The following is a 281,996-nucleotide window of genomic DNA, read 5'->3' on the forward strand; positions in this document are numbered from 1 at the left end:
AAACAAATTTTCTAGTATGTGTTTTTAGATAAAAATTAATAAACATTTTCAATTAAGTGATAGGTTTTTAAATAACTAAATCTTATTAATAATATAGTTATATCGGTCTTTCTAATGTGTGCCCAAAGGCACACAATAAGCACCAATTTTTTATGAAAATGGCTTGTTTTGATTGGTGGAATTGATGTGAATGCAGGGGGACCATTTACATTTATTATCCATCCACAAATCAAAAACTAAGTATTCTCATAGATGTTAGTGACTATTGTGTGCCCTTGGGCACACCATAGAAAATTCGTAGTTATCTATACAATACTATAATAAGCCAACATGGGTATAATTTGTAGTCCTAAATTTTGTTCATATTTTTTGGTTTGGTCATGTTTTTTTAGTCATTCTTATATTAACAAAAAGAATCACACTAGAAATCTATCTCTTAATAGGTACAAGTCTTAAACAATTACAAGACTAAAAATCTATATCTTATAATTACAAGTTTTAAATAAACTACAACACTAAAAATCTATCTCATAAGAGGCATATAACTTTCGAGCCTTCGGCTTGCTTTATAATTTTATTAAAAAAATTATAATGACGATAAAATAAAATTGTAAATATATAATTTTGAATATTTTTTTCAATACAAACACGAATAATTACATAATTTAATATTTTTTTCAATACAAACACGAATAATTACATAATTTTTTCTAACTCTAATGTGTTACACGACAAATATCTTTTTTTAATACATTTGAAGATATACGAAATATGAAAAATATGATTTAAAATTAATTGAATAATAAATTATCCCATATTAATAACAAAAAAATATTTTTAAATAGATAATAAATTATAAAAACTAAATTTTCATGAGAAAATATAATCCGTTTGTTGATATAATTTAATTTATTGATATTAAAATACTAATAAAATGATGTTACAATTTAAATTATAAAAAATAAACTATGACTTATATAACCGCCCGTGCTTCGCACGGGTTAAAAGCTAGTATATATATAGTCAAGTTCTATGGAGTACAAAAAATATTGGAGTATTGGAGTACAAGATTCATACAATATAATCTAGTCATCCAAAATCTTCATTTTTTGAGTTCTACAATATTTGTAAACATCCGACAACCTGCAGATTATGTTCTACAACATAAACATTGTAATCAAAAGATAGAACAATTACTTTTATAAATCGTAGGACATTATGTTCTGCAATATAACTTATAAGAACAACAATCTTAATGCTAGTTAAAGTTGAAAGCTATTAATGATTAATTGATAATTATGTTTAATACTACTTATAAATGATAAATTATATATAAATTTGGATAATCAGAGATATTATTTATGATTAAACTAAAAAAATTATAATTTGTACTCCAATACTCCAATGTTTATATGTACTCCATAGAACTTAACTCATATACTCTCTCTATATATAAATTTCTGTAGATCAAAATCTTCTACTAAATAAATATAACAGATACTGTATATTTATAAACACAAAAAATAATTTTACAAATATCTCACGTATAATTGTTCTTATATCTGCTCCGGAATAATCCTTCACCTTTCGGTCCATGGACTATTTTTGTCCCCTCGCATCAAATCATGAGGACTTGAGACTGATGGTCATTCACGTGACTTCTGGCCCAAAAAGGCTGTAGCTCATCATAATCACAGCTCACATGGGCCTAGAGAACAACAAACATTACTTTCATGGGGTCCAGCAACCAAAGTCAGAAGACTCAGAACCAGCCTCCGAGGACAAGGAAATTTTTTAGTCTTTCAGTAGTTCGGGAGTTTGATAGATGACTGAATTTCTAAAACTTGGTTTTGTACTTTTTATACAAACAAAGACCGTTTTAGTTTTGTCAAAAAAAAAGAAAAAGAAAAAAAAGAAGACCGTTTAAGTGGCTTTGATTAAGGGTATTTACCGAAGAATGCACTTTTTAATATTTATTTATAAAACCTTGTCATTCTCTTTCACTGGTTTTAGTTTTAAATTTACTCTATTTCTAATAACTCGTTTCTCATTCACATAAGATATACTCCCTCTATTTTTTTATATGACGCTTTGACTTTTGGCGCACACTTTTAAGTGATTTGACCGGATAGTTAAAAATATTATTTTTTGAATTTTTTTTTTTGAATAAAAATTTTGATTATATATTATCCTTCAAATTATTTTTTTCGTTTGCTGCTATTGTGTATGCACGGTGTCAGTTTTAGTTTTTCATGCATCGTTTGTTCTGGAAATTAAAAGAGAGCTCTGAATATAGCATTTCCCTAAATAAATAAAACTATCATGTCAATTATAATCTCACAGTCCCGCAACTTTTCTTCTTTGCCTTTATCATGTTTGCATACACGCATTTTTCATCGTTAATATCTTTCATTATGTTCTACAGAAAACATCAAACAAGTAAAGATATTCAATGATCCGTATCATTCATTTCTTCAATTTTTTTATTTCATTACGTTTTTCATATGAAACCTGTAACCAAGAAGATACAAGCCATCTATGTTAACTAGTTGAACCAACCCTTTCGAGCATAATGATGTTATCTAATTATAACTAATTTGATTTTAGAACAAAAATAACTAATCACATTATAGTAGTTTATTGTAAAATCTCATGATATATTATAATATTTGAGAACAAAATAAAACAAATTTAACATCAAACAACAAAAATATGTGATGATATTTTCTAGTATAAAATATCCAAGTCGAGATATGAGACGAGACTTTTTGGTGTGGGATAGTAGTAACAAGTGACAAGCTCATCTTGTGTCTCGCAAAAATTGTTAATTTTTGGAGGTGGTCAAGCCCGCTTTTATTGTTTGGTTGGGTCAGGTCAGGTGAGTCAGCGCGGGTTCAGCTTTTTTCGACGCTTCCACCAGTTTATCTAAACAGACTAAACCCTCCCCACTGCCCCTATTGACCCCCCTATAAAAAAAACTCAGAGAGAGAGAGAGCGAGAGAGAGACAGCCAGAGAGAGAGAGATCCGCTATCTTCACTCACCCTTCTCTGTAATCATGAGTCTCTTCGGACTTGGAAGGTACGCTACTTAATTTGTAACGCCCATAGACGCATCTCCTCTAATTAACTTAATAGCTCTTCTTGATCACTGCTGTTGAGTGCTCTGTATCAGATCTGTGTGTATACGTATTCAATTCAGTTCTGATTGTTGTTTTTATGTGTAATCTGTTCTTTGATTAAAAATGATCTCGACTAGTTTTGTTTGTTATGCTTCTGCAACTAGTGATTTCATGCTTCGAGTTCGTAATTGAAGTTTGTTTGTCGTTTCATGGTTTTGATTTGATGTGGAGGGTCTCGAGTTGTGATGATATCGGAAACATTGAATTAAGATTAGTGAATTGGATACAAGACTAGTAGATGACTTGGATGGATAGAGGATCAGAGGCTTGGTAGGGAATAATGATGTGAAAGTACACCTTAAGTGAATTGTTAAAATTCCGGGAATGGATATGACTTTAATAAGATTTAAATATGGGTTGATTCTATATATAAGTTTTTTTAGCAGTTGAGCTAGGATATTATAAATGAATATATTTAATTTTAATTGTTAGTACTAAACTTTGATACTCAAATGGGGGCAATAGTCGTCCTCTGTCTTTACTTTTTAATGAGTTCAACTTTTTATCCAGTAACTTGGTTAGATAATGTGAACTGCTAATTCCCTTTGAATTATGTGTTTAGCTTATGAATGACTATTAAAATAATGTACTAGTGATGAAGTTGCTTATGCCTGTTGACATATAAAAGAATGATGTCTATTGAAGTAGTATTTAGCATCTAGCAACTTCTTTTTTCCTGCTGGCTTGGTGGGGGAGGTTCAGTATGTTTTAAACAGTTTCTCAGAAATGTGGTTTTTGTTTTACTTGTTTATTTTGTCCAGTGTATATATGGTACCTTACGTACTCACAATGTTAATTAGGTAATTAATCACTAGGAATATGTTTTGATGATTTAGTGGTTCTAAATGGCGAAAGAGAGTGAATCTAAACTGCGTTGTGATTCTTGTGAACCAGTAATTAGAAACAAAATCAAGTACTTTTGCGCACTATATCGTTTGATGTTTTTGTGTGTGTGCGTGTGTGTATCTAGTTTCTTTGACTGCTTTCTTTCCAATTAATTTGTCCAGTCAACTGTTATATTAATTCCCTGCATCATTGTTTTGTAAGATCGATATTTGATTTTTGAAATTTAAAGTAGATATGGAATTGGTTAATTAAAACACAAATGAACGAATAGTATACATACATGATAGTGGAATGGAGTAGTTTGTTTTTATGCATTCCTTATTTTTAAATGCACGTTTTTTTTTGTCCTTGAAATGTTAATACTACTGTCTACAATAATTTTAAGACTGTTTTTCTGTCACTTGTCTTATAATTTGTCCAAACTTTATCTTCTCAAGTAGGAACCAACGAACATTTCGTCCCAAGAAAAGCGCGCCTTCTGGAAGTAAGGTAGCTTTCCTTACAGTACTAGAAGATTATGTTGTGCTTTCATCACTTGTTCCATTGTTCTTTGTGTTAGTTGATTATTCACTCTCTAATTAATATGCTGTTTTATTGAAGTTTTTGATAGCTGATATATTATGCTCCTCATTGCATGTAGTGTAAAATCTATTGGAGTGTTAAACTTGTTTTTATGTTTTCATCGGCCGTCAAATTATAGATTGTTTTCACTCTATAGGTTTTGTTCATTAGCGCAGCCCCCTAGGCCCAAAACTTAAATATCAATTATATAGTGGTTGCTTGTGTATATAACATGATATATGTGTTATGACTCTTTCTATAGACTATAATTAATTTATTATTTAGATAACACTGCCAATATGTGCTCTGCTTAGTAAATTATAACCAGAATGAACACTTCTATGATTTCTTATCGTAAGCTTAAACTAAAGACCGCAAAGGCATCTCTTTAACATTTGTGGTATGTATATATATCTTACTCGATACACATTCTTTCAGATCTATGTGGCCATCTTTTTAGAAAGTTGTGTACGAGGGTGATAAGTAAAATTCTGTTTTCCACAATCATCACAGAAATTTCATCAATAAGTAAATTGTGCTTCAGCATCATTGCGTTTGCTGCTGCTTCCCTTTTCTCACCGCATTGAGTTGGTACTGTTTTTTAATAATATTATCATATTTTTGAAGAATAAATAATTCTCATAAGTTGCTCAAATATAAAAATCAATTAAGGGCCCATTTTATAACTTTGCCCCTGTACCTCTATTTGGACAAGACTGGCCCAGGATATACTCTGGCCCGCTTACATATTTCATAATCTCAGTTATCTAGGTTTTTACGTGTGGTTACCTAGGCGTGTTTCTTGGGGGGAAAGTGATGGGTTTTATCGATATGCAGGGAGCACAACTGAGGAAGCACATTGACGCTACTTTAGGTAGCGGGAACTTGAGAGAAGCGGTAAGGCTTCCTCCAGGAGAGGATATGAATGAATGGCTGGCTGTAAATAGTAAGTCTCTCTCCCTTTATTCTGAACTCGGGTTTTGATAGTCTTAATTGTTAAGATGCCTCAATTTATATGTACATTTATTAAATTTTATAACGAGCATGTTGTTGCCTGTTTTTCTCAGTTATCGCTTGTATGTTTTGTGCCTATGGAATACTAAATGAAAATACCATTTTCATTGAGTTATTGTGTAATAGTTCAGTAAAGTTTGTTAGCTATCTTCATACTTACAAGTGAGTTGAATTCCCAGAAAGCCTGTGACACATCTGAAATGCTGCCTTTGTTTTTTCAAGATATGATTATTTATGAGTCTGAGATAAAAAATGCTCTTTACTTGTAGATTATAAATGTCCGTCCTGCAGCTTCTTGGTCAGTTCTGAGGTTGAGAATGTTTTTTGTCAGATTATTATATAATACCACTGATAGTTCTCATTTGGGTAAAAATTTTAGTTAATTAGTGGGTAGTCACATATTTGTATACAGTGGCTTTTTAGTTTTTGCATAAGCTGGAATTTTAGATTTCACACGACTCAGCTGTGTGTATTAATAATGTTATTGGCTCCAGTACGACTTTCAAGTCACTATATAAAATGTCTGTCTTTAATTTTTTCTGAGTTTTCTTAAGGAGCATCTTTCCTCCAGGCAGTGTCATTCATTACGTTTAATCAATATATATTCATGTGTTGTCATTGTTTACAGAGTCTATACTTAAGTCCAGATAACATATATGTATCATTTTTTATATTTCCTTTTTTAGTTGTATTATCTACCATAATTTTTTCATAAATAACTATTGCTGAATAGATTCCTACAATTTTGCCAGCTGTGGACTTTTTCAACCAGGTGAATCTTCTTTTTGGCACCCTCACTGAGTTTTGTACAGCGGAAAACTGCCCTACAATGACTGCAGGTCCAAAGTATGTTTCATGAACCAATTATATATGCTATGACTTATGTTAACTTTGATGTTTTGTTCTCGAAAATATTTCTGCCACTTTGGTTTTAACATTAAATATGTTCTTCAACTACTTTACATAGCACTACCTCTTAATAAGTTGAAATGGCTAATATTTGTCATCATATTTTTATGAAAAAAATTAGGTACGAGTATAGATGGGCAGATGGTGTACAAATCAAGAAACCTATCGAAGTTTCAGCCCCAAAATATGTGGAATATTTGATGGATTGGATCGAATCTCAGCTAGACGATGAGTCCTTGTTCCCTCAGAGGCTGGGTAATAGCTGACGTTATATCTTGGAATTTCCTTCTACTATTTTATTTCTTAAAAAAATGAAAAAAGCCTCCTGGAAAGTCCAGATTACCTTCAGCTTATAACGTGTTCTTTTTTATTTGTAGGTGCACCCTTTCCTCCCAACTTCAGGGATGTCGTGAAAACAATATTTAAACGCCTGTTCCGTGTATATGCTCATATATATCACTCTCACTTTCAGAAGATTGTGAGTCTTAAGGAGGAGGCCCATTTGAATACTTGTTTCAAGCATTTCATATTATTTACATGTGTAAGTGTCATCGAAACCACACTTTTTTTATTATCAGTTAAAAGTTGCTAATTTTTATCAATTTTTACACCAAAATTGTGTAATATATAGTGTAATTGGCTTGGAGTTGTTTCTGAAAAAAGGGTAACTTCTACAACAAAACTTACACTATCTTGGTGTAATGCATTCAAAATGATCTTGGGAAATGAATTGCTGTATCTTATAAACTTGTCAATTTGGAAGGTATGCTTGCTAACTTTTGATATGTTGGTTGCATGTTATTTCAGGAATTTGCTCTGATTGACAAGAGGGAGCTAGCTCCGCTTCAGGAGCTTATCGATTCCATTGTTGTTCCTTATTGAATGGGCTGAATGTTTTCCTATATAAACTTAATTTACAAATTTTATAGACGCAATAAGGTTCATGATAAGAGTGTATACATGTGCCATCGATAGTTTGCATTGCAACTATGTGTTTGATGTTCTTGTACAATATGATACACGGATGTTCCGTTTCAAGTTCACACTGCCTACCAGCTTAGGATAAAGTATATGAAACTAAGCCATCCCTGAGTATTTCTCTTAACATTTCAGTCCTGAGCAATTGGTTTTCTTATCACAAGGCTCAAGTTAAAGAGGGATAGCCTACTTTGTACTGTACTGTTTTGCTTTCTGATCATAAGGCTCAAGTTAAAGAGGGATAGCCTACTTTGTACTGTACTGTTTTGCGGGGTTGAAGATAATAGAAAACTCCTTTTCTGATATAGTTTTTCAACATTTTTTTAAAGTCCAAAAAGTAGGTGTGATCCCTGCTTTTAATACAACGTTGGTGTTTAAATAATGTTATATCTATGAAATAGCATCTATTAAAAATTGTCCTTCAATGAGATGCTAAACTTGGCTTTAAAATAGCCAAATGCTATATTTGTGTTAAATATAAATATAAAATCAAGTATATATTATAATTGACAAATGGGCATGTTAGGGGGAAATTGAGTGAAATAGTAACTTTTTTTATTTTTTGTTTCATTTCATTTACAGGGTGGCTGATAGATTATTTAGCGCTATTTTCTATATTGTGAGTAGAAGTTTTACTTTTAACATCAATTTTTTTTTTTTTTTGATGTTAAAATATAATACTATACGCATTTTATCAACCATTGACCATGCTCTAAATTTTACACTCTGAGAAAATAGGGGTCTTGTTGATTTCGTTTGTCAGATGCTTACTCTGTTATTATTGTTGTAAAAGCTGGGTCAGATCAAAGAGCACACTAAAGGCAGTACCAATAGCGGAACCAGGAAACCATTGCAGTGGTGACAGTCAGACCACCAAGATGCTGGTTTTTGGTTCTGCAGTTGCCGTGTTATGCCTAGCTAACAAAAGGTTAACACTGTAAAAAAAGACTAACTTGTTTGCTCCTGCAATCATTTGATAGCTGTTGTAAATCTTCATCAAATAAATCAACACAATTTCTTGTCCTAGATGCTTACATGAACCATGGCAAAGGTATTAAATTTGATAAGTGTGGATAGGTGAGCAATAAGTTACATAGTACTAATAAAATATCTTTTGGCATTTTCAAAGAAACAAGTATGTCTCTTTAACTCCGGCAAAGATGTTTGTTTTCTTATGTTACATATAGTAAATTGAGGTGGTCCATAAACCGTAGACGATACAGTCAAATTAACATAACTATATCTGCAAAGTCTCTGAATTTCTGATCACCTATTATAACAAGGTAATGGCCCAGGTCTGGCCTTGGGACAGGACTCAAGATATTTTCCGTGCCTATAATTTGGGGCCTAAGATATAATTAAGTCAATTGATTTCATTTTAAGTATTGCATAATTATGATATTTTATTTATAGACGGGAAATACAAAAAATGTGTCTGATTATGAATACTGAATAGTTTAAGATGTGTCCTGATAATTGTTTCACGTTTGGACTTAAAATACGCTAGCTGGACTTAAAATACACTAGCATGACATATTTCTCGTGTTCGATCTAGAATTTGAAATCAAATTTCACAAGGATAGATGAGGATAGGGGTGTAATTCGGGCCGAGCGAGCCGAGTTTCGAGCCGGGCGTAATTCGAGCCGAAGTTAATCAAGCCGAGCCGAGCCGACTCATTTAACTAATCGAGCCTAAATCCCTACCCGGACTTGACTTGTTTAATTTCACAAGTCGAGTCGAGCCGGCTCGTTTAGCTAAACGAGCCGGTTTTAGGGAGTCGGGCGAGCGACTCGTTTAATTTCACACTTAATCGAGCCTAAACTTCTACGTGAACTCGGCTCGTTTAATTTCACGAGTCGAGTCGAGCCGGTTCGTTTAATTAAACGAGCGGAAACCTTTGCCCGAGATCGGCTCATTTAACTAAACAAGCCGAGTTGAACCTATTTAAACGAGTTCGAGCCGGGCGAGCTCGCGAGCCGCCCGACACGAATTACAGCTCCTAGATGAGGACGTTTTATTTTAATCTATATATATCTTTTGATCTATGACTATGAGAGGAATGGTGATCAAGACCTAATGTAGATATAAAATTTGCACTCATAGTAGCTCTTTTCTAATATAGGGAAAATGAAAGAACGTCCTTGTCTAACAACTTAAAAGAGAAAAACGAGTAATGGACGGGTGGGGCGCATCGCAGGCAGGCGTATTTGTCATTATCTTTAACTGATGTATTTCAAATCTCAATGCAGGCCTTTTGTTACTTTGGCCCACCCTCCTCCTGCCCCTCCACCCTCACCCTATAGGGTCCATTCTCTACTCTTAGTTTTAATTTCCATTTTTAACATAGAATGTAAGTACAATGTTCTCAAAATATGTTTAATTTCTACGTTGGATTACAGATGCATTATAATAAATAATAATACCCGCTTTCATTTTACTGCATTAGAAGGTCTTTTCGAAAATCATAAAAAGGGCTGTTAATTATCTATGTATGTAATTTAAATTAATTTAATTTAACATTTATGTCATAAGATTAAATGTCACACAATTAAAGTTGCAGGGTCAAGTCATGAAGATGATATTACTTTCATGATGTTTTTGTCAAATTTCTTTTACATAAATTTTTATCGACAACCCTTTTTCAGTTAGATAACATATTTTTTTTTAACTCTATTTCATTAATAATGATGATTTTATACACAAAATTTTCACCAATTTCTTCTTTCATCTAAATAAACAATAGTTACCGGATGACACACCAGAAAAATCCAAAAAATTGTTCCAGATTAGTTGAACATTCATGATATTGTCTAAAGTCAATACAATATATATTTAACTAGCTTTACGCTCAGTTTCCATGTGTAATTTAATTATTTCAACATTACTAATTAAAAGTGAATGCAAAATTTAAAATAATAACCTACACCCATATATAATAATAAAATATATCGAAGTCAAACATATAATTTTGTTAGATTAATATAATCTATTATATTGACATTAAAAAATTTGAATTTTAACGGGTCGATAATTTATCTTTATAACAATATAAAATCGCATTTAAAAACAAAATAGCTGAGACAACGTTTTCTGCATCGCCTACCACTACCACCCCTTAAAATAAAAATAATAATTTCTTTTGATGATCCCACTGTCATTAATACCCTGTATCTATAATCTCTACATGTATCAACACACAACACGCGCATACAATACACACATGTAAATACAGTAAATAGTTACATACATACATATATATACATACACCACGTCGATGCGGAGCTTACTCGCCTTGCCGGCCGAATCGCAACAGTAAATTTTGCGCTGTAGATCGTGTGAGAATCTCTCTTGATGTTTATTAATAGTTATTCTCTGATTAATGTTTTTTAAATTTATCAATTCGAATATTATTTGTTAATGTGTTGTCATGTATAATGAGGACGATTCGATTTGGAAGCAGACACGAGAACATGTGATATGTCGCTTTTTAGTCTCTCTCTGTTGATATATTCATTGTTTTCTGTGGACTTTTGTGTCTCTGAGTCTCTCTCTACGCTGTTTGTTGTTGCAGGTTCTGGCGTGAGGAATCGGTGCGATTGTAGTGGAATTTAGTTGAATTTTGTGTTTTCTGTTTCGGTTTTTTCGGAAAAATATTCTTTGAGTTTTAGTAGGTGAATTGTGATGATTTTTGTGGGAATGTGGTTGTTATGAGTATTGATTAAGTATTGTGAAAATTGTGGTGTTAGATTTGAATTTGTGAGGTTTGTTAGGTTTTGCGATCGTTTAAGTGCGTTTTTGAATTGGATTCGGATTGTTGAACTGTGAGAGTTTTTGTGGAAGGTGTTGGTATTGAGGACTGATCAAGTTTGATTTGAAGATAGTGCTACTGTATTTTGAATTTCGGGATATGATAGTGTGTGTAGGTGGTGGAAATTGAGAATTGAAATCGTTGCAGCATGTCTAAAGTGGTATATGAAGGTTGGATGGTTCGGTATGGACGGAGGAAGATCGGACGATCCTACATTCATATGCGGTATTTTGTTCTTGAGTCTCAGTTGCTTGCTTATTATAAGCGGAAGCCTCAGGATAATGTGGTAATTCTCTATTTTAAATGATAGAAGTTTTCATTATTCAGCGAATTGTTGTTTTAAACGAGTTAGTGATTGCTTAGTCTCTATAAGTGACTGTAAGGTTTGTGTTGCAAATGCTTTATATGTTTTATTTGGAAGTAGGATTATGTTGTAGCAGTGTATTTTGCTACATTGATAATGTGGCTTGAAAAAGTGGAGTTGAATGCTTGTGTCACATTTCCCTGTAATTTTTTATGTGTTTCAAGCTCTGCACTCTATATTAATGCCTAATTATGTAATGTAGGTTCCGATCAAGACACTTCTCATTGATGGCAATTGCAGGGTGGAGGACCGTGGACTGAAAACTCATAATGGACATGTGAGTTTGCATCTTTTATCGTTGAATGCATTTCCCATCATACAGGATTTTAGTAATTGTTCATGTCATTCTATCAACAATTTAGTTGATTGAGTATCAAACATCAAGTATCAAAAAAATATAAACATGACAGCTCAACAGTAATCTGGATATGGCTATAGAAGATTGTGTGTATAAAAATTGAAGTCACTGAAGAATTTCCAGATCTGTAAACCTGATTATTAAGGAGTTTTGACTGATGTTTTTGATTTATCTTAGTATCAAAGATGTTAGTGAGGTACCACATGATAGGGAAATCACTGGAGGACATACCCAAAACAACAGACAATGACTTAAATGGATTAATTCTTTACATAGAGACTTGGTCTTGGATGAGGTTTATGGGATTATAACATTTTAAGAACTGGTGGAAGAGATCTGTTTTGCAAGACTGTTGAATTACTGGACAACAGAGAAATCACATAGTAAACACGAGAATATTTTGAAGACATGTAATACTCCACTGGATTGTGACTATAATTAGCTTAACTTTTGGTCAGTGTGTGGCTTAGTTTACCTGAATAATGGTATTTCTTATTAATGCAAATATGCTAGTATATAAATTCCATCTTCCTGAAGAATGCTGCTTTAGTGTTGTCATTTGTCAATCATCTGGTCTTATGTATTAAAACACACACATCTCCCCATCCCTCTGCTCCTTGTCTCCGATTTTCTTAGGTGCGTACATCATATATACACATGCAGACATTTACTGATAGTCTCTGCATGTTGTTTGATTTTCCATGCTAGATAATATTTTGATCCTGTTGCATTGGGGAAATTACCTTTTTAATTTTCAAGCATCTGCAACTTCATCTTTATTTGTCTTTGATCATGCTATTCTGTTCGGCAGATGATTTATGTATTATCAATTTACAACACGCACGAGAAATACCATCGAATTACGGTACGTGAATTTTTTTTTACATCCTCGCATCTTTAAAATTTGAGAAAGTTATGTATACTGGCAAGTCTGATGAGAATCTTGAAATGACAAGAAGATGCTGTTGAGTTACATAATTTGTAATACTAAACCTATAAGCTTCTTGTTGGTGGTGTGCAATATGGTCGTTGTTTTCATTTGTCAGAATATCATATAATAAATAACGTATAGGATTACTCATCCATGTTGGTTGTTTCTGTTTAAGATGGCAGCATTTAACATCCAAGAGGCACTAATCTGGAAAGAAAAAATTGAACTTGTTATCGATCAGGTCTGTAATTCTACACTTTTGACACCCACCTCTCCTTAATATTTGGGAAAAAGAACTCCCTCGTTTTATGTTTTTTGTATTTCATCAGCACTTGTCCTTCATTTTGTGAAAGGATGCATTTGGTGTCACTGACAATGTCAATTATATGCAGCATCAAGAATCATTGGCTGCCAATGGTAAAAAATACCAGTCCTTTGGTTATAAATCTGGGAGAGATAATGGAAGGAATGGTTCGTCCTCTGATCAGGAAAGTCAGTAAGTATCTAACTGTATGTTGTCCACTTCAAGAATTGCTATGGTAATTTTCTAGATTATCAGCTTTAACTTTGCTTATTTAAGATTTGGCATATATTGTAGGTTTAGTGCTGCCGAAGACGAAGAAGATTCTCAACCAGATTTACCACGGAGAACAACAATTGGAAATGGTATTATATCCTCTTTTCATTTTTGGGTTTCTAATAATTTGTTTTGATTGCGTTTAGCTGAATATTCTCATTAATGACATTTGGCAGGTCCTCCAGATTCAATATTCGACTGGACACAGGAAATTTCAGACTTATCTAAGCATAATACTAATAGTCAGGCTTTATCGACAAAACATTGGCGTCTTCTTCAGTGCCAGAATGGTTAGTTGTCAATCATGGTATTCATTGCAAGAAGTCCTGTCATCTTCAGTATTTAAGGAACATAACGCAACAAACTTGCACTAATTGTTTTTCAGAGTCTACGAGCTTTACTAATATTTTCCTATGCATAATTTCAGGACTACGCATATTTGAAGAGCTGATTGAAGTTGATCTACTTGTATGAAACTATTTGTTTTTCTTTATTCTGTATTCTGGTTTAATTTTAAACACACATTTTTATCCTTATTGCAGCCAAAAAGCTGTAGTAGAGCAATGAAAGCTGTTGGAGTCGTGGAGGCTACCTGTGAAGAAGTTTTTGAGTTGGTTATGAACATGGATACAACACGCTTTGAGTAAGTAATGCTAGTTATGATGCTTCCGGAATAACTTAATAAGTATACGATATTGCCCCTAACCCAAGAACTACAGAGAGAGATGTGAAGCTTGATGAGAAGAAAAATAATAAAATCTTTGTTGTTTGATTATTTGTGTAGGTGGGACTGTAGTTTTCAGTATGGCAGCCTGGTTGAAGAGGTTGATGGACATACATCAATCGTTTATCACAGACTTCTATTGGACTGGTTTCCCACGTAATATATTCTCAATCTAAAGACCTCTTGTGCTCAAGTATTCTATAAGTACATGTTTACCTAGTGATCCAGTTCAACTAGGTCCTCTATGAATTTGGTTATTTATGTGTTTAACCATAGCTTACTGCAAACAGCTTTCACTTCTTTCTTCCTTCCAACACTATAATATTTGAAAAAAGGTAATTAGGTGTAGTGACCTGAAAATTTAGCAAGGGGTTACTTTAGTCCGTGATGCAATGTTCTATTCTCAACATATAGCAAGTAATCCTTTTTCTTCTCCACAGTTGAAATTAGTATCTGTTACGTGTTTCTCTGTTGCAATGCATGCTCATTGATAATTATTATTTTGTATGTTAATAAAATCTCTAATAGAGATTTATGTGGAAGTTCTTGGACTTTGGAAGCAAATGCCATTGTTTTTGTGGCTTCCGCAATCTGTTGAGTGTATGTTGCTCTCCTACTCGTTCTCTGCTTTAATCTATTTTATCAGAAGATATGAATATCTGCAAAGGATTAGAAAATATCTTTTATATTTAAGAAGGTACCTGCTATCTCCATCTGCCCATGACTTTACTTTACCAGGCTTTAAAGAAGGCACTAATGTACCCTAGATTGCTTGTTGACTTATTGGTGATTCTTGCTTCTGTCTGAAGAGCCTGAGAACAAGTAAACAAGACTAAGGGCCTGTTTGGGTGAACTTTAAATATTGACTAAGGCCTAAAGTGACTTGATACGGCTGAAAGTGAAAATTTTTAAGTTACTATCGGTTTGAGTAATTTTATATTATAAATAACTTATATTCTATTAAAAATGTAAGAACGATGTTATTAATTTTTATCATTCAAAATCATAAGAATAAAATAAGTTGTTCAAAAAGGTATCTCTTACCATTCCGACGTATTATACAAACACATATTTTTTCAATTTAAAGTCGAAAATCACTTTGCGCCCTTGGCTTTAAGTTTAGCCAAACAGGCTCTAAGAGTAGATTGAGAATTTAGGCAAAGAAAAAAGGAATAAGAAAAATGAGAAGTGGTTGAGAAAAAAGAAAGATCAAATAAGTTAGTAGTTTCTAGTTACTTGTTGTGGTAATAAATTGCAAGAATATAATGACTGGAAATAAGAGCACATATGTTAAAGATAAAGTCTATTGGAAGTGTCTCCTCTTATGTGACTATATGATACAAATTGTCTGCCTATACTTGCCTATTGCATTCAGATAAATACCATTCTTAAATCTGTTGTCTATCTTCTGGTAATGATTCCCAACTCCCAAGTGCAACTGACCTGAAGATTTTATTCTGCACAAAACCTTATTACATAATAGGATATACAAACTCTTAGTTAATTATTGAATGAGCAGTATTATATTAAATCTTGTAGAAGTAGATAAAATGCCCTTTGTTATCACTCTTTTTAGCTGAATGCTGGTAACTGCAGGTTTGTGTGGCCTCGTGACCTTTGTTATGTGCGTTATTGGCGTCGTAATGATGATGGAAGTTATGGTAAGTGTCATTAGTTATGTTTTCTTAAACGTTCATATATGTCAATCTGTTCATTAGTGCATGTCCAACCTAACACCAAAACACTATAATCTGTAAGTTTTACACGACTATAGTGTAAAACCAACTCCATTACAACACTATGATAGTGTAAAATTTACACCAAATTTGGAATCAAATATTCATTTGGTGTAATTTGTACTCCAACATAGATGGTTTTCTTATAGAAAAGCTTCATTGTTAATCTATTGTGTTAGGGGTTGGTGATGATCCTAAGAGTAAGGATTCCTTTTTATTGACGAGGAATATATTAAGATTTAAATGCCACTGTCACAAAATCTAGTTTTGGAGCTGATTCAACTTTTTCACCTTGTAGTTGTGTTATTCTGTTCAAGGGAGCATGAGAAATGCGGTCGACAACCAGGATTTGTGCGTGCACATATTGAGAGTAATGTTTCTTGTGTTTATCAGTGATCCAAAATTAAATTATATGAAGGTGATTGGTTTTCTAGTCATACAACATAAGCTATTTTGGTCATCCTCTTTATGTGTTTGCAGGTGGAGGTTTCAACATTTCGCCAATGAAACCTTGGAATGGCAGGCCGAGAACACAAGTGCAGCATCTTATGCAAATTGATCTAAAAGGCTGGGGAGTAGGTTACGCATCTTCATTTCAGCAACATTGTCTGTTTCAGATGTTGAATAGCGTTGCTGGTGAGTCTTGCCTAACTCTATTGTCAAGACCTGGGGAGTAAACCATAATACCTTCAAGCTTAAAAATTGGAACAAACTTGCCCGCAAAAACCATCCTACCTTATTTTTTTATTATGTGATGTTATCTAAACTTTGGTACTGAGTGGTTAGAAATTTTAGTCCGATTTTCTTGTGTTCTTTCCCAGAGTTTTTCTAATATTCTTTAACTTAAGCTACAACTGTAACAGTCTTTTGCCAAACTTTAGCATACCAGCAGAATATCACAGGAACCTGCCAATCCTTTCGATTTTCATTATTATCAAAGCCCAAATGTTTCATAATATTTGTATCAGAACTTGATATTTTGACCTGTAAACAATCTAGGGTAATAAACAGTAAGCACCAAAGCAGTAATATTTACCTTAACCTTTCCGGTTGTCGGAATCTTTATACTCCACTGCTTTTTTCACTCTATTCTGCCATTTTTCCATATATCATTAGTCATTACGTACATCTATGAAAAACTTGCACAGGCTATCTATTAAGTATAGTTCTTTTGTCTTCTCTTGTCATTGCTATCCCAGATCCCTTCCTTCAGTAAGTTAAGTTGAAAGGGAATGGTTGGTTACATATCCAGAGAGTTTGGGAATATATTTGGTGAGTTGAAAGGGAAAATCACCCTATATAGATTTTAGTTATTTGGTGATTAAAAGGGATAGCAGATGTTCAACAAATTATTTTGCGTTATGTCATACATTTATAATGATGAACTTGCAAGGGAATTACAAAGTTCTGTGATGATCTGGATAAAGGGCTCATCTATATTGTTATTTCACCGTCTGTTCTCTACTACACTGCAATATGTCATGTTTTATTTTGTATTTTGATCAGGTCTGCGAGAATACTTTTCTCAAATGGATAAGATTAATGCCCCACCAAGAATACCTGTCATGGTTAATTTGGCATCTGCTTCTGTTCCTGCGAGGAAGGGTCTGAAGCTGCAGAAGTCAGGCAATCATTATCGTAGTCAGTCTCTTGATCAAATTAGCGCTTATAATAAAAAATCGTTACTGGATGACTCTGATGATGATGAAGAGTATCAACTGGCTAATGGCGAGGTTTGCATTAGTTACTTTTTACGTGCTTTGTCTGAAAGTCCTTTTTAAATGCGTTGCTTCAATTGTATATTGATCCTCTTTCAGGCATCCACAACAATCCTTGAGAATGATGTTAGGAGAATAGGTATAAAATGAGATTATGTTATATTAAGACAATTTACCTTTTTCCTTATATGGTGAATCGAGTGATAAATTAACTACTAATCTTGTTTGTCAAATGAAGCTATCGAGGAGGAACCTAAGGACGAGCTTGATCTATCCTGTTTCTCAGGAAACCTCCGTCAGGATGACAGCGAAAATGGTCGTGATTGTTGGAGGATTGCTGATGGGAACAATTTTCGTGTTCGTAGCAAGCGTTTCTGTTATGATAAATCAAAGGTTTTGGCACTTCACTTGTCTGCTTGTTATGCTTGCTTCAATAATTTTTAGGCTTCCTCTAATATCATTGTTGTTATATTATTAAAGATTTCTGCAGGTAAACATCTTATGGATCTAGTTGCTGTTGATTGGCTCAAAGACACAAAACGAATGGACCATGTTGCTAGACGCCATAATTGTGCAGCTCAGGCAAGTGTTTTTTTTTCCTTTAAAAGCCCCTTATATACCTTTTGACTTGTTATAGACACACTGATTGCCTGTGACTTTTTTATCGATAAATATATAAGATTATTACAAGCATGCTACTTCTTGAATATGTTATTCTCCTCGTGAGACAGTCCATTTTTTGGGTTTCACAAGAGGAATTGATAGCAGGTCAAATCAACATTAGAGTCCAGATTAAACATCGGGGTTTCTGAGGTCGACACCTACTTTTTGTTTTTAGGGTCTGTTTGACAACTTATTCTATGTACGTCACTCCAATATTTATATAATATAGGGTAGTTTTTGCGGTGAATTCAAATTGAGTCAACGGATTAAATTTTGGGATATGTTTTTTTACAGTGTCTTGGTATTTTTATTTGGTATCTTAATTTAATTAGAACACTATTTGTATAACTTTATAAAATGAATTGAGCTCTCGTTAGATTGTTTGAAAATAAGTCAAGATTTTTAAGTAATGGATAATTCAATGTAGTGAAATCGGATTAATCACGTTAAAAAAAAAAATCTATGTACCTGGCTTACCTGTCTCACATTTGACTGACCAAGAGACCGAGAAAGAAGATATTTAGTTTTATAATGCAGTGAAAGTCCTTGGAATGAGAATGAGAAGGGGAGGTAAACATTTTGATCCAGTCTTGATATTGAACAAAGACGGACTTAAACATAAAAAATATGAAACTATATAGAGAAAATCGTACAAAAGAGATGGGAATGAAGTTGACGCTCAGAATTGAAATCACCTTTTAAGTGAAACATTACATTATGAAATTTGAGAAATTGTTTGTATTAGGAGTAATTATTTCACGCTTTCATGATATACTATTTAAAAGCAACTCTTTTAAAAGTTCATTCCCAACTCTCTATGTGCATACATATATGTGTTATGCTTTTCTTTATACATTTTTAAATATTTTTTTTGTTTAAGTCTGTCTTTGTTTTATATCAAGACCGGATCAAATTGTTTACCAAAATAATATTTTAATTAATTATATTATACATGGCTAGGAACTAGAAAATCTAACAATGGGCTGGCAATACATATTAATATTTTTTAATTTTGCAAAAAACTTTTAATAATTGACCCGCATTATATTTTTGTATCAATGAAGTTAAAGGTTTTATTTTATAATTAACACATACTAATGCTTTTTGGTATCGTCTATTTAACTTAGCTATTCAACACATTCTAGTACTTCTCTAATAAGTAATAATGAATAAGGAATTACTGTAATTAGTTATACACTAAATTGAATACCATGTTCATTATCATAGACAATGCTAAATTGTGGTCATTTAATTACAACATGCTTAAACCCAGTGTCAATACAAATCATATCTTAACATCATCTTTAAACCAAAAGATATTAACAGAGAACAACATCAGAGGGATGGTGTTCTCTGCTGTTCTGTGCATGCCAGATTAGAGGGAGGATGTTCTCTGCTGGTACCTTTTGTTTTAGGGAATCTGATCCATTCATGCTTCAGAGTTTTAATAATTCTATAATAATATCAGTGGTACCTGGGAAGATAATCTAATAATGATCTTTACATTCTTATGAATTCTTTGTAGGTTGCCTCTGACAAGGGATACTTTTCCTTGGTGGTCAATCTTCAAGTAAGTTGTTGACATAGTTAATGTAATAAGACATGCATCAGAAAGCTAGAAAGGAAATAACAGTGTATTTACTCAAGGTACCTGGCACGACAAATTACAGCATGGTTTTCTATTTTGTAACGAGGGAATTGGTGCCTGGGTCCCTCTTGCAGCGGTTTGTTGACGGAGATGATGAGTTTCGTAATAGTAGACTAAAACTCATCCCATCAGTTCCAAAGGTAGATGCTTAAAATTCAGTGGTTTGACTCTACATACTTTTTAAATCTATATAATTATGATCTGAATGAATTCACCTTTTCCTCGTTATGTAATTTTTTACCTTGTAATATCTCTAAAGTAACAGGCAAAAGAGTTGATATGCTTGTATCACTGCCTTATGGTCATATTTTTTTTCTTTTTTTCTTTTTTATCACACAGGGCTCTTGGATTGTCCGTCAGAGTGTAGGAAGTACCCCTTGTCTGTTGGGAAAGGCGGTTGATTGCAACTATATACGAGGTCCCAAGTACTTAGAAGTAAAACTCCAATTGTTTTTTATCTCTATACAAATCCTTGGATACTTGCATGTCTGTGCAGACGTTAATATAATTTTCCGCATAGACCAACTCAAACCTGTCCTATTCTTGTAGATTGATGTTGATATTGGTTCTTCCACTGTAGCTAATGGAGTTTTGGGACTTGTAATTGGGGTAATGACAAGTCTTGTTGTAGAAATGGCTTTCCTTGTACAGGTATGTTTGTTCAACTTGTGATGATTTTATGTTACCAGATTATTTTTTATAGTTTTCTAGTCAGAGAAAAGAAACAGAATATAGAGAGGTGTCTACTTTGGTGATTGATGTAGTTAACTCTACCTTAGTTGAAAGTATGACTAGACTATGCGCCTTTTTAAGGGACATTTATGGGGTTAAAATTCTCAAAGTTGATAAATTAGAATATTTCTTCTTTGTTAATGACATATTACTTCAATTTTATTTTGTAATTTCCCCAGATGGGACTCTATGTCCTCTATCTAAGTATCAATAATATCCTTATTAGCAAAAAGAATGAAAGAGAATATCCCTCGCAGTTCAGTTTAAAGAAAAGTTGATATATTTATTTTTCACAGGCAACCACTACAGATGAACTACCAGAGCGATTAATAAGCGCTGTCCGTGTTTCTCATATTGAGTTGTCATCTGCTATAGTTCCAAAGCTGGAACTAGACCCACCAGAATGAATTCAAGCTGGTTCACCTCTCCCAAGCATACACGGTTCTCTCAAATGTGTGTATTCCTTGTCCTCGGGTTTCAGTAATTACCCCCTCTTTCATGCTGAAATAAATTTATCGTGATCCTCAATGTGCGTGTGTGTGTGTGTGTTTAGGGTTGCAAAACACCTTAAAAAAAGAACAACACAAACACTATCATAATACTTCATTTTTCATAAAAAAATGATTTGTTAGGATTATAATTACACAGTTAAACACCGATTAAACTTAATATATGAAATCTAATATCCAAGCTCATCCAAATTATTAATATGAAATATTATAGAATACCGAATGGAATCCAAAATAGAATTATATATGCATTTTTTGCATGATTAATTTTACATAAAATCATGTTGTTTTTAATCCATATATATTTTTAAACATGTTAGGTACTATTATTATTCATAATAAAAGTTGATTAGATTAAAATTAGAATTTAAATCAAGTGTTAGATGAAATTCTTATTCAATTTTAAAGTGTTCTTCTTTTAAGGGTGTTCTTTTTTGAGCAATAACCTTATATTATGTGTGTGTGTGTGTGTACTTGCATTAAGGTTATTTAGCTAATTATTTATGATGATTTTTCATTATCGATGATGCACAAATTACAAATACCAGTGCTCGTTATGAATTAATTATGTAAATGCCAGATCCCTACTTTTAAAGCTTGCTACCATTACTTTAAGATGACATCTGATTTCCCTACATTTGTAGTTTGGAGGATTCTAAAGTTGCAGACCAAACGGATGCCATAATTTCTTAATTATTTCTGCCAGGGTAACACAAAATTTGATAGAAAGTGTTCAAGTTACCATCCTCAACATAAACCAAGGTGCGCATGTATGGGTTCTCAAGTGTCAATGAGATGATTCACGAGCTGATAAAAAAACCAATGAAAAGAAACTGAGCTCAAGAAAGTGCCTGTAAACTAGAGGGGTGGGACTCGGGCTGTTTCACAATCAATTCCTCTTCATAATGAAAATGCGAGAGGATTTTTTCTTCCTTTTTGTAAATCTGCTGTATTTAGTAGACTAGATTAGAAAAGTACAGTTATATGTTCATATGACTAGAGTACTCTTTACATATTATTGACCGAGTTAATTCTTTTGTTCAATTTATAGACATAAGATATACCCTGCAGCTTGTTCGTTGGTACATTTTTCGATTGATTATTTATTCATATCATTATTAATTATTAATACTATTAAACCTGTTCGAAACACGGCGTCCATATTATTCAAAATTCGAAAGCCTTTTATGTATAAATAGTTTCGTTATGTTTGTTCCTTTCGTATTCATGTATTTTATTCACAAAATTGGTACAAAATTCGTACAAAATTCAGTATGTACAAATATTTTCGTTATGTGTATTCCTTTCATATCAATGCATTTCATCATGTCATTTTGGATTTCAGTCCTTTAAAATATAATTTCATAATTTATATTTAAAATTTTATTTTTCTGAATTTGAAATTTTATTAAAAAAATAAAAAATAAGTTATAGAATTATATTTTATCGAAGCATTAAAGTGACACTGCGTGTCGAGTATTTGAAAAAAAGCATAGAAATAAATGTGATGGAGTGAATAGATGATAAATAAAGTTTTTTATATTTGTCGAGTATTTGAAAAAAGGTATAGAAATAAATGTGATGGAGTGAATAGATAATAAATAAAATTTTTTTATATTTTTTAAATTTTGACACATATTAAAGCATTGAAACTGCATAGATCATATCGGATACCAAAACATTGTAGAGTTAAGAATTGAGACCATCAGTACATTCCTCAAACATAGAGGGTTAAGAGGAGATTAAGCCCTAACGTTAACATATTTATATTTTATCATAAATTAATAATTTGAATTGACAAAACCTAAAGTAAAAGTGATAATAATTTTTTTAGACACCTAGAAACATGTGAAGGAACCACTCGATTAATTATGGACCAACTTTTTCAACTCACCAAGCCCATTACGCAATTTTTTATATACACCACCAAACTCTGTTGTGTTGTGTAGCTTGCACAGCATGCATATTAGATATCTCAATCGCTGTCTTGATAATTCTATAATAAACTTATCTACGATGGCTTCTTGAAATTTCTATATAACCTCAGCTGCTTTTATGCTTGCCATCCACAACTCAGAAAAAAACAGCCAAAAGACCACAACACAATGGAGAAAAGCAAAGTTCTCGTAGTAGGTGGTACTGGCTACATTGGCAAGAGAATTGTGCAGGCTAGCTTAGCTCAAGGTCATATCACTTATGTTCTCCAGCGCCATGAGATTGGCTTGGACATCGATAAGTTGCAGCTTTTGTTGGCGTTCAAGAAGCAAGGGGCTCGACTCGTTGAAGCCTCGTTTTCTGATCACCAGAGCCTGGTGAACGCGGTTAAGCAGGTTGATGTTGTCATCTGCACCATGTCTGGAGTGCATTTCAGGAGTCACAACATAACCATGCAGCTCAAGCTTGTTGATGCCATCAAAGAAGCCGGCAACATCAAGGTGTGTACAATATTAGTTTTAAGTATTGAGGTCAGAACTCGTAAAAACGTGTTAAAAAGTCAATCGACCTATAAAATGGACTATCATAATATTTCCTAGTAATTTGATCTTTTTAAAAGCTGAAAGAATATTCTAGATGTTTGAGATTGCGGTAAAAAATTTGACGAGAACAAATAAAAATGCAGCGGTTCTTGCCGTCTGAGTTCGGGATGGACCCTGCACGAATGGCGAACGCTCTTGAACCAGGAAGGGTAACATTTGATGAGAAGATGGTGGTGAGGAAAGCAATAGAAGACGCCAACATTCCGTTCACTTACGTCTCGGCCAATTGCTTTGCCGGGTACTTTGTTCCTAATCTCTCCCAGCTTGGCACCCTCCTTCCCCCGAAAAACAAAGTGTGTTTATATGGTGATGGCAGTGCTAAAGGTATTTACGTGATCACGTTCTATGGAGAACACGTTTTATCTATGCACACCTCGTATATAAGTTGAGCTCTAGTAGGTACAAATCTTCATTTACATATGAAATCTGAGCCATTTATCATTATTTATACAGTGGTTTACATGGATGAAGATGATATTGCAACTTATACGATCAAGAGCATTGACGATCCCCGGACGTTGAACAAAACATTGTACATTAGGCCGAAGGAAAATATCCTTACTCAGATGCAGCTGATCGAAAAGTGGGAAAGACTCTCTGGAAAAAAGCTAGAGAAACTCAACATCTCTGCCGAGGATTTCTTGGCTTCCATGGAAGGTGAGAATCAAAAGGCTATCACAGTTATTCATTTTATACGACGCGTATGAATTTTTAGTAAAATGACATAGAAATATGCAGGAATGGACTATGCTTCGAAAGTTGGAGTAGGACACTTCTATCACATATTTTATGAAGGTTGCTTAACAAATTTCGAGATTCGGGAAGATGGATCAGTCGAAGCTTCTCAGCTTTACCCAGAAGTTGATTACACTCGCATGGATTCCTATTTAAATCAATTTCTTTGAGCTGTAATTCCCTGTTTCCGGCCAATGCACTAGATGCAATTATATATTTTAGTTTAATAATGAATAATAATATCCCCATCTTGTTCTTGAACCAGACTTGAACAAGGGGCAGTTTTCAGATGCAAGTGTAGATATGATTATAGTTGGTTAACCAACTTTGAAAAGAAACTAAGCTCACATTTCAAACAAAGAGACAATAGTTGGTTAACCAACTTTGAAAAAGGGGGTCGAAGAAGGAATCTATATGGCTATTAATTATTGAACTTTTTTCTACCTTGAATTGAAGGTCTGCTTTTGAAAATTGTTACCAAGTCTATTGTTCATGTGTCCATTTATGCAAGATTTTCTATCTTGAATTGAAGGTGTCTACTTTTGAAAATTGCTATGAAGTCTGTTGTTCATCTGTCCATTCACATTTTACACTCTAAGACCCAACTTGCTGATAGATAACAAGTGTCAAAGCTATCTTCTGTTGTCTTGGGTCCTGATTCGACTCTCGCCCACCCCGAAATTTTATATTTTTTTGCTACTTGATGTCGAACCCCTATCTCTCGCAAGGGGATCAAGAGCTCAACCACTGCACCAACCTTTGTTGGCAGCCGCCCACCCGAATATTATTATTACAACTGATACTAATTATATAGCTAGTAGAAGTTCAGAGCAGAGATGTAAACATAATGATTCAAAAACTCATGATATTACTCGTACAATTAGTTGGTACCATGTATTATACACTGTAAATGTATCGATTATAAACACTTTAATTGTATCCCAAAACTAATTTATTTATACCAAAAATATTGTCGAAACAACAGGACCTAAAACAAGCAACCAAATGCAATGCGATTAGAGCTTATGACATTGGCATTTAGGTAAATGACACTATATGAAGGACTATGTATGTGTTTTGATTTCTACCTCCTATATGCAGATGGCTTAGGTTCTGTCGCTGTTTCATTCGTGCCAAGAAAATCATAGCTACCTCTCATATTCAGATCAAAGTTTATAGAACCATCTTCAATCTTGAACTTGATTTCTTTCTTTTCTGCTACTTCTGCGGTGCAATGAGATGTACTAGCGTTCCGGCTACTGCCATGAAAATCCATTTCTGAACTGTTCTGTTTCCTTTCTTCGTCATCCAGGTTTTCCATGAAATTGGACAGAGCCAAATTGAAGCTGGTTAGTTGGACCCTTGTTGCCTCTAGGTTTCCAGAATTATTCATATCGAGTGAAAGGTTTGTTTGAGCTTTCTCTAGTATTGCCTGCAAGTACTTTCCTTGGGCTTCAATTCTCATTTGTAGTTTCTTCTGTACCTGTTGTGCCATTATTTTCGTCAAAATATGAAAAAATTGATGTGAACTCAAAAGGAATGAGCTAGCAGAAAAATCTACAATATACGTACATCAAGCTGCTCTATTGATCTTTTCTGCACATCAATCTCAGACATTAATGTGTCCCCAAGAGAGTATTCGCTGTTTGGTATTAGCAGAGATCCGTCAGTAACAATCAAGTCTGACTAGCAAATTGCATAGACTGAAGTTTTTTTTTTAATCATTGATATTATCATTAAGCCATCACGTTATTAAGCCCTCGTTCTTTGGATGATTAAGGATCTTCGGTTCTCCTATAGTGTGGTAAAGTAACCAAGCAACTTAAAAAACATGAGTTCTAGAAGCACATACCCTCGTTCACCATTCAGTTTTGATGAGTTCTCAGTCGTGCACATAGAATGTATATTGTAGCGTCCATAGGAATCCCCTAGAAAATAAAACAGTCACAAATTAAACTGAGTCCAGCTCCAGAAAAGAGATTGTCTTCACGATACTAAAATAAATGATGATACAGAGGTAATGTGACAGGAACTTCTAGCCGACTGAACACAATAGGTAATTCAAACCAAAATTATCAGCGACCTATTGCAAGTTTTCTTATTTTACTTCTGAAATATCTGAATTGCATTTCATAATCATCAAACGGAGGTGTTTGATAATTCATTCATGTTTTTCCACTATGGTACTGTTATGCACCAGGATGAGCCCAGTAAGCTAATAGCGTTCAGCAGAAGAAAGCCCAAGAACAAAAGGGACGGCCCAACAGTTGGAACAGTAAATGCCAAGCAGTAAACAGTAAAAAGTGGAAGGAAAGGGGGTTAAAAGGGGGAAGCGAAGGAGGGTAGATCTATCTGATTATTCTAGACGCTTATTTCTTGTGGAGAGACGGAACCTCTCGAAAGTTCCGAGTGATCTGTCTTTGTAATTGTTGATTTCAGTAATATTATCGTGAGCTTTTGCTTTGGATCGTTTGAGTTGTGTGTTGATAAGTAGCTTAAGCATTACAAGTGGTATCAGAGCATCTACGATCCATGGGACCTCCAACTGTCACGCAACGTTTGGAACAATTGGAGGAAAAGGCGAATGAGGTTGAGACCACAATGGCGGAGATGGCTGCGACGGTTGTCGACCGCGCAATTGAGGCGATGCGCCTCTCTCTTACGGAGTTGATTCGGGAACACCAAACCCTAGCCGCCACTAAGTTGGGCGCGGATTTTGAAACCCTGGCGAGTCGGTTGGAGGGCCGCCTAAATCGAAGCCGTGAGCATCAGGAAACCCTAATCAACACCATCCGCACCGACCAATTGAAATTTCAGGACGAAGTGAAGTCCACCCTTGCGGGTCTGGTAGCTAGCTCCGGGTCGGGTCATGGGCGGGTTGAAGGGAGTGGGACGGCAGGAGGACCAGTGTTGGGTTCTGGGGTTGGCCATGCCCAGGGTTCCGTGGTAACAACTGGGCGTCTTGGAGGTGGGTATTCTGGTGGATTTCAGGGTGGTGGTTTGGGTGGAGGCCAAACTAACTGGCGTTACCGTAAGCTTGACATGCCCATTTTTGATGGGGAAGACCCTGATGGCTGGATCTTACGGGTTGAGCGCTATTTTGCGTTTTACAAGCTCACAGAGGATGAGATGCTTGAAGCGGTAGCAGTAGCAATGGATGGTGATGCTCTGCGCTGGTATCAATGGGAGAACAAGCGCCGACCGATTCGGCGGTGGGAGGACTTGAAAACATTCATACTTCGCCAGTTCAGATCGGTCAGTGGGGGCTCGTTGTACGAGCAGTGGCTGTCAACCACGCAGTCGACCACTGTGAAGGAATATAGGAGGGCTTTCATCGAGACTGCCGCACCTCTGGATAGAATTTCTGAGGACATTCTTATGGGGCACTTTGTTAATGGTCTCAAGGAGGACATCAAAGCTGAGGTACGAGTCTTAAACCCCCTTAATTTAGAGCAAGCTATGGAACTCGCTGTCCGTATTGAGGAGAAACAGAGGGTTACTAATTCTCGTAAGCCAAATCTGAGTTTCATTAAGACAAGTGCGGCTGTGTCTAGTGCTAAAGGGCTGTCAGGAGTAGGTTCGTATGTTGCTCCTTTGGCCAGCACTCCTGGCACCATTCGTAGCTGGGGTCCGGCTTCGCCCGAGTCTCAAGGGTCTGTCCAGTCTCCTCAAAGTGTGGTGAGCAGTAAACGTAGTGGGGAGGTGAAGAGGTTAACGGAGAAGGAGCTGCAAGAAAAAAGGGCTAAGGGGTTATGCTATAGGTGTGACGATAAATGGGTAATGGGTCATAGGTGCAAACGGAGGGAATTGAGTGTGCTGTTAATAGATGATGAAGAGGAGGATTTGACGAGCGAAGATAGTGAAATTGTACCTTCTCCTCCTACCGAGCCGGTGCCAGAAGTGTCACTCAATTCAGTGGTGGGTCTCTCAAATCCGAAGACGATGAAGTTGCGAGGTATAATTGGGGCTAATCAGGTAGTCGTGCTTATTGATCCGGGGGCGACCCATAACTTTTTGTCTCTCAAAGTAGTGGAAGCGGGGGGAATTGTGGTTACTCCATCCGGTAATTTTGGGGTTTCTCTCGGAAATGGTGAAGCGGTGCGAGGGACGGGACTTTGTAAAGAGGTTTGTGTGCAGTTGGATGGGGGATTAGAAGTGGTAGAGGATTTTTTGCCATTGGAATTGGGGAGCACAGATGTGATATTAGGCGTGCAGTGGCTCGAGAAGCTGGGGGAAGTGATGACTAACTGGAAAACGCAGGTGATGCGCTTCGAAAAAGGAGGTGAGTTGGTGACGTTAGTGGGGGATCCCTCTTTGGTGCGAACTAAGATATCCCTGAAAGCCATGTACAAGACACTAAAGAAGTCTGGTGGCGGGTATTTGATTGAATGCCAGGCAGTTGAGAAGGGGAGTTTGCAGGGGAACAAGCACCAGATGGCATCCCATATTCCTGAGTTTCTACGGCCACTGATTACTCAGTACCAGAAGGTCTTTGACAGTCCCAAAGGCCTCCCTCCGAGCCGTGGCCATGAACACTCGATTGTGTTAAAAGCTGGTAGTGACCCAGTGGGCGTTCGTCCGTATAGATACCCGCAGAATCAAAAGGATGAGATCGAGAGGCTAATCACAGAAATGTTGGCAGCCGGCATAATTAGACCCTCTACCAGTCCTTTTTCAAGCCCAGTCTTGTTGGTAAAAAAGAAAGACGGGTCATGGCGTTTCTGTGTTGATTATCGGGCCTTGAACCGTGAAACCGTGCCGGATAAATACCCAATCCCGGTTATCGATGAGCTGTTGGATGAGCTACACGGAGCAAAGATTTTTACTAAGTTGGATTTAAAATCGGGTTATCACCAGATCCTAGTAAAGGCGGAGGACACACATAAAACGGCATTCCGGACACATGATGGGCATTACGAATTTCTCGTAATGCCTTTTGGATTAATGAATGCGCCAGCAACGTTTCAAGCACTGATGAATGATTTGTTTCGACCCCTTCTGCGTAAGACAGTGTTGGTTTTTTTCGACGATATATTAGTGTATAGCAGGAACCCAGAGGAGCATTACAGTCATGTGGCCACAGTTTTGGAGATCTTGCGTACTAGCTCTCTGTACGCTAACTTGGGCAAGTGTGAGTTCGGACAGACTACTCTGGGTTATTTAGGACATGTCATTTCGGATGCTGGGGTGGAGATGGATTTGGACAAGGTAAGAGCCATGACAGATTGGCCAAGGCCACGAAACTTAAAGGAGTTAAGGGGTTTTCTCGGGTTAACCGGGTATTACAGAAAATTCATTGCAGCATATGCAGAAATAGCACGGCCATTGACCGAACAGTTGAGAAAAGACAATTTTGGATGGTCTTCTGAGGCTACAGCTGCGTTTGAAGCACTCAAGGCGGCCATGACTCAAGCCCCTGTACTGGCTATGCCGAATTTTGAAGAGCTGTTTGTGATTGAAACTGATGCCTCAGGCTACGGTCTTGGGGCGGTGTTGATGCAAAAGAACAGGCCGTTAGCATTCTACAGTAAGCTGTTGGGGGTGAAGGCACAGCAGAAGTCCATCTACGAAAAGGAATAATTAATTGCTATTTGTATGGCAGTACAGCGTTGGAAGCATTATCTAGTTGGGCGTCACTTTGTGGTTCGAACGGATCAGCAAGCACTGAAATATGTGCTGCAACAAAGGGAGATAAATGGTGAGTATCAGAAGTGGATAATCAAGCTTCTGGGATTTGACTTTGATATTCAGTTTAAAACTGGGGCATCTAATCGAGTAGCAGATGCGCTATCTCGTAAGACTAATGGAGAAGTTATTCTGGGGTCGATGGCATCGTTCCACAATATAGATTGGGGGGTTATTGCAACGGAGGTGGAGGCGGATCGTGTTCTTCAGCAAATTGTTACTGACATTAAGACAGGAGGCATGCATTCTGGGGGGTTTTCCATGGTGGACGACAAGCTGTTGTTTAAAGGAAGGGTGGTGATTCCTCGTACCTCAACATATGTTCCTGTACTGCTCCGCGAGTACCATGATTCGACTATTGGTGGGCATGCTGGGGAGGTAAAAACCTACCTACGATTGGCCAAGGATTGGTTTTGGGTTGGGATGAAGCGTGATGTTGTTGAGTATGTACACAGGTGCTCTGTTTGTCAAGCACAGAAAGTTTCACAGCAGCACCCAACTGGTTTGCTACAACCGTTGCCACTCCCGTCTATGGTCTGGGAAGATATCACAATGGACTTTGTGGAGGGTTTGCCGGTATCGAGGGGGTACAATACGATTTTGGTGGTGGTGGATCGACTGTCAAAATACGCCCATTTCATAGGCTTGAAACACCCATTCGATGCTTCGACTGTGGCTGCAAGTTTTATTCAAGAGGTTGTCCGACTTCATGGCTTCCCGGCTTCTATCATTTCGGACAGGGATCGAATATTCATGAGCTTGTTCTGGAAAGAGCTCTTTAAATTGCAAGGGACCCAGTTGAAGCGAAGTACCTCTTATCACCCTCAAACCGACGGGCAGTCTGAGATTGTAAACAAGGGCTTAGAGACTTATTTAAGGTGTTTTGTGGGGGGGCAGCCGAAGTCTTGGGCAAAATGGCTCGCCTGGGCAGAATTCTCGTACAACACATCACCCCACTGCTCTTCCAAGTTTAGTCCATTTCAGATCCTCTATGGGAGGGAACCTCCACACATAGTGCGGGTAAACAGAGGCCAAACAGCAGTACATAGTCTAGAGGAATATCTGCAGGACCGGGATGCAATCTTAGACGATCTTCATTTTAATTTGATTAAGGCACAGCAGGTGATGAAGTTGGCTGCGGATAAACACAGGAGAGATGATTCTTTTGCTGTCAATGAGTTGGTATATTTGAAGCTTCAACCATATCGTCAGAAATCTCTAGCTAGAAGGCCGTTTGAAAAGCTCGCTCCACGCTTCTATGGGCCTTTCAAAGTTCTGCAGCGCATTGGCCAAGTAGCTTATAAGCTCGATCTTCCTGAGGGGTGTAGAATTCACCCAGTATTTCACATTTCTCAGCTTAAGCGTGCAATTGGAGGGGCACCCGTGGCTCCGATTATACCTCCCCAGTTGACTGAAGAACTAGAAATGGTTGTAGAACCTGAGATGCTTTTGGATGTTCGACAACACCAGGCTGATGTTGAAGTGTTGGTAAAGTGGAAGGGTCTTCCAAACAGCGAAGCAACCTGGGAAAATGCTGAGATCTTAACTCACTTATTTCCTGCCTTCCACCTTGAGGACAAGGTGAGTCTTTGGCGCCGGGGTAATGTTATGCACCAGGATGAGCCCAGTAAGCTAATAGCGTTCAGCAGAAGAAAGCCCAAGAACAAAAGGGACGGCCCAACAGTTGGAACAGTAAATGCCAAGCAGTAAACAGTAAAAAGTGGAAGGAAAGGGGGTTAAAAGGGGGAAGCGAAGGAGGGTAGATCTATCTGATTATTCTAGACGCTTATTTCTTGTGGAGAGACGGAACCTCTCGAAAGTTCCGAGTGATCTGTCTTTGTAATTGTTGATTTCAGTAATATTATCGTGAGCTTTTGCTTTGGATCGTTTGAGTTGTGTGTTGATAAGTAGCTTAAGCATTACAGGTACAGACTTACCACTGTTCTCAATGTTTTGCTCTACCGTGTCTTGTTTCCTGGCAGCCTGCTGCCCAAGTCTGTATTTCTGCACACGGAAGGAATGAAGAACTTTCTCACATCAAATTATTAATAAAAGAAACAGGATTATAGTCTACAACATATGAAGATGTATACCTGCAAATGGCTCTTTAAATGGTACAATGTCAATCCCTTTAAGCCCATGAGTCTCAGCACTGACTTGGGAGTTGCTTCTGCATTACGGAGAAACAATCTCAGAAGTGAATTACGTTGCATCAATCTTGTTAATTGATCCACAAAAGTTTCATGGCAACACTGCCAGTTGCTTCGGATGAATCACAAATCAATGAAATTTTTTGTTCATTCTTAAAAATTAGCAGAGTTCTTCGCATAAAACCCAGCCGATTTCAAATAATCAGTAAAAAAAAATATTATTTTAGATTTCAGTACGTGTCATTTCAATTTCAGCTTTCGTATCGATAAACTTACAAAAAATAATATATAAATGAATGAAACAGAGGAAGAGACTCACTATCAGGGCCACCGAGCTTAGTGACAGCATGAACAAACCGATCATGAAGATCACTAGTCCACCTCAGCCTTGGCTTTGGATCTCTTGTCATCACAACTCCACTTTCATATTCATACAAACCTCCTTCACCACCACCACCTACGCCATACATTCTCTCCATCACCACCACCTTTCCACACACTAAAATCTCAAACTCTCCCACTAACTATGTGCTTCTTTAACCAATGATCTTCACAGTTTTCATAATAAACAAATGGAGAACTAATTCCACACACACAAAGCAAAAAAGTAGAGTATAGCTTCTACAAAACGAGTGTCTGTGAAACAATCATTCGAACACAAATTTATGGAAAGTTTTTTAGATTCTTGAGTAGAAATGAGGCCAAGAATAGAATAAATAAGTACCCTTTTTCCTTTTTTTCTTTCTTTTTTTCCTTCCCTAGCTACACTAAGAAGAAAAATAGAAGGAATAAAAAGTAAATACTAGTGGTTTAGAGATGAACAAAAAAGAACAAGTTGAGAGTTGTTATGATTGCAAAATTTCTTCCAACACCGTTTATTTTTTCCTACATGTAGTTGTAATGCATGATAGAGAATATATGTGTTTATAGTATTTATATATGAGTGTGTGGGAGTATGTAACATAGGGAGGAAAGACCGGCGACGAATCTGAAGAAACATGATCTAGCCGAATATTGATTTTTTATTCTTTGTCGAATTGACACTAATATACTTTGGCGGATTAAAGAATTCAAAAATATTATTCGGGGTCAGTCCAAAACATGAAATTGTTTGCGTTTTATTTTCTGTAAATAGATATTCAATCATTTTATATAATAAGGTACGCTATGTCAACTATATAATTGCTGGATATAATTAATAAACTGAGTCAACTGTGTAATCAAATTGTTAGGATTTTAAACGACTTGCATCAAATTGAAGTCAATTTAATTTTTAAACAACTTAAAAAGTTTAATAAATTAAATAAGTAACATTTCATAGCTCTATCAAATAAGTTTATTTTATCTAAATTGGAGTTCAGCAATATCTGAATAGTGCACGGATTTATTAAACAAAAAATTATTAACTCATAATCATTATATGTTTTCAGATAATATTTAATCTAGTTTTAACTTGATTAATTTAAAAATGTGCCCAGGTATTTTTATCCATATAATATATGTTTTATATATTTTTATTATTGTAAAACATCGAGGATCATTGATATTATGAATTAAATATAAATTTGATGTGATGATTATATTTGTTTTTTCAAACTAATGTGGCTTGTTGAGGGTCCGGCTCGACTTATTAAGATTTATTATGAAAAAATATATTATCCAAACTCAATTTGAATAACAAGTCAAATCAAAATTATTGAGTAAGCAAACCAATAATTCAGTTATTTTACAGATTTATAAATAGTCATCAACAAGTTTAGATAATTAACGAAATTATATTGTTAAGACATGAATCAGCATTTCTAAGGCTATTTACTGAATATATTTTTTATATTTTTCGGACAGGACTTTCTAATGAACTTCGGCAGTTTTTAACTGAAGGGGGGTAGAGATCACATGCGGTAAGGTGCAGGGTGGGTTTGATATTGGGACATGGATTGGACGAGGATGGAGTTATGAAGGGACACCTGGAATATTCGGCGGCAATTAAGGAAACAGAATATTCGGTGAGTCACGTGCCACGTCCGCTGGAAGCTGTGAAGTCACGTAGAGCTGAATTATGAGATGTACCGAATGTCTTAGAAAATAGAATACGACCAAAACATGAATTATAGTATAGGCAGACACGTTTCGATGTGCGACGGGAAGGTGACTTGAGAATATTCGTCTACTCCAACTATGTTTATGTTGCAGAGTTGTGTAGTAACATTACAAACATGTAATGTTATATTCAATACTAGGTTATCACGTCCTTTGCAAATTGGAGATGATCCTAGATTAATTGTAATTTATCGATTTTCTTAATATGTCAGGATATTAATCATAATTTGTCTTCAGTTGATATATTTTTAAACATTAATCTAAATAAAAATATCAAAAAAATAAATTACAAGTTAATATGTGATGAGTTGTAAATCCTAAACTCATTTACCAACTTGTTTTGATTATTAAAATTTGAGAAAAAATTATATATGACCTTCTTAAAAATAAATTATTATTATATTATTAATTTATATATTTATGAAATTATAAATTATCAGTAAATCTATTCAAATTGATAAATTAAAATTTTAACTTACAAATAAGTCACAGTTAATAAGCCGCCATTCTCTTAAGTTAAAGCCGAACATATCATAATTTTACTTGCCAAATATAGCCTACAGGCAGCAGTATAAAGAAAGAAAGAGAGAGTGCAAAGCCCAAAGGTAGTGTGTGAACACAAGTAGAACTATAGAAGTGGTAATTGTGTTCAACTCGAAAGTTGAAGTAAGTTGGTATCATTTGATGTTTTGGTTTTGGACAACACAAGTTTGTCCAGATTAGGAATAACGTGGATTAGGTTGATATTGGTGTTTTCTGCTAATAATGTTCTCCTATGCTAGGCTTGGATCTCAGATTAAAGGGGCCTGTTAATTTCCATTTTCCACTAAATCACACCTCTTCAATCAAGATGTATATTGGTGGGTGATGCTTTCTTTATGCATCGCTTCCTCGTCATTTCCCTTTCTTTTGCAGACAGATAAATTCCACATCACCTCTCAATTCTTTAAAATGTTAAAATTCTAAGTATACAGATATCAGAATAATAATCCGAAACCAATGCCTTTTACAGGAAAAAAAAAAGAAAAGAAGAAAAGTCTTGTCATTTCTGGTAAGCAGTGTTGTAAAAAAGCGGGAATCGGACTTAATCGGTGAAGTCACGGAACAAGGATTAATTAGGGATTCATTGAATTGATCGGAGATTAATCGGTGATTAATCGGAAATTTAATCAGTTCGGCGAGATACGGAACAGGAATTAATCGATGATTAATCGTGATTAATCAGCGACTTTTAGAACAGAGCCGGACAGCCGGTAAGTCATATCATACAAGATTATTTACTCGGTAGTGAGGTCGAGGGTTCAAATCAGTTCACGAGATACTCGCCCAAATAAGGAGCTGTAACAAATTCTAAAAAGGTTTAAACATTAGTATGATACTCCCTCTGTCCCACCCATTTCTTATCGAATGGGTTGGGCACGGAGATTAAGAAATATGTATAAAGTACTCCCTCTGTTTTGATTTATTGGACGTTTAAGGATGTTGCACGGGTATTAAGAAAATTTATTGGAATAGTTAAACTATCATTAAGAAGGCACTATTTTACATTGATGCCCTTTCATTTTACACACCAGTTGTAACATCTGATTATAAATATAAGCAATAAATAAGGGCAACTAAGTAATGAGATAGTTGACATCGCATTGGACACTGAGAACGACTGATAATTACAAACAAGTGCATTTTTCTAAAACGTCTAATAAACACAAACAGAGGGAGTAGTAGAAAAGAGGAAGAAAAGTGGGTAAAGTGGTGGGACCCGTTGATTTTTAATGTATAAAAAGAAGATAGTGGAGTAAAAGTAGTGTGAAAAGGAAAGAAAAGTGCAAAAGTGGTGGGACCCATTGACTATTTTTGGTAAGTTTTGAAATGTAAAAAATTGGATGGGACAAATAAAAAGAAAAGTGTAAAGAAATGGATGGGACGAAGGGAGTATATCTCTGCCCACTACGAATGCAGAATCATCAATTATGCCCACCAGTATTCCATCATTTGATTTGAAAAGGTTACACTAGACTTGACGTAAACTTTTTTATTGATATTTTGCGAGGGTCATGTTCCACGCAGAACTATTAATCATAGAACCTTTAGAATCAATAGTTTATTTCTAGTATTATATTTTGAAATTACTAATTATTTTTGAACACACATAAAAATGCAAAAAAAAAAACAAACATATATTCAGATTTAAATCTTAAAAATCTATATAAAGTTTTATAGCAAAACTGGTTCTATGATTTTATTTTAAACATTAATTCTCTTTTGAGCGCGACCCTATTTTGCAAATCCTTCTCAACTTCGAGTCGTTTTTACTATTTAAAAGCAAGACAATCCTTTTAATTTCTAGTTCATATGTCTTGCATAAGCAAGGGACTTAGCTACAATACACTCCCTCAAGTACAACATATGTACCAACAAAATAAAAAGACAATGAAAAGCAAGAATATATGAGAAAGGTCATAGATTTGAATAAGGAAAAAGCTTTCACGAGCAGAACACCTTCATTATTAGTATGTGTTCACTCGACTTGAGCATGGAAAATTGTAACAGGTTTAAAGTTATGCACGTTAGATTAGTATATGTACTTGCTCTTTAGCTTCTGAAGCTAAAAAGGTGAATGAAACATTCAAACATGAATTGCATAATATTCGAAACATTAAAACCGATATCAAACTAAGTTTAATGTACACCTTCAAAATTTTTACTATCAAGAAAAAATCAAATGGTTTGAACAAGGGTATTTAGATATAATATATACCAACAGGCTAAAGTAAACAAGTGAAGCCCAAAGCATAAGAATTGGCAATAGGTTTTACAGTTTCACCTAGATGGGGTTTCGGATGGCTGACTGTTCAAGGCAGAGTTTGAGGGTATGGAAGGGAGGGATCCGTTTTCTTGGGGGGCTGGTCCACCCCACTTGGGCTCTCCATCTGATGGCTCGATCACATGAACTGAACCATCAGTCATTCCAAGGGCAAACTGGTTACAATCAGTTGGATGTGCCGCAATCACCACTGGAAACACATTGCTGTTGCTGCTGCAGTATTATGAGTCCTTATCAAAATGTTAAACCACTAACTGCTAATATTATATAAATGCATATAATAGACATTTGTGCATAAATGTGAAAGAATCAACTCATAAATGTAAAAGTATCCACTCAAAGTACATAAATGCCCGCACACACAGAAAGAATACTAAATTTATGTTTGTTTGCAGCATTACATCTCTCAATAATTTTTATTAAATACAGATCGGAAATACAAAGGTGGATCAATAGATAGCATTAGCATTATTACAATGCCAATTGACACTTTAAGATAACCAGTCTATACCAATGTCTAAAGAACTACCAAGAAATATTACTAATATTCTATGAACTATAAACGAAAACAGAGGGAGGAAACAAATAAAGTTTCATTGTTTAAAGTATTACATCTGTTACATTTTTTAACTAAATACAGATCAGAAGTACAAAGGTAGATCAATAGATTGAATTAGCATTACTAATATTCTATGAACTTTAACCTAATTACCATTGTGGCTAAGCGTAAACTGGCTGTTTCAAAGAAATGAAAGAATGGCTGGATATTTTGCATAAACTTTAAAGAATAACAATCTCATACTTCCATACAATTTCCCCGAACTAAATTGAATTGATTTGTCTGAGTATCATATTATTAAGCTCAAATTTACAGGCAGAATAGGGAGTTGAGAAAAAGTATAAACACTCTCCTAAGTGCAAGTAAAAACACCGTCTCAGCCTAGGATTAAATTATAGAAACCATGCAGAAAATGTGTGCATGTGCGCGCACACGCACACACTGCTGTTTAACACAGTAGAGAATGCGGAAATTGATATATTCTAATTTCTAAAATCTGATAGGCAACAAATGTGCAGATTGTAGCAGCACTGCAGCAGTAAAGAACTCTAGATGATGAGCTAGATACAGGAGCCTGGACATATTCATAGTACTTACATTAAATAAGTATACATGAACTTTCTAATGCATGAACCTACGTTACCTACCAATACATGCCTTCTCAACAATTATAGAAACTTCAGGAAGTTTGCACAATATTTTAACATGATACATGCCTTCTCAACAATTATAGAAACTTCAGGAAGTTTGCACAATATTTTAACATGAGAATGACAGGGAAACATTCTGGCGAAAGACAAACTGTCCGAAATAATTAACACCAGCAAATAACAATATTTTTAATTAAAATACTTCTACAGCTTAAAAGAGAAGTTTCCGGAACTAAAGTTTTATCATAATATTAGATGTAAGATTCGACATAGGAAAAAAATCAAATTTACAAGTAATTATACATCATATTCCAGTAGCATACCTGGACAGAGATGGAGCAATATAAGCAGCTGATGCTATACGACATCGAAGCCTCAAACCATCGACATCAAAAATACCAATAGCTCCGTCACAAAATCCAACAAAAATCAGCAGCCCGTCACATGAGTATATCGCGCTTGATATGGCAGCAGAAAGGGAGTCTCTGGGAGACCACTGTAATATTTTACGGGTTAAAAGCATTAAAAACACTGTTTGAATTGAAAATAATTATATATGTCAAAAAGACAATGACCACCCTCTATCCTTGCCTTATGATAATTATAAGGCAATCCTAATAGATGCATGATGCTGTTACTTGTTAATAAATGCCCAGCCTCAGAGCATAATAAATATGTTGGTTATGTAATTGAACCTCGATATAAGGGAATTAGAGCATCAAGAAACAGCCTTTAGGGGTGCGAATTGCCAGATCCTTGCACAATATTTTTTTTTCTATTTTCTTCATCATCCATGTCATATTTAGAAACTTCTTGTAGTGCTCCAATAATTGGCACCCTTAAGAGGTGCCTACATTGTGGTCCCCCCGTATGAAACAAACAAATAAAAGAAAACAAAATAGATTTAAAGAATAGGCGTGTGTGATATTTGCTTCTATTGTAATTTATCTATTTTATGGGCCCAAAGGTTGGTAACTTATACTGTCACTCTTTGGGCACCCTAATGACTCCAATAAAAAGGCACCTAAGTGAGCAGTGCCGTATAGATGTTGGCACTTTTATTGGCACCCTTATTATAGATGCTCCTTGAAAGTTGAAACTGGTCATATGAGCATAGTGATGAAAGACAAAAGCATGTCCACAAAAGTTAGAAAATCCGAAGAGTTATATTTGTGTTACTGATAACAGAATTCTCGATACTACGAACAGAAAATTCACTTACCAATCGCAAGCATTCGAGTTGGCTATCATAGATACCAATTTGGCTTTCATGAACAACAAGTAGATGAGTTTGATCGTTATGGAACTGAACTTGTGTTTCGCCAACCAGGGGAGCTGAGTGATTAGGCGGTGTTTGTATGGGCCTAGCCATTCTCTTTTCCCAACCCTCAATGTTCCACACACATAGCTGTGATACGGACAAAGAAACATGCTGTCAGTTATGCATATCACCTGAGAACAAAAACAGGTACTTTTATCTGTTCTTTAGCACTTGCCTGTGCATCAGCTCCAGATGACACCAGTACATTTAAGGTCTTTGAAAAAGCAAGCCCTGTGATTGGTTTCTGGTGACCCTTCAATTTGGTTTTGACCTGTAAAATAATATAAGTATATACAATCAACATTTCTAAGAACTAAACACATAATAGTTTAAGAGTTTTGAAGACAGAGACAAGGATTGACTTCTTTTTTTTTTTTTGTAAAATAAGCACAAGCACAATGATATTGAGGAACCTTATTTCTAACAAAGCTTTGCCATATTCTCTTTGATGTCTAATAATGCAGAGGAAAGATTAATTCTCACAATTTAAACTAGTTTTTATGCTTGAAGATTTTAAGATTGTTAACTGTTATCTAACAAGTACTTCTCATAGTTGATTATTTTTCAGCCTACTATGTTTCCTTCCGCATTCAGAAATTCAAAATGTCGCCTAAAAAGTAGATTTGACACCCTGAAACAAACTATGATTCTGCAACTGTCTGGAAGACGGAATTGTGACCATAATATAATGACTGATAGCAATTAACATAAGCAGCAACTCTTACAATTTTCCAAACAAAAACAGCAACCTCTTGACATGAAAGTATAGGCTAATTACCTCGTCAACCCTGACATTGTATATTTGAATTGTTGAATCCTCCATTCCAATGGCAATAATATTATTATCTTGGGGATGGAATGCCAGATAGGTGGCTGCGGGAGGAGGGGGCATAAATGTTGTCATGACCTGGAGAATTGAGTTTATATTAAATAATTAAAACATATATTATGCAGCCATTGTTTAAGAGTACTAAATAAGAAACATATACTGAGAGAGAAAACAGAAAAGATTACAACAGACCTTGAAGGTCATCATGTTAAACAAGGACACTTTTCCACCTGAAGCAGACATGACATAAGAATCATTTTTTGATAAAGCAATGCATGCAGCTGAGTCTTCAGCTGCTTTAGCATCATTCAAGTCATTAGACATAGGAGCTCCACTTGGCGGCTGCCACAACTGTGGCATAATAGATGCTGTAGACTGACCAAGTACAGAGGAAAAGCAATTCAACATCAGAAAAATAAAACTTGATTGTAACTAAGTTGTTTTAATATTACAATACTAACTTTCCCTGATGGATTACGCTCACTACGCTGCCATTTCCAGAGTTTATGAGCAGCATTAGAAGCAAGTGCCAGCAAAGCTAACCCTGAATTTGTGAAGATTAACCGCATAACCTGTAGTTTGTGTATTGGCAGTTAGGATTTGGCAATATAAACATCAAATACATAAAGAGAACTCCATATTAAAAATAAAGCAAGAATGACATAAAAATTTGACATTATTTGAATATTGACAGTGTGGCTTCTTTTTGAATCATCAGAAGACACGATAAGAAGATAAAGGTGACTGGCATCTTGACTAATTATAAGAATTTTGTTTCTGTATCTACAAATATAGAACATACCTTACTAGCTGTAAATGAATCAGGTAACTTTATAGCCCTAAGTTGAGTTGACTCTTTTATATCAGGAAACTTCCAGGCTATTATTTTGTCAGTGTTGTCTAAAATCCTTGGCTTAATATCAGCCATCTTGCTACTCTCAGCAGTAGCCTGTAAAAATTTAGATTAAAAGAAGATGTATAAACTCCACAAGCTACCTAAATAAAGAGGATTAGAATAAGACAATTTGACAAGAAATACTTACATGATTGCCAATGGATAATGGAGTCTGCATTCTTTCAGCACGCTCTAGAACTGGTTGTATAGGGCTAGAAACATTATGGCCCAGGGAACCAGCAAATGGAGGCTGTGAAATATATAATAAGAATCTCAAATCTAAGGTCATGAATAACAGGGAAAAAAATATATAAGAAAAAACAAAAGTGTACTTTAACATTGGCTGCTTCTGAGAAACCACGAGACCCATCGAATGTCCTACCCTCCAGCATCCTTAACATGCGCTGCCCATCATGATTTGCAACAACTTTGATCGCATTTTCATTGGCTGTGACAGCCAGTAATGAGCCTTCCTTGTTAAATCTCAATTTAGGACTTGCCTGCATATAAAAAACGTAATTCAAATTCTGAAAAGAACAACTCAGAGATGCATACAGAGTCAAAATTTTATGTACTAACAGGCAATCCACCATCAGCATCGATAGTTGTCAGAATGTTGTTGTTATCCATATCCCAGAACTTAATCTGAAATTCATCACCAGCAGCTAGGAAACGGTTCCTAGTTGTGTCAAACTGAACAACACCTAACGAACGCTTCCGAAAACCAGAGTACGTCCTCTTGATAGCTCCTTCACTTTCATTCCACTCAACAAGGTGTGATTCACCTTCTTTGCTTGTCCCACAAGAAAAAAGTCTAGAAAATAAGGGAGATTAGGAACATAAGAATCACTAATAAAGACACTACATGTCATATTGATAACACTATACCATATACATAAACTTGGGAGTAGGTACAAACCTGGTTCTATCAGCACTATAAGCCATTGTGGTGCACCAGCGTCCAGGGGCATCATAGTCCACTCTTGAACCCAAACAATCATATAGCCATGCTTTGATTTTTCCATCAATTGCAGTGGAGAAGATAAACTGCAAGCAAAACATGGTAAAGGGACGCAGGTTTTACTTGAGCTCATTCTTGATTTATATGTGTAAGCAGAGAAAAGGCAAGATAAAAAAAAAAAAAAAATTCAACAAAAAACCTGTATATTCTCTTTGGAGTGAGGGCAAACAGAATAAACAGGAGCTTCATGACCCTCGAATATATGTTGTCTTCGTCCAGAAACAGCATCCCATACCTATAACATGGACAAGCATGTTGTAAAATCATTTAGCATGCTCAAGTATATTATATCTTATGCCCAACTAATTGATACCTTAATCGTCTTGTCATCACCACATGTCACGATGCAAAGTTGCTTGTTGGGATGTGCAAAGGCTATATCATTTACACCACCAATGTGAGCATCAATCTACAACATACAAAGAGTCTCATGAACTTGGAATGTCATATACACATGTAGCTTTTGGTTTAAGAATAAAGAGGAAAGCATGTTCATGCAGATTCAGGGCTTACCTCTAAATGCTGTCTCAATTCTCCTGCTGGATTGTATGTGTATATCTGAACTATATGTTTTGAAAAAGCAACACCTAAAGATGAGAAAATAAGTTAGCTGAACATATATATGCAAGACATTCCACAAAATAAAAGATCTATAACAATAATATAAATAAATATTCATACTAACTAACAGATTTAGTTTACCAAGTATAGTTCCATCTGGACCCCATATGCACCGATTGACAGATATTGTTGCATCTTTTACCAAATTTGTCTGGAATATTTTATTTAAGATTGTTAGAGTACTTAAAGTAAAAAAAGAGGCGATAGCTCAATTATAAAAGGAGAAGTGCTGAGGACAAAATATTTCTCACCTGCAACGGCATTGAACAGGCTGACAAATCCCACACCTTGAATGTTTTATGCACTAACCTTTCACGAGATCCGACTTCCCAGATGCTAATATCACCAACATTAGTTCCAACTACAGAAAAGGATGCTATATAAGTCATCAAGTACTGAGAACAATTGTACATATTGTTATTTTTACAATTTGTTTACGCATCAGAGATCAATTTCAAACCAACCTAAAAGAACAGTTTGCTGCTGTGGATGAAAATCCATGCTCATGACATTGGAACCTTGATTAAGGATCCGCACAACTGTTTTTGGAAGATCATCTGGTGAGTACATATTTAGAGGATGTGCTGAGCTAGAGAAGGCTACCTGTACAACATGATTGAGCACGTCAAACTAAAGGTCAGAAATTAAGGTCAAGATAAGGAATCGAACATTTCCATGGAATTTAATTCAGTATAGAATCTCAAGGCCGATTCAGTTTATACATACCTCATCGGACTGACCAGTGCGCAGACGCTTCATCAAGTGTTCTGAATCACCCATCTGATACTCCAATCCAGGAACACCAGGGGGCATCCTAGGATGCTTCAGAAAAGCAGCTGCTGATACTAATAATGATTATTGTGATTGACAAACGACATGTACAAATAGCTTGAAAAGAATCTACCTGGCACTAAAAAAGAGGATGACTAACCTGCACCAGGAGATTGGACAAGACCAGGAGGACCAGATGGAACAGCAGCATGCGGCATGGAAGGATTGGGACTTGACATCCAACCTGCTATGGCACTCGGAGAAGGAGAAACAACTGGCTGGAATGGCTGTCCACGAGAAAGTATTTCCTAAAAAATTGTTGAACAAGTATACCAAAACAACTGCAAACAATTCCATCTTACTTACATTATGACCTCCAAGCGGAGGGAAAACCCCAGCTTTTGGAACAGGTCCAGCGAGTAGATTATTAGTAGGCGGGGGGGCACGAGCTCCGTTGCTAGAAGCACAAGTATGATCAATAAATAGTGTCTTAATATCAGGATTTGGGCGTGGATTCTTGCAAAGCTGATGCTGCCAATTTAGACTGAAAATCACAAATTAATACAATTAGCCAGAAATTTTAGAGAAACACAAGGCCTACTAACCCAAAGCAAATATAAGGCGAACAATAATGTAGCTAAGTAGAAACCTTTGATTAATCAATGTCCGCAAACGCGAAGCTTTAAATGTTGGGAAGGCAAGTTTGTCACGAAACAAAGGATTGGCCTCAATAAGCTTTTTCAGTTCAACCAGCATAATGCTGCGAGCTGACTTTGTGTCCCCATACTTGGATAGCTGCTCGTTTTGCCTATTTATCCAGCAAGCATAAAAAAATGGAGTTGAGAGAAGGATCAGGTTCGCTTATAAATTTATTGTCCAGGTGAATGGACCATAAGGTGAAAAAGGGCTTTCTCATAAACAGACTACTAATAAGCGATACTTGATACCTGAAATTTTCGAGAGTAAGCAGCTGGGTGATTTCCTTGAAAAGTTCTTCATTGAAAGAGGAGAACACCTTTAGATCTTTCACAAGAATATCAGCCGCTTTAGGACGGTCATTTCTGAGAATAAAAACATTATATAAGATTCAAATGAACTTGGCCTCTGTCGAGTGTCAACAAATTGATGGAAGAATCAGTAATAAGATTTTACTTATCAAGAGCTTCCAAATATTTCTGTTTCCTGAGTTCGAAAAATATCTTCATTGAGTAGCGGTTATCCTCAACTTTTGTGAAACCACATAAATAGCGTTCAACTTCGTCCCACTCGCCTGCCTGAACTTGATCCTCGAAGTATTTCATATTGAAATAGAATCCAGACTCATGTTCCAGCCTGATCAAAATAACATGCAAGAATTTATCCAATATAAGAAACAGATTCTTTAAACAACATTATATTCTCAAATACAACTTAGGTTGGAAACAAGTCCTGGTTTACAGACAACGGACGAGTTCTCATTACTCAAGTGACAAGAATTAAGAAGCAACTCAAAAAATCTATTCTGGACCTATTTATAAAAGATCCTGTATTTGCATAATCTAGAAATTAAAAGCAGATAGACCAACTTAAATAACATGCTAAATGACTTACTTATGGACGGTATCCTTGAATTTCTCCTCGTCCAAGAACTGCAGTATCAGGAAAACTAGTTCCCGACTCAAAGACGACATAGTACCTGCTCCCGGGATCCCGAAATACTCCAGCGCAGAAGTCCGTTATTAACCGACAAACAAGATGTGTAGAAAGGGAACAGGCGGATACGCAAACGAACTATAATTATAGCAACTTGGCCAGAATATGCCTCTTAAATTTAAATTCTGCAAGATTCAAGCATGCTCCTTATAAATCATTCAACACAAGAACACTTCTACCAGCAGTGTACTAATCACCCCAGGAAAAGGAAGTTGATCCCACTTCCTAAACAAATATTATTAAGCACCAATATCCAAAATAAACCAGAACTGCTTATACTATAAGTGCCAAATATAATGCTACAACAATTAAGACCTAAAATTCGAAAATCCCATCTCCATCTATTTTAATTGAACAACTCCAAAGCATCATTATAACAAACAATTAACCTCATTACAAGCAAACAAACTACTTAAATAAACCCCAATCAAAACCTACCTAACCGAGAGGGAAAATACAAATTTCCTACAAAATGAGCCTTCAATCAGCCCAAGATTTATCTTCACAAAAGTAAAACAACAAACAAACAAAACCCATCAACACAAACCCAAATGGGTCATCAAGAATACCATCTTTATCTCATTTCCACATACCAACATAAAAATAAAAATCAAAGGGCTGCTCTAAATTACCGAGAAATCAAGAAACCAAGAAAAACCCACATCAGATCCACACCCAAGAATTGAAATTGCATGTAAACGAAGATAAGGGTCTGAAAAAGAAGCTTACCTAGGAGCATCAAAAGTAACAAAGCTAGGGTTTTTACTTTGTAAAGGCTCCTCTTTTAATTTTCTCTGGTAAGAAGACTGGGAACAAAACACAAAAACCTCTTTGTACTTTCTCTTTATGTCTCTATATATATGCGTACAAATGGGTGTGTATTGTATAGATGGGATTGTACACGTTATTTTCTTTACTTTCTCTCTCTAAAATATCCTTTTATACTACTTGGCTGTGTCCTGGGGTTTCTCACTCCTCTCACTCTCTGAGTCGCATCACTGTTGCTGTCTTTTTTGCCTTGGGCTTTTTTATTACCACCGGCCTGTTTCCCAACAACAAATGACAAAATTCAACAAATTACGACACTATTATATCTCATTTGACTTTTGTAAAATTTATTTAAATTTTTATTACAAAAAAGAATTTAAAATTAATTTTAACAATGCAACTTCACCGGATATCAAAAGCGAAGATATGTTTAAGTTGGGAGAAATGAAAAATTATATTGGGCAAATTAATCTTAAAAAATTATGTGGTTGAGAAGATAGAAGTTGTGAAATAATAATTAATTCATCTGTTTGGATATGTTCATGTAAATTTTCTTCACATATTTTCAAAAAATTTGACCACATATATCAATTTTTTATATTGTTTTATAAATAAAAAATGATATGGATATTTTTATCATAAAAATAATTTTAAAATTTGTAATTAAAATTATTATGTATATGTGAAAAAATCAAAAAACCTAACAAAAAAGAAAAAATATAGAAAAAATAAAATTTAAATTTTAGAAGATGATTCCCTTGAATTTTACAGTAAAATCCATTTAGATTTCATTCTTAGCAAAGTAGGAAGGCATGTGTATTTACTAGTTAATGCTTTGATAAGCCTTTGACAAAATTTCGGCATTGTCTATGAGAAGCCAGCTACAGTGTAGCTGTTTATTTTCGTATAATGTCTCCGATCAGTAATAAACCCATCAGGAGATGGTTTTATGGGTTAGTTTGCTGTCAAATTTCAGATTTTCATATCGCTTGTAAAATCGAAGAAAACTTATCCCCTGATACGTTTGTATGTTTTTATTTTTTTTTATTTTGTTGACGAACCTTTTTCTTGTATACGAGTCCGTATATATCCATTTCAAAACGTTCCTTTTTTTTTTTCTCGGATCTTATACTTACGTTCTATTTATTTGTATGAGATATATTGAATTTAATATTTTGGTTGGTTGTTGAGTATTTCCGATGATTTATATTTTATGGATCACGATTAAAAAGAGAACCAATGCATAGGATCATAAAAATCAGTAAGGTTCTGCTGGAACCCTATTATTTACATAGATTTTCGAGATCCAAATCGAAATACATATTTTGCCGTTGTATATGTTCAAAAATAATTTCGAATTATAATATATAAATAATGTATTTTTTTATGTGCGGTTTTGCTACAGAACCCTGATGATTACAACACCCACAGACCATGATTGAATTTCTTGACAAAATTTAAAATGAATCAAACAATTATTTTATAGTGTTTCGAATCTCACTTGAAATCTCAAACCAGCCCGATGATAAGTTGAATTAAATTGAAATTAAAAGCTCTAATCCAAAATTTTCAAATTACATTTCACATGAGATTATTATTGAAATAATTATTTTATGTGATAAAAAATATAACACAAATTTGTATAAAATTAATATTCTGAAATATTTGACATTCTTCATATCAACTACACAAGTATTTATTTATTAAATATATATATATATATATATATATATATATATATATGTATGTATGTATGTATTTATATATTTTGATGAAAAATTGTTTTACTAAAAATGTTTAAAAATTTAAATTCTAATTCAATAAAACCAAATCCGCATAATTGCATAATTTGATCCCATTCGTCTCTATCCGCTTGTCACATCACAATGTGACAAAAAAGTGATAGCACCCCGCCAGACGCTGACATGACACATGTACCTAACTCCATAACACTTAAATTAGAAATAAAAATAACCAAATTCGCTATTTTCTTTAAAAAATGTGATTACATTTTTTTACTATAAATATACCTTTATCCCTCTTTCACACACCACTCATTATTATTTGCAGTGTATACACTGTATTAGATCTGCAAATAAAATTTCTAAAATATAAATATCTAAAAATTTTAGAAAAGGAGAAAAATATATTTCCCAAAATAAAATTACAAATATGTGCCATCAAGATTTGGGCAAAAACAAGAAGCCGTCAGGATGCACAGCTGGTGCCCCAAACTCCGATCAATCTCCGCCGCCAGCCGCCCAACAACCACCGTCAATCCTCTAACAGATTCACATCGCCACCTCCATTATTCGGCTACTCATGTTCTTCAAAAGCCCATCACTTATTTTCCTACTTACAAGCCCATTCTCACTTACCCTCCAACAACTTACCTCTCACTCTACAACCATGCTTTTCCACTCAATATATCTGTAAGTACATCTTTTCCTCACAACCCCTTTTCATATCTTGCCTTGTTTTTTGAAATTTCTTGAGAAATTGATTAGTATAATGTTTGGTGTAGAAGACAAATTGAAATAATAAGCGATGCCAGGAAAAGTAGACACATGACTGTTGCGCCAAACACAGCTTTTCTGGGGAATAAATTTGTATTGCTTGTCGATGCGAATTTTTATCTAATGTAGTATTGTGTTTGTTGTTGTGAGTATTTGTTTGTGGAACAAATATTAATGCAAGTGCGACATTGGACTTTGATACAAAGAAAAAGAGCTTTGAAGCTCAGGAGGGCCGCTACGCCTATGTGGCTATTATGTCTCCAAGGTCAAGAAAATAAAAATGAAATCTTATTGTATGTCCTCCTCCTCCTATTATTTTATTGTTTGTAATTATTCATACAGGGATGAAACATTTATATGTAATAAATTGTATGCATCAGGTCATATAAGGGAGGTTTAGGGTTATAAACGACGGGCTGATTAAGTGTTGGAAGGAGGATAAAAGGCACAATGCACATTTAAAAGGTATACTCATTGTACTGATTCATTTTTTCTGCAGATTTTAAAAGTCGAGTTCCTCAGTTCTTATTAATAGCGTATTAACTTTTCTATTGAATTTGTCGGTGTGGACGAGTGTATGCTCTGTTGTTTTCAAATGGGGGCTTAATAAAAATTTACACTCTTTCTACTCATGATAGCAAAGCTGGATCAGTACGCCTATAATTTGTAATTGCATTGTAATTTTGAAAATTCAAAAAGCTTCGGTCGACCATTGTTTGGCTTTCATGTTTTTCCAAGTTTTAATGTAATGATGGTAAACAGTATGTTTAAGCGAGAACCTAAGCAGTATATGTTGCTTACTGCAGTTTAAGAAATCAAAACGTAGACTCAAACAACCAGGTATTGTCCCAGCAGCCTATGCAAAAGTGATGAAGAAGCTTGATTTTTGCTAAAACAAATCGAGTAGTCTGTAACTGTGAGTACTCCCAGTTATGGATCAGAAAGAAGTATTTTAGGTGGCTCTACTTGCTGTAGCTGTAGATGACAGAACTGGCGGAACACCAGAGAATGTATTATTTTTTTTGGGTTGTTGCAGGATAATTTTCCCTTCATTCGATCTCTTGAGATATGGTCCTATGGAATACATGCTCTGTTAGTTTCAAAAATAAAACATGCTCAACATGTATAAAAGTGATGGCGTATGATAGTAATTCTATACATATATCGTAAGGTTCGATCTACATCTGTCTTTTTTCACAGTTTAATAATATATGCAATTGCAGCATTTGTGAATCTCACAAATTTAGATTTTTACTCTGATGTCTACGTATTGGCATTAAATGTAAGATCAGTAGAACGATTGAAGTTTGGACTTTGTCATTTGCACATTGTTTACACACACGGTCATAATCTTATCTGCAATCTGCAGGGTAATCAATGACACAATCAATTCACTGTGTGTGAGTATAATCGAGTTCATAAGCAGACAATTATCATTGTCTTCACGTCGTAGAAGAATTAGGTTGGTTCTCAGGAACGCTGTTACAACATGGCTGATTCTTTGAACTGGCCGGGTATCCCAGTTAAAAGACAATTAGGGAGAGACAAACTATCTACCTGATACAAGACCACTTCATTTAATCATCTTTCTTGTTCTTTTCGGCTAAAACTAATTAAAACTTATATATTTCCTGTCATTTTCTACTGCCAAATCCAGCGACGACCTGACGCTGTAAAAATGTTGAATCCACACGGTTGAAAGGGAAGTGGTAACTTCAATTCATTGAAACGGACGTAACTTTTTAATGAACGAAATAGCTTCACTCTCGTGAAGCCAGTCGCGTAATTTTTGCATCCGAATTGCAAATAATCCCAATAAGAAAATCTCTACTGTGCTAAAAAATAAATTATATGAATCCTACATGCTACCGACATTGCCAGAGTAGATTCGGCAATGAATAAATAGATTAATATGTAGTAGAGTCGAGTGTTGAGTCGAAGTCATATGTGTTCAAATTTTGAACTTTCTGGCATCGATCATTTCTAGAGTCCTGGGAAGCAATTGCGATGTTATGCTCCACACTATAATATTCAACAAAGATTACTAGCGATGATGATGTCTTAACAATACTAGCTGATTCACTGTCATCCTGATTTTATGTTCGATTCTCGCTCACTCCCGAGATTTATGTTCGATTCTCGTTCACTCCCGAGATTTATTAGAACACATGTCAGCATGATTGTTCGAAAAACAATACTGTACTATTTATTCCGAGCCAAGTGATGATTGAAAGTAGACACATCAAGTTAGGAATATGCCTCTTTTTTCTTAGTCATAAGTTGTGGGACTTTACAATGTTTTTTCATAGTAAAGTTCATCTTTTTTTGGCAAACAAGGCTAGTTATATTATAATCTAGATTCATTTTCTATCATTTTGATTTCTTGTGCATGACTGTCATTTGCAGTATAAACTCCAAGTAATCACAGACATATTAATCGATGCCTCGGCTTTAACAACCAGCTGTGCATTGTTCATATATATCCACCATTTCTGCACCTTCATATTGATCTGAAATTTGCTATAGCCACCAAGATTTCTCTCTAGATGGAAGAAACAAGTGATGTTGAAGGCGGAGAACAAGCGCGACATTCTAAAGTGATGGAAGAGGAGGTGAAAGACGCGGACACACCAGATATGCAGAGTGTGAGTATGAAACTAGAGAGAGTTAAGGAGGTTTATGCAGAGTATGAAGGACATCAAGAGAGGCCTAGCAAGGGTGAAGTTATGCTTTGGTGTTTATATGGACTGTGTTCGTATTTTATTCACACGGTTATTATTCCTATCTTGTTTCCGCTTATCATAAGCCAGATTTTTACGGCACCAGAGCCTTCACAGGGGTGGGAGAAGAGCTTTAAGGGATTGAGTTGTACTAAAAAGGAAATGCAAGTGTAAGTATATCATGTTACACTGATTCTTGATGGGAATCAAATGTGGTTTCGGTGAAATATAAAACTGCACTGACAAGTTAAAACTCTACTTCCTTGTTTTATTATCTGCAGGTACCAAGGTCTAACATCAAAGTTAATAATTATTAGCAACTCGAAATTCTCAGCATTGGAGTGGACATCAATTTCTTGGTTTGTAGGGATAATCCTATCAGCACCAGTTCTTGGCTTCATCTCAATTAACCTTGACTATGGCATGCACCCTCAACTCCTAGCAGGAGCGGTCACAGCACTTGGAGCTATCTTCTGCCTCCCTGCTGGATTTTTCAGAACATTTTGGATCTTCCCACCATATATTGCTGCCATTGTAGTAGCTGCTACTGTTGGAACTGCCTCCCACGCACGTTCCCTTGGTCTCATGGTTCGGGGATTTGTTGGCCTCACCATTCCTAAAAGCCAATTCGCATCAAGGGTAGGGATTACTAGTTGGCTGTCGCTTTATGCCACTGCTGCTGGTTCTCTGGGGGCTGCCATTTTCTCTACCTTAACATACCACATGCTCCGCGGTCCAGACAAATTTACAAGCTTATGGGTTGTTGCCATTTTTAGCGGTTTAAAGTGGCTTGCAGGAACATTACATATCTTCACTGCAAATAGGCCTAGTGGGAATTCAACAACTTCTCCTAGCTCTGTCGACAAAACACATGTTGTTTCCATTTTCAGCTATCCTCATGCAGCAGGCAGTCTTGCTAGTGTTTTTCTTTCTTCCATGGCTGCAATGTCCATATTCACGGGAGGGGTACTATTTCTAGTAGGGCAAATTTGCTTGGAGCCAAAGACCATTTTGTTTATATGGTTAACATACTATGCCTTTCCCTTATTGTCTCTCCCACTACTACATCCATTCCAGCAACTTATTAGGGCAGATGCAGTCAAAATGCAGTTGCTGGGGTATCTTTTTACAATAATGACCACCGGGTTTGGGCTATACTATCGCCACAAGAACTGGCAGAATAATCACGTGTTGGTCTTCACCGCAGTTCAGGGCACTGCCACAGGTGTCTTACATGCTTTTGGCAGAAACTTATTGTTGGATTGTTCTCCACCTGGAAAAGAAGGTGCATTTTCCGTCTGGTTTTCATGGGTGAGAGCTCTGGGAACATGTGTAGGCTTCACGCTAGCAACAGCAGGTGTTGGATCAATTGGAAGGTCATTTGGGGTTGCATTTTGTGCTTCCATATTTGGATTCCTTGTGTTGGTATTTTCAAATATAAGCAACTTTGAAGGAGCTGTTGCTGCTGGGAATGTGAGTGAGCACAACGAACATGCTGAAAGGGATTATGAAAATCCTGACGAAACAGCCTCAGCATAAGCCCCAAATCATACTTTGTATCCAAATATAAACAACAATTATGTAAACCTCAATACAATATAGACAGTAACCTTGGTTGTATTGATCTGTACTGTATTCTTTTTGTAATAAACAGACTAATTCCTGTGTCTTGTAACATTTATAAATTACCTAAATTGATCCGTCTATAGGATTGCCCTTCCTCGTGTAAAATTCAGTATTATAGATACTGAACTGATGATATATGCTTCCGCGACACATCGTTCCTGATAGATACACTGAAACAATTCTCTTCTCTTCAATCTTTTCATGCAATGAACTCAGTAGTACTTCAGTTGATTGCAGATAGCTAGTAGTTATTTTAAGTATTATAATGATACTTCGTTTGAGTATTATAAAACACAGAAAAATGTACAGCATATGTTTATTAATTTTAATACACAAAAAATTCATTATTCTTTTGACAGAAATACCTGTAATCCCAGTGATCACCATGATCTAATAACAAAAAGAATACTAAATGAAGCAATATTTCAGGAATTTCTATGAATAGAACTACAGAACTACCGAGCTTCCATTACTGTAATGGACATATCATTTACTGAGATATCTTTTGATCTGCTTTCTGATGAAGTCAAGTCTAAAGCATTTCTTCCAGTGAAAAATGCAGGTTGTTTTGGGATAGGTAGAGGTATATTTTCATTGCCAAGCATCGAGACAACAGACGACATGTCTGGTCTGTCCTCTGCACTTTCTTGTACACATAATAGTCCAATATGAATCGTCCTCGACAATTGTTTTTCAACATCTACACCCTTGGCTTTCAGAGTTGGATCTTTTAAGTCCGAAACATGTCCTCCTTTCCAGAGCTCCCATGCCTGAGGGGACACAAATATCAGTTTAACTCAATGCTCTACCTTTGATGTATATTGACACAGTTCAGCAAGGGCAACAATTTAATTTATTTTTTTTTGGTGATAATAACTTACATAGCCTATGAGATTCAGAGGACGGTCAATGTTATAGAAGCTATTATTTCTCCGTCCACTAACAATTTCCAGGACCAATACCCCGAAACTGAATACATCAGACTTGACTGAGAATGTTCCTTCCATGGCATACTCGGGAGACATGTAACCACTGCATGAATTGAATGACAAACTTATTGTATGAAGGAATAAAAATTCAGTGATGTGGTTGAGAGATAGTGTGACTTACTATGTTCCAACAACTCTTATAGTATTTGCTTGGGTTTCATCTTGTTTGAAAATTCTCGCCATACCAAAATCAGCTATCTTGGGATTCATATTCTCGTTCAATAACACATTACTAGCCTTTAAATCTCTGTGTATCACACGCATTCTTGAGTATTTATGAAGGTAAAGCAATCCTTGACCAACTCCTTCGATGATGTTCAGTCGTTTTTGCCAGTCTAGTACATCCCTTTTAATTTCATCTGTGCCATGGAAAGAACGATTTAAGCTAGCTTTAAGTATTAAAGATTAAGAATTAATTTAAGCTAGTTCTTTAATTAAGACAAGCATGAGATATGTTGCATACCAAAAAGGAAGTAGTCCAAACTCTTGTTGGGCATGTATTCATAAATTAACATCTTCTCATCTCCATAAATGCAGCACCCCAGGACGCGAACAAGATTCGTGTGTTGGAGCTTGGCTATGAGAACAAGTTCGTTCTTGAACTCGACAAGCCCTTGCCCTGATGTTTTTGCCAGCCTTTTGATTGCAATTTCTTTACCATCAAGTAGTTTGCCCTATATGTTGATAACGCGTCATTGCTCCATATCAAAGATGCAAGATGATCCAAGAAAACTAAATGGAAGTTAAAGCTTAATTAGTTACCTTGTAAACAGGTCCAAAACCACCCTGTCCAAGTTTATTATCATCTGAGAAGTCATTTGTGGATGCTGCAATTGACCCAAAGCTGTAAAAATTCAGATCATGGCCTTCCCTCCTCTCACCTCCGGTCTCATCTGGATTGTTGAAGCTGTCAGAAGCTATTAACTCCTGTAAATACTTTTCGCGCTTTCTCTCCTCCTCTTCTACAGCAGCATATACAATTGATACTTTAAGCATATTTAACGTATACAAAATTTTACAGAAAAAACATGAAATATAAGGGATTTACCTTTTAGTCTTGTCTTTCTCATCCGGAAAACACAGAAAGAGGCCAATATTAGCAAAACCAAAGATACAACAACAGCAATGACTATCCATACCCACTTGCTTCCTGCAAAAATATCCAATAAACTTTGGAAATTGACCTAAAAATCAGTATGAGATTAGAAAGTATACAAGTTAAGATTGCAGACCTTTGGCTTTTTTGTCTGTTTTACTTGAAACCAGAACATATTTTGAAACCGAATTAGGTTGATCAGTAATTGTATAACTGGTTCCAAAATACATTGTACATCCCGTGCCATTGCTGGAATTGACAAAGCCAAGACAATTGCAATCGTCCCAGCACCTTCGCATGCAATCACTGAGACTTATGGTTGTATTGTCATCAAAAGTACTGTCACCGTTGATAAATTCTGCATTTTTTTCCTCAAACCTCAAGTCTTGGCTCCGGCATACAGGCAAACCAGAACTGGCGACACAGCCATTACCATTGTCGTACCCCAGACAGAAGGCAGTAGTAGCCAAGTTAAAACTATCATCTTGACGAATATTTCCTTGGAAATCCAAGATCCACATAGGAAATCTTCCATCACGAGGAAAAATATAGGTGAAGTATCTTGCTTCAGCGTCGTCTCTGGTGCTGAGGTTGTACTTATAGGCGTCAAAAGGAGAATTCAGCGTCATAAATTCAAATGTTTGCAAGGCCGGATCATCCTGACTCTGCATCAATCGCCCACTAGTCCAGTAAACCTCTCCTCGACGCCTAATAACTAGTTGATTCGACTCGTTAAAAGGCTCCCAGCTCAAGGAGAAAGCCCCTGAGGCCGGGACTTGGGCACTAAACCCCGAGTTTAAGGTCCAATTTTTCCCAGCTGTCAGATTCGAACCCAATTTCATCCCTGGTAACAGCGTGTCTGTAGGATCATCAAAGCTTTGCCACAAAACCCGACGATCAGATTCATCAGCCAACACGAAGTTGCCATCATCTTGTAGCGTTGCAGAAATGTTGCCTCCATAACCTTGATCAGACACGTTTACAACAATTCTCCCAGCACTAGTGATTACCAATTGACCTGTTTTATCTATTGCTAGAGCAGCAGAAGTCGTGTTGAGAATAGGTTGGTTCCGATTGGCTAACCATACTTTCCTGGCCTGATCGTCATTCGTGTACCAAATACCAAAGTAACTAAAATTAGTCTCCGCGGTGAAGAACCCTAGAGTAAATTTACCCTCCTCTGAAACAAGCTGACTGGTGGAATTGAGTTGTTCACCAGCTCTGATCGTCGCTGCTGCTTCTGCAAGATAATGTGTGTTAAATCCATAGCTAAACAAGAATACGAAGATAATGCAAAAAATCTTATGCCTGGTCATAAATAAAATTTGTGGAACGTTTAAGTGATTATTATGATATAATTATAGATGATGGGGCATGAAACACAAGCTGAATAGCTGATCAAAGCACATAATGGACTTTTTATTGTCTAATGAAAAATCATATGCATGTGAGCCGGCTATCTTGAATAGTCTTTGTGGACTTAGAATAAAGATCTTGTAGAAGGCAAAGTCAAATTACCTTATCATAACCAATAACCATACGCCAGGAAAACATTTTGCTCAAGTTACTTATTGGAACAAATCTTTTGCAGGTTGACTATGTTGTTAGGCACAAATATATGTTGACCCAAGGTACTTTTCAACAAGACATTCCTGACAAGAATCGGTCAGAAGAATCGTAAAAGGGTTCAATGGTCTAGGCCCATAACAGGCCTCGCAAGGCAGTGGTTTTTAAATTATTACTTTTTTTTAATAATTTTGAAATTCTGATGCATCAGTTTATATTTTAAAGTATTATTAAAATTTGATAGATATTTAATAATAAATTTGAAAGGTCTTAAATGTTTTTGTAAAAAATCTGGTTACTTTAGGAAAATCTTAGAGGTTGCGATTAATTTTTTAAAATATCATAAAGTGATGAATTTTAGCTATATTTATTAATATTAATATTATTAAAATCTGGTTAAAATTTATAAATTTCGTAATCGACATTGTCTCAATCCACTCAAAATTGAAATCAATTGTATAGTTTAAAACGAGGGAAATGCATTTAAAATTAGGTAACTAAAATATATGTTGAGAAAATATGATTTGAATAATATATATTTCATTTTTTGACACTTACTTAAAATATTAATTATACATATATTAAAATTAATTAAAATTGACTTATAATATATTAGATAACATAAATAATATAAATAAATAAAATAATGAAGTTCTATAAAATTGATATGTGTATATTGAATTTATGTTTTCAATATTTATTTTAAAACTTTTTCAATTTTTTCAGATTTTAAATATTTAGGATATTTGAAATATACCCGACAAATCATGTTTAGTTAAGCGTGATCAGCTTCTGAGTTCTGATGCAGTGTGTTTGCAAAACCTGAAAAAATATCACGCAGCCTAGCAACCCTCAGGTTTGGTTTTACATCCACATTACGTGGGACTTGGGTTGAACCCATACAACACATATGGTGAGTCAGTCTACGGAAGTAAATTCACCAGAATTAACATTCATACCCGCAATCATAACATTCACATTCGTTAAACATTAGATCTAAATCTGTCTCAAGCTCTGCCTGTGAGTTCTGAATTGAATGACCTCGTCAGTAAAAATAATGGAAGGTTGTACAGGAAATAGTCAGAATAACGAACACTAAAAAATACAGAACGGTTCATACAAATCAGAACCACACGAGGCAGCTTATTATCTGTCCAGAACAACTTCTGCAGAATTTAATAGAAACAGTGCTTCCTATCTGGCTTCCATTGTAGTAATTGATAAACCATTTGCCGAAAGATTTTGTGACGAGTTGTTCTGCTTTGCTTCATGACTAGATGACATGCTTCCATAATAATTTGCTGGTCTCTTAGGCAAAGGTAGATCTGCGGAGATATCATTAGCTAACATAGAAATAACATCATCCATTGTAGGCCGATCAAGAGGACAATTCTCAACGCATAATAGGCCAACTTGAACACACCTCAGAAATTGGTGTTGGATACATGAATCAGTTAATGAAGGATCAATAAGCTCAAGAGCAGCATTCCTGTTCCATAACTCCCACACCTACGCAATATTATGATTTAAACATAATGTTTACCAACACAACAAGAATTTATTTTTTTTGATGAGTTTAATATTACTTACTAATGCCACTAGGTTGTATGGTACTTCAACATTATAACAGCTTTTATTCTTTCGACCACTCAGGATTTCAAGAATCAGAACTCCAAAACTGTACACGTCTGATTTGACAGAGAATATTCCCTCCATTGCATACTCAGGGGCCATGTAACCACTGTGCAGTAAATTCTAATGAGAAATTTGCCAATTTTATAAATTTGTAATAAATACAGTAGTAACTTAGATCTCTACTTACTGCGTGCCAACAACTCTGCTTGTATTTTCTTCTGATAAATTATGCATGAAAATTTTAGCCAAGCCGAAATCAGAAATCTTGGGATTCATGTTCTGATCGAGCAAAATGTTAGCAGCTTTCAGGTCCCTGTGAATTATTCTCACTCTTGAGTATTTGTGAAGGTACAGAAGTCCTTGAGCAATTCCCTGTATGATGCTCAAACGTCTCTCCCATGTTAACTCAGCCCTCTTGCTTTCATCTGCATCGAGTAAATGAAAAAATATATTTAAATTTTTTTGAAATGTTCCCAATATTACAAGCGAAAGGGTTCCTTACCAAATAAAAAAAGATCCAAACTTTTGTTAGGCATGTAATCATAAATTAACATCTTCTCTTCTCTATGGATGCAACAGCCAAGAATTCTGACTAAATTCGTGTGTTGGAGCTTGGCCACAAGGATGAGCTCATTTTTCAACTCACTGATTCCTTGTTTAGACTTTCTTGAAAGTTTCTTTACTGCTATTTCCTTCCCTTGAAATTTTCCCTGTGATTTTCTTAGAAGTATGTTATTCATGGCTGGCTTCTAACATATATTGCTTATTGGTCTAGAAAAGCATGCATATTACATTTTAGAATGTTATTTAACAAATTGAATGTACCTTATAAACAGGTCCAAATCCGCCTTCTCCTAGCTTATTGTCTGAAGAAAAATTTCTTGTAGCAGCGGCAATGCTTATGAAGCTAAAGAATTTGATATCATTAATGCCGTGTCTTTCAAGTTCAATATTTGCAACTGAGTATCCATCCAGTTCCAAGAGTTCTTGAATTTGATCATCATCCTTGTCTATTCACATATAAAACATGAAGAAAAAACAAAATTCTTTACCAAATTATATAGTAACAGCAAACTATATCAAATCCAGTGGTTGATGTACCTTCGTTTATATTTTTCCCTTGGTCACCATGTAAAATTCCCAAAAGCACTAAAACGACGTAGAATGCCAATATAAAGACGACTATCAGTATATCTCTTCTCCGTTCTGCATTGAAGTTTACATGCCAGAGTTATTAGTATTAGCAGTAAAGTTCAGATATGTAATCCTAGTATCCAAGTATACCAAATTTCATTTCACAAATGTTAATATAACCATCTAAAGAACGAAAAGGTGTAGTTTTGAACTTACTGTTGTGAGAAGGGTTGGCAGAGTCGGTTGTGAGAATGTATATTCTGTTAGAATTGTCTTCGTTGTGGAACTTTGTATTAGTAGTTCCTCTATAGAATATGCATTCAGTTTCCTCATTAGTCATAAAGCCGATACAATCACAATCTTCCCAACACTTTGATTTGCAATCACTGTAACCAGTTATATGATCATCAGTAGAATATTTGATGTCAGTACTATTACTAAAAAACCCTGTTTGGGCTTCAAACTTCAGCATGACATTTCTGCACTTAGGCTGCTCGAACAATTCACATCCAGCAGTATTATTGACAGGACTACTTTTTGATCCTTTTCTGTAGTATCCATAGCAATCATCAACTGCTGCAATCACTCTTTCTACATTACCATGCTCATATATATTTCCATCATGTGTCAATTTCCATCCCGGTGAATCAGGCATAGATAAATGTGCATCTTCATGGACGACTGTATAAGAAAAGTAGTCCTCAGTTTCAGCATCTGAATGATTCATGTACTTGTAGTTGACATCATGTACAATGTTTTCAAAGGCATTGTTCCTCAACTTTCCACTAGTCCAGTGAACTTCTCCTCTAAATCTGACAACCAAGCCGCTTCCCTTGGGATCCCAATCAAGAGTAAAAGCTCCAACTGACGGATCATTCTCATTCAACCAAGATGTCATCGACCAGACGCTGCCAGTCTTATGATTAACTCCAAGTTTCATTCCTGGTAAAAGTGTATCACTCGGATAATCAAAACTCTGCCATAATGTCACACCCCCTTCTATTAGTACAAGATTCCCCGTATCCAACAGCGTCACGGTTCTATTAAAACCCGTTGAACTGTTATATAAAACCACATTGACAGAAGAGTCAGTGCTGAGCATAAGATAGCCTGATCCTGATTCTACCGAGAGCACTGAGGTTAAATTTACTGGTGCGTTTCTATTACCAACCCATAGTGGCTTCGGATCGAACTGAATGTCGTTGTAAAAGATACCTAAGTAACGTCCCCAGTGACCATCAAAGAATCCCATGGAGAACTTTTTCTGAGATGACATGAGAGAGTTGGTTGCATTCATCAACTCACCTTGTTGCAGAGTGTCTCCAAGAACTTGTGCATTTACTACTTTTGCATGAAACACTGTTGTTAAACACAAGAAGAGAAGTATCACCATTGTTGAATCATATGCCTAGCTAGCTACACCTTCACTGATTGTGGATGTATTAATGACAGATTTATGATTACTATAAACATTTGTCTTTTTAATATAACAGAGTTTTAGTAATTTTAGTTAATTAGCATACTTTACAAATGACTGCAGTAATAGATAAGACCGACAGCCCCTGTGCCAATTTTGTCTAATACTTCCCTAATTAAATCAGATAAACATATATATAATTGAGGATCAAATCGGATATCCAAATTTTTTTGCAGGTTAATGAAGTGGGATGTTTTGGGTGAGATTGTGAATATATAGTTCTTTTAAATATTGTGAGATTATTTGTAAATGAGAAATTTGAGAGAGAAGATATACTTTTATAAAATATATTCCTAAAAATGTTGTTTTGAAGAAAAAACGTTGAGCAAAATATCAAATCAAGATTTTAATTTTATATTCAAATCAAATTATAAGATTTGATGACAAGGAATCACATCTTTTGTCAAATTTCAAAACTTATCCCCTGGAAGGCTGGATCCAAGTCAGATATCCTATATCATCGGTACCATCAACTTAATTCCTTCGAACACTAACAGTATTTCTGTCGTTGGCAAAAAGAAAACTATGAACACATGGTTAATGAATTTATTTAATTAAAATATTAATTTATTATTATATGGAATATGAATATAAATAAATATTCAGAATAACACAATTTTCACTTCATTGTGAAAAGGGGCGGAAGAAACAGAAGCAATGATTCAAATTTTAAGCGGTAGTTGCCTTGTTGATACACGGTGAAAACTTTTCGTCCAACTAAAGATGAAATATATGACTGATGAAATATTTGCATAAACTTTCATCTGAATGGCGTATGTGGTTACATCATTGATGAAATATTTGCATAAACTTTCATTCGCACGTGTGTGGTGGTTACATGTGTCCAGAGTTTATGGGTGGAAGGAGAAATAATAGTTTCTATCATATTGACTCGCGACTCAATCTTATCGGGTAATATTTCACCTACAATTACAATGATTTTCTCTTTTGATTTACTTTTTAAGAACTTTCGAGTATGTGTCCATGCTAACAACCATTTTTTAGTGACTCATATCCATTAACAATGATGACCATGAAAATCTCTCATCTAATGAATTGAAGTTAACCGATCTATCACTAGAAAATCATGAACGGCATGTCGCTGAATGCTGATCAATTGTTAAGAACGATTCATATCAGACTTTTTTGCAATATAGGTCGCTTGACTTTTTTGCACGTATTTTTAAGTCATTTCACCGCATGCTTAAAATCATTATTTTTGAAATTTTCTTTTTCTGAATAATAATATCAATCATATATTTTTATTCAAAAAAAGTAGTCCCTGACAACTTTTGACAGAGAGGCTTTATCTATCACACAGTTCCATTACCATCAGATCTGTATTTCAAGAGTCTGGATTGAAACTTGTTTTTTTTAAGTATCCGCTATAATTTTCCGCGGATAGGAATTTTTCATATCCGCGGAAAATTATAGTGGATACTTAAAAAACGAAATTTTGATCTGGACCCTTGAAATAGAGATCCGACACTCCTGAAAATGTGTGTTAAATAACCTGTCCCTGACAACCAGTTGTCAGTCTAGTTGTCAAGGATCATGATCCATTATACAATAGATGAGGGTGGTTCTGCTGAATTGAAATATACGTTGGTCTTTTAAAATTCAACTGTGGGTACACATACATCTCCCAAAGCTAATGGTTTGTTGTAATTCACATAACTCTTTGTAGTCCTTGAATTGGTTTTAAAACCTACCCAGTTTCTGTTTTCAACAGGAAAGAAGTGGTTCCTAATTTTCTATTTTAAAGAAAACAATATAATTTGCTCAAGAAAAAAAGAGAAGACAATATAATTATCACATATTATATAGTTCCACATACGGCAAAACAGCCAATAACTTGAGTTTGAAATTGTCTGAAATCATGCATGACCCTCAAAATACACATATAACAAACAAACAAACAAATTTTAAGAAATGGTTTAAAAATTATAAGAAAAATATTAGGGTTTGAAAAATTACCACCAGTACCGTCGAAGAGAGCTCAGAAGCTTTTATTTTCATCAGCATCAGCTTCAGCTTCGAGACGCGCTATCTGCTACATCAATTTCTTGTTTTCTTCGCGAATAGGAGCAAGCGACTCGGTGTGTTTCTTGTCGAACCTCAAAACGTACCACACGATTGTTCCGCATGTAGCGTAGAGGAGCAGCGTATCCATCACGGGTCAAAATAATTTATTCTTGCGTATCCATCACGGGTCAAAATAATTTATTCTTGCGTATCCATCACGGGTCAAAATAATTTATTCTTGCGTATCCATCACGGGTCAAAATAATTTATTCTTGTAATAATTTTCTGAGTAAAGTGGAATAATAGATCTGAGGGAAAACATAACACTATTAGTATTTTAGATAATGTTATGCAACGGTAAAAAAATGTTGTAAACAGAAGAAAGGCCTTCGCTTGGAAACTATTTAGTTATTAAGGGATTTGAGATTGGAAGTTATTATAATTCAGAGAATTATCTAACTGTCATTGAAGAACCATGGATATCATCTAGTGACAAAGAAGATATCGATACTTGTGAAAAAGAGAGCGTCGAGGAAGCGATAAAAATCCAAATTTGAGACAGATTATCCCAAATTCTCCTCTAACAGTGATCCAAAAAGTGATTCAAATTTGGATCAGTGAATAGTATTGATCCAAAACTGTATCCAAATTTGGATCACCTACTTTATTATAAAATAATGATTTTGTTGTTTATATATCTTTCGTTTTTCGGACTTAAAATTAATTTGCAATTATTAATATTTTATTAATAATAGTTTATAATTAATAATTAATAAAATTAACGTTTTAGTAAAAACTTAGATAATAGGAAAGCAAATTTTATTGAAATTAAAAAAGAGTACGTTACTATGTCAAAAAAAAAAGAGTACGTTACATGCATAAAATAAAAAGTATATAAAATGCAATAAAATAAAATTACAATACCAATTGAAGAACGATACAAACTGCCGGATTCATAAGTTGAGACGATTCTAATCGATGAAAGTGTTCAATTTCAGGAATTTCTAATCTGACATAGAAAATAAAAAATAAAAAGGCTCATATTGCATAAAAAATAAAAAGGCTCATATTGCACTTAAAGATGCACTAATCGAGCATTTGTGAGAAGAATATACTAATTCAGAAAATTAATATGCATTAATGTATTTTGTTTATTATTTCGAAATATTAGTTGATTCTCTTTTTTATGAAATCAAAAATTACATTATTTTGTTTAATAATATTAACAATAAATATATAATTTAAATACTTTGATCGATGTTAAAAAATATTTAAGTTAAATAATTAATTATAATATAAGTGGTTAATAATGATTAAACATTAAATTTATGATTATATAAATATAATTTAATATAAAATATATGTAATATAATATACAAAAAGTAATTTGGATCATAATTTGGATTACGCTACTGGAGTTGGTTAGAAATCTGAATCAGAATTTGGATCAGTTGGTGATCTAAATTTGGATTTTGGATCACAACTGCTGGAGATGGCCTTAGAGATCATCCTTTGCATGATTTTATGGGTTAAGGAAAATTTTTGTTACCTAATATTTAATGATGTAAAAATGTAATAATTCATCTAGTGATGTAAAAATATAATAATTCATCTAGTAAAGAAGTGTAGATATAACACATGACACACTCTCACACTTTCAATCTATCCTATCAATAGCCGACGACCACATAGGTAAATAAGTGCATAGATACACAACTCACTCTGTTTCACTGTTAGGCTTTATAGCATGAAAATGTAAAATGAGAGGGAAAAAAAATCAATATATACGATATAACGTAATTCTCTCACACTCATTTTTCTTCATTACTATTTTTTGTGTTATTTATTTTTCATATTCTTATTTAGAATTAAAATTTGGGAATTTACCAAATATACTAACTTTTGGCTATTTATTTGCAAATATACTATATAACATCTCAAGCCCACGACTAGTTGCATACCGGACCCAACAACCCACCACAGGTCGGCCCAAAAGTGCTAGCAAATTGGTATACATTAGTTATTTGCTTGTGCTTATAAAGGCCCAAATACTCTCTTATCAAACCGATGTGGGATGTTACATACTACCTTCTCTAAAATCTTGCAAATATATTATCTTTTATAACATATAATCAATTAAATTGCAAAAATACTACTTTAACCACCCACCCCCATTTAGCCACTTTATTAACCCCAGCAGCGGGCGCGTGCAAACCCATCATCACACACCACTGCTTTCCTTCAGCCACACACCACTTCATCTCAAAAGTATGACATTTTTTGCAATTGACGATCAATCAACTTTCTTCGATTCACATTCGTACATCAGTAGCATCAGGTTTCGTATAGTTCCGAATCGATTGCTTCTTATTCTCGATCTCGAAAAGATTCCGGTTGGGACTGAGTTACCAACACTCGAGCAATGAAAGATTGTTGTTCACAGTACATATCGTTTTCGCATCTTCACAACACTATGGCATTCATCATCATCTTCATTGATCCATCTTCTTCATCGTAATGGTTTATTTAAGTTGATTTAATGGCCGCTTTTAGTTGATTTTATGGTTGCTTCGTGATATTAGTACTGGCCCCGCAGGGGTACTCATTTTCCTGCATTTGCAACTAGATGCAACTTATTATGCAACTTAATATAATTTTAACAATTTTTTTTCAAAAGTTACATGTGTAGTTGCAAATATGGTTGCTCGTAGTTGCAGATTTGGTTGCATATGCAAAATCGTATTTTTGCAAGAAAAAAATTGAATGATAGTATTTTTGCAATTTGTTTTACAAAATGATAGTATTTTTGCAAAAAATCTTTTTGACTTGAGTATTTATGAAAAAAGCCCTTAAAATTTCTCCCTGCCTAATTTCAGGAAGAGAGGGATTGGAATTGTGATTTCCAAGAAGGCTCACAAGGGCTATGATAGGAGAGAGGGGGAGGTGGAATGGAAAGGTCATTTATTTACTAACATACAGCTAACTTGTATTGATAAATAATTTTAGTTCAGAATTTTTTTAATTGAGTTTTAAATAATAATAATATAGATATAAAAACTTTAGACTTTATAATCAATAATTTTTTAAATAATTACTAGATAGTATTATGTTAAATTTCTAATACTATATATATAGAAACTTTAAATATTAAATATATTTTTTCTTAAATTATTTAATATATATAATAAACGGGGTGAAGGAAGTATAATACTCGATAAAGCGGTGATATGAGCAAAATAATTATTCGTGATAAATGAGACGTGGACGAGACAATTAAAATATACTCTCAGTGTCCCACTGCTTTTGTCTTGTTTGATTTTTTTTGGTCAAAATGATCAAATTTTGATTGATAATGAGTAATTATTCTCACATGATCTCTAAAAATAAAAAAAAATACATCTTAAATTAGAATAATTGTATATTTTATATAATTTTTTTCAGTTATTTAATATATGTAAACGTTTAGTCAATTTGATCACAAAAAGTCAAATAAGACAAAAGAATTGGGACGAAGGGAGTACGTAGTAATGTACTCGTAATTCCCGCCTCAAATCGAGATAAGTGAAAGGCCTGCATATTTATGTGTTGTTTTAAATAAATATTTTTGAATGATAAAAAAATAAAATATTTATTTTAAAATTTTAAAATAAACTGGTCATTGGTAAGTGTAGTTTTGATGACATTTCAAGCATAAATTGTCTTTTTTTATTGTATTCAAAACTGCCGTACAATTGCAGTTGTATACGCTTTACATGGGCGGATCTACAGCTGGACTAGGGTGGGCCGTGGGCTATAGCCCAGATAAGAATTTCGAAACAAACTTTTTTACTGTTGATACTGTTCAGCAGGTAAAGCTCAGCCTAGTCCATTATTTGTAAAAGGCTTATATCGTTCGAGTTTTTTTGGATGGCCTGCCGTGAGTCCATTTTGATGTTTTAATTGTTAAAATAGATAACTTTTTTGTTAGAAAAAACGAGCGTATGTATTGTGGAATCACACTTTAGTCCTTTGCGTCTTTTTTTTTAAACACCTCCTTTCGATTTGTGGAATCCCACAAATCTTTTTCCAAAATTCCACTCATCGTCTCTCTCCGTATCCAAACAACAGAAACGCTGTCTATCTATTTATACAGTAATCGCATTAAAGTTATCAAGTTATACTCCGGGATCCAACATACGGGCCCAAATTAACATTTTCTTATTCCAGGCTCAGTGTTAATTCTTTCAATCTCACTGCGAGGATTTTTTTTCCCGGATAGCCTTGGATAATATTTGTAAATGAATTATACATAATCGATTATGGATGACAATGAAATCTGTATAAGCGGCGGATATCGGAGCTAACTGCAATTTTATTTGTCGAATCTGATTTTTAAATTCGAATTTGGATGTACTTTTCAATTTTGATATTTGAATATTTTTGGGTTTTAATTTAATAAAAACAATCTCAAAATCAAAATCAAAATTTATCCCTAAAATTTTTACGACATAAATATGTATATGTGTGTCTGTGTATCTATTAAATATAAAATCTTATGTACAATAGGATTTCTGATCTATAGATTATAATATGTATTGTTTCAGACAAAAACAAATGATACTTTTAAGCATGTATTTATTATGAGGTAGGATAACATTCCATGAAAAGAATATTTAATTTAGAAATCTAATGATAAAGTCCAATGCAACTAAGAGCACCTTAAAATGGTGATTAACGACTTAACAAATTTTCCTTCAAAAAAAAAAAACGACTTAACAAATTGGGATATTAAAATATCTGTTTAGATATAAAAAATGACTTATGTGTAATTTATAATCTATTGATATCTTTATTATAAAAATATTTTTAAAAAAACAAATCATCAAGAAAATTACCTCAGGCTAATTTTTGATTTTAAACTTGTTTTTCAAATTTTTTAATTTCGAACCAAACTTCAACTTATCAAACTAAAAGTCTGTTTTTCAATTTAAGATTGAAAATAAGTTAGAGCTTTAAAACCCAAACATATAAATGACAAGTTCTAATTAGTAATACCAAACCGGACTCAGGAGTAGTCAATTGAGATTTTAGTTGATTATTTGTTTATATCTAAATTTTAATGGATTTCATGTGATACTGATTTGTGCGGATTCTTGAAAGAATGTTGCAGAGTTGATATATATTTGTAAGATTTAAATATAAATGTTTCATAATCTCATGAATTTTGATGAGATTTTTAAAAATAAAAAAATACACCGAACAATTTCACAAAATTCATCATATTACGAAATAAAAAATTCCATCAGTATTTAAATATCATTAGATTTTAATGAATTTTAAACAATCACAATCGGATACCATTGAATTTTAGTATAATTTAAAATCTCGATACCATCAGATTTTATAACATTATTTAAAATTCTAATCAAATATCTAAACTTTAATAGATTTTGACAATCCCAATTAGATAACTTCATATTTTATAAATGGGGAAAAAAACCCTTAAATCCAACACAATACAAACCTAATAACAGTAAACGGGCTACCGTCAAACTCCGTTTAGCATCGAACGCCGTTAACAGCAGATTTGGCGGTAAAATAAACACTCATACGCTAGATGGCACTCCTTTATTGGCTGGCCCATATACGTTAATGTATCAGATACGCATTGCTGTTGTTTATTTCCCGCGCAATCAGACGGCGAGAACCCTAGAGAGAGAGAGAAAAGCCCACAGCAGTCTCGAGATTATATGTGTAGAGCGAGGAAAAGAGAGGGGGCATATACAAGATAAGGCGTATTTAGAAGAGGTCTTGGCGTCAATTTGTGAATTAGTTATAAAATCGAAGCTTTATTCGTCAGATCTGTGAGTTCTTGATTGCTGTAAGTTGGGTTTTTTTGTGTTCTTTTTGTTGATTTGGTGATTTTGTGTTGTGATTAGGTGAAATCTTGGAGTTTGGGGATCTGGGGTTTTGTGTTTTTTTAATATATGCATGTATGCGTGTTTTGTTTGTTGATGAATTCTTGGTTAATGGAAGTTGGGTACTTTTTCAGTTTTTTTGTTGGTATGGAGATATTGTGATTATAATTTGTTGAATTCTTGAAGTTTGGGGATCTGGGTTTTGTGAATTTGTTTGTTAATTATGTGCGCGCGCACAGTGTGTGTGTGTGTGTGAGAGAGAGAGAGAGAGGGTCTTGGTTGTTGAAAGTTTGAATTTTTATTTTCAATTGAATAATTTGAGATTATAACTGGTTAATTTGTAGAAGTTTAAGATCTGGGATTATGATTATAAGCGTGTCTCCTTTGTGCATATGGATTTTGGCTTTGTTTAATTTGGGGTTTATGATTGTGTACTTTTCTTTTTCTTTTTTTGTTTCAGATTTAGGTATTCAGGGTTTGATAATTATGGACAAGTTGAAGACTGTGGCTTTGGGGAGTAATTCACAGTCCGATATTGAAGCTCGATTTACTGAATTTTGCAAGGTTTCTTGATTGAAAAACAAGTATAAAGATTTTTTATGTTTTGTTATTTGGTATGTGTAATTTGATAGAATTTTGTGTCATGTATGTTTGCAGAAGGGATTATCGATGGACGAGAGTACTCTGACGGAAGCTACGAAGCTGTTTGATGGAAGTAAACACCTTCTGCAGACTAATACATATGCAACTGTTGGAATTGGAACGGTAAAACTGCTTTTGCTCGTTTAGATTAATAATACCTTATTGTTTGTATGTTAATCAATTTGGTATTGTGCAATTTGGGATTAAGTTGTATTGAATATTTGAATGTAGTATGTCGGTTTCTGATATGTATTTATGGTTCAGCCAGAAGAAGCAGAACGTTATTGGTTTGCTTTTGTTCTGTACTCAGTGAAAAGACTGAGTGAGAGTACTTCAGATAGCTCAAACTCGGAGGCGGATGACAAAGGGATTACCTTATGCCAGATATTGAGAGTGGCGAAGCTAAAGTAAAGTTTTTGTGTCAAATGTGTTAGGCTACTTTATCTATAATATTGTCATTTTCATTGTGAACATTTTGCTGGCTTTGCAGTCTTGTGGATTTTTTCAAAGAAATTCCTCAGTTTACTGTTAAGGTGGGCCCAATTTTAAGCAATCTATACGGCCCAGATTGGGAGAAGAGACTTGAGGTAAGTACATCTTGTATTAATTTCATTGTACGGATTTGTGCCATTGTAATGTCTTAAAATGGTCATTTACATTTTTTTGTAGTTTACCTAGTTTTTTTTCTTTTCATCATTTCAATCAGGCAAAGGAGCTGCAAGTCAATTTTGTGCATATGAGCCTTCTAATCAGGTCGGTACCATTGTGTTGTTATCATTACATTTTTATTATTTAGTTTTGGATGCACTAGTTTAGGGTAGTAATTTATCATATTTAGTGGCTAATTTGAGTATTATCTTTGTTTTCGTAATTAGTCCATCAAAACTTCCAGAGAAATTGATTAAATAATATTTGAATTCTATTTGAGGTGTGTGAACTACTTCACATATATTTTAAATATTTGTTCAAGGTCTTATATTCTTAGGGTAAAAATCATCATTGTAAACAAAGTAGGAATTTCATTGTTTAGTACAATGGGTGTTAGTGAGAGTTATTTCTGTAAAATTGATTTTTCTTGCTCACACTAATATGTAGAAAATACCAATCAACACTATGTCAGTGCACACTGTTGTTTAATATATTGAAGGGATCAAGCACTGAAGGTAGCAAGTAGCACGTATTGCATAGATCCTCCAAAGATCTCAAATGATCCCAATAATGAACTGAATAACTTGTATATCTGTTTTGGGCTCTTAAAATAGCAAAGGGAGATATGCACTCATGTGTATCTAAGATCATAAATAAGGAGAATCACATGTGATTAGTTGGCTATAAAACTCAATAAATGTCATGCCAGTTATTGACACTGCTTATCATATTACAGTATAAACAATAAAGTTCAAAAATATTTTGGAACTTGCACTCTTTTTTGCTGCTCATATAATCTTATTAGGTATATGATTCTTCATGATTTTTCCAAAACTAAACTATATCTTTATCAATTTTCTTTACCAGGCACTACAAACGTGCTTTCCATGAACTCTTTTTGGTGAAGGATTCAGATTATTTTCGTTTTGGATGGTTGCTATTTCTAGCTCTCCGTGTTCATGCATTTAGCCGGTTCAAGGATTTGGTGACTTGCTCAAATGGTCTAGTTTCCATACTGGTTAGTTACGTTTTTTTTTTTGATGTGGACTACAGTGAGTTGTTTCTGTTCATTCTTAGTTCATTTTATTCACTGACGTTCGGGGAAGGACATGTCACCCTTCAGTGACAAAACCGACCTTGTCCCACCTCTCTCATTAAGCGGCATAGTAAAGACACGAGAATTCATTTGTTGTTGCATCACTTTTACTTTATAAGATTATGTAACTTGTGTCGAATTATGATTGAAATCTTGTACAGGCCATTTTGATTATACATGTCCCTATTCGCTACAGAAAGTTCACCATCGATGACTCTTCACGCTTCAGTAAGTATCTTCACAAAATTTATTCTATAATATCCATAGCTCCTGTCTTCTTTGTGATTTGTAGATTGTTTTTAATAATTTCGACTGCCTAGCAGTAAACAAAGGCAATAAAGGCGTGGATCTGATTGCTTCACTTTGCAAGATGTTTGAGACTTCGGAAGAAGAGTTGAGAAAAACAAATGATAAAACCAATGAAGTAATAGAAAGCATTTTAAAGCACAAACCTTGTTTGGCCTCAGAATGTGAACATGAAAATCTATGCAACATGTGCACAGGTATCACTGTTTAAAAATTAAAATTTGTTATTATTACTAGCATTAGTATTTTTTAGTATATTTGATATAATTAATTGCTGGTTTAACCAGTGTGCTGTTTTAGTATATCAACTACGCTGACATAACTGTCATATGAAATGCAGATGGCATGATTTACTATGATGGTTTATTGGAGGAAAAGGCTTTATCTACTAATTTAAGCATTCTAGAAAAGGACTATGAAGATGCAATCCTTAATAAGGTTGAATTAGATGAAAGAGTGTTCTTGGATGAAGATGATAGTTTGCTTGGGTCAAGCAGCTTATCAGGAGGTGCCATAAGTATAAGTGGGACAAAGGTATATATTTTCTATACAAGGTGGCCATTTGATAACTTTAATTGTTTAATTTTGTATTATTCTTTTTCTTAGAGAAAATTCGACTCAATAGCATCCCCAACAAAGACAATCACTAGTCCACTTTCTCCCTATCGTTCTCCTGCAAAATCTCTTATGATTGGAAACCTTGGTACTGGAAATTCAAGGATTGCCGCTACCCCTGTGAGCACAGCAATGACAACAGCGAAGTGGCTGCGAGACGTCATTTGTCCACTTCCATCAAAGCCTTCACCCGATTTAGAATCATTCTTGTCAAAATGTGATAGGAATGTTAGTCATGATGTTGTGCGCAGAGCAAGTGTAATACTGGAAGCTATATTTCCAAGTAGCAGTCAAGGTGATCGTAGTGTTACTGGAAGCTTGCAGAGTACAAATCTTATGGATAACATATGGGCAGAGCAACGTAGATTGGAAGCAGTTAAGCTTTATTATAGGGTATTGCAAGCCATGTGTACAGCAGAAGCCCAAATTTTAAATGCAAACAATTTGACCTCTTTGCTTACTAATGAGAGGTTTCATAGGTGTATGCTAGCCTGTTCTGCGGAACTAGTTCTTGCCACTCATAAGACAGTGACCATGTTGTTTCCAGTAGTGTTAGAAAGGACTGGCGTTACAGCTTTTGATCTTAGTAAGGTGATAGAGAGTTTCATTAGACACGAGGAATCACTTCCAAGAGAACTAAAAAGGCATCTGAATTCACTGGAAGAGCGACTTCTGGAGGGCATGGTATGGGAAAAGGGTTCCTCACTGTACAATTCTCTGACAGTAGCACGGCCAGCCCTTTCCGCAGAAATTAACCGTATGGGGTTGTTGGCAGAGCCAATGCCATCTTTAGATGCGATCGCCATTCATGTCAATATGTCCACTGGAGTTTTGCCTCCAGTGACACCTTTGCAGAAGCAGGAATCGTCCCCAGGTATTAATGGCTAACGAACTTCAGTTAACAAGTTAACCAGATGTGTACTATCAGATAAAATCAGAATACTAATAAAAACTTTATATTATAATGATGTAATAATATATATTAACAGGTGAAGAGCCTAGTGCTGTTTCTATACTGACCAAAATATGTTGGTTTTAGGTCTGATAGGAGATATTCGGTCTCCAAAGAGAGTTTGCACTGAAAACCGAAGTGTATTAGTAGAGCGGAATTCTTTCACATCACCAGTGAAAGATCGCCTTTTAGCCACCAACCTCAAGTCAAGATTACTGCCTCCAGCTCTGCAGTCAGCATTTTCAAGGTTGGTCTGATAATTTTAAGGTGCTATAAATTAGCATAGCTCTTGCCTGCAGTATGTTCTGGTGGTAGTCCTGATTCTCTCCATTATTATTATTATTTACTTAAATGATCTGATAAGAATAATTGCAATCCACTAAACATGTGCAGTCCAACTAGGCCAAATCCAGGGGGTGGAGGGGAAACATGCGCTGAAACTACTATCAATGTATTCTTTGGCAAGGTAAAATTAATCTGTGTACACCTAGAATAGCTCTGATGGATCACTTACTATTTGCATTAATCAGTACTGTGAAGGCTTTATTCTTTTCAAAGTTGCAGCATGAATGGATGTTGCTGCTTATTCTCCTTATAGGGAGGAATTTTAATACTTTAGTAATTCGGGATAAAATTATTATTTTCAGATTACACGAATCGTACTTGTTACCACTGTAATGTAGGACTAATACTGTTTAATAATATTCTAAATTAATATACAACCATACCTTAATGTGCGGCATAAAGTGTCCATGAGAAGCTTCCAATTTAAAAAAGACAGTGGTACAATGCAAACAACTATAGTTTTCAGTATATTCATTTTTTTTACTGGTTATAATGCACTGGTAGGGTTAAGTTCATAATGAACGTAGTATTTGTGTTTCTTAATGCTAAAATTTGGATATTATGTATTTCTTTGAGTTTCCAGATTGTAAAGCTAGCAGCTGTTCGAATCAATGGTATGACTGAAAGGCTACAGTTGTCACAACATATAAAAGAGAACGTGTACTGTCTCTTTCAGAAGATTCTTTTGCAGCAAAGTGCTCTGTTTTTTAGCCGCCATATAGATCAGATCATCCTAAGTTGTCTGTATGGAGTTGCGAAGGTATGCCATTAAGATAATTGTGACTGACAACTTGAGTTACTCTTTTACCATTCTTCAAATGCTGTTGTTTGGAACTGCAGATTTCCCAACTGAGTTTAACTTTCAAAGAAATCATTTGCAACTATAGAAAGCAGCCACAATGTAAACCTCAGGTTTTCCGAAGCGTTTTTGTCGATTGGTCAGCAGCTCGCCGGAATGGGGTATTTCTCAGGTCACTGATTCTCATTTCTCTTCAATATTTTGAGTAAACACTAACACTTCTAATGATATTTGAAACAGAAAACAGGGAAAGATCATGTTGATATAATAACATTTTACAATGAAATATTTGTCCCAACCGTTAAGCCTCTACTTATGGAACTTGCGCCTGCTGGAATTGTTAAAAAGAACAACCATACATCAGAAGCTAGCAATAACAGCGACAAAGGTACAATTGCCTCTACTCCATAGTGTTTCTCAGAAATATAACCGGACATCGTTGTATCTTTGCTATATCCTAACTCTTGTTTATTCTAATATCCTGATTTACCATATAGTTGTCTTTCCTATCATTCATTTTTATAGTTTTAAAGATGTATTTCTAGGCCATTGCCCTGGATCCCCCAAAGTATCTACATTTCCCAGTCTCCCCGATATGTCTCCCAAGAAAGTTTCTGCAGCACACAATGTATATGTCTCTCCTCTGCGATCATCCAAGGTAATGCTTCTAATGGTCCACCTGGTGCTACGATTTATTTGATTGTTTCTTTTACTTCTAATCATTAATTCATAGAGTTGGATAACTATTTTTTGAAATTTAGCACTTGTCTGTTTATGATGATTGACGTGACATTTGTACATTCGAAATGTTATCTGTTCAATTATTTTGAAATATCTCCGAGCACAAGTAAATAGTGGCTTCCTCTGCATAGATAAGCTTTTATGGGTCTGAATGGCCCAAGTACACCATATGAAACTACCACTTTCCAACTGTAAACGCCTTCAAATCAGTCTGTTCTTTGTATACATGAATTTAACCACTCATCGATCCTGATCACTTCCTTTGACTGCGGAGATCGGTGATTATGGATTAATAAAGTATCCATATTGTTACAAATGCTTAACGAGGGATATTTACTATGTAAAGTAGGTGTATATCCCAAATTTATGTTTCTAGATAACAATATACGATTTGCATGTCTATACAGATGGATGCTCTAAATTCCCAAAGGTCTAAAAGTTACTATGCTTGTGTTGGAGAGAGCACCCGTGCTTACCAAAGTCCTTCCAAAGATCTTACGGCCATTAATAACCATCTGAACAGGTATGATTTTTCTTTCAATTCTTTTGTTCAAGGTCAATCAGAAAAATTTAATAGAGATAATCGGGCCTCCAATTGGTCTCGAATACTAGGGACAGTTAAAAGAAAAGACATAATGTATAAAATATTTATACTACTAAACAGTCGCATTTGCTTGGATTTCAGCCCCAAGAAGTTGAGAGGTATGCTCAAGTTTGATGACGTTGGAATTGTTAGCGACTCTCTGGTTTCCAAAAGCTTTCACCTTCAAAACAGTAGTAGTGTGTCCTCATCTGGAACAATGGTGAAAACAGAACAACCTGATGTGTAATCTTAGCTTCCTTAGCAGCAAGGGAAATCACAGGTTCTCTCCCTGATGTTTTTGTTAACTTGCAAAACAGAATGTGTGTTAGGTTTGTGTCGGGGGGTTTGTGGAAGCGGTGTCTTACTGTAAATTATTACCTCATCCGCCACCAGCTCCAGGTGATATTCAAGAAATGATATTTAGATGTCCGTTTCCCTCGGATTCACAAATGCAGTAATGCTCTTTTTTTTCCTTGCTGGTTTTAGGCTTTATTTATAGAATCAAATTAAATGTTTTGTTATTTCATATACAAGTCAGTTTTCTACTGTCGTCATTGTTATCTTTAATAAGTTTTTAAATGTGTATTGTATCAGCTGGTAAAAAAATCTGCGTTATCTTATAAATTACAGTTATCAAAAAAAGGTCACGAGAAAACAAAGAAAAACAAAGAAGACAAAGTCACTTATCCACAAAAGATTTGTCCATGTGTTTTGAGTTTTTTAGCTATGTATGTTATAGTGTGTTAGTCGCATTGATTGGTTTTTTAATTATAGAAAAGTAAGTTACGAAACCAGTTGCTTTATATCTGATTTGATATTTGGGATGTATTTGAATGATTAATTAATTAATGAAAAGTAAATCAGGAAAGTGGAAACTAGATCTTGCTTTATGTGTGCGCTGATGTTAGGCCGTTTCCGACAGTGTAGCCAGTTTTTGCCTGGATTTTGATATAAATTTAGATCAAATCATCTTTTCATTATAAAAATTTGGTCTAAATTTTGGTCCAAATTCATTTATCAATATTTTATTCTTTTAACTATCTTTATATTATTATTTTATTCTTTTAACAATAATATAAAATTTCATATTAATAGTAAACTTAATAAATTCATTAAATTAGAAAAAAAGTACATTTAAACAAAGAAAATAAAAAAAACCTAACATTTTATTTAATAAACTAAAATAAAAATTACAAAGATTCAATACTACTTCGAATTAATATATTATTCCCACAAATGCTCAATGGATGTATTTCGGTGTGCAGAGAGCTTCTTCATTTTTTATTTTTCGATGTCGAAAAAATTGTTGAAATCGAGTATTTTCATCGTTATCGAATGTAATCTTTATCTTATGTTTAATGTATTGTTAAATTCAATTATTTTAATATTGTTTAATTTTATTATATTTCATAATTAATGTATATATATATAATTATTTAAGTAAAATATATTAAATATAATTTATAACTATTTAATAATTATATTAACATACAATCATTTAATTAACTAAATATACAAAAGATAAAAAATTATTATTATATTACTAAAAGATTTAGGCCGGTGAATAGTGTCAAAGATTTAGACCCAAATTTTGATCTTTAGATCACTGTTGGATTTTTCCTCGGAAGTGTATGTCAAACAGTCAAAGTGTGGTAGTCAATTAAAGAAAAATTAGTTTGGAAATTATACAATAAATAGATAGGCCTTGCTTGCCAATGGTGTCTTTTTATTTAGAATAATAATATAATTTTTTTTGAAAATAAAACAGGATTAAAAAAAACAAAACACTTTCAACTAATTTTTACCAATTCTTTAACCTTTTTACGAACTCATTCATTTCATGTTCTAATAGCTTTGACTTGGTCTTCTTTTCCGGCGGATTGCGGCGGTGTCTATGATACTCGTAGTATACTCTATTAGACTTTTTTTAGTGGACCGGAACCGGATGATATTTGTGATAATACTTTCTTGTAAGTTGTAACTTGTAAGTTTGAATAACTACTATATTTGACTTGTAAATTTAAGAATCGCAACGGATTGAATTATATGACATTTTTGTGACGTCTACCTTTAGATATGAAAACGTTTATCAAATTCAAGTCTTATTGATTAATAAAGATACACCTTAACAATTTAATAAAATAATAATCTTTGACTAACTTCAGGCCACCGGTTTTGATTCATTGTTTTCACACGGTCGCATTTCAGTACAGTTTTAGATGGTGTATTTATCTTTTATAGCGGATTATGGATGAAATATAGGTGATAGTTTATAAGTTACTTATGCATTAGAAGAATTATGTTGTGTTTGGTTGGGGAGAATGGAATGGAATGGAATGAAATGAGTAAAAATGCTTGAAACTAATAGACATAGGAAGAAAATTTTGAAATTTTTTTGAAGAAGTGCAAAATTGTTATGATGAGATTTGAGAAGAAATTGAGGATGAGAGAGAATGGAGCATTTCATCTCAAATTGAAGGTCTGATAGGTAGCATATGATGTAAGGAATGGAATGGAGGAAGGAATGAAATTTCTTAAAAATTATACATAAGATAGTTCATTTTTCATTCCATTCCTCCCGGAGTCATTCACCCCAACCAAACACAACATTAATATTTTGGTTTATTAATTTTAAGGGTGAAAGTATTAAATTGGGTCGAGTCTTTGTAATATTTAAATTTGTCCATTCAAATTTTATATTAGTTTCGCAATTGAAAATATAAATATTTTATTCAAATTTAAAAATTAGTTTTGATTTATAATATCAATTTTGATTTATAGGTGAGGTTAGGCCGGACTTAAAAACTCTGCTATATTGAAAATACTGTTTCATAACTTCTGGTTTTTGCTTCTTTATAAATCTTAATCCATTTTTATCTTTTATTTCACTTTAACTTCTATTTTACGTGAAACATTTATTTTAAACTCCATAATAACATTTTTAAAAGTTTTAGAAAAGTTGGTGAACAGATTTGTGCATGTTGAAACATGATCTTACTGTAGATGCACATATCTCTTCGGGTCTTAGGATGACATGGATGCCCGATCTTGTTGCACATTGAAACTTGAGGAATCATGACCCCGGTCTAAATTAAATTTTCTACATTCCTGCTCCTCTCCTTCCTGAACATGAGGCCTTATGTTTGTTTAAAATGAAAAGAATTTAGGGGAATTATCTTGTATACTGTTTTTTCAATCTTATTTTCAAAAATACTACCTTCTCCAATCTTATTTTCAAATCTCTAAAATATTTTCAAAAATTCTACTTTTTTGAAAATATTTTCCAAAAATACGGTGGTTGCATATGCAATCATATATGCAACTACAAATCCTGATTTCAAGTTTCAGTTTTCAAATGTCATTTTCCACCTTATTTTTGGAGTCGATATATATATATATATATATATTTATATGGATTCCAAATATGAGGTCGAAAATGACATTTGAAAACTGGAACTCGAAATCAACAATTCAGTTGCATATATAGTTGCATATGGTTGTATTCATTTGTATATGGTTGCATTCAGTTGATTCTATTGCAATCTAATGGCCCCGCCAGGGGCACACCATGCATCCGTTGCAACTTACAATTTTCAGTTGCATTTAGTTGCATATGAGGTTGCAGTTGATTCTATTGCAATCTAATGCCCCGCCAGGGGCACCCATACTTCAGTTGGAACTTACAGTTTTCAGTTGCATTTAGTTGCATATGAGGTTGCATTCAGTTGATTCTATTGCAATCTAATGGCCCCGCTAGGGGCACCCATACTTCAGTTGGAACTTACAGTTTTCAGTTGCATATGGGGTTGCATGCAACCTCATATGCAACGGAAAACTGTAAGTTGCAACTGATGTATGGGTGCCCCTGGCGGGACCATTAGATTACAATAGAACAACTGAATACAACCTCATATGCAACCATATATGCAACTGAATTCCCGATTTCAAATTCCAGTTTTCAAATGTCATTTTCGACCTCATATATATATATATATATATATATATATATATATATATATGGTTGCATATACAACCACAGTATTTTTGAAAATATTTTAGAGAATGTAGTATTTTTGAAAATAAGATTGGATAAGGTAGTATTTTTGGAAATAAGATTGAAAACGTGGTTATGAATAAAAAAAGCCCAAGAATTTAAAGTGATGTTAATTTAAGTTTAACATATTTATTTATATAATAAATTTAAAACAATATTAACATCTAAGATTTTAAATTCAATTGATAGAGATGTCTTTTAGATAAATTCATTTAATTTTATTTGTCAAAATAAAAGTTATACCAGCATAAAAACATATCACTAATTGATATATCTTTCTTAATATATTTTTAATAATTAATTAATTATCATCTAATATTTTAAAACATATACTAATAACTTAAAATTTTGATTCTAACCCACTATCATGTTAAATTATTTTATATTATGCATCATTATTTTTGGCAATCGAGTTTTAAATCTATTTAAAATATCCCCTATAGAATTCTTTTGTTCTTCATTAGTTATATATTTTTATTTACTTTTATCAATAATATTTTTTTCATAAATCTTTTTTAATATTTAACTTCTTTCATATATTCGATAGCATACAATAATTATGAATAAAATGAAAAGATAAATTTAATATCTAAAATTTTTCCGTAAAATTTAAAAATAATTACTGCAAATATAAAGAGTGAAAAAATGTCATGAATTGTGGATTTTCAAAACGTTTCCCTATATTCATTTATGTGTATGGTCCACATATTGTTAACATTAATATGATGAGTCTAGATCTTCTGTTTCTTCTAGATGTCTCTTTATATATCTTTTCTTTTTATTGATCAGTTTTGTATATCCCTTCTTTTTATTGGTCAGTTTTTTATCTTGCGCACGTGATCTATAGTTTCTCTTTATTTTTTTTCGGATAATTTTTCACGGTTAAACTTTTTCAAATCTATATAAAGTTCTTAGAATTATTAAAATATTTTTTATATAGTACATAATCAACCAAATTCTTTTATATGACATAAATATAATATTAGAAAGTAATTTATACTATTATATTTTCTATATTAAATAATTAATTAAATTTTCGAAAACATATTTTTAATATGATTAAATTAGAAAGCAAAAATATACTTTATTTATGACTAAAATTATATCAAAATATTGAAATGTTTTCTTATATAATATTTAATCTACTAAAACTAAATTCTATATAATGAATTTTTTTGTAAAGCAAATTTATTGGTATAGAAAGAAATTCACCCATATATTTTTTAGAGAAGCAATTAATACAAATTTTTTTGATAAAACATAAACTGTACATCATAGAGCTAATATTTTATGCAACAAAACAACATGACTGAGAATATAAAAATTGATATATAAAAAGTAAAATAAAAAAGAGATAGAAGATCACGTGAGATGTAAATAAACTGACCAATATAAAAGAAGGAACATAGAAAGAGACATAATAAGGAAACCGAAGATCCAGACTCAATTAATATGACATGACCATACCCTTTATTTATATTCTCAACAACCTCCTCTCATTGCTTTTATTTGAAGCATTCATGATATTCCTACTTGGTATGCCATTGTGGATGGTTTATGCACCGGATTTTTTTTATGTTTATATGTATATTGTTAAATATAATATTTTTATTATTTTATTATAATTATATTTTGAAATTAATTGTATTATAAAAACTATAGTATCAAATATGACCTTCGTCCATATTTATTATTTTGCTTAAATAATTAAATAATTAATTTGAATATAATATTTGACTAATAAACAATTAATATGTGGAGAAAAAGTGTAAAATATTCTTAAAAATAAGTAAATAAAGTTCATAATAAAATTGAAGTAAGCGCAACATTTTTTTTCAAAAATAACCTATATTTTGGATCAAGAAAATATTTTAAATATTAATTGATGTTTTCTGCTATTTATTGTATGAGTAATATTTCAATACTTTAAGGAAGCTCCTTGTGATAAAAGCTTAATGATTTCATGCTTGTAGTATACAGTTATTTAACACTATTTAAGGAGATAATTTTTTTAAATAGTAGGTGATGTTTTTCAACCTGATAGTATATTAGCAAGATTACGACTTTAAGCAAACTACTACGAATAAAAACTTAAATAATCTCCTACTTGTGATTTTAGATTCTTCATTCATGAACATGAACAAGAAATTACGTAGTCAAATTAGTCTGTCTCCTCTCTTCATCTCCTCACTAATGTGCCGTCTCCCTCTATTGTGTTACTTTAGTCCCAACAATTTTTACCTACCAAGTTTTATGTTATACGTATTTGAGTATTTTAGTATTTGCAAATTGCAACTACCATGCCATTTTTTTTATTAGTCTACTTGTACTTATTTTACTAGCAATTCTAAGAACAATTCTCAGCAATTTATTAGCCGGCTGAAAGTTTGACTGTTGCCTGGTGGCAAGAAACCCTCCTACTACCCACACCAACCCCCGTTCAACAACTTTCTAATATTTTATATGTCACTAAATTTTGTGACTAAGTAAACTATTGGAAGTCAAATTTATTAAATAATTTGATTCACATTGTATATACAAGAATCCCTTGATGCGGGTCTTCTTTGGCAATTTTTACTGAAGTTTTGGTGCAGAAGAACATATTCTCTTAAATTTATGCTCGGGGCATTTATAAGGTCAATAGTTATAGTTATGTGTAATTATGTAGATATTAATATTTTTTGGATTTTTGTATTCAATTAATGCAGAATCTAGCGGATATTAGATAATTTTTGGAGGAATTTGAGTAAAAATTGTGACATTGTGTTTAGCAAGATAAAATAAAATTGTGATTTATACCTACCCACTTCTATTGCACTAATTGCAAGCGGACATAAGGTGCTGTAATTTTTGTTGGATATTACCTAAAGTTCTAATTTCATGTCAATCAAAAAGCTGTGGTGTAAAAAGAAAAAAAAAGTTGCGGTGCATGATTGAAAATTTTGCTCTTGAAATACATGTATCAAACAAAAAAAATATTTTCTAAAGTATTGTGCACACATTTTTGTTTAATAAAAATAAAGTTACATAGTCAAGACCGTGTGAAAACAATCAAATGACTTGCGTGTTTGTTAGCATTAGATGATTTCAGTTAAATATGGCTAGGTTACTTTATGTAAAAAAAAATGGCATTTAGAGTGTATTTTTTTTATCTCTGATTTTGATTTTATACAGATTCCAGATAAAATCTTATAAAATTGATATAGAGTATTTGAGATTAAACACAATACTTAAAAATCTCATAGATATTAGTAGGATTTCGAATTTCTTAAAATATACAGAATAATTTCACAAAATCAACCATTTTATGAAGTTCGATAAAGTTATTAGCATTTGAATACTATCAGATTTTAATGAATTTCAAATAATACCAATTGAATACCATCAGATTTTCAAGCATAAATTAAAATCCTGATTGAATATCACCATATTCCGTAGTATAATTTAAATTCTTAATTGAATATCCCAAAATTCTGATTCATTTTTTAAAATCCGAATTGAATACCATCGGATTTCATAAAATGAAAAAAGAATCTTTAAAATCCCAATTGAATACACCCTAATTCATCTATTTGTATAAATTTATTAACATTAGAACTTGACAAGTAATTCGTAGTACAAGAGCAAAATTATAATTTCAAATAATAATATACATTTTAATAATATCAAATCTCAGAAAGAAAAATTGTACCTGAAATTATTCCCAATTTACATTATTCGATTAATTCTTCTCAAATTAGAAATCCCTACAATATTCACTCAATTAAAACTAAACATTTATATGTTTCTGAAAATCTAAGATTCGGGGCAGTACAAGCGTCAACTCCACATATTTTAGTTTATACGAGCAACCAAACAAGCAGAATCTGATAAGTCAGTTTCATCAACAACCGCGGGAAAAACACACATGGTCACAATTCACAAAGTCTTTGTAGTTGTACACGGTTCTCCGTCTCAAAATACGTGTTCTTGTCAAATTCATTAAAATTGATTATAATTTATATATATTATATAATTGAAAAAAATTATATTATTAGAAAATACACCTAGTTTATTTTAAGATGCCTTTTTATTTTTTAAATGATAAATAAATATCTTTTTATCAAAAAAATGGATCAATTTGACTTGGAGAAAATCAAAACGGACATGTAACTTAAAATTGGGGTTAATTATCAAGTTGGTCACTGAAGTGGGCTTAATGTATCAAGTTGGTCACTGAACTCAAAACGGTATCAAGATGGTCACTGAAGTGGTCATAAATATCAAACAAGTACCTTGAAATATGAATTCAAGTAGTAAAAATATTATTTATAAAGTTTTACACATTATTTTTGAATGTTACCAAAACCAAGTAAAAAGTTATGGTTTCTAATATTTACGATAATATAATTAAATTTTATCAAGTTTATTTATTATTTATTTTTAATTAAAACAAAGAAAATAACTATATAATAAAATATAAATAATAAATAAACTTGAAAAAATATAAATATATTATTTTAAATACTAGAAGTTATAACCTTATAGTTGGTTGTGGTAACATTTAAAAATAATGTGTAAAACTTTATAACTAATATTTTTATTGCTTGAACTCATATTTCAAGGTACTTGTTTGATATTTATGGTGACTTTAGTGACCATCTTGATACCGTTTTGAGTTCAGTGATAAACTTGATACATTAAACCCAGTTAAGTGACCAACTTGATAATTAACCTCTTAAAATTGAGGGAATATCCATTATCGCGTAACCAAAGGAAAAACTGTTAAAAGGGCTACACTTGTATCAACGGGTTCACCTAATTCACTCACACGTCCCTATATATAGATATGCATTTTATTTGTATGCTTCAACCGAACAGGCTTTAACTTAGTTCCTTCTCTCTTTTGTTTGACTTTGTCTGTATCGTAATATCGAGTCCATGGCAACTGACGCGCGTTCCCAAGAAACCAAAACCACCGAAACCTTTTCAAATATTCGAAACCCAAATGCCCACCCTTCTTGGTATTCTCCACAAACAGGGGTTTACAAGTCTGTTTACAAGCCTGTAAGCCTCCCAAACGAGCCTGTTCTTGATGTTGTATCGTTCATTTTTTCGAAAAAACATAATGGGGTTTCAGCTCTGGTTGATTCCTCATCTGGGTTGTCGATATCTTATCGAGAGCTTTTGCCTTTGGTGAAATCTGTGGCTTGTGGGTTGCAAAAAATGGGTGTTAAGCAAGGCGATGTTGTGATGATTCTGTTACCGAATTCTATTTATTTTCCGGTGATTCTGTTGGGTGTTATGTGTATGGGTGCAGTTGTGAGTACTATGAATCCTCTGTCTAGTTTCAGTGAGTTGAAAAGACAAACAGCTGCGTGTCATGCAAAGGTTGTGTTTAGTTTGGTGGATAATGTTGAGAATTTGAGTGCACTGGGAGTTTCTGCAGTGGCTGTGCCGGAGAGATTTGATTATGAGTCTGTCCCGAGGGAGTTTTCGAGGTTTTATGAACTTATAAGTAGTGATGCTAGTTTGTTTTCGAGGCCGGTGATTCGACAGGAGGACACGGCTGCTGTGATGCATTCGTCAGGGACTACTGGGACTTCCAAAGGAGTGGTGCTGACACATAAGAATTTTATTGCTATGGTTGAGTTGTTTGTTCGATTTGAGGCATCACAGTATGATTTGGTGAGCTGGGAGATGGTTTATTTGGCTGTTTTGCCTATGTTTCATATTTATGGACTTTCTCTTTTTGTCATGGGATTGTTGTCGTTGGGATCAAAGATTGTTGTGATGAGGAAATATAACGCGGATGAGATGCCAAACGTTATACAGAAATATGGAGTTACTCACTTTCCGGTGGTGCCACCACTATTGGCTGCACTGACAAGAGCAGCACATACTGATGAGAGAGTTAAATTGAAGGGTTTGAAGCAGGTTTCATGTGGTGCTGCTTCTTTAAGTGCAAAAAATATTGAGGATTTTGCTAATGCTCTCCCTCATGTCGACTTCATTCAGGTATTATAGCCTTTTCATTGACCTTAGGATTCTACTGCTGTACTGCTTTCTATAATATAACTGTGGTTATTGATCTAACGTGCCAATTTTGGGAATAATTGTTTCTGATGCTCCTATTATTAGCTTCCTAAACTTGAAATATTGTGAATATCAAGGTGTATATCTGGATTAGATATCTGATCATTAGATCTTTGAGAAATAGATTATGTCTACGACAAAATTCCACGTTTGCATCTTTTTGTAGTACATGCACAAATGCCAAAATGAAAATATATATCCTAGCTGGGAACCAACTGAGAAACTAAGATGCAACAGACTGGTTCAATATTATGTTCTGTATTGTTTTTCCTTATATATTATATAAAAATCATCTGTTTTGTGATCATGTTGGTTATGTTCATTCTCAGGGTTATGGCATGACTGAGTCAACTGCTGTAGCAACTAGAGGCTTCAATACTGATAGCCGTAAAAATTATTATTCAGTAGGACTTCTATCTCCAAACATGGAAGCTAAAATTGTGGATTCTTTAGCTGGTGTCTTCAAGGGCCCTGGCAGTATGGGTGAGCTGTGGTTACGCGGACCTTCTATCATGAAAGGTAATTCACTTGTTTAATCTGATACTTCTACTGCAAAGTTAAAATTAATGTTTATTTCATATCTATGATGCAAAGTTTATCTTTTGTGTAAAATTTGTTCTGTGAATATTCTGCACCTGTTCTGTCACACAAACAGGCGTGTCACAAGTGTTTCTTTCTTCACTTGCCTCATATTGGGTTTGATAAAAGGATCAGATTCATTTGTCTGTCCATCAATTATTAATCTAATTTAGTATATGCATCATATAAATAAGTTGCAGTGTTTTTGCTAGGAAAATTCAGAAATTACTTCTTTTTTTGAAGGAGTTACATTTTTACTCGTCCAACAAATAAATAGAAGAAAACTGTTACACTTTACCTGAGATTTATTTGCTTTATATATATTATCATATAAGCTTTCTTTAAACTTGGCAGGATACTTGAACAATTTGGAGGAAACTATGTCGACTATGGATGAAGAAGGATGGTTACATACCGGAGACATTTGCTATTTTGATAAAAATGGGTACTTATATTTGATCGACCGATTGAAAGAGATAATCAAGTACAATGGTTTTCAGGTATACTAAAATGTGTCAGATCAATATTGTTCACCCTTAAGTTTAGGTCAAAGTTGTTCTTTCCTTTTTATGGTAAGTTGCAGGTTCCATGCCTGACAAGAAAAATAAAAAATAACTTGCAGGTTCCATTTACTTGAAATTTGTATAGCAGTGATAGTGTCGGTTCTTTGTTGTATAGTATTCTCTAATAAACATGTGTAAAATGATCACATAATATCTTGCTTGACATGTACCTTACCATTGTAGATTGCTCCTGCTGAATTAGAGGCCATATTAATCACTCACCCAGAAGTAGCTGATGTTGCAGTGACAGCGTAAGTGGAACCACTTCTTTTGCTAATATAATTCTTTTTGATGAAATGTAGTTGGATTCTTACTGATGACACCTGTATTGAAAAACAACACAACATTTCGTACTAACATTAATGAAAGAACTTCACCGAGGCAAAATTGTGTTAAATTATAGAGTGGTCCACACCTGTATTGGAAAACAACATATTTGAATGTGTGAATAATTCAAGATAAATGCCATACAATTATGCAGAGCCAAAGATGAAGTTACTGGAGAAATACCTGTAGCATTTGTTGTGAAAAGGCATGGATCTGGAAGCAGGATTTCTGAAGCAGAGTTAATAGATTACACTGCCAAGCAGGTTCGGATAAGTTTCAGTTCTTATATATCCTGTTAACTTGAATACATCAGTTGTGCATGTTTTAACTTTATTTGTTTCAGGTTGCCCCTTACAAGAAAGTGCGAAAAGTCGTGTTTACAAACTCCATACCACGGTCTGCAGCTGGAAAGATTCTCCGTAGGGAACTAAGGAACTTCTTACCTTCCAAAATTTAATACCGTGGATTACTCCTAGTAGCAGCTGTAAAGAAAGTCTTTGCTAAGAAAAAATATAGCATATTTGCTGTACAACATAGACTGCATCCATTCCAGTTCTTGCAAGGCTCGTAAACATCATTACATATTTAGTTATCAATTATGGTACTTGCAGTGTTTATAGTAACCATTTATTCATGATTGTAATATCTGTTTTGATCGAGACAATAAAATTTGCAAAGCAAGCGTAGTATGTCTATTTGCTACGCGTATTCTTACCTTCACATCAGAATGCCTGCTTGAAGTACTTGATTCAGAACAAGTTTAATCCCCATACTAGTACTGAATTCTTCATTATACGTTGGAATTGTCTAAGAATTGTTAGTGCAAGTAGTTGCAGTAGTCAAGAAAATATCATGAAATGCAATAATCAACACTATTTGACAATGACAGCATAAGTAAAATGCTGCTTCTGGTAACTGCCTGTCAATCTGTTGCAGACTTGTGGTACTCGTTATTTTCTTAGTATATATTACTGAATGAACACCTGCTGAGGTCTGAGGGTGTGGCAAATTAAGATGATAACTTTAGAATTAACTATAGCAAGACTTGAGCTCTATTTAACAATGACATCTCAAGTAGGTAACAGGCTTTTGACTTTGAGAAATGTATGTCAATTTGTTGGACATTCAGACATTTGGGTGCTAGACTTTTAGACCATCTCAAAGATCAACTCCAATCTGGCTCTATAATTTAAAGCCACTCTGCAGAAGTTTATCTCTTGCCACATTTAGGTGCTTGATAGCAACACTAATGTCAACGCGTTCTCTTGGCATTTCAAGTGAACACAAAATCCCAACTTCAAATATTGAAGCCAAGCATAATTCTATCCTAACTGCTTCATCCTTCGGAGAGCCACGATCCTCTGGCTGTAGAACAATGCGGGGATCAGCAATCTCCATCACATTGTGGGGAAGCGCATGCTTCACATAATCATGAAGATTAATAGCATGGTCCATTGCTAAGCTGCTTCCTGTAGGCCTGTGCCCCGAGAACATTTCTAATAAAAGAATTCCGTAGCTATACACATCTCCCTCTGCAGATACGTTCCCACCCATTCCATACTCTGCATAACAAAAGGGGGTTGGCAGAAATTTAGGATCTGTACTTAGATATTATCTTAGCTGGAAACACCCATAACTGGTTCGTAATTTTATACTTCTACACATAAGCAATACAAAAAAAATAAATGAAAATCAGCACTACTAGTAGTTACCTGGGGGAACATATCCAATAGTTCCTCGAACACCTGTTGAACTCGTTCGTGCTTGTTTTGTTTTACCTGTATTAGTTAAGAAAAATCTGGCCAAACCAAAATCACCAATACGAGCAACAAATTCCTCGTCAAGAAGAATATTACTTGGCTTTATGTCACAGTGAATAATTTTGGTGTGAGACTGGTTATGTAGGTAATCCACTGCAACTGCAACATCAATGGCTATATTTAGCCTCTGGAATAGAGTCAGATTCCTCGCATTCCCTTGATCAGATTGACTCGGATGTAACCAGCTGTCTAGACTCCCGTTTGTCATGAACTCAAAAACCAAAGCCTTAAATTTGTTGCCCTTTGAATCAATGCTGGAGCAAGTTGTGATGATCTTGGTGAGATTACGATGGCGAATATTCCTCAAAGTTTCACATTCTGCCACGAAATTCTTGTCAGCTCCATGTACCTCAGCCTTTAGTACTTTCACAGCAACAAGTTGTTGCAAGGACTCGAGAATTCCTTTGTACACTGAACCATATCTTCCCTCACCCAACAAATTATTTGGGGAAAAATTGTCCGTGGCACGTAGAAGATCATGATATGTAAGCCTAAGGTACTGGCTGTCCTGCAAAACTAAGCCTGGGACATTATTCTGCTTGGACTTTTTGATTCGAAAATGAACAAAAGTAAAAAATACTAAAAAAGTAGCAAGAGGTAGAAGAATTATGAGGGCTATGATTCGCAATGGAGATTTCTTTTTCTTAGATGTTGAGATATTTGCTGGACAAGCAGGCAGCTGTAAGTGCCGAATACCTCCACAAAGCTGAGAATTTCCAACGACTGAAAAAGAACTAGCATTTGAGAACAACCCTTTTTGAGTCACTTCACCTTCGAGTCTATTGTGCGACAAATTGAGGAATTGAATCAGACGCAACTCTCCAAGAAAATGTGGAATATTCCCTGACAGATTGTTATTTGAAAGATCTAGAAAAATAAGATTTTTTAAACCTTTGAAAGATGACGGAATTTTACTTGCAAACATGTTTCCATTCATGTCTAGTTCCTCCAGCATTACACAATCTCCTAGACTGGTTGGTATTTCTCCCGTCAGTCTGTTGTCCGAAACACGTAGATCAACAAGATGTATGAAGCTTCCAATGTTGGATGGCAGTAGTCCTGTCAATATATTTTCATCCAAGTAAAGAAAAATACATTGTGAAGAAAGTCCAAGAATGTGCTCAGGTATCACGCCGCTGAGGCGATTGTTGGAGAGGTACAGCTCTTGTAAAGATGACATATTAAACAATGTAACAGGTATGTTTCCTTGGAGCATGTTATCAGTCGAACTGAGGAAAAGTAAGCCAGTAATGTTGCTTATGCAAGCTGGGATGACTCCTGAAATGTTGTTGTAACTTAGAAACAATCTTCCTAGCTTGGATAACTTGCATATTGATTCAGGGAGATTTCCTGTAAACATGTTTTCATCTAATGAAAGTGCTGTCAGGTTGGAGAGTTTCCCAATCTCTTTAGGTATGCTTCCATAGATGTAATTTCTAGAGAAACCCAAATAGTACAACATTGTTGAGAGATTACCAATGGAATTTGGGAGCTCCCCACTTAAACCGTTCTCAAATAGCTCCAAATATTCTAGACGTGTGTTGTTTACCATAGAACCGAGAAAGCTCAAGCTGCTTCCAGGTGGCTGGTTATGTCCAAGTTGATTACTTCCCAAGTTTAGCCTTTGAAGACTCAAGAGGCTTCCAAAATTCATTGGCAGAGGACCACTGATACTGTTACCCGGAATGCTGAAACTAAGAAGCTTGGAAGCATTAGTTATGGATAACGGAAAAGGCCCTGAAAGTTTGTTGCCTCCAGCAAGAAAAACCTGCAAGTTAGGAAGGGTGAAGCCCAGATCTTCTGGAATCCTTCCTTCCAACTCATTTTGAGTTAGGCTAACAAAAGAAAGAGACGAGACGTTGTAAAGTGGCGGGGGAACTCTGCCTCTAAAATTGTTAATTGACAATTGAAGGTGCTCTAATTTCATTAGGTAAGCAACTTCCAAAGGTATGCTCCCAGTTAGATTGTTTCTGGCTATATCAAGGAGACGAAGAGAAGACAGATTCCCAATTGAAGTTGGGATTGATCCAGTGAACTGATTTGTCCTTGCACCAAACACAGTAAGTTTGGACCAAGAAGTGAAATCAGTTGGTAGTTTTCCTTGAAGATTGTTCTCTTCCAACTTGATCTCTCTGATATCTGAACAGTGACTTAAATTCATTGGAAATTCACCTTTAAAGAAATTGCTTCCCAGGTGAAGATATTGTAGGCGAAAGAGTCGGCCTATTTCTCCTGGAATTGAGCCACCAAAGTTGTTTTTATCAAGGTAAATTGCCCTGAGAAAGGAGAGGTTCCCGATATAAGGAGACAAAGTACCATCCAGTTGCTGGGATGAGAGGTCTAGTGCGGTTACTCTCTGATGTCTCCAGCTGCATGTAACGCCATGCCACTGGCAGAAGGGGACAGAATGGTTCCACGAGCTCAGAAAACCCAGCGGATCTCCAGTAATGGAAGTCTTGAAAGAAAGCAAAGCTTGTTGGTCAGTGACATTGCTTAAGAATGTTGCTGCAGCACTGTTTCTGCAATATAAAGAGGCTGCTATTGTAGAAATAAAGAGAATGACAAATTGGAAATTCATTCTGGTGTGCTTCTCAGAATGACTAAAATGTACAACTTATAGAAGTCGGTAATGCAAGTTGTTTAAACGAATATGCTAGTGTCAACATAAGTCACTACAGTGGGCTCGTATTACAAACTGAGAATGACTCTTCTGACTCTGAGGCTCATCTTCTGACTTGGATTGGCATAATTCTGTAGTCCCTCCGGCACTGAGGCTCATCTTCTGACTTGCATTAGCATACTCCCTCACTCGCATTTTCCCAATTGAGCATAGTGCCACTACGCGATACCGACAATTATCATCCTACATCAGGTTCCCTGTTCAGTGCCTGAAAGACCAGGAATATAGCCGTTTCATCCAGGCCTGTCATCTCATGCCAACTTTTTACTTAAGTTCATTTTTTGTGGGGAAGCAATTATTTGGATAGTGGAATTATGTTATTCATATGTGAATAATTTTGAATTTAGTTAATGAAATTGCTGGTGGACAATGTAGCTTGATTTTCCAGTCTCCAGAAAAAACTTGCAGTGTCAATGTGTGACAAAAAAGAAGAAGATAGGAAATAGGAATGGTCTGACATTGCTGAGGTGCCACTGCCACTTATATTTTATCTGTAAGAGGCAACAAGCTGTTTAATACGAATATTTTTTATATGTTCATATTTAAATTTATTTGAAAAATTCTAAATTTAAAGAGTGGAGCTGTGGAGGTTTGGAGCTTTCAGAAAGTGACTTCTAGTTGACTTTGTAACCAATTTTATTTTATTTATTATTTTTTGGGATGTAGGAGCAAATTTCACAGTTTTGATCCATATTTTCTTTTACAGATATCTTATCATTCTTTGTATGTATATATATCTTCATTTAACTTGAAATTAGTTTACAATTTAATTAATCGCACTTTGAATAGATAAACTATAGAAAATCTAATTATAAATGAAATTTTAATTTGAAAATTTACCCATTAAAAATTCTATGTTTTCACTCTTACATCCATTAATCACATTATCTTTCTACATACATTTATAAGCCTCTTTTCTTTTAATATATATATTAACAAAATTTAATCACTTTGCTGCGTGAATTAATCAGTAATTTAATAAAATAGAACTTGTATAGACACCAAATTCTATGATCTGAACAGTTCTCGACTTCTCGTCCAGAAGTTACCAGCTGACAACTCTATTTCTTATAACCTTATAATTGATCGTCCAACAATAGAGGCTCAAAATGATCTTAAAACAATAGAGGATAAACTCTTAACTGCTCGAATCATCTGAGCACAATCGTTGTTTAAATGTTTTAATTACAAATGATATCATGAACACTATGGTTCAGTAACTTCAATCCTTCTCAGATTCATTTTATTCCATACATCATATATAGCCCAAACCATTTTTTTATGACCAAAAGCTATTTAATCATCTTTCCTTCAACATCATATAACTTGATTAAGCACATCCATTTGGTCCGAACCCTAATCTCCCTCCCGCAACATCGTAAACAACTTGCATTGTCTTCTGCTGAACATTCCCATAAATCGTGAGATTAGTGACACCAGTATTCGTCGAAAACGCCAGACACACCTGCGACAAACTCACCACGTACAATATTCCTGTAATGCCGAGATCAATTATCTTGTTCCCGCCAAACTCAATACTAATCTTCGGAACTGTCACTCCCGTGTAGCTACTAAAGTCGTAACAAGTGTCCAATACCTTCGTTGGATTCGCCACTGGATACGCGGACATTTGTTTTCTGAAAGCGTCTCGCAATGTTGTGTATGCTTCCGAGGGAAAGCGTGTGATGACAGTGCCCGAATCGATGATAGAACCGTAGGTGGAGAATACAGTTGGATTTATTGCGAGTTTTTGACCGCGAACATAGATGCCGATAATATTAATGGAATAAAAGCCCTTCAAATTAGCAAGCGGGATATACTGAGTGCTGTTTGAAACGACAGACTTACCGAAAGTTAGGTAACCAGATCCGCTGGACCTAGAAGGTAGACAATACGAGAACACTTTCCCGTATTTCTTTGATGCTTGTGAAAAGACCGAAAATTTGTTCCTATCGAGTCCGATTATTCCAGCGACTTGGCCGAACAGGCCTTGATTATTTTGCCCACATCCGAAGTAGAAATCGTTGATGATCTCGGTTGGTGATAGCGTTAATTTATCTTTTGCTAAGTAACCGACTGTGAAAGAGTTGTCGCCATACTGTACACCGTAAATACAGTTAGCCCCCCTGCAGGCGGAGGGTTTGAGTTGTTTGCATTTCACTGCTTTGCAGGAGATGTTTGTGTAGCTAGTGGAATCTGAAGGATCGAAGATCGGATCGTGTTGATTGTAGCAGTATCCACCGCAAGGCTCGCATTGTGTCCATGTTAGACTGCTCCCCGTGTCAAAAACTAATGACAGGTCTTTTTTTGGTGATCCGAGCCCGACAGTGACAATGTAATTGCCGGTGCCTAATGATAAGCCGGACTTTGCTGGAAGTGTGACTGATCTGGTGGATGTTAATGTGTTTTCAACTGACTTGGCAGAGATTCGGGAGTTGATCGAGTCAACTCGGGAGTTGTCACGAGTTAGGATTTGGGACGGTGATTGTGGAGACTCTGTTTTGTGTCGATTGTGACACGGTCCATGTCTGTGCACAACTTTCAGCGATGACGATGTTGGTAATTTCCGACCTTTGAAACCATGAATTTATTAGTATAACTATTGCGAAGAAAAAAGCCCCTGAAGTTTAACTCAGGGAACTAAATGCGCACTTGTAATTGTACATTAGCACTATCATGGTTTCTGAATCTTAAATTTTCATAAAATGTAAAAATCTTCCCATGAAATCTAAAGTGTAAAATATTCATCAAATATATCTTTGAACCCCTGGCAATAATATTCTAGATCAGCCCCTCTGCAACCTTTAGCTGCTATGAAATTTATAAGAGTACATAGTAGCTGAAGGTTAACAAAATCAGACCTGTGTGCAGAAATAATAAGTTTCTAGAGCACATGCATAAAGTAGAATCCAAAGAGTTTTACTGGGGGAACTATGATGAGTTCAACTGTCGAATGATTCAAGCTTTGTGATTGAAATTATTGTTTTTTTAGAGAAGAAGAGAAGCTTGATTTCTGAAATAACAGTATTTCTTTAGATGGTGAAAACAGAGGCGTGTCCTTGTCATATATAGCAGGACGACACATTAGTTAGTCTAAGGTCACTGTTCTTATCTTAAAAAAACTTCGGCCAAGTAAATATAACCAACATGATTTGAAATACAAGGTCTTCTTTAACAGCCATTTTACTCCTTAATAAACTTGGAAATGAAGGACATATCACATATACAAAGAGTTTGAGAGGAGTTTGGGAAGGAACCTTGTGAGGAGGAGTCGCAAACTGAGTCCGGTAACAAAGAATTAACTTTGATGATGTGAAAATCATGAGTTTGTGCAGCAACGAGGTTTCTGTCAACAGCCGCATCTCCATTATTGAATGAAGAAAACAGAACTAATAGAGAAAATATGTTGAGAGATACGAAGAAAAATGCAGTGGAATTCCCCATTGATGTGAGGAACACTTCTTATGTTGGCTTCTTCCTGCATTCCAACTTTCCTCCTAAATGGCCACCTTTTATAGAGAGATACACAGCTCCGTTGGCTAAGATTTAAAATTATGAAGTGATTTAATGCGATACGTTGAATTTTAGAATGTCTGGTGGGATTATTTTAACATTTTAATTATTTATGAGTTATTAAAAATATAATAAAAATAAAAATAATTTATAAATAATTTTTATCAAAAAAATTCCAAAAAAAAAAGTGTCGAGAAAAATATCTCAAACTAACTTTCGACTTTAAATCAATTTCTAGTTTCTTTGTATTTTAAATCGGTTTGTTACATAAACACAAATAAATTAATACTGACTTGACATCAGACAAACAGACTCATATGTCGTTTTGATTAATTTCTCGAATTAAAGTTGAATTTCCACTTTGCTAATTATTTCAAGTAACATTCGACGAAAATGCGGACAAGTGTTAGTGCACGTACTGTATAAGTTGTGTTATTCTACCAAAAAGAATGATGAATTGCACTGATCGATCAACATTATCAGTTGACGACTTGAGGTCAATTTTACAATTTAAAAATTTTCAGTGCTGTGCTATAATTTCTGCGGTCTCTAGACTTGTGAGAATTGCTTTTCAATTTGTTGGACTCCTTTTTTTTTTCCCCCCCATAATGTTGGACTCCTTTTAGGTCCGTTTAAATTTAAAATTTTATTTCATATGGAAGAAACTTTAATATAGCAAACAAATTCCCCCATATCCAAACTGAAATAGAAGTCGAGAAAATTTACCTAGCAGGCATATACCACTTTATAATTGAGGGTCTGCTTGTGAGTTTTGGTTAAAAGTGCTGTATTGTTAAAAAAAAAATATAGTTACAAAATCAAGTAATTGTTTGATGATTTCTTTTATATTTATATATTTTGATTTATAATATTATAAAAATAAATTTTTTTGATGAAATTTAATTTTCTCTTCTTCCAAATTCATTTATCAAGAATTTAATCATGGGATTCAAAAAGTTAAAGATTCGTTATGCACATAGTAATATCTATCGCAGAGGGTTTATCGTGGGTAGCTGATGAACCTATGGTATAGGGTTAATCGTGAGTACTTGATGAATGGCAAAACTGCAAATTAACTGTACTAGAATTTTTATATAAAATATATTAATCACTTGATCAAACTGAATACACAAATACGTATTTTATTCCGAAGCTCTGTAATCATCTTTCGACTTTCCTTAAACAGCGTATACATATTTTATATACATATTTTATTTTTTGTAAGAAAACAGCGTATACATATTACTCCCTCTGTTTTTTTTTATATGACGCTTTGACTTTTGGCACACACTTCCAAGTGCTTTGACCGGGTAGTTAAAAATATTATTTTTTAAATTTTCTTTTTCTGAATAATAATATATAATCAAAATTTTTATTCAAAAAAAGAAAATTCAAAAAATAATATTTTTAACTACCCGGTCAAAGCACTTAAAAGTATGTGCCAAAAGTCAAAGCCTCATATATAAAAAAAAACAGAGGGAGTAACTTAACTAAGCACATCCATTAGGTCCGAACCCTAATTTTCCTCCCGCCAAGTCGTAAACAACTTGCATTGTCTTCTGCTGAACATTCCCCAGAATTGTAGGAAAACTGGTATCACTATTCGCAGCAAAAGCCAAACACATCTGCGACGAACTGACTGCATACAAAACTCCTGTCATGGCCAGCTCAATTTTTTGATTTCCGCCGAATTCGATACTGATCTTCGGAGTATTCACTTCTGTGTATTTACTCAAGTCATAACATGTGTCGAATAAGCTCTCCGGTCTTCCCATCGGATACATGGACATTTGCTGTCGGAAAGCGTCTCGTAATGTAGTGTACGCTTCCGACGGCAAGCGTGTGATGACGGTGCCGGAATCGATGATTGATATTTTGGTAGAGAACACGGTTGGACTTATGGCAAGTTTTTGATCATTGAGGTAGATCCCGGTAATATCAATCACGTAAAATTTATTTGAATTACCGAGCGGAATATACTGTACGGAATTTGAAATTCCTGAATTCCCGAATGTTAGGTAACCAGATCCGCTTGAGCTAGAAGGCAGACAATACGAGAAAATTTTCCCGTATTTCGTTGAAGTTTGTGAAATAATTGAAGATTCCTCTCTGCCGAGTCCGAGTAATCCAGCAACCTGGTCGGAACCAAGTAAATGATTATTTTGGCCGCATCCGAAGTAGAAATCGGTGATGGTTTCTGCGGAAGATAGCGTTAATGTATCTTTAGCCAAGTAACCGATTGTGTACGAATTATCTCCGTATCCGACTTGATAGAGGCAGGTAGTCCCGTTGCAGCCACGGATTTGGAGTTGATTACACTCTGGAGTATTGCACGAGACATTTGTGTAACCGGAGGATTCTGAAGGATCGAAGATCGGATCACGCTGTTTGTAGCATGATTCGACGCAGGGCTGGCATTGTGTCCATGTTAGACTACTGCCGGTGTCAAAAGCAAGGGAGAGGTCTTTCTTTGGTGATCCGAGACCTACAGTGACGACGTAATTGAGAGTGTCTAATGATAAGCCGGACTTGGCAGGAAGTGTGACTGATTCAGAGGTTGTGAATGTGTTTCCAACCGAGTTCAAGGCGATGATCCTTGCCTTGATTGATTGAACTCGGGCCTCGTCATGAGCCAGGATTTGAGATGGTGATGGTGGAGAATTTGTTCTGTGTTGTTTGTTGCATGGTCCGTGTTTGTGCACAACTTTCAGGGATGATGAGGATGGCAGCTTGTAACCTGTTAAATTAACAATTTTTTCTAAAAAAACGAAAAACTGACAAGTAAAAAATATATATCAAAAAGAATCCTAAGTTTGATGTTAGTTAGAAAAAGGAACCTTGTGAAGAGGAGTCGCAGACAGAGTCCGGTAACAAAGAACTAACTTTGATGGTGTGAAAATTATGTGTTCGTGGCGCCATGAGGTTGCGATTAACAGCTGCATTTCCATCAATGAAGGAAGAGAAGAGAACTAAACCTGTTATTACCAAAGAAAATGAGTAAAGAGATATGGATGGGGAAGCAGTGTGATTCGCCATTGAGCAAAGCATGTCTAAGTTCTGCACAAACTTTCCTTAAAGGCTCACTCTTTATATACACAGTTACACACCCTTTAAGAGCTGACTGAGAGATAAAAAAGTTATTACTAAAAAATATTCAACAAGTTTGTAAAAAGCATATAATGTTTAATTACTTGTGTTTCCGTCTGCTGAGTCCTGAGTCAAGATTTAGTCGTTTTTCTTGTTATATTAGTAGAAGAGGGTTGCTCTCTGTTTTTTAGTTACTGCAAAGATCTTGAATGTTTCTTGCCATGGCAAAAACTGGCTACGTACATAGATTTACAGACAAGGTGTAGACAAATTTAACCCAAGTGATTTAAGTTCAAAGGCGTAATTATGAGTAATATTTTAGCAAAGAAATGGTATACCCTATAGTTACATCAGTAGAGTTACACAGGTAACAATGGAAGCTAAAAACAACATATATAACATATATAGTTTTAATTTATTAGGATTTCATCGATTACCCATCCTGAAATTACCCGCTAAGAGCTCTTTTTCTACTCTTGTTTTTTTTTTTGTCAAAAGAACTCTCTTCTGCTTGAACTCACTTTATTTGAATGTTTTAATTGCAACTGATTTCATGTGCGAAACCGTTGTACCAAACGTAAACCCAGACACGGCATCTTGAGTCAAGCTTTAAGTCGCGGCTGATAGTCAAGCATGTCCCCAAACACCGATTTAACTCCCCATCATCAATTTAATACCTGCTTTTAAGACGAATACTATTGGAAAGTGGGTTAGGAAGGTGGCTTGGTTTGTTTTGATGATTTTATTATTATTACTATTATTATTAATTTATGAGTTATTACAATTATAATAATAAATATTTTTAATAAATTATTTATTTGAGTGATTAAATTTAACTTTACTATAAGACTAAGAAAAATATAATGAGTTCATCATGAAAGTACTACCTCCGTTTCAATTTACATGTCCACTTTCAAGATTTTTTTTTTTTTTTTCAAATTACTTGTCCACTTCAGTCTTCCACTTTCAATGCAAAATCATATTTCCAAAGTCAATTCTACTCCACATATCTCTTATTTATATTTTCTAGATCAATCTCACACCACATATTATGCTCATTTAATACAATTAAATTGTGAACAACCACTTTTATTAAACTGTGTAATTTTTTGAGAGTGGACATCTAATTTGAAACGGAGGGAGTACTACTTATTAATTTCCTATTTATATTTTCTGATTAAAAGTCCAAAATATCTTTAAATCCTGGATTTAAAACAGCTGTAATCCTAGACCATGACACAAAGCCACAGCCACACGCAGATTCCTAAAGAATAGTCAAAGTCACACATGGTTCCGAACTTAAGACCATTTCAGATTATTTTTCTGGAGTTACTTTATCTTTATTTTTTCATTTTTCATTTTATAATTTTGTTTCTGTCCCAGTAATTATTCTAAACTAGATTTGCATTATCTCCGAAGAACTGAGTATGGTTTTGTCTTTCGTAAAATGAAAACGAGACTACACATCTGTACTATATATATTCTTGAGGTTATATACTTTTTACATATATACTCTAAAGCTCATTCTTAATAAATTGATAACTAATTAGTGATATCAAAATTATACACATATATGAATTTAGCTCTCACAACCTTATCTTTAATATATAGTTAAAATTAAAATTAAAATTTCGGTCGATCACACGATTTTTGAGATTATGAACTTCCCTAATGTATAACATATTTGATGATTTATTTATGACAATTAAAATAAATTTAGATATTTTGATTGAAACATATCTCCTCGAACTATTTTCCGGTTCAAATGCGAGGTACCTGTCATAATAATAATAACCCGGCTTCACAATTTCATACGCGACATAAATATAAAATAAAAATAAAAAATTTTATTTCATAATAAAAGTTAATTTGATTTTTTACACATAAAAAAAGACATATTTTTATATATTATTTTTAAAATTATTTAAATAAATATATAGATATAAAATTTTTATTTAAGTTTTTTAGAAAAATAATACGTAAAAACATGCTTTTTACATCTCAAATTAAATGTAAAAATCAAAACGACTCTTATTATTATGAGACATGTAATATTTATATTTTAACTTTTAGCACACAAACACGGTGTTAGACGATGAATCTAATATCGTATATGAGTTTTCATTTTATATAAACAAAAATATATTATATAAATATATTTTTAAATAAATAAATAAATTTTCATATAAGATAATATATATTTACATATATATAATATATGCACATATATAAATTTATACACAATTATACGTAAATATAAAGATTCAATATATATATCATAAATTACATATGAAATTCACTTTAAAATTTATTTAAATCAAATCTATTATTATATTCATATTAAATATATAAAAAATTACTCCGACACTTTAAAAAACGAATATGAATTTCATGATTAGGCACACAAATATTAAACATATTATATAGTTTCATATATATTAAACATAAAAATACACTCTGCCAAATTACACAACATGACCCAATTCATAGAGGTCTAAAATACTCCCTCCGTCCTTTTTTATCTGTCCATTTTGGAGAAAAAAAAACACATACAAAAGAATAATTGATTGTATAAACTTTTTCATTAAATACCTCTAATTAATATCTTGAAAATGGTCTTGAAAACATGAATTGGAGATATATTTGAAAAACTATCATTAAATTAGTTTTGAAAGTATAAATGCACAAATAAATCGGGACAAATTTTTACTTTCAAAGTGGACAGATAAATATGGACGGAGGGAGTAAGAGAGGGCAAGAGAGAAAAAGCTCAAAAAGTAATTTGGCTTTAAGCAGCCAGTCAAGAATTGAGAAGATAAAGATATATGCTGATCTTCTCATTCTTTGTTCATCATCTTCAAAGTTGGAACAATTAAGAGATGGCAGAGGCTGTGGTCTCTTTAGCCGTAACAAGGCTAGGAGATTTGTTGATATCTCAGGTGCAGTTTTCATATCAAGTAAGAACCCAAGTGGAGGAAATCCAAACTGAGCTCACAAGAATGCAATGTTTTTTAGCAGATGCAGATAAACGACAACATGCAGACAGCAGAGTTCGCAACTGGGTAGCTGAGATCAGAGAGCTTGCTCATCGAACAGAAGATGTTATCGAAATTTACGCGCTCCGAGTTGAAAAAAATGGAAGGCTTTTTCGAGAAATTTCGAGAAGATTTGCTTGCATTTTGTGTCAATGTGTAAGCCTATATAAAGTTGGTAAGGAAATTGAAATTATAAAATGTAAGCTTAGAAGTGTTACTGCAAGTTTACAGACATATGGTGTGAGGGCTTTAGAGGGGGGAGATGCCTCGAATTCGGTTAAATTTGAAGTGCCATTGTTGCCGAGGATTAGTTATTCTCATTTGATCGAGAAAGATTTTGTTGGTATGGAGGAGGAAATGGACACATTGGTGTCCAATTTGAAGAACAAGACTGATGTGTTTGAGGTTATTTCGATATGGGGTATGGGTGGTCAGGGAAAGACTACCCTTGCTAAAAAGATATATAATCATGTCGATATTCGAGGTCATTTCAAGGCATTTGCTTGGATTTGTATCACTCAACAATTTGATAGAGAGAAAGTTCTTAAGAGCATTTTTAAACAACTTGTTCCGGGGAGAAGGGAAGAGATTTCGGACATGGAAGATAGTGAACTTGTCCGAGAACTCTACAATGTACAAAAAGATACAATGTGTTTGGTAGTTGTGGATGACATCTGGATGCTTGCCGCTTGGGAATGCCTAAGGCCTGCGTTTCCTGTTGGCGAGGAGACAGTTGGTAGCAAAATTCTACTAACTACGCGTAATATTGGAAGTGTTGCTGGTTTGGGTTCTACGTATAAGCTCAGGTCTTTAACCGAGGAGGAGGGCTTGCTGCTGCTTTCTAGAAAAGCATTTCCTCAAGGGGTTGATGCTAAAGGTGCGTTGCTCCATAACTCTCTTTCAGCTAATTATTTTATCTTACTGACAAATTGATGCATATTAGAATTTAATCCGCATTTAGAATCTAGTACAAACCTCAAAATTGGACATAGGGGTTCCAAGAAATTATCAGAAGTGTAAGAAATTGTGATTCTAACTGTATTGAGATAATTATGCAGAAATGAGGCCTGTCCTGGAGATAGAAGATGTAGGGAGGAAAATAGTTCAAACATGCCAAGGTTTACCACTAGCAATTTCTACAATAGGAGGGATTTTAAAAGGCAAAGGTTTAAGAGACTGGGAATTGATAAACAAAGATATTTCTCTGTACCTGAGTAGGGGAGGAGGGCTAAAAGAGGATGAATACTATACTGTAAGACAAGTTTTAGCTTTAAGCTATGACAATTTACCCCAATGTATGAGGCACTGCTTTCTTTATCTGGGAAATTTTAAAGAGGATGAGAAAATATATGTGGAGGAACTGTATCAACTGTGGTTAGCTGAAGGTCTGGTAAAATCTGATGATCAAGAAACAGGCGAGATGATGTTGGACAAAGCAGAACGTTACATGGTTGAAATGGCGCAGAGAAGCCTTATTGAAGTTGAACAAAGAGATGTTGGAGAGTCATGGTCAACTTTTCGAACTTGTCGTGTTCATGATCTTATCCGGGACATGTGCCTGTTTAAAGGAAAGGAGGAAAAGTTTCTCAACCTGATTGATTTTCAGCACACAAATGATATGTTGCTAAGTTCAGAATCTAAATCATCTAGAGACGTTGCCCGCATTCTCAGTCTCTATTCATACGATGATAGTCATAGATCAAGTTTTAAAGTCTTTGACGAAAATGTTATTAGACAACTTCGATCTCTTCTGTTCTTCCGGAACTACAAGAGTTCACTCAGAGAGTGGCCTGGGAAAATCCTTTGTATCAAGAAGTTTAAGCTGCTACGTGTTTTGATGCTCACTGATTTTGATTTCAGCAAAAGAAAATGCTCACCTCTTAGACGAATAGGCGAGCTAGTCTACTTAACGTATTTGAGTTTTTTGAATAGTTCACTGGAAGATCTGCCATCATCAATAGGTGATTTGAAGAACTTGCAAACACTTGATCTAAGAGTAAGGGGTGATATTAATATTCCAAATGTTTTCTGGAAGCTAAAGCAGCTTAAGCACTTGTACCTTCCTCTTCATAAAATTCGTAAACTAGATGCAGTCAAAAAATTAAGAATGGATGGCTTAAATGAGTTAGAACTGATGAGATATTTTGACACAACATACTGTGAAACAAATGATCTCATGAAACTAAGGAAGCTTCGAGTCCTTCATGTAAGAGTAATTGTCAAGGACCTTGAAGAAGTTATGAGCTTCATCAGTTCAAACTCATTGCGCCACTCTATCCTCGAAGTGAAAGATTCCAACTTATGTTCAGAAGATGGGAGTTCTTGTCTGGTACAATTGCTGGAGTGTCCCTTTATCAACAGCTTGTGGATTGATGCACATGTAGGCATACTACCTAAGAACTATGACCACAGTCATTTCTCGCGGTTACTCACTCGAATCGTCATGGTTAACTGTGAGTTTGAGGAAGACCCTATGATATTACTGGAGAAGCTTCCCAACCTACAAACTCTGCAAATGGGAAACAACTCGTATCTGGGAAGGGAGTTAGTCTGTTCTGCTCAGGGTTTTCCTCAGCTCAAAAGGCTATGGCTTCATAGGTTGCCTCACTTGACTATGTGGAGGGTGAATAAAGGTGCCATGCCTAATCTTTCTTCCTTACAGATTAACAACTGTCCTAATATGGTGATGCTTCCTCATGGGTTGATATTTCTTTCACTTCTCAAAGAGCTTATGATCGTGAATATGCCTGAGACGTTCAAAGACAGGGTTCGAGTTATTGGTCGTGTAGAAGGACAGGATTTTTACAAAATTCGTCACATCCCTTATATAAGCATTTAAGGGTGAAAGTAGATCATCTGTCGAAGTTTATGCTTAGCTTGTAATTTAGGTGTATGATTTCTATCGTGCAAGGTCACATTTTCCAACTCCTGGAAACAGCTTCTTGATACACCAAGATCCTTATATTTGAATCAGATTAGTCATTCTGCTTCTCTCTTGGGAAACCTATTCCTTTAAAAAGTAAATCATCCTTCCACACCCTGAATTGCCCTATCCCATACCTCCCATTCCCCTATCCCATACCTCCCATTCCCGTATCTCTCATCCCCATTCCCAATTTCCATTCCACCAACCATCCAACACCTTTGTTTTTATCTGTTATGTTCAACAATACAATCTCGAACAGAAGTGGTTAAATTCGGAATACTCACTCGACTTGCTGTGAAATCTCTATTACAGCGTTGGATTTGATTTCGATTTGGTTGCTAATCGTTGAAATATGACATAAGATCCATATTTTAATGAAACAATGATATGTTACAAGAACTTATATGATGCATCTGCATTTTCTATCCTGTCTATGATTTAGATCCACATGAACATGCAGTGCCTATCATTATTTATCCTTAGTTGTAGACAAGCGGATATATTCTTCTTTCATATCTGAATTTCCTTCTCTCTATTACAAGCAGGCACAGAGTATCTGGAACTAAATACATATGGATAGTATCTCATCCTTATAAGGAATATTAGACTTAAAATGAAAATTGTAGGTGTGTGAATATTAAATCTACAATCACGAAGAACAAATAAAGATTAGGTGACTGCACGGCATTTCTGAGTGCATTTTGTTTTAGGCTTTTGTAGCTTGCAGAGGAGCTCCAGCCTTAGTGGCAGTAAGTTGCTCGTAAAGGTCTCGAATTTTTAATCCAACAATGGTCTGGAAAAGACCTGTTCCATTGTTACTACCAGGGAAATCAGAATGCTTTAGCATTTGCTGTGTCACCTCACCATAGAATTTGGTTGAAATGTTACTCAAATGGCTCTCGACGTAGATGAGCTCATCCAATCTGTCGAATTGTCCATCCATCTCCAACACAGAAACCTGAGGTCAACGTGTCAGAGCAAAGCGATTGTTAATATCAAATATACTCTTGTTCTAAGAAAAACTATTGGTTAAGGGGCAAGAATGTACCTCATTGCCAAAGTAGGAGTCAGGACCATAGGCAAACTTGATGCCAGGGTACGAGCAAGTGAGTTTTCTGCCACAAGGTATCCAAGAAATTGTGGAGCCTTCATCAAACAGGTAAACTGGACTGAAAAACTCTACTCCCTCTTTCATTATCAGCTTCACTCTGAGAACCTTCCCCTCATTGTCATCGGGAATGAGCTGCGTTGGCAACACTTCTATAACTGCATCTGCATATTGTTTTTGTGGGTCTGCAAAACAAAGAGCCATTAGCTAGGAAGATCGAAGAACTATGTATCAATATTCAATATCACAAGCTGAATCAACCCTACAGTAACGTATTTGGGAAAACTGTTATTACCAATGTAAGCATCGAAATCAGGCTTTCTGGCTTCAATACTGGCTTTGATACTCTCGAGGCTGTGTCCTCTTTCTGCCATGTCCCTCTGCAGTAGGAAAAAAATAAGTCTGTTAAGATTCCAAGAACCAGGTAAATTGTAACAAAGAAGGCAGGAACTAGTGGGAAACCGGAGTAGTTTACCTGAATTTTCCATGCAAACTTAACCTCATTGCTGATATCTAAGTAGATACTGAAGTCCAAGAGATCCCTCACCCTTTCATCATACCTACATAATTTTGCAACAAGATTTAGGATACTAATACGAAGCTCTCACCTGGTTCATCCCTTTGCACGTTATAACATTAGTACCTCCGCCACATGAAAATATTAAATTTCTTTAGCTTGCTTTAACTCAGTATCAAGTTTAACGTGACTGATCCGATGTTCATGTCTGTGTGCAATATGCCCATATGTTTAGTACCTAGGAAGATACTGATGGAATCTAGATGACAACTGTGTTCAGACTTCCTCGTACAGAACTAGAAAGCAGAAGCATAGAGGATGTGGATTTCGAAATTTAATTTAATTTTGATGATTTTATAAAACTAGAATTAAGCATCCCACCAAATAATTTCTTTAATTTACTAACATTTTTCCCATGGCAGAATCATAAACACTAAAATACTGGAGTACATGCTAAAAACATCAGTAGATACTATAAAAAAAAAATGCTTTTAACTTTGTCACCTCCAGTTTTACTCAAGTTACATCTAAACGGAAATGTTAGAGGTACCCAAATATTTATTATATGGCATATTGATTGATGATATTAATTGTATTATGTTGAATTGATTTTCCTGGATTGCTCACAACATCATTCGGTGGCACTATTTGGTAAATCTTTGTAGTGATCATATATCAATGTATCAAGTTGTCTTTGACCTTTATCAGAACATTAAAGTTCTTTGCTATCATATATAATCTACAGTGACTAAATTTACAATGAATATTGATAATGAATAATAATGGTACGAAAACTAGAAGATATTGCACTTACATTGGGTGTAGTCCTTCGATGACAAGGATCTTTGGTGGCTTGATGAGCTCTGGAGGGTCCAAAAGGCCAGAAACATGGTTGTAGATAGGCTTCTGAACAGCAATGCCTTCTTTAATAGCCTTAACTTGTTCATACATAAGATCAAAGTCATTGGCTTTGGGGTCAAGTGCTGTGACTCCCTTCTCTTTTCTTCCAGTTCTGTCAAGTGAATGATAATCATCCAGACATATGACAGTTGTAGTGTCACTGATCAAGGTGTTTGAATCAGGGTTCCCTCCTCTTGGTGGTTCTGCAGCACCTCCGAAAACACTTGTCAGTCTCCTCATAAAAGTACTCTTTCCGCAACCTGAATCAGCTGCTAAACCAATCACAATTGTTCCAGAGTCTGCGCATGTTATTACTGAGCTGCCTGATCTCCTGTAGTTTGTTTTCTTGGAGCCACTGCTGTAGAAAAAGACTTGATTTTGGTGAAATCCTAGGTGGGATTTTGCTGGTGTTGAGACTGAGTAGCTTGAGTTCAAAGACTTGACATTGTAAGCTGTGCAAACAGCCATCTTTTCTGGCTTAGTAGTTTGACAGTTAACTCTTTCTCTTCAAGAGGATTCCCAAGTCGGAATTTCTCAGTATATTATGTGATGGTTTTTGTGAGCATTATCAAATGGGGTTATGATTCTTGTGTGTATTTTAAGTGGAAGAGTTGAGTTTGAAAGATATGATAAAAGAATAAGAGGTTATGGTTCAACAAAAAACATGAGGCCATTTTGGTTGGATAGAAAAGTTCTTGAAATGGTGAGGGGGATGCTGATGTGTCACTGTTTGAAGATTCCTCTTTCTACCCTTTGCTTTGGACAAGTTTGCAGGTAATATACTCATATCAAGGTGAAATGAGAGAGGGGCATGGTTGTACTTCACCATTTTGCATCGGGGTAATCTTGTCATTTAGTGTTATTTTCTGTTTTGATTTATAGTTACTATATTTTGCTTGTATGTGAGGAAAAGGAAAGATGAAATTGTTGATGAGGTGAGGCATATATGTGATAAATATAGGCATGGGAGAAGCTTGGTGGTCATTGGTTTGCAGTTTGGATATCTAGCTTGCTAGGTGGCGTCAAGCTAGTGGCCACTTGAAGATGAGGAGATTATGGTGTGGAGTGGAAATGTAGAATGAAATGGAGCATAGGAAGAAGTTGTTAGGAGATATGGAGGCTGTATGTCTACTCTGTGCCATCCAATGTAAATTTTGGACAAATCAAGTTGACAAGTATGCATGTATTTGGAATTAAAAGTAAGGAGTTATTCAGATATTTTAATTGTACTTATGATGGAGTAAAGGGTTTCTGTCATTAGCTTTGGTTGTGCAAAAAAAAAAAAAAAACTCTCAACTTTAATTTCAGATATTTGAGCTGTATCTTTTCACACTTAATAACCCAGAAAATAAAAAATGAACCGCACATATGCAGTGTAAACTGTGAAGGGAAAAACACATATTCATAACCTAAGAGATTAATAAAGTTAACTTCAACATTTTGCATCCTGAAGTGCTTTTTCTATTTTAATCAAAACTAACAATCTCTTTAGAGAAAATATGAACAAAGCACTGGAAAAGTAGGCACTGAAGCACTCATGAAGCTGCAACACCAAAAATATCCAACTGCAATCCTAATTGGTGATCATGCATCACTTGTGCCCTCGAAAATATAGGTACACTTTCTGCAGAGACAAATTAAGAGAAAACAATAAGTAACCACATCATTTGGGCACCAAATTACATGGGTTCTGCCATACCCCTTTTTTCTTGATGAACTCCATGACAACAAACACAAAAAGAAGGAATTTGATTAGAATTTCCCCGTTCACTTGTTAATTGTTTGTTTGTTGGCTCTACTTTGCTAAACTTATTGAATAACATTCCATGTTAATTTCAGCAACTCAAGATTCAATACACAGTAATTCAACATTTTAATTGGAATATCATGTTGTATCACCCTCTTAAAAGAACACAAAATTGTCAGGAAATCAAGAGGATGACTGCAATTTTTCTCTGCTAATTGAGTGGCCATCAAAATTGAAACTTGGAGAAATTATGGCATGCATCAATGAGAAGAACAAAGTACTGGCAAAGTCTACTGACTAAAAATAGAATGTAAGTTTCTTGCTCACCTGAAGTACCCACAAGCTCAAAAGTGATTCGAGACAAAAGAAAGCAAAGCCAATTAGATAGAAGACCTGCCAAAACAGAAATATAGTATATACAGAATAAGACATGGAAACATATAATTCAAGGCCTCCGTATGGTTAAATTATAGTATCAAATTTTGGAAACCCAAGTCACTGTTAAAACTAAAAAGATCAATTTCTAGCTAGGATGTTGCAAATGTGCTACATTGTCATGCATAATGGTCAGAACTTCATCAATAATACTATCCTCTTACTGACCTATTTCCTTATTACCGTTAAAGTGTAGAAATGAATGAATAACGGAGATACTTCGAATTTTATCATGTCAAAATTTGAAACATCTCTAGGTCAAGTGCATTAGAGAGTTGTGCTTGAGCACATTGAGCTTCATCTCCAATTTTTATTACAATATATATGGAACTTACCCCCACCAAAACATGGTCAGAGAAGACATCAACAGCTGCAAGAATGCCCCTGAAAAATTTGCAAAAGAGAAAACCATTAATTCAAGATTCAAAGTATGATGTAACGATCATCAATGAGCAAGGAAAAAAATCTCCAGAAAAAGAACTCACGTCAATGACTTCCCATGGAAGACAATGGGAGGAGCTATGGCAGCAAATATGCAAAAGGCAATATGGAGCTGCAACAACAAAGAAAGACTTGTAATAAACAAAATGTAGCTGTTCCAAAGGATGATTTGGTAACTGAACTCACCATGTAAAACAGAAAAAACCAACTGAACTTCAAAGCACTGTCTGTCCTGCAAACCCAAAACAAAAAAAACATTGCATTCAAAAAGTCATTCATGCAACATAACACAATAACCAAAGCAGTAATAATGTCAATGATACTTATGCAAAAAAAAGAAAAGAATAATGTATGTGTTAAGCCACCAAAAAGTAGTGAAAAGAAGAACTAGTCATGTGGTGATAACCTCTATAATGCATATTATTTGATAAACCAATGTCACCAAGATGAAATTATGATAATAATATAAATATTGAAAAACTACAAGCAGCTATTCTAGTATACTGTGCTAAGATTTAGGTGCAACAAAGAATAGGATTGATATCGGAAGAGATAGAAACAACCTCTAAAATATTGACATGAGGAAGACAAAAGGTTGAATTTTAAACAATACATAATGACGTTAAAGACTGACATTTCATGAATCTACTGAAAAACGCCATCAAGTAAGATAAGCCAGCATATTAGATTGACCTTTAGTTATGTTCAAGTCACTGGCTGCCGTTCATAAATCAGTTCAGCATATTTTAGAGGGTCTTTGTAGATAAAGAATTACACCCGATATTGCTAAGACGCTTCTTACATCATGTGGTCATGGCAATGCTTTGACCAATAGTTTGACTTAGAGGGTGTTGAAGAGACTATACACATTTTAAATTTTAAAGTCGTCATGGTTTGCAGAACGATATAGTTAGCAGGTGATATTAGGTAGTTAAACTTTGGTGTCATCACTGACAATCCTGTGGATTAAACAGACAGCGTTCAAATTAAACATTTTACAGTTATGCCCATTTAAAAATAATTCTAAGAATTGGACAAAGATGGTGTGATTCTCCCTGTCTCAATTAAATGTACTTACTCTAATCTTTTTAAACACACGAAAGAACCAAGAGAAGGAATGTTGATACCTCATTGCACGATATAGTGGTCTGTACCACAAAACATATGAAAGTGGGCATCCAAGTAGCATGTAGATAGTGGCAAGGAAGAAAATCTTAACACCTACAGATACTCAAACATGTTAAATTCTCCGAAGCTTTCTAACCACATACTGATTTTGCCTAATTAGAAAGGGAAAAAAAAAAGTAAAATATAATTTTCATAATATAAAACTTACCGCCATGCTTAATCCAACAAACAGTCACAGCAATGAGGTTAAATACAAGACAAATGTTAATACCTGCATGGACATAACAAAATAATCATCAAAAAAATAAATACAGCAAATGAAACTCTCTAAAGATTATCACTTTAAAAACAAAAAATAAATAAATCCCAGCGGTCATATTACAAACCATTGAAGAATATTTTTGACCAATCTCCAGTTTGGTTCATAAGCTTAACAACATTGCACGAATTGACAAAAAAATTAACTTGATTATCATGTCTAAGCACATATACCGGAATATAACACAGTTTCGTGTATTGTTTTATGTATTTAAAGAAACTGATTCTAACAATCCAACAGCCTGGCATGCATAGTAGACCTTAGATGTCCTCTTAGAACTGGAATTTTCTAAAAGGGAATGAATTAACAATTCTAGAAACAGGCTAGCCAGATACTTAGACTATAGACAGCAACTTCCATTTTTCTTCAGAGGCGGCAACTTCCATATCTTTACAGACAGCAACTTAGCATGTCACATGCATACTTAAAAAATCATACACTATAGCTGAGTAACAGCACCAGCTCAAAGAACTGTAAGCATCCAGAAAAAGATAACTAAATCATCAACACACACTCACACACCAACAACTTAAAAATTATACCTAACCAGCTGGCAAAAGCCAAATACTGCAACCTCTGAGCATTTACTGGTATCTCATTAGCAATATCATGGTGTATAATTGGAAAAAATGGAGGCCAGTTTTTATCATCTGCTGGGACATTGGCTGAGTGGAGCATAGAAGAAGGCAAATCAAAAGAAGAATTTAAAACGTTCCACGGTCCCATTAACAGAATTATGGTCAAATCATAGCTTACCACCGGCAACAGCATCTTCTCTGCGTTTGAGGTCCTGTTAAAAGTACAAAGCAATATATACTGTCGATCATATGATATCAAAAGAAAGCAAAGAAACACAGATGGATCATTAGCATGATACATCAAGAAATAAGTACTTAATAGGAAACTTTAGAACTAACCCTTTCCCTCTTCTTTAGTTCTGCATCCCAAGCTGCTAGCTCTTTCTCCTTTTTCTTAGGATCCTACAGAACAATATACCAAAATAAACAAGGATGTCGGACAAAATTTAAGAAAGTTACATCACAAGGGACAGTTAGTTCCTTACTTTCATTGAATCTAATGGTATATCCACATTTGCATCATTTTTTTGGCCAAAACCCAGGGTATTGGCAACCATTTTTGGGATACGCGACTTCGATCCAGGATCAGCATTGCCATTCTGCAACAAACACAGCAAAATGTTATTTAAAACACATACCACTAACATAATATTAGTACATAACCCAACTCATAACAAAACCATCTCTAGTTATTATACCAAAGAAAGTCACCTTAAGACCAAAACAATTGTAGTATTTCTCTACAGTAGTCCATATCATAATCTACTACGAATTAAACATTATGTGCAAAGCAGGAATGAATGAACATTAGTAGGTAAAAAGAGCAAAGATCAAATTGGCTGGAAAGCAAGGAAGACGTTAGATGAGCAGCTCAGACTTGACAATGAAACTTAAAAGCTCTTTAACAATATGGACTTTAATAGGAGTTGATATCAGAGTAGTTGACTATTTTCCTAGAATTGAGAGATTATGCAATTGCAAATTTGGGGTCTAGTAAAGGGGTAAATGTTGTTAGTTGCTACTTACTTTAGTTTATCAGTTAGTTGCTACTTACTTCAGTTTGTTTTGGTGTATCATCCCTTGTGTCGTTATCCTTTATTCCTTTGCATTAGTGCTAATTTTACTGGTCGATAAAAACTATCACTCAGTGTTGTTTCTTTGTTTCCCATCTCTGTACAATTGCTGGTATTGTGTTAAAACAAGGGCTTCACAAAAATGATATCCCTCCCTCCCTCTCTACCTATCTATCTATCCCTCTCTCTCCCAGCCTCTCTCTCTCTCCCCCCCCCCCCCCCCCTCTCCACCTTCCCTCCTTGTAGGATCAGGCTGTACTTTAAATATATATTATACGAAGAAATATAGTTCAAATTAGTTTTGATTATCAGTCATCACCCATATATAATTGCATTCAACCAACCAAATCATCACAATTAGGTAAATTGCTAGTAACTAGAAAATGATTCGAAACATACAAAACCGCATCATGTCGCGAAACCCCAGATCTCAATCACTATAATATAATAATCCAGCAGAAAATTAATATTAACATCATAGCAGCAACTGAAGCATGCATGATGCACTAAAATAATCAAAAAATTCCCACATATTAATTCAGTCCTCAATTACTCACATTGTAAACACCCCCAACAAATAATAAACAAAAGAAAAATCAGACCATACTAAAAATAGATAGATCTATAAATAAAATAAGATAATAAAAGAAACAAGAAAACACACAGTACTACTGAATTTCATAAAAGTGAAGAAGTGAGTAATACCGAGAATGGATTGACGGCTTCCTCATCAAACGGGTTTTGATCGTCCCTGCGATTCATTCTCTCTCCCGTACTAATTACGCAAAATCTCTCTCCCGTTCTCTCTCTTTCTCTCTGGGCTGAGAGAGATGTATGGTATGGTGGTGTGTATTAATGTGAGTCGTGACAAGTGAGTAGATAGTCACTATGTAAGTTGTTAACTTTAATGTAGCGTAATATGCTGATTTCGGTTTTCATTATTTGCAAACTCGTCCCCCATTTTTTTTTTAAAGGTAAAAACCGCGTAAAATTACATTTCCGTTATGGTTTTTACGCGTTTACTAGTTTTTTTATATAATAATGAAATAGATTCAATTTTAAAATTATAATATTATTTTTTAATAATTCAGGATATTAACACATTTATAATATTTTTGACAATATTTAACTATTTGATATTCAATAAAATATCGTGCATGAAACAGTTGTTATACATATAAAAATTGTACCGTTGTCAAGTTTGACAAAACTATTACTTTTGCCAAGAAATTAAAGAATATAAGAATAATTCAAATTCATATTATTCCTCGAAATAAATTAACTTAGACTCAACTAAAAAACGGGGAACAAAATTTTCTTTTTCAATTAACGTTAACTTCTGTACTAATTCATAACCGACAGATACCCCCAGCGTAAAGCAGTAGCTGCAGTACTATCACATTAATAATCCTAGGGGTATAATAGTAAATACACATGCATAGTTACACACGCGATATTTTCTCCCATATTCATAAACCCTAAATAAGACCCAGCCTCCCTCTTTCACTTGCAGAGGGCTTTTGTGGTTTTTGCTTCTGGGGTCTTTGCTTTGTGTAACCTATACATACACACCCATTAAGCTGATTCTCCAAGCAAATCCACAAGAATCCCTCAAAATGGCGTTTGACAGTGAGAAAAAATCCAAGAAAAAGGACAGAAGTGAGCAGAAAAGAAAGCTTGATGACACTGAAGAGGTCCAAGATGTTGTGGAAACTAAAAAAGACAAGAAAAAGAAGAAAAAGGAGGCAGCTCTGGTTGATGGGTCAGTGGTTAATGGGTCAGATGGGAAGAGTAGTGCCAAGAAAATCAAGAAGGTGAAGAAAAATCAAGAAGAGGAGGGAAAGATTGATGGGTCGGGTCAAAATGGGTCAGATGAGAAGAGTGGCAAGAAAATCAAGAAGGTGAAGAAAAATCAAGAAGAGGGGGGAGAGATTGATGGGTCGGGTCAAGATTCTGGTGGGGAGGTTAGGGAGAGTAGTGAAGGTGTTGTGGTGTCTGGGAAAGGTATTGATGATTCAAAGTTTAGACCTCTGAGGTCTTTTGAGGAAGCTGGGCTTCCTGATGAGGTAATGGAGTGTTGCAAGACTTTCGACAAGCCTTCGCCTATTCAGGCGAATTCGTGGAGGTTTTTGTTGGAAGGGAGGGATTTTATTGGGATTGCGAAGACTGGATCAGGTTGATAGTTTTGTGGTGTTTTGGTGGTTTGGATTTTGTTTCTGGCTGCTATTTGTGTTTGTGAAACATGTCAATTTTGTGCTGTTGTATTATTGTATATGACTATATCAGTTATTCATGTATGTGTAATTGTTGGGTATTGTTCTTGTATGTGCTTATGTATGATTTTGTGATTACAGGTAAAACATTGGCATTTGGGGTTCCAGCTATTGTCCACGTGCTCAACAAGAAGAAAAACAAAACATGTAAACGGGTGAATCCGCAATGTCTTGTTCTTTCGCCGACTAGGGAGCTAGCTCAGCAAGTGAGTATCCTTATACTAGAGTATTTTAAGGCTTGCACTGTTTGTTATTCCAATTTAAACAAGGTTCAGTTTGACCGGGGATGCTAACTCTTTGGATACGTCAAACTCTGACTGTATAGTGTAACGTGCATCTTAAAGTGAAAATATTATCTGTGCGAAAGGAATTGGATATTTCCTACGTTGGTGTAAGGATTTAACATGCTTTTGAAGAAGTTACGTGTTTAGAATTATGATCCTTGAATGTTAATAGTACTTGTAAAATTTACTCTAGTAGTGCCCAAATTTTCCTCTTCTATGAAGAATCCCTAGAATCTATACAGTTTTTGCTGTTAACTAAGGCCATAAAAACTTTTCAGGAACTTATTGTCTGGACTGCGGATATGTAGGCTACAGTTGGTGACACACACTATGCCTTCATAAATAGGGGCAGTATTTTTAGGCTTTTAAGGAATCCCCTATCTTTCTTATGGTGTGAATTTAGGTCTCATACCAGGATCTACCCAACTTCTCTCCAAGATTTTCTGATATATATATATATATATGTGTATATTGATCTTTTTCTCGTCATGTATGATTATTTGTGGATGATACTCTTTTTTATGAACAATTATGTTATAGTCGAAATTGTATATGTAAAATTTGAGGAAGATGTTATATAATATAAATTGAGGGTGAAGTTATATATTGAAGCTTATTAGGGGAGGTATAAGCCATAAAGGATGTGTGTGAGCCATATTAAGGTTTTAGCCTTTTGTCATAAACAGGCAAGGGTTTAGGTTCAATCAGGGTGGAGATTCAATTTGTTTTAGGGAAAGAAGTTATTTTACTTTACTAAGTGCCTTCTCGGGCTTTTAGTAATTTCATTTATTTGAATATTAGGATTGCTGGTCTCATGTGAATCTAAATTTCAAAGATTTGTAATTGAAATTAATAGTAAATTGCTAATTTTGGAAATTTGTATGACTAATTTTTTTTTAAAACTTGCTTGTTAACAGATTTCAGATGTCTTATGTGATGCTGGTAAACCCAGCGGGGTAAAATCAGTTTGTATTTATGGTGGAACCTCAAAAGGACCGCAGATTTCAGCTCTCAAATCTGGAGTGGTAATATCTTTATTTCTTTTACTCTTATGTCGATTGACTTGATTTTATAGCTTCCTCCAGTTAGGTACCTTAATAGTGTATACCCTTTACTGAAAGCATCATTTTTATATTAATTTCACCTGGTTCTGACGAAGTTATATGAATAAATAACTGACCATATCATTTCTGCTGGAAAGAACTAGTCTGCAATTTAGAATGTGATGCATGTTACGGAGCTGCTCTTTACTGTTTATGGAAGGAGAAAGGGTTTTTTCAACAAATTAACTGTTAAGCTCAAATAATGATTTAATTAAGAAATCAGATGTAATGGAGCAGCAGTGTTCCACTTATTTTGAAAATAAATGAAGCTTCTTGTTATGTTTGTGATATGTAAGTGATTTTTTGGTTCATGGACATGCCTAATGTATTATCTACTAATCAATTTAATTCACTTCTGTTATAATCTTGCCTCTGCAGGACATTGTAATTGGAACTCCTGGTCGTTTAAGGGACTTGATTGAGATGGGTGTATGCTACCTGAAGGATGTATCTTACGTGGTAAGAATATCTGCTACCTTCTCTATCTTGACATTATCAAGGGTAGTGATAGCCATTTTGTCTGGTTCTTTTCTGTTACAGTGCTGATCTAGAATTTTGTGATTTATTAATCTTTTCCACAATTAAATATTTTCCTGATGACTGAGAAATTTCAATTTGTGAAGGCAATGGAACAGAAAGCTTTTCAATTCTGAAGATCTTAGTTTGAGATTTCTCTATATTTCTTTTATATATTTTGTTAGATTCTCGACAATTTGAAAGTCCTCAATATGCTCAAAGCAAGAAAAAGGCGCTGCATTAAAACCAGTAGATTACTTTGAGGCGGACAAGTTAACATATATGGAATCCTTTTCATGTCTACTCCCTCCGTCCCATATTAATCGTCTCGTTTGGCTTTTTCACAAATATCAAGAAATTTTTTTTTGCAGCTTTTGGACTGACTTACCCTGTTCATAAACTTACAAGTTACAAGTAATTACATCATATGTGAGCCAAATAAGAAAGAGAAAAAGAGTGGAATAATAATTCATTTATTATCTTTTAGCTTTTAGAAAATGTAAATCAAGTATCGAAATTCTCATTTTATATATTTTAAGGGCGGGCATATAAGCTATATAAAATAGGTACAGGAATGAAGACATAATTATAGGACAAACTAATGGGAAAATGTTGGACATAGGTAGTAAGATATTAGGAACTGTGTTTTGCATTGATGGGTCCAACATCTGTTCAGTTGCTTGTTTTCTTGGATTAATAATTTAGTTCTTAGCTATTTATATCTGTGCTTTCTAATTCTGGATTAATTTATTTGTGATCATTATTATCATCTTTCTTTATAGTCGTTCAGTTGTTGATTTTATTTTGAAATGGTTGCCCGTGTGTGGTATTGTTGCTTCTATATGTTGACCTGGGTTGATGACCCCTGGTAGGTATTAGATGAAGCTGATAGAATGCTTGACATGGGATTTGAACCTGAAGTGCGCGCCATACTGAACCAGACAAACTCTGGTAGGACATGCACTATATTTTGGTTGATCACCTGATCAGCAAATTTCTTATTCTAATTTGCATCTTGCTTATATTTTAATTTGTAGCTTGCCTAGAAAAGCCTTCTAATTACTAGTTTTGTGATATAAGTGAAGTTTTGTTGGAGGTATCTATATAGAAAGTATTGTGATCTGAAAAGTATATAATTACTGTTTTTTTTTCCCAAGTTATAATCACTGTTTTCCCCACCCCCCTTATATTCCTCTATCCCGGGTGATTGGAATTTTATCTTTTAACACCACTTTTACACGTCTTACAATTGTCAGATTTATATTTTGCATGTGGCTAATACTTTAAGCTTTCCAGTACGTCAGATGATTATGTTCAGTGCAACGTGGCCTGTATCTGTCCATCAATTAGCTCAAGAGTTCATGGATCCTAACCCAGTCAAGGTGCATTGAAGTGCTGAATACTTTATTAATACCTTTTTGATTTGCCATATATTAAAACAAATATTCCCACCGTCCTCTGGATTGTTAACATTTTTGAGAGCGGGTTCGGCACGATTTGTAAGGCTCATGTATAGTATAGTTTCATTATTTATTTTAACTTTTTTTTATTGTGAATAAAAATTTAAAGGTCAAACTTTTATTCAGAATAAGAAAATTTCAAAAATAAGTTATGGAACTAAGTATATTTTATGTACGTCTTAAAATGTGTGTCAAGCAATGTGAAAAAAAGTGTTAACAATCCAAAGGGACGGAGGGAGTAACAAACAAGACTTTCTATTGTTGTTGTATTTGGATTACCACTAAACAAATCTTTGTTTCAGGTGGTTGTAGGATCTGAGGATTTGGCTGCCAACCATGATGTCATGCAGATTGTGGAGGTACATCAGTAACCACAACTATATATATTTGTATGAATGTATAGTCATTCTTATTGCTTATGTTATCTTTTGATTACTATTCTCTTGTTAAAATGTAGGTCTTGGAAGATCGTGCACGAGATGAGCGTTTGGTCACTTTGCTAGATAAATACCACAAGTCTCGGAGGTGCTTAATAAATTTATTTTGATGTTCCAGTAATTTGCCTTATTCGACAAAGTCCATTTTTCTCACGGTGTTACATTTTTAAGTTTGTATTGTGTCATCACAGAACTGCTTGTAAGTTTTTCTAGTGTTAATTTACTTTTTTGCTGCCATATTACCTTTTTATGTGCAATAGTTCACAACTCACAAGTTCAAATGCTTTAAAGTTGGAGTATTGGCTTGTGTACTGTGATTCAACCCCTAGTCTAAGCTAATGCAGGGACTTTTATGTTTGTGCAGTAATAGAGTCTTGGTTTTTGTGCTGTACAAAAAGGAAGCATCCCGAGTTGAAACTATGCTGCAGAGAAGGTATTTTCTATTATAACTTCATGTTGTTACTGGATGTGTTTGTAATTAAATATTTCGAGTTGAGTAAATATAAACTCTTATGCAGACCGAAAATTATTCACTATGCAAGTATATTGATTTTGACAAACATATATGTATTCATTGACATTGATCTATCTGATATCCAGGGGTTGGAAAGTAGTTTCTATTAGTGGGGATAAAGCACAACATGCACGTACAAATGCACTGTCATTATTCAAGGATGGAAGCTGTCCTCTCCTGGTATGTCAGTTGCAGAAAAGTACTAAATATTATGAATTTGGTAGATATTTATATTTTTTTGTTTATGTTCTACTCCCTCCGTTTTGAAATATAGGTCGCTTGACTTTTTGGCACACACTTCTAAGTCCTTTGACCGCATAGTCAAAATTATTATTTTTAAAATTATCTTTCTTTGAATTATAATATTAATCATATATTTTTATTCAAAAAAAAGAAAATTCCAAAAATAATGATTTTTACTATGCGGTCAAACGACTTAGAAGTGTGTGTCAAAAAGTCAAACGACTTATATTTCAAAACAGAGGGAGTAGTATCTTTTTGTACCATCAAGTTACAAGTTATGAATATACTTTTAACTTCCACTGGAAAAATCTTTGGCATGGTAAGCAAGATCACGAACCAAAAAGAAAATATCAGACAATTTTCAATGATGTCCTGATGATGCTATATTTCACAGATAGCAACTGATGTGGCTGCTCGAGGATTGGATATTCCAGATGTCGAAGTAGTTATAAATTATAGTTTTCCACTAACAACAGAGGATTATGTCCACCGAATTGGAAGGACCGGACGAGCTGGTAAAAAGGGTGTAGCACACACATTCTTCACAAAGGAAAACAAGGTAACTGTCCAATAACTTATCACTGGCTTTACATTAAATTTGAGTGAACTGTTGATGTTATTGTTGGGCTGTTTTTTATGCAAACTCATTCATTTTAGGGACTATCCGGTGAGCTGATAAATGTTTTGAGAGAAGCTGGACAGGTTGTACCAGCAGCACTTATGAATTTTGGTACACATGTTAAGAAAAAGGTATATTTCTTTTTCTCCATATTTATTTGAGCTTTCTCATGGTATTTCACTCTTATAACCAGGTAAAAGCAGTTGTTATATTCAGAAAAGCTAGTAAAAATCACTGTAATATTAAAACAAGCACGCACTATTGGTTTGAGGTTTAATCATGTTAGCATCTGTAAAGTTCATAAATAGTATGCTGTACATTTGTGCTGGTAAAAAAAAATTATTCTGCAAGACTTGAGGGGTACTCATATTCTTCCTTGTCCAGCTACGCTATTTTTTTATGTAACAAGTTGAGTTTTCATTTGTCTCTTGTTTTTGTCGATTTAGGAATCCAAGCTATATGGAGCACATTTTAAGGAAATTGATGCAAATGCTCCCAAAGCAACAAAAATAAAATTTGATTCTGATGATGAAGATTGATTCTAGAATTATGCAAGCGGAATCGGGAAATTGAGTTCTAGGATCTTCCAAGTTCTAATATCCAGTTTATTGTTGGGTAGTAGGCAATTTTGACATGGGTAGTAAGAGAATATTTTTTTATTGAGCAACAGACTTGATATATTTATAGAGTACATTACAGTGCACTAGTCGGAACTCGGATGTTGCATGCCCGAGCATTTTAACAATACCATAATAGCAGGTTGTATGCTTTTCATTGTATAGACCCTTTTTTTCTCTTATATGCCTCGGATGTTATTGTTGGCATTTTGGATTATAATTTTCTAAAAATTAGTGAGCAATAATCACTATAGAGTCTCTTTATGATTTGACTCCAACACTCTTCCTCAAAATACATCTCTATCTATTTTATGTTCTTATAAGCTTCACGTATTTCACAGCTAAGCTATATATGTCTCACTACATATTAATTGTGGGTGCATGTTAGAGGCAAAATAAAATCAATATATATATTAGTATAAATGTATAATATTATATGAGGAAGAGAGTTTTAGAGCTCTTAAATTCACAAGCAATATATAGGAGATTCTTAGAACTTTCGGGACCAAACTCTTTAAAATTTAACTTGATGATGAACGGAGCATCCTGGTAGTTGCTGTGAGACGTTCATTTAAATTTAATGTTGCTAATTTAAAGTGAATTTGGACTTTATTTTTGTAATTAGTAGAATAGTAATTTTCAAAAAAGTTATTGTGCTAACTTGCTAAGCTGGAAAATATGAATTAATTTATCACGGTCCAAAAGTTTGGGTATTTTGAAAAAAATATTCAAAACACGGATATTTTTACAAATTTCCCTTAAATATAAACTTTTATTTGACAGAATATTTAGTTTTTATTATATATGTGTATAATTACCTGAATTTAAATTAAAGAAAATATGCTTTATCGCTTGCGTTTTCTCAAATTAAAAAACTTAAACCAGTCACCTTAAAAAAAAACAGGCTACACGAGTGCAATATATGTATCAGGGTAAAGCAAAATTCCCTAAACAGCACGATCACACGTTATCTCCTGTACAAATGACTAAATGAGTGAAATTTACACACTTCAGGTAGTTGACAAAAGGTCATCTAAAGAATCAAGATTCTCTGTTCCTGTGAAAGGAACAAGTCTCGTGTAAGTAAGAACTGATCTATTTGCTAGTCGCTATACACGATGTTAGCTATTTCCAAAATTGGTCACATTTGTCAGAAAAGGTATATTGGGTATGTGCTCACCAGCTTCCCTGTACCACATCATTATGGGTTTGGGGGAGAGGAGGAAGAGCGGGGGAGCAAAGTCAAGGCCACCTCTGGCCATAGTGTAGTCCGCCCCAGGAGTAAAGCTAATGCTAATGCATTACTAGACTTTCACACTGCCATTTTGTTTTGATGCATTGCTATATCCTAGAAACTTGAAGACCTTTCTTTTAAAAATTTGAGCTAAGCTCGCAACCTCTGATTCCCTCATATTCCTAATCACTGTATCCGACTGCCATAACCACTTGCCTTTCCGCGACAACCTATTGGCAATATCGATAGTCAAGAAGGCCATGTCTCTGCTGTTGGTCAAGACTCGCAAAACTGGAGCAGAGTATTGAGCATTAGACACCAATCTATTCAAAAAAATCAGTGCTTCCCGAATCAGCAAGGTTCTGAAAGCACAGAGAAAGAAGAGATTGTCAGAAATAATGAGGTGTGCAGAAATAATACTGGAAAGTTCTGGCCAAAATCTTTACAACAAAAATATTACATTAGATGTTTGTAAATCACTTGGAAAACTTGGCAAGTTGCTCTATAAACCAAATTGGTTTTTGTCACTTGAAAAAGAAGACTCTATAATGGTTATATTCATAATGACATTTGTTAGGTATATTCATGGTGACATTTGTTTATACCATACCCCAATCAAACAATTGATAGCCCCAAAACAAAGAAGCAGATTAAGGTAATAGCGCCATCAAGAAAAGCTGATATAAAGCAAAGCAACTAAAAAATATACATGTTAACTGCCATAAGCACCATACTAATGGACAGAACATCTGCAGCAGAGGGGGAAGTATACAATAATGACTTACCGCTCTCTGAAGATTTCAGATGAATGATTAGACTCTGAGGCCTCCACATCCATCTCCACTACCAACATCTTCAGTATTAGTGCAAGGAAATTGGTCCTCTTTGAAAACTCATGACTTAATAGAATTTCAAGGCCAGATTTTCCTGAAGACACTAGAAAAGCCAGCAAAATAATAGCATTCCTTCGAAGTTGCAAGACCTGATATGCAATAAAAAGTTATTGAAAATTAATGCTATATGAAATCATTCTCAAATTCATTGTTTATCTAATACCCAAACATTTAATGAGTTCAAGGAAATCTATCAATGGTGCAAACCTGAAAACCACAAGTCTCGGTATAAAGCTTACCAGTGTACCATCTCCATGGCAAGGTAGACAATCTGCCACGCCCTCCAGAATTTCACAGAATTGTTGAGTAGTTGAAGCCTTTCTTCCGTCAGCGATGGCAGCTCCAGCATTCTCCATCTCGTCTTTACAGCCAGAACAGAACATTGACATTATTGGCGGACCTTCATTCAGCAAGAGAGCATAAGATATTTGGAATAGCCCTACTTAAAAAGTTGACCAATACAAGCTCTACAAAGGATACTGTGTCAATATGCTGAAAAGCAACATCAAATTGCCACATAATGACATAAATAATGCTGCAACATTATTTAAGAAAGAGGTTGATGACTCCATCACTGTTCTGTACTTCTATTCATGATCTATCCGAAATATTTGTAAAGTTTAATCAGCAAAAAGGAGCATTTTAAACATAAATACAGAAAGCACAATGATAAGAGATGTAAGGCAAATACAAAGACATTTGGAATGTGTTCCTATTATCTAGTAAATAACATATTTAAAAAATTCATAATAGTTAAGTTGCAAGGAAGGTAAAGACTAAAGAAAGTAAATACTAGAATTATAATAATTATGATACTTTTATGAGCCCAAGTATATGGAACATCAACTCCACATCGATGGTAACTACTAACTAATACATAGAAAAAGATTAATAAGAAAGCTCAGGAAGGGTCCAAGACTGTTGAGCTGCACAAATCAAATGCAAACTTACAATTTAGTAGCAGATACACTAGATGCACAGCCTGCTTTTGCACACGCAGGCCAGAATCCTTTCTCAAAAGTTGTGAAACATTATGAAAATCCACCACTTCTACATATCTAAAACAAGCAAATTTATTCAAAATCATTAAACAAAACAATGTACATCTAATACTAGCACTTGTTTAAAATTTACAGAATATGCTCTTACCTCTCCCTTTCCAAATAAGCATTAGACATCATCAGAATGATATTCATAACAGTAATTGCTTCAAGCCTTACAGGTTCTTCATGGCGTCGAATAGTAATCTGTTGCATAAATTTAAATAGAGAAACCAAGTCTATCTCAGTACTTGACAATGTAGAGTAGCATTCATGTGCTTCTTGCTTGAATACATTTTCAGGGTTAATGGGTCTAAACATTGCATCTGCAGTCCCAGTGGCATTCCAGTAAAACAGCTTATTGTTGTTTGAAATATTAGACCCGTACGTTTCACAGCTTTTGCTTACAGATACAGGCCCCTCGACCATCACATTGTCCCTGAGTAGAATATAAAGGAATATATTAAATCAAAGCTTAAGCAGATATCAAATGGCCTGAGAAAGTGAGTCTAAGTTTTGACCATAATTTGTTTTAAGCTATCAATTAACATTATTATCAGACATAAGCAGAACATCTACCTGGAAGTATATAATTGAGAAAAAGTGCGGTCAATCGTGATAAAGCATAATGAATAAGGGCTTAATATTTACCAGTCAGATGGTTGACAGCAGCAGTCTAAACAGATTTATAAGTTAAGAAAAGCATAACAGACTTGTCTAAAGATCATTCAACATAACCTAACCATGCATCAAAAAGTTATATTTTAAATATTAATTTCAACATATTAAAAAAGTGGTGACAGAAGCATATGGTGTGATGTACTTAATATTTAGTCAATTACATTATATGTGTGTGTGTGTGTGTGTGTGTGTGTGTAAGGGATGGGGGAGAGAGAGAGAGAGAGAGAGAGAGAGAGAGAGAGAGAGGGTGGGAGCGGGGGGAGAGAGGCACTTTAGTGTTTCTTCCATGTGTGTTTTTGTTAAATGCATATGAAATGACAATTCCTACAGGAGGGCGGCAGTCAATTGGCAAGTTCACATGCCTGCTAAACCTATGTAATCTCGAAATTTAAGATGTTTGAGGGTAGGAGAGTAGAACAGATAAGTATTGGACATAGCCCAGTGACATGAATCAACAACAAGGTCTTAGATCTTAAAATGAATTGGGTAGCTATGCATTAACCATATTTATATTCATGATAACCAAAACTGAGAGCAAGAAATGTTGTATAGAGACTCACAATATATGTTGAGAAACAAACAAAATGGAGGAAATACCTTTTCTCGGATCTTTTCTTCACACTTGACAGGTGATTCAAAACTACATGTAGAATATGAAGAGATCTATAAAGAATAACAGCCTGTTCAAGATAGTTCACCAAATGACATAAGCAATTGTTAAATAAAATTGAAGTGAACCAATCACATTAGATAGAACATTATGAAATGAATCTTCACACTAGTGCATTACACCATAATTTAGTTTTTTGTATGATTATGTGACTTATGTATGAGAAGCTCAGTTTCCGTTCACTTACCTAGAATTAAGATATAGATCTCTAAACAGGAGAAGGAAATTTGACTCAGGATGGACATTACTTCAGCATGTCGGAAATTCAAAGAAGCTTTAAAAATACGAGTAATTAATATTATAAAAAAAATGAATATATGCGAACCCATAATCCTGTAACGTGTGCTTGCATATGTGGCTGAGGATGCATGTGAGGTACAAAGCATTCTTTACAAAGCTGAGTGCAGGACTATTTATGACTAATTGATCACCAAAATTGATTTAGCCTAAGCTGAAAAGACTTGATAGCCTATTCAGAATAAACAAAAATAATTGCATATTTCTTCTCTTTCTTCCCCATCACAAACCACAACTTTTCTGCCCACTGCACTGTCATTAACCAGTTTTGACTTGTGTTGGTACATTAATTATCTTTTGTTGAATTAAGAAAAGAAAAAACAAGCAAATGCAGTGATTCAATCAAACTAAACAAAAAAGAAAGTTAAGTTCTAGAACTCACATTATCAAGGCAGCATAGATCAGTTAAAACTTCCAACATCGCCTTCAACTCTACTAAACCATTAGTAATCTGCAATGTTGGTAAGGATCAATCATCAATCATTCATAAGCAGCCAGACAAAACTATAAAAACATATGTAACAAGAAGCATGAACTTTCAAAAATCCAGAATACAGTTAAGGGATAAGCATTAACACCCAAAAAAGATTACTTGATAAAGTACCATATATAATTATCAAATTTACAACCCCTTTTCCGTAAATACCTTTGTCAGCACAGAGTATAGACTAGATATTTTTGCTGCTTCAGCTGAGAGGGAAGATTGTGTGGCCTGTGGCATAGGAACATCAGAATAGTTCCCGAGAAAGTTCACTGTTGTTTTGGAAGGATTAAAGCTCAAGAATCCAAAAAGGACATGAAAATCTGTTTCACAAGCCACAAACAGCTTCGATACCAAATTTCTTCCTGTGAACTCGTCAGAAGTTGAGTTCCAGATACATCGCAACTTTCTTGTAAGTTGACATTTGGTAGATAGATTATTTTCATAGATCAAATCAACAAAGTCAACAGCTTCCTCTGTCTGAACTCCTACAGCTTTACAAGCTGGTAAACCTAACTTTCATCAGAATCAGAAAAGAGAAAAGAGATAAGTAAAAATATTTTATAGAAAATTATTTTAAGATGATGACCATAAAAAAATCTTACTCTTCAGTGTGTCTTGAACTGGATTGGTGCCTACATCAATCCGACATCTTACTGAGTGATCTGAAAAGTTATTACTCTTACATCCTAAAAGAGCTGCAGGATACTCCCGATTATTAGCTCCAAATGTCCCACCAGCATGGATAGCATCATGCACCACACTGTAAAAGATTATGGCATTCAGATACTTCTGATGTGTGTATTTATAAAACGTGATCTTCTCACTGGAAAGATAAAAATATCACATATAAAATCTTTTTCAGCAAATTGCTGTGATGTCTAAGGTTTCAAACCTGGTCTCCTTCTATGAATAGAATACCGCCATTTAATATTATGAATCATGCATCCTAAACTGCATTCAACTATAGAGAGTGCACTATACTTGACATTTTTTGAAATGTCGATTTGTCAAACTCCTGCTTACTGAATATTTACTCCCATTAACTAAAACTCTTCAAAGCATAAAAGTTGCTATGTGAGCCCAGTGTAGATGGCGTAATTTGTTAGCCCAATACAAAGTTTTTAATCAAATACTTAATATTGCTCTTTTAGGTCCATATTGAACTGATCGTTTTATAGAAAGTTAACAATTGTAAGTCGATCTACATAAGCAACAAGGTAGAATGGGAGTCCAACTACCTAGGAAAACAAACAAACACTACAGTACATTGACCACAAGGACCTGTATCTGCAATATATTGGCACCTTTCAGCATTTACATTGTAGACTCTCCTATCCCTTTAGCATGCGCTTCATAGAAGGCATATGCTTTATATATATAATTCTCAATATAATTCCATATTCTTATCCCTTTTTGGAGCACTAAAGTGTCTGTTGAATGCTTAAGGAGTGAAGGGCTGTGGACAACCTAACTTTTGTTGAACCAGCTAACGGGGGAACAACTTGACTAGGCATGACCTTATCCAATTACTAATTTATGGCACGCCAGTTGTTTGATGTAAATGAAATGAGGTAGATAGTTGCTTAATTTAGGCAGTACTATATAAACTCTTCAAATCATGCCAGTGTGGCTTAGGTATCGGTAATAAAAGTATAACTCCCTGAATCTCACCAAGGTGTTCTGTGTTTATATGAGAGGAATGGATTTAAAATTCAAGAATGCAATTATTTTTTAAAGTATTAACTACAGTGTAATGATCAGATGAAGTGAACTTACAGGTTCGTACTATCTCTGCATTGAACCTTAGCATCTTTAGCCTCAAGCCGTGAAAGGACAGATGTAAGCTGTTCCTCTTTCTTGTCTCTTTCCTTTTTAAGATCTAAGCACTCTTTCTCCTGGAGTTGCAAAACAATTCTTTATGGTGCACAGCAAGAGCAATACTGGAATGTAAAAAGTAAAAACAAATAATAATGACCTTCGCCATGCTACATTATGTGTATTGACCATTAACTCATTGATTCTTGCTACTCACAAAATGAGACCCCACACTTAAAAATATACGAAAATAACTTGACAAATCCACCGCCGGGACTTTGAACTTGAATAACAGCTTTGGACAGCAAGTTACATTAAAGCTAAGAAATTTAGAAGTGAACCTCATCTTAATATGTAAAGTGCCTAAACACTTGATACTCTCTACAAACCACAGAAATATCCTTAAAATATAAATTATTTCACTTATATTAAACACACATGTTTGTGAAAAAACATCAAATGTATTTTACAAGCACACATTACTAGAATAAAACAAATTACACCAGAGACAAAATAGATAACTGACTTACCAGATGAGTTAGTTGTTTTGAGACTCGCCCAAGCTCTCTCTGCAAGTAAAAGGCCAATCAAACACTTTATAATAGAGGTGTATGACAAACAGATGTTCATGTCATATGTACAAGTAGATTTAAAGTTTTAATATCACACGAGCATTCCATATTCCTTATATAAGCCTACGAAATTCACTTAACATACAATAGCCTTCATCATCGAATCCCGAACCCAGGACAGAATTCTCACACATACATACACTGACACACAATTCATAAAAAAAATAACAAACAAGATTCAACAACACAAATTCACCTAGTTTGTAGTCTAAATTCTTTTTAATAAATCACACCTCCGTACACGGAAATAAGATTCACAAAATATTAAAATAGCAATTAATCAAGTTCGTAGAATAACAAATCATATATATCAATTGTAATTGGAACCTTTAAGCAATCGATTTCTTGATCTTTAGCAGTAACAGCAACAATAGCATTGTTATTGTTATTAAAATTTGGAGATGAGACAGTGACGTCACTGCGGCTAATTGACGGCGCGTTAGAAAAATGATCGTATTGTTTGATCGGCTTGTCGTTGAATTTCTGAGATAAGAGACGAGGCGGCGAGTAGCTGGTGGAGGCGACGACGGAGTGTTGCGGCGGTGGCGGAAGAGTACGGCTGCGGTTTTGAGTGGCGGCAGTGAATTCTTCTTCCACTTGAATGAGTAGGTCCGTTATGTCGGATGGCCATTCTTCTTCTAAATCCACCTCCCCTTCGCCGCCGTTCATTACTCGGAAACGGAGCGTGTGCGACTGTGTGTGACCGAGAGTTGTGCGCCCGATTGATTTGGGCTTTTTGAATAATGTTTCAGAAATACCAAATTACCTTCTTAATATAAAAAAGAAAATTATAAATAGTGATTATCCAAATTTTGAAATTATTTGAATAAAATAATTTAATAATACCATTTCATTATTCATTTAAAATATTGTATTTTAATAAAATATGATAGCTCATATTTTTTATAAATTCTTCTTTATTCATAATGTTTTTTATAATTTTATATTATATTCTCTACTCATTCGATTATATGAAAGTAACATAAATTGTAGTGTTTATTCCAAAAAAAAACATAAATTGTAGTGTCGCATCCATCAAAATGTTGGAACTAAAATTTAATTCTATGAAAAATGTTCATTACATTTTTTTACGAGTTCTTTTGAATCCTCACCCTCATTACAAAAAATTTACTCGCTTCTAAGTGGATATCTCATTTTTTTATTCATAAAATTTATATATAATATTTCATACAAGATACGACTATATTAATTAGTCTACTTTATTAATGATATCATCTGCGTGCTTAAATTATATTTTATCTAAAATCAAAGTTATAGTAATAATTACATATTTATAAATAAATAAAATATCTGATCGTTGTATTGTCTTATAATTCATGTACTTCCTATGTCCCTCTCATTTTTATCATTTTTTTACGGTTATTATTTTGGGATGTCCCACCACTTTACTCATTTTTCATCTAACTTTACTCATTTTTTATACATTGTCTTGGTCTCCGTATCCTCCTCCGATGTATACAATTGAGCGGCGGAGGGAGTAACTTTTTTCATAGATAACCTTTTGACTTTTTTCAAAATTGAATTGAAGGGACGACCGCGAGGGAGTAAAATACCACCAACACACAAAAAAAACATAAAAAATGAAAGCAACATTTAACATTTAAAATATGTGTCCGACCATAAACACGAACACCTCACACGCACTGGCGTTTCAACTTCCAACATTCCCTGTCCAAAGTCTCTCAATTTCGCCTTTTTTAGATAGTTTAAAATATAATTACTTGATTTTTTTGTTAAATAGAAGTTTAATGTTTAAATTTTTATTTAAAAAAACAAAATTTTAAAAAAATATAATAAAATTATATTACTTCATACCAGAACCTACTGCTGTATTCAATTTCATCTCCGCACCTTGCTTTCGCTGAAATCCTTTTGTATTCCACCTCTTTTTAATTTTATGCACTGTTCACAAACTCCTTTCAATTTTGTAATTAAAAAAAGACGAATCTAATTAATTTTTACTACATTTCGATGATTCGATCATGTGTATATATAATAATGGAGACAAGAATCAAAACCAAACCTATTTATCACGCCAACTCCATCGCCACCCTCTCATCTTCCCATCCCTCTCTTTCTCTCTCCCTCTCTCCCTCCCTCTCAATTGGTTTTCAGTGTGTAGAGACTAAGGAGTAGTGTACTAAAGTGTAAACTCAAATAATCAAACTATGGTGGGTATTTTTTCAAGATTCTCTTCCAGCAGGAATGGCCACCGGAGGACTCAAAGCTCACTTGTAAGCAGCCCTTTCTTGTTATATGCTTTTTGTGTATTGCTACTTGCCTGCATGTGATCCAGGTGTTTAGGAATTAATTTTTAATTTTGTTAATGTTGTTGATAATCAGTTATCACCCTTTTGCCCCTTTTGCTCCTTGGATTTGTTTGATCACTGATTTTATGATAGAATAAGTCATTAAATTTGGAAATCAAGATTATAATGATATTCACTTGTCAGTTTTATTCGACTGTGTTATTCTTTTTGATAATCATTCTTTTTGATAATTAAACACACTCATCGGTCCTGTTTTCGAAGAGGTTTGAACCTTTGACATTCCTTAATCCTAAAGGATAGAGATGATACTATTGGATCAAGAGTCCATTGTATTACCCCCTCTGTCCCGTAATAAGAGTCGTACTTTTTTCACATAATTTGAGGTGTAAACAAAACATATCTATACATATTATTTTTCAAATTTTCTTTTTCTAGAATAAAAGTTTGACATCTGTATTTTTATTCAGAAAAAGAAAATTTGAAAAATAATATGTACAAACATGTTTTTTTTATACCTCAAATTACGTGTAAAAAGTCAGAGCGACTCTTATAATGGGACAGAGGGAGTATTTTGGTTATAAAATATTCAGATTTTAATCAGTTGTTGAGGAAATTTGAATCAATAACTGCTCTTATGGATTTGGATCATGCACATATTGATTTATTTGGTTATCTGTGAGCTTTATGATCGGCTGATCCTTAAAACTTGTATTTGACTATTTGTACAATTAAACTACCGCCAATTATATGCTAATTTTGCGTATGTAGTTTGCTTGGTACATAATTGATTTTTTTCTGTTGTTGTAGGATCAGAGAAGTGATTTTCCTCCCAGTGCAGAAGGGGGAGATGCCTCTGCTGTGACCGGAGCTGCTTTTGCTGTAGGTCATGGTATTGAAGTCGCGGTTGAGTTTAAACCAGTTGAACACCCTGCAGAGCCTCTTACCAGTGATCAACCAATTCAATGTCCATTGCCCGAGCCCTCGATACTCAATGTAAGCTTGTAACCATGTAGGACATATGGAATTTATGTTTTGTTAGTGTTAGTGGATGTTTCTTACTTTTTTTTAAATATCTAGAAAAGGACGTCAAACATAAACTATAATAATTTAGAGTTTTCATGCTGATGTTAGAAGGAACTGAAGAGGAAAGAGATTTCTTATTTCATTTCGCTCAATATATTCATATAGCCATCACTTGAAAGAAGCAAAAATTGGGGTATTTCGACGCTGACACAAAGCAGAATTACTGCTTTCAATTGTGCGTCTGTTTGTATAGTACTTAACAGGAGTCAAATAGACATCTCTCTTCTCTGTTATTATGATTAACTCATGAAAAGTTTCGATCACCTTTACTTGACATTATCATAAATAGCATGCCCTAGATTCAAATCAATTTATAAAGAGATTAGTGAAATTAACACTTGGAGATGAAGTGCATTAATGAGAGAGATTATCATCATTCTATGCTAGAAAAAGTTATATTCTTTTGGTCAGAAGAAAGAAAGAAATTATAAAGCATTTGTCTATGATTAGTGTATTCGTGATTTAGTGATGTTTGCAGTGTCTGTAAAACAAGGAAATACCCAGAAGGTTTACATACCTAAAGAGAAAGGTTTAATTTCAGTAAAATTTTAACTCTGAAAGTCGTTTGTATGGTCATGGTGGCTTAAGTTATAAAAGAAATACGCTTGTGTTTGTCAAAATAAATTATTTGACAATATATTCTGTGACGACAAATACGATAGTAACAATACACAACTGTTCTGTTGAATAAAGCTCGGAAAATCATAGAGGTCACTTTTTTGTCAGTTGACATAGTTCATAAACTATCTTTTGTGGGAGCAGGTGATTGATGAGATTGTAACATGTTTTATCTTTCTTTTTTTCTTATTGACGCCCTGTTTATGCTAGAGTTCAATGCATCTGCATTATTATTACTTGTAATTTCTGTTTGTTTGTCTAAGTATCTGAAACGTAAAGTGGCTGTATCAATCACTGAATATTTTCAAGTACAAAATGTACCCATGTGTATTTTCACGCTATTGATGGCATGTCCTTTAATACTTCTCCCTCACATTATAACGAGTCTTGTGTTGTATAAAAACACTGATACACTCTGCTTTCTACATTTTTCAGGATGGACGAATATGGAAGGAGCGAGTATGTGCAGGAGAAAGAAGGGCTGATTTGTCAGTCCTGCAGGAAGACGCCCAAAAAAAACCCAATTCAGCTGAAACCAAACAAACATCCCCTCGAACTCCTAGATCACGGTCTGACCGCCTGATACTTCCATCAGCCAGTGCCCCTGAACACAATATCATAAAACTGCTTGAAGAATGTAACTCATCTACTAGTATTTAAGCTTACACAGTTACGCCTCCTGATTGTAATTCGATGTTATGATGCATGTATAGAGTCAAAATGAGCTCATAGTTTTTTCACCCTCAATAACATGTTATATTATTTGTGCTTAAGTGAGTTCTACATAGTTGAATTTGTATCTGCAAATATCTCATTCTGTAATAAAAGTGAAAGGTCATGTTCTACGATATTTGCCTTGGGAATTCATGATTAAATTGAGTGTTTGGAATGACACGATGACTAACTGATTTGGTATTTGCTTTAAAAAAAAAAAAAACTGATTTGGTATTTATTTGTTGAGATCTTTTTGAAAATTAAGAATTTATGACCTTCAGCATTTATTTTTTGAGATCTTTTTAGATAAATAAAAAAATTTTATAAATAGAAGTGTCATCGATAAGTCGGTAAAATATTTTTTTAAAATAATTGGAGATCTCTAGAACAGAATTTCTGATAATTAGACAAACGTCGAAAACGAGTTCCAACTGCCTAAAAACTAATGCTAGATCTGGTCCAACAATAAAAATAAAAATAAAAGTAAAATGTAAAGTTGAAATAATTTTTTTTTTGATGGAATACAATAAATTTATCTTAAAAATAACTGTAGGTAAAATGGAATCAGATACTGATTATAATTTGATTTTAAAAACAAAAGTCTATAAAATGGAATCGGATACTAAATTACTAAAACAATTTGATGGATTGACCCGGCCCAATAACATGTCACCGTTACAAACCCATTAATCCAAAAAGCACCTGTAATTATACTGTATTTACACCATAATCCCTTAACTTTTATTTTTCCAACACTATGATCCTTTCTTCACCAAAAAGAAACCGGATATTCATACATAATTGTATCAATTTTTAAACACTCTATTTGCACAATTAGCAGTGTAATTAGCCATGGCAGCGCTGCAATACCTAGATTCTTTAAGCAATTCACACCCGGAGCTTTCTGATTGGTCCAACACGCTAGCAGATCTGTATCAACGCAAGCTATGGCACCAGCTCACTCTCAAGCTTGATCAATTTGTAGCCCTGGCTGTTTTTCAGGTTTATTTTTACCATTTCTTGAATTTTTTGTATTAAAGTTTATCTTTATGTTTAGTTTATTTATTTGATTGTAAACCTTTTATCTTTCCTGCAATTAGGGCTTTTGGATTCTTAGACTTTGATTATTTAGGTGGGTAATACGGAGTTAATGATTAAAGAGAAACAAATTTTGGACCTCAAATGGGTTTTTTTTTTTGTCCTAGAAGATCATTTTGAATTCAGGTGTGATTTGGGATTTCGAAACTAACACTTGGTTAAGAATTAGTAAAGCTATAGATAAATGGCAAGTAGCATTGTTCGGTTGGTATTAGACAGAAGATTAGCATACTGAGGTGCATCAATATGGTGTTAGGCATGAATGCATTTCATATATGGTCAATTCAATGACCGTGGTCATATACTGGGTGTTTGGCTCTTGATGTGGTTGTTGCTCATATTATATATTCCATAAATTACATAGTGATCCAGTCACAATATTCACGACCTCCATAGGTGCATTGAAGCTTGGTATAAATTGTTAAATGTATTTGCAAACTCTTATAGTGTCAACATGTGAAGAAATCTGATTGTATTCCCTAGTTGACTAGCACTGCTAGTCACATTTTTTTGAAGCCTTTATGTATTAACATGAGCTGTTTTTTGTTACTCCATACAATCTTATTGTCATGCCCTGCAGTGGTGTGAAAGGAAGTATTCATATTAAACTCTTAATTCAAATTGGTGAGTTAATATGGATTTAGTGATTGTAATCACGTATGTTGAGTTTAATTTGTTGTCAACAAGCACTGCTATATTATGAAGCCTTATTGTATTATTAACATAACTAGTAGTAGTATTTTGTCATTCTGTACAAATTCATTGCCTTGTCCTGCAGTCGTGTGGAAGGAATTGTTGTGTTTTATTAGGCAATGCCACTGTGGGAACCTTTTACTCACTGCATTGCTGTCCGCACACACCTAATACTTGCATTTATTTGTTCATATTTCAGGCTGGTGATACTCTAATACAGCTATACCATAATTTCATCACAGACTTTGAGACTAAAATTAACCTTCTCAAGCTTGCACACTTTGCGGTCATTGTCTCTAGGCAATATTCTGAGAAAGAGGCTGCCATTAGTTACCTTGATGGGATTATTGAGAAGCTTCGAGCTACTAGAGAAATGCGCATTGAGGAGCCTGTTCTTTATATCAAAATGCAAATTGCATTGTTCAATCTTGAGAAAGGAGATCAGAAGGAATGCAAAAAGCTACTAGAAGATGGAAAAAGTACACTTGACAGCATGACTGACATTGATCCATCTGTGTATGCCAGCTACTATTGGATTTCGTCTCAATACCACAAATCTCGTCAAGAATTTGCGGAGTTCTACAGAAGTTCTCTCTTATATTTGGCATACACTACAGTAGATACTTTATCGGAAGCGTTCAAGCTGGTATACTGGATTTAATGTTTACGCCTTAATACACAAGGAAAACTTTGGTTAACAAAAAAATACCGTACATAATGCACAAGAATTGGCATATAGAGAATTTCCCACTGGACAGCCTTACCCTTATTTTCACATAAAAGCTGTTTTCAGAAAGTTCATATCTGTGACCTTGTGCATGGCAATTAAGATTACCTGCCAAGTGCCAACCAATATAGAGCTTGAAATCATATCATTGAGAAGCACATTTCTCTATTTACTTTTGGCTCAACATCTTTATACTACAGACACTGTGTTGTTTGATTCTATATTTAATAAATTTAATCATATAATTGAACTTAGACCTGTACTATATATCTACAAGACTAATCTGGCTCCATGTTTTTTGTTTCTATGTTAAAGTAATTAATTGTTGTCTGGTATTTATCTGACATGTTTAGTAAAAGAAATTATGCTCTATAAATTTTGTGGTAAAATTAGGCAACATAGTGATAATAGCAGTAATTGGTTGCTAATAAATATTTCAAATCTATTGAAAGCATTTAGATGAAATAATCAGTTTTTCATTGACTCCACTTGTGATTTCTAGGATTTGGCTTTTGATCTGTCCTTATCTGCATTGCTGGGGGAAAATATTTACAACTTTGGTGAACTGCTTGCGCACCCAATTGTAAGTATTTGTTTAGCTATAATATTTGAATGTTCTAGAAGTTATAATGCAAAAATTTACATGGACAATTTCCTCTGACATCTCACATTACGGATCATGATACAACAGTATTACTTAAAGATGTAATGTATGGGTTTTAAAGCTATTACAAAATGGTGATATTATTGTCACTCTTATCTGTTAGTTAGAGTGAGATTAAAAGCATAGCATCCTGCATACCCCAAGGCTTTGTTCCAAATGTTATCATGCAATCTGTCTTCACGCAGTTGTTTGAAAATAAAATGTGTACTCTTTTGAATATTGAATGTACATGTTTGTGTAAAAGCTAGTACTTTGTTAGCACTGCAAAAGCAACAGGAATAGGAACCAAGATAAAGCAAGGCCCTCCCCACCTTAAATTGCCCTCATATTCTAAAGTGATTAAGTTACTTTAAAACTCTGCTGAAATTCGTGTTGATGTAGGATCTTGGACCATGGTTGTCTGCTGCGCAGTTTGTGAGTATTATCTCATGACATGCTTGTAGAGGACCTTAAAAGAATGTGAAAAATAATAATGGTATATGCTTTATCAAGGTTCAGTTGTTCTTTTACAGTACGCAAGTAAATTGAAGTACATATATAATATCTATATGTTTTTCTTATTTGTAGCTGTTTATCCATGTATTTTTGTTTATCTGAATGATATTATATGCTGTATTTGGAAATTGTCAAATTGATGTATACTACTTGAACAGATAAAGAGTCTTCTGGGAACCAAGGTGGAATGGCTCTACTATATCCTTGAATCTTTTAACTCTGGTGATTTAGTTCGCTATCAAGAATTATGCCGTGTCCACAATGCCTCTTTGAGTGCACAACCAGCATTAGTGGAGAATGAGAAAAAGCTTTTAGAGAAGATAAACATTCTGTGCTTAATGGAAATTATCTTTAGGTATTTCAGCAGATACTGCACATGATTATGATATATTACTAATTAAAATTGCCCAAGTCATCTTATAATATTAACTAAATTGTTCTCTTCTCCAGTCGACCATCAGAAGAGAGAACTATTCCGTTGAGCATCATTGCAGACCGCACAAAACTTACTGTAGAGGATGTGGAATACCTTCTAATGAAGAGCCTATCGGTAAGTATCTGATCTAATTTATGAACTAAGTGAGTCATATTTGGGTACCATTTTCCACCTGTTTATATCGTGTCTTTTGGTAAAAGACTGTATGCTGTACTATTTTGACAAACTGTTGCTGTTTTTTGTTGATAGGATACTGTGTCTATTTTCTCTTAAAGTTCTTCTATCTGATGTGATTCAGTTCTTGATAATAACATAAGAGAAAGGACACTGGTTACTATGTTGTAAATGAATACATTTGGTAGTGTGAAATCTGCAGGCAAAATTCAAAGATTCTTGACATGTTTTAATAATGTGGTTTTTACTGATTTCAATTATATATTGTTATAATCAAATCCCTTGCAACTGTTGTGTCTGCTATAGAGATTAATTCTGTCAACTTGTCATTTTTAATCTGGTGTTCTACCAGGATACGACTACATTGCATCTAAAATTTCAGCTTGTATATCAAAATGTAATTTATATATATATATATATATATATATATATATATATATATATATTTTTTTTTTTTTTGTCATTTCATTTTACGAATCCTGTTCTAATTCATCAATTCTGATGTTTATTTGACTAGATTCTGAATAATATTAAATTGGGGGTGTCTTGCCAGAAATTGAATATATGTAATCCTGCAGGTTCATCTAATTGAGGGGATAATTGATCAAGTTGAAGGGACTGTTCATGTCTCATGGGTGCAGCCAAGAATTTTGGGCATTCCTCAGATAAAATCTTTACGTGATCGGCTGGACAGCTGGATGGGAAAAGTAAACACTGCTTTGTTATCAGTGGAGGCTGAAACACCTGATTTAGTTGCCCCATAATCTGTTCCAGGCTTTCTTTTCTGTTCTTTTGTGACAAGCTCTCAGGTAAACCCCAAAAGAGCTACAAAGGAGAGTTAGCAGCTGATTGTTTTGGGCTACCACTGTAAGCATGCTCTTGTACTGTATAGCGCTGTGAGCTTGCTCTTGTACTGCATTTTCTAGAAGGCTGCACGTCTTCCTGCTGCTTTTATGTTGATGTAAATAATGTAGTGAATTCTTTTTATGCATTACAAATCCATTTTAGCGGATATAGTGCTCGCCTATTCTTATATGTTCAACTACAAAATTTTTAATCTCAGCTGTAACGTTACACTTGGTATTGCAATCTTAATGTTATCAAGAACAACATTTATTAAGTTAAAATGGTAAAGGTTCTTCTAAATTTTAGGATAAAAATTATTTGTGAACATGCATTTACATTATATGCCTCAGCTTATATTCCTGCCCATTTTCTTAACAAATCTACTGCATGAACCATGAAGTACATTCACAATGAATCACTCTTGCCTTGTGAATGACAATGAACTCATATCTGTTTTACTGTAAAGAGAATCCTCAACGTCATCAAAGTAGTTGTCTTCCTTCTTATCATCCCACTTAACGACATGCACTATGAACTTGAATGCTTTGTCTATTGTAACCCGGTCCCTTGCACTGGCTTGGCAAACAAAAAGCTTCCGAGAAGTCAGAGAAAAGTAGAGGTCTTTGAACTTCATTGCAACATAGTGATAAGCCTGCTGAGCTAGAGTCTGGTTGCTGGGCTCAGGTTGCACTGGGCTGAAGTCTGAGAACCATTCACAAGTACTTAGTGGAACCCGATTGACAGTCTCCTCGAAAAGATCATACTGGTTTAAAATCAAAACAAAAGGAGTATCTTCAAAACAATTTTGCCTGGTCATCTTTTCGAATAGCTCTTTGCTTTCTAACATTTTGTTTCGAAGAAGCACCCTGGTTCCACTTTTCTTGGGGAAATAGTCAGTCAGAGCAACACAGAAGACAACTACACGAACATCTTCAAACATTTCCACCCACTTGCAATCATCGATCACACCCTTGGCATTTACTCTAATCAGTTGGTACCTACAAAACATGATTTTGTAAGAAACTAACTAAACAGTAAACTGTAAACCCTATAATATAATTACATTAACCTATTCAAATTACTAAAAGGCTGGTCTTCCACAAAACAATTCTCTGCATATACTGCAGAAAAAACTTACCCTGTGGATTTGGAGCTGGTCCATAGGATCTAATAAATGAAGATCTAATTTGATGGTAGATTTGCACCGAACATGTGAATTTGGCAAACTACTGATTGTGGTTCTCTCACCAACACCACTTGCACAGTGAAATGTTATGTTTTAATCGGAAAAAATCAGCAGGACTAACAAATATCATCTACTTTGCTTTAATTTATAGACATTTCCACAACTGTACAATAATAACCTAGTCGAAGGTGGGAGTTTAGCTTCCGTGAACTTTGTGCAGGGTTTAGACATTGGGGTACCAAAATCCAGTGAAAAGTCTACGAAAGCCAGAGTATTCAGCGGTGGGACTCCTTCTGAATATAGGAGGTCTCTCTCTGAAGGCTCGTATTCGTCACTGAATACTTCGACAGCCTGAAACGACATGAAAAAATGAGTGTCTTTCTAACATTATTTCAACATACTTCATATTTCAACTTACTACAAAATTAAAACAAATGTTATTATTTTTAAGAATTGAAACATCTTGATGCAACCTGGCAAGTTCTAGATGACTGCGGAAACAGATACAGTCCTTCTACTTCAAGGAACTTATTCATCCAGAATAGTAATAATGTATATTAAAAAAACATCAGATCAAGAGCCCAACTGCTCTCTGTCATCTGAGTAATGGGGAAAAAACACACTGGAAAGGTAATTAGATACCCGGCTTAAGAAGTATTCTGCCGCATCAGGAAGGAAGTGAATCTCATCTTTCCTCTTATATGTTTCCTGTATGGCAGGGTCTTTCCACACTTCGTCAACTAGTGAAGCATACTCATGAGTTGCTGCAGGGAAAAATGCATCAAAATCACCTGTGGCTATAATGTCTAAGAGCCAATCAGAGAAATGCTTTAACCTCGGACTAATTGAATAGATACATCGAGCGCTCTCATCAGAATCAACCCCTCCACCTGAAAATAAATTAAAGCTAGTAATATGGAACACAACCATGTTCGGTGCACTTGTCAATAATAATCTGCCAAAAAAGTTTAATTAATGATTATGTAATGCAACTGCATCAAGAGAATCTAAAGATTTTTTCTTACACATGGTCTCCTCAAAACGCTCCCTTCCATCAAGTAAAATGCTGATATACTTGTACATGTTGCTCTGGATCATAAACTTAATGTCTTGTAATTCCTCAAACGTGAATTTGCTCCCATACAAAATTTTTGCCTGTTCCACCAAGACAATTTACTAAAATGAACTTTCACTTGAATAACAATCATGGCCAAGTTGTCTAGTTTATATAGCATATAAATAGACAGAGCTTCTAGGCTTGGGCTATACAGAGAACTCATTTTGCAAATCTACATTTCTCTATACAGAGAAGTTTGTGCCACAAGGTTTTTTCTATAACAACAATTTCTTTTATGTCCTAGAAAGTTGTATCCAAAGCCACAAAATGTCCTTGAGAGATATTTTATTCGTAATTGAAGCCTATATCTAGTATAAACATTTCAAGAAATTTACGACATATCTTCTAAATCCTGAGGTCTAAAGTTTTCTATGCAAAAAGAGAATACCTGCTTGAAGATGGTGCTAGTTCCAGAACCTTGAAGTCCTATCAGAAAAAGCTTTTGAACTTTTATCTGCTCTGAGAGGTTTGGTAAAATAGCATGATTGCTAGACACATATCTTTGTCCGCGAGGCGGACCACGGGGCACATGCAAAGAGAACAATGTGAAGACAAAACGAGATATTGCCTATATGACAAGAAGACAATCCTCACCATTATTTCATGATTTAGATTTTACTAACAAATTCCATTTCCATTTAGTTGCGGACTTGTGGTTACACAACATACCTTTTCCCAAATATATTTTCTCCTGCCATGAGCCTCCTCCTCATAACGACCATCATCATAAAGCCAGAAATGTGTAGAGCGAGGACATTCAATTTTGGCCATCTAAAACACAAGAAGCAAAGTTACAGTTCTTAAAGATAAATTGCACTTTAATAATTAAGTGTATTTCCAATAATACATCTCAGACCTCTAGGATTCCAATAGGAAAAAAAAGAATCTATCATATTTCACGTTGAGATGGGTGACATAATCAATACATTGTAAGTCAAAGATTAAGAGAAAAATATATTTGTGGTGGTTTGACCACTTTGTTAAGACCAGTGATAAGACCAGTCAGAAGAGTGGAGACTGTTTTAGTCTAGGTTATAAGGAGGAGAAGACCACATGGGATGTGGGATGAGTAGGTGATGCTCGGCATGTAGTCCTTTAAGCTCTTAAAGGATATGACCTCTAATTGTAGTCCTCGAAAAGATGGCCATATATCTAAAATAGAGGTTCTGTGTGAAGTTTATTAGTTATCACTGTTGGAACTGCCACCTTCTATATGCAAAATTGTAAGATTAAGGACAGTCCAGAAAACATAGTGTCGAAGCATCTATGGAATAATAAACTGTGTAACCTAAACATATCTAAATGTTCATGATTTATACTCCAGTGGGATCAAAATGACATAATAAGAACTCATAATGCCATGATCTGAGACATTGCAGTTATAGCTTAAAGTACCACTATTTCTTTTACAGAAGTTAAAGGAATGACTTGGGAAAAAAATGAAGTTAAAGGAATGATAAAAGACAAACCTTTAGCACTCTCAATTCAAATTTTGTAATCTCTCGACCATTTATGTGAACGTCAGTATTACCATCACTAGCATTTTGGTTGAGTCTTCCATAAAAACTTAAATGTGAACTTATAATACTGTTTGGTCTTTTACTTTCCTGCCAAATGAAACCAGTATAAATATCATCAGTGCTTCTCTTCCAGTGAATAAATAATGTAATGCATGTAGCTAGAGAAGTATAAAGAGAGTAAAGTTACCTTCCCCCACATGCCAGAATCCATGTCATACCAATATCTACCAGGATTCAATTTTCGAGGTGGTAAAGGACACCTAAGGAGCTCAGCCATCTCTTCTGGCTTCAGCGTATATCCGTTCACAGTCAGCTGCTCTGGTTTACAATGATTAGCTAAACATTCTTTCTCTGCTTTCATTATCTGCTTGACTTCTAAATGACCGAGTAATCTGGACAGTAATCGTCTGTGCCTACCCAATAATACCCTATTTGATTCAGTGACCGGCTTTCCAATGCAAGTAACACATTTCCGACCCTCTGGCATTGAACCCATAGACCTAAGCACACAACTGCTGCAATACTTTGCATCACAAACCAAGCACAACTCCTTTGTTTTCCACTTCCCTTTTCCACACATATAACACACTCTCCTATTGCCTTTCTTTCTATTTTCATTTTTCTCCGTTGTGATCCCAACATATTCCGGATAAAACTTGTGCTCCTTATCGACCTCTTGACTTTCCAATCTATCAACTGCAGAGGTTCTACCAAGCGACTGTTGACGAGCATTATTAGAAGAGTCTTGTACAGAACCCAGTGAGGCAGAAACGGAACTCAGACAATCCAATCCAGAATTTCCTGATACTCTAGGACTACAATTGGGCCGACTAGTGCCACTGCTTGCAACATTGGACACAGGAAAATAAATTGGTTCTGCAACTGGAGGAAAATCTCCGTGGATCGATCTTCTAGAATTTGGCAATAAATTGTCTACCGTGGCAATTAAACTCGACTTCACATCAGCTGGTTCTACCCTGGGGAGCTCATAAGACACCCGAGGACCACTATACTCTAATGCTCTCGAGCAATCAGGGAAAGAATCACATTGAGGAATTGAAGCCCCAAGAGGAAGCATCTTTCTCACGATGTCCTCCCAATCTTCTCTTGCATTTCTCTCCATCTTTAACACAACATCAAGAAGTACAGATTCTTTAACTCTTAATTCTCAACAATATATCTCAATATTTACCCCTATTGAAAACCCCAGTTCAAGAAAACAACTTAGAAATAAAAGGCAATCTTGTCTTGCATTTCTCTCCATCTTTATCACAAAATCAAGAAGTACAGATTCTTTAACTCTTAATTCTCAACACAAAATCTCAATATTTACCCCTATTGAAAACCCCAGCTCAAGAAAACGACTTAGAAATAAAAGGCTAACGTTGAATCTTTGACAACAATTTCAAAGGTCCAGAAAACAAACACACAAAATATATGAAGTTGAATCTCACAATTGAAGATGTCTTGAAACTGAAATTACTACTAGTCAACAAGACATCAAATGGTTGCGCAAATTCTCACCAGTCTTTATATTAAAGCAGAACATATACACAAAGTCTAAAGAGATAAGGTGCTGTTTTGAAGCTGAATTTGCCAATTCTTGAAGCTTGCCCCTAGCACGTTGCTGGGGACGTTTAGTTGCGAGATCTTGACCCCAAGTCCCCAACGGTTAAAATTGTAATAATTTTTTGATCGATGAGTTCATAATTTTTCTTTTATAATTATTGAACGTCTCATAATTAACAATCATCAATCATCAATATACTTATATAAAGGAGAAGCGAGGGGCGTGTAGGTGGCGCCTCTCACATCGCTCCGTTTTATTTTTCTAATTTACTGGAATTTTTGGATGAAAAATATCAAAAATTAGAACTACCTTTTTTAGTTTCGGGTATATTAGAAGCAAGTTTCAGAATCTGATATTATTTCAAATTATTTATGGAATATAGTAGCTTGAAAGTTTTAATCTGATTTTGTTTCAGTACCTTTTTTAGTTTCGAGCATATTAGAAACAAGTTTCAGAATCTGATTTTGTTTCAGATTATTTATGGAATATAGTAGCTTGAAAGTTTTAATCTGATTTTGTTTCAGATTATTCAATTATGGAAAAGACAGATTATATATGGAATATAATAGCTTGAAAATTTTAATCTGATTTTGTTCATATTATTTAATTATGGGAAAGAGTAGCAAACAAGTCTCTCTCCACCTATAAATACCCGTATAGATCGTAGGATTTTGGATCATCTAAACACAACCTCCTCTCTCAATACCACAAACCTACCTGATAGTTCTCTTACTCGATTTTTAAAAGAGAAGCGAGGGGCGTGTAGGTGGCGCCTCTTACATCGCTCCGTTCTATTTTTTAATTTTCTGAAATTTTTGGATGAAAATTATCAAAAATTAGAAATACCTTTCTCTTGCTCGATTTCTAACTCGGAGGCGTCGTTCTTCAGCAACGATAAGTGAAGGCTGTTAGCCTGTTACAGTAAAGGTTGTTGCAAGCAAATGTAGTTATAGACCGTTATATTGGAGTCAATAAATCCAAACATAGGAAAAGAATATAGTCTTGACATGATATTCATGGTTGATGTCAATAAATTAACTATTAATGATGTATGTTTGTTGGTTATTCTTTTATAATATTTGTTTTGTTCATCGGACATGTTTGTTGTTGTTATTTTTATATTATTTACTTTGTATACATGAAAAAATTATTCATGCATTATCTGTTTGCTCCATTCAAGCAACTTTTAAGAGGGTAGTTATATTTAAGTTAAATGTTTTTGTGCACAATCAATCTAAAAAAATTGGAGGAAGGTGACAATGTAAGAACATGATTACTTTTCCAAAAAAAAAACAAATAAAATTAAGATTCGTCATGCTTTAAATTGATAATTACGTATATAAATTTATTTTCATTTTTTCACCATAAATTATAGTCCAATTTTACAATTTTATAAATTAGTATTTGTATCACATTAAGATTTTTATAATATAAATTTATTTTATCCTACAAATATTAACTTGAAACATTAATATATATATTTTATAGACAGTCACAAAATTATTTTATTCTACAAATATTAATATTGGATCATTAATATAATTTTTATAGGCCGCCGCAACGCGCGGATTCTCAACTAGTTTTTTCTGTGAATGAAACTTTTAACATTTTCAGCGTTTAAAACCCGTAGAAAATACAAAACCCAACTTTCAATCACAAATAAGAATTCCAAGAGAGGTGTATTTGATTAGGATTTTAAAGTATTTTTTTCATTCATGAAATCCGAAAATATTCGATTGAGATTGTTAGAAATCTATTAAAATTTTGATGTATTCAATTGGGATTTGAAATTATGCTATAAAATCTGGTAGTATTCAATTGAGATTTTAAATTATACTTTAAAATCTGATGTTATTCAATTGGGATTGTTTAAAATCCATTAAAATCTGATGGTATTCAAATGCTGATGGATTTTTTTGGATTTCGTAAAATAATGTATTTTATGGCATTCTTTAGTGTATTTTAAGTTTTTCGAAATCCCATCAAAATCAATAGGATTTTGAAGCATTCCGCTTAAATCCCATCAACTCTCTACATTTTATCAAGAATCCGCACAAAATCAAAATCACATACAATCTATTAAAATCTCAATGCATTAAAATCCCAATCGAATACACCCAAAAAAATATTATTATGTTCGTTTCATTTTCAATAAATAATATAAAATAAAAAACTTGGGACTTTGGGTCAATAATATAAAATAAAGAACTTGGGACTTTGGGTCAACGACTTCAATTATAAAATAAGTCAAGAAAATATGCCGTGTCTAACCTAATAAGCACACTTAATCAAAAATATTAATTTTTATAGGTTTTTTATTATAATTTTATTTTTTGTGAAAATATTTATCAAAATGTTTTTTCAACTAATACTTCTTTTAATTTATTTTTAGTTAATTTTCTAGTTGTTTTATTGTTACTGCTCCGTAGGACCACTCATCTTTGCTTTTACAACTGGTTGCAACTTATTATGTAATCAAAAATAATTTCAATAATTTTTTTTAAAATTGGATGTGTGATATACTTATTTTATGTTTACCAAACTTTGCCACCAGTTTTTGTAAAAATGTTTAAGAAAATGATAGCTTGGTAAATTTTATTTGAAAATTATATTTTCACAAAATTTTTAAACAATTATATTATGTTTAAAAAAAATAATTCGGAACTTGAATATCTGTAAAAGAAACCACAAGCAAAAGATAAGAATACTATTTTAATCTAAAATTTCAACTCGCGGGCTTGTAGAAATGTAAGAGTGAGGTCTTACATTTTTCTTTATCATTTTTTATATACTCTCCGAAACAAAATCAAATAACTTTTGTCAGCTATATATTTGCATTTTTGCACAAAACACATTTGAAAAAAGAATAGATATGAGATTTGTAAAAGAATGCGTGAACAAAAATTGGTGGACGGCAGGCAAATTTTGCAGTCAAAATTCAGTGAATATTATATTTCTTATCCGTCAGTTTTTCCAAGAGGCTGCGCCAAAGATTATATTTTAGATTATCATAGCGACTTTATCGGTGATTACCATTTACTTATGTAGTAAACAATTTGTACACAACTCTTTCAAAAACACACACTGACACACTGAACTTGGATCTTGAAAAAGAATCACAAAGATGGCGAGCTCTAAATCTGTGAACAAGAGTGTTCTTCTGCTATGCGGCGATTTCATGGAAGACTGGGAAGTACGTAATCATCTACATGCATATATATATATATATATTATTCATCGTGTCTCTCTTACTTCTTTACCTTTTTTTGCTTGCTTGTGAGACGTGTATTAAACTTTTATTCAAACACAAAAATTTAAAACAATTTATAAAATTAAATTTTTATACCTTCAAAAAAAAAATTAAATTTTTATAAAAATCTTGAAATGCGCGTGTGAAGTTCTCCGAGATAAACAAGCAAGAGGACAACCGGTATATAGTAGAATTAGTAGTTTTAGTTTACATTTTAATTATGGATTGGATGCTACTATACAGGCTATGGTTCCGTTTCAAGCATTACAGGTAGGGGTGGCAATCGTTTCGTTTCGTATACTTTCGTTTCGTGTATTTTCGTGTTTCGTGTACTCGAAGGTGAAACCCGTATCCGCCCGTTATTAATTTCGTGTACCTAATTTGAAACCCGTATCCGAAATGAAACGTTTCGTGTATATTTCGTGTACTTTTCGTGTATATTATATATAAATATATTAATATATTTTTTAATAAAAAATAGATTTAATATATATTTTTCTTTATAATTTTATTAAATGTGAATGATATATTTATACTTGTATACAATTCTCTATAAATTTGTTAATGTCTCTGTAATATGTACCCACACATACATATAAATATATACTTTCTACACAATTATATATTTAATATATCATAATATATATATAATAAATATTATCTACCAATATTTCGTGTACTTTCGTGTATTTCGTGTACCCCAAATGAATACCCACATCCGACACGAAATCTTTCGTGTAATTTCGTGTTCGTGTACTTTCGTGTTTCGTGTATCGAAAATCAAAACCCATATCCATTTTTTTCGTGTCGTTTCGTTTCGTGTTAGCGTGTCACGTGTCAAATTGCCAGGTCTAATTACAGGCATATGGAGTATCCGTTGATGCTGTTTGTCCCGGAAAGAAAACTGGTGATATTTGTCCCACTGTTGTTCAGCAGGGTTCTGTTTATCAGGTCTCTCTGTCTCTTCTATTAAGTCCTTTACAATAGTCCTATTTTTTTAACTGTTGATCTTTGGAAAAGTCTAAGTAGTTTGATGCATTGGCGGAACTGAGATTTTTAATGTTCCGGAGCTGAAATATTTAATAATGAACATGTAATTGAGCGGATATTATATCCCTCATTTGTAATTTGGCGGATATCCCTCGTTTGTTGTTTGCATCAGTGGAGTATTTAAATGTAATCATAAGAATAAAGACCCCAAATTACTGCTTGACTCAAACAAAGAACAAAGATGGGTTTTTTTTCTGTTTTAAGACTTTTGTTAAATTTGCACTCAGAACTAAAAGAAGAGTGAATTTTTAAGCAGATGATATAAAGAAGTAGAAAGTAAGCAAAGGCGAGGAGCTTGATTAGTAACATTTTATATATGAGTTTTTAACAACAAACTCAAAGCATTTGATTTATTAAGTTAAGAAAAGGCTTCCTGAAGCTCTATCATTTCTCCTGATATTGGCAGACCTACTCTGAGTCTAGAGGTCACAATTTTGTCTTAAATGCAACTTTCGATGATATTGAAGCCGACAAATACGATGGGCTACTGATACCAGGAGGACGTGCAGCAGAATATCAGGCGATGGATAAATCTGTGCAGGAGTTGGTGAATTCATTTTCTAAATCTGGAAAGCCAATTGCTGCTATTTGCCACGGGCAGCTGATTTTAGCAGCTGCAGATATACTTAGAGGCCGGAAATGCACTGCATACCCCACTTTAAAACCAGTACTCATTTCTGCAGGTGCTCATTGGATTGAAGCAGATACCTTGGCTAAATGCACTGCAGATGGCAATCTTATCACGGGAGCTACGTATAATGCCCATCCAGAGTACATCCGTCATTTCATCAAGGCACTAGGTGGCACTATAACCGGCTCAAATAAAAAGATTCTGTTCCTCTGTGGGGTTAGTTGAATACCGACTTTTTTCCCTGCTCAAGTTAGGACACGATAACTTTCAAAATTGTGCTTGCAAACATATGTTCGTTTTATGCAGTTGGTAAGGTTGAGGCTTCATAGATTTGACGAGTTGTTATAGGTCATAGTCAATTCGTCTGCAGTACAAACTATTAGCCTTGCAGTGTTAATAGTATGAGTTTAGCTTAAGGTACTAATGGTTATGAATACAGGCATGCTTAGTATACTGTTCCAACTTCCAATCACCAACTATGTAATCCAAAAAAAGAGAGAGTCATTTACATAATTTCAGTATGATTATTTTGATCACTTTTGCATTGTAATTTGATTGTTCAAACAAGTATTTAATGCTGCCACCTATAAGCAAAAGAATAGATGAGATCATATTTTCTACTTATAATCCCATAGCCGTTTCGCATTCTGATGTTGGTCTTTACAGTTCAATTTTTTATCTAGTTGACTTGTTGTCCAGAGTTCTTCACATTGATAAGCTAAAGAAGTTTATATTGTTTTCTACAGGATTACATGGAAGACTATGAAGTGGTAGTTCCTTTTCAGGCCCTTCAAGCTATTGACTGTAATGTCGATGCTGTCTGTCCCAAGAAGGGGGCGGGTGATATATGCGCAACAGCTGTCCATGATTTTGAGGGTGACCAAACTTACAGTGAGAAACCAGGTCATCTTTTTAAGCTAACAGCCACTTATGAAGGTCTAGATGCTTCAAGCTATGATGCTCTTGTTATTCCTGGAGGCAGAGCACCAGAATACTTGGCTCTAGACGAGACTGTCCTCAAACTGGTGAAGGAGTTTATGGAAGCCCGAAAGCCAGTAGCATCCATCTGCCACGGGCAACAAATTTTGTCAGCTGCTGGTGTCCTCAAGGTACTCTATTCACCTCATTGCTGTTATAATGTACATACTGCACATTTTTCCCTAAATGCAAGTCAATATGTGTAAATCATACACATTTCTTAGTACTTGTAGGCTGTAGCTATTACCAGTTATGTCCTGGTCTAGTACATGTATAATTCTAGCAGGGAAAAAGATTTCGGGTGAAAATTATTTTTTGAGCCTAATGTATCCCGAATCCCGAAAAGAAGCTCATTACTGAATACTGCACACCAAAGAAAGAGTTCATCTCTACTTCTTTTCCAATAACAAATCATCATAATTTTTTCATCTTCATTGATTTGTTAAATGTAAAATATTTCTATCCTTGGAAATGTGTGCTGCTATATATTAGTCCTAATATGACATTCTCGTGGTGATTAAAGGTCACAGACTTTGACTTCTACTTGATTCTTGATAGATATGATTGTGCTTTCGATAGAACTAAACTGTATAGTTTCTCTAAACTTGTTATTTGCATTGCATACAGGGGAAGAAATGCACTGCATACCCTGCAGTGAAACTGAATGTGGTCTTGGCTGGTGCAACATGGTTAGAACCTGATCCAATAAGTCGCTGCTACACTGATGAGAATTTGGTGACCGGAGCAGCCTGGCCAGCTCACCCTGACTTCATTTCTCAGCTTATGTCACTTCTCAATATCCATGTATCTTTCTAAGTCGTGTACCATGTCAAGTGTCTGTAACTTGTGGCTCGTATCTGAAAAATAATCAAAAAGTCAGACAACTTCTTGTATCTGAATCATCATATATACTATAATTCAGTGAATTGTCTTTTTGACCTCCATCTTAAACTAACTAGTTCAGCCAAGTTACTTATTTAACCAATTTGATTCTTGTAAAGGTAAGACAAACATGTGTTAAGAATTGAAGCTGGTTTAACCAATTGGAAGGGGTCGCTTATGTACTGCGCAAAAGAAGTTGAGAATACTGCTAGTTTTTGTTTCATGATTTCTATTTCTTTCCGAAATATTTTAATCACTTATAAATCTTAACTTGCTTTTAACTTTTACTTATTTTAACCTCATCCAAACGGCCCCTTGGTTAGGTACTATTCAAACTATTCAGGAATATGGGATGTGTTGAATTTGGTTCAGGTCGAATTAATGGCTGATCTCATGCACGTGACATGCATACTGATCGATCGGGTACTTCTCGTATTACTCATGCATGTGTACATCCGAGATGCAAGGAGTTTGTAAAAAATACAGTAACATTTATTTAGTAGCCACGTTTTAGTTAAATATCAGCATGCATGTATATTATATTATTATGTAATGCACATCTATGCAGCGTAGAGGTGGCCATTCGGGCGGTTTGGCTCGGCACGAACCGGACCGAACCGCCATTTAGCCCGTATTATAACATGCCGGGTTCGAACCGGCACGAACCGGCACTAACCGTGGTTGCTGACGAGCCGGTTACGGTTCTTGGATCTTCGATTCGCAAACCGCCACGAACCGGCACGTCAAACCGAGCAAACCCGCGTTGAACCGCGAACCGCGCAAGCCCGCGGTTCCTCCAGCCCGCATAACCCGTGTTTTGTTTACTTCCATCAGGAAATGCTAATCAAAAGTTTGTAGTCAATAAAATATAGGAATACATTATGGGCGTATCTGATTTATATCATCAGCATTATTGATAGTTTGACTTTATTATAAATAACTTACAAGTCATCTTAGCATAAAATTAATTTATAATTTCTGAATCGTAATTAACTTAGAAATCTTACCATTTTATTATTTATTACTAAAAAATTGTTTATTAGTTTACAATTTATTAAAAATTAGTCATATAAAACTTTATTATCGAATTTTTAAAATTTAAGAATTATTAAAATTTAAACATGTAACTATAAAACAAAATAAAATAAAAAAAGAAAAAAAATAAAACAAAATAAACTAAAAAAAGAAAAAAAAATAAAACAAAACAAACTAAAAAAAGATAAACGCACGCACGCACAGTTTATTCTGTACTTTCTGCACTTCTTCTGTTACAGTGCTATAGGCTATAGCCTATATGCTATGTTCACATCACAGACCACAACTAAAGTGACAGGACACGATTCAACGCAGTCAGCCGAACCGCCAACCCACCGAACCGCTTAAACTGTTTAAACCGGAGAAAGCAGAGAACCGTGTGAACCGTATTCCACGGTTACGGTTTTCAAATTCTCAGCCGGCCCGATCCGAACCGGAGTATTGACGTGCCGGTTACGGTTCCACCGGTGACGGTTCCAAAACCGCCTGAACCGGCCCGAACCGCCCGGCCAAACACTTTTTATGTTATAGGGAACCTGGACAAAAAAGATACTGCTATGCCCAAAGCATGATAGTGTAAAGTGGATAATACGAAATGTGCACTTAAAGATTTATCTTGCATTCTTATTTAACTTATTTCTTCACATATATTTCGTGCAGTTAAAATAGTAAAGATTCTTCTAAATTTCAGGATAAAAATTAATCGTTAACATGCATTTACATAATATGCCTGAGCTTATATCCCTACCCTTTTTTCTTGACAAATCTACTGCATGAAGTACATTCACAATGAATCACTCTTGCCTTGTGAATGACAATGAACTCACATCTGTTTTACTGTACAGAGAATCCTCAGCGTCAAAGTAGTTGTCTTCCTTCTTATCATCCCACTTAGCGACATCCGTTATGAACTTGAATGCTTTGTCTATTGTAACCCGGTCCCTTGCGCTGGCTTGGCAAACAAAAAGCTTCCGAGAAGTCAGAGAAAAGTAGAGGTCTTTGAACTTCATTGCAACATAGTGATAAGCCTGCTGAGCTAGAGTCTGGTTGCTGTGATCAGGTTGCACTGGGCTGAAGTCTGAGAACCATTCACAAGTACTTAGTGGAACCCGATTGACATTCTCCTTGAAGAGATCATACTTGTTTAAAATCAAAACAAAAGGAGTATCTTCATAACAATTTTGCCTGATCATCTTTTCGAATAGCTCTTTGCTTTCTAACATTCTGTTTCGAAGAAGCACCTTGGTTCCACTTTTCATAGGGAAACTTGAAATCTGCTCATAGTCGGTCAGAGCAACACAGAATACAACTACACGAACATCTTCAAACATTTCCACCCACTTGCAATCATCGATCACGCCCTTGGCATTTACTCTAATCAGTTGGTACCTACAAAACATGATTTTGTAAGAAACTAACTAAACAGTATACTGTAAACCCTATAATATAATTACATTAACCTATTTAAATTACTAAAAGGCTGGTCTTCCACAAAACAATTCTCTGCATATATTGCAGAAAAAACTTACCCTATAGAGTTGGAGCTGGTCCATAGGATCTAATAAATGAAGATCTAAATTTGATGGTACAATTGCACCGAACCATGTGAATTTGGCAAAACTACTGATTCTGGTTCTCTCCAGACACCACTTACACAGTCAAATTTTATGCTTTAATCGAAAAACTACTTTGCTTTAATTTATAGACATTGCCAACTGTACAATGATAACCTCGTCGAAGGTTCGGTGAAATTTGAGTAGGGTCTGGACTTTGGGCTACCAGAATCCAGTGAAAAGTCTATGAAAGCCAGAGCATTCAGCGGTGGGACTCCTTCTGAATATAGGATGTCTCTCTCTGAAGGCTCATATTCGTCACTGAATACTTCGACAGCCTGAAAAGACATGAAAAAATGAGTGTCTTTCTAACATTAAAAAAAAAATGTAACAAACTGAGGTGAAGATGACATTATTAGGCAACATCAGATTATTGTTGAAGGATAAAATTCAGACAAGAATTGTACTAGAGTCAACAGAAAGTCTACAAATGCGGGGAGAAACATTTACATATAGACATAATATGTAAATAAAAAGAAGCGGAGTACAACACGGCTCTACATTTGAGTCACTTGACTGCTAAGGGGTATTGAATTAGGACACTTGACAATGGAGCTGTAAGCTCTGAACAAGGATGCAATATTTAACCCCTGTTCAGAACATACTTCATAGTTCAACTTATTATAAAATTAAAACATATGTTCTATAAAAGAATGGAAACATATTTATGCAAACTGGCAAGTTCTAGATGACTGTGGAAACAGATACAGCTCTTCTACTTCAAGGAACTTATTTATCCAGAATAGTGATAATATATATTAAAAAAAACATCAGATCAAGAGGCCAACTGTTCTATCATCTGTGTAATGGGGGGAAACATACTGAAAAGGTAAATTAGATACCCGGCTTAAGAAGTATTCTGCGGCATCAGGAAGGAAGTGAAGCTCATCTTTCCTCTTATATGTTTCCTGTATGGCAGGGTCTTTCCACACTTCTTCAACTAGTGAAGCATACTCACGAGTTGCTGCAGGGAAGAATGCATCAAAACCACCTGTGGCTATGATGTCTAAGAGCCAATCAGAGAAATGCTTTAACCTCGGACTGATTGAATAGATACATTGAGCGCTCTCATCAGAATCAACCCCTCCACCTGAAAATAAATTGAAGCTGGTAATATGGAACACAACCATGTTCACTGCACTTGTCAATAATTATCTGCCAAAAAATTATAATTAATGATAATGTAATGGAATTGCATCAAGAGAATGTAAAGATTTTTTTCTTGCACATGGTCTCCTCAAAACGCTCCCTTCCATCAAGTAAAATGCTAATATATTTGTACATGTTGCTCTGGATCATAAATTTAATGTCTTGTAATTCCTCAAACGTGAATTTGGTCCCATACAAAATTTTTGCCTGTTCCATCACGACAATTTACTAAACCGAACTTTCACTTGAATAACAATCATGGCCAAGTTGTCTAGTTTATATAGCATATAAATAGACAGAGCTTCTAGGCTTGGGCTATACAGAGAACTCATTTTGCAAAACTACATTTCTCTATACAGAGAAGTTTGTGCCACGAGGTTTTTTCTATAACAACAATTTCTTTTATGTCCTAGAAAGTCGTATCCAAAGCCACAAAATGTCCTTGAGAGATATTTTATTCGGAATTGAAGCCTGTATCTAGTATAAACATTTCAAGAAATTTACGACTTTATCTTTTAAATCGTAAGGTCTAAAGTTTTCTATGCAAAAAGAGAATACCTGCTTGAAGATGGTGCTAATTCCAGAACCTTGAAGTCCTATCAGAAAAAGCTTTTGAACTGTTATCTTCTCTGAGAGGTTTGGGACAATAGCATGATTTCTAGACACATATCTTTGTCCGCGAGGCGGACCACGGGGCACATGCAAAGAGAACAGTGTGAAGACAAAACGAGACATTGCCTATATGACAAGAAGACAATCCTTAACATTTTTTACGACTTAGATTTTACTTATAAATTCCATTTGTATTTAGTTGTTGACTTGAGGTTATACAACATACCTTTTCCCATATATATTTTCTCCTGCCATTAGCCTCCTCCTCATAACGACCATCGTCATAAACCCAGAAATTTGTAGAGCGGGGACATTGAATTTTGGCCATCTAAAACACAAGAAGCGAAGCTAGAGTTGGTATAAATGAATTGTACGTTAATAATAAAGTGTACTTCCAATAATACATCTCAGACCTCGTGACGAAGCATCCAGTGGCGGATGTATAGTTGCTAATGGGAGGTCACGTGACCTACCATTTTTTTAATATTTTTTTTTCAAATTGTTTTTTATTCATATGTCACTTGGGTTCAGCCTACAGGGCACTTACATAATAATCTTGGCATCCTTTATTTACACAAACACAGTGACACACGCAGCCTTTTTTCCACCCTGCTTCAAATACCAGGCTTCTCGTCGACTGATTTCTGAATTTTATCTACATATGTTAAATTTGTGACACACCATTGTTTATATCCTGTATCCGCCACTGGAAGCATCTATGGAATAATAAACTGTGTAATCTAAACATATTCAAATGTTCATGATTAATACTCTAGTGGGATCAAAATGACATAATAATAACTCATAATGCCATGATCTGAGACATTGCAGTTATAGCAAAAGTACCAGTATTTCTTTTACAGAAGTTAAAGGAATGACTTGAAAAAAAAAATGAAGTTAAAGGAAGGATAAAAGACAAACCTTTAGCACTCTCAATTCAAATTTTGTAATTTCTCGACCATTTATGTGAACGTCAGTATCACCATCACTAGCATTTTGGTTGAGTCTTCCATAAAAACTTAAATGTGAACTTATAATACTGTTTGGTCTTTTACCTTCCTGCCAAATGAAACCAGTATAAATATCATCAGTGCTTCTCTTCCAGTGAATGAATAATGTAATGCATGTAGCTAGAGAAGTATAAAGAGAGTAAAGTTACCTTCCCCCACATGCCAGAATCCATGTCATACCAATATCTACCAGGATTCAATTTTCGAGGTGGTAAAGGACACCTAAGGAGCTCAGCCATCTCTTCTGGCTTCAGCGTATATCCGTTCACAGTCAGCTGCTCTGGTCTACAATGATTAGCTAAACATTCTTTCTCTGCTTTCATTATCTGCTTGACTTCTAAATGACCGAGTAATCTGGACAGTAATCGTCTGTGCCTACCCAATAATACCCTATTTGATTCAGTGACCGGCTTTCCAATGCAAGTAACACATTTCCGACCCTCTGGCATTGAACCCATAGACCTAAGCACACAACTGCTGCAATACTTTGCATCACAAACCAAGCACAACTCCTTTGTTTTCCACTTCCCTTTTCCACACGTATAACACACTCTCCTATTGCCTTTCTTTTTATTTTCATTTTTCTCCGTTGTGATCCCAACATATTCCGGATAAAAGTTGTGCTCCTTATCGACCTCTTGACTTTCCAATCTATCAACTGCAGAGGTTCTACCAAGCGACTGTTGACGAGCATTATTAGAAGAGTCTTGTACAGAACCCAGTGAGGCAGAAACGGAACTCAGACAATCCAATCCAGAATTTCCTGATAGTCTAGGACTACAATTGGGCCGACTAGTGCCACTACTAGCAACATTGGACACAGGAAAATAAATTGGTTCTGCAACTGGAGGAAAAATCTCCATGGATCGATCTTCTACAATTTGGCAATAAATTGTCTACCACAGAAGCCGTGGCAATTAAACTCGACTTCACATCAGCTGGTTCTACCCTGGGGAGCTCATAAGACACCCGAGGACCACTATACTCTAATGCTCTCGAGCAATCAGGAAAGAATCACATTGAGGAATTGAAGCCCCAAGAGGAAGCATCTTTCTCACAATGTCCTCCCAATCTTGTCTTGCATTTCTCTCCATCTTTATCACAAAATCAAGAAGTACAGATTCTTTAATTCTTAATTCTCAACAAAAAATCTCAATATTTACCCCTATTGAAAACCCCAGTTCAAGAAAACGGCTTAGAAATAAAAGGCTGACGTTGAATTAACATATAGATAGAGTTACAATCTTTGTCACCAATTTTAAAGCCCCAGTAAACAACAAACACACAAAATATATTAAGTTGAAGCTCGCAATTGAAAATGTCTTGAAAACTGAAATTACGACTAGTCAACCATCAAATAGTTGCGCAAATTCTCACCAATCTTTATATTAAAGCAGAACATATAGACAAAGTCTAAGAGATGAGGTGCTGTTTTGAAGCTGAAATTACCAATTCTCGAAGCTTGGTAGACAAAGTTTGGACAGCGGAAAATAACTGTCCTTCCCGGTGTGCATGGTAACCACTAAATATTATAAATTTGATTGGTTCATATTTTTTAATAACAGTGTATACTTTGCATGTACGACAATCACATCAATTAAAATGTTTCAAACATATATTAAAATTTTGTGTTTAGCATGTGCCCATGACACACATTAGACAAACTTACGGTATAATTTCAATTTACAGTCCACTTTTTTAAAAAAAATTGTTTCAAATTAGTTGTTCACTTCAACTTTCAATACAAAATTATATTTTCAAAGTCTATTATACTCCACATACTTCTTATTTATATTTCTTAGATCAACCTCAAACACATATTATGGTCATTTAATACAATTAATTTGTGAACAACCATTTTTATGATACAGAGTATCTTGAAAGCGGATATATAATGTAAAATGGAAAGAATACTACGTTCGCTAACTAAAATTTTCTGACTAATTAAAAAGTAATTATTACTCGGTCCATTTGTAATTCTAAAATGGGTAAATAAAAAAAAGGGAAAAAGAAAATTTTGGGAGCAAAGTCAACGACTTCATGATAGAATAAGTCAAGGAATATGCAAGCCGACATAATAAGCATAAAAAATAATACTCTCTTTGTTTGAATATATTAGTCTCTTGATTTTTTTACACGCACTTTTAAGAATTTTGACCGAACATTTAAAATTATTATTTTTAAAATTTTCTTTTTATGAATAAAAATATGAGTATTTTGTATAAGAACGAGATCTTAAAAAAGATTTTGTCATTCTTTATTGTACACTTTGGAACAAAATCAAATAATCTCTCCTTTCCATTTTAATAGTCTTGTTTGCAAGGAAAAAAATTCTCATATTATTTGTTCTTTTTTTTTTGTTCAGTACAAATTTTATACAATTTTCAATGTTAACATTTATTAGTCCACGCAATTTTCATAATTTACAATGCAAATTATGTTGACTTTTAACAACATTAATGAAGACTTAGTACTCCCTCTGTTTTTTAATATATGATGTTTGACTTTTTGACACACACCTTTAAGTACTTTGACCGGATAGTCAAAAATATTATTTTTGAAATTTCCTTTTTTTGAATAAAAATATATAATATAATCAATATTTTAATTCACAAAAAAATCAATTAAAAATAATAATTTTTACTATCTAGTCAACCCACGTAAAGGTACGTGTCAAAATCAGAAGTGTCATGTAAAAAAAACAGAGAGAGTTTTGTAAAAAAAAAAAACCAGAAAGAGTAGTATTTTTGTACAACTTGTATAGTGTCTGGCCATGGGCACATGTTAAGAGCTAAATTCTATGTACTTAACTCATTTGATCGGTGTGGTTGTTGTATATGTATGGGTCCATCATAATTGAGAAATAGAAGCCAATCAAAATGAGTCAAAAACATAGAATTTGATGTTTAGCATGTGCCCACACATCATTGAAAAATCGATTTTCGTATAACCAATACATAACAATGATGACAACATATCAATTTAATTTTTTTAAAATGTGTAATTTGTGTAAAGTGGGCTATTAAAATGGGAGGTATGAAATATTTTCTATTAGCTAAATATTTGCACAAAACACATTTGAAAAAAAAAATAAAATAAGAGAGAGATGAGATTTGTAAAAGTATGCGCGAACAAAAAGTTGGTGGACTGCAGGAAAATTTTGCGGTCAAAATTAAGTTCATATTATATTTCTTATCGGTCTGATTTTCCAGGAGGCTACGCCAGAGATTATATTTTAGATTATAATACAGCTGACTTTATCGTTGATTACGAGTATATATTTACTTATGTAGTAAACTCTTTATACACAACTCTTTCAAACACTCACACGGGAACTTGGATCTTGAAAAAGAATCACAAGAATGGCGAGCTCTAAATCTGTGAACAAGAGTGTTCTTATGCTATGCGGCGATTTCATGGAAGACTGGGAAGTAAGTGATCATCTGTATTTTGTTCACTCCGTAGCTCTCGTTTTTTTACGATTTTTATGCATTACTTTATATGTGTATATAGAATTTAATTTTAAAATTTATTTTCTTATAAATATTTCAATATTAATTTTTTGTTCAGAAGACTTTTGTTTAGAATAATTTATGACCATGTTTGAGAATTAACGGTTAGCTTAAATAAGATGTTTTGACTAACTGATTGAAATAGATATTTTTACTAGCGAATTGAATTACTAATTTCTCGTAAAATTGTTAGTAAATACCTTTAACAGTTTCTCGTAAAACTGTTCGGCAAATAGTTCTAACACAAACAAAAAACCTCATACTTTCAAAGAAATTTTTTTAGAATTAGCTTTTTTGGATCAACCTCTATATCAATCGTAAATACCAAACATTATTATTAACAAATTTTAGTGATCAAACCAACACACGTAACTTCTAATTTTGTCTAAAACCGGGCCAATGAAACTAGGAGTCTAAGTACATAAACAACCTAAAGACAGAGTATATATTAGAATTAGTAGTTTTAGTTTATAATATAGTTATGGATTGGATGCTACTATACAGGCTATGGTCCCGTTTCAAGCATTACAGGCATATGGAGTATCAGTTGATGCTGTTTGTCCCAGAAAGAAAGCTGGTGATATCTGTCCCACTCTTGTTCAGCAGGGCTCTGTTTATCAGGTCTCTGTCTCTTCTTTTGAGTCTTTTACAATAGTCCTGTTTTTATAACTGTTGATATCTGGAAAAGTCTAAGTAGTTTGATGCATTGGCGGAACCGAGATTTTTAATGTCCCGAAGCTGAAATATTTAATAATGAACATGTAATTCAGCGGATATTATATGCCTCATTTGTAACAGCGCTAGTTATACCATAATACTCAATATGCTTGCATCTTATCCCGGACATTGTAATTCAGCGGATATCCCTCATTTGTTGTTTGCATCAGTGGAGTTTTTAAATGTAATCATAAGAATAAAGACACCCCAAAATACTGCTTGATTCAAACAAAGAACAAAGATGGGGTTTTCCTGTTTTGGGACTTTTGTTAAATTTGCACTCAGAACTAAAAGAAGAGTGAATTTTTAAGCAGATGATATAAGGAAGTAGAAAGTAAGCAAAGGCGAGGAGCTTGATTAGTAGCACTATATATATGAGTTTTTAACAACAAACTCAAAGCATTTGATTTATTAACTATAACAAAAAGGCTTCCTGAAGCTCTATCATTTCTCCTGTTATTGGCAGACCTACTCTGAGTCTAGAGGTCACAATTTTGTCTTAAATGCAACTTTCGATGAGATTGAAGCCGACAAATATGATGGGCTACTGATACCAGGAGGGCGTTCAGCTGAATATCAAGCGATGGATAAATCTGTGCAGGAGTTGGTGAATTTATTATATATCTGGAAAGCCAATTGCTGCTATTTGCCACGGGCAGCTGATTCTAGCAGCTGCAGATATACTTAGAGGCCGGAAGTGCACTGCATACCCCACTTTGAAACCAGTACTCATTTCCGCAGGTGCTCATTGGGTTGAAGCAGATACCTTAGATAAATGCACTGCAGATGGCAATCTTATCACTGGAGCTACATATACTGCCCATCCAGAGTACATCCACCATTTTATCAAGGCATTAGGTGGCACTATAACCGGCTCAAATAAAAAGATTCTGTTTCTCTGCGGGGTTAGTTGAATACTGAATTTTTTCCCTGCTCAAGTTAGGACATGATAACTTTCAAAATTGTGCTTGCAAACATATGTTCGTATTATGCAGTTGGTTGTTGGTGTATTGCAGAAAAAAGGTTGAGGCTTCATACGTTGTTATAAGTCATAGTCACTTCGTCTGCAGTACAAACTATGAGCCTTGCAGTGTTAATAGTATGAGTTTTGTTTAAGTTACGAATAGTTATGAATACAGGCATGCTTAGTATACTGTTCCAATCACCAACTATGTAATCCAAAAATTAAAAGAGTCATTTACCTTATTTCAGTATGATTATTTTGATCACTCTTGCATTGTAGTTTGATTGTTCAAACAAGTATTTAGTGCCACCTATAAGCAAAAGAATAGATGAGATCATATTTTCTACTTATAATCCCATAGCTGTTTTGCATTCTGATGTTGGCCTTTACAGTTCAATCTTTTTTATCCAGTTGACTTGTTTTCTAGAGTTCTTCACATTGATAAGCTAAAGAAGTTTATTGTATTGTTGCCAAGTTATGAATATGGAACCTTCTTTATTGTTGGACTACATGTATTCTACAGGATTACATGGAAGACTACGAAGTGGTAGTTCCTTTTCAGGCCCTTCAAGCTATTGACTGTCATGTCGATGCTGTCTGTCCCAAGAAGGTGGCGGGTGATATATGCGCAACAGCTGTCCATGATTTTGAGGGTGACCAAACTTACAGTGAGAAACCAGGTCATCCTTTTAAGCTAACAGCCACTTATGAAGGTCTAGATGCTTCAAGCTATGATGCTCTTGTTATTCCTGGAGGCAGAGCACCAGAATACTTGGTTCTAGACGAGACTGTCCTCAAACTGGTGAAGGAGTTTATGGAAGCCCGAAAGCCAGTAGCATCCATCTGCCACGGGCAACAAATTTTGGCAGCTGCTGATGTCCTCAAGGTACTCTATTCAACTCATTACTGTTATACTGTACATATGTACTGCAAATTTTTCTCTTAATGCAAGTCAGAATGTGTAAATTGAATTTGCAATTTTTCTATCCTTGGAACTGTGTGCTGCTATTACTCCTAATATGGCATTCTCCTGGTGATTAAAGGTCACAGACTTTGACTTGTCCTTGATTCTTGATAGATATGATTGTGCTTTCGATAGAACTGAACTGTATAGTTTCTCTGAACTTGTTATTTGCACTGGATACAGGGCAAGAAATGCACTGCATACCCTGCTGTGAAACTGAATGTGGTCTTGGCTGGTGCAACATGGTTAGAACCTGATCCAATTAGTCGCTGCTACACTGATGGAAATTTGGTGACCGGAGCAGCCTGGCCGGCTCACCCTGAGTTCATTTCTCAACTTATGTCACTTCTCAATATCCATGTATCTTTCTAGTTGTGTACCATGTCAAGTGTCTGTAACTTGTGGCTCGTATCTGAATAATAATCAATAAGACAACTTCTTGTATCTGAATCATCATGTATACTATAATTCAGTGAAATGTCTTTTTGACCTCCATGTCAAACTAAGTAGTTAAGCCAAGTTACCTATTTAACCAATTTGATTCTTGTAAAGGTAAGACAAACATGCATTAAGAATTGAAGCTGGTTTAACCAATTGGAAGGAGTTGCTTAGTTAGGTATTCAGGAATATGGTATGGGTTAAATTTGGTTCAGGTAGAATTAATGCTGATCTCATGCACGTGACATGCATACTGATCGATCGGGTACTTCTCGTATTCCTCATGCATGTGTACATCCGAGATGCAAGGAGTTTGTCAAAAATAACATTAATTTAGTAGCCACGTTTTAGTTAAATATCAGCATGCATGTATATTAATTATTATGTAATGCACATCTATGCAGATTGCAGGGAGTGTACTGTGTTCGTCAGGTGGAGGGAAACGAAGGAAGTAGTATTGTATTTTACGTAAAGTTTTGACAATAACTAGACTGCATATATGCATCGGGATATCAGATATATACTCTCTCTTATTATTGTTACAATTCCAGATAAGTACTGGCTCTTATAATTAGTATTCACAATTCCGACCCTAATTTGTTCACACTCATATGGATTCCGACTCTAATTTAAAGGTCATGTTCACGAATTTGATGGGCTCTATTGAGTTTAATATGATAATACATGTCAATGAGAAAGTGATTTCAGAGATTGATAAAATGTTTTGTAAATCACTACAAATTAAAAAGAAACATATTAAAATTTTATAAAAATTCAAAATTCGATCAGCTTGTATTTCTAAGCATAGGGTTATCGAACTTAAAATTTATTATGTAATTACAATATTTCTCCCTAAATTTTGAGCAAAACTTTATATTACTTGTGTTTTTTACTTTTCTCTTACTTTGAATTCATTAATTTGGTGTAATAGAAGCTTATTATGTTATTTTTTTCTGGCGATTGCACCGTTAATTTTCTTGGGTGAAAGATAAGTGCGGATATGCTTTTCTCTTAATCTCCGAAAATATCTCTTCGCATGTCTCGAACTCAAATGATAAATTTTTTGAGCCGAAAAAATCGTCCTTCAGTTTGTATTTGGATGCAAAAAAGTCATTCATTCTAAAAATAATAAATTCATTAATTCATCTTTCATTTCAATTTCGAGAAACATGCATGCAAGTTAATTGCATCTGTATACCGCATAACCAACGATCAACTAATTAATCTGTTCTCGTTTTATTCTCAGAAAAAGTAACACAACATATAAATCATAAAGTTACATGCATGTATGCATGTGAGTATCACCAATGCGAATCTGCAAACACAAAGCAACATACTGAGTACAAGCTAGAGCAATTTTATTGGAGGTAGAGAACTGATCATTGATTAAAAGAGCCAGATAAGAGACGAGTCTGCTTAAGCTCTGTACTGAAACGGTCCGGGGTTCAAGAGAGCAATAAGCTTCCCAAGCCCGTTCTGAAGAAGACTCCCAAAGCTAAGCGGTGCTTGCAGGCTCCCGGTGGAAGGAAATGTCTGGCAACTACTCGGCTTACTCAACGGAAAATCAACGGTCACCGAGCATGAAATTTGCTGAGGCTGTAGATTGAGAGCCGAGGTATTGAATCCAGGAACCGGAATAGAGAAAAATCCAAACGCATCTGTCAAAGCACTGGGATCGCCAATGTCAATGCCATTGCATTTCACACTAACTGGCACTCCGGAGCCACCCAAGATGCTGCCTACTAATGGGATTGAGGTCAATGGGCAGGCCAGAAACCCTAAAACCTGGAGCTGAGTGATGCTACTAAGATTAGCTGCGGGGAGATTTAGAGGAGTCCCTTGTGAGGCCGAGGGAGTTGCGAGCAAAAGGATTGCTAGGGTTGATGTGAGTAGAAAGGTGGAGCTGAAATGAGCCATTGGAGTGATTCAGGTTATGTTGGAGGAGTGTTTTATGTTAATTGTTTGAATGGTTTTGGGATGGTGGAATGGGATGGAATTACCCTGCTTTTATAGATGTTTTTTGAGATCGAGTGTTGATGCAACTTTGTTTAATTATTCTCAAACTTGTACTTGTGACGAAGTGATCGATCTCTCAGATTGATCTTGCATGTGTTCATTAAGTCATGGGCCAAGATGCATGGAGCTGATAATGTAAAATATAAGTATATAAGTAAATAATCAATCCTCGTACATGCATGCATATGTGTAATTAATAGGGTTGTGATTTACTGATTTGTGTATATAAACATTGGCGGGCGCCTATATAACATGCATGCTGTTGTGTGTGTGAAGTGTTATATAAATAAGGAAAATGCTTGGTGCACATAATTGTGTACAAAAACATGTACATAATGACATGTGGCGGATTTTAATTGGATGGCCCCCTGTATTTACACCAACCACCCCAATTAAAACCCACCACATCACTTGCCACATCATTATGTACAAATTTTCTGTACACAATTATGTCTACCTACCACTGCTCTATAAATAAAGTAAATGTGTATATATGCAAGTACCTGAAAGATCCGATGATATTAATATAATAATATCACTCTATTTGCTTTTTGCTGTAATGGCAGGAGGGAATAGTAAGTAAATACTCCCTCCGTCCCAGTCATTTGTATACAAATGGCTGGGACACGGAGATCAAGAAACTGGGTAAGAAATAAAGTTGGATGAAAAGTGGGTATAGTGGTGGGACTCATTTATATTTAATAATAAATTTGAGATAGTGGAGAAAAGTAGTGGGTGTAATAGTGTTTATATTATTATAGAATAGAGATAGTGGAAAAAAGTAGTTGGTGTAATGATGTTTTATATTATAAAAGTTTACTACTTTTAGTTTTGGAATGTATACAATTGATGGAACGTCCCAAAAAAGAAACTGTATAAAATTCACAATTAATTGGAACGGAGGGAGTAGTATGCTTTTCGTAATGACAAGCAAATTGCGTTTGTGGTAGTGTTATGTTTTATCGGGTTGGCTAGTAATTAGTTACCAGCCTTAAACCCGTGCACACTATATAATTTTGAATTTATTATATATAATTCAAATTATAACATCATTTTATTAGTGTTTTAATATTAAAGAATTGAATTTTTATTCAATTATATTACTCTTATAAATTTAGCTTTAACAATATTTTTTTGTATTGTAAATTATTAGTATAAATAATAAAAAAAATTATTTTTTAATTAATTATAAATTATATTTAAAAAAATAATGGTGGAGTGTTTATCTTCAAGTACATCACATGTGTTTATAAAACTGTTTAATGATGCAAGACGAGAACTCTGCATGCTGGACTCTGAAGACTTGTAGTTATAACAAACATGACCATACCAAAATTTTGTACGATTAAAAATTATACGCTTATTATAGTATAGTATAGTATAGATAACTGATGGAGTTAATTGTTTTAGATAATTTATTGGATTAAATATTTTGATTGCATATTTAATTTGAGTGACAAGCAGAAAAATCTCTTCGTAATAATTTTATCAGGAATTAGTTTTTTTTTTAATTACAACTCCTATTTTAGTCTCAACTTTTTATTAGCATTCTATAGAAATTGTGAGTCAGCAGGATATCAAATGATATAATAAACGGTGTCAAAATTAATGCTTCATAAATTTCTGGTGTAAATTTTATTTGTGATTCCAAGTATAAACAAAATATTTGTGGTCACGGTCATGTATAAATTAAAGATAGTGAATAAAAGTTGATATTTCGATGCGACAGCTATTACAGTATTTTAAAAAAATAAATGTTAATAATTTTGTTGAAGTGAGATAATATGAAAAAAAAATTGAGAAATTTATTACGTGTCAAACTAATAAAATTGGCAAATCATAAAATATGCTACTAATTTTATTTGTGATTCAAAATTATTAATAAAATATTATAAGCGAGAAATTGGCAGCTCTTACGGGCACAAGGTATATTTTTAAAATTAAAGTGTCAATTGATGTACAAAATGGGAATATGAAAAAATATTTTTATTATACTGAAAAGTTTGGGCGATCAACCATATTTGATGAGTTGCTCTTAGCCCTTAGGGTAATCAAGATGACAAAATGTCTGCTTTAGTAACTTAAACAACATTAATTGCAGATAATTAGCTTACGTATAATCAGTTCTCATTTTATTCTCAGAAAAATTAAAACACATATACAAACCGTACAGTTACATGCATGTGATCATCACATACGAAGAAATTTAGGACGCGAGAAAGCTTAACATTCAAAGTAGAAAGCAGTACAAGCTAGGTCATTTTTATTTGACGTGGAGAACTGGTTAATTAAACAGAGCCCGAAAAGAGACGAATCTGCTTAAGCTCGGTACTGAAATGGTCCGGGATTCAAGAGAGCAATTAGACTGCCAAGCCCGTTCTGAAGAAGACTCCCAAAGTTAAGTGGTGCTTGAAGGCTTCCCGTGGAAGGAAACGTCTGGCAGTTACTACTTCCATTCATGGGGAAGTTAATGGTCACTGAACATGATATCGGTTGCGCGGGCAGAGCCGTGGGATTGAATCCAGTGAGTGGAATGGAAAAAAATCCAAATGCATCTGTCAAAGCACTGGGACTGCCAATGTCGATGCCATTGCATTTGACACTGACAGGAACTCCAGAGCTCCCCAGGATGCCACCTAATAAAGGGATTGAGGTGAATGGACAGGCCAGAAAGCCTAAGACCTGGAGCTGTGTGATGCTACTAAGATTGGCTGCTGGCAGATTCAAAAGAGTCCCTTGTGAGGCCGAGGGTGTTGCGAACAAAACGATTGCTAGGGTTGATATGAGTAGAAAGGTGGAGCTGAAATGAGCCATTCACTACAACAAAAACGGGTAAATTCTCACATTACTAAAATCACAAGAATATAATATTCGTACGAATGGAACGTTGAAAATGAATTTTAAAAAATATATACGGGCTTCATTTGGGACCAGACAAATAATTGTGAAAACTAAAAACACAAAGGCAACACTTTGGTACTTATTTTCACGCTTACAGATATGACTGCGTCTGGTCATATTACTAATTATGACTAAAGTTGGTCGAATATAAAATATGACCGATTTTTGTCAAACTTGTATATATGACCACAGTCGGTCAAATTAATAAATATGACCGAAATCGGTCAAACCTAGCTTTCAAACATTCTAAATTTTTTTGCGGGAAATTTCCCGCTCAAAAAATAAATATGACCGCCTTTATTATTGACCGATTCTAGTCAAATTTAGTGACGTCATCATAAATTTTTTTTCCTCCTAAATTTTGTGGGTCCGACATTATAAATATGACTGGATAAATATGACCGTCATTTAATATGACCGCTATCAGTAATATTTAATGGCAGTCAAATTTATCCGGTCATATTTAGCTTTGACTTGTAAATTTCTTGATTTGACCTTAAATATGACCGCGAGCAGTCATATTTGTAGTCGGTCATATTTAGCCGGTCATTTTTACCCGTTTTTCTTGTAGTGATTGGAATTGTTTAGGTTATATTGCAGGAGTGTGTTCTGTTAATTGCTTGATGGTTTTGGGATGGTAGAATGGGATGGAACTACGCTGCTTTTATAGAAGTTTTTTGAGATCGAGTGTTGATGCAACTTTGTTTAATTATTCTCGAACTTGTACTTGTAATTACCAAGTGATCGACCTCTCGATCTGGGATTAATTTTGCATGTGTTCATTAACTAGATGCATGGAGTTGATAATATAAAATTACAATAATTAAACATAATCGATTCTTAATTAATAACAACATTGTTGTGCATGTACATTGGCGTGCGCAAGTTTCACATAACAGTATTGATGTGACGTGGCTGTGGAGTGTGATATAGCTAGGTAAAGTAGAATGATCGATCTTTGCTCATTGATATATGTTGTGAATTTGATTTATTTAAACTGATAATCTAAATTCTAATCCCTGTGCAGCGAAATTAGTTGTATTTCAAAATAATTAATTAAGCATCATTAATTAAGCACTTCAACGCCCGCATGTCCGCAGTACACGCAGGTGGGTCACATGCCGCAAATATCGAGCTTGTCGAAATGCCTGGAAATGTTTTAAAATTCTTCTCCTCCTGGGTTCATACGAATATACGATACGGGCTTGCTTTTATCTAGAAGGTCTGATACTTCTGTTGCGTTCAGGATGAACAGAACACATGTATAAATTACTTCTAGAACTGCTTACTAAAATCCCGAGTTAGCATGCAGATCCCTGTCCCCATTAATTTGACAGCTTTCACGTACCATCTGAACAACTAGATAGAGGGGCTGGGTTACATGAAAGCCACGGTTAAATCGGAGAACTCTGAAATTTTATATTTTATGCTGGAGAACATTATAAAATCTATTGTATTGTAAAAATAGTCTCGTTAAGACACTTTCTTCAGGCACTTTCCCTTCATGTTCGTTGAATTCCCCAGTAACTCAATTGAAATAAGAAAAATCATATCCAAGTCGATCTTTGGGGATGAAAAAATAGTGTATATATATATATATATATATATATATATAGGCTCATGATCAAATAGAAACCACTCTTAAAATAAAAACTAGAAACCAGTTTCCCTACCACTATTTATAACTGCGGGTATCACTAATTTATACTACACTAATCACTGTTTTTATATAGTATATAAACAACGATTTTTATTATCAAAATTGAGAAGATCTACTTATCTAAACTATTGATAATCGATTATAGATGATCAATTTCATCCGTAGGAAGGTTATTGACGGTAGGAAGCCGCAAAAGAAGTTGTATGATGATGATAAGTAATCGTTAGTTTTGTAAGTTATGATAGAAAGTGTATGTGACTATTGGTGATGATATACAATAGTGGCAAGTCATGAAAACGTCTGGTAATGGTGGTAAGAGGTCTATTATTACGATTTGGGTGAAGATGATGGTCATATACGTTGCATATATGTGTGTATATATATTTATATCCGCGAGATATGTTATATATAAATTAGTGATATGTTAGGTACAAATTAGTGATTTCTGTAGTTAAAAATAGTGATAAAAAACTGTCCAGAAACTGGTTTTTAGTTTTTAGGCTAATTTGGTTTCTATTGGAGTAGGACTCTATATTTTTACTCCAATAGAAACCTCCTTATCCTAGAAACTAAAAACCAAGCTGAAATATCACTAAATCCTAAAGCAAATACCACTAAATTCTTAAACAACCCCATCTCCACCTCCATCTCCACCTTCATCTTCACCAAACCCACCTCCATCTTCACCAACCTCACCTTCACTACCACCACCTCCGTCGTCGCCTCCTTCATAACCGCTACCACCTCTATGTCGCCCGCCCCCTCCATAACCACCACCTCTACCTCCATTATTTCTCTAACAACACAACCTCCACACCTCCATCTTCACCAACCCCATCTTAATCGATGCTTCAACCTTCTTCAACCCCGTTCATACTTCTTTCTCCACCTCGACTCAACTACAAACGCGGAGCCGCCACTATTCCAGCAACGCTCCAACCCCACACTTCAAGCCGCCCAAACATCCGCTACAATCATCTTTCCTCCATCTCCACCATCTCCACCACTATCACCACCATCTGAATCGAAAACATGAACAGATCTGAAGATTCTAAGCTGGAACATATCTGGAGATTAAGTTTTCACTAGTTCCTGCAACACATATCACTAAATTCTAAAGAGAATATCACTAAATTGTACTGAAAATATCACTAACTTATATTAGTTTCTAGTTTTTATTTTAAGATTGGTTTCTATTTGATCATGAGCCTATATATATATATATATTGTGGAAGCTCAAGTGGATCATGTAAGAGGAAACATGCATACAGGTTGAAGAATATGCACAATGGATCATGAGAGAGATTGAGGGGTAAAGAGAAAAGGACAATCAGCACCAAGCCACCAACAGAGGTACTAGAATAAACCTATTCATAGTTTATAAGTGGAAGCACCTGAATTTTTAGTTTTTTTTACAAGCAAGATCGACACTGTAATCTCCATCTACCACTACGCAAGGGCACTAAAGGTAGAAGCATAGGCTATTGTCTTGTAACTTGGTGGTTCATATATGCATGTATCTTTTCGATCCTTACAGACATGTGGATTAAGCACTTGCAGAGAATTATCTATGTAGCTTTGGTGGTTTTCTCCTTGGTAGTTTACAGGTACTTGACCATTGTACGGCCTTCCACACTAATTTTCGTCGCCTGAAGCTGCTTTCTTTTCGGTGCTTTCAACTGTTCCAATTTCTTTTTCATCTAAAATAAGTAATACAATCAGTCTCAAGGTTAGAACTGATCAAAGATAAGGCGACTGAGAAATAAAACAAGAAGAGCTTTAGTGAATCAATCAACACTTGTAGGTACATTACAAGAACAAGTCAATAGGAATTAGATCCATTAAATTAGTCAAGATATACATTTTTGTATCTCTCAAGCAAACCTACAATACCAATTTCAGATTAAGTAATAAGAGATCTGGTAAAGCAACAATGCAAATGCTAAAAAGGCGGAAACTTATCTACCTCTTTGTTTATTGTCCTCTGCTTCAGCCCTATCTACTGTGTATGATTTATCTTATGCACTGTATTTTATCTGGGGAATGCATGGGTGTAGTAATTTTATCACCAGAATTCTCTCAGTTAATCTAATGTTTCTATACACCTTTCTGTTTCGTCACCAGAATGACAGGTTGATGCAGCATATTTAACAAATTTTAATTTTAGATAGCTCTCAGGTCCTTATACAATCTAGTAGTTGAAGATAAAAAGCACATTTCCCACCTTTAAACCCAGTATTAACATTGAAAGGAACCAACCTTGAGATGACACTGGTCCTGCACCACATGCTCAGCTCGGGCCCTCACTAGGTCAGGATCAATCTTGGACGGAGGGCGGACAACAAAATCCAAAGGCATTGCCTCAGGCCTGAAAGTACGCTGTCTAGAGGACCACTTGCCGCACTTTGATTCCCTATGTTATCCATATTAATTCGAAAACAAATAAACTAAATATTTTTGCATAATGCTTAACTAACTAGCTAATCGGTTAAGTTTGATCTTATATGTCATGGTTAAATACTGTGAAAAGTTGGTTACATTAATATCATCATCTCTGGAATGCATATATAGCTTTACAGGCGAATATATAACTTCTAGAAAGTTTACTTTACAGATCTGTAATTAAGAAAAATCAATATACAAGAAGAATGAACTGTTATAATAACTACCTTTTGCCAGAAGCCCCCTGTAACAGAATCCTCTCATCATCAAACTTTCTCATGTCCTCAAACCTAGTGCTCTTGTTAAAGATTGATCGACTCTGAATGATCAAAAAAATAAGTCACGACTCACGAGTGCAAATTATCGGCATATATAAGCCAAAACAGAATCATACTTGTATAATTTAAGTGCACTTGGGGAAAAAAGAGAAGAAAAACACTGGCACGTGTACTAAGAAAAGAAAGAAAATGGAACTCTCATCTTACAACGTGAACAAATTGCTACCGGTAACTTCTAACAGATACATTACTGCAAAGTTATAAATAATTTCAAAGTTGTGCCACTTTATTCATAAAATATATTATTGTTGAAAAGCTGATAAGTTCTAATATTGACACCATGACTTTAAGCGAATATCTCATGCAGCAGCAAAAGGTCAATCGTTTTTGGTAGAGACTGTTGCGTAATTTTTAGGGAACAACTTCAGAAAATATTACCCAACTGTCAACCAGTTCCTTAGCAACTTTTCTGTTAGATGCTGTCTCTTCATCAGATCTTGAAAGAAACATTATGACCTGAGACAAATTCAAGGAAAAAACAAGTTAATTAGTTATGTATATGATTCGTTTACAAAACAGAATAACATACTGTATGCCAATTGCCCATAAATGAACATTGATCTATTTTGGAGGACTGACCTTTCCCAGACCACTCTTCTTCAGTTGCTCTTTTCTTTCATACTGATCTAAATCAATTGGGAACTGCAATCAGAGTGCACAACAACAGATGTTTCCAATTACCATATTTGAAATAGTATTTAAAATAACAATAAATTCAATAATAATGATACCACCAAAAACAGCAATATTAGTAGTAAAAAATTAGTACTAGTGAAAAATAACATAAATGGGGATAATCATGTCCATACATTAGTCAAAATTTTCAGTATTGCTGCACGGATATTTATACTCGGCAGGCTCCCATCTGGAAGTGGTTCAAGCCAACTCTTCAAAACTGTTAAAATTCCATGGTCTAAAAACTCATGTTGAAGCTGCTTCCTACAGCCAAGAAATAATAATTGGATAAAAACCAGGGATGCAACAATGTTAAGCAACTTAGGAAGAAAGAAGACAGCTAGCTTACTTCGACAGGACATCTGTAAGAAAAGGCAGCTTCATAAGTTTGTTTACAGCAGGTTTTGACTCTATATTCAGTAGTACATCCTCTTCAGCAGCAAATTCAAGCTCGGCCAGGACTTGCTCAACTAGCAATGCAATTTCTGCAGCAGATTTCTCACGTTTCTTTTTCTTCCTTCCCCTGTTAAAGGGATTTGTGAATTCAGCAATATCTTCTTGCTGTCATCAAAACAAATAAAAGAACCAACTGAAGATCTTCGAAACATTTCTTCTTACAAAGACGGTATTCGACCTCCAAGTCACACTAGGCAATTTACAATTACTCGTTTGCTATAAACTGACCAAGAAAAGGAATCTCATGTCTATTTCAAAAGTACAAAACACAACAAAATTTGACAGTTGTGACTTTCCATTTTGTCCCAATTCAAACAAAGTGTATCATACCTGAGGAGCATCACCAGGTGACTGTTGTTTGGTGTCAGTTCCATAACAATAAGCAGTATCAACCATCTTAGCAACCTCACGATCATCCTAAAACAAATATAAGTACTAAAACACAGTATCTGTATAATAGCTATACATTTCTCATAACGTTACAACTTACAAAATCATGACTCTATGCTGCATTAACTAATTCGAAAGCAAACAAACCCATCTCACTGTATAAATCATGTAGCAGGATTTGAATAAGAGTTTTAAGTCATTGTGTTTTACTGTTTTTCTGTTTATTTAAGTAGACAGCATCATACAAAACAACTAAAGCAAAAAATCTTATGTCAAGTCCATATAAACCAAATACAACTAAGCAAACTATACTAAATTCAATATATTAATAGCAGTAACTAAAGCCACATGAATTACAAAAAAAAGCCAGAAATGAATTGAAACAAAACAGCACCAAAATATAAATCTCTCTCTCTCTCTCTCTCTCTGTGTGAAATTAGAGTGAAGTAAACCTCAGAATCACCACCAGCCACTGTACGCCACATCTCCTTCACGTCCGCATCACCAGCACTCTTCACGAGGCGTTCTCGGTGGTTTGATTCCAAAAGTACCGGCGTCGGAGATCGACGGCGCCGGCCACCGCCGCCGTCGTCGGAACACATCACCGGCTCGTCATTCTCATCATCATACCTGAAACATACACAAAAACAGCTAAATACAAACAATACAGTGGAGATCATCAAAACCCTAAGTCCTGACTAAATACACACATAATATTGTAAGTATAGATGCAAAAAGCTTACAGGTGACTGTCGAAGCGCATGGTGAAAACGCTGAGAACGTCTTTTACGAAGGTTTGTATAAAATGATGTTTAATTTGTTTAGAAATGGCGGAAAATTATGAAAAATAAAATAATGAAATGGGAGGGAGAAAGTGTAGTGCAGCGAAGAGGGAGAAAAGATGGATTTGATTTCCTGCCTCGCACTTTTCTTCACTACTATACACCTCCACTAGATATATGATACAGTAGAAAGTTAATTGTACTCCTGCCAAACTTGCTCAAAATTTTCAATCTCACCCCGAATTGTTTTATAAGTTTCTTTCATGCTTCTAAAAGATTTGTTTTATTAGTTTTAATAGTTTGAATTTATTGTTTACGTTTGTTTGCTGCCTGGAGAAAAATTCGATAACATGTTAATAGGTGTCTTACGATTTCAATTGCGTTTATTAAGATGAAATCAATATATATTTTAGATCAGAGGTGATTAGAGAAAAAATCTATCAATATGTATATTTTTATTAATTTTATTCTAAATTATTTGAAATATAATCTAATCCACAATATTTATTAAGGAATGCTCATTTCACACTCATATCAAGTTTTCCTAAAATGTTGACCATAGATATGCTCATGTTTAATCATTATTTTCTCAAAAAAAAAAATTCTCTATAATTTTTTTTTTAATTTTTTATTACATTCACTAATCGTTTTATTTCGTTAAAGTGAACCAATTGTCTGATTTCTTAATTCTTAAAGCCCAAATAACGAAGGTTGTTCCAAAGGCTTGATATAATGCATGGAAGCTGGTCAATGGATACGTGAATTGGATAGGAATATGGATCAGATGCAAGAAGGCCCCGGTCCGAAATAATTTCTCCTTCTCTGATTGCACATTATCAAGCCCCGTTTATATTTCTCTCGGACGATCTCCGCATTTTTTGTCCAAGTGTTCCCAAGAAAGTGGCTTTCTGAAGATATCATCATATCGAAGAGGGCATGCCCGATGTGTATTGACTATTGAGACTTCGAAATTATATGGGTAATGGATAGGGGGCGGATCTAGGAAGAGGCACGAAAGGACACGTGTCCCTCCTAAATTTTCTTTTTATATTTTTTCACCATTCTAAAGTTTACAAAATTATAAAAGTGCCCCCAAAGAATTTAAAAATATATAGGTATTTTCCGAAAATTTGCTTCGTGCCCCCCCTAACATTTGTGGGCTAGATCCGCCCCGGTAATAGGTTAGTTATGGCTCAAGCCCTCCCCATCGGCCATCACTTCTAACTAGTTCAAAACGAACACTATACCCATCACTCGTGACTTGGCTCAAAATTTTAAAATATTAAAGCCATACTAACTCTAAATTTCATATCATCTAGGAACCACTATAAATGTGTAATCTTTCTCGTTCAGTTCTACACATTTAACAAGCATCTAATTAATCTTGCAATGACTAATTACTAGTATAACTCAGTGAAGTTGGTGATCTTCGTATCAACCCTGGTACTGCTCTTGGGGTCATTGCCTCAGGGCCAGGGAGTGGTGCAGCCACAAGCTACAGGTCTGATCCAGATATTCGAGATTCAATTCAGCGGCATACTGGCCTGCACACCAACCGGAAACCCTCCGAGCACTGGCGATGTAGTTCCGGGGGTTGTAGGAGCGGTTTTTAGTGGTTCATGCAACGGTGCTAGTGGCAACATTAGTCAGTTCCTCATAGATCAAAACGGAGCTTTTAGCGGTGTATTAAGCCTTTTAGATGGTATTTTATTTGATCCTAGTCAAGGGATGCCGTGCTTTATCAGCGTGCAGCTTCCTGTCACTGGAACCACTTGTACAGTGTTGCCTCCCACGGGAACCCTCCGAGCAGCTCTCAATTTGGTCAGTTTGGTTGTTAGTCTCGCTGGGAATCTTGTTTGTGTTGCCATCATCGGGCCGTGGGGGCTCTAACACCTCCCCCATGGCCATGCCGAATTATATAATCCATAATACAATCAATAATCAACTCAGCGACACAAAAAATAATCAAATCAATAAATGGAATATTATTAAATTATAAATTGTAATATTTGAATTTTAAAATTTTAATTAAACGATATAGTTTATATATATTATTACCTATTAATTATAATATACTCCCTCCGTCCCATATTAGTTGTTACATAATCTTTGACCAGAGATTATAAATTATTCTTTCATCATTTTAAAAAATTGAAAATGACATCTTAAAGTAGATTAAGAGTTATTTTCCGGTGACATGTATTTTATACTTTTTCAATTGATAAAATATTAACAAATCTCAGCCAAATTTTGGTCAATTTGACAGGCACAAAACCAAAGATTACAACTAAAATGGGACGGAGGAGTACAAGATTATTTAAAATATAATATTACACAACATGTATAAAGTTATAAACCAACAAAACAGAAAAGTTTACAGAAATCCAAAGAACTGAGAGGAAGCTGACGCATGCCAGATCCTGATCTATGAAAGATATTGAGCACCGGACCGCATAACTTTTTTTGGACAATTTTTCCACTAAAAAAGTTTTTTGGACAATTTTTCCACTAAAAAAGTATACCAATAGACTTTTTAAATGGTACATTCAATCTTTATATACCACAAAGATAGATATATCTATACAATGAGTCTGTGCTGATAATTTATGTTACCCCAGCCATCTCTAGCTTCTACCTGTTCTGAACAAATCGATTCATATATAATGTTAAAAATATTTACACCAGAGGGACCTTAAATTCAATATTTTGAGGAACCTCTATAAATAGGAGTCTTGCTCATTGAGCTTCTCACACATTTAAATAACAACACAAGTATTATATATATCAAGCATCTCTTTCTTGCAATGACTTGCTATAACTCAGCCAAGTTGGTGATGGTTGTATCAACCCTGGTGTTTCTATCTGGCTCACTGCCTCAAGGCCATGCACTACTTACAGGTCTACTTAATATAACCCGGATCCAATTTACCACCTCACAGCTGGCCTGCACAGCCACCGGAAACCCTCCAAGTACAGGCGGTGGAGTTGACGGAATTGGCGGAGCGCTTCTTAGTGGCACGTGCAACGGTGTTGGTGGCAACGGTAGCGGGATCCTAACACATATAGATGGATTCGCTACAGGTATATTGACTCTTGCAAGAGGTATTACAATTGATCCTAGTACGCGACTGCCGTGTTTTGTCACCGTGCGCCTTCCTGTTACTGGAACCACTTGTACAGTCTTGCCTCCCACAGGACTCCTACAAGCAGCTATGGAGTTGGTTGATGTGGTTAGCAGTCCCATCTTCGGTAGTCTTGCTGTTGCCACCACCGGACTGTGGGTGATGGTGCCCTAGCCAACAAGGCATGCAAAAACAATCCTATCCACCCACACCAACAATATCCCAATGGCAAATTATATATATGCATAAGTTGATTCTCTGTGTAAAATAATTATCTGCATTTATGTATATGCATGCTTCTACTGCATGCATGAAAGTGTTCCGTGCTTTCAAATGCAGCATGTAATATTGTGTAATGCAAATGTAATATTGTGTTTTATGAGTGTAGCTTCCTGTCACTGGAACCACCTGTACAGTGTTGCCTCCCACGGGAGCCCTCCGAGCATCTCTCAATTTGGTTATAATCTCGCTGGGGCTTTCTAGCACATTTCCCCCATGACCATGCAAAATTATATATGATAAGTTGATTCACTTTATTATAACGGGAAAAAGGAGAATCAATTAATTTGATGATTATGAAATTTCATAATTTTATAATTATACAAATAGAAATATAAGTTTTGAGAGTCTGATGATACTTTTCAGATGTCCAAGGATATTTTTACATAAAAAGATTCATCAGATGTACAAACTTGCGCAACATATAAATTGTTTCATTTTCATAAGAACATTTCCGATGGTTGGCACCCTTCAAGGGGTGTCAATTTTGACACGTAACTTAAAATATTATTTTTTTACTTTCACATTCTTTCGAATTATTTTTAACACCATTCTTTCAAAATACACTCCAATGGTTGGCACTCCAAGATGCAAACTTTATTAATAGAGAAATAACATTTTATGTATTATTGGAACCACAAATCTATATTTTATGTATTATTAGGATCACGAGAAATGCTACGTCCACAGAAATGAATACAGAAATTTTGTACAGAATGAGTTGGCCAGTCTCATGTGTAAAACTTGTCGGTCATTAACCTAATCTCCACATAAACGAGCCAGTCTGATGTGTAAAGTTTGTCTGCCACTAGAATAATCTCCCTTCTACGAGCAAAAGACTTTACATCCTCTCTCTCTAAAAAACCCTAATTTTCTCTAGACTCTCTCTTATCGTAGCCGCCTGGGGCTTCCATCGGTTTTCACCGGTGGAAAGCCCCGAATCAGTTAACTACTTTGTTTTATTTTTAGTTTTTGAATAATACTTCTTCTCGAGAAACTTAGATCCAAAGCCATCGGAGATTTCGTTGTCTCTCTTCCGAGCGGGTGAGTTGCAGTTCGATTTTTCTTGTTTTTGTGGTTCTGTTCTAGATCTATTCTCGGGGGATTCTTAGATCTAAAACCATCGGAGATTTCGCTGTCTTTCTCCTCTATTTCAAGTGGGTGGATTTTCAGTCGGATTTCTCTTGTTTCTGTGGTTCCATCTAAGGTTGTTTTCTCTCCCTGGTGAGAGCTTTGTTTTTCGCTTCTTAATTGTAAGCGGGGTTTGATTTGGTATGAAAGTTTGTATGAAATCGCAGTTCTGGTCGATAGCTCAAACGATAGCTCCATCGGAGCATGATGAAGAGGGTACCAGTAATTCAACGAGAATGCATGAAGCGGGTACTTGTATTTGTACATACATTTTCTTCAAAATATCGTTTAACTGTCTCTTTGTGAGAACAGGCGATTGCAATTTACTGTTTGTTCGACTCGATCATTGGTGTAGATGCCGTATGGACTTTTATTATTAGATTAACACCTTTGTTTCAAAAAAAAAAAAAAAATCTCCCTTCTTATTTCATTTTTGTTTCTTTATTCTTTATTTGTAATCTCACTTTTGCTGCTTTTCAAAATTCATTTAATAGATAATTTTATGGGTTCCCTCAATAATGTATGTGGCAAAAGAACATTTATAAATTTTTTGTGATGAATGTTTTAAAATTTGCTTCTCATTATTTATGTTTAAGATTAACTAACTTATACGACATAATATCTACTTTGATTAATAATATGCTTAACATATATTCATAATTAACAAATATAATAAAATTTTAATTTAAATAACAAAACAAAAATATCAAACAATTTTTGTTATATGGGAGAACTCAAATAAAGATTTTCAAATTTCAATATTATTTAAATCTTTAATCGACATTATCAAAAATTGTTTAATGTTTCTGTTTTGTTACTTAAATCAAAAATTTTATTATTTTTGTTAATTTTGAATATATGTTAAACATATTATTATTCAAAGTGGATATTATGTCTTATAGTTGGTTAATCTTAAACATAGATAATGAGAAGCATATTCTAAAAAATTCATCATACAAAAATTATAAATATTCTTTTGCCACATACATTATTCAGGGAACCCATAAAATTATTTTTTTAGAGTGCATATTTTTTTGAAACATGTTTAACATAATAAATACTCTAACATTATTTGATATGAAAGTTTAAAAAGAAAATTAACTACAAGTACAATTCATGCTACACTAAATTTTTAGTTTGTAAATTTAAGTGACTTTTTACATATTAATTTAAAGTAAACTAAGTAAAATAAAATAATTCGAATTTGATAAATTATTATAACCAAATAAATATAAAATATAAGTTTTTGGAAAAAATTGATGACAAACAAATTAAGAGAGTAGATATTGAATAGATATTTAAAAATAATATGAGTGAGATTAAATAATTAACAATTAAAAAAGTAGTTAAAAATAAGAGAAATTATTTATTAAATGAATTTTGAAAAGCAAGAAAAGTGAGGTTACAAATAAAGAATAAAGAAACAAAAATGAAACAAGAAGGGAGATTATTCTACTAGCAGACAAACTTTACACATAAGACTGGCCCGTTCATGTGGAGATTAGGTTAATGGCCGACAAATTTTACACATCAGACTGGCCAACTCATTCTGTACAAAATTTCTGTATTCATTTCTGTGGATGTAGCATTTCTCTTAGGATCACAAATAAAGTTGACACCCTACTTGATGAGTTGTCAACTTTTGTCACCTCAAAATGGCACCCATGCCAACTTACTTGGCACCCCAAGATCTCCGCTAACGAGAGTGCCGGTCCATATCTGATGTTCATTCGTATTAAAATTACTTTATTCACTTTTTACTCATATTGAATCTGAGTTTGCACATTAATATTTCAACTTTCTTTTATGTTCAGCTGAATTAACTAAGCCTGAAATTGTTTAATTATATCTATTCATAATTGAATATGTATATATTTAACTACTTGTTTGCATTCTTGTAATCAATGTTCTAAAAGTCAAGCAATTAATAGAGATTAATCGTCGATTAATCACACACACACACACACACACACACACACACACACACACACATATATATATATATATATATATATATATATAAGTTGGGATTAATCGCCGATTCAAGACATTAAGTATGTTGAGAAAAATAAGTTGAGATTGAAATTTTAGAAGGGAAATTATATATATAATATTTGAAATTACATTATAATATAAATATGAAAATTGTAGGAGTCGTGTTTAAATTAGGGAATATATTAAAACTATCATTTTCTTCTAAATTTTTTTGCGATTTTATTATGTTTTGAAAATATTTGCAAAAATCGATATGCAACTAGATGTAATCACATGCAATTTCAGTTAATTGGCCGTATGAATGCATCAATTATAGTTGCATGTGGTTGCAACGAGTTGCATACATTTTTTTTTACAAATATTTTCAAAAAAAATTGTATTTTTACAAAATGAAATATAAAAAATACAACATTTTTGCAAAATGTGTTTTGGACTTGGATATTTATGAGAAAAGCCCTTTAAACTAAGGGCTAGTATATGTATAGTAATTGGCTTCGTTAAAAGAAATATAGCTTGGTAAACTGATTGATAAAGTGAAATAGGAAATAAGAAGTAATTTCTGTTAAAATTGAAAACTGAAATATATAAAAAATGAAAAATACATAAAGTTATGAATTATAAGTGCAATATAAAAAAATAAGAAAAAAACAACCACCTGGACTAGCTAGCACATTCCACAGGAAACTTTTACCTTCCTGCCTCTGTATATTAAAATAAAATAAAACTTTCTCGGTGGCTTCTATTCATGAACAACTCCTTTACTTTCTTCAAACGTATATAAAATATTTTTTCATATTATATTTTAAAATTTTCATTTTCTAAATAAAAATTAAATATGATATTTTATTAGAAAATGAAATAATTTATTAAATTCTACTGTACTATATAAGGTGTGTCCAACCCCTCCTCAAATTAATAACAATCTTACGACAACGAGGGGCCTTGCATACATGTAACCAAATGAACTTTTGCATCTCCGTTAAAATCAAAAAACAACAAATGTTCAAAATGGTTCTGAATAATTATAATATATCATCTTGCTCACCAGTATCATACAAATGAATGTCCTAAACTTTACCAAACATGCTCTAATTCTCGTCAACCCCACAGAATCCAAGTTGAACAAGACGAGAGGATGGGATATGAACATATATAAGAGATCACGCCTTCCAACTTGCAATATCATTACCCCTATATTCGGACCATTTAGGAAGTGATGTACAGCTAGTGTCTTATCTTTTGAATGTAAAATTAAAATAATATGTAAATATGAAATGGAGGATCCATCAATCAACTAGCTAAATTAAAACTCCTCATGCGGCTCTGCACAATATTCTTGTAGTGCCTTGTTACAACACTGTTAAGTGCTATCTCAGTCATACATGACTATTTGAGTGAATTTGAAATAAACGTTTTTTGTTTAAAATAAAAAAGTGAAATAAAAAATTAAAAGCAAGTTTATAATAATTGATTAAATTGTTTGGTAAATAAACGGAATTCATGAAATAAAAATTTGTATTCCCAACCTTTTATAAATACTTCTTAATTTTTAACACAAATAGTTTATGCTTCTAACTTATAAATCCTGAAGCCGAGTTTTTAAGCCCGGCCAAATACCCATGCATATTACAGTTCATGTAGCAATAAGCAAGAATCAACCTTGGTATTGCTGTTTGCATCTTTACATCATTGCAGGCGGCTGCAGCCAGTTACAGCCTTACAAGTTACAAGGACTCTACTTGTTACACAACTCTGATCCAATTTACCAGCTGCCTTTTCTGCAATACCTCTGGAAACCTTCCAACAGGCAGCTACTGTCATTGCTGGAAACAGCTCGTAAGACTAACTCTAAAGGAGGTTGCCCAACTCCTATATGGGATTGGCAATCTTGGTGGTCCATCTATTAAAGTAGTATGGTTGTTAACATGTTGGTAACCAAAGTTGTCAAAAGTTTGACAACTTATCCATACAGTAAAATCACATATGCTTTCTAAAATATGTATATATTTCTATTATTTTTGTATTTTTCATATTATTATCACCTATGAATGGGATCTGGCAATTATTAAGTGCTGGTTATTGGAGTACATTTTTAACAAAGATTGCCAATATTGAGATGGATGAGAGAGAAGATAAAATTATAATATATGAGATAATCATGTGGTAAAAGTTGACAACTATTTTAGCAACCTCTCCTAGAAATATTCCAATATCTTGGATTCTAAAAAATTATTATAATATGGTGAGGAAATTCAAAACTCTTTTGCCGTATTGTTTTTTTTCTAGACATGTAGCTGTTTGCTGGATATATAAGTGGAGGATTCCGATTGTTTTAATAATTCTTCGCGAGGGCACAAATATCTAATTGAAATTATTAAATTAGTAATCATAATATTTGAATATTTAAATATTTTAATTAAACGGCGCCATAGTTTATATATATCATTAGCTATTAATTATAATATGCAAGATTATTTAAAAACTGTAATATTATACAACATATAAAAACCAACTATCTAAGGAGCGGGAGACAAATGTTAGGAAAAGTTAGCACTTCTCTGTTTGTGTCAATTATTGGTTTTTAAATAATACACTTTGGGTCCCTAGTGGTATATAAATGAGATGGGTTATCTACGTCAAGAAAATGTATAATTAAAAAAAATGAGTAAAATATTAAATATAGATATGGAAAGCACACAGCAAATAGACGCATACCATATTAGGAAAGGCGAAAGATATTGAGCACCGGACCGAATAACTTCTTTTGGGCAATTTGTCCACTAAAAAAGTACTGTATACCTTTGGACTTTTTAAATGGTACATTCAATCTTTATATACCACAAAGATACGTATAATAATATTAAAGATATTTACAGACCTTGAATTTCATACTTTTGAACCTCTATAAATTCGGAGCCTTGCTCATTGAGCTCCTCACAGTCTCACACATTCAAATTACAATACAAGTATTATATCAAGCATCTCATTCTTGCAATGACTTATAATTACAACTCAGCCAAGTTGGTGATTGTTGTATCAACCCTGGTGTTTCTGTTTGGCTCACTGCCTCAAGGCCATGCACAGGTGCAACCACAACTTGTTACAGGACTTACAGGTCTACTTAACATAACCCAGATCCAATTTACCACCGTGCAGCTGGCCTGCACCCCTACTGGAAACCCTCCAAGTACAGGCGGTGGAGTTGCAGGGGTTGCCGGAGCGCTTCTTAGCGGCACGTGCAACGGTGCTAGTGGCAGCCTTGGCAGGGTTTTCACAAATGCCAGTGGATTTGCTCAAGGTATATTAACTCTTGCAGAAGGTATTGTCATTGATCCTAGTAGAGGAATGCCGTGTTTTATCAACACGCGCCTTCCTGTTACTGGAACCACTTGTACAGTCTTGCCTCCCACAGGACTCCTGGAAGCAGTTTTTCAGTTGGTTAGTGTGGTTACCAGTCCTCTTGGTGGTCTTCTTGCTGTTGCCACCACCGGACCGTGGGTGATTATGCCCTAGCCAACGAGGCATACAAAAGCAATCCAATCCACCCACACCACTAATATCCAATGGCAAATTATATATATGTATAAGTTGATTCTCTGTGGAAAATAATTATCTGCATTTATGTATATGCATGCTTCTACTGCATGCATGTAAGTGTTTCGTGCTCTAAAATGCAGCATGCAATATTGTGTAATGCTATGTAATTTCACTTTATTCATAATAAAGAAGAATCAATTACTAATATCATGCGAAAAGTTTAAGTATATTATTGAAGCTTTGCAGGATTCTGATAATAATACAGCAAAATATACACGAGCCAATATATAAATAAATTATATAAAAATTAAATCTCTAAAAGACAATATAATTAAATTTTAAAAAATATTTTATTAAATTTCAATATATTATCGTATATTTTTTCATATAAAAATTTATATAATGATATCGAAAAAAAAACTATATAAATATCTTTTCCAAGAATTAAATACAAACAATTATTTATATAATGACAGACAAACAAACATTCTCTTCTTAATTATAACGTATTCTACTATAAATTAAATACGAACCATTATATATATAACTTTTTTTTATCCTAACATGTTGTATATCACTATAAATACGAACCATTATATATCCCTTATTAAATTTAACACCCTTGTTAAATTTAACACTGTTTATTCCAAGACAAATATATTTTTCTTACAAATGAAGATATATGAAATATGAAAAATATGATACAAAATTAATCGAAAAATTAACACATTATCACACATTAATATTAGAAAAACATTTAGAGATAGATGATAAAAAATAGTTTACTGTTTAGAGATTTATAATATAAAAATTATAATAATAAGTTTTTAAGAGAAAATATAAATAATCAATTAATATAATTAAATTAAGTTTTAATTTATTGATATTAAAATATTAATAAAATAATGTAACATTTTAAATTATACTCCCTCCGTCCCCTGAATTGTTTACGTACACTGTTTGCACGCATTTTGAGTCTCGTATAAAGTATAGTTTCATAATTTTTTTTTTAAATTTTCTTTTTTTGAATAAAAGTTTAAATATCAAACTTTTATTTAGAGAAAAAAAATTTAAAAATACATTATGGAACTATACTTTAAACAAGCCTTAAAAAACGTGCCAAAAAAGTAATGTAGAGAAATGAGGGGACAGAGAGAGTATATAATAAATTTTAAACTAAATAGGTCAATGTATTAAGATCACTACTTTTTCGCATACAAGCTCCTTTAAAATATAGTCCCATAATATTTTAAATATTTTTTTAAATAAAAGTTTTAATTTTAAATTTTTATTAAAAAATATATGTGAATTAGAAAAATATTATAAAATTATATTTTAAAAAAATCTCCCGTGCAAAGAAATCAACCTAACGAGTGAGAGACAAATGTGAAGAAAAGTCTGTTTGTGTCAATGACTGGGTTTTAAATAATAGGACGCATACCGGATCAGGAAATGTGAAAGATACAGCATGGAGCACGGGAGGGACCCACTTAATAACTTCTTTTGGACTAAATATTTTCACCAAAAAAATTATATACCATTAATAAACTATTCAAAAGGTATACTCAATATGTATATATATACACGACAAAGATAGATGTATGGCGGTATGAGTACAATGAGTCTGCCATCTCTTCTTACGTGTTCTGAACAAATCGATTCATAAAAAAAAAATATTTGCACCATACGGAGCCTGAATTTCATACTTTGAGGAATCTCTATATATTAGGAGGGTTGCTCATTGAGCTCCTCACACATTTAAATTACAATGGCTTATTATAACTCAGCCAAATTGGTGATTGTTGTATCAACCCTGGTGTTGCTGTTTGGGTCACTGCCACAAGGCCATGCAGAGGTGCAACCACAAGCTATTCCAGCTGGTCTACTTAACATAGTTCAGTTCCAATTCACCTCCTTTCTGGCCTGCACCCCCACCGGAAACCCTCCAAGCGGCGGTGGAGTTCCGGGGGTTGCCGGAGCGCTTCTTAGTGGCACGTGCAACGGTGCTAGTGGCAGCCTTGCCACGGCTTTCACAAATGCAACTGGATTTGCTCAGGGTATATTAACTCTTGCAGAAGGTATTGTCATTGATCCTAGCAGAGGAATGCCGTGTTTTCTCACCGTGCGCCTTCCTCTTACCGGAACCACTTGTACAGTGTTCCCTCCCACAGGAATCCTAGAAGCAGCTTTTCAGTTGCTTAGTGTGGTTAACAATCCTCTTGGTGGTCTTGTTGCTATTGTCACCACCGTGCCGTGGGTCTATAGGCCCTAGCCAACAAGGCAAATTATATCTATGTATAAGCTGATTCTCTGTGTAAAATAACTATCTGCATATGTGCATATGCATGCTTCTACTGCATGCATGCAAGTGTTTCGTGCTTTAAATTATGCAACATGTAATATTGTGTTATGCTATGTAATTTCAGTTTATTCATTATAAAGAAGAATCAATTAATTTCATGTGAAGAGTATAAATATATTATTGAATATTTAATGTTTAATGTTTAATGTCATCATGACATCAATAATAAATTTGGGCGTAATTTGGTTGTATTCCCTGAAAATATCCTTATCAAGTTATCTGTAGTATTGTACTGTGTAGGGTTGTATTCCCGCTTCTGTGAAATGTCTAATACACTCATATTCATCATATAATTATAGAAATACAAGCCAAAAACCATTTAATGCATTTAATCTATTAAATGTTATTGATTGCTCTCATTACACATAAAATAATGACATTAATTATGCTTATCATCTTACATTAAAATCTCATTTATAAAAGTACCCCCTTCATGAACTTTGGGCATGCAATTTAAAGTTCATTGACCGCATAGTTACATGACTTATTTTTAAATTTTTATTTTTGCAAATAAAAATTAAACTATGAAATTTTCATTTACAAAAGAAAAAATAAAAAAATAAATTTCGAAAGTAGACGGTAAATGCACCTAAAGTTACGTTCCCAAAGTCAACTATCTCGGGATGGAGGTAGTGTCACTAACTAATTTGTCGATACAAAATACTCATTGAAGTCATTAATCAAACATTTAATTCATGTAAACTTAAATCAATTAATACATAAAAGTATTTATGTGTATTGATTTGTGACTTTTATTTAAATATAGCAACATAATCACTTTAGTGAATCCAAAAATTTCATTTATTTTATTTAGAATATATTTACTTTTATACATACAAGAGTAAGAAATGGCGAAAAGAGCTTATAAATTGAGGGTGAAAGGGTGAATATGCCCCATTTATCATATAATTACAGAAAATATCATTACTTATTTAGTGTCATTAGTTAATTTATTCGCACAATAAGATAGTTACTTGATTGTATTTATCACTTACATTCAAGCCTCAGTTAAAAAATTGTCATTAAATTATCATTAATTAATTTAGTTATATAAATGAAATTTAAAATCATTAATTTAATAACACAACTACTTAAATCGTACTTGTGACTTCTTATTCAAATTTCACAATCACAACCACTAAATTGGAATGTTATGAAGTTTTGAAAACAAAATAAATTATTATATACGTGATTAAAAATTATTTAATGATTGATTTAATCAAAGAAATATATCTATTTTAAACTTGTATAAAAAAATTATCTTTATAATTGTGCTCTAATGATAGTCCCATCATACATCACATATTCTGTGACACCAATTCTACACACTTTCATCTCGACTCCATGTTAAACATTAAAAAATTATATATTGGGTCCGAAGATATCTTAAGTATTATCAAAATATTCGAATACCCCATACACTTTAATTAAAAAAACAGGAGTGTGAGATAGTGGTGGTGATACATTGTCATTTAATCACAATCAAAATATCAAAAATTATATTTCCATAACAAGAATTCTTGTAATATCATGAAACTTATCTTGATTCGACAACACCAGCAAATCAGCCTAAATATATGTTTACAATGCATAATAAATTAAAAATATTATATTTTCACTCACTTAAACAAGTGAATCGAACTCACGTATTTACAAAAAAAAAAAGGAAAAAGAAATGATATGCATGTTCCAAACAAAATAATTATAAAAAGAAATGATTTAAAATAGAATATAAATTAGCGGCCCGTGCCTTGCACGGATTTTTATGCAAGTTATATAATAAACGGGAAAAAGGAGAATCAATTATAATTAATTTCATGATGCCAAAAGGAAGTAATTTAATCATAATACAAATAAAAAATAACCTTTCAGGAGTCCGATGATACTTTTACATAATAAGATTCATCAGATGTACAAACACAACATCTAAATTGTTTCTTTTCCTTAACGATATTTGGTGTTCATTCGTATTAAAATTAATTTATTCACTTTTTACTCATATTGAATCCGAGTTTGCACATTAATATTCAAATCTTTTTTTTTATGTTCAGCTGAATTAATCAAGGCTGAAATTGTTTATTTTTTCTATTCATAATTGAATATATATTTATAACTACTTGTTTGCATTCTTGTAATTCAAAGAAAGAAGGATCCTTCACCGTTTATTAGATATATATACATGAACTTTTTGTATGAACAGAAATTAGTACAATATATATTAGATATTAGATATTAATGTGTAGTAATCATTTATTTAATTATAGAATTATGCCTCTACATGGATCCATTTTTTTCTGGGCAGGTGGTCCCCATGACACCGTCTTTTATATCTTCAACACTGTAAGTATGTTGAGAAAATATAAATTGGAATTTATGTTATATAATATTTGAAATTATATTATTATATAAATATGAAAATTGCAGGAGTCTCAGGTGTTTGAACTAAGAGTGAGTATATAGTAATTGGCTTCGTTACAAGAAATATAATTCGGTAAACCGATTGATGAAGTGAAATAGGAGAAAAAAAGTTATTTCTGTTAAAATTAAAAACTGAAATATTTTTAAAAAAATGAAAAATACATAAAATTTATAAATTATAAATGGAATATAAAAAAAAGAAAAAAACAACCACCTAGACTAGCACGTTCCACAGGAAAGTTACCTCTTCCTGCCTCGCTCTGTATATTAAAATAATATAAATACTTTCTCGTTGTATTCTATTTATGAACAATTCTTTTACATTCTTTACCCATATTTTAAGATGTATATAAAATATTTTTTTTCATATTTTATTTTTGAAATTTTAATTTTCAAAATAAAAATTTTAATATTAAATTTTTATTAAAAACAAAATTGAAATAATTTATTAAATTGTACTCCCTCTGTCCCATTTAATTGTATACGTTTCTTTTCAACTGCTCGACACGCATTTCAATGCTCTTATAAAATATAGTTCCGTAACTTTATTTTGAGATTTTCTTTTTCTGAATAAAAATATAACATCCAAACTTTAATTCAGAAAAAGAAAATTTCAAAAAGACGGAGGGAGTACCAGATAAGATGTGTCCAACCCCTCCTCAAATTAATAACAATAACGAGGGAATAGCCTTGCATTCAAGTAAACAAATGAACTTTTGCATCTCCATTATTAAAATCAAAAAACAACAAATGTTCAAAATTGTTCTAAATAATTATTATAATCATCTTGCTCACCAGTATCATAATTCATACCAATGAATGTTCTAAACTTTACCAAACATGCTCTAATTCCCTCGTCAACCCCACAGAATCCAAGTTGAACAAGACGACAGGCTATGAACATGCAGAATCCAAGTTGAAGAAGACGAGAGCCCGATGGGATATGAATGTAAGATCACGCCTTCCAACTTGCAATATCATTACTCGATCTCCTATATATATTCGGACCATTTAGGAAGTGATGTACAGCTAGTGTCTTATCTTTTGAATGTAAAATTAAAATAATATGTAAATATGAAATGGAGGATCCATCAATCAACTAGCTAAAACTCCTCATGCGGCCCCGCACAATATTCTTGTAGTGCCTTGTTACAACACTGTTAAGTGCTAAGCCAGTGATACAGTATAGTTCATGTTTTTCTGCAATACCTCTGGATTCTGGAAACCTTCCAACAGGCAGCTACTGTCGTGGCTGGAAATAGCTCTTAATATCCTGGATTCTAAAAAATTATTATAATATGGTGAGGAATTTCAAAAGTCTTTAGCAACATTGTTTTTCTGCTAGACATGTAGCTGTTTTATTTTTATTTTTTGCTAATTGACATGTAGCTGTTTGCTAGATATATAGGTGGAGGATTCCGATTATTTTAATAATTTTTATGTGGGTACAAATTTATAATCCATAATACAATCAATAATTAACTCAGTGACACAAAAAACAATCAAATCATTAAATTGAATATTATTAAATTAGTAATCATAATATTTGAATATTTAAATATTTTAATTAAACGGGGCCATAGTTTATATATATCATTAGCTATTAAATATAATATGCAAGATTATTTAAAAATGTTATATTGTACGATATATAAAAACCAACTATCTAAGGAGTGGGAGACAAATGTTAGGAAAAGTGAGCACTTCTGTTCGTGTCAATTATTAATTTTTAAATAATACACTTTGGGTCTGGAGTGGTATATAAATGATATGGGTTATCTGCGTCAAGAAAAAATATAATTAAAAAAATAGTAAAATTTAGATATAGAAAGGACACAGCAAGTAGACGCATACCATATTAGGAAAGGTGAAAGATATTGAGCACTGGACCAATAACTTCTTTTGGACAATTTTTCCACTAAAAAAAGTATACCATTAAACTTTTTAAAAGGTACATTCAATCTTTATATATATACCACAAAGATAGATGTATGGGTACGTACAATGAGAGTGTTGATAATTTAAGTTACCCCACCGCCATCTCTTATTATATTAGATATATTTACAGACTTTGAATTAAGTACTTTGAGGAACCTCTATAAATTCGGAGTCTAGCTCATTGAGCTCCTCACACATTCAAATTACAACACAAGTATTATATCAAGCATCTCATTCTTCCAATGACTTACTATAATTTAGCCAAGTTGGTGATTCTTGTATCAACCCTGGTGTTTCTATCTGGCTCACTGCCTCAAGGCCATGCACAGGTGCAACCACAACTTGTTACAGGACTTACAGGTCTACTTAACATAACCCGGATCCAATTTACCACCGTGCAGCTGGCCTGCACCCCTACTGGAAACCCTCCAAGTACAGGCGGTGGAGTTGCAGGGGTTGCCGGAGCGCTTTTTGGTGGTTCTTGCAACGGTGCTACTGGCAGCCTTGCAGGGGTTTTCACAAATGCAAGTGGATTTGCTCAAGGTATATTAACTCTGGCAGAAGGTATTGTCATTGATCCTAGCAGAGGAATGCCGTGTTTTATCAACACGCGCCTTCCTGTTACTGGAACCACTTGTACAGTCTTGCCTCCCACAGGACTCCTACAAGCAGTTTTTCAGTTGATTAGTGTGGTTACCAATCCTTTTGGTGGTCTTCTAGCTGTTGCCACCACCGGACCGTGGGTGATTATGCCCTAGCCCACAAGGCATGCAAAAACAATCCTGTCTACCCACACCCCCAATGTCCCAATGGCAAACTATATATGTATAAGTTGATTCTCTGTGTGAAATAATTATCTGCATTTATGTATATGCATGCTTCTACGGCATGCATGCAAGTGTTTCGTGCTTTAAAATGCAGCATGTAATATTGTGTAATGCTATGTAATTTCACTTTATTCATAATAAAGAAGAATCAATTAATTTCATGTGAAGAGTTTAAGTATATTATTGAAGCTCCGCAGATTTTGATAATAATACAGAAAAAAAAAACACGCAAACGCAACTTACTGATTTAAAATTTTATTCTAAATTCATATTAAGAAAATCTCATTTCCTATTAAAAAAACCATTTGCATTACCAATAAAATTTATTATAACAACATTGAGTACATAACAAAGTTATATCTTCCTTGCATTTTTTAAATTGTATATAAAATATGAGAGAGTCAATCGTCTACATGTTCCGGCTGAGTTTAAGAAGATCTGCATGTTCGGTTGAGTTTAAAGATCTGCATGTCTAAACAAGTTATAAATTAACTTCCGACTAACAAGCATTAAGAAGTTAAAGATATTAATTTTAATTTATTTTTGCTTATTGAATTTCTATTTATATAAATATATACTATTTTTTTAAAATATAGTTTAAATTAATTTAATATTATATTTATAAATATTATATCAAACAAATTCTAAATATTTAAAATATTATCTAAATATGTAAATTAAAAATTAATTTTCGCTAGTAACTAAGCGCACACACGCATATATAGTCGGTTTACCTCTTCTGAGTTTCGGGCAGAGTTGGGGGGCTTGTGGACTGTGGTGCCAGGACATGTTGTATATACCCCACCCTAGCAATTATTTGTTTATATAGGTGAAATATGGAATTTTTTTATTATATATATAATATAAATGGTTAAATTAATGAATAATTTGATAGAATTTATATATATATATATAATTGATTATTTAATTAATATTTTAGGGTTATGGATAAAAGTAAGATGTTGAAATATTTTATGTTATAAAATAAATGACTTTTCAGAAATTAAGATATAAAAATTTGATAGAAATATTCAAGCAAAAATATTTAAAAGTATAAAATATAAATGGTCTTTCAAACAGTGGGATCGAGGAATAACTTTAGGATGAATATGATTTATCCATATCTCTAAAATTATTAATTAAATACTAATTAAAATACATTACTTTTAAGAAATTAAAATATAAGAATTTGATAAAGATATTAAAAAAAATATTATTCGGGCGTAATTTGATTGTATTCCTGGAAATATCCTTATCAAGTTAACTGTATTATAGTACTGTGTAGGGTTGTATTCCCGCTTCTGTGCGAACATATTATTTTTGCTTGAGAACATATTAATATTTAGTTATTTACATTTTCCATTGATTAATTTTGTAGTTCGGTCGTTTTACTGGCTGAGGCTAACTCTTTTACGCTAGGCCAACTCCAACCATCCAAATTTGGGGTGAGATCTAAATCGATTCAAATATAAATTCAAATTCATCCATCCTTATAATATTCATATACTTTGATTTTAAATATTTTAAAAATTAATTAACTAATTTCATCACTAATTATTATAATATAATTAACGAGTCGACAAAAATAAAATATTATAAAATAATTCAAAAAAGTTAAAACATTACATAAAAATAAATTAAAAATATTAAAATATTACATTAAAATACTAATTCTCAGAATTAGTATATTTTTCTCACAAATGCTCAATTAGTGCATTTCGAAATTCAAGATGAACAATATTTGTCTTTGATTTTTATGTAGTGGTTAATAAATTGTTGAAATTTTATGTTTTCTGAATATTAATTTGTAATTAATCATTGTTTTATTTATATTTTAATTTTAATTAATCTATCCTTAATAACATTAACAAAATCATCAAATAATAAAGTAATAATATTTTAATGTTAAAAAATTTGGATCAGTGAATAGTATTGATCCAAATTTGGATAGGTACTCTTCACTAATCAAATTTAGATATTTTTTAGTCCATGGAGTAGTTTGGGACAGAACTACCCAAATTTAAATTTTTGAATTACGGTTGGAGATGCTATCTATGTAGTTGCAAATATTATATACAAAAGAATATTCGAAACTCTATGTATTGGTTTACAAGGTGGAAGTTCGAAAGTCTTTCGCCACATTATTTTTTTCTTGACATGCATATGGCTGTTTGCTAGATATACAAGTGGTTTGTTAGATATTTAAGTGGAGGAATATTTCAATTACTATGATATTTCTTATGTGGGTACAAATTTATAATGGATTAGACAATCAAAATCAACTCAGTAACATAAAAAAAAATCAAATCACTAAATTGAATATTGTTAAATTAGTAGTAGTAACATTCGAATGTTCAAATATTTTAATTAAAACTGCTTAGTTTATATAAAACATTAGCTTTAATTATAATATGCAAGATTATTTAAAAATTTAATATTATACAATATATATGAACCAACTATCTAAGCAGGGGGGACAAATGTTAGGTAAAGTTAGTAACTGTTTGTGAAAATTGCTGTTTTTAAATAATATTCTCGGTGGGAGTATTTTTCCGGCCTCATCCAATTATATGTATTGGGGCAGATACCGAAAACAAGGAAATGTGTAAAAAATAAGAAAAATTAGATAAAAAATAGATGGTGTGATAATTTATATTTAATAATAGATATGGAATAGTGGAGAAAAGTGATGGTTATAATAGTGTGTTATATTATTAAAAGTTACTACTAATTTTGAAAATGTATATATAAATATAATGGAATATTTGAAAATAAAATTATATACAAATGAATGGAACAATAGTGAATAGTATACAAGGAGGATGTGTCAATTGTCATGGAGTTTAAAAAGAAATATGAAAAATTTAGAAAAGTGGATAAAATATAATGAAAGAGAATAGTGAATGTGATTAAATTTTTATATTATAAAATTTTATTTTTTTTAATATATATCATGAAACATAAAAAGAAAGTACACTGTACATGAGCAGAGAGCGTATGCGTCCTGACGCATACCAGATCAGGAAATGTGAAAGATACGGAGCACCAGACCGAATGATTACTTCTTTTGGACAAATATTTCTCCACTAAAAAATCGATCCATGTATAATTATATTAAAACTATTTACACCAGAGAGGGACCTTGAAGTTAATACTTTGAGGAACCTCTATAAATTAGGAGTCTTGCTCATTAAGCTCCTCACACATTCAAATCAAAATAGTATTATATCAAGCATCTCATTCTTGCAATGACTTATTATAACTCAGCCAAGTTGGTGATGGTTGTATCAACCCTGGTGTTTCTCTCTGGGTCACTGCCTCAAGGCCATGCACTTACAGGTCTACTTAATATAACCCAGATCCAATTTACCACCCTACAGCTGGCCTGCACACCTACCGGAAACCCTCCCAGTGGCGGTGGAGCTGCGGGGGTGGCCGCAGCGACTCTTAATGGCACGTGCAACGGTGCTACTGGCACCCTTGGCATGCTTTTGACAAATGCAACTGGATTTGCTAATGGTCTATTCACTTTTGCACAAGATATTCTGTTTGATCCTAGTAGAGGAATGCCGTGTTTTGTCATCTTGAACCTTCCTGTTACGGGAACCACTTGTACACTCTTGCCTCCCACCGGAGTCCTACAAGCAGCTTCTCAGTTGGTTAGTGTGCTTCCCGGTCCTCTTGGTGGTCTTGTTGCTCGCGTCACCACTGGGCCGTGGGTGTATATGCCCTAGCCAACATGGCATGCAAAAACAATCCTTCCCGCCAACACCACCAATATCCCAATGGCAAGTTATATATATTGTCTAAGTTGATTCTCTGTAAAATAATTATCTTAAATAATTATCTGCATCTATGTAGATGCAAGCTTCTGCTGCATGCATGCAAGTGTTTCGTGCTTTAAAATGCAGCATGTTACATGTAATATTGTGTTATGGTCGGTGTTATAAAAATGAGGAATCGGCGGTGGAAATAATGTTGACGTAGGATAATGGGGATTAATCCGATTACAAATCTCAATCAATTTAATATTACTTTTTAGAGATATATATATATTATGGATTTGTAATTTTATATAATCAAAATAGTAAATATTTATATACAACAACAAAAACGATCACACACAAATGTATATGTTAGCATAGACAAAAAATATATATTTATAAGTAGTTTGCATAATTACATGACATAATACATAAAAATTGTATATCATACATAGTTATATTTAAAATACAATTTTTCATAACCGATAAAATTATAATTGAATAATTTTGATATTTTTTAATTTTAATTATTTTTTTTGAATATTTTATAAAATTGATAATTTTAATAAAAAATAAAAATTAACTTTTTTATAATTGATCGATTTTGCCAATTATACCAATTTTCTTTTCTATTATGTTCACTATTTTCACTTTCATTATGAAAACTGAAATAAGTAGAATTATATTTGAAATATATTTCCAACAAAAAACTCCGTATTTCTTTTAGTAAAGGTTTTTCTCAAAAGAAAATCACGAGACTTGTTTAGCATAAAAATATACACTAGACAATATAAAAACTAATACTATAAAAACTATTTAATTACATTTCAATACATTATCATATATATATATATATTTCTATAAAAAAATTAGTGATGTTAAAAATAAAACTATATATATACCTTTTCTAAGAAATAAACATAAACAACTATATAAACAAACTATATAAACAATGACAGACATACTAACATTTTTTTTAATTTATAATGTGTTCAATCAGAATTCAAATACAAATTACCATCATATAACTTTTTTTAACTCTAATAATTTTCAACTCTAACATGTTATATTTGAGTACAAACATGAACTATTACTATCCTTTATTAATAAATCTTATATTATCTATTCAAAGACAAATATATTTTTCTCATAAATAAAGATATATGAAATACGAAAAATTTGATATAAAATTAATCAAAAACTGATTATCACATACTAATATTAGAAAAATATTTACAAACAGATGATAAAAATGTTTGTTATTTAGACTTCCGATTTACAATATAAAATATATTATAAAAATAATTTTTTTAAAAAAATATATAACTAATTTAGTTAAATAGTTTTATATTAAAAAAAATTTAAAAATTTTATAATTATTATTATAAAAATAAATTTTTTAAAAAATGATCCTCACAGTCTCGCACATTCAAATCACAACACAAGTATTATATTAAGCCTCTTCCGGCGACTTAGTATCAGTGTTGTAAAAAGCGCATTAAGCGGCCGTCTAAGCGGAATCGGCCCTAAAACACTTCGATTTTATATTAAACGGGAAATTAAGCATTTTCGAAAATTAAGCGGTCGTTAAGCGGTAATTAAGCGGTCAAAATGATGTTGACTTGCTAATTTTTTTAAAAAAATAATTTTGAAATATTAATATTTTAATAATATAACTATAATTATATTATAAAATTAAAAAAATATATTTTATCAAAAATATTAAAAATACATATTCTTAACCCAACATAATATTATTTTTAAATATATTAATATTATAATTAAATATTTAATTATATTTAATTAATCCATTTATTGAACCGCTTAAAATTTCGCTTAAACATCCGTTTTACTGCGCTAGAAGATCCTCCTGTCATTTAGATTCGATTTACGTTTTTCACAACCCTGCTTATTATAACTCAGCCAAGTTGCCAAGTTGGTGATTGTTGGATCAACCCTGGTGTTTCGCAACTATGTAAGGAGCGGGCGAGTGGGAGATCATGTGAGAAAAAGTCTGTTTGTGTTAATGATTGGGTTTTAAATACGCATACCGGATCGTTTTAAATACGCATACCGGATCAGGAAATGTGAAAGATACAGTATTGAGCACGGGAGGGACCGAATAACTTCTTTTGGACAAAATATTTTAACCAAAAAGGTATATACCATTAATAAACTTTTCAAAAGGTATACTCAAATTCAATTATGTAAATATATACGACAAAGATAGATGTATGGGTACAATGAGTCTACCACTCTTCTTACGTGTTCTGAACAAATCGATCTATAAAAAAAAAATATTTGCACCATACGGACCCCGAATTTCATACTTTTAGGAACCTTATAAATTAGGAGTCTTGCTCATTGAGCTCCTCACACATTCAAATTACAACATAAGTATTATATCAAGCATCTCATTCTTCCAATGGCTTATTATAACTCAGCCAAATTGGTGATTGTTGTATCAACCCTGGTGTTGCTGTTTGGGTCACTGCCACAAGGCCATGCAGAGGTGCAACCACAAGCTATTCCAGCTGGTCTACTTAATATAGTTCAGTTCCAATTCACCTCCTTTCTGGCCTGCACCCCCACTGGAAACCCTCCAAGCGGCGGTGGAGTTCCGGGGGTTGCCGGAGCGCTTCTTAGTGGCACGTGCAACGGTGCTAGTGGCAGCCTTGCCACGGCTTTCACAAATGCAACTGGATTTGCTCAGGGTATATTAACTCTTGCAGAAGGTATTGTCATTGATCCTAGCAGAGGAATGCCGTGTTTTCTCCAAGTGCGCCTTCCTCTAATTACCGGAACCACTTGTACAGTGTTCCCTCCCACAGGAATCCTAGAAGCAGCTTTTCAGTTGCTTAGTGTGGTTAACAATCCTCTTGGTGGTCTTGTTGCTATCGTCACCACCGTGCCGTGGGTGTATAGGCCCTAGCCAACAAGGCATGCTTCCCACCCACACCACCAACATCCCATTGGCAAATTATATCTATGTTTAAGCTGGTTCTCTGTGTAAAATAACTATATATCTGCATATGTGCATATGCATGCTCCTACTGCATGCATGTAAGTGTTTCGTGCTTTTAAATGCAGCATGTAATATTATGTTGTGCTATGTTATTTCACTCTATTGATCATAATAAAGAAGAATCAATTAATATCATGTGAAAAGTATAAGTTTATTACTGAAGCTTTGCAGGATTCTGATAATAATGCAGATAAAAATTGAATTTAATAAAAAGGTTCATTATATCAGAAACACAAAAGCAGCTTACTGATTTAAAATTTCATTCTAAGTTCACATTTAAAACATCACATTTCATATATAAAAAAACCATTTACATTACCAGTATAACAGCTTAACAAAGTTATATCTTCCTCAAGTATTTTACTCTAAATTATAGGGGCCGTTTGAGCAAGTTTAAAAAAAGTGATTTTAAAAAATAGAGAAGTGGAGCAGAAGTGAGAAGTAAATAAGTTAATAAAATGTTTGGAAAAGAAGCAGAAACTGTGAGAGAGAAACTATGATTCTCAGCTTCTTAAAAATGCTTGTATTTCTTTACACAAATGAATCAAGAAAAGCAGAAACCAAAAGTAGCTACTTCTGACAAACAAACGGACCCATACTATATCAAAAAGACAAAAGAGTCAATCTGCATGTTCCCCATGTTCAGCTGAGTTCAAAGAGGTGTGACAGGTGTCTGTATAAAGAAGTCATACATCTACCTGTGAGTCTGTGACTGACAACACTAGTGCCGAAAATCTTAGTTTTAATTTATTTTTTGTTTTAATTAATAAAAATATATTATTTTAAAAATTAATTTTAATAATTTTGGATATTAGACATATGAGATTGACATGTAAATTTTAAACCTAAAAGGCGGCGTTTGGAGATGCTTTATTTACCTTTTACTGTTGTTGAAGTGGAGCTTGCACAACAATAGTTAGAATGTTTTTTTTAGCTCAATTTAATAAGTTCAAAGTTGCTTAGTTTTACTTATTCAAATTTGAATACATTGATGCTCTCGTATTTCTTCCTGTAGCAGGTTAAATTAGAAGCCTCAAGTTCTTTTAAATTTTTTTCGACGTGATTCAGATACCTACTTCCGTCATGCACACGCATCCACAATTATCGATCCCCCATAATTCATATACAAAATCAACTATGTAAATTATCGTTGTCGATCGAAAATAAATTAAAGAAAAGTGCATGCGAGAGATGCGATTTAATATACTGTTGTTGTCAGAAGAAACTAGAAAAAGTAAAGGTACTGACTACTGGGTAGGGACCAAATAAAGTACACACATGATCTATTAATTCATGTCAACAATAGTGCAGAGTCCAAGCTGAACAAGTTGAGAGGATACGAATATACGATCATAATTCACGCCTTCTGCAACTTGCAATAACATGCTCTTACATTCGGACGGCACCCATCCATAAACCTAACAAAAAAAAAACTCTATAAATTAGGGCTCTTCCCTCATGCGCTCTCCACATTCAAAAACATAAGCAAACATCTCATTCCTCCAATGACTTATCACAACTCAGCCAAGCCCGTGATAGCAACACTGGCATTGCTATTTGCATCATTGCCCCTAAGCCATGCACGTACTGCTAGAGCCAGGTACGAATCTACTGGCTAACATAACTAAGCTCCAAGTTACCGGCCGCCTTTTCTGCAGCCCCTCTGGCAACCTTCCAGCACCCGGCACTACTTATATTTAAATCAACAATCTTAATTAAAACATTTCATATTAATTGTGACGTTATTATATTATAAATTTTTTGTAAACAATTATGTACACCGGGCACTATTCTGATTCAAGCACTTGCAATATCATGCGATTACATTCAGACCATTCAGCAAGTGCTGTACAGATGTACGGCACCCATCAATAAACCTAACTAAAAAACTCTATAAATTAATCAGGGCTCTCCACAATCAAAAATATAAGCAAACATCTTATTCTTCCAATGCCTTATCACAACTCAGCCGCCAGGCCCGTGGTAGCAACACTGGTATTGCTATTTGCATCATGGCCGCTAGGCCATGCACTGCTAGAGCCAGGTACAAATCTACTGGCTAACATAACTAAGCTCCAAGTTACCGGCCGCCTTTACTGCAGTCCCTCTGGCAACCTTCCAGCACCAGGCAGCGGCAGCCTGGGGGCTGGTGGAACGCTTGTTAGTGGTTCTTGCAACGGTGCTACTGGCGATATTGGCACGACAGCATTAAGTAACACGGGACTTCTTCGAGCTGTTTATTCTCTGCCATTCAGTAATTTATTTGATTCAGTGGCCGGATCGCCATGCAATTTCACCGTGAAGCTTCCTGCCGCCGGAACCACTTGTGAAATGTTTCCGCCCAGAGGAGTCCTCAAAGCAGGTATTAAGTTGGATCGTCTAAATGTTGATGCGGCAGGTGAGATAATGGCCGAAGCTGGCTTGTTGCCCTTTCGGTATCTGCCGGATGAGTAGCCTGCCTGATCAGGCCAACTTAATTATGTATAATAAATTTATACATATATATGACCATATGCAAGTCTATTCGTGCTGCTTGGGATGCCACTTCTGTTGTGAAAAGTATAAGTATATTATTGAAGCTTTGCAGGTTTCTGATAATAATATACAGATAACATTTGAATTTAATAGAAAGATTCATTATATCATAAACACAAATGCAACTTAATTACTGGTTTAAAATTTTATTCTAAATTCATATTTAAAACATCACATTTCATATATAAAAAAACCATTTACATTACGGGGAATATAGTATAACAACTTAATAAAGTTATATCGTCCTTAGGTATTTTAAATTATATATGAAAGAAGACAAAAGAGTCAATACATTAACTTGTGGCTGACAACACTAGGAGTCGAAAATATATTATTATTTAAAAATTATTTTTAATAATTTACTAATATATTAATATTAAAATTTATATTTAATCAATTATAAAAATTAAAACTATTGTTTATTAAAAATTAAAAATTATTATTAACTAATAAATAACAGCAATAGCTATTTCATTTAAGATTAGCAAGAAAAGGGGTGCCAATACCATGTGGCATGACATGAACCGACATTTTTGTTGGCACCCATTGAAGATGTTGAAGTGCTATTAGGTGCCAAGTGAGTTGGTTTTGGGTTGGTCTCAATAATACATAAAAATAAAAATATTGATTTGTGGTTCCAATAACACATAAAATATAGATTTGTGGTTTCAATAATACATAAAATATTATTTCTTTGGAGTGTCAATTGGAGTGTATTTTGAAAGAAGGGTACTACAAATAATTTAGAAGACTGTAAATATAAATAAATAATATTTTGAGTTATGTGTTGAAATTGACACCGCTGGGACAGTGCCGATGCTCTAATGCAACCGAAACATAACCAGTTAAGTACTTTTTTGAGTTTTGGATAGCTATGGTGGCCCCATACAGCAGGACTATCGTATATATACACTCCCCCAACAATTCTTTGTTTATATGGATGAGGTATGAAGTTAATATATTTTTATTACATATATATAAAGTGATTAAATAAATGGATTAATTGAGGACATTTGTTAATAATATTATATTGATAATTTGGTTATTCTTTAATGAATAGCTTTGGAAATAGGGATAAAATAAGATAACAAGATAAAATATTGATATTATTATTTATAAAAAGACAAATCTAAGACAAATCTTAAAAATAATAATATATTAATAATTAACAATTTTGAGAATTTTATAATATTATTTTGCATGGGAGTCACGACTACAGGTCGCTTATATTGGAATTAACTTATTTACCTTTTTCTGTTGTTGAACTCGAGCTTGCACAACAATAGTTGAATAATTTTTTTAGCTCAGTATAACAAGTTCAAAGTTGCTTAATTTTATGTATTAAAATTTGAATACATTGATGCTCTCGTATTTCTTCCTGTAGCTGGATAAATTAGAAGCCTCAAGCTATTGTATCCTTTAAAAAAAAAAAACAAAAAACCTTTTGGCGTGATTCAGATACCTATCTCCGTCATGCACACGCACCACCACAATTATCGATCCCCCATAATTCATATACAAAATCAACTATGTATATTATTGTCGTTGAAAATAAATAAAAGAAAAATGCGAGAGATGCGATTTGATATATTTTTTGTAAGAAGAAACTAGAAAAAGTAATGGGTACTCAGTACTGACTACTGGGTAGGGACCAAATAAAGTACACACATGATCTATCATTCATGTCAACAATAGTGCTAGTGCAGAATATCCAAGTTGAGAGGATACGATCATAATTCACGCCTTCCGCAACTTGCAAAACCATTCAGTAAGTGATCATGTACAGATGTACGGCACCCATCCATAAACCTAACTAAAAAACTCTATAAATTAGGGTTCCTCCTCATGCAGCTCTCCACATTCAAAAACATAAGCAAACATCTCATTCCTCCAATGTCTTATCACAACTCAGCCAAGCCCGTGTTAGCAACACTGGTATTGCTATTTGCATCATTGCCGCTAGGCCATGCACTAGCGCTCCTAGAGCCAGGTACAAATCTACTGGCTAACATAACTAAGCTCCAAATTACCGGACGCCTTTACTGCAGTCCCTCCGGCAACATTCCACCAGCACCAGGCAGCGGCAGCCTGGGGGCTGCCGGCACGCTTGTTAGTGGTTCGTGCAACGGTGGTACTGGCGACCTTGGCACGGTAGCATTAAATACTACGGGATTTCTTCTAGGTCTTTTTTCTCTGCCATTCAGTATTTTATTTGATTCAGTGGCAGGACCGCCATGCAATCTCATCGTGAAGCTTCCTGCCACCGGAACCACTTGTGAATTGTTGCCGCCCAGAGGAATCCTCATAGCAGGGATTCGGTTGGTTGGTCTAATTGTTGATGCGGCAGGTGAGATCATTGCCCAAACTGTCTTGTTGCCGTTTCAGTATCTGCCGGATGCGTAGCCTGCCTGATCAGGCGAAGTTATGTAACCTGATTATTTATGTAAAATAAATGCATGACTATGTGCATGCATGCAAGTCTATCCGTGCTGCTTTGAACGCAACTTCAGTTATTATGTTGTTTAAATTTCACTGTAATGACAGGGGAACTGGCCATATGTTTGCACTCTGAACATGTATAATGATTAATGACCCGGTATATACATTCGCAGGGAGCTTGTAAACTGCATGCAAAACAAAGATTTGGTATCTTCTCACATAATTGCTTAATCCGAGAATTCGAGACAATCCTCAATTATTTTATAATAGTGATAACATCTTTTATATAGATTAACGTTTTATGTTGCGGATAAAAACATTAAGTATGAAATAAATTATACATTTCGAAGGAAAAAACAGCGACTAAAAGATTTCCAGGAAATATGCATGTTATATGTGAAACATGCATATTCGGTCCTCTTATTTTTGTTCCACTTCTTTATTCACAAAAATCAGGGATTAAATATTAAATTGATGATGGAAATTCGAAAAAGATAACAGTAATTTGTTTATCAATTTCAATGACCATCGTTTAAATTATTAAAATCATAATGAAATATAAATAAAATGTAACTAAAAAAGAATTGAACAATCGGACAAGAGCTGGCTAGGTAGAAAATTAAAATATACAGGATTTGGAAGGGCTTTTAATTTGATTCGTTGCACAAGTGATTAGAAACAATTCATATGTTGAACAGATCGAGTTGGGAGAGTACGTAGTGAATAGGGACCAAATGGGGTGGACACGCTGGGACCGCTTGGTGGCGTGAGTGATTAACGCCGGATATCGGAGGGAAAAAGGCATAATCTTTTTCAAAGTACACCGAAGAGATGATGGCGATAGCTTTGTTTCTTACCAATATCCCTTTTAATGGGATATATATATTGTCAGACTCCCTGCAGGAACCATAGAGAAATGCTGGTATGATCTCTAGTTCTGTTAGAATCTGACCAAGTATTTATCCGGTTCTTGATACAATACTTATGTGAGTTAAAGTTATGAATCATAATCAAGGTTTGGGTAAAATAAATAAGTTCTTGTCAACCTAAGTCCAGAATTTTTGGTTTAACTGCAGGTTGACTGGAATTATTTTAGTGTCCTTGCTAATCCTTAAGCTAACTAGTCACTATCTCTGAGGTGTAAAAATTTATAATTCATGCATTAATTCAGGAAATAAGATGCAACACGGTAAAGGAAATAGCAATACATACACACATATATATTCAAGATATGTAATATAGAGTAAAGTTCAATGGAGTACACAATATATTGGAGTATTGGAGTACAAAGTTGGATAAAATGTAATCTATTCATCTAAATTTTAATTTTTTTTGTTCAATAATATTTGTAAACATTTAATAACCTGCACATTATGTTCTACACAACATAAACATGGTAATCAAAAGGTAGAATAATGACTTTTATAAATTACGGGACTCTATGTTCTGCAATATAACTAATAAGCAGAACAATAATGTTAATACTTGTTAAAGTTGAAGGATATTAAAGATTGATAGACAATTATGTGCAAGACAACTTATAAATGATAGATTGTATATAAATTTGTATAATCAAATATATTATTTATGATTAAACTAAAAAATTAAGACTTGTACTCCAATACTCCAATGTTTTTGTGTACTCCATAGAACTTAACTCATGTAATATATATATGAATGAAGTACATGAATTGAAGTTGGTTATCAAAATTCTGTTTCATAATAATAGCTAGGGAAAAAAAAATTAACAAGTAACAATCACTTGTTTCGCAACTAATAATTCTTACGTGTAGTTGAATTTTATCCATTTTTATCGGAAACACCTTACAAAGATTGTGACAGTTCTAGCAAGAGAGACAGAAAAATATTCAAGGCTGTCAAAGACGGCTCTTTGGTTGATAAAAATAAATACGGATATGATAATATTTAAAGAAATACAATATTATGTTTTACATTCTGATATATTTTTTTTTTTACAGAGTTTTCATCTTTTGATAATAATTTGTTACATCTTTAATATTAATACGATAAGCACTTTTTTCCATGTAGCTGAAATAAGCCGATCCCTAAAAAACTTCTTATCAATTCGGTATTACATTTTTTAACTGTCTTGTTGTTACCTGAGTTACGTCCGTTTTCACGGGAAAAAAATAAACTACTAGATCTTATTATCATTTTCTTGTTTTTTTTTGGTGATATTATCATTTTCTTGTTAAGTACTTGAATTGTGTGTCTTTTTTAGTTTGGGCTCAATCAACTTAGTGGGCTCCGAAATTTATTAAGTGGATTCCCAAATCTTTCAAGGTGGATTCAATATAATTTTATTAATATTAAATCCGAGCTTAAGTGATTTTTCGATGAGAGTTGATTTAGTAATCTTCCATTATTAATACACTGTTATTGAATTGGAATATTAAATATTAAGATATTCAAAAATTATTTTCAAATATTTTTTCTAAAATTTTAGTTTCTCATATATAATTAGGTTCTACATAGATTATTTAATTAAAATTAAAATTATCCGTATACCTCTCATATTATTAAACATTTGAGAACAAAATTAAATAAAATTTGAGATATCTCATTTTAGTCTAAAACTAATTGTCAAACAAATGCTTACAAGTTACTATGAACGACCGCATTACAATTCTCATCATGGACGAAATATCACCTTTTTCCAGCTGACGTCACCTTAAGCAACACTATTGAATATTCATCCCAAGCCCCCGACCCGGATCCGGAGTTGCCAGTTGCAAGACACCTGGCATCCAACTAAACAAATAATTACCAGCTGTTAAAACCACTCGAAGATTCAATCATCCGTTAAAACCAAAACAAAACAAAAATCAAGTGCGTGAGAGAGACGAGAAACAAAACGACTAGACTCTCTTTCTCGCTCTGCGAATTTTACCTACCCAGCCATCTTTACCTGTGATTTCTAACCCTAATTTACTCCCCCTGATTCACACTCTCGCTTTCTTTCATCTCTATTATCCTCAAATCTCCACGTACGTATATTCATATATTGTGATTGTTTTTTTTTAATTGATCTCACTTTTGTTTTCTACTTAGCTTGTTTGTTTTATTGACAAGTGTTGTTTTTTGCAGTTGATTTAGAAGCGGGAATTTTGGATTTTGATTTGGTTAGCTCGTGTTGGTTGACGGTAAATTGAAATTTATTATTTATCAGCTTTTAGGAATTTGTTTGTGAATGTTTGAGCTTAATTCGAGCTCGTGAATGTTTCTGTTGAGAAATTCGATTTAGTTTTGGTGGAATTTGATGATTTACTGGAAATTAGGGTTTTATTTTTAACTTAATGATTGATTTGTGTTAGGTAGTTGGAATTGGGGGATTCTTGTTTATTTTAAGGGAGCTGATTTTACTATAAGTGAAATTTCCGCACGAAGTTATAAATAATGCATTTTTATCTATTTTGAATTGCTAAAGGAGGCGATTAGAAGAAATTTTGGAACAAGGAGTGTTTGTTATGTTGAATTGTAGATGAGAGGATAGTGAAAGTTTTTTAGATCGCAAATCCTTAAGGGAATAATGCATTTTTTTGTTTTTTGTTGGGATGTTGTATACCAGGCTTTATACATGGGGTTTTAAGGGTATACATTTGTTGTTAATGGTAAACTATATAGATGGTTTAAGTGCTTAATATGATGCAATTCATATTCTGCAGGATGGTTTCTAGGGAGTAATCCGTGTAGATTATGGGCAGTAGTGGGATGGATAAATCACCCAAGGATGTAAAAGAGGCTAAAGAGCCAAAGACCCCTACTTCTCAGGTAAACCAATGGTTTTCATGAAGCTTCTACGAGTTCTTTACATACATAATTATACATTTTTAATTTGTTCTTGTCATACCGTGTCTGTTGTTACAACTATCAAATTACATTAGGGTTTCCTGGTAATGTACAGGAGCAGGTATCATCTGCTGCTGCTGCTGCTGGCCCTGTTACTCCAGATTGGTCTGGGTTTCAGGTTTACTTCCTAAACATTTGTTGTCAATAAAAATTGTAGAAACTGTTTCCAGCCTAATTGTTTCTTTGTTTTTTCAGGCATATTCTCCGATGCCTCCACATGGGTATATGGCGTCAAGTCCCCAAGCTCCTCATCCTTATATGTGGGGAGTTCAGGTATATTTAGAATTTCAGTGTCATCATAATTTGTTTGTGCCTTATTATGTACAAAAGTTTACCTAGGATATATATCATCTATCTTATCTTATAAGAGAAAGTAAAAAAAAATTGATTTGAATCTATTAGTTGTTCTGCCACCTTAAAGAATATTCATTTTTAGTGTAATTTATTACTACTTCAGTAGCAGGCACACTTCTTCTTCCTAAACAGTGATATAAATATGAAACAATTTGAAAGAATGACTCTGTGATGCTGACTTGGTTGATATTTAGAAGTGGTGGCCACCTCATTTCAGTCAGTGAGTGACTCTGGTTTATAATTTTCTGAGTATTATGTCAGGAATCCTCCCTCTTATAAGTACTGTTAGTCACTTGATATAACTTTCGTAGATCCTATCTGTTACTGCTTATTGACCTTTAAAATGAACTGCATTATATATTCGTACAATATATGATTATGTGCATATTCTTACTAGGCTTCGGTGCGCAAGTCTAATTCTATTACTTTAACAGTTTGTGAACCAGATGGCATGTTTGCCCTCAAGTGCAATATGCAAATGACTCTAAGAACGTAGGAGAACTTGATTGGACCAGTAATGTACTCGATATATAAATGTATCTCATTAAATCCTTGTATATGAACAAAAAAAGAATACATAACAATGTTCAGATATGTAGGAAGGGATTATTGGATGACGTTCTTTTATAACATCTTAAAAAACCATGATAGTGCATGTTGCCAGCATGTGCAATAATCTGGTGCCTTCTAGTGGGATTTCATAATACCTCAATGACTTTATGGGGATGGTCAAAGCTTTTCAAATCATATTCGAAATCTGGTGCCTTATAAAACCCTGAGTTATTAATAATATCTTTTTTATTATTGTTTATGTGCAGCACATGATGCCACCATATGGCACTCCGCCACATCCATATGTTATGTATCCCCATGGTGGAATATATGCACACCCTTCTATGCCTCCGGTAACTTATGTTTAATTGTAGGTACTGTGATTGGCTAGTTCCCTTGTCTTCTAGTAGACTAACGTTTTGCAAACCAAATCACCAGGGATCTTATCCATTCAGTCCTTTTGCGATGCCTTCTCCTAATGGTGTTGCCGAGGCCTTTGTGAGTTGCTTAGATTTGTTCTTTTCTTCTTTAAATTGTTCAACTGGACTGCTTGAAGAATGACATCTTCGTACAGGTTAATACACCTGGGAGCACAGAAGCAGATGGGAAGGTGTCCGAGGGGAAGGAAAAATTGCCTATCAAAAGGTCAAAGGGTAGTTTGGGCAGTTTAAATATGATTACGGGCAAAAACAGTGAAGGTAGTAAAACATCTGGGGCACCTGCCAATGGAGGATACTCCAAAAGGTATATTTGACAGTTCTAATAGGCTTATCCTCTGTTGTCTTTGGACACTTGACGAGAAGTATTTGAACGGATACTCATTTGTAAGGCATATAAGCCTAAATTGTCAAAAAAAGAAATAAAAAAATAATTCATTAGTTGTGTTTCTTTAAATAATTCTTACTTCAGGTTGAGGTGATAAGCATCTAATATGACTTGTGTTCGTAACTCACCGCTCAAATATTTAATACCATCTCAACTCTAATAACGGGAAAAACATGATCTGTACTTATTCTTTGGTAAGAAAATTTACCAAGGACCGCAGGGTTCCACTATTTTCCTTCTTTCTAGATCCTGTTGAATCTTAAGCTTATATATGGTGCATAGTGTATATCTACCCGCCCTTTCTTTTTGGTGAAGTTGGTACTGGAGTACTGAAGGTGTTTGTCAATTGTCATTGTACCATAAATGATTATTTTGGGTATTAGAAGCCATTATGCTTATATATTTTGCGTAGTGATAATTTATAATGATTCATTTGGTCTACTGAATTTGAAGCGGTGACAGTGCTAGCGATGGATCAACTGAGGAAGGAAGTGATGATGCAAATTCTCAAAATGTATGTACAGTGTAAGCTTATAAGAATATCTGCATATAAATGCTTTTATTTGTGCATTTGATTATTGGCATTGTTAATTGGTAACATTGTGTTATGTATTGAATAAAGAAATACAGTTTATGGTCGGCTCTTGTAGTCTTAGGATTACTTGTCTGTGTATTGTAAGCATCATTGATATAATGAATCGGGATGCATAGTAAATTAGTACTAACTGCGTTTCGTTTTTCTGTATCAATTTTTTTTATGCTTAGATTTTGCCCCCATTTTCTATTCCTGTACAAATATCATTAGGTGTTGTATGTGCAATGATTTTAGTGCTTAATGAATCCAACAATTCTTTATATGTATGTATATATATGGGAAATAGGCTTGAGGGTGACTTCAGGACCGTAACTTGGTTAAGAGCAAGAGAAACAAATCACTGCTTATGCTTCACTTCAGATGATGAAAGTGTAGCTTTCTGTCCATATTTTCCTCTGCGTCACCATCTTTCCTCTTCCATGACAACTCTCGCCACTGCCTAATTTTTCGAACCCTAATAGTCTAATACACTGTAATTTTGTAAGACCAGTCAATTTGTGGTCGTCAGAATTACGATTGGGTGCTTCATCCTATCCAAGCCTAATTCTATGTTTGTCTGCATAGTCTGCCCTTCAAAATGAATATTGGGTGTTTCATCTCATCCAACCCTAAATTTCTGTTGGTCTGCATAGTCACCCGATAGCAATATTGAGGCCCTTTTAATGGCCCAACTGGATATATTACTGCCTCCTTGGTGTCAATCATTACTCCAGTATGGATGTAAATTTTAGCTGACGAGACAACCCCAATTCTTAAGAAGTGAAGAAGATGAATAAATAAATCACAAGTTGGTTAATAGAACATACAGTGCTGTCTAGCTAATGCAAGATCAGTAGGGGCCTTGAAGTTGAACTAGTCTAGAAGCTGAGTTTTTTATGTTGCAAATTTGGCATATATTGGAGTATTCTTAAATAGTTTTTTTTTGGTTTCATTTATATAAAGGTTTCTTTCTTCTCTGATGTCTTTTCCTACTAGGGCTCTGTTACATTGAAATAATGTAAAATCTCTGATTTGATTATGAGTTACATCTAGCATTATTACATAAAGCGTCAGCAACACAACTTAAAGCTGCTTGTGTAATACTATGTTGATCCCCAAAATATTACATGGAAACTATATTTGATCATATTATTACTTCCACACACACACACACGTGTGTGTGTGTCTATATCACTTTGGTAATAGTTCTCTTTACCATTTATTTGTACATGATATTGCACAGGACTCACAAATCAAGTCAGGAAGCAGGCAAGATTCTCTGGAAGGTGTGCACCTTGCTAATGGTATAAAACCTTGTAAATATTATTGCAGTGATAATTGTCGCTAAAGGAGCATCATAATGCTTTGCTCCAGGTGAAGCATCTCAGAATGGAAGCGCACATGGTTTGCAGAATGGACAAAATGCAAGTCACACATTGGTTAACCAACCAATGTCGACTGTACCAATTTCAGCAGGTGGTAGTGCAGGAGTTATTCCTGGTCCCACAACCAACTTAAATATTGGTATGGATTATTGGGGTGGTCCAACTTCATCCGCTGTTCCTGCAATGCGTGGGAAGGTACCTTCCCCTCCTGTTACCGGCGGAATAGTTAGTGGGGGAGCTAGAGATAATGTGCAGCCACAGCTTTGGCTACAGGTTCTGTCACACTAGATCTTACTGGCTAAATTTATTTTCTGCTTGTTTTACAGTTGGCTGGCTTGTAGATACAAAGAAAAAAATGTGCCAACTGCTGTAAGCCTGTAACTACACATGTAATACAAACATTTTTTAAACTTGCCGAGCTCTTATGAGACTTGACTACAATGACATCATAGTAGTACATGTCTCTACCTTGTTTCTTTATCACTCCTGATCCATGGCTTATCTTCAAAACTTCTTGCAGTTTTTCAGATAGTTTAATTTCTATATGTATAATCATATGGCAGTTTCTGATTTAATAAAAAAAATATTTATTATTATGATTATTGTGTCTCCTTTTTTTTTTTTTAAGTGTGGCAAATCTCCATTATAAATGAAAATAAATGTTGTTAATTAATGTGCATGTGATTTTCAGATATAAACAATCTCTATAATCATCTTATTTTATGCTTTGTTTTTCATATTCAGGATGAAAGGGAGCTCAAGAGACAAAGAAGAAAGCAGTCTAACAGGGAATCTGCTCGCCGATCCAGGTTACGAAAGCAGGTAGAATTGCAGGGTGTAGTTTTCAATATAATATATACCAGTGCATCTGTTTGTATATCTGGTAGTTTAAGGTTGTCTTATGCTTTATTAATGGGAGTCAGGCGGAATGTGATGAGCTGGCGCAGCGTGCTGAAGTTTTAAAAGAAGAAAACGCATCCCTTAGAGCTGAGCTGAGTCGTGCTAGTAATGAATACGAGCAGGCTCTGGCACAGAATGCACTTCTCAAGGTATAGATCAATATCATTTGCAAAGAGTGTGTTTAGTATGGAAAATAATTTTCGTCACAAAGCATGCAATATGTTATTGCCCTTTTGATTTGATTTTTGCAGGAGAAAATTGGGGTTCCTGGGGAAGAAGATTAGTGGCCTGGTAGAAGTGACCAATGTCAAGAAACTGGTCATACAGAGCCTGTTCCTCTGTGAAGATTTATATTGAGGGGCCTACCTAACCATTTAGTAACAAGTAGAAGTCCTTATTTACATATGTAGTTCAAAATTAATTAAAGCTGACCATCTCATAGTCTCAGGATCCATATATGGAAGATATTTGATATAATCATTCTCTTCTCGACTGTTCTTTTTAAGTCGTAGAACAAGAATGGTATGTAGAGTGTGTAATCTGTTTAACACCCTTAATCTGTTGGGAGAATAGGGTGTTCTGTACCAAATATTTGTTGTGTTCTTGTGGAATAATAACAGAGTAGACTCATAAGTATTTGCAGGGGAATACATCTGTTTGCTTGTTCTAGACTATTTTAATTTAATTTGATATTTTTTGGCTGAATTTATGTACCAAATTGTCTGCAAGTAGTGCCGAATTTGATTATTGGTGCAACTTTATGTCTTGACTCTTAATGGAACCGTGTTTTAGAGCAAAGTTTCGATTTACTTGGGGTTCCAAAATATTATAATTTTTTTTTTAATAAGTGCAAAATTAGAATGCAGATGCTGACCCAGTGAAAACGAGTCTTGTTTTGACTCAGAGAGTCATGGGATTCAAAGCTCACCCCAACCTAATCGAAGAGAAAGTGTGAAAATCCATATACTATATGTACGTCAATCTTTACACCACCTGCCCATTTTGCAACAAAATGCTGCAGCATTCCATCATGTAGAAAATTCTAATAACTGTTGTAACCCTAACAAATAAATATAACAAGAACAAACTAACGGTAAACCACTGCTACGGAAACATTAATTGAAATTGTGTTTCTTTTTGATTAACAGTTTCTAAGTGCACACTTCAGACAGTTCGACAAGATTTAAAAAAAATCTCTATACAGACAAATTAGTTTTAACTTATACTCTTCCTGCTCAATTATACCAATATGTATACCCACCATAATTTATCAGCAGCATGGCAAACTTATGCACCAGCATGAACATCTTACACCACACGAACATTTTGTCAAACCAGGTTTAAAACAATCTGGACATTGTGGTTTGCATCCTCGGCTTTTAGATCCCGAGAAACAATTGAAGCAACTCAAACATTTGAAGCAGCTACAACTCGAGCATTTGAAGCAGCTACAACTTGAGCATTTGAAGCAGCTACAACTTGAACATTTGCAGCTAGGAGCTGAACATTCTAGGCAGCTAGGTTTTGAACAATGAAAACAGCTACAGCTAGGTTTCAAGCAATGTAAACAGCTAGGCGTCAAACATTTAAGGCATTTGGGCCACCTTAACTTGATTCCGCAGCAGCAGCAATTGGCAGAATTTGCAGCTTTAGCATTTTCTCCTTTTGGTAAATTGAGAGTCTGGCGAATCTTTTTCAGGCGGATCTCAGTGGTCATGTTTTCCATATCTTGCACAAACTTGCAGAGATGGTGGATGTAGTCTGGGTAGAGCTCCAGGTTGCAGTGACCACCACCTTTAATCCACAAGGGCTCATAAGGGTCTCTGGCCATTTTCCATAGTCCATCGCCATGTAACCAATTTACAACATCATCTTCGGTACCCTGGGAAAGGGTAGAAAGGAAATTCAGGCATTGACTATGATAGAAAACAGAAAGCTTAGAGGACGCGATTTTGAAGAAATGCAGTTTCTACAAAATTTCAAATGATATAAAATTAACATCTAGACACTTGGATCCAATTAAGCAGATCTATAGATGGGAATGGTTTTAATCATATCCAACCATGAACCACCTATGAGATATGAGACCTATGATATATATATATATATATAAGACCAATGACAGGGAAGTAGTTTTATGTCACAGACATTTGTTTGCTTATGTAGGATAAGTTCTTCTGTCTTACTGTTTAATCATATCAAATAAATTCTTCAAATCATGAAAATATAGTAAATAATGCATATCATTACATCCTGAAGAAAGAGTTCAATTGATGAATTCTTACAAACAGCTTTTATATCCCAGTCTGCCTAAATCCACAATAACTCCACCAATAATGAAGTGAAACCATGTGTAATAATGTATTAGTAGATAACCACTTAAGAACACATGAACAGGTAATATATGTTGATAACCATTTAACATGTGCTTAATGGATAGTACCTAGCACATTTAAAGAATATTCGGTGTTGTTAAAAGGCATTGTATAGTTGCAACTGTCAAGTAACTGCCTAAAGTTCGGCAAGAAATTTGTTTCCCTTCCACTAATCTTTGTAACCACAAAAAGATAGATGTACAGGCACAAGTGTTGAAGTATTCAGATGAAGTGGGTAAACAAAGTAGCAGATAAATTCAGAGCTACAACATTTGAAAAAACAAGGATTACTTACATGAATCACTAGCACCGGGGACTTCACTTTCCGTATTTTGTTTATGTTCTGCAGAATCAGACAATTTGATGTGTTCAGGATGCAGATGAAGATACTAAAAATACATGCAGAGTAAAAAAAAAGAATGTAGGTTCACTGTATTCACCCAATACTATTCATCAATCAAAAACATACCCATTAATGAAACAAATATCACACAGTGTATAGCAAACATCATATAGGACATAAAAATACAGCTTCTTTGAAACAGAATTTTATATAAAACAAAAAAGTAACATGAGTTTTATTTCTCAATGGAAACTATCCGAAAACTGGTGTTAGCTTTACCTACCCATTTCATCAATTTCTTCATTTTTGCAGCTTTAATATTAGAGCACCCAACAAAAGAAGATGATAACAACATATCCATCAAAATTATTTAATGCTATTATGTTCTGATAAAAGACTGAGAGAAAAAAAAAACACCTTAATAAATCCACAATGAGATTTGTGCCAGCTCAATATTAAGTTGGCTTGTGCGAAGGTATTGAAACCAGGAAAAGATATACTCACCCTATAGATGTCGAAACAAAGTGTGCAGTTCACATGGCAGAGTACGCGAAGACCAGAAAGAATAGCACTATGCAGAACTACACCTCTTAACCTTGGCAGCCTAGCTGCCAAATGGAGAGTCGGTCCACTACCAACAGACTGCCCATATAAGATTATATCTTCTTGACTAACCCCGTATTGAGTCTCAAGACACTCATAGACTGCCTCTATGTCTGCGTATGTGTTATGTTCACTTGGCTGAACCAAAAAAGAAAAATTAGCAACCATCATGTCTAGAGTACATTACATGCTAGATGAATCAACGCAATTGATAAAACAATTAACTTGATTAAGGAAGCTGTAGACTTGATAAAAAAATTAAATTGACAAACTCAAGTGTGATAGGATTTTCGATAATGATGCCTATTCCAATTTAACCAAGCCACTCCCTACCTTGCCAGAAGAAGCTCCATACCCAGAATAATCATATCTGCAAATGGAAAATGAGACTTTATATAATGAGACAGTGAAAGTAAAATGCATTATAACAATAGAAATCTCGCCTACACAGGAACACAGATAGATAAATACACAAGAACACAGATAGTTAAACATCACGTAGAATAGTGATCAAGTACTAGTTAAAATTCCCAGTTATCCCTGTTAGATGACAATTAATGCATCTTAAATACAACTAGAAGGACTTGATCAATACTGTAACTTCTTAAAGGACACATACAACACTAGCTAGTACCAAGTTTTGCAGATTATCTTTCAACTTCAAGCAACATTATGTGGAATACAGTTGAATGCCATTGCTTAAAAAGAACAGTTAAAACACAGGGTGTAAATAAGATAAGTCATACTGTAACTCTGTAAGTAATAAGCTCAAGAACAACTGTAGCTGAAAAGACAACAAGATTGCCAGATAAAAAGCTAGGAGATATATTTGGCGTAAAGCACAACTCCCAACAAAAAGCACACAGTAGAATACTCATATGCACGCCCTATTCTTTTTGTAAGTGTCTAGATGACCATAACTAAGTAAACAACACAAAGCAAATAGCCTAAAAAGGTGTAGTAACAAGAACTGGTCAATAACATAACTCTGAGGCATTAAAATCAACCCATTTAGTTGAAACAATGAAAACCCCTTGAGATTAAGTACCTGGATAAAGAGATAATCTTAACATAGCTAGCATAAAAGTGTAGATCTAAAAACTTGCCACTAGACTCAGAAAAGGTTGTGTTTTTTCATAAACTAATTTATGATAAAAGCTGTAAGCTCATAAACAGAAACCCATAACATCAAATAAAGAAGCTGAGTTTCAACTTTTAAATAAAAAAGTGACATTTTACCAAACCCCGTGAGAGAGACATCTCACAAATCCATATACACACACACACAAGATTCACCATATCCGAACCAAGATTTTCACAATCAACTCAAATATAAAAAAGATCCAAAATTTAAGCAAACCCATGTAGTTACAAGATTCACTGTATCCAAAACCAAGATTTTCACCAAATAATCAAAACAATGAATAAAAATGAAATCTTTACAAACCCAATAAGATTGACTCTGAGATTAGCCTTGAGTTGAACAAAGAGGTCATAAAGCTGGCCCAGATCAGCAGCATTTCCATGGGAGTAAAGCAAAGTGAGTCTTGCAAATGGGTTTTTGAAGTAAAAAGCTACAATCTTGTTGCCCCTTTTAGTCTTGAGTGACAAAACATCAAGTGAGCCATCATCACAATAAGGTATAGTCATAGACGACGTCGTCGAGACAGCAACAAGCTTCCCATCATCTCGTTTCTTGACCTGATAAGTAGGTGGTGAGGGAGGAAAGAATGCAAAATTTGAAGCTAGTTTAGATATAAAACAGCCCATTTGCCACAACCCAAATGACCCAACTCATCCAAACAGAAAAAATAGTGTGCAAGTGTCTTTGTGTATGTGTTTTGGTAGAGATTTTAAGTGGGGTTTTAGTGTTTTTGTAAGGTATGATTTGGGGAGTGAAAAAGATTTGATTTTTATGAAAGGGTTTGTCTTGGAAACTGGGAAAATGAAGTTGGTTTCAAAGGGGTGAGTTTGTGTTTGGAGATTATGTAAGAAAGTTTTGATTTTTAGGGTTTGTTTGGGAGAGATTTGAATAAAATTAGGGATTTAGAAAGAGTGTTGTGTTGGGTTTGGAAGTGAAGTGAGGGAAGTGAGTGAGAGTTGAAGAGGAGGTTGTGTATCGTAGTTGTAAGTTGTGTGATGTACTGTTGAAGGTGGCAGTAGTGTTGTGTGTATAGTTGTATTATTTATTCAAGGAGGTTGTGTGTTTTGGTACTTGCAAGTTGCAATCTGAGAAATTGTTATGGGGGATTTTGGACTAATGGACTGTTGCTTTTGCATTATGCAACAACAAACATCTATATCTATATCTATATCTATATAATCCTAATTTGTGAATACAAAGGATTTGGATATTGACTTAAATTACCCTTCCTCATTTTTAGCAGTCCATACAAAATAAACACTATTTCTGTCCTTTTGCCCTTCGATGGATACTCCAGACTGCGATGGGTCGTACCCGGCTTCAGTACAGTGCTTTTTCAAAGGATCCGGAATGACCCGTTTCAATACGGGTGGAACCATTCTTTGGGTTTTCAATAGATGCAGTTATCAATCTGTTCCTATAATTTAGCCGTGTGATTTGATTTGCAGACATTCAAATTGGGTAGTTAATTGGCCACATTTTCATTTTGATCTGTTTTCCTCTCCCGTTTCATTTTTGATGCAGGATAAAGGAGCCGTTGTTTCAATGAAGAATCCTCTGATCAATGGAAAAGGTTCGTCTGCCACACCTAACGGCACGCTCTGTTTTTGTTACATTTCAGGCTAGGTTTTTCAAGTAAACGAGGATATTTCGTACATCGATCGGATGATGGGTTTAGCCCACTTGATGCTTATGATATATATGTCAAAATGGCTTCTCATATTTTTTTTTCTCCGACTGGATCGTCATACTGACAGTACATTTGTTCCGGATGATAACATATTACATCGATGACTATGTGTGATCTTGACATTGCTACAGGTATCGTGCTCATCTTTAGTTTCCTTTATCGACTTCAATTCGTCGTTAACTGGTGACGACGAATATCTCCTTTGTGCTGTGCTTTCTTCACATTCCGAGATTTGAAACTAACGGTGGCCATGATTCTGGTTAGTTTTCAACTTCTCTTGGTTATTTCTGTATGTGGCATTTGTGGACGTCTGTTTACAAGCATTTGTTGTATCAGTTCTGACCTGTATTTGTGACATTTTTACGAACAGGTGTAAGCGCATCCCATTGGGTGTGGTTTCTCCTTCTTCCATTCCTCTGATATGTTTTCTGTCCAGTGCACTGACTGAGTGTTTTGGGGTATTCTCAGCACAGCGGAGGCGATCTTCGCATTATGGACCTTCTCCGTCGCATATAACAAGACTGTGCCAGTTTTGCGATTTCAAACTCCCACTCCTGCCAATATGAACCGCCAACAACTCTCCCAGTCCACACATGGTTCAGGTACAAATACTCTTAGCTCAGTACATTCTTTACACAAGATTGAGACATAGATATTTCTACCAACTATTATGTGACTATGATGTTATGACTGTGATGTTAGGTTCTGCAAACACACGTGCTACACCAAGCAGACCCTTTGATCAGAGTCATGTATTTAGACAACTGCCTCAAACACATGGTATTCTCCAGAGTCCGTAGTGAATTTTACCTGACGTGCCTTGATTTCCCCAAGCATCGAAATTATTCTACAGGAGATTGCAGGACACACGGTTCAGATCAGACACAAAACTCTGCGAGTCAGTTGACACAGATTAGTCATCAAACACCTTTCAGAGGTATGTGATTTAGTGGTTTTTTCCAAATTATTCATGTAAATTTTAACTGGAAGTATGTTCCAACATAACACAAGCTACTCAGACTTGAGGTACTGGTCGAATAGATGGACTCGACGTCCCTACTAAGCAATATGGTCCTTTGCCCAAATAGTTGTACTTTAGTGTCGAAGCAGTAATGATCAATGCTTTGCGGTTTGTTCAGTCATCCTGTTTGTTTGTTGCTTATGACATTTAATATTAAGAACTATCTATTTGCAGAAATGATATGCTGTTCTGAATAGCAAAAAAGGATCTGCAGGTTATAAGATCAAGTGTAACCAGTTTCTAATTCTTTCATCTGCAGCTTAGAACATGATTTAAGCTTATAACCTTTTATTTCGCATTTACTACTTCTGCCAGAAGGAGAATTATTATATATTTCATTTGTCTTTGGTGCTGATCCTTCAATGTCCAGGAAGTGATTTCGCGTGCACTTTATTAACCTCAGCTTTTGTCCAGACCTGCTTTTTTAAGAGTACAATGCAGACATAATGAGATTATGATCAGTTTTGATTTATTTTGCGTTGTTTTCACTAATAACATTTCACTGATTTCACTGATGATCATGTGCAACTATATATCTAATAAACTAATCTGGTTATATCTGGTTGAAAATTTAAAATTTTGACAGCAGTTACAAGCGCCGTGATTATTGTAACAAACTTCTCTTTCATTCTTTTTGTGTTTACAGAGTTCCTTTGGAGTGATTTTAGTTTTTTCATCACTGATCTATTTAACGCATAAATCTAATAGCTCCATCGTTCCATGGACGAGAAAGGTGTGAATTATATCTGATTTCTTTTGGTGTGTTTTTGTTTGAATATCGGAGATATTTTGATATCAGTTTTATATACAAACAGGCTGTAAGCGCATATCTTTGGGACCTGATTCTCCTTCGACGCGTGATGGTGAACTTACCTTCATGGTAAACTTCAGATTCCTCCTATAAGGTGTTTGTATGTAAATTATTTCGTTAGATCCTCTTTCTGGCAAATCACAGGATTCAGGTCATATTATATTCACTGAAGATATTGGTCCGTGTTTCATAGGTATATGACGAGTTTTGTCAATTTTAATGTTAGTGCATTCTCAGCATTTAATGGTTTTCATGGGAGAATAAGTTTTAACACCCAGGTTTATTTCGGGTGCCACACAAACATCAAGTGAGATTGATAATGCTTAATTTCTCTGTATCAGTGACCTTTCAAGTCGACTTTGTTGTAAAGAAACTCTATTTTGTTGCTGATGGGTGTGAAGCAAATAGTTGGCCAATATCTTCCTCAACAGAAACACCATTTATATATATATTCTTAAATTGGATATGTAAGTTTAATACATTAACTGTGTGTATTAGATTCTGAGATAAGTCATACATATTTATATTAACAGTCTTCGTCTTAAACTTCTCATTGCTTTCTTCTTCCAACCCTTAATAAGTCATCTGTAATTTGTTCTCCTTGATAGAACACTGATGTTCATCAAAGTGCCCCTTAATCACGTAAGCAGACCTCTGTCGATGAACATATAAAAGGTATCAACATGTTTGCACTCTCAATATGTGTGGTTTGTGCCTATTTATTGATTTACGGAAATCTTAAATTTCATAAGAATGGCTAGAAGCCGGGAAGCTGCAAAGGATAGTTCTTGTGCTAATGAGCAAAGCTACTAATGAGGTTTCGGAGAGACGGAACTTCAGTATCCAGACTGATCAAGAGGTTTTCCAAAAAGGGTAAAACATTATACACATGAACCCTGTGGTTTTGATCTTTTGGCATTGTCTTCGTTGTTGTTAGTGTTAATTGGTTCTGTATTTGATTGTGTGTGGTGTCTGTATTGCAGGGTCTGAGACTACTCAGATATTGACACTAGACAATGGCTAATTATTGATTTGTTGGAGTTCTATTTCCACACCAAGCAGTTGAGAATTTGAGATGCATCCTTATTCAATAGGTAACTTATTTGCTTAATAATTTGTTGGATTTCTATTAGCAGTCTATAATATTCATATATGAATATGTTGGTATATCATGTAATATCAAAGGAAACAAATATGTATTAACAGTAATATATTTCTATTAGCAGACTATAGTATTCATATAGGTATATGTTGATATATCAAAGGAAATCAAAGGCCTCAGACATTCAAGTTATTTGTTGGTTCACATTTTTTAGTTAGGCATCCGATATGTGAGAAATATGTGGTCAAGGTCTTACTAAGTGAATGTTGAGTACCTAACCTGTTTGATTAATAAGCCCATGCCAGTTCCCACTATGTGGAAGAGCTGGATACTAATTGTCAGTTTGCTGAGTTCTCGCTTTTCACCTTGGTACTTAAAGAATCTTAAACTGACCTTGGACTTTGATACAGATGAGATAAGGGGATTGCTGTGTTGAGATTTACCTACTTTAGAGCCTCTGTGTCTGAAAAGCCATCATCACATGGAAACCTGTGAGCTTCTGGTATCATGTTTGATTTGTTTACCTCTACTTTAACAACTTTGCGTTTTAAAAATATCCGTTTGCCAAAATCGTTAAGTGATTTAACCCTGCTTGCTTCAAGGAGTCCGTATCATGGACTACAAGATTCCTAAAAGACCTTGGGATTTCCCAACTTTATTGAGTCTAGAACTTGGTGAGAATAAATATCCCAATACCCAGAGTTCCTGTATCGGATATATTGGTAGGTGTATTTGTTATTTGAGTTCATCTTTTTCCTCCGTTTAACAATTTGTTTGTAATGTTATTTAATTATTGTTGTACCAATATATCCGCAGTGCATTCAAAGGCAGACTACCAATCAAACTCAAGACCATTTGCTCAGCGTCAAATTTTGACAAACGTTAGTACTACGTCTCGGTTGATGCCATCTCCCGTCGAAAAGTCCGGTAAAATCTAAATGCATAGTTGATATGGATTGCAAACAGTTTTTTTTTATTATTATAGTTTTAACTTCATGTGCATATCTGATCTTGAACTGAAGTGGACAAGCTTGAACTGAAAAGCTTCTCTGGTCTTTTTGCAGTATGTGGATTGGCATGTGTGCTAGCTCTGATTATATGTTTTGCAATTATTATGCATAAGTTCACGCGACATCTGCCTGAGGAGCCTGGCTCACCTGGTGGCAGCTCACATGCAGCACGTCTTCAGACATTCCTCTCTTCTGTTGATGAGAAGGAAGTGGATTTAAAATCTAAATCCAAGCGAAGAAATATGGAATTGGCTTCTAATGTAGGGGTAGATGAAGTTACATCAGTGAACAGATCAAATAGAAGTTGTAAATTCATGTCTACAACCAAGAGTATAAATACTCAAGGTGCCAGTGAAACCACCTGGAACTGTTACAAGGTTTTATGCCAGCAGATAATGAGAGATATTGGTTTATATGTAACCTACAGGCTACGACCTACTGTAAGCATTAAGCATAAATTTTAAAAGGAAATGATAGTTAATATTTGCATTTTTGAAATATTTGTTCATCGATACAATTCACATAATAAACGGACATTGCAGTTTTTTTATTTAAGATTTACAGCAAAATATTGTGTTTACCGGAATACAATGATTTAAAATTAATTAAAACAAATACTAAAATTACCAAGTATGGACAATATTTATTTATTATTTATTATTAAGCATGTTATGTATTACATATTTTCAACATTATTAAAAATCTAACTAAAATTGATTTTATAATTTAGAAAACATTAATATATTGTCGATATATTATACTATTTTGAAAGCATTACATTATTTTGGTAAATATTTACAAAATTTTAGGATGTTAAAATAAGACCCAACATGAACTTATACAATTTAAAATTTCATCTTCATGAGTAACCGGTACATATAAAAATATTAAGTTATTATACAAAATTTAATAAAAATTATATTATTCACGGAATTTATCATGTTATAACATGCATGAATAAAGAATATATTATTCTTAATATTTGAACTATCTGAAAAAAATTATATCATAGAGCAAACATTCTGGGTATTTTTTTAATTTCTGCCTTTTTAGAGCTATTATTATAAATTTTAATTTAATAAATATTATACGAGTTTGAATATATATTTTTTTTGAAACTATACGAGTTTGAATATTAAATCTTAATTTACTAAATCTTCACAAATGAAAGGCTTCTTATGTCCCAACTGCAAGGATGCATAAATGGAATGGTTTGCTTCGTTTGAATGCTTCTGTTTTATTTTTTTATTCATCATTTATTTATGTTTGTAATGAAGTAAAGGATGCATAAATGGAATTGTTGGCTTCCGTTCGAATGCTTCTGTTTTATTTTTTTATTCATCATTTGTTTATGTTTGTAATGAAATAGTGAGATAATTCTCATCAGGCTCAATTCAACTGACGAGGATTTGAACAAGAGCAAAAGCACAAACTGGAAATAGCTCTATCATGACAAACAATAAGAGTTAACATCCTAGGAAGGAGACATGACATTCAAACAAGACCCAATACAAGAAAAATCATGGCTTTTATTAAGGTGCTCATTTAAATAGCAAAAAGTCTGAAACTAGACTTCACTTCGGACATTGTTTTAGGAACATAAGGATTCCAAGCTCAGTGGTTTCAGTGATTTGCTTCACAAACACAATCATTTTATAAGCAATCTACAAGTTCAACCAAACACTTTTAGTTGTATCGTGTATCCATCGAACAAACTTAGTTGACGAACATGATTTATGCGCAGCTAATGTAGCGTTTATTCGATTAACTAGCTTTGATTATATATATAAAGTATCTTGAAGTAGTACATGATATAATTCTTTAGATCACATTACAATTTTCTTCACAAGAGATACTTGATAGATTTTATATTAAATATTAGATTTTAACTCAAAGTATAATAGTTATGATTAGTACCACTTTGAAAAATTTATTATATTATGTGATAAACAGTCTATGAATTTAATCTTAAACGTATTAGAATTAAAAACACGTAACAATATATCACGCGTATTTATTGATTGTCTATTAAAACACAATCAATCACTAAAATATAAAACTACAAACATTACCCGTGTGCGAAGCACGGGCCAGATTGCTAGTCTCTGTAAAATGTAAATGTAATTTGAGATTGGAGATTAGGAAGGAGTTTGAATAGGGATTTTGTTAATGGGCCCTTCATTTCCAAATATCATTTTAATTATGGAGTATTAGTTTTATTCTGGTTTGTAAATATTGTGTCCATTTAATTTCTCAGAAAATGGTACTAAATTACAAATTGCATTGAATTCCTACCTCTCTAATTCCTTCTCATAACACCCTTCTAATTCCCTCTCCAAAAAGATGACTATTCTGAAGTTATGTTTTACTTGCATATATGTTGGTTGAATTTATGATATTGTACTCTCTCAAAGGTGCGAGTACAACCAAAAAATTTACCCCATGCCAACTGTAGTATATTCAATTAAACAGGTATACTCATGAAATATGAGGATCTTAAATTCTGGTGTTAAATAGATGTAATATGAATTCTAAAAATATACTTAGGCCCCAGCTGGACATTAAGCAGAGTAGCATTTATTCATACTGTACTACTGTATTTTATTCTCATAATGTAAATTTTATGCTTTAATTTACCAAAGTTATATTCATTTTATCTCATTCTTACCTTTTTGTAATCCTCATTTCAATTCTTTATGTTCTAAAACATTCGATGAATAGTGAATTTGTATAATTTAAAAATTAATGTTATTCATTATTTTTATTATTTTTTTTCAAATTAATAATCAAATATTAATAATTTCACCTTTTTATATATTTTTCTTGTTTATTATTATTACTTTATATTTTTTTTCTTAATTTTTTTTTCTTTCTAAATCATTACAAAGAATTGAACAGGTGTCCTAAGAAGAGAATATCGTTTTTGTGGACTCAGACACCTTACAACTCATGTACATTGAGTCCATCATAATTTCGATATTCTCATCTGGCCAAATTAATTTTTGAAAGAACTGAAAATCTTGTAATGTGAGAACTAGGTTCAGAAATTAACGAGCTGTCCCTTGAAATCAGATATAAAAATTTGTTCTTTGAAATTTGAGATTTCCCAAAGAAAAAGTGCTCATATTAGTTATAATTATAACTAAACAGAATCAGTCTTTCTAAAAAATTTATCCTCCTTTTAAGTATATATATACATCTTCCAGCAAAATTAATACTTTTGGTATAATTCAATGGTTTTAATACTTAATTAAAATTAAATAATATATACTATAAATAGAAATTGTAGAGATTTGAGTAAAAAATTAAACTCTAATAATAACAATATTATTATTTATATAATTTTTGAATCTTATCTGATCAAATCTCTAGAGATTTGTAATAAAATTTTATATCATCTATTATCATATTAAAATGATTGATTATAATATTTATAATAATTTAGAATAATAATATATTATAGTTAAAATGCAGTCAATCAATATAACTTATATAATGTAAGCAAAATGTCAATTTTTTACTAATATTCAACGTGTTCGATTTAACCAATTATTTTCAACTAAAACTAACACTGTTAGATAAAATACTCTATATGATTATAATTTAAGTTTGTTTATCATGTATGTAAATGTTAATCAAATACTAGTTCAAAATTTCAAAATATTTAATATTATTTCAATTAATTATTTATAACTATCTCGTAGGTGTGATCCGAAATAAATTTCTGCATAGTCTGCCACAATTACACCTGTTAAACTAACTCAGTTTGCAACTTCGTATTTGTTTTTTCACGCACACTACTCAACTTAATATTATGTTTAACATTTGTCGACACATTTAAACAATAATACACATTTTGCGTGTTTTGTATGAATTAATTCCAAAGATAAACGAAATAAAGGAGTGTGGACTGAGGAGGACAGGAATTCAATTATTCAAGTTTGGCAGTCGGCTGTATGTTAATAAATTAAGAAAAGGTACAGCCAGAATAATGAATTAATCCCTCCTACTTTTTTTAGTTGTTTTTTTTGGTTGATACCGGTCAAATTGATCAAAATTTGATTGAAATTTATTAATATTTAATCAAGTGAAAAATAATTAAAATATGTCACCGGAAATAACTTTAATCTATTTTAAGATGTAATTTTCAGTTTATTAAAATAATGAAAGAGTGATTTATAATCTTTCGTCAAAAATTAATCAATTTGACCAACAAAAATATAAATATTACAATTAAAAAAGGACGAAGAGAGTAATTAAAAAAGGACGAAGAGAGTAAATTACTGTGAAAAAATGCTTTATAATAAAACAATTATTAGACACAGAAATTTATTCCACTCTGAACTGCATGACATATTGACATCTATGACAGTGTACGCCCTGGTATGAATATAGTCGCTCATAAATCATACTACTCCAGTCTCCTAATGTCTAAAATACGTAGTTTGATAAAATATTTTAAAATTTTTTTTTCTAAATAAAATTTGATATTTAATTTTTTATTAAAAAATTTTAAAAATAAATTATAAGACTATGTTTTATATGCATCTTAAAATGTGTGTTGAATAGTGTGAAAAAACTATAAAGAAATTGAGGGAGAGACGGAGTAATTGTGCATCTACTGTTTTATGTATGTCAGCCATTTTACCAATTGTAAAATATAAGCTAAATTTGTTTCAGCGATATATTTTCAAAAGATCGTGGATGAAGAATTTGCTCATGGGTAGGGTTATGTTATTCGAAATTTATTTTAGTGATGGTGATAGTCCGAAAATAATGTGTTTCTTTCAATCATAATGTTGGTGCTTTATTATGTCGCCCAAACCCTTGCCACACGATGCGTGTTCTTATCATATCACCTTTTTTTCAGAAAAGAAAGTGTAATAAATAGAAGGAAAAAACAAAAAGAGTTTTGCCCCTGGACAATGCCCCTCTAAACTAACCGATACTTAGAAAGCATGTTAAAATAATATAACTAATATAAAGTATCAAAATTATTTAGACTTAATATTTCATAAATAAATCCGATTGTATAATTTTTTTTTTTGAGAGCGATATATTTGATGAGCAAACAATTTGGTCCCAGAGCATCCAAGTGCACAATGTCGAATATATCCGCAGCTTTGCTCGCTTCTGGACAACCAATGTCCCTACCACTTCATACACCACTATCACGTGAGGGGCAACGGGTCCCCTAATAAATACAACAACCTTTTCCGGTTCCTCGGCAAAAGTACATACATATATAAATAATCAAGTATATAAAAATAATTTAAATTATTTCATAACCTGTAAATGAAAGTCGTTTAATTTATCGGTTATTCTATGGTGTGTCTATGAGCACATGCTAAGCGCGGAAAATTTTGTGCTTGGATCATTTTGATTGGTTCCTATCTCATGATAATGGTGGACCCCTGCAAATACACCAACCACACCAATCAAAATCTTTCAAATACAAAAAATTCCGCGCTTAACATGTGCCCATGGACACACTAACCAAACCGTTAATTTATTATTTCATTGCAATGGGAAAAATGTTTTCGAATCCCAACGTTGTGAAACACAAATAAGAAAGACAATCATATACAGTCAATATTATGAAATCGAAATTCGAACGAATAAGGGGATATGTTCTTTTTTTTCTTAATATGAGTATAAAATTTAATTTTGTATGGAGAATCTAAGTGACAGTGGGGCCTATTTGATGATGAAAGGAAAAACTGGCTGTAAGACTATGACGTGTAGGAGAAGGGCTAGTGGCACGTGTAAAGAAGAAACGACGTAGAGCTATATACAGCTCAAGCTAAGCTGGCCACTGTGTATGTTTTGGCGTTATTCATCTGTTTCAATTTTGTTGACGATGCATTGCTGGCTGGTCAAACGTCTGACCGGGTAATCACTCCTCGTAATAATGATAAATAAAGATCATATCGTATGTACCACTTTTTTTCTTAACAATATTTTTAAATATTGAAAACGGGTGTATATTCAATTTTAAGCATGAGAGCATCTCCAGCCGATTACCAGTATCATGTCTTAAGCTAAAAATTTAAAAAATATGGACAAAAATTCACTCCAACAGAATCCTTACTCATTTCTCAAATTTTAGGATCTACTTTTCATTCCTCATAAATAGACAATCCCTAAGAGCATCTCCAGTAGTGTCCTAACTAGGTTCCTTAAATATATAATAAACAATTCAAATTCTAAAAAATAGGGATCCTATATTGATGGACAACTCCAACAATAATCTCTATTTGTGTTCTCTATTGTTATTAAAGTATTAAATTCAAATTCTTTTAACAAAAAGATAGTAAGAAAAATATGGGAAAGAGTGTCCAAAAAGTGAAAGTTGAATATTTAATCATTAATTAATAAACAAATGAGGAATGAGTTAGGGATTACTTATTTATGAGGAATGAAAAGTGGATCCTAAAATTTAGGGAATGAATAGGGATTCTGTTAAAGTGAATTTTTGTTCATATTCCTCAAATTTTTAGCTTAAGACATGGTATAGCTAATCTGCTGGAGATGCTCTAACCCATTCCTTATTTGTTTTTTAATGATTAAATATTCAATTCTCACCTTTTGGACACTCTTTCCCATATTTTTCTTATTAATTTTTTTGTTAAAAAAATTTGAATTTAATACTATAATAATAGGGAACACAAATAGGGATCATTGTTGGAATTTTCAATCAATATAGAATCACTATTTTTTAAAATTTTAATTATTTATTATATATTTAGAGTTCCTAATTTGGACTCCGCTGGAGATGCTATTAAAAGGATTGTATTTAGACGTAAACTCCTTCCGTGCTTTTCTTTCTGATTTTTTTTTTCCATGTTCGTGGACCGTGGTAGTCGTAGTCATATTATCTTTTTTTTTTTTTTTTCCGATTAACATTTACAAATTGCATTGTTCTCATTTAGCAACAAAATAAATAAATATTCCTGAGCGTCCAGTTCGGGGGAAAACAAAGTAGGTGTAGTTTTGTTAAAATAATGTGATACCACGGTCCAAACAATTTTAAAAGAAAAAGGCCCAGGTTTTTGTTACATTTACACAGGAAAAAGCCTCGCATCAAGATTTGATGGGTTTCTGTTACCATATATCCGTTAATTCTTCACACAAGTTTGCATTTTTATACTCGATTTACATACATTTAATTTAACACTGACCTTTTTATTTTTATTTAATTACAATGTGAAATGATTCTTTAACCCTCGTGAATGCCAGATATATTGATGCAACAGCACCACGACATATAACTTGACACCCTTTTTGATAAATTATGCACTGGATTAATACAAACACACAATATATACATGAATAGACTTTCATGATCGATTCACATACATTGAAATATCTTCTAACCGCACAAGAAACAAACATCAAAGAGAAGGGACAAGAGCAATATTGTAGTAACAAGCTTATTATACTCTGGTTGTACTGTCAATAGTTGTTAATGGTGTATTTCCACTAGGCACGTGAACGAACCGAGGTGCCAACTTTCAAGTTCCAATTCTTTATGAACTTGATACTGTAATAATTATTGCTAAAAAGCACTTATATCATCACATTTTTGCATAAAACTCTATCCGTCACATTTTAATCGTCACATTTGGTTTTGTGCCGGTCAAATTGACTAAAGTTTGACTGAAATTTATTAATATTATGTCAATTGACGAAATAAAAAAAATATGTCAGCGGAAATAACTTTTAATCTACTTTAAGATGTAATATTCAGTTTTCTAAAATAATGAGTGAGTGATTTATAATCTTTGGTCAAAATTTAGTCAATTCGACCAACAAAAATAGAAATATGACAAATGAAATGGGACGGAGGGAGTAGTTTTTTTTTCTGGAAGAAGGATGATGGTAGTTTCACATAAAAACGATTGGTTGCATATGTTTTCTTCAACTGAGGTGATTTTTTTCTTTTCTTAAACCTGTTTTTCTTCTTTTTTAAACATATTCTATTACACTTATACCCAGGTTTTTAATTTTATACATCTTCACAATAAACTACAAGAAGTAAGACAAATCTGTACACTAAGCGACTAGTATTATACCTATTCAAGTAAAACTGGTTTGTAAGGAGAGTCTTTAAGAAGCTTGACTGAAGGTTCTAACCGCCACTGTGCAATAAAAGCCGTAGCACCTTTGGGTTGAACCTTGATCAGGTTTGTGTCCAAGAGCTATACAATGTCAAGATCATCAAGCCTGCAAGTAAACCATTTCAAAGACTGAGTATTTTTGATTGGTAACCAGATGTTGCATGCAATAACTTTCAATCAGGATGCTCCCATTTTAGTATGTGTTATGCTGCAGTCTGCTTTTGGGAACAAATAACTCCAATCAGAGTCAAGATGATGTTCACCTCGACTCCCAAGGCATGTATGGTTCATAAAACTGTTGATTAAATTTTCGATTACATCTCCCATGTGTACAACACTGAAGGATGAGTTTTAAAGAAATTCAAAACAGAGACCATCCTCAGAAATGTTCACAAAAATAGGATGAAGAAGCATAACACTCCTTAGAGCGTCTCCAATGGCAAACTGTACTTTGATTCTATAGTAAAGTAATATTTACCTAAAATACAGGTAACCAAAATGTTGTTTTACTCTACTAATATTCCCTATAATCATCCCTTATATTTGAAAAATATTATTTTATCAGTACTTTTCCCCTAATAATTTTAGGGAAGCGGAGCATGGTTGAAGAATGCAATTTTAGGGCTCTAACCCCTATATGTGGACATGCGGATGATTTTAGCCCTTGGAGATGCTCTTAGTACACAATATATTAAACAGGGCAAGTGATTATATTTTATAAAGCAATTAGATACCAATTCAATATTTATTGACCAGAGAATTTAGTGAAAAAAAATAATTATTTAACAAGAGTGCAGACCCTTTTTTCAAAGTTTGCTTGGTAAACTTTCTTTTGAGTATAAAACACTTTATACATACACAAACTAAATATCAATGCATTTACAAGTAGACGATAAGCAATGGTACTAAGCTAGGAGTATAAGAGTAGACCTGGTTATGAAGGAGTACATAAGAGGTTCTCGCAGTATGGACTATTGCCATGGTTGTGACAACGAAACGGTAGGAATTGATGCAGCTAGACCTTGTTTGCCATGTATAGCAGATCTTAGCACATTGTATTGTTGATTAACAGAGTCATAGAGTGCCTGTGAATATGCCACTTTAGCCTGTGGAATATCACAAAATGTGAAAAGTCATTTGTAAGGCCAGGTTTACAATTTCATATTCAGAACTCAGAAGGATGCCCAGTCTAACAAATCGATATACATTGCTACTCAAGAAAGTTCAGAAGCTGTTTCCTTTTCAGTAGACATTACAACAAAAATATTGGATCTAGACATAATTAACATGGCTCAAAGCCTAAATGATGTAATATCTTATTGGCTCTTCACTATGTAAACATTGTCTGATGGGACTGCAAAAAATTGCCTTCGAGAGCCAGATTGGTAGCTATGCCGCATCAATGTTATTAAAAGAAAAGACCATTGAGAAACTTCAGCACAAATACAGTGTAATTCTGAATTCCAGTCAGAGGTAGGCAAAGTCACCAGCAAAATATTTTACAAGGAAATCTAAGTGAACACTGAGCAGTCTGAGTAAATTTTGGACCTAACACCTATTACCTCTCCCTTCTATGTGTGCATTTCTACATTTAAGTTGAGCTAACATTAATTCTACAAAGTTGTGTGTGTACCTGTTGTGGTCTAATCTCTTTGGTCCAGGATGAATGTGTATGGACACAAGCCTTCCCATTGTTCAATGATAAGCATTTTAATGAAAATTTAGACTGGTAAAGTAGATTCAACCAACCTCTTCGGGATTCTCACACCCATCACTGATTTTATTAAAATCAATAGGGGGTGCAATTGATAATCCAGTCCCATGAAAAGCAATAACTCGTCTTTCTCCAATTTCTTTCTCAACCTGTAAAATTAATGTTCCTTAAGACAGCTGATTAAAGTCATGATGAATAAGCAAAGACAAACTAGCAAGGGCAACAATACCTGCGCCGGAGGAGGCATGATATCATGGCAAAGTAGAGCTACTGGATATATATGACCGGGACGACCAGCATGTAACATTAGCCTTCTCATGTTGTCTACTGAAGAAGCATCAAAGGTTGCCTGAACCTCTTGTATTAGTATATAGAACAAGATTGCTTTACAAGAATGACAAACTAACTTGAATTGCTGTCCCTAAATAAAAAATCCCCAAGGACATTTATACCAAACCATGAACTGCTTATAAGGTTGTCCCAGCTTGTAGGTTGCAACTTAAGCATCACATGCTACTGGGCAATACAAGTATATTGTATATAAGCATTCCATATTTATCCTTAATTCTCCGATATTTAAATTAGAAAAGCAACTTAAAGTTTCTTAGCTCCGTATACCAAAGTAGACAGGTAAAAATGGCTATTTAGAAGTGAGCACTGAAAATGCATGACAATTGGCAAAATATTTGGTATAAAAATATATCACTGGAAATGATGATGTTGCTATTTAGGAGCAAATACCACTCCAGAGGCAATAATATACTATGCAAAAGTTGAAAGGCTTTGTATATTTGGCCACAAGAAGCACGTAATAAGTAATAACCTTACTTGTAGGCATGTGAGAAGAGAAGATATGTCACTGTGAAAATTCAAATGAGCAACTGCCACAACAGACAAATTTATGCAATTAGTTATATTTGAAAGAGACAGTTTACCGGAAACCATTCTTTTGTAACAGGATCAGGACGATCACGTCCACCACTTGGCGCAATCCATATTATTTTTGAGCCACTCCTGCAATACAAATTAGAATAGTTGAAAAACATGGATAGAACAAAAAGCTAGCATTGAGCCATCTAACAAAGCATCAATAGGATTTGTAGGCTTACCTTAGTAACAAAGCCATCTCCTTTAGACTCCTTGTGTTTGCTCTCTTTTTCATGTCTACAAGCTCAAGATCATCATTCATGTGCTTCTTTGAATACACGCACAAGAGATTTCTACAAAATATTATGTAGAACAGGCATATATTCTAATTAGTATGAAAAAAGAGAGCACAAGAATATATGGTCACTTTTTGCTATAAATCAAAAACTGTGATAAGCACCTGCCCATACTGAAGGGCTTGCAAAGCGGATCTGTTACTACTCTGTCTCCTGCTATATAAGTCTGCATCACAGTTTCTAGACATTGGTACCATAAAAGCATTTCATCGCACTTCAAATTATTGTATAGTAACTTAAGAAAACAGTAAAATTATTACCACGCCCTCCCCAATATAAGGATGTGTGGATTCAAGAAGCAACGCGATTACAGCCGGATCTGCTTCCGTTTGATGGTTGGAAATCAAGATTACATTGTCACCCTAAATTTTATGGTATATAAGTACTGATTATATCATAGAAAAGGCAGAAAAGTAGAGAAATCAAAAACAAGGAGAAATTTGTTGAATGGTGATCTGAAGCATATTAGTCTTAATGAGCAGTGAGCACACATCTTTGAATATCATGACTGTAAACTATTGAAGAAAACCAACAAGTATATCTGAGAAAATATATAGGTGAGTAATGAAGGACATTAAGGTAAACAAACTCTCTGCATAACTATTTTTCCTTGTTTTTGTAGTCACTAAAAGAAACACACACTATCTATATATGATTGAAAAAGACATAAAAATCAGTATCAGCATGGTACCATAATTTAGTAATAGGCACAATAAACGAGAAGACCACAAGGAGTATTGACTGGGGAAACATGAGAAATGATGAAAAACACACACTGCAAACAATTTTATGTACCTGCCGAAGTTTTTCTTCCATTTCACTGAAAAGAGAGATATTTCCCACATACGAATGCCTAAATGGAAAAATGTGCACACGGCTAAGTACTCAAGTACACCAAACAAAAGGTACAAACTGGTAATGTGATACGCAGACAACTTAATAAAGGCAAGTCCAATGCATAGCTAAAATATAGAACTACACATACGAAATGATTACTACAATTCTACAAAACTACAACACATAGCTAAAATTGAATGAAAATGCATACATAAATAATTGATATTTAAATATAGAACCAAAGATCACTATATCCATCCTTGCAACATCATTTTATATTAGAAGAAAAAAAGAGAATGGAAAATATAGCCATTTGGCGTTAACAATGAAGTAGAAATTCCATGTTAGCCCCAAGAAGCAGTATTAGGTGCCAAAATATACAAGCAACATTGGCAGTTTTAGCATTAGCCTCTAATATATGAAGAAAGAATCAAAATGAACTTGATTATATATGTATTCACAATTCTCAGAAAATATCTTATGGAGGATCATAACTAGAAGACTAGAAGACAGATGTAATAGTTAATCATTAGCTCTATAATCCCACTTAAGATGCATATCTCTTTTAGACAGCAGGCATCTTGCAGGCTGCAAGTATATGAAGATTACAGCCGTCCATAGGTAGCCACCTAAGTTGGTGCTTTAAGAAACTCGCAATTGGGAACTTTCAACATCAAGTCAACTCCCTCTATGTGTGACCAAAGATTTTTTTTTTTTTTTTTGCACAACCAAGCATCCATCATTAGTTTTTAGGAACTATCACTCTATGAAATATATACTTCTGCTACTTCCTATTTTGCATTCCGGTGAAGAGGTGCAGTAAAAAAATCTGGTGTAAATATATTCATCCACCGAAAAAAGTTCAGGTAACTAAAGTTAGTCATACCTACATACTTCATTTGTGTCTGCGGACATTAGTCGTCATAGTTGAATAATTATCATCAAATTAAGAGCCATATATAGTAAAGTTAAGAATTCAGAATAATAATATGAAACTGATTTATATATTATTTGAGTGATGAGGACCCTTTAGCCCTCAAAAGGACAAGCAAAACTGTTGGGTATGCTGTGAAGGGGACCACTTGACCAGCCTAAGGCTTCAAACATTCACTAAAAACGATTAGAGATCCAATAATACACAAAAAGCCTCAAAATGTATATATTGCTACTTACCCAAAATTGATCAGCGGACGGATATAATCTTGAGCAAACGTGTAGTAGTCAAACGGTTCTCGAATGGCTTCATGATAAGGTGAGAAGAGAAATGGGTCCTGTAAACTTAGATTTATGTATTACAAAAAACCCAATGCACTGATGTATGTATATTGTGTAATACCATGACGACAACTTGACTGGCCTATTGTGTAATACCTTCACAACATTGGAGATACGATCCAATGCAACAGCCATGTTAGACAAAACAATATCTTCAGCATTTGGAACTCCACTTTGAAAAACCTGAAAGGTCATATTGTCCTGATGCTGTAAATAATATTGGATAAATTTTCAAAATCGAAGAGTTTATAAAGCACAAATCATCTCCATCCACTTCAACTATTACTTGTAACACTGGTCATCATTAATATATAGTTTAATATTTTCTTAATCTGCAAAACAATAAGAACCTTCTATTTCTTTCTAAAGAAGTTAGGACTGCATCAGCACTGTCATCCAAAATCACGAACATATCAATTAAATGAGATTAAAAACTGATTTGTTGACATATAAGGCTCTGCCAAGAAAGAAAGAATTGAAATATATAGATGCTCATATATTTTGTTTCTTTTAGTAAACAAGTATAGATTCTTGAAAATAATAATAGGATGTAGAGCTGGCTACTTAATGCTTCCTCATCTAGGCTCAGACATCACAAGGTATATAGAACTGACTAATACTTTGCTGTCTAAATAAAAAGAATAGTAATAATGGCTGAGGGGGAAAAAGAGTACCGCGTCTTTATAATTGTGGTATAACTCCTCCATTCCATGAGCAACATGTGAAGGCAGCATTCCAGCTTCCTTCTCTCTTTGAATTCCAGAAATTAGTTCTGTGGAAAGAGAACTCACAAGGCAAAGAAACAACACTCAATCAGGTATATAAAGAAATAAATTTAAATCTTATGTCACTGGAACATGCTAAAATTCCACTGAGAACACTTTGTTTGATAAACATACTAGCCACCACTTCCACCATAGACATGACCAGGTCTTTCTGACCTATACTTGTTGGAATTCTATTCTTTTGTATTCTCCTTGAGAGTGCGCGCAATTTTTGTAGGTACGTCATCAGTTTATCACTTAGTGTCATGCTTCTCTGTCATATATTTTTTCTATATATCTTATAACTTAATAAGTGGTAACAAGCCATCCGCCGTAACTAGTGTGCATTTAAATTTCAGGAGAAAGCAGGGTACTGTGTCACAGTTTTCTAGTTGATCTCATGTCTAAACATAGGGTATTATATCAAAGTGTCCACCATTCTCATCAAAAATTATCAAGTGACTAACCGATCTCTACATGGATTTATTTAAGCCACATTATAATACTATATATATCACTCCGTCAAATCTTGAAAAAAATATTAATGAAAAAGTTATCAAACAGATGATGTGTTTGCTACAATATTTTTTTATATTTTTTTTTGTAATCTTCAGTTCTAGTTCTTTTTTGTAATTTATATGGCTCACACATCACTTGTTGATTAAGATTTCATCAAGTTTTCTGCTAATTATTTTTCAAGATTTAACATAGTGATATATTGAGTGATTCTAGTGGCTAAAATGTGTCCTGGGAGATCAAGTAGTCACTTGATAGTTTTTGGCGAGAACGGTGGGCACTTTATATAAAACCCTCTAAACATATAGGAGTATATATAGTATAATACAACATTCCAATGTAAGTGACGACAAAATACATGCCGCCACATATACAGTATTCCCTCAATCATAATTAAAATTCCACGAGGCACCAAAGATGACAATCGATATAGACGCCAATCTGCTATTAGCTCATGTTGTTCCACGGTTTTCGGATGATTTCATGTCCAAAAAATTACAAATAACATAGTACAAACACCCCGACATGACAAAAGTGGCGACAAAAATACAGTGCCAATTGTCACGTCAATAATCATATAACATCCTCAAACTTTAATCCGATTGCCACGAGTCACCAAACAACTGGTAATCAAGATAGATACTGCTCTGGCCAATGGCACACACAAAACAACAAATACATATACAATCTTATATCTATTAAATTCAAAATTCATTGTAACCCCTCTCCATACCACTATGCATCAATATTCCCAATCTAACAGTATAGACAGGTAAATACCAGTATCAAACTGAGATACCAATAATACAAAAATAGATAATTACAAGAACACAAACAGAAACATGAAACAAATTTAGAATTCAGACTGTATAACAAAAGCAGTAGGTATTCGGAAAAAACAAGAAACTATAAAAACATGAATAACAGAATTCACATCCATAAAATAAATATCAAACATATCGATAACTTCAAATACTACTTAAAACAACCACAGCTGAACTTATTTTCTAGTCTTCCTATAAACTCTTCCAGTCATCATGTATCTCTATAACTATACATACATATTGCACACAACATCGCAGAAATTAAAATTACATGTCTCATTCGAGTCATTCAAGCTAAATACTAACAACAGTCGTCAACACAATGCAATAATTACAAACTTCAAACTAATTAAATCAAATTGACATATAATGAGAATAAATTAACACAAACACGTGTATATATGCGCCGACAAATGCTAGGAGAGTACCTTCACCGGAGCGCGCATCAAGAAATGTGCGAGGATGCGAGGAGAGAGAGGACTGTTTATCCGCGACTAATTCGGCGACGCCTCTCGTGGCATTAGAAGCGCACAGCACCACCGCGAACGACGGCGGTGGACGACGGAGAGCAGATCGGAGAGAGTAGAAGCAAGTCGCCGGAGGCGGAAGATAGGATAAGGTACTTAATTTAGGCGAGAGTAGTGTTGAGGTAGAGAGAATCGCCATTGAGAGAGAGAGAGGGAGAGAGAGCTGCTTGCTGCTAGTTGTTTCTTATCTATGAGTTTGTGTTCGTATGTGTATATCATATACTGATATACGTACGTGAATGAGCGCAGATGGGGAGTCACGGTAAATTTTGAGTGGTAACTTTGTTCTGTCGGAGAACATGAGGTAAAAATATGGGGAACTATAAATACTTGAGTAAATAATATTATCCAGTTGAGTTGGCTTACATGTCACTGGTCAATCTATTTTCTATTTACACAATTTGATTCTGGATGAATAATTCTGAATTAATATAATAACCTCGTTGCATTTTCTAAAATTTTGATGATTGAAATTTCATAGATATTCTGAATTTTCTTAAAATATTTAATTATTATTTTAAAACATGTATAAGTAGTAATTAAATATTTAAATTAGTGTAAATATTTAAATTAGTGAAGGGTTGAAGTGGTCTCATTAAATTCTTCAAATTGACATTTCAATAGATTTAAATCAAGTCTTCATTGAAGATGTCTTCCAGGAATCGTAAAATCAACGCTTGTTTGGTTTGATTTATTAATCAATTAAATCCAGCGGATTAAGATAGAGAGAAAATTTGTTATGGCATACAAGTTTACTTTCGTTTCCGCCACTTCTGGTATGAAATATGAAACTATGAATTATACACTATCAAGGTCAGCGCTCTAGTTTTTCTAATAAACAAAAGCCATTAAATTTGTTATTTAAACCTGGCGTCCCAACCCCTTTTTATACTTTCTGTTGTTGAATATTTGAGTTATCTATACCTTAAATTATTTTTAAAAATGATAAATCACATAATATATGATTAATCACTATATTAGCTAATCGCATAACACTTTTTCTTAGGACTTTTATATTATATTACTCCCCTCTGTCCCATTTTAACTGATGTTTGACTTTTTAACACGTATATTGAGGTGTAAAAAAACAATATCTACACTCAATAAAAAATTTCAATTCTTATATCAAATAAAAGTTTAGACTCTAAACTTTTATTTGATATAAATTTTATAAAAAATAATCATGTTTAGATGTAATTTTTTTAACATCTTAAAATACATGTAAAAAAGTCAAAAGCAGTTAAAATGGGACGGAGGGAGTATATTTTTTTAACACTTTATACATGGGAGGACGTGTTCTCATTTATTTGTTACATAAACGGTAATCTATATTATTCTTATTTGCGTTAAAAAATATTAATCAATTTCATAGTCTATGTATGTTTTTGAGTCTTATAAATTATTTAAAAACTATGTCACTTGGGGTATTTATTATGTTGAAGACATGTATATCTTTACATGTTAAATTTAGTTAAAAGGTTATGTCGGATTGAAAAAAAATAAATTGTTCAGAGAAAATCTTTTTCTGGTAATTCTTTTTTACTGAAAAGCAAAACTTTGTTCAGTGATTTTTTGTATTGATAGGGGACACTGTATCCAGCGAGTGAGAGTTCATTGACCGTAATAAAAGTAGTTTAGAAAAAGGAAGAATGGACGTGGTTCACCAGTTCTGCGCCATTCTCCTTTCTTCTGCGTCTGTATCCTTGGGAGTTGAAATGATACAATCCTTATCTCCTTTCTTATCCCTTGCTTTTGTATCTTTCCTCAGGCCTTTTCTCTGAGCACCGAATTATGAATGAGAAACAAACATAATATTTAAATTTGATTAAAATAACATGTTTTGAATATACTAATTCTTAACTAAGCTTATAGTTAAAATTACAGTTTGTTCAATGACTGTCAAAAAGAAAAGTCCATTTTCATGTGATGGTCTGACTTGTTTAAAACGAAAGGCCTGTTTACTTTTCTAGCAAAATAAATCAATTCCAAAACGGGAAGGAAATATTGTGAAGATATCAACCAAGATGTTTGTGTTGTACAAATGTTTCTTTCAGCTGCATTTAGTAAAGATTGTCACGCTCACTAAACCAAAAATATAAATGGAACTATTGAAGACCATAGACGGAAGGAACTACAGTAGTTGTCCTAGATAAAAGCCTAAAACAGTCTTATCAAGGTTGATGTATTCTATGTGTTTGTTAGCATAACTACATGGCCTCAAATATTTCATCAGAAAAGAGTTTGTTCACATAAGGAAGGTGTTCAGGGAAAGATTGAACTGCAATAGGCAGGTGTTTTCCACGAGCTCAAATGACAAGCAATGTGGTGGGTTAGGAGCCGGTTTCTCCGTCTCCCCGGACCGCTAGATACATGCCATGTGCACCATAGCAATATCCCTCTATAAGTATATAAAAAATCCTGCATATAAGTATATCCCTCTAAAAGGAGAATATAAAGATAATTATAATAAGCAGACAAGGGTTGGATGAATTTCTTCACTAGGTATTTGCCACCTTTAGAGAGAATAAACAAATATATATAAACTTGAATTATTTACTGTTATAAAAGCCAAACCATATGGATGCCAATTACTCTTCTTCCTACCCTTCATCGGTCAACAAACTAATTCCAATAGGCCTTTACACGATAGGCCAGTCATACATCACTCTTCCTAATAACAAAACTGCAGACGTTGCATGTCTATTAAGCTTAAACATGTCCAACCCATTTAGAATCCTTGCGGGTTCTAACCAAGGGCAACATAGATCCAAAAAACAATTTGCAAGGTGAATTTCTGATCAGGCGCATATTATTAAATCACAAAACATTCATTGAAAAAACTGAAGACAGATCCATCCTTTTTGAACATTCAATCTAAATTAAAGTCTATAAACTCATATAGAGCTATCCCAGATACCATCCACAAATATAATACTTTAATATAAAATGTGGTTGATGTGGCTTGACCCTACTAAGACTTTTTTCCTATCTCAATATTGTTGTCGCCAATCAACTAATCAACCGAGGAAGTTCATTATTACTAAATGGAGCACCAAGTTGCAAAGAACAAAATCTGCAAATGCACGTTCTGGAGGCAAATCCTGCAAATTTTCATTAAATAGATGTCTAAGAAATGGATGTTGAAATATAGGATATAGTGTATTTAGGATTCACATAATGCAATATCAAATATCACAGACTATGAAAACCCACCATATCCTAAACAAACTATGATATTTGAATAGGAAGAAAAAGCGAATTTCGGAAAGTGTGGTTCCACTAGTAGCCAAATGCTTTCAATTTTCTTGTTAGCACAGAGAAATTTAAATAGGAGACAACTCACCTTAAATTCCTTATTCTCTTTGTTGACTTGAATGCGAAGACAAACTGATATAAAGAAATAATCAGTAACAGTTTAAGTGTAAGTTTCTCAACAAATAACCCAGTTTAGAGTATTATTACCAGCTAGGACTGCTGTTCCTACACAAGAGAGCACTCCGGATAGGAAAGAGTTGAATGGAAATGACCCTACGAGAGCCACATAGACTACCTGTTCATAAAAGGATTGAATATAATGATGCCAGAGTAAGTTTGAATTGAACAAAAAGACTAATTATAAGAGTGCGCATGAGAACACAATTTCACAAATAATTGCAAATGTAGTATTCTGTATTCCACAGTGGTCCAGTGGCCTGGATTCCTGGCTTTTCACACTTGATTAGTAGAATATTTACAAGAGGTTGAGCAATTGAACTGATTATACTTTCCAAATAAGTTGCACAATATATGAGAAATCTATTATTGATGTTAGAAAAGATAAAAAGAATTTCTGTGTGGCTTTCAGCCCAACCCAACATAGGCTCATATCTGAGACAGTGAGACAGAACCAAATATATTCTGGCTATGCTAACTTACGAAAAAACCACGTCCCTCTTTACTTATACACGAAAGTTGTAGGAGTCATATGGTAGAATAAAGAAACCCGTTTGCAGAAGCATGTTGGAATTCACACTTTATGTGGTATAACATGCAGTATCATTCATATTGGAAAAAGGAAAGTGCACGTGTCTTAAAAGCTTGAATAGCGTAATCTATTTAACCATGAGGGCCAACATCTGTGAGCCAAACTTACAGATGAGGTCGGGTTGGTCAGTTAGACTAAGCTTCAGATGCCGGTGATTACAAAGTTTCCATCTATACCATGTAACTTTGTATAAGATGTGTAAACATTTTTATCAAAATCATGATTCCAATATAATATTACACTATCTCTTTGATAATGAAGTAGAGTATATAAAACCCGACTCTTTTATTTTTTTATTATTATAGAGAAACTTTATGGAAATGAGATATGAAGTATATAAAGAAGATTATTCAAAACAAATAACTCTTATATCACAGACGATTCTCGAAACTGATGGAGCATGTTTCCGTAGAATTCAGGGGTTTTGTAAAAGAACTAAACAATAGTTGAGTGTACAGACACCGAGAATTCAAAAAACCAACTCGGTTAATTTCAGATTCATCTCATGCTTGACTACCATCTACATTTTAGAAGCATTTTGAAAAATTAAAACTTCAAACAGAAACACACAAAACTAAATCGAAATCACACGCACCAGATCTACAAAATCGATACTTTAATCAAAAAGATAAGAGGAAAAATCACCTGGATGAGAGCCGTTGCGACAGCGAAAATCACGTACAGATCGATGATCTGCAGAAAATACGAATTAATTGATATGATACGAAGAAAATCGAGATCTATAGGCAAAGATGTGTTGATAGTGTGTGTGGGTAGGTACCTTGAGATTGGTGGGAGTGGCGGCGTAAGCTGAACGGAGGGAGTGGAATAGTGCTTGTGCATCCTTGCTTGTCGCCGACGACTTGCCCATTTTCTTGATTCTCAGCCCTATGTCTATTTTGCTGACTTTTACTTGTGTTTTATCTTATGTAGCAGTTTAATTATAATGCCAAAATCGAGAGCATAATTAATTGGTTTACTCGGGATTAATTTTATATTTATATGAAATTGTTTTGATAATTAAGAGAGGTTTTTAATATTTCTCAAAAGAAAAAGAGAGATTTTTAATAAATAAATAATTTTAAATTGATTATATTATAATTAATATATTGTTAGATTAATTTTAAAAATTAATTAAATATTCAAGATTTTCAGAAGACTTCAAAAAAAAAATTAAATAAATTGAAAGACCCTTAGAGACAAGGGCGAGATGTACCGGATATTGTGATATAAATTTAGCTTATGATAGTGGAATTGAAAACCTTAGAAATAAAACTAAGATGTATATAAAATAAATATAAATAAGTATATACATAATAGAGTAATTCTTATATTATGTAATTATGTAATATAATCTAGATTTGCTTTAAAATAAATCCGAAAATAGCACATCCATACAAAATAATGCCGAAATTACATACTCCCACCAAACTCAACCAAAGCAGAAAGCGTTAGACAGATGTACCGGTATACAATACATATCGACAGTTCTATTAAAATCGAGCTTCTGAAGCTGAGCAGCACAGAGAGTCGACGAAGATGATGATATCTTCTGCTTCATCACACCATGTTGTCTCTATATCTCCTTCACCTCCCTCTTTTCTCAATTATAATCTCAATTCTCCTTCTCGCTGCTTCTCCCCACTTCCACACGGCTCTCGGTTAGCGCTCTCTCTCTCTCTCTCTCTCTCTCCCTCTCCCTCTCCTTAATTGTTTGTTTTAATTAGATTAGCTAATTACTTTGATGCAGTTTTGATAGTCTGTGTGTTGGATAAACGTTGTTTACTCTAATTTAATTCCATGGTAGCTTATAAGTTGTAATTAGGAGAATGCAGACCACATAGATGCAGTTTTGAGAGTCATTGCATCCTGCTTTATTCTACTCTTATAATTGTATACACATTTCTTTATTATTATTTAGGCTTAAAACAGTAAACTTATATGTATGAGTGTATGGTATGGTGATCTCGGGCGATAACAGTCCTGCGTCAGTTATGTGGCTGACCAGAAAGAACTGAGCTTCAACAACGGTGGTAGTCAGCAGTTTGTATCCACGATTTTCATTGTATAATTCACACTCGATAGTAATGCATCACAAAACATTATATTATTTACACTTTATAGTAATGCATTACAAAAACAGTATATTGCAAATTATGTCTATTATATATGAACTGAAGTGTTGGAATCCAAATAGAGTGCCATTTATGATGTTGGAGGTGTGTGTGAACCGAATTACCAATTCTCTTCAGTATAATGTTTATAAGAATTCTATGGGAAATTATACGAGGCAGTCAAGGACTACTCAATGGTGTCATTTAAGCTAATGACTTGGCAATTCGGGTTGGATCTATGGAGTTTCTGCTCGAACATATAGTTGAGGTCGTTTAGATGGATAAATATACTGATGTTTGTACTACTGAGAGCTCAACTTCTTTTGACAATAAAAATTCAATCATGGCTTGTCCAGGAGCTTGGGATTCATTTGAAATTTTGAATTTGGACGAATGACATATGACATATTTGAATAACCAAAAGGATTCGGATTTGAATTTCATTGAATTTCATTGAATTCCAAGTTATTTAAATTATATCTGGTATTTCAGAATTGGAAATGACAACTCAATTCATGTAATATAAAAATGATCATTTAGAATGAATTTCATGTTACTGTCAATGAATTTTCTGCCCTTCAAAATGAAGTTATGTGTCTTGTATGAAATTTTGGTTGTTTGTTATTGCTGCAATTATATTTGGGACAAAGTGGTATCCGTAAGTTTCCTTATTTCATACGAGCATGATTTGAGCTGGAATATTTCTTTGTTTGTACCTGCTCCTACATTCTTATGTTTAGATGACTAGTGAATTTAAATAATAGTTTTTTTGAAGTTTATTTAGTTAATATATCGATGAATTTGATGTTTACCACTTCAGTTACAGGTCGTGCAAATTGAGAGTCAAGTGTACTTATGCAGGAGCAGGGGTAACAGGAGATATTAACTCCACTACTATAGATGTTGCAGCTGATATTAGGACTGAGCAGGTAATCACCAATAATGTCCTCTTTTACATCAATTACAAAGCATGTTGTTATCTATTAAAAGCACAGGAGTCACTAATATACTTTCCTGTAGTAGCTTGTTGTATTAGGAGGCAGTGGTTTTGTTGGTTCAGCTATATGCAAGGCCGCAGTGGCTGAAGGTATCGAGGTCATAAGCTTGAGCAGGTGCAAAAATATTTAAGGCTGCATGTACAACAGTTTGTTTTACATGGTTATTTCATTTGCACATGGTCAATACATTGTATGAGTTGGGGTATATAGGAAATACATGATCATCCATTTTGACAAGTTAGTTTTTATATGGAAGTGACTAGATAATTCTGATTTCTACATGTATTCGTGACAAGAGGAATCTGATCTAATATCACAGCCAAATCCAACTTTTAAACAACTAATCTGGGGAAACCTGTGAGAAATTAGAAACTCCTTGCACTCTTCAAGAATGTGTTAAACTAATTAAGCAATTTTATAAACACAGGTCAGGGCGTCCTTCTGACACAAGCATGTGGCTAGATCAGGTTACCTGGAAAATAGGTACCCTCGTTTTCTTTCTGCTCGCAACAGATTAATGATTATGAATCAGCCATCATGAATGAATAAATAAGGAAGCAGTAAACTATTGATTTTCTTTTTAAGGCATCTTATATGTAACTTTACTGTAGTCAATATGACAATAAAAAGGTTCATATGAGGCCTGCATATTGTGATGCTAACTGGACTTGCCATAACTTGCACAATTGCATGTATTTAAATCTTGCAGGAGATGTATTCTACACAAACTGGGATGAAGTACTTCTTGGGGCCACCGCTGTTGTTTCAACACTTGGAGGCTTTGGCAGTGAGGAACAAATGCAAAGAATTAATGGAGAAGCAAATGTGGTCTCTGTAGATGCAGCAAAGGAATATGGTAAGATATCATTGATTACCACTTGTGCGCTATGTATAGTATGGACATGTCGACTTTCAGTCCTACGTTATCCTGATTTAATATCCCTACTTGTACATCTCAAAGTGTCCCATACCAGACTCTCCTATTCTCGGTGCATCTTTTACTGTTTCTTGCTATTTAGAAGTGAGTCCCTGCACCGAAGCTTTGAGCAGGGTATTGTTGGAAGAACCTAGAGTTCAAGTAACACATGTTGAGTCAAGAGAATGACTGTTCAGTCTGAGTATAGAGTTGTTCATTTTTTAACTGTTTCACAATTTTACTTTTCAATTAAATTAATGTTAATATATTTTAGGAGAAGTAACCATTTTGGCAGAAACTTTATCATGGATGAATACTTCGTTATGTTTCAACATGGATTGCATACCTGCTCTTATCATGGGATCAGGGAAGATGCCTGAGATGAACCGATAATTTGGTTAGTGTTATGATAAAAGGAAGTCCTTAGGGTGTAGATGGCATTAGGGCACTAACATGTAGATGTGTATGCATTCTTCAGAACACTGGTTAGATGTTTGATAAAGTTCATGAATGTTTGTTGGATTGTAGATGTCTCATTTTACTTGCTTCTGCCTAACTCATATAACAACCAAACATGAAGCTTCAGAATTGCACTGAATTCATTACGGACATTTCTGCCTGTTATTGCGAGACTAAGTGGAATTATCATCCTTGATGTTGTCTATATTACTTCCTCTCAAATATCGTACAGGTTGGGTCCACTAATCTTACCCCTCTTTTCTCCCAGGAATTCCCAAGTTCATTTTAATATCAGTGCATGACTACAATTTACCATCATTTTTGCTTTCATCTGGATACTTTACGGGAAAGAGGAAAGCAGAATCACAAGTTCTCTCCAAATATCCAAGCTCTGGTAATTGATGATTAAACTTCCTAGTCTTAAAACATTACTGCAAATCCTGTGCTAAAACAAGTTAAGAGTATCTATGTACGGATTTGATGTTTGGTAGCTTTGATGAAAAAGATAGTAACTCACAAACAGAGAAGTGTTTCCTTGGTGTTGGTATGCCTGCTTGCAAGCCTCTTATGTGAATGCAAAGAATTCTTAATTAGAATTTCTATATTTTGAATTGGAGGGAGGATGCACTAATGCTCAAGTCACGTGCTTTCATAGCACTAGTTGCTCATTGGTCATATATGCTGTCCCCCTCTTCATGTAAATCTTATCACTGTCAGTGTCTTTAGGTCCTCTAAAATAGTGTAAAACGGTTTCTCTGTATCTCCACCATTTGTGCGCTCCAGACCAAATGTGTGTTGCTGCCAACGGTTCCTAAAATTTCTGACATAAATACTCAAGTTAACTTCGACATACGCAGGTGTTGTCTTAAGACCAGGGTTCATATATGGCAAGAGGAAGGTTGATGGATTTGAAATTCCTCTGGATTTGATTGGGGAACCATTGGAGAAATTACTGCTTGCCACACAAAACTTTACCAGGCCTTTGAATTCGCTTCCTGCATCAGATCTTTTGCTGGCTCCCCCTGTCAGTGTCGATGATGTTGCACTAGCAGTGGTCAATGCAGTTAAAGATGATGACATCTTTGGTGTCTTCACAATTGAGCAAATAAAGGAAGCAGCTGCTAATGTGAAGGTGTAAGAAGGAAGAAGCGATATTACCATGATGTATATGATTTGTGCGGAATGAGCATATGTCTTGTACCATACTCTGTGCTCCTTGATGTAATGGCATAAGTATATAGAGCTAGCATCAACAACTGAGATGAAGACGACTGATCTTTTGTTGTGATCTATGAAATTATCGCTGCTTGTACGCTTAAAGAAGTATAATGTAGACCAGACTTTTATAGTTATATGATACTCCATACAAGTGCAAATTAGTTACGAAGTTGAAGCTGAATAGGAAACAGCTGCGAACTTTTTTCACTTGGCACAGGCAAAACTGAAAGCATTTGGTTGGTAATTCTTTGGATGTGCAAGCAAGATGAGAATTTCACCGAGGAGAAATTTTAATTCACAAACACTCGCTTGGTGATAAAAATGTTTCAGACGTAACTGAGAAATGCTTTGTACTCGGTAGAATCGAAATTCATTTATATCAAGAATACATCCTTCCAGAAAGTCTTGTATGTTGACTCAGAAATTATATGTGTTATGTATAGAGGGAAAGAATCGGAATTTTTTTACATCAAGATTACGAGGGGTGTATTGGATTGGGATTTTAAAGCATTTTTTTGCATTCATGAAATCCGAGGGTATTCGATTGGGATTGTTTGAAATCCATTAAAATCTTGGTGTATTCAATTGGGATTTCAAATTATGCAACAAAATCCGGTGGTATTCAATTGGGATTTTAAATTATGCTTTAAAATCCGATGGTATTCAATTGAGATTGTTTAAAATCCATTAAAATCTGATGGTATTCAAATGCCGATGGATTTTTTTCATTTCATAAAATGATGGATTTTGTGGCATTCTTCAGTGTATTTTAAGTTTTTTGAAATCCCATCAAAATCAATGGGATTTCGAAACATTGTACCTCAATCCTATCAACTCTACGATATTTTATCAAGAATCCGCACAAAATCAAAATACCATACAATCTACTAAAATCCATAAAATAAAAATAATCCATTAAAATCCCAATCGAATACACCCCCGTACATCTTTCCAGAAAGTCATGTATGTTGACTGAGAAATTATATGTGTTATGACTTATGTATAGAGAGAAAGGAGAGAGTTTGAGTTTCCAAGTTTGTCTTGTTGTGTGATGTGGAAGGTCCCACAACTACAACGTCTTGTATCGAAAATTTTCTTGATTAAGGAGGTTAGACGGCATCGTCCCGCAAATCTCGAAAATCCTCTTGATTAAAGAGGTCGGATGCCGTGTCTCATAGGATGAAGAACTTGTATCATATTTTTTTTGTTTTGCTTGTGTGATGTGGAAGGTTCACAATTATAACCGAAGATCTTGGACGACTTGTATCGATTGTATCAAAAGTCTTCTTGATTAGGGAGGTCAGACAGCATATTCCACAAATCTCAAAATTTTTCTCGATTGAGATTAGACGACTAGACGACGTGTCTCACAATATGAAGAACCACGTAAGAGTAGCAACGGTGTAAGGATCCAATTTTCTGGATGCAGGGAGATTTCCTAAAAAATTTATGACAGCCCTCGCACGTAGTTTTGGCATGGTTAAAAATTCTTTCAAGCTCATAATTGTCTGCCCAGGTGAAACAGTGATACAGTACATGGTTCTTAATTGGCATATCAAATCTCTGACCGATTACCTTTATAAACACTAGAAAATAAGATGATATTCCGAAAAGTAATATGCTGATTGAAAATTTAAAAAAACCCAAGTCTGTCATCTTTTTGGGTGTAAATTACTGATTTCACAAATGCATTTTCATTGAAAAATACCTTTGGAACTTTAAAGTACATAACACAAATAGTTTTACATTCCATTTCATGCCTCAAAAAATACCAAAATTATATTGTACATCCATCAAATTACTGGTAGTGCAGAGAGGGTTGTGGTGAATTTGCTTTGCCTCAGCTTAAAATTTGAGGATTTGACTAGCTCTGTCGTTCTTTTGCAGCAGACTGCTCCATGAGATATCTACAAAAAACAATAAGAAAATATATTTTCAACTTAACAAAGCTATAAGATTAGAATGATTCAATTACAATACTGCAGTAAAATATGAACCTAAATATAGTAACTGCAGGTTAGATACAATAACATAAACATAAAACTTGAGAAGAGAAGAAGAGAGATGATATAAAAGAGTCCCTTGGTCCATGCCCAGGAATAACTGATGCTGACCAAGTCAAGCAGCTCCACACTTCAAATTACAACACAATCATTATTTAACTTCTAATACTTCCTCTATTTTCATTAGTAGTACATCTCATTTGCAGAACGTATATACAAACTGGTAAAAAGATCAAATTTACCAAAATTATCACCCCTCACAAATGAATAAGTTAAAATTCCACTGGACTACTCAAATTCAGCTTAAAAGTCAATATTAAATGTTAAGGCCTACGGTTATATGTGACATATTAATAAACTCTCAAGAAGTCTTCGAAGAGCACTTCATTGGTCTCAAGTCTGTCTTCTACACTTGCTGAAATTCTTTCGAGGATTTTTAAAAACAAAAGAAAAACAATTTTCAGCTTACAAAAAAGAATCAAGCGTCGTAAGACTTACTTGCAAGTGTAGAAGCCTGCAGAATACCAAGCATTAAAGACAACACTAAGATCTGTTTTGGAGCTGCAACTTTGTGCCGATTTCCCTATATCTGTCTCCAGCTTCATCTCTTCATCTGCAATACATAACATGATGGAGGTCACAAAAAGCTAGATCATAATATACCATATTTTGAAAGCAAATACGTGAAAAGACAAATTGATTAAATAGTAGCTAAAAGATTTCACCGAGTGGACATGCACAGTCCACAGGAGCAATCACAGTAAGCTTCTTTATCTCGAATTTAAACAAACAATGAATGCATGTACAGCGAAATGCATAGATTTCAGTACGTTTCTCTTTGAACTTTAAAAGATATAGCTATATGAATATATAATTGAAAATATCTTAGGTTACTTTATTGGTTTGACCCCCTATCATCTTGGTCCCACAATATGCTTGGGGAGAGATTCATATTGGCTTAAGACCCAGTGAAATAATTAAATTGCTGAGGCATCAAGACAAATTCTGATTAACATTATACCCTGCTACTGATTGGCATCGAGTTTAATTGGATCGAAAATCTCAAAGTGTTTGCCATTTGATACATTTGTAATGAGTACTAGTACTTCAGACATATGAATTAAAAGTAACAAGATGTTAAGAAAGATATACAGAACTTAGAGGTGCTCAGAACAAACAAATTTCAGCTGCCAAATTGTTTTTAACTATAGATGATTATTTACTAATATCAACATAGCTTACCTTTGCTTGTGTTGGCATCACCAGAAGCTTTGAATTTCAACGCAGAAAGCGCCCTATCAGCAGCTCCCAATGCTGTATTAACCAGATCATCTTTTCCAATGGATGAAGAATTTGCATTGTAACTCAATGCTGAGGTATTATGACCAAATTCACCAGCACAAGTTCCACTAGTACATGCTGGCAATGAAGTGCATGGACCCAACATACATGGACATATACAGGAGCAACAAGGGTGTGCTGCAGCTGAGCTCTGTGGTTGGGGTTTTAGCACTTGATTATCTTGCGAGGCAGAAGTTCTGTCCCTTTGTACTACAGTATCAGTTGGACAAGAAGCTTGTGCTGGTACTTGATGTTCTTGAGAAGCTGAGTTGGTACCCCATTGCATGCTGGAATCATAACCTCCATAATCCCAAGATCCATATTGGTAAAGTTGGTTCAAAATCTTTTGTCTCTGCTCCTCAACCTCATAATATTGACTTAGCAAGTGATTATAATCCTCTGTGTATTGTGTATTTGAATAGCCATTATGCAAATTTTGGCCATCTTCATGTTGTAAACTTTGGCCATCTTTGCCCAGAAGACTAATATTTTCTTGTGGAAGATTGACAGCCCCTTTTGTTTCTAATTTTGATGAAACAGTGCTCACATTGGTCTCCAAATCTCTATAGCGCTCAAAAAGGCAAAAGGAGATATTTTAGCATTGGTTGTACAACTTATTGGCCCAGAAAACATAATTTGAGGAATCAGAAAACATGACATATCAAAGTTTCATTTGTATGGTTAAAGTGACCATATTGCTTTGCCCTGTAACATATCAGATTATTATATATACGACATAGGAGTTTAATGGTCTTGTTTTAGACCAATCCTCTACAGTTTCAAGTTAACAATATTCATAACAAGTAAAAACTAAAGAAACAAGCAATTTAGAATGCAATTGGATTAATTTAGACAGCAACCTCGGAACCTCATTACTTCCCGACACAAGAGCTGCAGTATCTTGTTCTTCACTGCCTACATCTTCCCCTCCCGTGGATGTACTCTTCTGACCCTCCTTTCCATGCATTGCCTGAACCAAAAAAAAAATCATCAAAACTTAGCAACATCACAGTACAAGAACAGTAAGCACAAATAAACCACAAGCATAACACATACACCAATTCACTTCACCCATTTGCGTATCCAACATTACCTCCCATTCCAATTTCTCATTCACCGATAAAAACTTAATTCCATAATTTCCAATTTACACACACAACTTTGTTACTCTCACTGAACATAATCAACAAAAGTTACAAAACCCCGCGCAGTCTTGACACATCAGTAAATACCCAAACTGTTATTTTTACATAAACCCAGAAAAATAAAAGGCTATAAAACATCTTTGTTTCTTTCAAATTTTACTGCTAACAAAATCTTGATTGACGTAGAACATAATTATAAGTAAATTAAAAAATAAACACAAGAATAAAGGAAAGTAGTTGCCTTGAAAGTGGAAATGGCTTTATCGAAGGCTTTGATGAGAAGGGTATCATCCCATGCTTCGTCTCCTTGATTCTCCATCTCTCTCTTTTCAAGATTCTTCAGCTTTCTACTTCAAATTAAGGTGTGTGTATTACTGTGTGTGTTTTTGTTTGGGCCTGGACCAGAAACTATTTAGGCCGGAGAAATTAAAGCCCGATCTAGTTGTAGTGCGAAGGTCCATGGGAACTTTTGTTGGCTTTTTTAGCCACGTTGACCTGTCAAATTTTACTTTGGCGTTATTGGGAAGATCCTTCGTCCTTCGTCTAGGTTCGATAGAGGTCTTAGATCAATGTTAATAATTTCTAAATTTAATAAAAAATAATATTTTTATCATCCAAATTTAGAAATAATCTTGAATATAATTGTTCATTAATCATTAACATATTTAAATGGTCTTAAACGATATTATTAACTGATGATTGATATTTTTGAATTTTAACAATTATTTAGATCATTATTTTTCTTATGAGATATATTATAGAACATTCCTTCGATTTATAACAATAATTGTTCCAAATTTTGATTATACCGATTATGTTACAAAATATAAATTATTGGTTGTCGGATGTTAAAAAATATTATAAAGCAAAAAGAATATTGAGTTAGATGACTTAATAACCAATAAATTATAATTATTTTATATTTATGCACTAAATAAGTTATGACCCGTTTGGATACAAAAATAAAGTTGGATTTAAATTTCATATGAAATTCATACAGGACATTCAAATATAAGTATAAAATTTAAAATTTAAAATGACAACTCAGATTATGTTTTTTAAAATTATAATTCTGAGATGAAATAAATGTTCTTATAAGCAATCTTACATCATTTAAAAGTGAATAGAATAAACTATATGTGAATTTTCAAAATGATTATTTACTTATAAGTTTTTTCCCAAAATATTATGTGTACTTATAAATAATTATATTGCTTTGATTGGTCACATATGTTAATAATATTATAAATAACGATGCGTAGATAGCAAGTAAGTTGTATCACACGCGTTGAAGTATTACCATTGACGTTAATATGTTTAATGATAATAAATATGAAGGTGTTCTAAAATTTTATAAATTACTACATATGAATGCAGAAAATTCTTTTTTATGCGATTCGAGAGTGAGCATTTGTATGATTTTCTAAAATTTAAAACAAGAAAAGCCGAGACAAAAAAGCTCAAAATTTATTCCAACACATTTTTTATTCACTAAAGGTCAGTAACAAGAAATTTGTATGAAATATTCGCATATAGCACCTTTATACCACGACTGACGTATAGAACACCCGTCAGCCTTGTGAACAACAGGTGATTGATGCTTTTATGATGCATAGATCCTTGCACATGGATTCAGAAATCCTTTTCAATATAATTCAAGAATGAGCATTTATGTGAATTTTTTTTTAAATCTAAAAACAAATAAGTTGGAACAGTATATATAACATATGTTTTATTCGCTCGGGCTCAATAGCGACAAACTTGTACGAAACATTCTCATATAAGACATTTATACCACGATTGACGTAATGAGCATATGTCAGCCCTATAAACGAATGATTGACGCTTTTATGATGCATTGATTCATGTTCACTAGTTGCAGAATCCATAACATACGGGATTATTCACAGAAGTAGCACTTTTTTTACTTTTGACCAATAATGAAATATGATATTTTCAAATTTCTTGTTGCATTTGTTAATAGTCGAATGCGTTTCATGTTTATTTGATATATCTCAATCCTCACTGTATATGTCTGTTCATATATGTCAAATAATACATAATTTAAGATATCATTCTTTGATATTACAGAAGAAATAGACTCAGTGATAGACATCATTAAATTGCAACATCTCATAATTATTTGCCCATATCAAAAAATAAACACGTGAAAGATTTTTGTATTTAAAAGAAATTGTGTTCAGATACAAATAATAAGTTCATCAAATCGAGCGTTCTTATTATCCAAGTTCACCCATTCCCGTTTTCCAAATAAAAAAATGAAAGATAGAGTGCGGCTGATTCAAATGAAGTGAAAACATACAGGAGAAATGTCATTATTAAAATGATTCATTTTGCTGATCATATGAAGAATATAATTTTTCAGGATTTTTTTTTTCTCATGAGAAACAAGAATGTGCATATGAATAAATGAGTACTATGTTAAACAACATGCTATGATTTTTTTGTTTTGTTTTACTTTGACATGTATTATTTCATTTTGTCAAACATAAGATCCCCAGGTCACATAGAATTACAAACAAATATAGCAAATTATAAAATAAATCACAAAACAATTTAACGAGAATTTAGCCAATCATCACTACCAACCGATTAGATCATTGTCACCCATCATCGATAATAAACGAGAATTGTTTAGGTAAGTCCCGTGTGAAGAAGGCTATGGGCTAAGGTATTATATTAATATTATATCACACACTATTTTATTTATAGTGCAGTAAGCCGGGGGTCTTCACGGAAACAACCTCTCTACTTTAAGGGTAGGGGCAAGGCTGCGTACATCTTACCTGTTCTACTGAGTATGTTTGGTTTGGTTTATTTATTTAATTTAATTTAATTTAATATAATAGTAAAAGATAATTGCATATATGGAAATGATTTCGAGAACCGGATCATCATGAAAAAAATTTACACTCCATCTCTATCCTCAAAGACGTTACTGAGCCCACTATCTGCTGACAAGACAGGAACCCCTGTATCATCCACAGATTTCCATTTTACCAAAATACCCATTATCCTTTCTGTCACCGCCTCATACACCAAGGACATAACTGTCAAAACACGTTTAATAAAAAATCCCTAAAAATAATAGAAAAATAAAAAGGAGAGGCGGTGGCCCACTAGAGGGTTCGGTTGATATTTACCGACTTAGGGTTTTCAGCATTTCATCTCTAGAGCGTGCTTCGAGAGATTAAAATCGCCGAGCGATCGATCACAAAATAATAGACATCCAATCTTTCTCTTCGATCTTCTGTCTGGTATAAAGCTTACATCTCTTTACTCCCTGATTTTTGTGCTTGTTCGTGTATTCATATACTTGTGTTTTCATGCTTGTTTTTCTGTTAATCATGTTTTCTTGTTGTGATTTTCTAGTGCTTTGATTGAATTTCGTTGATTCGCATGTGTTACATAGTTTAATCTCTCTAGATCTGTGTGTTGTTTGTGTATGTGAATTGAATTTGATGAAATTGATGTTATGATAGTTGGTTGATATGTTCGCTGCAATTTGTTGACAATCCTTGGCGATAATTCTAGGGTTTTGGAGTTGATAATGACTGTTTTGATTTTCTTGCAGTGGAACTGTTTGTTTCAGTCTATTTGTCTTGGTATATATTGATGGATTGAAGTTGTTAGCTTATGTGATGATCCTCATGTACTGTTTGCGGTTTTAATTGTGAAATTTCGGGAAATTCTCATTTCTCACCATTTTATATCTGTCTTCCCTGACAATTTGCTTGCAGTGATACTTGATTGTATATTGGTTCGTATGTGGAGCTTGCAAAAAACTGTTTGATATCTTTTGTTGATGGATTTAGATTAATGTCTGTTTAATTTGAAATGGGAAGTTGGCATGATGATCTTAACGTAGTGGTCACGGAACTTATTCACAGAATGTGTTAATTGTCATTAATGGTCTACTTGATGTGATTTCTTCTTCTATTCAAGTAGTAACCAATTATATTTTTTTTTTTGGTCTTTTGAAAGGTATAAAGTTGTTCCAGATATAGTAGCTTTGACCCAAATTTTTTTGCAATTTGTTCTGCGTTTTGATAGTAAATAATTGAAGTTTTTAAATTTTTTAACTATTATGTAGGTTACAGTATGCAGATTAGTTACTATATTAATTGAATTTTTGCATGTTGTATCATTAGATTTTGTGGTTTATTCCTCTAAATGTTATTCTATTTTATCGTTTTGTGTCTAAAGATTCCTGCAAATATTTATATATTACATGGCACATGTAAATATGACGGTCCATTCTTTGCTCAGACGTAATCACAAAATGACAAACTCATTTTCAGAAACATTCATCTAGTCTGACGTGTACAAGCATCGTCACTTGTCATGTTTAATTTAGTATTGTTCCCGGCTGTTTCAATAGTTCACGTGTCAAAATGAAACAAATATTTTAGAGTCAAAGAGTTTATAAAGATTTTCCAGAAAAGTGTGTAATTGCATTAATTTCTGTAACGGAAACATTTCCAATGCTGCCAAATTTAACCTAGCACCAATCTTAAAGTTGTTCAGCCAAGAGGACCTGATATTCGTATTGGCCTATCTTATATCGGCGCCGCCTCTTAGTCAACTCTCAAGTGTTTCTTGCAGCAATTTTTAAACATCTCATTTTTTAACTTCACGTTCGTCTGACCTTAAAATGACAAAGTTGGCCATCCCTTAAATTTGCCATCATGAGGTGACAACGAGTATGACCATGATAAGTATAAACTTATATTGAATAGACATTAGTCTCTTGAATCTACTGTTTTTACCACCCCTTCAGTTTATACTTACATTGCCTGTACATACAGTTTTTTCCAAAACAATGTCGAATCTATCCCCGTGAATTTGGTGCATTAATATCCATGTATTTTAGGTTGTTGAACATGAAACTTTTTTAGGAATGTTGCTATATATCATGCAAGTCTGCGCTTTTCTGCTAAGTAAATTTATGTATGGATTACATGGTCTTTTGATGTTTTTGTTTGACAGTTGCTGTGTCGATGGTTTTAACTTTTCATCTGTAATAGCTTTTTTTTAAAAGTTAATGATATTAATTTCTATTTGTATTTGATTGTGCAGTATAAATTAATTGAGTTTTAGAAGGAATTCACAACTACATAATACCTACTATTTTCCAATTGTGCCAAATTTCCTGGTTATACAAAGTTTGAAGTTGCAAGTATGCTATCTTCATAATTGTTTCTGTTCTTTTGTGTACATGAAATAATTATCGAATTTTTATGGATGATGGTAATTTGTTTTAGTATTGAGTTTCTTCAAGATATTACAGTCTACAACAGTTTCCTCTTCTAAGACTCATCAATGAATTTAAATTGTGTGCTTGTGATGCTCTAAATACATTATTTGTTAGTTATAGATGAACTCTATAATTATGCTGGGTAATGATTGTTTTCTTATGGCGCCTGGTATTCGAAAGATTTTCTGTGTCTTAGTGGTTACTTTAACTAGTTTCTAATAGTTTGAATTGAGTGGTTTTAATTGCTCAGGAATTTAGAATGGCATCGACTGTGGCATGGCTTCTTTGATTGAAAACCAAAATCGAGTCCTCTAGAGTTGTTATCTATCAATTGTTGGCTTCAATCTGTTTATATTTGTAAGTAAACATGGAAACAAAGTCAGGCAAGGTATTGGATAGCCGTCGCCAGCTTAATGATTTGAAGAGAAAGAGGGCAGCTCAGAGTAAGGCACACACTTCAAGAGCTTCTGGCACTAACTCAGCTGCACAATCTGTCTTTGGTTCCCCGCCCAACAAGGACAGTAAGCGGAGGAAGGTTGATGTATCAAAATCTCAGCCTGGTTGGAGCAGTTCGCAATCGGACAGGTCTTTACTGAGATATTACTCAAATTTGAAGAGAAGTTCCTCTCCAGCACGTTTGATGTCTTACCAAAAAGGTGAATGGACCGATCTTCCTCGAAATCTTGTAACTTCAATTAAGAAAGACTTCCAGATGAAGAAAGCAGCAATGGAGGTAGAGCTTTATGGGAAAATGTTTCTAATAGACTTCCTGCGCATGATGATACTGGACTTAGAGACAGGTTCCAAGCAGCCAATTGCCTGGATTGATGAAGATGGCAGTTGCTTCTTTCCAGAAATTTTTGCTGACCATGACAAGATTAATGAGAATGAGAAAGTTCATGGACATGTGGTCCCAGAGTCTTTTGGAACTAATGATATCAAGCTTCAGCTTGAGATTGACATAAGCGGTGTGGGTTGCTCGAAGCTGAAGGAATCTACTGGTGAATCAAATGATCTGGTTAAGAAAATTAGAGTTGTCAAGAACCTTGCCATCGATGCAGAAGCAGATAGCAGCTGTGTTAGAGGTTCTAATGATAAAGTCTGTGAGGCTTTTGGCGAAAACCAACAGGAGGAGAACAATGTCCAGCCTGCTCCTTTTCATGAAAATATAGATTTTAATGCTGCTCGGGAAATGCTTCTCAAGGCTTTGAGCTCATTGAAGGTAGACAAAATTGAATTAGCATGTGGTTCAGGTATCTTAATGCAGGCCCAATCTGAACTTTTTAGGAAGCAAGTCGAGGTCACAGAAAAGTATCGTGGAGATGCAAATGTGAAATATGCCTGGCTTCCTACTTCTAAAGGTGAATTGTCCAGTGTCATGACTTATGGGCTTGGCGAGTGTGAAATGTTGAAAATGAAGTCTGCATATGGCTCTGGGATTCTTCTTTTACCTGTAAATTGCGCTCAGACCAGGTCAGTGTAAACTTTTAACTTTAATTGCTGGTACAGTTGGTACCTTCATATATAGCAGCCATTTAGTATCTGATTCTGGTCAAGTATGTTACTTTTGTTTGGGATATGATAATGCAGAAGGCATGTTAAGTCAGCAAACTGGGTTATATTATATAGTTATGGGCAATTTTTTCCTCACTCCTTGTATCCTTTTATGTTCTTGTATTATTCCTTGAACAATGTTTTGTACTTTTAGATGTATAGTTATTTCAAGTTCCATATAAGTTTGAAGTCCAGTGCACCTGAACTTTATTTTTTCTCAAAAAGTAACATGACTGCAGACGGGACCATAGGTGTATGTATGTTGCATCCGACTCGGATGATTAAATTTGGTTGGACACACTCCAATTACCGATATACAGTTTCTTTGTATCCTAAAAATGATACATTGTTTAAATGACTTCTAATTTCTAGGGTATTTAAATGAATCAGTGCAAAATTTTGTTATCTTATGCTTACTCTCACTTGATGTGTCAGCTGTTGTTTCTTTCGCCTTAATATGTGCACGAACATTTTTTAATTCCACGTTTCTTTCTTTTGATATTTCAGTGCAAGTTACTGTGATGTTGACGAAAATGGGTTTCAGTACGTAATTTTATGCCGCGTTATAATGGGAAACGTGGAGGTTGTTCATCCTGGATCAAAACAGGTTCATCCTAGTTGCGAGAGTTATGATAGCGGGGTTGATGATCTCAATGATCCAAAGCATTATATAGTTTGGGATATGAAGAAAAACACTCATATTTACCCTCTTTATGCTGTTGGTTTCAAGGTTTCTTCTGATGCTGGAGGTAATAGTTTAATCCATTTTGAGTTTTTCTTTTTTTCTTTCTTTTTGACTCAAAAACACCTGTGTGATATGTTGCGTCGAGCTGTGTGAATCTGTTAATTGTTTTTCTGTTGAACGGCTTGAAATGTTAGATAATTAGAGATGAATTAGTTGTTAAGAGCACATTGAAGTTGTGATCATATTGTGGCAGTCCACTTCCCATTATAATTGTATCCACCCCTTTGGGTTACGACGTTCCCTGACATATCTGGGGGCACCCCTTTGGTGTACAACGCACCCTGAGATATCTGGGTGCTAGTTAAAAAGGTTTTGTCTCATTGTCTTCCTCTGATATGAACTATTTTTGATTCATGAATAGAATTGTTTAGCACTTGAATTTTCTTTTACTATAACAGGACACAGTAGTGCAAACGAGAACAAGGTTAATACCTCAGGGGTCACCACTTCTGGTCAAGGAGCTGAGGTTCAGGGTCAGCTAAATTCTGGTTCAGCTGATATGGTGAGTATACCATTATATTATATGCTGTATGAATTTTAAGCACAAAATTGGTAAATTTCATATGCTGCTCGACTTGATCCTATAATTAAAGAAACACCTGAACTATGACTCATATGTGTCGGCATGTGGCACAGCTGAGGTTACTTTAGGGCTTTTGGGAGATATAATCTCAATGATGCACTTTTGCCTATGATGCCTAGGCATAAGGCTGTAGTCCAGAAGAGCTGTGCTTCATCTCAACGAAATGGTCTCAAGACATGAGGTGATATGTACATGTTGAATAAGGAAGTACATATCTGTTGGATTGTACCCCCTATATATTAGAGGGAGCAGAAATCTTGATGTCACATGCATATCAGTGTCTGCTTTTCTTGTTGTTTTGCAATCTCTGAACTTGGATTCTTCTGCTTAAGTGATGAGTCTAACGAGTTCTATCTGTTAATTAAATATGACTCTTTTCTGCCAACCTGTAGTTTTCTTGAGCATTAATATCTATTTCCATATCTGTTTTTTGTTCCATTTTTACTGCACAACTGTGATGGTAGTATTTTGATCCTGCTGGTTGGAGTTCAATCACCCTTTGTTCAGAGTTCAGACGAATGTAGCTTTAGTGATGTTGAAATTTGGTCTATCTTTTATTAAATTATGACACGACAATTATCGTTGATGGATTTTCGTACTACAGCTGTTACTGTGATGGGACAAAAAGGGCGTGTCATTTTAAAATTTTCTTCTAAAGTCTCTCTGCTTTAGCCTCTAGTTGAATCTTGCGCTCCGTATCCATTGTGCTTCATTATTCTAGTTATTGACACTTGTTGACATGATATAATTGGAATCTTGACTTCAAATTAACATTGTATCAATCTGCTGGGTTGGATCGGGTATATGCCTTTTTGCTGGAAGCCTGCATCTTAGAGGAGAACTAACTCCTGTTTGACTTGTGAAACTTGTTTGTTTGGAGGGATTACAATAGGTTATTGCTAGGGGTGCGTGCAGTCTTTTGTCCTTTGTCTTGGTCCAACTTTTTCCTTGGAAGTGCAGAAAATAATTATCTTTGGAGTCTCTTATTGCAAGGCTTTCCTCTGGTGTACTGTGATTTTGTGACCTTTGTCTTGTCTATTTGCGACGTAATATAACTGTTTGCAGGCCGAGACATGTTGGATGCTAGAAAGCTTGTTTGTCTAGGGTGAAATGATTTTTATTTTGAATCCCAGTAGATGCTTCAACAACGTGTTAGAGTCTTGACAATTGTTTTGCACAGATCATATTTGGTTTGATTGGTTTAGTTGCAACAGTTTTTTATACATTTACTCGCTGTTTCAGTAGTTATGCAGATGTCTAAGTCATAGGTTTTAATGGGAAAAATATATTAATGCACATGGGTCCACAAAACATATCTTTATTAGAGTGGTCTTACTATTCAGAAAATTAAAAATACGCAGGTGATTGGCTAAATTTTTCAGCACTACCATGGTCAGTTACTGTATTGCGCGTTCTTTTATTAAATGCTTTGCTTTTGACTTAATGTTGACAAATGATTGTCCCAGGTTCAAGTTCCTAAGTCTCAAGGAGTAGCTGAAAATTTAGGCTCAAGCTCGACAAAGAATCCTAAATCTGCATGGATGCCTTTCCCATTGCTGTTTGAAGCAATTTCGCATAAAACTAGTCCTAGCAATATGAACCTCGTTAGTAGTAATTATGAGTTATTTAGGGTATGGCTAGTTCACTTCTGTAATTGTTTCTACTTGTGCCTTTGTTTCGATCTCTTCTTCTCACTTATATTCATTTGCATTTATGTTCTTTTCATTAATGTTTCCACAGAGCAAGAAGATAAGTAGAGACGAGTTTGTGAAAAGGTTGAGGCTTATTGTTGGAGATGGATTGCTGAGGTCTTCAATTTTAAATTTGCAGAGCAAGATGTCTAACGATGGCAGCTCCTAAACATCGAAGTGGTAAGGATATTGCTATATTGGTCTTCTACGTGGTCTAGTATTTAGTGCCTATATATTTTCTTGGGGATTGAGATGTCCTATTGCATAGAATTGGCTGCTCTTTATAAAACAAAATCAGAGCAGGCGCTATCCATGCATTATGACCCTTTACTAGTGTGATAGTATACAAGGATTAGGGGAGAGTTCTCCGAAATTTCATGCATAGTTATGTGCCAGATCCATTATTGAACTTTTCAAACTCCTATTACTGGTGTTTTGCTGGGAATTCTAATGTGCAGAGCCGCATACAATATTTGGCCCAGAGATAGTTTTCATGGAAAATTGACGCTAGATATTTGAACAGATTGCATTGGTCACCTCTGCTGCTTGTTTAGTTACAGTTGACCACTAGTTTATTGACAAATTGTGACCTTTTTTTTTAGATATTTTAGTGTCTACCATTTATGTTGGTGTTTTGTTTTCTCCCACTTACCAGCCATAGGACAGGTGGGTGCAGCTTGCAGCATTGTGGTGTGCATTTCAGTATTTGTTTGTGGCTTCATTACCATGTTTGGTCTATTGATACTTATTTTCTTTGTTTTTTGCAGAAACAGAACAAGTGGTTTGGAACTGAAGGCTGCCTGCTTTGCTCTCTTGGATCGTTGCCGCTTGTTTTGTGGGGGAGTTGGATCATTATCATAGTTAAATACTGTAGTGCTGTTACCTAAAATGCGTCGACATGATGTGTTGTGAATATTTAGTACCAGTCGAGGATATTCTGCTGTCTGGTTTTTTATGTGTTCTGCTAGTTAACGTTTACAGAACTTTTAAAAAGTTACCGTGTAACTTTGTTGAATGCTGGTTTACAAAACTTTTAAAAGGTTACATTTGGACTTTGTTGAATGCCGGTTTTTATAATTTGTCATGGATTTAGAGTTTCTGTAATATTATCTTGTTACGCGCCATCTCTATTCTCTTGTGAGGTGTGTGTGTGTGTGTATTTATCTGTAGTGCAGCTCTTATCGTAATTTTATTGGAATTCATTTGTTCTTAGTGTTGTCGACAATGGCCTAAATGCTGTTCCTTCCCTTCCTGTAATAGTAGTCGGACCTGATAATTGATGTGCAGCTGGTACAAAGAGAATAAATGAAAGACGTGTGACCTTGACTCTTGAGGCTAGTGTTTGAGTTTGGAACAAAAAGTGGTCAGTACGTGTAAGTGTTTTGTGGTCAGTACGTGTGAGTGGTGTTTTGTGATGCTTTTGGTTCACTCTTTCCTTCTGTACCATTTTTTTTTTCCCTGGAATTTGTTTGAAATGTTCACATGTACCTTGATCGTATATAGCTTGAAGTGAGTGAGATGGAACCTGATATTAGAAACTATTAGATCTCTTTGTTTAGCTCTATATCACATAGCAGAATGACGCTGTAGGTTTTTTGCATTATTTTTGCATTACTGAGATAGGAGGCTGGCTCTTTAGATACAAGCATATTGAGAAAATTCGCCCTAAATTTCAAAGACTGATCCTGATCACTTGATTTGAGAAACATCCCATTTCTTAGGTTATGGAAGTAGTAAGCTTCTCTATATTTAAATATGAGATGGGTGCAAGTGTAGTTTATGTATCTGTGATACACGTCCTAGTTAATATGTACCAAGTCCCCAAGAATAGAAGGAAATTACTTGCACAAACTTTACATAGAGATCACTGCAATTTTTTTTGTAGCCTGTTACATTGCTGGAGGATCAACTCCACTTGACGGATCCCAACCTGGAGGATTGATGTTTGGCCAATCGCCTCGACAGCCCAGCCTAATGTACAATCCCTTCTTACCTTAAAATGAAAAACAACACAATATATCAATGATTTCATCAGAAAGAGTGTTCAATGCAGGCGAGTTGGGGATCATTTTGAAAGAGAAGCAAGTCAGACTCTCGTTAATTTCCAAACGAGCCAGACATTTATTCTGTTGGTATGACTAAAGTGGAAGTGTCTTCAGTATTTTACTCTAGATTTGATGTGTATGACTTTTATGTCACCGCACTATAATTTTTCACAGTAAACTTTAATCACACGAAAGATATCATGGGTTTCTAAGATCAGCGGCACTCAACTGGTATGCTTTACACATGTCCATTTAATTATTTTGGTTTTCATATCAAGCCATATGCTAGATATCTGGTAACAAGCAGTCCGCCTGGGAGCTTCTTATCATAAAAATCAAGTGCCCCAAGGTGTAACTGCTACACTTTAAATATGTCCAGTCAATTCTCTTAGTTTCCAATTTATGTTGCATGTCAGGGGATATGAATCTGGTAAGAAGCCGTCACCTGGAAGCTTCTTGTCTGATAAAATCAAGCTCTTCAGGGCACTTAATGAAGCTTGTGCTACTTTTTTAGAATAGTCTGCATCCCAACCTCCAAGCTTGACTGCCACATCAGCATTGGAGTATGCTTGACTGCCCTCTTGAATGTTTGTCCTGACTTCCTCTTTTGCAGAAATCTCATCTGCAATTATACATAATGTCTATCACAATGAGAAAGTATAGCCATTACCAGCCAATTACCATAGTGTGTGAGCATAAGAGGCTATGGGATTGTAAACAACAGATAATCTTTCATTGTTATATAATAAAACTTCATCATCTCAATTCCAAGTCAGCTATTAGGTAGCAGTTGACAAGGATAATCACCTGTAGCTTCTGATTGTGACAACCAGATAACAAATCCCGCATAAAGATACCGCCATTTATCAAATCTTCTGGCAGCACCATTTTTCCCTCCTAGTGTTGCGACAACAGCACGGACATGGCTTTCAAAACATCCAAGTCTCAGATATGCTTTCTATGACTGAATAGCATCAACTGAGGCGAAGAACATACCTACTGAGGCTTTCTAGTATGACGCCCTCAGCTTCTGCTACAGCATCAGATCCCTCAGCAATCAACACTAAAATTGAGTAGGATTGTTACTGTACTCTCATATAGGAAATATTAATCAACTCAAGCCCTAGTGCACTACCATATAGCTGTTCTTTATCTATACAGAATAAAACCCTGTCATTTGCGTATCTCCTGTTATTTATCCATGATAAAACCCTGTTATTTGCATACTGTCCATATCTCAAGGACACGTGTACTGCACAACTGTGTTCGTGCACGCACCCACATACATTAAGATTGATGGTGGACATCTCATTGATACAGAAGTATAACACTTGAACAAAGCCACCCTGCAAGAGGCTTACATATGCTACTTATCAAGTGTTGATATACTAAGAATTTTGTGCATTGAACTTCTTCTAATTTCTACACAATATCACAGCTGCCAGTGAAAGAAGGTTGTTTTCTCTACAATATCACAGCTGACAAATGAAAGAAGGTTGTCTGAATTCCGATACATACAAGATTATCATCAATATCATCTAATATAGAGAGATGAGTTCTGAAGTTTTAGTCCGTTCATCATTTTCTTTAAAATTAATCTTATTACAGTCAGTGGCGGATCTAGAATTTTACCTAGGAGGGGGCTTCATTAATACTTATATTTTTTTACTGAAGTTGAATCTTGCGGAAGAAGAGAGAAGCAGTGAAGCACTGACCTTCACCAGCGGCAGAGAGAGAGCAGCAGGTATAATGTAGTATATTATTTAGTCAATGGGCTGGGCTTGCAATAAAAATGAACGGGCTCAAAATAATTGGGGTGGGCTCATTTATAAAACACACATATTTTAGAAAGAAAACTGGAGCTGTTATGGACTTAGGGGTGGGCTGAAGCCCCCTGAGCCCACCATATAAATCCGGCACTGATCACAGTGACTCGAACATTATGTTAACTAAGAGGATATTTAATGTTACAAAGAATGTTAGAGATGAAGGTGCCTAGCAGGAACATAAGATATAGTAACTTGGGTACGTTAATTATTATAAAGTAAATTTTGTTACTGAAGTATATTAACTAAGTTGTTAAGAGACTGAACTCGCATCTCTACAGAAACTTCGAATTGCATAGGTGATCTATTTTCTTCATATCAAGGGGCATTTAAAGGAATGGAGGCCAAAGTATATGCTACAGATAAATCAGTATCGCAGGTCTACCCGTGCAGCGATAGTACTCAGCATGATGATTTTTTACATGAGAACAACTCTACTTACATGAATCCACATCTTGCTTGGTAAAACTTTCAAGCAATGCCTTTGTGTCGAGTGGAGTATAACTGAAAATGACAAAAATTAAACAATAAACTGATTATTAATAAGATAATAGAGATTACAACTACTTATCCCAGAAAACACTATAAGTTCTGAATAGTTAAAATCACTTGAGATTATATAATGTAAAACCAAAAATGACATCCATATGTGATGTCACTTCAAAAATTAATCAGGCAGGCATTGTCATCGGTCTTAAAAGAAAGGACCATACCCAAGACCAACCGCTAGTTCTCGAGCAATTTTCTGGTTGATTTCAGTTGAATCCCCAACTAAATAGATAGATGTTGCTTTCAAGAGTTGTGAAACACCTACAGTAAGGGATTCCCAAGATTCCATAATGTCAGGCCATTTTAAGTCTGGATCTTGCTTTTTCAAGTTAATGACCAACTCGGACTCATCCAAGTACCTGGTAAATAAACTTGGCGTAAGCAAAAAGTGAAATAATAAGCGGTAAATAGAAAACTTGACATGACTGAGGGACATACCATATTGTTTCAGCAGGTTTTATCTTATCATATAAGCTAGTTTCCATGAGAGTCTTGGGAGATCCAGAACACTGCAATCTAACTGTCAAAAAGTCCTCATTTGCATCAACATATATATCTTTGGTACCTTGGACGTCTCTGTCCCCAAGCTCTAGTCTTAACTCCACATCAGATGAACCATCAGAAAACTGTATCATGTAGTAATCTCACTCAGCGGTAAGTCGATTTTATAAATGAGAAGTACTAGAAGCAGAAAGTGGGTTGACTACTTCTTCTTGATTAACACTGAAGAAAAGAATGTCATGCCAAGATCTACAATATATACAGTTCATTATATATGTCTTATGCTCTACTTGTTGCAGGTATGAAGATTAGCATTAATAAGATGACACACATAGAGAACTTTAAAGTATACATTAGAGATCCTGCTTCTAAATGATGTACTAGATTTAAGATTATTGAGGAAATTATGTGGACTTGGGTAAAGTAGGACATAATGCTTCTGGTCTGACACATAATAGATCAAAATTGCAAAAGGCCTTTGAATCAATTAGTGGTTCGAAAAAAAAAAAATGGTTAAAATGCTTGATACTCGAGTGATATCTATTAAACCTGATAAGCACAAGTATGCGTTATACATGTTTCTGTATAAAGAAATTGTCCGGTCTGGTCACACGGCTAACAGATATAGCAAATATCAATGCATGTTTCTCTATCTACGGAAAGACTGTCCACATATTAGTCTCTCAAAATTAGGTTAGAAGTTTAGCCTAGCGGTAAAGGCGCTCCTCCAGTCCTCCCCCATGACAAAATAACAGGTTCAGTTCCGCCCTCCCCTATACTTGTAAGAAATAATACAACTTGGCAAAAATAGAAAAAAGGCTGTTCACATAATAGAATACATAACGAATCACTTGACCATGTTGGCCATATTAGTTATTTTCAGTTCTAAGCATGACCACCTCACTTCTAGAAGTTCATTTGTCCTCACTGAAAGTGTCAGATTCCCTAGGAGACAAGTGAAGCACTTGGTCATGCAAATTACAAAATGCACAAACAGAATTTAAAAAAACAAGCAGCAAGACGACCTACTGTATCACTGACTCTTAGAATGTCTTGAAGTATGATTTTCTTTGAACAGGTCGATTATTATGAGCATAGAAAAGGTCGTCTGCTGATATAACAAAACCTAACAATTACTGCTTTCTTCTATATCAGTTGTTAAAAATTCTATTGCACTTGTGATAACTTCCATACCTCTTCACCTTTCCATACAACAATACAAGTAACAATTACAATTACAATGATCACCTTTCCATTCTTTTCTGCTTCTTTGTGCCAAAGAAGGAATCGGACTATCTAATCCAATTAGTGTCTTGTAAGTTAGTAATAAATACAAATAAACGGAAATATTAAATTGGACTACACATAATGATGCACTATCTAATACCATTGGCTCCTGTTTAAAAGTATGCAACACAGTGGTTACATCTCCCTTGCAATTTGTTTTACATTACAAACACACACGTGAAAAATTAACAGCCTAAATCTCCCCCTGCTCAGCTACATCACATCATCATTCGTCACTAATTCAACAAAACAGAAAATTCGAATCACACAATTCGATGATCATTTAAGCCCCAAGAAAATTCAACCACTTATATTACATTAAGCAACAACATATAATCCAACATAGAACAATACAATCAACCGACACTAATACGATAGAACCTCAATCAAATAATAATCGATAAAGTAATAACCTTACTTAAGTTATAATTCTTAAAGTCCCAACATAACACAGACCATGTATTTTTAATCTCGATAAAGTAATTATTTTTCTTTGGCCCCAAGATTATTAATTTAAACCGTGAATTAATCAACAAACAAATGCAGTCAAGTTCAAAAAATGCTAAAGAAGCGAACTTTATAGAGTACCTCATAATGGGTGTTGTTTGGGGAAACAGTGGAAAGACAATTGCAGACAAGGGGACTAAGTCTTTTGAAAATGGAGGAATTGTGTGAAGCCAAACAAGGCAGTAGAGTGGGAGAAGAGAAGGGAATAGAAGTTGTGGTGAAATGGGGTTTTGAAAGAAACAATAAAGATGGCAGCTTTGAAGATTGAATGGGTGTTTTTGGTTGGAGAAGAGAGAAACAAGAGAATGTAGCCATGGCAGTTTATTCAGTTCAAGACTTTCACTTGCAGATAAGAGAAGTAAGCTCAACGGAAGAAGTGGGGCAAAAAAAAAAAATCTACTTTTCATGATTAAAAATATTAATAGTATTGTACTTGTCTATTTTATTACTTTCCTGCTTAAATTTATTTTGGATTTACATTAATAATGTTTTTTCCATTTTTTTTTTTTTTTGAGTTTTCAAAGTCTTGAATGTGATACATTGATATCACCTTAGTGAAATACCTTTTGGTCCATTTTTAAGTCACTTACATTTTTCACCTGTTACTTTGTTAGCAAAAAAATATAATTATTAAAAAAAATTACAGAGATTTTTTTTAGATAATAATTTTATAAATCAAATCAATCCTCTTAAAATTCCGTGAATAGTTATGCTGTTTAAATTTATCGCTTAATTTTAAATTATTCAAGAGAGAGAAAAAAAAAGAATATGAGAGTGTTTTTCTGAGTCGGGTTTTAGCCACAACCTTTTCTTGACGGGCCAAAAAATATAACGGGCTGTAATGAATTAAGCTGGATTGTTAAAGACTTGTAGTGCACAAAGAGGGAGGTCCAAACTAACAGCCCGATATTGAAAGGGCCCATAAAATGTCAAATGCTTATCTGTAACTCAAAATTGTAAGGACCATGGCCCAATCTCTGCAACGTACGTTGTACGCATATGCAGCTACTATTCTCTTTGTACTCCTCTCATGGCCATTCTATTAATTATGAAATCAACTAATCAAGTACTCTCTTCATTCATTTTCTATCAGCTCTATGTAACATGCAGCATTTGTCCCCCGAGATCTGTTTTAAAATTATTGTATTTAATAATTAAACCACTTATTGTAGCGTTTATTGACTATCTAATAAATCTATGTCGGTATTATATATATGGCCGTATGGGGGATGTGATTTTTGTGGAGTATGCACTTAGTCGTCTCAGAATAAGTAGCTAGGGGTCCAATTTTGAAGAGTAATTGTGTCGTTCAAACGGAGTGCAACAATAACAAAGTATCGTGGTTGGCCCTTCCTGCTGATAATAATTAGCCGAAAAACTGCATGCTAGTTTAGCATTCCTACAACTTAGCCGTTGATAATCAATTCACCCCACTATTAGGTAAATACATACATGTGAGAGAGAGAGAGGGAGAGAGTAGGGAGCGAGAGAGAGAATGTGAGAGAGAGTGGGGGAGAGGGAGAGAATGTGAGAGGGAGGGAGAGAGGCAGAGAGAGTGGGGGAGAGGGAGAGAATGTGAGTGGGAGAGGGAGAGGGAGAGAGTGAGAGGGAGGGGGGAGAGAGAGAGAGAGAGAGAGCCTTGAATGCCGGACAGACAAAGACAGGAGGAGTGAGAGAGAGGAGGGAGGTTGGCGGATTGTAACAAGAAGTATGGTCGCAATCAAAGTTCAAAGACCTCTCACTTTCCTCATTCCCAGACAACCTCTGTACGTATAATTAAACACTAAATAAACACAGTACCAGTACATGCATATACATGCATGTAGTATAATGGCAGTAGCAGCAAGCAGATAATGCAGCAGTTAGAAGAAGAAAAAGCATCCCCCACCTCTGCACCCCTTCTGACCACTTAAATGTTCAAACAACAAAAGGCTGCAATTTGTTTACGATTATTATGAAATGAATGCGCGACAGACCTGCATAAATATAATTACACACATCTATATATAGGTATGTAGAAATCTTGACAAGAAAAGTGGGCCTGCCTTGCAGTACTACTGGAGAGACAGCGAGGCGTCAATCATAAAGCAATCGATTACAAAATCATTTGATGATTTTCGATTTAAATTTTATACCAAAACACACTTGCTCCTTTTTGGTTTTACTCGCATTTTCTTGAACATGACAAGTCTTTTCAAATTCCATTGTTGTGTTACTATCACGTCTCCAGTCGACATTATTTATCTCTTCAAAATTTACTACGATTCTCTTATTTAAACCACACACAAGCATGTATGTATAATTTATGTGATGAGATTTTGCACACGGATATATTGTAGTAGAGTATAAACTGAAATGGGAACCCGCGAGAATCTCGCCTTAATATGCGATAGATAAATGCCCAGCTGGTACTTTAAATTATTTATCCGTTCTTCTTCTTTGTCTCTTGCAGATTCCTTTGGTAACCAGGAATCATGTGGTCACTCTCCGATACATAATAATTCTTCATGCATGTGTTCATGTATGTATATATTTAGTTCATCAGGCGTCAAGCATTTGACTTCAACATAATATCTCGTTTAGTTGACATTCCTTATATCTCGTTTATATAACATGATACGTTACATCAAACAAAGTATAATTAAGTTATGTTTTAATATCATCCCAAACTTATTTTCACATAAAAAGTATGCTTATTCTTCTTTTTCTTTGAGTTCAAAACAAACAATTTCAATATTAATTATGACATATTATACTCGAAAACAAACCTAGACGGTCATATATCTCGATTTTTTTAATTACTCACTCTGTTTTGAAATATAGGCCGTTTTCTCAAAATAAAATATAACCAGTAGATTAATATAATTTAATTAAATTTTATTTCATTAATATTAAAATATTAATAAAATAAAAATTAAATTATAAAATAACTAATTTTAAACTTTATTCTCGGCATAAATCATCCGGTAGCATCATGGATGCATGGTGGCCTGATGGGTGACAGCAGCAATCGTATCGTTGAGATGTCTTTGTTACTCCTTCCGTCCCTATTTATCTGTCCACTTTGGAAGTAAAAATTTGTCCCTATTTATCTGTCCATTTATACTTTCAAAACTAATTTAATGATAGTTTTTCAAATATATCTCCATAATTTCAATTTTCAAGGCTTGACTTATTTAAAACTTGGTTGAATTCATGTTTTCAAGACACAAAGTAGGGGTATTCCACCATTTTCAAGATATTAATTAGAGGTATTTAATGAAAAAGTTTATACAATCAATTATTCCTTGGTATGTGTATTTTTTTCCAAAATGAACAGGGACGGAGGGAGTATTACTCCTACAAGGTATGCATTGCATTACTGGTGCATGGAGCTTTTGAATGCAAAAGCTTCTCGAGCTTATCAAAAAGAAAAATCAATACTCTCCTCGTTGCAGTACTGCACCACGTACTGACATTTCACATTTATGACTTCTGACTTGTGGGTGAAAACAATGCTTCATTTTTACCGCGCTCCCAGATCTGACGGCCACAGTGCAGTGTAGGTGTTTAATCCAAGCGCTGAGATGAAGGCATGCGTGAAGGGAACAGAAGGTAGACCAAGAATGAAAGTGGAGGAGTAAATGATAGTGTAATCATTCTTAAATTATTTGACATTCTTGGCCTGCATGCTGTTTCCCTCAGCTCACCTCACCCTATATCTCGCCCGCGGCACCCTACCTCACACTTTTATATTGACCCATACTTATATTTAAATTATAAAATTTGAGTTGAGATTTCAAATTTTGTGATGAAATTTAGTTAAAATGTGATTATTATATTTTGAAGTTTAATTCAAGAACATATATATTTAAATACATGTCACGGATGTTAATAGTAGCAGCTCAGAAAAACGCAGGTTAACCTTAAATTTTTGATATGTATACATGTGGTGATACATTATCATTGAGAATATTATCATGTGATTTCAACGCTTTTTTCACGAGAAATATGCTATTATCATTCATATATTAGTATACATATATTAGTGGTATACGTACGTGTGGCATTAGATTTGATGATAATTACTAATTAGTAACATGTTGACTTTACAGGTCAGAACAATATATACTTGAATCAAAGCTAAAAGAGTACTTGAAAAGAAGGTCCATATAGCCAAACAACTCGAGCTCAAGAAATTGGACTTATATATTTCTTGGTGAAAATCTGAAAATGTAGGAAAAAGTAGTAGCATGATAGTCCACAGACAGGTTATGTTTAGTCGTGTATACATCTATAATACTCCCTCCGTTTCAAAATACATGTCCACCTTAGAAAAAAAGTTTTGTTTCAAAATACTTGTCCACTTCAACTTTCAATGCAAATTTATATTTCCAAAATCAACTCTCCTCCACATATTTCAAATTTATATTTCCAAGATCAACTCTATACCACATATTAGGTTCAATTAATGACTTATTACACCTCTTTTTTCTCAAAATCCACTTTTCTTAAACTATGTGATTTTTTGAAAGTGGACAAGTAATTTGAAACGGAGGGAGTAGCACACACATACTGGTTAAGTACCACAGACATAGCTGATTTTATTATTGAGTAGTGCTACATACACAAAATTTGGTACATAATTTTACACAAAATGACATGACAATTTAGATGGGGAGTTTTAATTGGTGCTATTAATGCATGTGCAGGGAGCCCATTCCAATCACAAATTGACACATACTCATTTTGTGAATATTTCTGTACCGTTCTGTGCATGTAGCATTTTCCTTTTATCATTTGATCCAGTGTTTGTGGATAAAAGCATATGTGACAAGATCCAGGTAGCTGTAACTTGGTATCTTATCTTTCTTATAATTTGAAAGTTCTAATTTCATGTTTATACAGAATTGCACCGAAATGAAACGATCTAAACCTAATTACAAAAGTAAATGTCGCAATATTAAGGATCCCGATAGGAAGACTGTCGTCATTCTCAATATGATAGTCTTATTTGATTTTTGAATAATCAAATTGATCAAATTTTGATTAGAAATAAAAATTATTTTTTTTATCATTTTTGAAAACGGGAAAATACATTTTAAAGTATATCAAATATGCTTTTTAATGATATGATTATTAAATTTTTTCTTAATTAGCTGATATGTTTAATTGTTGGTTAAAATTTGGTCTAAGTCCAACTCAAATCAAAATACAGTAGAACTATTATTTTAATTCCAGATTTAGATGAGTATTTTCTTTTTAAAAAAAATTGTTCCAAGTTGATTAATCCAAATTCTTCTTTTCTAAACCCACGAATTATTATTGTCATTTTCAATGCAACCTTTATAACTTAATAAAACAAATATAAATAAATATTGCGGTAGGTCTCCTAACTAATGTATTTAAAATTGAAAACTATCACTTAATTAATTTTGTTTAGCAGACCCTGATGTTTAATATCTGGTATCTCTGCAAATTAGCAATGGATGCTCTTCCCACTTCCCAGGTAATTAGCAACGCACCTGAAAAAGTTGTGCTTCGTAATATTTTTTTTTGTTGCTCTTTTTTATTTTACTTTTACAACTTTAATTTCTTTTCCTTTGTTAAAATTTGTGCTTTAATATGTCAGGCCTCGCAGTTGCAGCTCTTTCCCAAAGTTTTTGTTTAATAAAATATATCTTTCTTTTGGCTGAGCTGGGCGATAGTGCATGGCAGTGTACTGCCAAGGAATTAAAGAGCTATGCTCCAACCACATCCATCCATAAATCTTTAAATCCAGTTCCATAGCTTCTCTGATACACACACTTTTTAACAATATAATCCTAGCACAAGTAGATCTCGAACTAAAAGTAATTTCACTAGCTAATTTTTCTTACTGGCTCTAAAATTTAGCAGGAGAAAAACAGTCTGGTAATTAATTTTCGGAGGGCAGCCGAGACGAGAGTCCAAGGAAATTTCTCAGATTTATACTTGTATGATCTAATTAAATTAGCATAGTCTTCATCATTAATACACACCATTCATACAAATATTATAAAGTTCTCCATTACAGTGGCCAAAGATGACTACATATACTCATGAGTAATATTACAATGTGCTTCATATCAGAGGCTTCTACCAATCTCTTGATTCTGTCTATAATGGGGATAAAAACATTCAAAAAGTAGTGATATTTACGTAGGAATATCATAAACTGACGACTAATGCAACACTACTGCAGATCTCACTCCAATGCTTGATTGAAGATGACAATTAAGAAGGAATTGAACAGCAATGATGCTGCTTTTTTCTGTCTTTCTTGTCTCTTTGTCTTTCTTTAGCTCTCCTTTCCTTTCCTTTCCTTTCCTTTTCCCTCACTTTTCCTTTTTCCTCTCTCTCTCACTCATCTTTCCCAAGTGGGTACCTGATTCTCCTCACCAGCTCCCCATCACAACTTGTAATTATTTCAAAATGAGTAACATTACATCTTACATACATTTAATATAAGCTTGTAAGAGCTAGCTAGCAGTACAAGTAGTCTTCTAACAGAGTGGTCTTCCTAAAGTAAATTCAAGATTAGGCTTCTGCTTTAATAAGTTGTTCCTTGTTGTCTCATAGCTGCTTAAGCACTTCCCATGCATTTCCTCCTGCACAAACAATATTTTTTTTAATTAATTATATCATATATCCCCAATTCACAACAAAATATTTTGGTCAATAACCAATGTTAATTGTCATCAAGTCAGCTACACAGCCGCTGACAAAATATTTGAACATGAGAGATGTGTGAAAGTATGATAATGGGAATCAAAAGGACAGTACATGCATATATGTTTGTGTGAATGGAACTCTGGAAATGTGTGATACATTGAGAGAATAATTGTCAAGTAGGAAGCACAGGTACAATGATTATAAAAGTCTGTTACGCTACTGTCTCTTCTGCATGCAATCTTCCTATGTTGATTATTCCCTAATCAAGATCCTAACAAACATGTATTATCCATCCCTCAAATCTCAGGACTTCTTTTCCCACTTCTTGCTTTTGGAATTAATTAACAAGCATCTCTAAAATTAAGCAGGTATTAATTATTATACTACAAGCTACAACTTTCTTGACTCTTAAAGTACATCAACTCCTTTGCTTTATTGAAATGGAATTATTCCCTTTCTTTTTCATTTCTTTCCTATTGTTTGTTTCAAAAGCATATAAAATAGCTGACCCCTGATTTATGTAATTCAAAGACTTGCCAGCTTTTCAAAAGCCTTTGTCTTTTTCTCTCCTCTCTTTCTGCTTTACAGACACAATTATCAGGGATAAACTAGTGAGTTTACTATAGATCCTAAATCATATAAATACCTCCACCATATATATACATGCATACAATGCATACATACATGGGCTACTTTTGGTCAAATGGGTACCTCATCATCCAGAGATATAACAGGAATGTTGTTATCTCCACAATCACTTTGCTTCCCATGCAACCAAGCTTCCCTGCCAGAAACCAACAAGGAATATCTCCTGTCAGTGGAGGCCATGCACAAGAGACTAGGGAGCTAGGAATTATAAATCAATTTATTAAAAATAAAAGTAAAGTAAAAGCTAAATGTAGCAAACTCATCACCAAAAAAAGAAACCCATATTTTCATGTAGAATCTTGGGGTACAATTATATGATTTCTCATTAAGTTCAAAGATTAAAGTGAATCCACCCATGTGACAATCCAATCTTAATTACAGTTCATTAACTATATATAAACACTTAAAACTGTTGCACCCTGGCAAGAACAGTATAGGTTGTGCATGCATAAGATTTGAATAAAAGAGGGGGTCCATGAAAAGGCTTCACTTTGAAACTAAGTTCCCAATAGAATTGTGCTATTAAGTGATGATTATTACTGTAAAAAAAAGAAGAAAGAATATACAGGCCTACCTGAACCCACAAAATCAAAGGGAAAGAGATTTGCACACTTACACACATATAAATTTGTGAAATTCCTTTTTATCTGCAGATACTTTTATACTTTTGATATATATATTTGCTTAATAATTGATATGTATACAATTACCTATAGAGAAATTGTAAGACTGAAAATATGCAAAATATATAATATTAGTAGTTCACATATATGCTGTAATCCTTGATTTTCTAACAGCCATGTTTACATGCTGCACTAATTTCATTGCAATAAGTTCATGTGATTAATTAAATATACCTGCTAATTATCTGCTTAATTAATAAACTAGCTAGGACCAACGTAGAAAAGAGATTACTTTCTTGATACTAGCAAATGAGAAAAAGGATTGCAATGACCCGTAAAAGGAGAGTTGGTGAAATCTCTTACTTTCCTAATTACCCTTTCCTATGAAATCTTTTCCTCCACTTTAATTTCCTAATGCAAACCTCACCTTGCAAACACAGCTTTTTAAATGATCTTAGGTTAGACATTTAGATCGAGACCTCCATTTTCATCTTAATTAACTGCCATGAACCAAATTAGCTTTAAAAAAATTACAGTGAACCCTACAGATAACGTTTACACAGTTTACACGACATACCTACTGGCTATAAGGCTATTATATATGAGTAATTAAATCATGAATAATCGCAAGGTTTTTTTTTAATTACCTTGAAGATGAGTTTGTCCAGAGGCCTTGGCCTTGATATTCCTTATCTAACTGGTGAGCTTTGGATTTTCCTTGTTGAGATGATTCATCGTCATGTGACCTTCTCGGGTTTTGAATATTGTCAAACATCAGATCCTCAGAAGTATCACCAGATGACCCATTTTCAAATAGATCTGAATGTCGCAAATACCAATATATATTCGGTTAGATTGAAACTTGTACAAATAGTAATTAAGTATCTGTTGATGGAACAAAGTTTAAGAGACTAACCAGAAGAAGCTGCAGCTCTATCAGTTGTCTTCACAGTTCGATACATCTGCGGATTAAATAAACAAACTCATGTAATCCAAACATAGAAGTGCAGTATCTAGATTAAACAAACTAATTAAGACTTAATGATAATGTGTGTGTCTGTGTGTAAAAAACACGGGCATTGGAAGATGCCAAGTAACCTGCACTACTATGCATGCACATGGCATATAGTAATGTACTATACTACTTATATATGTGTACACATAATATAAATATATATATTAACCATGGTTCCAAAATGTGGTTTTGAAACACCTTGAAATTTTGCAGGAACATAGACAGTAGACACTATCATTGAGAAATGATTTTACTTCTGTACTTTCTTATCTGCCACTACTTTCCATCTCTCTCACTCTCTCTCCATCTCTCTCTACACACACATAACTAGAAGCTTAATTATAGAAACATATAAAACCAGCAAAATAAAAATGATATTTACATTACTACAAGTAGTCATGCCTTCGAAGTTGTCCGGGCTTGGGTCTATGACTATTTCGATTCATTGTTTGGGGTTTGTCTTACTTGTTTTCTGATAAACATGTATCATGAATCAATGACTCTCTCTCTTTTATCTTTTACCTTTTCCATATCGTTTTCCCAAGCAAAAAGCTGATAATAATACTAGGCACTAGTCCAGTAGCTTCTTGCAGAACCATCAGATCTAGTTTCTTAACAGGTAGGTGGCCATCTTAGACTAGAAAAAAAGAGAGTAGCATTCTTAATTATATGTAGAGGGATCAAAAACATAACTTTGGTACTAATTAAATGTAAAATGTACTAGTAGTTATGGCAGTAGTTCCTAATGCAAGTTAAGCCTTAATGTGTGTGAATGTTTCAGCTTGTTGGATTTTGTAGGAGAAGAGGAAGATTAAAAATATGTAAATAAATTATTAAAATACCTGTAGATGAGATTTAACATGAGCCAAAGTGAGATCTTTCACATCCATGAGTTCAAGAACAGACTTAGGTGTTGCTCCTGATTAAAACCCCCAAAGGAAAATGTAAATTAGGTAAAGTACTAGTCATTCTATACAAACAAGTCATAAATAATTTACCATAATATTGGTAAACAATACACAGACAGGTTGCATATATGAAGAGGAAAAGAAGTAAATGTAAGATGAAAGAGGTAGATGTGACACATACTTTCATGGCCACCAAGGAGCTCAACAGCATGAACAAAGCGAGCGTGGAGCGTTGTAGTCCACCGCATCCTGGGGGCTCTCATGCTACGTTTAGGTGGAAATCTGGAAAGAAATCTTGATCTCATGAACCCTACTTGAGACTGGAAGCTGTTATTAGGGTTTGTGGAAGTCGGGGATGAAGATGAAAGAGATGACGGCGAATCAAGAGAACAAGGCTGTTGAGCAAACGGAAAATTGAGGGAGGGAACATTATTAATAGGAGTACTATGAGGGTTTTGGTAAACTGGAATTCCTCTTATGGGTTTCAAATACCCCATAATCTCATCTGAGCTTAACCCTCTTCCTCCGTGATGATGAGGAGTCTGATTATACATGTGGTGAATGATATTTGGGGGGTTGTGTTGGTAATTCTGATGATGAAAAGGGGAGCGTTGGAAAAGATGGTTGTTGTGGTGGTGGTTGTGGAGGAGATTATGGAAGTCTTGGTTGTTAGAGAGGAGTGGCTTTTGATGAGAATTAGCTAGGCTTGGATTTGACAAAGACAGATCAAAAAGAGAATTAGCACTAGTACTGATATTGTTGTTGTTGTTATCAATTGAGGACAATTTAGAAGACATTGAAGAATTAAAGATGGGTGATGATGATGAGTTTTTCGACTGGTCCAAAGCTCTTTTCCAGAACCCCAAATCCATGCCTTCTTCTTCTTCTATTGTCCTTGTATTTCTCCATCCTCCTCCTGCCGTGCCTCGGTTGCTGCTTGGCAGGCTGATTTGTAAGGACAAGTCTGGTTGTGCCGGAAACAGCTCCATCTTGATCCTTTGATTAATTCTCCTTGTGATTGATCTCTAGCAAGAAGCACTTCTCTAAAGAGATTAAAGGAATGCTTGTTTGGAATAAGACACTTATTTATCTTTTGTGAAATGGGGTTCACTCCATTGATGATGAAAAACTTGAGGAGTGGAGTAGTTGCAGAAGTTTTGGGATATATGAGAGAAAGAGAGGAGAGAGAGAATAAATGACAAGCTAGCTAGGTATGAAATGAATGCTTGTTTCTTTTGTGTGAATAAGTATATGTTGGAAAATGACACTTCTATCTAGAGAGAGATAATGAGAATTGAGGAGAGAGATGATTTCATTTGTGGACGTGGGGGTAGGATTAGAGGGAAAAAAAAAGAGAAAAAGAAAAAGTTGTTAAATAATAGTACTAAGATTTTTAGGGAGCTCGCATTATTTTTGTTTTCATCATTTCAACTTTATTTTTTCTTTTAAGAAAGAAAAGGAAATCTTAGTGTAAGCTTTTAACGTCTTCATTTTGCCCTCTAACAACTCATACACACTTTTTAAACCAAACACTCCACTACACTTATAATTTAAGTGAGGAAATCAATGTCATTAATTTGTTCGTTTCTTGCCCTTTTACCGTAACCCTAAATTCAACACACTCAAATCAAATCCTAGGGTTTTGATCTATCATTAAGTAATCATACTCCTTCATTCTTCTCATTATTGATAAGGTATGGTAAAATGTACGCACCATGTAACAAACACAAATATACGATTACCATACGTATCTTCTTTTGCGTTCATTCTCTGGTAAATGCTTTGTCTTTAATTGTTGGGCAACAGTACAGTACACACTACACTCTGTAAGTAGTAGTACTCTGCTTCCTTTTTACCTTTAGGGACACAAAGTCAAAATATGTGTTGCTACTACTACTAAGACCATCCCAATTTGTTTCTTGAGGTAATTTTCCTACTAGTTCGACGGGATTTTTTAAGTGAATTTTCTCAACACACAACAGAATTTTTGTTTACTTTACTGTATGGCAGATGCACAAGGATGACACCTTATTGTGTTCATCTAAAAGACATTTAATACTACTGTACCCGAAACTGAAAACGTAACTAGTTTGTACTTTCTTTATAAATTATAATTTAAAGCATTAAAACCATATATATATATATACCAACTGACAGATTATAGTACTCCCTCTGTTTCATATTACATGTTCATTGTTGAGAACAAAAAACTGTTTCAAATTACTTGTCTATTTCAACTTTAAATATTTAAATAGAATGTGGTCAATATTTGTATTTTCCAAGATGAGTTTCATACCACATCTCACTAACTTATATTTCCTAGATCAAATATATCCCACATATTATATTTGGTCAATGCAATAAATACAATAACAAATAAAAATTTTCTACAAAAGTTAGTTTTTCTTAACATGTGTAATTTGTTCAAAAGTGGACATTTATTATGAAACGGAGGGATTAACTTATAAGAAATACGTTAGAATACAGTATGTTCATATATTCTTGTTAAGTTCTCCACTTAACATTTTGTAATTTTGAAAAAATTTATTCACTTAACATGATATATGATGGGTTCGACTATTTCCAATCAAAAGTAGATTTTTTGAGTGACTGAAAAATATTAAAATATAATATTATCATATGATAAGTCTATACATATCAGATGTCAAAGGATTCAAATTTTGCCAGATGCGTAATTATGTTTAACTAATAATATAAGCATACACTTGCACTTCATCTAGAATAAGCTTAAATTTACCACAAGCTTGACGTGTCTATATGGAAGGGTTCTTCTTGATCCAAAGCAACTGTATGTGTAGTTTCATTTCTTCCTCGCGGGTGAGAATGTCTTGTTAAGACTTTAAAATATTAATCACCAAACTTAAGAACTGATTTATTGGCTCAATACGGAATTATTAGTAAATTAAAAGTAGTAGTAAGACAGAAGGAACTACAATTGTGACTCGAACCCGACATGTCATTACTCATTATGACTTGCATGCTAGCTTGTTCAATTTGTAGCCATACAGATAAGTCAAAATTTTCTTTTATTTTTCTCAAAAAAACATCAAACATAAATTGATTCTCTAAAACAAGTCCCGAATCATTTTATCATAAATTAAAATTGATCTTAATTTGAATTAGTATACAATAATATTTAAAATTAATCCATCATTTCATTAGTCCAAATATTTTTAGTATTTTAATATTACTGGTTTTCTCTTTTATCGAATATAAATTAATTTAGCTCAAAATATAACTAAAATTCAAGATATAAAATAAAACTTCATGAATACATGAAAATTAGAAATATAAAATTAAATAATATAACATAGATAAGTTCATCATGATACCATTACAAATAAGATAAAATAAAAAA

At 34.1% G+C, this 281,996-nt stretch overlaps 34 protein-coding genes, 1 long non-coding RNA gene and 1 pseudogene across 61 annotated transcripts; 17 read left to right on the forward strand and 19 right to left on the reverse strand.

The window, feature by feature from the left end:
* The first annotated feature begins 2,839 nt into the window (after positions 1–2,839).
* LOC108205713 (MOB kinase activator-like 1A) lies at positions 2,840–7,552 on the forward strand. 2 transcript variants are annotated; one of them, XM_017375749.2, is made up of 7 exons: positions 2,840–3,079; positions 4,466–4,514; positions 5,424–5,532; positions 6,353–6,446; positions 6,631–6,764; positions 6,887–7,050; positions 7,317–7,552. In XM_017375749.2, the coding sequence occupies exons 1-7, from the start codon at positions 3,057–3,059 to the stop codon at positions 7,389–7,391; spliced, it is 648 nt and encodes a 215-aa protein (XP_017231238.1). In that variant the 5' UTR covers positions 2,840–3,056; the 3' UTR covers positions 7,392–7,552. The 2 variants fall into 2 exon arrangements, with proteins under 2 accessions (XP_017231238.1, XP_017231237.1); XM_017375748.2 differs by having other exon boundaries at positions 2,863–3,079; positions 4,463–4,514.
* A 3,088-nt stretch (positions 7,553–10,640) lies between these two features.
* Positions 10,641–22,326, forward strand: LOC108210242 (protein ENHANCED DISEASE RESISTANCE 2). Of its 2 annotated transcripts, none has more exons than XM_017381543.2 (24): positions 10,641–10,823; positions 11,060–11,582; positions 11,863–11,937; positions 12,830–12,883; positions 13,125–13,190; positions 13,342–13,445; positions 13,548–13,615; positions 13,703–13,816; positions 13,954–13,994; positions 14,069–14,169; positions 14,311–14,406; positions 15,847–15,911; positions 16,285–16,356; positions 16,467–16,622; positions 17,493–17,719; positions 17,804–17,843; positions 17,943–18,097; positions 18,185–18,286; positions 19,893–19,937; positions 20,015–20,155; positions 20,355–20,450; positions 20,565–20,666; positions 21,044–21,200; positions 21,901–22,326. In XM_017381543.2, exons 2-23 carry the CDS (start codon positions 11,445–11,447, stop codon positions 21,152–21,154), a joined length of 2,169 nt encoding a protein of 722 aa, XP_017237032.1. In that variant the 5' UTR covers positions 10,641–10,823; positions 11,060–11,444; the 3' UTR covers positions 21,155–21,200; positions 21,901–22,326. The 2 variants fall into 2 exon arrangements, with proteins under 2 accessions (XP_017237032.1, XP_017237034.1); XM_017381545.2 differs by having other exon boundaries at positions 21,963–22,326.
* An 888-nt stretch (positions 22,327–23,214) lies between these two features.
* LOC108206746 (isoflavone reductase homolog) lies at positions 23,215–24,818 on the forward strand. The gene is made up of 4 exons (XM_017377138.2): positions 23,215–23,691; positions 23,877–24,117; positions 24,247–24,450; positions 24,532–24,818. The coding sequence occupies exons 1-4, from the start codon at positions 23,362–23,364 to the stop codon at positions 24,696–24,698; spliced, it is 942 nt and encodes a 313-aa protein (XP_017232627.1). The 5' UTR covers positions 23,215–23,361; the 3' UTR covers positions 24,699–24,818.
* Positions 24,819–25,373: 555 nt separating this feature from the next.
* On the reverse strand, positions 25,374–33,265 carry LOC108207826 (myb family transcription factor PHL11-like). Its single transcript, XM_017378258.2, has 6 exons — positions 32,683–33,265; positions 32,307–32,383; positions 32,151–32,217; positions 26,381–26,456; positions 26,101–26,170; positions 25,374–26,011 (listed from the first exon to the last, which is right to left on the reverse strand). The coding sequence occupies exons 1-6, from the start codon at positions 32,840–32,842 to the stop codon at positions 25,613–25,615; spliced, it is 849 nt and encodes a 282-aa protein (XP_017233747.2). The 5' UTR covers positions 32,843–33,265; the 3' UTR covers positions 25,374–25,612.
* On the forward strand, positions 26,011–30,108 carry LOC108207825 (uncharacterized). Its single transcript, XM_017378257.2, has one exon. It carries the CDS (start codon positions 27,061–27,063, stop codon positions 30,106–30,108), a length of 3,048 nt encoding a protein of 1,015 aa, XP_017233746.1. The 5' UTR covers positions 26,011–27,060.
* A 3,872-nt stretch (positions 33,266–37,137) lies between the features above and the next one.
* Positions 37,138–46,561, reverse strand: LOC108209051 (protein TOPLESS-RELATED PROTEIN 2). 5 transcript variants are annotated; one of them, XM_017379759.2, is made up of 26 exons: positions 46,376–46,561; positions 45,545–45,771; positions 45,107–45,286; positions 44,902–45,015; positions 44,604–44,762; positions 44,321–44,498; positions 44,115–44,241; positions 43,910–44,019; positions 43,648–43,786; positions 43,435–43,544; positions 43,265–43,334; positions 43,076–43,149; positions 42,876–42,971; positions 42,702–42,797; positions 42,461–42,588; positions 42,121–42,355; positions 41,874–42,041; positions 41,690–41,791; positions 41,449–41,595; positions 41,108–41,218; positions 40,839–41,021; positions 40,596–40,724; positions 39,993–40,088; positions 39,719–39,904; positions 38,820–38,992; positions 37,138–37,500 (listed from the first exon to the last, which is right to left on the reverse strand). In XM_017379759.2, exons 2-26 carry the CDS (start codon positions 45,622–45,624, stop codon positions 37,284–37,286), a joined length of 3,408 nt encoding a protein of 1,135 aa, XP_017235248.2. In that variant the 5' UTR covers positions 45,625–45,771; positions 46,376–46,561; the 3' UTR covers positions 37,138–37,283. The 5 variants fall into 5 exon arrangements, with proteins under 5 accessions (XP_017235248.2, XP_063944423.1, XP_063944422.1 ...); XM_064088353.1 differs by having other exon boundaries at positions 37,138–37,497; positions 46,376–46,548; XM_064088352.1 differs by having other exon boundaries at positions 43,910–44,022; positions 46,376–46,548.
* Positions 46,562–48,494: 1,933 nt separating this feature from the next.
* Positions 48,495–53,356, forward strand: LOC108209790 (hypothetical protein). 12 transcript variants are annotated; one of them, XM_064088358.1, is made up of 7 exons: positions 48,499–48,846; positions 48,942–49,055; positions 49,112–49,195; positions 49,273–49,395; positions 49,737–50,101; positions 51,337–51,820; positions 51,932–53,356. In XM_064088358.1, the coding sequence occupies exons 6-7, from the start codon at positions 51,477–51,479 to the stop codon at positions 53,187–53,189; spliced, it is 1,602 nt and encodes a 533-aa protein (XP_063944428.1). In that variant the 5' UTR covers positions 48,499–48,846; positions 48,942–49,055; positions 49,112–49,195; positions 49,273–49,395; positions 49,737–50,101; positions 51,337–51,476; the 3' UTR covers positions 53,190–53,356. The 12 variants fall into 12 exon arrangements, with proteins under 12 accessions (XP_017236386.1, XP_063944427.1, XP_063944430.1 ...); XM_064088356.1 differs by having other exon boundaries at positions 48,500–48,846; positions 48,939–49,055; positions 49,311–49,395; XM_064088355.1 differs by having other exon boundaries at positions 48,501–48,846; positions 48,939–49,055.
* Positions 53,357–53,555: 199 nt separating this feature from the next.
* LOC108207827 (G-type lectin S-receptor-like serine/threonine-protein kinase At1g67520) lies at positions 53,556–56,825 on the reverse strand. The gene is made up of 7 exons (XM_017378259.2): positions 55,498–56,825; positions 55,314–55,415; positions 55,028–55,227; positions 54,729–54,939; positions 54,387–54,624; positions 54,158–54,308; positions 53,556–54,046 (listed from the first exon to the last, which is right to left on the reverse strand). The coding sequence occupies exons 1-7, from the start codon at positions 56,675–56,677 to the stop codon at positions 53,732–53,734; spliced, it is 2,397 nt and encodes a 798-aa protein (XP_017233748.2). The 5' UTR covers positions 56,678–56,825; the 3' UTR covers positions 53,556–53,731.
* Positions 56,826–58,071: 1,246 nt separating this feature from the next.
* Positions 58,072–61,113, reverse strand: LOC135150562 (G-type lectin S-receptor-like serine/threonine-protein kinase CES101). The gene is made up of 7 exons (XM_064086946.1): positions 59,913–61,113; positions 59,664–59,768; positions 59,388–59,572; positions 59,065–59,272; positions 58,750–58,987; positions 58,518–58,668; positions 58,072–58,436 (listed from the first exon to the last, which is right to left on the reverse strand). Exons 1-7 carry the CDS (start codon positions 61,087–61,089, stop codon positions 58,122–58,124), a joined length of 2,379 nt encoding a protein of 792 aa, XP_063943016.1. The 5' UTR covers positions 61,090–61,113; the 3' UTR covers positions 58,072–58,121.
* Positions 61,114–68,813: 7,700 nt separating this feature from the next.
* Positions 68,814–76,376, forward strand: LOC108205737 (retinoblastoma-related protein). Of its 3 annotated transcripts, none has more exons than XM_017375781.2 (19): positions 68,814–69,041; positions 69,556–69,659; positions 69,753–69,860; positions 70,002–70,144; positions 70,228–70,324; positions 70,444–70,490; positions 71,253–71,403; positions 71,643–71,709; positions 71,805–71,984; positions 72,128–72,321; positions 72,394–73,276; positions 73,442–73,601; positions 73,748–73,820; positions 74,283–74,459; positions 74,540–74,659; positions 74,739–74,886; positions 75,032–75,156; positions 75,647–75,762; positions 75,925–76,376. In XM_017375781.2, exons 2-19 carry the CDS (start codon positions 69,582–69,584, stop codon positions 76,067–76,069), a joined length of 3,012 nt encoding a protein of 1,003 aa, XP_017231270.1. In that variant the 5' UTR covers positions 68,814–69,041; positions 69,556–69,581; the 3' UTR covers positions 76,070–76,376. The 3 variants fall into 3 exon arrangements, with proteins under 3 accessions (XP_017231270.1, XP_017231269.1, XP_017231271.1); XM_017375780.2 differs by having other exon boundaries at positions 68,815–69,058; XM_017375782.2 differs by having other exon boundaries at positions 68,817–69,058; positions 75,044–75,156.
* Positions 76,377–84,709: 8,333 nt separating this feature from the next.
* Positions 84,710–88,140, forward strand: LOC108206420 (4-coumarate--CoA ligase-like 6). Its single transcript, XM_017376722.2, has 6 exons — positions 84,710–85,873; positions 86,281–86,470; positions 86,885–87,030; positions 87,277–87,344; positions 87,575–87,683; positions 87,764–88,140. Exons 1-6 carry the CDS (start codon positions 84,797–84,799, stop codon positions 87,875–87,877), a joined length of 1,704 nt encoding a protein of 567 aa, XP_017232211.1. The 5' UTR covers positions 84,710–84,796; the 3' UTR covers positions 87,878–88,140.
* A 317-nt stretch (positions 88,141–88,457) lies between these two features.
* LOC108208780 (probable LRR receptor-like serine/threonine-protein kinase At3g47570) lies at positions 88,458–91,936 on the reverse strand. Its single transcript, XM_017379305.2, has 2 exons — positions 89,133–91,936; positions 88,458–88,982 (listed from the first exon to the last, which is right to left on the reverse strand). Exons 1-2 carry the CDS (start codon positions 91,816–91,818, stop codon positions 88,603–88,605), a joined length of 3,066 nt encoding a protein of 1,021 aa, XP_017234794.1. The 5' UTR covers positions 91,819–91,936; the 3' UTR covers positions 88,458–88,602.
* Positions 91,937–93,030: 1,094 nt separating this feature from the next.
* Positions 93,031–95,430, reverse strand: LOC108206034 (aspartyl protease family protein At5g10770-like). Its single transcript, XM_017376198.1, has 2 exons — positions 95,178–95,430; positions 93,031–94,491 (listed from the first exon to the last, which is right to left on the reverse strand). Exons 1-2 carry the CDS (start codon positions 95,362–95,364, stop codon positions 93,251–93,253), a joined length of 1,428 nt encoding a protein of 475 aa, XP_017231687.1. The 5' UTR covers positions 95,365–95,430; the 3' UTR covers positions 93,031–93,250.
* Positions 95,431–96,793: 1,363 nt separating this feature from the next.
* LOC108206996 (aspartyl protease family protein At5g10770-like) lies at positions 96,794–98,536 on the reverse strand. Its single transcript, XM_017377452.2, has 2 exons — positions 98,271–98,536; positions 96,794–98,170 (listed from the first exon to the last, which is right to left on the reverse strand). The coding sequence occupies exons 1-2, from the start codon at positions 98,479–98,481 to the stop codon at positions 96,924–96,926; spliced, it is 1,458 nt and encodes a 485-aa protein (XP_017232941.1). The 5' UTR covers positions 98,482–98,536; the 3' UTR covers positions 96,794–96,923.
* Positions 98,537–101,273: 2,737 nt separating this feature from the next.
* LOC108208875 (putative disease resistance protein At1g50180) lies at positions 101,274–104,537 on the forward strand. The gene is made up of 2 exons (XM_017379455.2): positions 101,274–102,432; positions 102,614–104,537. The coding sequence occupies exons 1-2, from the start codon at positions 101,400–101,402 to the stop codon at positions 104,392–104,394; spliced, it is 2,814 nt and encodes a 937-aa protein (XP_017234944.1). The 5' UTR covers positions 101,274–101,399; the 3' UTR covers positions 104,395–104,537.
* Positions 104,538–104,964: 427 nt separating this feature from the next.
* On the reverse strand, positions 104,965–107,754 carry LOC108208876 (phosphoribulokinase, chloroplastic). Its single transcript, XM_017379456.2, has 5 exons — positions 106,921–107,754; positions 106,065–106,149; positions 105,885–105,969; positions 105,530–105,774; positions 104,965–105,439 (listed from the first exon to the last, which is right to left on the reverse strand). Exons 1-5 carry the CDS (start codon positions 107,472–107,474, stop codon positions 105,188–105,190), a joined length of 1,221 nt encoding a protein of 406 aa, XP_017234945.1. The 5' UTR covers positions 107,475–107,754; the 3' UTR covers positions 104,965–105,187.
* Positions 107,755–108,285: 531 nt separating this feature from the next.
* LOC108208878 (secretory carrier-associated membrane protein 4) lies at positions 108,286–113,667 on the reverse strand. 2 transcript variants are annotated; one of them, XM_017379457.2, is made up of 12 exons: positions 113,433–113,667; positions 112,140–112,253; positions 111,994–112,056; positions 111,833–111,866; positions 111,619–111,741; positions 110,966–111,028; positions 110,757–110,850; positions 109,816–109,861; positions 109,674–109,741; positions 109,524–109,572; positions 109,081–109,146; positions 108,286–108,630 (listed from the first exon to the last, which is right to left on the reverse strand). In XM_017379457.2, exons 1-12 carry the CDS (start codon positions 113,487–113,489, stop codon positions 108,598–108,600), a joined length of 810 nt encoding a protein of 269 aa, XP_017234946.1. In that variant the 5' UTR covers positions 113,490–113,667; the 3' UTR covers positions 108,286–108,597. The 2 variants fall into 2 exon arrangements, with proteins under 2 accessions (XP_017234946.1, XP_017234947.1); XM_017379458.2 differs by lacking the exon at positions 111,619–111,741 and having other exon boundaries at positions 113,433–113,612.
* A 546-nt stretch (positions 113,668–114,213) lies between these two features.
* On the forward strand, positions 114,214–120,975 carry LOC108209521 (DEAD-box ATP-dependent RNA helicase 5). The gene is made up of 13 exons (XM_017380466.2): positions 114,214–114,902; positions 115,082–115,206; positions 116,202–116,309; positions 116,766–116,846; positions 117,776–117,854; positions 118,200–118,285; positions 118,666–118,722; positions 118,821–118,888; positions 119,165–119,233; positions 119,401–119,494; positions 119,952–120,116; positions 120,215–120,307; positions 120,623–120,975. The coding sequence occupies exons 1-13, from the start codon at positions 114,344–114,346 to the stop codon at positions 120,713–120,715; spliced, it is 1,677 nt and encodes a 558-aa protein (XP_017235955.1). The 5' UTR covers positions 114,214–114,343; the 3' UTR covers positions 120,716–120,975.
* A 708-nt stretch (positions 120,976–121,683) lies between these two features.
* On the reverse strand, positions 121,684–129,281 carry LOC108205688 (protein SENSITIVE TO UV 2). Its single transcript, XM_017375706.1, has 12 exons — positions 128,867–129,281; positions 128,438–128,476; positions 127,869–127,987; positions 126,695–126,852; positions 126,255–126,601; positions 125,991–126,059; positions 125,239–125,321; positions 124,070–124,399; positions 123,872–123,978; positions 123,160–123,320; positions 122,813–123,009; positions 121,684–122,389 (listed from the first exon to the last, which is right to left on the reverse strand). The coding sequence occupies exons 1-12, from the start codon at positions 129,206–129,208 to the stop codon at positions 122,098–122,100; spliced, it is 2,244 nt and encodes a 747-aa protein (XP_017231195.1). The 5' UTR covers positions 129,209–129,281; the 3' UTR covers positions 121,684–122,097.
* A 1,274-nt stretch (positions 129,282–130,555) lies between these two features.
* On the forward strand, positions 130,556–133,381 carry LOC108207982 (uncharacterized). The gene is made up of 3 exons (XM_017378447.2): positions 130,556–130,794; positions 131,638–131,823; positions 132,967–133,381. Exons 1-3 carry the CDS (start codon positions 130,729–130,731, stop codon positions 133,189–133,191), a joined length of 477 nt encoding a protein of 158 aa, XP_017233936.1. The 5' UTR covers positions 130,556–130,728; the 3' UTR covers positions 133,192–133,381.
* A 584-nt stretch (positions 133,382–133,965) lies between these two features.
* LOC108209150 (26S proteasome non-ATPase regulatory subunit 13 homolog A) lies at positions 133,966–138,659 on the forward strand. The gene is made up of 6 exons (XM_017379913.2): positions 133,966–134,247; positions 135,236–135,682; positions 136,266–136,346; positions 137,081–137,277; positions 137,373–137,472; positions 138,111–138,659. The coding sequence occupies exons 1-6, from the start codon at positions 134,098–134,100 to the stop codon at positions 138,294–138,296; spliced, it is 1,161 nt and encodes a 386-aa protein (XP_017235402.1). The 5' UTR covers positions 133,966–134,097; the 3' UTR covers positions 138,297–138,659.
* LOC108209149 (extra-large guanine nucleotide-binding protein 3-like) lies at positions 138,630–143,884 on the reverse strand. The gene is made up of 8 exons (XM_017379912.2): positions 142,389–143,884; positions 142,151–142,288; positions 141,351–141,452; positions 141,070–141,249; positions 140,590–140,719; positions 140,207–140,454; positions 139,743–139,915; positions 138,630–139,376 (listed from the first exon to the last, which is right to left on the reverse strand). Exons 1-8 carry the CDS (start codon positions 143,322–143,324, stop codon positions 138,794–138,796), a joined length of 2,490 nt encoding a protein of 829 aa, XP_017235401.2. The 5' UTR covers positions 143,325–143,884; the 3' UTR covers positions 138,630–138,793.
* Positions 143,885–146,672: 2,788 nt separating this feature from the next.
* LOC108206713 (protein DJ-1 homolog D-like) lies at positions 146,673–150,624 on the forward strand. Of its 3 annotated transcripts, XM_017377101.2 has the most exons (6): positions 146,784–146,964; positions 147,265–147,291; positions 147,883–147,972; positions 148,478–148,918; positions 149,449–149,811; positions 150,308–150,624. In XM_017377101.2, exons 1-6 carry the CDS (start codon positions 146,896–146,898, stop codon positions 150,494–150,496), a joined length of 1,179 nt encoding a protein of 392 aa, XP_017232590.1. In that variant the 5' UTR covers positions 146,784–146,895; the 3' UTR covers positions 150,497–150,624. The 3 variants fall into 3 exon arrangements, with proteins under 3 accessions (XP_017232592.1, XP_017232590.1, XP_017232591.1); XM_017377102.2 differs by lacking the exon at positions 147,265–147,291 and having other exon boundaries at positions 146,801–146,964; XM_017377103.2 differs by lacking the exons at positions 147,265–147,291; positions 147,883–147,972 and having other exon boundaries at positions 146,673–146,964.
* A 1,641-nt stretch (positions 150,625–152,265) lies between these two features.
* Positions 152,266–157,363, reverse strand: LOC108206104 (extra-large guanine nucleotide-binding protein 3-like). Its single transcript, XM_064088365.1, has 8 exons — positions 156,131–157,363; positions 155,893–156,030; positions 155,198–155,299; positions 154,918–155,097; positions 154,437–154,566; positions 154,053–154,300; positions 153,328–153,488; positions 152,266–152,986 (listed from the first exon to the last, which is right to left on the reverse strand). The coding sequence occupies exons 1-8, from the start codon at positions 156,842–156,844 to the stop codon at positions 152,392–152,394; spliced, it is 2,268 nt and encodes a 755-aa protein (XP_063944435.1). The 5' UTR covers positions 156,845–157,363; the 3' UTR covers positions 152,266–152,391.
* A 1,851-nt stretch (positions 157,364–159,214) lies between these two features.
* On the forward strand, positions 159,215–162,651 carry LOC108208141 (protein DJ-1 homolog D-like; annotated as a pseudogene).
* Positions 162,652–170,510: 7,859 nt separating this feature from the next.
* On the reverse strand, positions 170,511–174,387 carry LOC108207024 (protein IWS1 homolog 1). Its single transcript, XM_064088366.1, has 10 exons — positions 174,198–174,387; positions 173,907–174,084; positions 173,395–173,481; positions 172,958–173,169; positions 172,743–172,872; positions 172,513–172,575; positions 172,312–172,389; positions 171,823–171,914; positions 171,413–171,566; positions 170,511–170,853 (listed from the first exon to the last, which is right to left on the reverse strand). The coding sequence occupies exons 1-10, from the start codon at positions 174,215–174,217 to the stop codon at positions 170,755–170,757; spliced, it is 1,113 nt and encodes a 370-aa protein (XP_063944436.1). The 5' UTR covers positions 174,218–174,387; the 3' UTR covers positions 170,511–170,754.
* Positions 174,388–206,416: 32,029 nt separating this feature from the next.
* Positions 206,417–212,773, forward strand: LOC108209394 (bZIP transcription factor 16). 2 transcript variants are annotated; one of them, XM_017380270.2, is made up of 14 exons: positions 206,417–206,616; positions 206,717–206,772; positions 207,295–207,400; positions 207,534–207,596; positions 207,674–207,751; positions 208,651–208,737; positions 208,823–208,882; positions 208,959–209,128; positions 209,663–209,723; positions 211,027–211,069; positions 211,158–211,441; positions 211,913–211,990; positions 212,092–212,217; positions 212,320–212,773. In XM_017380270.2, the coding sequence occupies exons 3-14, from the start codon at positions 207,326–207,328 to the stop codon at positions 212,350–212,352; spliced, it is 1,158 nt and encodes a 385-aa protein (XP_017235759.1). In that variant the 5' UTR covers positions 206,417–206,616; positions 206,717–206,772; positions 207,295–207,325; the 3' UTR covers positions 212,353–212,773. The 2 variants fall into 2 exon arrangements, with proteins under 2 accessions (XP_017235759.1, XP_063944437.1); XM_064088367.1 differs by having other exon boundaries at positions 206,465–206,616; positions 211,027–211,087; positions 212,320–212,576.
* Positions 212,774–213,183: 410 nt separating this feature from the next.
* On the reverse strand, positions 213,184–217,547 carry LOC108209392 (uncharacterized). The gene is made up of 5 exons (XM_017380269.2): positions 216,837–217,547; positions 215,723–215,759; positions 215,291–215,527; positions 214,739–214,786; positions 213,184–213,950 (listed from the first exon to the last, which is right to left on the reverse strand). Exons 1-5 carry the CDS (start codon positions 217,157–217,159, stop codon positions 213,339–213,341), a joined length of 1,257 nt encoding a protein of 418 aa, XP_017235758.1. The 5' UTR covers positions 217,160–217,547; the 3' UTR covers positions 213,184–213,338.
* A 2,341-nt stretch (positions 217,548–219,888) lies between these two features.
* Positions 219,889–222,520, forward strand: LOC108209780 (uncharacterized). 2 transcript variants are annotated; one of them, XR_010288503.1, is made up of 8 exons: positions 219,889–219,977; positions 220,060–220,522; positions 220,664–220,730; positions 220,808–220,928; positions 221,039–221,149; positions 221,568–221,879; positions 221,974–222,084; positions 222,222–222,520. It is a non-coding gene; the product is annotated as an uncharacterized LOC108209780 (long non-coding RNA). The 2 variants fall into 2 exon arrangements; XR_010288502.1 differs by having other exon boundaries at positions 220,060–220,730.
* A 7,536-nt stretch (positions 222,521–230,056) lies between these two features.
* Positions 230,057–238,176, reverse strand: LOC108209779 (glycerol-3-phosphate acyltransferase, chloroplastic). Its single transcript, XM_017380877.2, has 13 exons — positions 237,869–238,176; positions 236,011–236,108; positions 235,433–235,519; positions 235,235–235,332; positions 234,020–234,077; positions 233,485–233,586; positions 233,329–233,390; positions 233,111–233,221; positions 232,937–233,015; positions 232,231–232,350; positions 232,037–232,150; positions 231,218–231,393; positions 230,057–230,393 (listed from the first exon to the last, which is right to left on the reverse strand). The coding sequence occupies exons 1-12, from the start codon at positions 238,104–238,106 to the stop codon at positions 231,259–231,261; spliced, it is 1,302 nt and encodes a 433-aa protein (XP_017236366.1). The 5' UTR covers positions 238,107–238,176; the 3' UTR covers positions 230,057–230,393; positions 231,218–231,258.
* Positions 238,177–240,758: 2,582 nt separating this feature from the next.
* On the reverse strand, positions 240,759–242,919 carry LOC108206652 (dolichyl-diphosphooligosaccharide--protein glycosyltransferase subunit DAD1). The gene is made up of 5 exons (XM_017377024.2): positions 242,773–242,919; positions 242,637–242,684; positions 241,430–241,517; positions 241,311–241,354; positions 240,759–241,068 (listed from the first exon to the last, which is right to left on the reverse strand). The coding sequence occupies exons 1-5, from the start codon at positions 242,860–242,862 to the stop codon at positions 240,985–240,987; spliced, it is 354 nt and encodes a 117-aa protein (XP_017232513.1). The 5' UTR covers positions 242,863–242,919; the 3' UTR covers positions 240,759–240,984.
* Positions 242,920–243,419: 500 nt separating this feature from the next.
* LOC108205916 (uncharacterized protein At1g32220, chloroplastic) lies at positions 243,420–247,830 on the forward strand. Of its 2 annotated transcripts, none has more exons than XM_017376041.2 (7): positions 243,420–243,652; positions 244,926–245,034; positions 245,129–245,217; positions 245,531–245,586; positions 245,813–245,959; positions 246,747–246,872; positions 247,336–247,830. In XM_017376041.2, exons 1-7 carry the CDS (start codon positions 243,531–243,533, stop codon positions 247,614–247,616), a joined length of 930 nt encoding a protein of 309 aa, XP_017231530.1. In that variant the 5' UTR covers positions 243,420–243,530; the 3' UTR covers positions 247,617–247,830. The 2 variants fall into 2 exon arrangements, with proteins under 2 accessions (XP_017231530.1, XP_017231531.1); XM_017376042.2 differs by having other exon boundaries at positions 243,429–243,652; positions 244,932–245,034.
* A 1,544-nt stretch (positions 247,831–249,374) lies between these two features.
* On the reverse strand, positions 249,375–252,570 carry LOC108206678 (uncharacterized). Its single transcript, XM_017377057.2, has 5 exons — positions 252,427–252,570; positions 251,901–252,010; positions 250,942–251,603; positions 250,198–250,312; positions 249,375–249,603 (listed from the first exon to the last, which is right to left on the reverse strand). The coding sequence occupies exons 1-5, from the start codon at positions 252,502–252,504 to the stop codon at positions 249,561–249,563; spliced, it is 1,008 nt and encodes a 335-aa protein (XP_017232546.1). The 5' UTR covers positions 252,505–252,570; the 3' UTR covers positions 249,375–249,560.
* Positions 252,571–255,303: 2,733 nt separating this feature from the next.
* On the forward strand, positions 255,304–263,098 carry LOC108208713 (inactive poly [ADP-ribose] polymerase RCD1). 2 transcript variants are annotated; one of them, XM_017379232.2, is made up of 7 exons: positions 255,304–255,463; positions 257,714–258,936; positions 259,525–259,766; positions 260,161–260,264; positions 261,812–261,976; positions 262,086–262,216; positions 262,804–263,098. In XM_017379232.2, the coding sequence occupies exons 2-6, from the start codon at positions 257,831–257,833 to the stop codon at positions 262,203–262,205; spliced, it is 1,737 nt and encodes a 578-aa protein (XP_017234721.1). In that variant the 5' UTR covers positions 255,304–255,463; positions 257,714–257,830; the 3' UTR covers positions 262,206–262,216; positions 262,804–263,098. The 2 variants fall into 2 exon arrangements, 1 of the variants encoding a protein (XP_017234721.1); XR_001804390.2 differs by lacking the exons at positions 262,086–262,216; positions 262,804–263,098 and adding an exon at positions 260,399–260,526 and having other exon boundaries at positions 255,324–255,463; positions 261,812–261,910.
* A 635-nt stretch (positions 263,099–263,733) lies between these two features.
* Positions 263,734–269,142, reverse strand: LOC108208714 (probable inactive shikimate kinase like 2, chloroplastic). The gene is made up of 8 exons (XM_017379234.2): positions 268,833–269,142; positions 266,895–267,082; positions 266,621–266,815; positions 266,350–266,411; positions 265,078–265,144; positions 264,889–265,007; positions 264,527–264,703; positions 263,734–264,029 (listed from the first exon to the last, which is right to left on the reverse strand). The coding sequence occupies exons 1-8, from the start codon at positions 269,064–269,066 to the stop codon at positions 263,926–263,928; spliced, it is 1,146 nt and encodes a 381-aa protein (XP_017234723.1). The 5' UTR covers positions 269,067–269,142; the 3' UTR covers positions 263,734–263,925.
* Positions 269,143–274,732: 5,590 nt separating this feature from the next.
* On the reverse strand, positions 274,733–279,841 carry LOC108205748 (probable transcription factor KAN2). The gene is made up of 6 exons (XM_017375802.2): positions 278,799–279,841; positions 278,552–278,628; positions 277,611–277,656; positions 277,342–277,513; positions 276,135–276,207; positions 274,733–275,359 (listed from the first exon to the last, which is right to left on the reverse strand). The coding sequence occupies exons 1-6, from the start codon at positions 279,604–279,606 to the stop codon at positions 275,255–275,257; spliced, it is 1,281 nt and encodes a 426-aa protein (XP_017231291.1). The 5' UTR covers positions 279,607–279,841; the 3' UTR covers positions 274,733–275,254.
* Positions 279,842–281,996: the final 2,155 nt, after the last annotated feature.

The sequence above is a fragment of the Daucus carota genome, chromosome 2 (assembly GCF_001625215.2).
Source record: "Daucus carota subsp. sativus chromosome 2, DH1 v3.0, whole genome shotgun sequence".
Lineage (NCBI taxonomy): Eukaryota > Viridiplantae > Streptophyta > Magnoliopsida > Apiales > Apiaceae > Daucus > Daucus carota.

Coding starts and splice junctions, on each gene's coding strand:
- LOC108205713 (XM_017375748.2), top strand. CDS start 3,057: ATGAGTCTCTTCGGACTTGGAAG. Junction 4,515..5,423: donor GCGCGCCTTCTGGAAGTAAG/GTAGCTTTCCTT, acceptor ATCGATATGCAG/GGAGCACAACTGAGGAAGCA. Junction 7,051..7,316: donor ATTTCATATTATTTACATGT/GTAAGTGTCATC, acceptor ATGTTATTTCAG/GAATTTGCTCTGATTGACAA.
- LOC108210242 (XM_017381543.2), top strand. CDS start 11,445: ATGTCTAAAGTGGTATATGAAGGTTGGATGGTTCGGTATGGACGGAGG. Junction 14,170..14,310: donor ATGGATACAACACGCTTTGA/GTAAGTAATGCT, acceptor TTATTTGTGTAG/GTGGGACTGTAGTTTTCAGT. Junction 20,451..20,564: donor GAGGTCCCAAGTACTTAGAA/GTAAAACTCCAA, acceptor CTATTCTTGTAG/ATTGATGTTGATATTGGTTC.
- LOC108206746 (XM_017377138.2), top strand. CDS start 23,362: ATGGAGAAAAGCAAAGTTCTCGTAGTAGGTGGTACTGGCTACATTGGC. Junction 24,118..24,246: donor TGGTGATGGCAGTGCTAAAG/GTATTTACGTGA, acceptor TTATTTATACAG/TGGTTTACATGGATGAAGAT. Junction 24,451..24,531: donor TTTCTTGGCTTCCATGGAAG/GTGAGAATCAAA, acceptor AGAAATATGCAG/GAATGGACTATGCTTCGAAA.
- LOC108207825 (XM_017378257.2), top strand. CDS start 27,061: ATGGGACCTCCAACTGTCACGCAACGTTTGGAACAATTGGAGGAAAAG.
- LOC108207826 (XM_017378258.2), bottom strand. CDS start 32,842: ATGGAGAGAATGTATGGCGTAGGTGGTGGTGGTGAAGGAGGTTTGTAT. Junction 32,218..32,306: donor ATTTAAAGAGCCATTTGCAG/GTATACATCTTC, acceptor TTCCGTGTGCAG/AAATACAGACTTGGGCAGCA. Junction 26,457..32,150: donor GCAAAACATTGAGAACAGTG/GTAAGTCTGTAC, acceptor TTTATTTTCTAG/GGGATTCCTATGGACGCTAC.
- LOC108209051 (XM_017379756.2), bottom strand. CDS start 45,624: ATGTCGTCTTTGAGTCGGGAACTAGTTTTCCTGATACTGCAGTTCTTG. Junction 41,792..41,873: donor CAGAAGCAGCCAATGTTAAA/GTACACTTTTGT, acceptor TATATTTCACAG/CCTCCATTTGCTGGTTCCCT. Junction 40,725..40,838: donor TTAACATGATGACCTTCAAG/GTCTGTTGTAAT, acceptor TCAATTCTCCAG/GTCATGACAACATTTATGCC.
- LOC108209790 (XM_017380897.2), top strand. CDS start 51,477: ATGGAAGAAACAAGTGATGTTGAAGGCGGAGAACAAGCGCGACATTCT. Junction 51,821..51,931: donor ACTAAAAAGGAAATGCAAGT/GTAAGTATATCA, acceptor TATTATCTGCAG/GTACCAAGGTCTAACATCAA.
- LOC108207827 (XM_017378259.2), bottom strand. CDS start 56,677: ATGACCAGGCATAAGATTTTTTGCATTATCTTCGTATTCTTGTTTAGC. Junction 55,228..55,313: donor GAGAAAGACAAGACTAAAAG/GTAAATCCCTTA, acceptor ATGCTGCTGTAG/AAGAGGAGGAGAGAAAGCGC. Junction 54,309..54,386: donor ATAAGAGTTGTTGGAACATA/GTAAGTCACACT, acceptor CAATTCATGCAG/TGGTTACATGTCTCCCGAGT.
- LOC135150562 (XM_064086946.1), bottom strand. CDS start 61,089: ATGGTGATACTTCTCTTCTTGTGTTTAACAACAGTGTTTCATGCAAAA. Junction 59,573..59,663: donor AGGGAAAAATATAAACGAAG/GTACATCAACCA, acceptor ATATGTGAATAG/ACAAGGATGATGATCAAATT. Junction 59,273..59,387: donor GATTTGGACCTGTTTATAAG/GTACATTCAATT, acceptor AGAAAATCACAG/GGAAAATTTCAAGGGAAGGA.
- LOC108205737 (XM_017375781.2), top strand. CDS start 69,582: ATGGACAAGTTGAAGACTGTGGCTTTGGGGAGTAATTCACAGTCCGAT. Junction 73,602..73,747: donor CTGCAGTCAGCATTTTCAAG/GTTGGTCTGATA, acceptor AAACATGTGCAG/TCCAACTAGGCCAAATCCAG. Junction 74,660..74,738: donor CAGCAGCTCGCCGGAATGGG/GTATTTCTCAGG, acceptor TATTTGAAACAG/AAAACAGGGAAAGATCATGT.
- LOC108206420 (XM_017376722.2), top strand. CDS start 84,797: ATGGCAACTGACGCGCGTTCCCAAGAAACCAAAACCACCGAAACCTTT. Junction 86,471..86,884: donor CGGACCTTCTATCATGAAAG/GTAATTCACTTG, acceptor TAAACTTGGCAG/GATACTTGAACAATTTGGAG. Junction 87,031..87,276: donor TCAAGTACAATGGTTTTCAG/GTATACTAAAAT, acceptor TTACCATTGTAG/ATTGCTCCTGCTGAATTAGA.
- LOC108208780 (XM_017379305.2), bottom strand. CDS start 91,818: ATGAATTTCCAATTTGTCATTCTCTTTATTTCTACAATAGCAGCCTCT. Junction 88,983..89,132: donor TATTGGATATGTTCCCCCAG/GTAACTACTAGT, acceptor TTTGTTATGCAG/AGTATGGAATGGGTGGGAAC.
- LOC108206034 (XM_017376198.1), bottom strand. CDS start 95,364: ATGGGGAATTCCACTGCATTTTTCTTCGTATCTCTCAACATATTTTCT. Junction 94,492..95,177: donor TTGCGACTCCTCCTCACAAG/GTTCCTTCCCAA, acceptor ATGGTTTCAAAG/GTCGGAAATTACCAACATCG.
- LOC108206996 (XM_017377452.2), bottom strand. CDS start 98,481: ATGCTTTGCTCAATGGCGAATCACACTGCTTCCCCATCCATATCTCTT. Junction 98,171..98,270: donor CTGCGACTCCTCTTCACAAG/GTTCCTTTTTCT, acceptor TTAATTTAACAG/GTTACAAGCTGCCATCCTCA.
- LOC108208875 (XM_017379455.2), top strand. CDS start 101,400: ATGGCAGAGGCTGTGGTCTCTTTAGCCGTAACAAGGCTAGGAGATTTG. Junction 102,433..102,613: donor TCAAGGGGTTGATGCTAAAG/GTGCGTTGCTCC, acceptor ATAATTATGCAG/AAATGAGGCCTGTCCTGGAG.
- LOC108208876 (XM_017379456.2), bottom strand. CDS start 107,474: ATGGCTGTTTGCACAGCTTACAATGTCAAGTCTTTGAACTCAAGCTAC. Junction 106,150..106,920: donor ATCGAAGGACTACACCCAAT/GTAAGTGCAATA, acceptor AAAATTATGTAG/GTATGATGAAAGGGTGAGGG. Junction 105,440..105,529: donor ACTCCTACTTTGGCAATGAG/GTACATTCTTGC, acceptor CGTTGACCTCAG/GTTTCTGTGTTGGAGATGGA.
- LOC108208878 (XM_017379457.2), bottom strand. CDS start 113,489: ATGAATCGCAGGGACGATCAAAACCCGTTTGATGAGGAAGCCGTCAAT. Junction 112,254..113,432: donor AAGCCGTCAATCCATTCTCG/GTATTACTCACT, acceptor TGTTTGTTGCAG/AATGGCAATGCTGATCCTGG. Junction 109,742..109,815: donor GGTTTTTTCTGTTTTACATG/GTGAGTTCAGTT, acceptor TTGTTGTTGCAG/CTCCATATTGCCTTTTGCAT.
- LOC108209521 (XM_017380466.2), top strand. CDS start 114,344: ATGGCGTTTGACAGTGAGAAAAAATCCAAGAAAAAGGACAGAAGTGAG. Junction 118,723..118,820: donor ATGTCATGCAGATTGTGGAG/GTACATCAGTAA, acceptor GTTAAAATGTAG/GTCTTGGAAGATCGTGCACG. Junction 119,495..119,951: donor ATGGAAGCTGTCCTCTCCTG/GTATGTCAGTTG, acceptor TATATTTCACAG/ATAGCAACTGATGTGGCTGC.
- LOC108205688 (XM_017375706.1), bottom strand. CDS start 129,208: ATGAACGGCGGCGAAGGGGAGGTGGATTTAGAAGAAGAATGGCCATCC. Junction 126,853..127,868: donor TGCAGAGATAGTACGAACCT/GTAAGTTCACTT, acceptor AATCTTTTACAG/TGTGGTGCATGATGCTATCC. Junction 126,060..126,254: donor TATACTCTGTGCTGACAAAG/GTATTTACGGAA, acceptor CCAACATTGCAG/ATTACTAATGGTTTAGTAGA.
- LOC108207982 (XM_017378447.2), top strand. CDS start 130,729: ATGGTGGGTATTTTTTCAAGATTCTCTTCCAGCAGGAATGGCCACCGG. Junction 130,795..131,637: donor GGAGGACTCAAAGCTCACTT/GTAAGCAGCCCT, acceptor CTGTTGTTGTAG/GATCAGAGAAGTGATTTTCC. Junction 131,824..132,966: donor CCGAGCCCTCGATACTCAAT/GTAAGCTTGTAA, acceptor TACATTTTTCAG/GATGGACGAATATGGAAGGA.
- LOC108209150 (XM_017379913.2), top strand. CDS start 134,098: ATGGCAGCGCTGCAATACCTAGATTCTTTAAGCAATTCACACCCGGAG. Junction 134,248..135,235: donor TAGCCCTGGCTGTTTTTCAG/GTTTATTTTTAC, acceptor TTCATATTTCAG/GCTGGTGATACTCTAATACA. Junction 136,347..137,080: donor AACTGCTTGCGCACCCAATT/GTAAGTATTTGT, acceptor CTACTTGAACAG/ATAAAGAGTCTTCTGGGAAC.
- LOC108209149 (XM_017379912.2), bottom strand. CDS start 143,324: ATGGAGAGAAATGCAAGAGAAGATTGGGAGGACATCGTGAGAAAGATG. Junction 139,916..140,206: donor CAGAATACTTCTTAAGCCGG/GTATCTAATTAC, acceptor ATGTCGTTTCAG/GCTGTCGAAGTATTCAGTGA. Junction 139,377..139,742: donor AAACTCCCACCTTCGACTAG/GTTATTATTGTA, acceptor CATGTTTTGTAG/GTACCAACTGATTAGAGTAA.
- LOC108206713 (XM_017377101.2), top strand. CDS start 146,896: ATGGCGAGCTCTAAATCTGTGAACAAGAGTGTTCTTCTGCTATGCGGC. Junction 146,965..147,264: donor ATTTCATGGAAGACTGGGAA/GTACGTAATCAT, acceptor GCTACTATACAG/GCTATGGTTCCGTTTCAAGC. Junction 147,973..148,477: donor AGCAGGGTTCTGTTTATCAG/GTCTCTCTGTCT, acceptor TGATATTGGCAG/ACCTACTCTGAGTCTAGAGG.
- LOC108206104 (XM_064088365.1), bottom strand. CDS start 156,844: ATGGAGATTTTTCCTCCAGTTGCAGAACCAATTTATTTTCCTGTGTCC. Junction 155,300..155,892: donor TTGAATTGAGAGTGCTAAAG/GTTTGTCTTTTA, acceptor CTTGTGTTTTAG/ATGGCCAAAATTCAATGTCC. Junction 155,098..155,197: donor GAAAATATATATGGGAAAAG/GTATGTTGTATA, acceptor CTTGTCATATAG/GCAATGTCTCGTTTTGTCTT.
- LOC108207024 (XM_064088366.1), bottom strand. CDS start 174,217: ATGCGCTTCGACAGTCACCT. Junction 173,170..173,394: donor CACCTGGTGATGCTCCTCAG/GTATGATACACT, acceptor TTTTGATGACAG/CAAGAAGATATTGCTGAATT. Junction 171,567..171,822: donor CAGGGGGCTTCTGGCAAAAG/GTAGTTATTATA, acceptor TGGATAACATAG/GGAATCAAAGTGCGGCAAGT.
- LOC108209394 (XM_064088367.1), top strand. CDS start 207,326: ATGGGCAGTAGTGGGATGGATAAATCACCCAAGGATGTAAAAGAGGCT. Junction 211,088..211,157: donor AGGTGTGCACCTTGCTAATG/GTATAAAACCTT, acceptor GCTTTGCTCCAG/GTGAAGCATCTCAGAATGGA. Junction 211,442..211,912: donor AGCCACAGCTTTGGCTACAG/GTTCTGTCACAC, acceptor TTTCATATTCAG/GATGAAAGGGAGCTCAAGAG.
- LOC108209392 (XM_017380269.2), bottom strand. CDS start 217,159: ATGGGCTGTTTTATATCTAAACTAGCTTCAAATTTTGCATTCTTTCCT. Junction 215,760..216,836: donor CTCAGAGTCAATCTTATTGG/GTTTGTAAAGAT, acceptor TTCCATTTGCAG/ATATGATTATTCTGGGTATG. Junction 214,787..215,290: donor TTTGTTTCGACATCTATAGG/GTGAGTATATCT, acceptor CTGATTCTGCAG/AACATAAACAAAATACGGAA.
- LOC108209779 (XM_017380877.2), bottom strand. CDS start 238,106: ATGGCGATTCTCTCTACCTCAACACTACTCTCGCCTAAATTAAGTACC. Junction 233,222..233,328: donor AAGCCCTTCAGTATGGGCAG/GTGCTTATCACA, acceptor AATATTTTGTAG/AAATCTCTTGTGCGTGTATT. Junction 231,394..232,036: donor GGTGTGAGAATCCCGAAGAG/GTTGGTTGAATC, acceptor GATATTCCACAG/GCTAAAGTGGCATATTCACA.
- LOC108206652 (XM_017377024.2), bottom strand. CDS start 242,862: ATGGGCAAGTCGTCGGCGACAAGCAAGGATGCACAAGCACTATTCCAC. Junction 241,518..242,636: donor TCGCAACGGCTCTCATCCAG/GTGATTTTTCCT, acceptor TTTTATGAACAG/GTAGTCTATGTGGCTCTCGT. Junction 241,355..241,429: donor AGGAACAGCAGTCCTAGCTG/GTAATAATACTC, acceptor TCTTTATATCAG/TTTGTCTTCGCATTCAAGTC.
- LOC108205916 (XM_017376041.2), top strand. CDS start 243,531: ATGATGATATCTTCTGCTTCATCACACCATGTTGTCTCTATATCTCCT. Junction 245,218..245,530: donor GAGGTCATAAGCTTGAGCAG/GTGCAAAAATAT, acceptor TTATAAACACAG/GTCAGGGCGTCCTTCTGACA. Junction 245,960..246,746: donor AGATGCAGCAAAGGAATATG/GTAAGATATCAT, acceptor CTTTTCTCCCAG/GAATTCCCAAGTTCATTTTA.
- LOC108206678 (XM_017377057.2), bottom strand. CDS start 252,504: ATGGAGAATCAAGGAGACGAAGCATGGGATGATACCCTTCTCATCAAA. Junction 252,011..252,426: donor AAGCCATTTCCACTTTCAAG/GCAACTACTTTC, acceptor TTTTTGGTTCAG/GCAATGCATGGAAAGGAGGG. Junction 251,604..251,900: donor GGAAGTAATGAGGTTCCGAG/GTTGCTGTCTAA, acceptor TGAGCGCTATAG/AGATTTGGAGACCAATGTGA.
- LOC108208713 (XM_017379232.2), top strand. CDS start 257,831: ATGGAAACAAAGTCAGGCAAGGTATTGGATAGCCGTCGCCAGCTTAAT. Junction 260,265..261,811: donor ATTCTGGTTCAGCTGATATG/GTGAGTATACCA, acceptor TGATTGTCCCAG/GTTCAAGTTCCTAAGTCTCA. Junction 261,977..262,085: donor GTAATTATGAGTTATTTAGG/GTATGGCTAGTT, acceptor ATGTTTCCACAG/AGCAAGAAGATAAGTAGAGA.
- LOC108208714 (XM_017379234.2), bottom strand. CDS start 269,066: ATGGCTACATTCTCTTGTTTCTCTCTTCTCCAACCAAAAACACCCATT. Junction 266,816..266,894: donor AAACCTGCTGAAACAATATG/GTATGTCCCTCA, acceptor TTTATTTACCAG/GTACTTGGATGAGTCCGAGT. Junction 264,030..264,526: donor ATCAGACAAGAAGCTTCCAG/GTGACGGCTTCT, acceptor TTTCATTTTAAG/GTAAGAAGGGATTGTACATT.
- LOC108205748 (XM_017375802.2), bottom strand. CDS start 279,606: ATGGAGCTGTTTCCGGCACAACCAGACTTGTCCTTACAAATCAGCCTG. Junction 277,514..277,610: donor TAGAGCTGCAGCTTCTTCTG/GTTAGTCTCTTA, acceptor TGCGACATTCAG/ATCTATTTGAAAATGGGTCA. Junction 276,208..277,341: donor TGGACAAACTCATCTTCAAG/GTAATTAAAAAA, acceptor GGTTTCTGGCAG/GGAAGCTTGGTTGCATGGGA.